Raw genomic sequence first — 288,358 nt, forward strand, 5'->3', positions numbered from 1 at the left:
TGACGAGGCGGCGGCTGCGTACTTGCCGTTAAGGTGGAGAATCGCACCGAGGTTTGAGTGGTATTCTGCGTCCTGGAAGAGAAATGTTTATGTCAGACTATTTTGAACTTTAATGACTAAAAGAAGATAAGTCCATTTATTTAATATTTTTGGACCAGACTACCACGTTGATCGAACGCCGCTTTCATTGAGCGAAAGTGATATGTAAAAATATCTTTATTTTCACGTAATATCAGACATATAATACAATTAGGCTGGGTTGCACCATGTGACTTTAACTTTGACAAACGTCCAAAGTCTGTCAAGGAGACTCTATACAAAAAACACCGGTTATCGTTATAATAAAAAAAAAGTTACAGTCAAAGTTAGGTGGTGCAAATCAGCCTTAAAGTTGCTATCACCTGCCAGTTAATAATAGATTTAAAAGAAAAACACCACAAGTTGGCAAAAGTTTTTAAAATTCCACAATATTACTGGATATTATTATTTTATCACAACAAAGAACTCAAACACACAGAATTCTAAAAGATTTTTCATGCACTTTCATTCTAGCCCAGTTCATTTTTCAAACTGCCTATTTTCCATTTTTCGTTTTCAGCTTTTTAATGCAACTTACAGAGCAGGTTCAAGATAACCAAAATGAATTCTTATTGTTACCCTATTTTCTTTGCACAGATTTCATGCATTTTCAGTTTTTGCAAGCGGGAAGCTAAAATAAAAATTTAAGCTAACTTTTTCACCTATTATGTTCAACCCGTTTTTATTAGAGAGCTTCATTTTCACTGTAAAAGCGTTTTCATTGTCTGCTGATTTTCGGATTACAAATTAAGAATAATATGAATTACGAAGTAAGCCAGATTATTTTATAATTGTGTTACTTTATGAAAATAACGAATCAATGAACATTAACAAAAGTAAAAAAAGAAAATGAAAAACGATGAGATCGGAGAGTGATATTTATTTACAAAAATTTAACAACATTTGCAAGGGCCTTTTGTGTTTTAACTTTAAGTTGGTTTAGTTTAGTTTGGCGGTACAATAAGAAGTAACCTACGTACTGTATTCTATGAAAATGAAACGTTCATATTAATGTAGTTCCGGTGAGTACAAAGTTGTCATAAACTTTGCCAGGCAGCGTGTATGTAGGTACTTCTGTGTAAATGCACTTCCAGACTCGTATAACGCAAACCAACGAATAAACACATACAGATCAAAATCATAGAAAAGTAGGCATGGTTATATTAATATTTTGTGTCCGTTGTCGAGCCCTTAAACACCATCATAATATAGGTTAGTCACAATGAATACTACACTACACTCTAAAAAAACTCAAAACAAAAGAAAAGGCAAGACCAATTTGACCATCTCACATTCCTCGCACCTCACTACACGTAAACGTGTAAAACAAAGTGCGAATAAGACAAAAACGATGACCGTATAATTTGTTATTCTAGTACACTGTAGGCATTAATTGTTCAGAGCCGGGAATTCTCTAATCTATGCTTTGCCGCGTTAGGATAAGGCTACACTCCTAATTGTTGGTAATCCAATTGTGTGAAAGCTTTTTTTCTTTGAGGGTGGATTCTACCAAACAAAAGTCAATATTAATCAAAGAATAAATCGTCAGTTTTTCAGGAGTTATTCTCGGAAAAAAGTTTGGTCGAATCGGGCCTTAGAGATTTTCCTAAGGCTAGGTTGCACCATCTTTAACAAAGGTCAAAAGTCTGTCAAACTCCATACAAAACTGATCGGTTATCGTTATAGTTACGGTTAAAGTAAGGTAGTGTAGTTATTTTATATCAATTATCTTGTAAGATATTTCATTGTTCTCATGGCAGAGAAGAGATCAATGGATAGTAAAGATCGAAGAGATGAGAGGCCTTTGTTATTTTGAGACATGCCATTTAGCATAACATTTTTAAATGATTGCAAAGCCAACTACTAGTATTTTTCCAGTTAAGGATATTAAAAAAACTTTCCCGTATTTTTGGCTTATTTAAAATGTAATGTGGCCTTCGCCTTACGGTTGTCCATTTATTACGCTAACCTTACAGTGTTTAGTTCACCTCTAGGAATTCAACCTTCGCGATAAATTACACGTGCGTGGATCTTGCAGGAACCACAGCACAATTGGATTACTCGTAGTTTTACATTTGAATTTCGAACTAAGCATTTTTAAATTCGAATCAAGTATTCTAAATTCAAATAAAGTATTCTTTATTCGAAATTAAAAAATATTTGGTTCTAAAAATGTTTGGTGTAAGTTAGGCCCGGTTTCCATCAAGGCGGAATGGAGCTGTGCAGAACGAAGAGGAAAAGTGTAAATTATGAAAGGACATTGTCAGAAACCGCCTAAAAACCGCCCAAAAACATTAACCCATCATAATTATTTTCTATTTTTTTTAATACATTAAGCACCCTTTCATTCTAATGGACACTTAAGCATTGAAAAATTAAATAAATAAGTCTTTTAACGTTTATTCTATAATACTATTACAACTTCCGGACGTTTTGGTGCGTGGCATGGTCTAAAACCTATCAAGTTCCATAATTTTTGCCGATAAAATCTGTACGAGGCATTACCGTACTTTATTGCTGGGAGTCCATGTATAGTGATGTTCCTGCGGCCATCATAGACAATAAAATATCGATTTTGAAAATAAAATAAATCGATTAAACTGCTTTGAAGACTAGATTTGCGTTAAAAGCTAAAAAGATATTCACACTATTACAAGAAGCTATCTAAAGTGTCCAACTGGTCGAAGGTCGTAAATAAAATAAAAATAATTAGGACCATAAACTGATATTCATGGTATCATAACTGTAAAAGTGTCAGAATCCGATGTTGAATCCAATGCCAGTTGAAGTGTGAGAAACATATATCAACCTAGTATAGTTGCCAGTCTCTCATAATCTATGCCAATGAGGGTTTTCGCGATTGAAAAATCCGCCAGATGGCAATACGTAGACGTGAGGTCCAAATGCTGCATGATTGGTTATTTTTGACATGACATTGACAGATATCCACCAATCATGCAGCATTTGTACCTCGCGTCTACGTATTGCCATCTCGCGGATTTTTCAATCGCGAAAACCCTCATTCATAGCACATGTATAATAATTGGCTCTGTGCACGATTACAGCGCCAACTAGCGTCCACAACTTTGAGGGCTCTGTCACATTGACATTTAGGTCGTATATTTGTGAAAAAATATCGAAATGAAAAAATAACAAATATTTTCGACTAATAAATTGTTGTGATACCACGATTTGGGTGGAAAAAAGGTTTTGAAATCATTTTGGTCATTCAAATCAAATGAGGTAAGTCCAAAAAATGTGTTTAATTTTGATTGTGTCAGGGTTTGTTTACTTCATTTATAGTTGTAGTTTTACAGTAAAACAAAAAGAAAAAGCTACTTTAACGGTTTCATTATATAACAGTAAATATATTTAAATGTTCCTGTATCGCTAGTAATAAATTAAATATCGTTTTCAGATCGGAATGAGTATTGTTTTGAAGACCGGGTTTGTGAGTGTTACAATATCAAATTCCAACCACAAACCGTATTTAAAGGAAAGTTGTTGGTATTGGCTGGACAAGTCCGAGATGTAGAAGAATTCAGAACAAAACAAGGGCAGAGTTCAATAATTCACGCTCTCATCATAAGGCAAACATCTGTGCACAACAACTACTGTGACTCATTTTTGTACTACCACGTTGTATAGTCTAGTTATTTCCAAATTGTAAACGGCTATTAAACCAGCCCTATCGAAATACAGTCCACTCTTTTATTTAAGTTCCCAGTAGGACCCTTTTCATGCGATTAATTAATGATATAAAAATGTATTATGTAGAATCGCTTTGCCATTGACAGATACATCTGATGGCAGAGCTTACATTATTTCTACTTTTGACCACCATGAGCGCTGCGATAGATTATGTTACCCCCACCTAGTACTTCGCACCCAGCGAATAGACCAAATGAACTTTTATAGATTGTGAAAGAGAAGATAAAGATTTTATTATTTTATTAAAATCTTGCCACGAGGTAGTTTTTCAGTAGAAACCAGGATTGGATAATCGCTACAGGCAAGTATCAGAACATTTTATAAATATTTTTAATCGATTATATCCTTGTGAATCGTTTTAATAAATTGTCATTTTACTTTTTCAATTAAAACTTTTTCAATTCCTAGTCTTGTCAAACTGTCATAATGTCAACAAATTATAAATGTCACGTCAGTTGACTCAATTTCAGTCTTCTGTGCGTTTATTGTATTTTTATTTCAATGAAATAGTGCTAAAGGGTTAGTACTAAAAGTGAAAGCCTTTTTTCAGAAAGAAAACCAATGTGGTGCCCTTATTATTCATACTGTTTGAAAGTTACAAGTCAGTGATACAGAGTTGCCGACATTATAACTCCGTAGTGATACCATACCAAAGAAGAAGTTTTCCTAAACACTTGTGTTATTTTTATATGTGATCAAATAAAAAGGATTAATTCTACTGCTCAAATGGAATAACTTATCCCAAGAGACCGAATATAAAAAAAAACCTCTCCATAGAAATTATCACCATCACGAGGATGTGAATTTTCTTGAGAATTTGATATTGGTCCTGTAAGAAAAGTAGTTGTATTTCAGTAGTAGAATCAACCCTTCTTGTTTCATCAGCAAGAGTAACTATAAAAACGCCCTGTAGGTAGGTATTATTAAGCTGAAGAGTTTGTTTAGTGTCAAAGACTGTCACATAGTGTAACTTAAATTGGCATATTATGATAATGAACATAAAAACTTAAATAAATATTTATGTTAATATTTTTTCTATTTATTTATTTTCCCAAAGCTTCACAGTAACAGCTGAAACAGCAATACTGTTGTAAAACTAAACTTGGAACAAACTGTTACAAATATTTTACAAATTAAAATAAAACCGCATGTTGCTTTACTTTCTCGTATAGGTAATAAATGTAATTAATGGCTAGATTATTAATGTTACTTTGTTACCCTCAATAGTGAGGAGATCTTATAAAATGGTAACCCTGATTTTCATTGTCATTCAAGTGCTCTTTCTTCGCATAGGCTTCTGTGATTTGGCCAAGGGCCACACACATTGCGATAACATTATGCGACATTGATTTGACAGCAGCGGAGTGAAGTCTTGCGACTATGCAAAATGATACCCTGTAATCGTAGCGCATATAGACATAGACGGGGCGGGGCACATAGCTCGTAGAGCTGATGGCCGCTGGGGCAGGAAAGTTCTTGAGTGGCGACCACGAGCCGAAAGACGTAGCGTGGGCAGGCCTCCCACTAGGTGGACCGACGATCTGGTGAAGGTCGCGGGAGGTGCCTGTATGCGAGCGGTGCAAGATCGGTCTTCGTGGAAATCCTTGGGGGAGGCCTTTGTCCAGCAGTGGACGTCTTTTCGGCTGAAACGAACGATACGTATTACCACTATTTATTATTATTATTATTGGTTTTTGGGCCTTTATTAGCGCCAACTCGACCAGGTTTGATCTATTGTGGCAGCCCTTGTCTTTAAAGTTCACTGCTTAGTCCCGTTGAGTCTATAAATTTCCAGATTCTTTGGAGCGTGATATCTGCTATCTCATCCGGGTGCATGATGTGTCGCCCGAGATGGATACTTCTTTTGCTCATAAGCGGGAAGCATGAGCAAAGAACATGCATGGCCGTTTCTTCTTCTGTATGGCAGAATCTGCACAGAGTTTCCTCGGTCATGTTCATGTTCGATTTATGTTTGTTTAGTTTGCAGTGGCCGGTCAGTATTCTAGTCACTGCACAGGCTTTGTATCTTTTGAACTTTAGCAGTTCCTTAGTTACTTTATTGCTATATCCCTGAATGAGTGCTTTTGAGTGTTTTTGTCCCGATGTAGACTTCCACCACTCAATAGCCTCTTGTTTGCAGAGGGCGGTTAGTAGCGTGGTGGCTCGTTGTTTGGTAATGCCACAGAACGGTTCTACGCCGATTTGAGGGTTATCGGCTCCATCTCTGGCGAGTTCATCTGCTACTTCGTTTCCTTCTATATTCGAATGTCCTGGTACCCATGTAAGCGTTACTTTGTTGGTATTTCCCAGTGCATTCAGTGTCTCGGTGCATGTTTGCACCAATTTTGACGTGTATTCGAAGGATGTTAAGGCCAGCAGTGCTGCTTGGCTGTCTGAGTTGATGTAGATGTGTTGATCCTGGAGCTTCCTTTCCAAGTTTATCTCTGCACATTTGTTTATGGCAAAGACCTCGGCTTGGAAGATTGAGGCTTCAGTCCCCATGTTTAGGCTAACTTTGAGCTTAGGCCTCTCTCCGTAGATCCCGCAACCTACATTATTTTCCTTTTTGGATCCGTCCGTGTACCAGACGTGACTACCTTCCTTAAATGACATTTGGCCTTCTAGCCATTTGTCTCTAGGAGGTATGTTTACGGAATATAGTTTAGTGAAGTTACATTCCGTATGCATGTCGTCACTGGGCATGCACAGAAGTTTGTTTTCAAGTACTGATTCCTTGAGTCTTATCAGATTTTGAGAAGCCCATCTGACTTTCGTGCGGGTGCAGATTCTATATGTGCTCTGCTTGGCTTCTTTTTGCACATGCATATGCAGTATACCACTATTTACCAGACATTACTATTTATTGCATACTCGCCGGATTACACGTTGTAGGAGCACGCGCGTTACAGCTTCGGCCTTGCATTATTATAAGATCTTGTTCCGCCCTTTTACGAACTTCCTCCGTGAGGATATCCCCGCCGAATTCTATGATGAACCTATCAAAAGTCATATCCTGCAATGTCAACCCACCACAAGGTGGACCGACGACCTGATAAAGGTAGCGGGAAGGCGCTGGATGCAGGCCGCTACCAACCGTGCGATGTGGAAGTCATTGGGGGAGGCCTATGTTCAGTAGTGGACGTCCTGTGGCTGAAATGATGATGATGATGATGAAATGAATGAAAATGACAAATCTTCGAACGAGTATAATACCGTGCCAAAGTAATCATATAATTTTGGCACCTTAATAACTATTGCCGTTTTTGTTGTAAAGATCATGCAGCGCTACTTGCGGATATTATTGGAAAGAAAACTATGTGGGCTCTAGATCTGAAGCCGCTTTAACGAACACGAAGTGCTCATACAATGCGGCATATTTTCTTCCAGTCTTTAGTCAGGACTTTAGTCGAATTAAAACCCCGGTTGAACGTGATATAGCCGCACTAGAATACGATGCTTTTTTGCATAATCGCAAGACTTCGTTCCGGTGACGACCGAATGTTATCATGATGTATGTGGCCCAGGGGTTACCGTAGCCGCTAAGGTTTGAAACTTCTTGCTTAAAATATTGTAGTCTTTGGCATAGACTACGATGGTAGTCATGGAGATAGGAGTTTGTTATCTCGTGTCAGATGTAAATGGTGAAAAGAAAACTCATGATTCGTGTTATTTTTATGCAATATGTAGGTATTTTATAAAAGTGGAACCCCGAGTGATCTCCAAAACCCATTCTATTATTATATACGATTCGGCTTCGATATCTATAATACAATAGGAGTTTATTTCATGTGTCAGATGACAAGGGTGGAAACAACCTACGATTCATGTTGTTTATTTACGTGCAATATGTGGGCATATTATAAAAGTGGAATGCCGAGTTGTATATTTCTAAAACTTGTTCTATTATTTTATACTATTTGGCTGCGACTCGGCGTGACGACAATACAAAACATTTTTCGCGAATCGGTGTTCATACATTCACACAATACATTAGACGCCATGTTGTCATAAACGACATATTATAAAATCGCTGTGATTTAATATTCCTAATCATTAATTTTATGGCAAGTGTCCATCAGGAATCATTGTTCTTACACACAGAATCGTATTATTTCGCTTTCGGGTAGTAATATGTCAAAATTGTTGGTTCTTAGGCGAACAATGTATGGAGAACGAACATTGTCCTTTGATTAGTTATTTAAAACATTTCTCCACTCGGCTTCGCTCCGCCTCGGTGGAATCCGCGCTTAATGCACAACAATATGTTCTCGCATAGTTTATCGCACTTCAATATCAATGATCTTGTTATTTAGTATTGGAAATTGAAAACTAAGTGGCTTATATTGAACAAGCACGATTATAAAGCCACAATGGGACCAATGTCCACTCGAAATAGCCGGCTACATTGTACTATCAATTTCAGCACTGCAGGTTTAATGATTGAACAATCAGCGTTCGTGGAATTGAAAGTCAATTGCAATTTGACCATTTAATTAATGCAGGTAATAATCGTATAATAGCAAGAGTAAACAGATACTTAAGTAAATGCTACATAATCGTTAATTGCACAGGATTATAGCCTCTATTACTATATAATATATATATACAGGGTGTTACTTTGCATTCTTGCCATATTTACAGAGGTTACTATATTACTGATACTGAACACAAATCCGTAAAAAAATAATGCCCGAATTTTTTTTTTTTTAATCTTGAGTATTTTATTTTATCGACAATCTGTTAAACACACCACTAATTATCGTAACGCATGCACATCACTTGTTGGCGATGGCGATGGAGACTTTTTTACTTTTTATTGTATTTTTAAATATCTATTGCAATCTATTGTCTTTAAAATGTCTTTTTGACACTTGTAAAAAACTGAGAAATCCATCAAACACAAATCACGTTATAAATAATACAAAAATGACTGAAGTGTATTCAAACAACGAATAATTTAATCAAAATGGTGCTTGGAGTGTCTGCAAGACGTCTTAGACGAAATGCTTGATGACGTACCCTTAGCGTTACACCAAATGCTCTACTACCAGCAGGATGGTGCTCCCCCACAATAAGGACGTCAAGTGCGCGAATAATACGTTTGGTGAACAGTGGATTGGACGAGAGGTCCAGTAGCTTGGCCACCACGATCCTCGGACCTGACACCAATGGATTTTTGGAGTGACTTGAAACGACTGGTATGCGCAGAAGAGATAAACAGTGTAAACGCGTTACATGAAAGGATTGTTTTAGTGAAACTGTGATACAAAACATTTATGTGTTGCGAAAACTAAAGCGAAAAACCTACGCTTAGCCGTGCTAGACTGTGCCTTCATCAGAACGGAGGACACTTTGAACACTTGCTTCGCAGTACGTAAACTTTGTAAGTAGGAAATTATAAATAAATAATTAATTGTGAATAAGGTGATTTCATTTCATACTTAATTTATTAATTTGTAAAAATAGGGTACAATGTTGTAAATTAATTGAAACCCTATTAATTATTACGTATTTTTGACGGTCCTAATCCCGTAAAGTAGAAAGGAATATCTGAAATCAACTAAAGAGTATTTTAAAATAGTTATTATGACTGGATAAAAAGGCTGGTACCCAAAGCCATAAAATTAAGAACTAGGCCACGCCCACTAGGTTTATTCCACTTGCACCTGTAGAACGTGCGAGACAAAATTGGTTTATTCCAATTTGTACTGAAAAACCAAATTTACTAAAAACTTAGTGTACTTTCTTTATGGGAGTCTCTTGTTTATCTTAAATAGTAGGTATTGTTACCTACTTTTATCTCTGTGAATATGGCAAGAATGCAAAGTAACACGGTGTAGATGAATAGTCATCTCGGGCTCTAAGTGCACTGCTCTAGCGTACTAGAGTTCGGCAGATCTTATATCAGCGTATCAGCGCGCGACGAAGAGCGCTACATGTTTATTAGTTACACCACAGAATCTATTACCACTCACCTCGGGCTTTAATTGCACTGCTCTGGCGTACCAGCGCTCGGCAAATCTACAGCGGCGCGTTTCGCAGCGCTCGCGCAGCGGACGAAGCGAAGCGCGTTACATGTTCGATAATTGTACCATTGCATTATAGACTCTATTACTACTTACCTCGGGCTTTAATTGCACTGCTCTGGCGTACCAGCGCTCGGCAGATCTACAGCGGCGCGCGTCCCGCAGCGCTCGCGCAGCGGACGAAGCCCGAGCGCTGTCAGTCGGCGCTAATTTCGCTGCTGCTACGAGTTGGTCTGCTGACTCGCGTAGCCTTCGCTGTGATCTTAGGAACATACCTAAAACAATTCACAAAAATTGTAAAACTAAAATAGATTCATTGTTAGGTAAATAGTTCATATTCAACAATTAACAATCCAAATAATCCTGTATCTCTAACGATGCAGAGCAGCATCAGAACTACGTTTCATTTATTTAGTAATTATGTTACCTGTCTTCGTATTATGTCTATGTTCATATAATTTTGGACGAGTATAATTAAAGGGCTTTATCGGTGCGCAATATAAATTGATTTTGAAGTAAAAAATTAAAGTATAGTAATGTGCATAAAATCTACTTGGAATTTTATTAATCACAAAGTACGTAATATTATGTTTTCTATCTATAAGATTTATGTTCCTTTTATCACATTACTATCCCATTCCCCTCTTCAACTGATCAGCTGATTCAATTACGATCTTGCCAAGTAGTACACCGTTCCTATTCCTGTATCTCCCAAATGAAACCGTGCGAAACACTACACTAAGTGACCGGAGGAAACTATTCAGATTCATACTGCACATGTGTCCTGTTTACAAATGCATCGTGTAACAATATATCTGTGTTGGGCTTATGTGCCTTATTGCTGGCCTCCCGATTGGATGTGTCCCATTTATATACAAGCCCAGGAGTCGTGCGGCTTTGTAGCCCACTCTGCCGTTGCTTAGACTTACGAGCTATTGTTCGTGATCCATTGCATTAGGTCTTGGAAGAATAAGACGAAATAACGGTTATGGGGCCAGTTAAAGAAGGAAGAAAGGAAGGAAATCAGGATGTTGGACAATGGTTTTGGTTGGTATTTAGGTACAGACTACAGTTATAATTTAATGTCTTAGGTGGGACACACAAATTCTAAAATGTGCTTATGTAATTGACTCTACAGGCAACATTGTTTTGGAAAATCATCTTGATGGATAATGAGTGTCAATTTTTAGGGTTCCGTACCTCAAAAGGAAAAAACGGAACCCTTATAGGATCACTTTGTTGTCCGTCCGTCCGTCTGTCAAGACCCTTTTTCTCAGGAACGCGTGGAGGTATGAAGCTGAAATTTATATCAATTACTCAGGTCTACTGTCCCTTGAAGCTGTGAAAAAATCAAACTTCTAAGCCAACGCAATCAAAAGATACAGCCGTTTATGCCGCAAATTTTCGACACTTGCAAGGGAATCAAAACCTACAGAGTGCTTCCCGTGAACTCAGAATCTTGAAATTTGGTACGAAGCAACGTCTTATAGCATAGATAAAGGAAAAATTACGAAAACCATAAATTTTTAGTTACATCACATAATATATTTTTTTTAATAATTTTAAACTTACTACCCATTTCCTCATAAACGCGTAGAGGTATTCAATTGAAATTCATACCAAATACTCAAGTCTATAATACCTTTAAGCTGTAACAAAATCAAACTTCTATGTCAACGCAATCAAAAGAAACAGCAATTTAAGCTGCATATTTTGAAACTCGCAAGTACTCGCAAGGGAATCAAAACCTAAAGGGTACTTCCAGTCGACCTAGAATCTTGAAATTTGGCATGAAGCAACTTTTTATAGCACACATAAAGGAAAAATTCCGAAAACCTTAAATTTTTAGTTACATTACAAAATATATATTTTTTAATAAATATAAACTTATTACTTTTTTCCTCATGAACGCGTAGAGCTATCAAGTTGAAATTCATATCAAATACTTAGATCTAATTGCCTTTAACCCGTGAAAAAAAAAAACATAGTTATGACTCGATTGTCGTAATGAACGAACTTTGTAAACCTTGCAGGTTTGTACGGAACCCTCGGTGCGCGAGTCCGACTCGCACTTGGCCGGTTTTTTTCTTTTTATTACAACTTTTGATTGTAGAAGCTCTACAGATGACGGTATATCTAGCTAAACAATGTGGCATCTTAAGTTATTGTAGTAGATGTTATTTTGCAACTAAATGTAGAGTCTGATGTGCTGGGCTGTAAAATTTTATTCACTTTATGTACGTGTTGATAACCCATATACGAGAAAAGCACCTGTTATCCGATTTTATGTCAGCATACTATCACACGCAAAGTACACGTAAAATTGCGATCGATGCATGTTTATTATCTGTAGGATCAGTAGGTTCTCCGTATCATGCTAATAAAAGACTAGGTATGTATTTTTTAAAAGGCTTAAAAGGCTTGTTTCATAAATATTACGGCCTTTTGCTTCACCTCAAAGCTGGTATTTCATCTTAGCAAAATAAACATAACATAAGTACATATTAAGTAAATAAATTAAAAATAACTTGAAAAAATCGAACTGCCTAAGGCGGGAACATAACTAGAAAATAATAAAAAAAAGTTTTAGAGTGCAAAATGCAAAAAGAAAAATAATAATATGTTGCATAAACATTTTGAGCTACTTTTCAAAAAACTTTTCTTACAAATACTGGCCTGAAATAAAAAATAAAAACCGGACGGCCGAGAAATAAAAAATAAAACGAAAAACATTCCAACCGCTTGCTGTTAAAAGGCCGTGCCAAAAAAGTGACTTACCGAACTGATCCCGCACCGAAGGGTCGTTCGGCGCTAACATTAACGCCTTTTTGAACCACATCTCTGCCTCCATGGACCTACTCGTCTGCAACCAATGACACTCTAATTAATTCAAGCGTAATTTTATTCAATTTTTAACACGTTCGTGGGATGTAGGTAATAAAGAGACGCTGATTTACATTAACGAGTGGTTGAAGTGTAACGACATAGTTATAATAGAAGAATAATTTTAAATAACTAAATAATTAATGTTCTTCGGCGGCTTAAAATCAGTAATGTGAGACACAAAGTAAAGGGAAAAGGGAAAGAAAATCTGTCTTTTTGAGCTACGGTAGATTCTGTAATATTTCACATGAGATTAAAGCGACTTTTTCACATTAACCTACTATAGAAAGTTATAAGATATAGGAATAATTGTAAATAACTAATGCGCTTTGGCTTAAGAATCAGTAATGTGATACACAAAGTAAAGGAAAAAGGGAAAGAAAATCTGATGTCTTTTTGAGGTACGTTGATAAATTTTATAATATTCCACAAGAGTTTACGTAATTTTTTCACATTATTCTACACAACACATTACCAAACATTGATTTCTCTTAAGCTTCAACCACACCAACGCGTGCAGCCCCCCTAGACAAAACGCACTTTTTGATCGAATCAAAAATCGAATCCGTCAAAACTCCATACAAAAAAGGGGCTTTTCGACCACTTTTCGACTGATTTGCGATTATAATTTGCACTTTGTCTAGACCCACAGGTCGCCATCGCCGGCGCGATCAAAGGCCAATGACTAGGTCGCGCGACCTGTCATTTTCCTATAATCGCGCCGTGATCGCGTCGGCGATGGCGACTTGCACGCGTTGGTGTGGTTGAAGCATTATAGGTGGTTGAAGCATTATAGGTTTATTATATTTTTGAACAGAATCACCGACTTACGTTTCTCGCGAGTATTTGTGCCAGTGTGAGGTGCGTTTCCACGTGGTCCGGCGCAATTGCTATCGCTGACAATATGCTATGTTCAGCCTGCGGCCACTGCTGCAGCTGAACGTAGATCTCGCCAGCCATTGACAACACGTTCTGCAACAAAAAGTACTATTTTGGCACACTGTTAAACGGGTGAACACCCAATTAGTACCTACTTCAAGTGGGGCCCATTTGGCTTTTGACCAATTGCCTGAGAGAATATGGCAGCAGATTACAGATTGAGATCAAACGTTTTTTTTTCTGTGTGATCAAGATTAGACGGTACTGTTTATAACAAATTAAAAAAATGCACAAAGTAATAAAGTAGGTATCACATTGAAAGTTTTGTTATAACTTATAGAAGTGATGTGCTTTTCCTTTTGTAAATTGACAAAAAAATACGCAAAATAGCAAAATACCGTCAGAATTAATGGTGGTGTTGAGAATGATGAAAGTTAAAACTATATGTCAATTAGTGAGTTTTTAATCAATAAAGACTTTCAATGCCTAGTCACTGATTCCAAGGAAATAATAGCGTTCCCTTAATACACTTTACAAAAGTGCCGCTACTTACATGCCGCGTCCATCCGACGATAGGCGCGTTCGTGTCTGGTAGAATCTGCAGCGCTTCTTTATACGCTGACAGCGCTTTGTGCCAGTGACCCCTCTGAGAATGCAGCGCGGCCAGCTGGACCAAAGCGGACACGCGCGCTGATTCATGTTCTCTTCTGTCGCGAACTCTCACGCCTTCTGCGCGGGAGCCGGCGCGCAGCGCGCTCGCTGCTTCGGCCAGTCGGCCGTCCGCCATTAGTGATGTGCCCAGGTTTACGTAAGCCACTAGACAAAGTAAGCTCGATTTACTATCATTTCCCTTGAGACTTGCATAGGGTAGCGGACATCCTAGTCAATGGACATAGGTACAATTGGGGACTATGATGTAATCAGTCACAAATTGACTGAAAACTTATTGATTTCAATGCTAAAAAGTCTTAATTTATCCAACCGTAAACTAACATTCAGTTGTTTCCGAAAGAAGTCTTGGATTTATTGGTTAGTGGAGTCAACTAGATACCGAATAATATTAAATTAAAATGGCGTTAACTTGAATAATTAAATTAATTAAGTCTATTCATTATGGACAGAGATGAAATGTTAATAATCTCCGTACTGGGAATAATTGGATTAAACGTTACCTACTGGGGCAAAATGTATTTTTCATACAACGTGATACCAAAGTTAACAGAACTATTTAATTAAAATGACAGACTTGATTTTGGTTCGTTAACATTGTTGACATGTTCGAGTCAACGAACTGGATTTTGTTCGAAAAGTACTTATAGACATTTGCGTATTTTTCCACAATAAAGTTTTGTTGTTGGAATAACAAACCACTGTTTTAATCCCACCCCTAATGAATGAGTTTCTGCAGAATTTTCCACCCGGTACATTTTTAACGTACCCAGCTAATGGAAATGATGCTTGTACTGAGACGATTATGAAATAAAACGCGTCAAAAGTTGCCGGTATCATCAATCACGCGAATTTGATGTATTTTTTAAACGTCACACATCGGAGGCTAAAAAGCCCCGCTCACATTAATCACACGCTAAGGCAACTAAGAATTTTATTTACCAATATTTCACCATTTATCAATTTAGCTTGCGAATTAGATTTTTACTTACATACACGCGCCGTGATCTTTTTAATAATATTGAAATTGAAAATGTTTTAATATTGAAGAGTTTTCTTGGAGTGGCAACATGATGGAAGTTGTTTAGCATAATAACTACGGTGGAGATAAAAAATATAACGCAAATGTGCCAGCTTGAGTCTAGGATTTTATTAAAAGAATTTCTAGGGGTATTTTGTAAAATACGCGAGCGGGTTTACTCAGCAAACGAGTTTTGCCCATTAGTAGTATCATGCTTGCGGATCTTTAGCGCCGTAACACATACGGTTTTTGGGTTTATTTCAGAGGTACTAAATGCAACACTTTTCGTTATCAGTGGCTTTAATTTAACGAAGAAGCTGCATATATTCTGGAAACTTTAGTAAGGGGATGTAACTATTTAGCTCCGTTTTAGCTATTCTGTTTATAATTATTTGTTTTGATTTTTTTTTATTTATTAGTTTTGAGATTTCATTGGTTCATTCGATACAACGGCCAGGAAAATTGGACTATTCAGTGAACCAATTCTGTGTCCTTATATACTGAATAATACAATCTGTATTACAGACTCAAATTGTACGAACAAATAGCTTCCAGGAAAATTCTATATTTCAAAGGCTATTGGTACAGATCCTAATTAATCTTATTCGGTTTCTACACACAATACTTATTCCGGGATATTAGATGGGCAAATAAGTTTATGGTGTAATTAATTCTGTGAAATACTCACAGGCCATGGAGGGTCTAAAATAAATCGCTCTCTCGAAACTTTTGATAGCTTCGCCGTATCTCCTTTGGTTCTGAAGTAGGATCCCCCTGAAACAATAAAACAGAAATGTAAGGCATCCAATTTATGTTTGGTTATATTTGGAAAATAGGAACAATTTACCGTCTTTTCAGAATTTGAGCTCGCAAATTGTTGAATTCCTTTGTCATAATAGAAGTACATCAAACGTTTAAGAAGTAAGTTTATAATAAGCGCTTCGTTATTTATTTCAAAGTAGCTACCTATGTGGCCGCAACTTCGAAAGCGTGCAAATTGTTTTTCAAATTATTTTCTTCGTATATAGATACACACCCTGAACTCAATACAGTAGGTTGCCCAATTGTTCTAAAAGGAGATTGAAATGAATAAATGAATTATGAAAATAATTGACTGCATTCTGGACAAAAAGGTATTACTTTTCCAACGAAACAAAATATTAATTGACTAAGCTCATGTTAGAGCTCCAAATGTACATTTAGTAGGTATATTATTTAATTAACCTAACGAGCACTTATGTATTATTTGCCGTTGTGGACGATTCATGATAACTATTACCGACTAGACACATTCATTAATTATATTATTTCATAAATTTGGCTAATGGAAAACTGCGTAGATAGTGATAAAGCCGTGTCTACATTTTCCAGTGTTGTGTTCGTCCTCTTTTTATATTTTTTGTTATTGGTTTTTCTATCACAATAACATAAAATATTAGTCATAAGGTAAGTTGGTAACAAATAAGACCTTTATAAGCATCTATTTTTGGATATTTCACCATTATATCAGATATCTCTACATTTATGAAGGTTCACGCTCTATGAGGCAAGAAATTAGTCTCTCCCATTACTTATACGAAAGTTGAATGAAATATTACAACTGTCTACAGCATTTTTGCGCACGGGTTATGCATAGTTTATTTTTATTGCTTTAATACCTTGAAATAAGAATAACAACAAAAAATTGTTCTGAATTTGCTTTTATGTGTAAAAAATAGAAAAATTCATATTAATGAATGTATGAAACATGAACATAGAGACAATTTAATTTGATGCCAAATATTTTTTTTCTTTCTTTCTTCCATTCTTTCTAATTATTAAAACATACTAAACATCCATTTAAGATTAATTCTCACAAGAGAACATTTAAAATAGAGTCCAAATATTTATTAAAAATGAAAAGTTCTAATCTCCTCTCATGTTCCATAGAAGACTTTCTCATAAAAATCTAACCCTATGATGCTTTCAGTATACTGGCCTTGGTAACGTCGTCTATTAAATCCCAATATATTTTGATGAAAGCGTGCCCCTTGTTCTTGCGAATAAGCCCTTATTATTATCTTTAAATATATCCCAATGAGAATGTGACGTGCATCTTTAGAGACATTCTACTATGAAAGGTTAATTAAAAGGTTGGCAGCGCACTTGTGACTTCACTGATGTTGCGGGTGTACATGGGCGACGGCAATTGCTTACCATCAGGTGATCCGTCTGCTCGTTTGCCTCCTATCACATAAAAAAAAAAAAAAAAAACAAGGTGGAAAATTCAAATCGCTATAACTTCTTAAAAAGCAAATAATTTCGATTTGGAATCGCACTTTTTTATATAAATTTGCTTATATAATCAGAATATAATAAGTAAAATCCATGCGCAAAAAATAATTTTTTTTTTGTTGACCGGTGATTCAATATTCAGTCCCATCAACCAACGTCACCAAAACAAAACTATAAAAGGAAATTGCTGAAAGTTTTGGGGAGGGAAACGAAAATTACCTTTGCACTAAAATGTAATTAGAAATAGAATACTTACAAAACTCATAAAAAAGAGCTTAAAAGATCATTTATTAATTTCTAAAGTAAGGTTATTTATTAGATGACCTTAAAACATTACTACATTTAGAAAAAAGTAAGAAGCAAGTCAAATATGTACTGGGATATTTTGTGTATAGGCGCTATAATTACAATTTTTTTTTGTCTGATGTGTTATCGTATGTGCATTACACAGTACAGAATCAGAGATAAATAATAATAGTAAGACTTTCTTGATTTATAGGTGTTGATTATGATTTTTGGACATTATGTTAGGTACATCATACTGCAAAAAGTTGTCGGCTACTACATTATTGTTAATTTTTCCTACTGGTCAGCCTGTTAACGTTGCAGAATCAGCTTTTCCGACTTGTTGGGTTGGCTCATCACTACTAACAATAATACCAATAAATCGTACTACCTGCGACCTACAATACTTTAATTCGAAATACCTCTATAAAGGTCAACCATCTGTCTATCCTAAAATGAGGTCCATAATGTAGACGTGCCTTAACAAACTGTCCCAAATGAACGATGTTGTACCAATAGTGATCAATCAAGGATATTATGACAACGCAGCTAGTATCGAATGGAGCAGCATCAACAAAAGATCTTGATTCTTGTGTGTATGACGGCCGTGGGCGATGCACAACGGAGTACGGATATCAAATTAATAGCAATGGTTGGTATTTTTGTTTGTATTTTGTAAAAATGTACGATTGTGGTCGGATCAAATTGATATTTACTATAGTGCTATAAAAGCTGTAAACAGCTCGGAAAAGAATTATGTGTAGGTAGGTACTTATCTGAGTCAATCGTGATTATGATGACGAGAATATTAAGTTTAGATGCTTTAAATATTTAAAAAATCAAAAGCTACAGGATTGCTTAAAAAGTAAATTTTTAGACGATTTTAATAAATGTTGTTGCTACCATTACTTCTTCTTCTGTTGCTATCTTCTTACATTATCTTGTAACAAATACAATTTATTCTTATTCACAAGAGTGCCTCAAGGTCTGTTTCTTATTATTGATGCAGTCACTTTTATAAATGAAATATCACGTTGTGTGTTTTATTTATCCACGAGCGCGAACGTTGAGGTAAATGTACGCAATAACGTCCATCAAATTTCTTCAGACAGAGTGAACTTGTATACAGGATATTTTATCAATGTAGCTAAACAGTGAAGCATAGTAAGATTTTGAAATAAAACTTTTTAGATCAATTAAATATAATTAAGACAGCTGGCTGCTTATTACTGAGACGTGATGACGTCACAAATTGTTTTTTAATTCAAATTCCTTTGCGGACAGTACCTGTAGCTGTGGCAGTGCAATATTGCCCGCATGAATAATGTAGATTCAGAACGAGGCGGGCTCTGCCGGGGCAACGTACACTAATGAGAGCTATCCAACTCGACGGGCCATTATGCCGTCCCTATAGCAATAATTTGTTGCTAATTTCCTTCTAATTATTGCAGCGTCCTTTGTGCGAATGGAATTACAATGTTTTGAAAAACATGGCTGCCCTTTATTAGGTATGAATGCGGTTGCTGATTGTTAAGCGTAGTCTACACGATACAATGATTGTTTACGCATGGTATTGCACTTTTAAAAAAGCTGCGGAAAATATACCGCACTTTTTAAAAAAGCTGCGGTTTGTTCTTAGCTGACTGGTTTGCGTATAAAATTTATTGCTTTCGGATGTCAAAGGTAACTTTGATGAAATGTCATTAAACCTCTTAAATTCCGATACAGAAACTAAAGCCTATGTAGTTTAGTGGTTAAACCATTAGCCCAGCAAAGGAAAGGTCGTGTGTGGGTTTGCGTCCTTAAAGAGGCAGTATTTTTAAAAGAAAATGTCGTAAAATTACGACTTGATTCGGCAGTATAAATGACAAAACTAAACTAACCATGTAGGTGGTTTATTTAGTGCACTACAACAAAAAGGTTTTGATACACGTTTGACTTTATGCCGCGGAGGGCTCTTCCAGAAAATTGGGATCAAAGCATGGAGGCGGTGCGACAATAAAGATCAAAGGATAATAATATACGGTTGGTACGAGATACAAATAGTGTGTACCTAACCTACTCCTCCCGTGAATATGTGTCGACGTCGTTAGCATAAAATAATTTAGACAGTAGCATAAAATTTGTAAAAGAAAGTAAATTTTAAAATAAATTGCACAAAATTTCCTTTAAATTGCAATAGTTAAAGTTCTACAAAAATGTACAGTTATCGTTTCCTTGAATTTACAAAAGTGAATTTTCTTCTGGGCCACCCTGTATAAGACCAAATTATTTTATGTAGGTATGACGAATTTTTTTTTATTTCATTTGATAGATGAAAAATTAAATAGTATTTTTTAAATTATTTCATGACAATAAAATCTCAATTCCATAGAAGTACTAAAATTCACTGAATTACTAATTGTAATGATTTATTTTGGCTTTCTTTGAGGAAATAACATAGCAATAAATCGTTTTCAAAATAATATATTCTTATTGGGTAGCCATTGCTTTGCTAGCTATTTTCTTGAGGGGAGGTTTTTCACTAACTCTATCAAAGGATATAGGTAGGTATATTATGTATACTCTTATGATGATGATGAATTTATATCATGATTACTTGCACAGAACGTAGTAAACCTAATAAGTAAGTATACGACATCGAAAGGCAGAAAACATCATTCCAACTTAAGTTTTTGGAGTAAAATCCTTTCAAACTAGTTCAGAATGGAGCTTTCCACTCGAACAGTGGACTGAATTTAAATACTATAATTTGAAAAGTTCGAGAACGGTTTTCGTTTCATGTTTTGTTTGGTGCTCAAGATTGGTAAGTTTTTTTAACTTTTATAGGTAAACTAATATAATGCTTAAGTATGTTAGGAGTAGGTTCAGAATAGTTCAGCAGTCGATGGGAATCGAACTGGTAACCGGCAATCCGATGCCTATACTGTTGGGCTACGCAATCCTTGTCATTTGTAGGAAAAATAGTTCTTCCTTTGAAAAAATAGACATAGCCTGCAGAATTGCCAAACTGAAGTGATGGTGGGCGAGGCACATAACTCGTAGAAGTGATGGCCGCAGGGGCAAAAAAGTTCTTGACGACCACGAGGAAGACGTAGTTCTGGCAGATCCTCTACTAGATGGATCGATGATCTGGTATAGGTCGCGAAAAGAACCTGGATGCGGGCAGCGCAATAACGGTCGATGCGGAAATCCTTGGAATCCTATCCTATCGATGTGGAAAAAATATTAAATTATTATTGAAAGGGGACGTTTCGCACATTCGTGCGAACGAATTTCGTGCGAAACGACCACTAACCCAAATCCTTGGGGGAGGCCTATGTCCAGCAGTGGACGTCATTTGGCTCAAACGGAAACAGTAGGTACATAGAAACATTTTGTATTATACAAAATAATAAAGTATAATCGCTTGTTTGCAGCATTGCTACATGTAATGTCAATTACCATAAAAGTACATGAAAACCAGTCACTGGCATGCCATTTTTTATCAGTTAATTCATCGGTGCCGTCACTGCTGTATGGGAATGATAAACATCACAACTAAATGAATACTGGCACGGCTTAAATCAAGTTAAGTCAAATGAACGTTAAAAGCTATTTCGTGTTTATTTTAATTTCGTTCATGACATACAGGAATAAAGAAACAATACAGGCAATGCGGGATTCGGAATTCGTATTAATATTTAAATATTTTATTCACACACAGCTCTTAGTTAATTTAAATAATTGGATGTACGAAAGCATTGTGAGCTAGTGAAAATGAAGTTTTGTTTAAGAATATGTTTATTATTTTGATTCTAGTGAAGTAGGTCACTTCAGGGGTCAACCTAGTTTATTAAATATCTACGTCGTAATAAATAATTTTATTGCTAGCTCTTGATCTAAATTAGCTCATTGTGGGCCTTACTTATTAAAAAGAGTTAAACGCGAGTTAAACTTCTTTAATTAACTCAGTTAAGAAACAATGTAACAATACAACAAATGGATCAGCACCATAAATGCAGTATCTGTTCAAATCCAGACAACCTTCAAACAGATAATAGATAATTATCAAGATACGGAGAATGTTTTCCCAAAAAACTTTTCACATAAAATGAAGTCTCCTTTTAAATTCAAAATAAATTGCTCTCCATAGCGTCGTATCGATGGACCGAGGAATTTCCTAAAATATTCCTGAGGAGGTATATTCTTTGCTGAACTTAAAATTATTATAATAGCATTATATTGGGTGCCCGCAGACAGATTTTACAAAGCCCTTAGATTAAATTACCACACCAAATAGCTCTTCGAAGCTTTCAATGATGAAAATGGAATGGCTGTCATTATATCCATTTCAGAAAATGTCTGAAACACGACGGGAGTCGATCCTTGATACGGCATTGTAAACTTTATGATGCTCGTTATAATGAAGCAGGTAAGATGGGGTTCACTAACATGCCAAGCGTAACAAAAGGTACGAGTATTCAGCAGTATACCCGTCATCACATCGGATCATAACATTAATTAATGTTAATTATCCTTCCTTTTAATAATAGTTGCCTACCTACAATACGAGCAGTATTAGAGTAGGCGCACACCGTTGATTTTTCGTCGACCGATAGTTTAGTCGGGCAGTTGATCAGTATGGGCATGTATGGGAGTGGGCACACTACGCCGATACGATTTGGCCGATTCTTCAACTTCATACAAATTAAAATCGGGCACAACTATCGGCCAACTAAAAATCAACGGGGTGCCTACTCTTAACCTACAAATAGCAATAGTTGACCCTGGATTCTACTGACCGTACTTTCTGTGACTTTTGACAACATGTCAAAAGTTGACGTCTCATGTCGGCGGGTCAGCGGGCATGCGTGTAGACTTATGCCCATGGGGGTTTTTACGTCTGACTACAGATCTCGTCTTCTTCTATCAAAAAGAAATAAACTTGCACGAATTGCTCCTTTTGAGGGTTCCCCTTTCAGTATGTATTTTGAGTCTTTTATTTTTCGTTATTTTACGTGAGGCAGCTTCCATTAACATAGTTCTGGTAACTACGTACGAGTACTTGATACTTTGTATGTTTATATTGGATTATTGAATCGCTTGATGAAATAACTTATGTAATACGTAATACGATAACGAGATATTTGATACAATCAATAATAATTTAGAGTTTCCAACGCAAAGCCTAAAATAACACGCCGAATACGAAATAAGACGATATTGGATCCTCAGTGAATATCAATATGGCGAGGGTCTAAGACGTGATAACACGTTAACATTGATTAAATTCAGATACAGTTTGTTACTATTGCATAAATTATATCAACGTAATATTATTGTCCAATTTGTCACGTTTGAACTGCTGCGTATACCGACCCACGTAAGGCAGGGGCTCCACTCGTAGCTTAGGAAAATGTTTATGAATACAGATTTTGTGAAAACATAATTTACATTTACTTAATAATTTATGTTTGTGTATTCATATCATCGGGATAATGATGTTCATTTAAAGGTAGAGGCGTTTATTTTTTAATCATCGCTGTATAACAGCTTACGGAAGATAAGGGATCATGAGATTTCAGATTTTTATTACTTTAACATGTATTTAATAAATCTAACAGCAAGTACTCAACAAGTAGTAGGTCTTAGCTACGACGGGTAAGTAAGTCTAATTAAAATATCTTTAATTTTGATTCTATGTTTCATTTTATTCATTACTGACATTAATTTGATTAATAATAAAATAATCTATGCTATGCTAGTAAAGGTCTTTTTCAATGGTAGGCTTAAACATACCATTGAAAAAAACCCATTAGTGAAAGTTATGTGTTGTGTTTAGTGGATGTAAGTCAGGTAATAAACTGAAGTTGTTATTCAAATAAATCTAACGGCTCTAAAGTCAACTCCTTGGTCGTATAGTTTTTAAAAGTGTTAGTATTTGCTGTTTCATTACCGCTTTATTACAGACCGCGGCCTAGTTGAATATTAAATAATTTATGCAGCCAGTGCTCACTGACGGCTCGGATGCTTCCGTCAGGAGCGGAGTCACGCGATACTGACATTCCGCGATTAAGCGAGGTGACAAATAGCAAAGTGCGAAAAGTTCAGAATGTCACATACATTAGAATTTAATATGACACATTGAAAAGATGTCAGATGAATAGATTATTTATAACTAGCGGCCGCCCGCGACTTCGTACGCGTGGATCCTGTTTTACCCCTTTCATCTATCTTACGCGGTTTAGATTTTTTCATACAAATGTTTTTTCCCGCTAACTCCCGTTCCCGTGGGAATTTTCCAATATCCTGTTGTAACTAAGCTTTAAGTTTACTAAGGTACCTGCATGCCAAATTTCAATCGTCTAATTTAAGCGGTTTAGATTTATCAAACAAAAGGATTTTCCCGCTAATTCCCGTTCCCGTGGGAATTCCTAAGTATACTATAACCTGCCCAGGAGTATGAAGAATAATTGTACCAAGTTTCGTTAAAATCCGTCTAGTAGTTTTTGTTTCTATAAGGAACATACAGACAGACAGACAGACAGACAGACAGACAGACAGACAGACAGACAAAAATTTTACTGATTGCATTTTTGGCATCAGTATCGATCACTAATCACCCCCTGATAGTTATTTTGAAAATATATTTCATGTACAGAATTGACCTCTCTACAGATTTATTATAAGTATAGATGGTTAATGAATCATGTTGGTGAGTGCAACAACATGAGAATAATTTGACACATGCGTGATCCTGCATGAGTTTTTGGAAATATCATTGTGTGCGTTGCGTTACCATATCAAAACAGTTGAATATTATTTATTTATTATTTACATTAGATTAAATCTTATATTACTGTCCTGTGATTGGCCTTAATATTGAATTCGATCAATTAAAAGCCTCAAATTCCTGAAATTTACCCAAGTTGAACCTGAAATTTACACAGCTTCGTTCTGTGTCACAAAACATTTTCAGTGCTATTTCTTTTCAGTGTTAATCGTTATACCATCGCTGTCGGTCAGGCCGCGGCCTAGTTGAATTATAAGTAATTTATGCAGCCAGTGCTCACGGCCGCTCGGATGCCTCCGCAGGAGCGCGAGTCACGCGATACTGACATTCCCCGATTAAACCGAGGTGACAAATTGTGAATTGAGTTAATGTTTACTATCGCTCGATCATAGTTTTGCACGGTAGAGTTTAAAGTGTCGTTATTTTGAACTATCGAGTTCTTGTCGGTATTTTCGCACTGTTAATCCAAATAATGGTCTCTGAGACCTTTTTATGTAAGGAAAAGCTGTCCCAAATTCGTTTTCGATTTGTCTAAGTCAATTATTTGAACTGTAAGTTACCTCTTTTTTCTTATCCTGACAATCTTACTCGTGGATAGATAACAAAGGAATAGATAACAAACATTTCAAGAAGACATAAATGACTGACACAAAAGAAATATATTTTGCTAGGCGACTTGACAAAGACCTAGTTTACCTTCACGCAAAACGATCAAAGAACCTGAAAGGCTGACACATCGAATAACAAACGTTTAGCTGTTTAGTATCCGAAAAAGCTTGACAAAAGCGTAAATCCCGAACGCACAAACGTTCCGAATGTTATTTCCCTATGGTAATTTCCTTTCAATTAATCTCGAAACGGTTTAAATCAGCATCCAACAATTTAATCAGCGGATATTGCATTTGCGTGCAGGACGAGTGAATCGCTCCACAAACAAGCATGCAAATACCTAGCAACGGTTGTCGCGATTCCACCCGGCGGGAATGCTAAATATGTGTGTGTGAGCAAATACGAGTTTAATCTACGCCTTATCGTGCCACGACGTGTCGACACTAGCGCCTCGCGTTGCCTCGTTTTCGACGGCTCGCCTCGTTTCAGACGGCTCGCCTCGTCTGCCTCGACTTAAATTACTGTTTAGTCTCTACTCGCTGCAGCCTGTCAAATCAGACTCTGCAATGCGCTTGATTTGTTCAATTGAACGCTGTTACAAATGTTTACAGTTTTCATTAGATTGCGATAGTGTTTACATATGCGGGCTTTTCTTTTGGTGATGTAAATAAAGCTTAGAATATAGGAAAGCGGTGTAGAGTCGGTTTTTAACTGTAGAGAACGATAAAGTAGCAATAATTCTTTTTAAGTCTTTTTAAAACTTAATTTAAAATTAGACCTATTTTTCATAGGACCTAGTATTGCAAAATTCGCATGCATTGTTTGTTTAATGAAAAATATTGTAAGCTTTAATCTAAAAATCTATTTCACGCCAATCAAAATACTGTACATATGTACCTACTCAATGTGTATAAAGTAATTTACATAACTTTAATTCGTTCATAGCAACAATTTTCAATATACAAGCTTTTTATGTAGAAGCCGATTATTGTTAAATATGTTAGTACATTTTTAGATATTCCAATAACTCTATTATGTTACCAAAATTACTTATTCAATGGTGTTATTTATATAACACCTTACCACCACCTGATTAACAAAATCAACAATAAAAAATACGATCATTGAAAATCTTACGGTTAGGTACTCAAATACAAACAGAAAACGTATAAAGAAAAGTAATTCGTTTAACGGGCGAATGTGTGTGTAAACTTGAAAATAAGTATCACAGTAGATAAATATAGAGTAGAATCACTTGTAGACAAAATACTCCACGGCTGAAATCAGGCAATTTTATTGGATATTTGAACTTAAATATTTTTTATGTGATTTTGCCTAAAAATGTATTTAGTTTTATACGGGCTGTGTTTTAAAAGTTTGAAATATTATAATGTTTGTAATGGTTTTTTAACATTGAATAGTTCTCACGCATGTGTCAGTTAACAAGAGTGATGTAATTCTAGTGTGCAGTTGTATAATATGCAATAAGTATTGCGAAAATAAACGAATGGCCCAAAAAATCATGTAGCTTACTAAATCATCGACGTCAGTTCATATTGCAGGAACGTCACCCTTTTCTTTGTACCAGAGGCGAATGAAGAATATTGCCCACATCCCTGCCTTTGCCAGTCGCCTTTAATGACATCCGAGGGAAGAATAATCAAGGTTTAATTATAATTAACTCTAATATCGGAAACTTTCATACATATGACTAAAGGCTCATGTGTGAGAGACACATTATGAGCTCTCTGTGTCTTATGCATAGCGATAATACTGGATCTACCTCCATTATGCAAGCAGTGTATTATTACCACGAATCCCCTGGGACACGCCGTGCGTGCTCAAGTGATTTCTCGTGACTAAATTAGAATAATCTAATTTTCTCAGAAATAGCAGCTTACCCTCATTACGTTTGCTGTTCAGTAATAATCTTACATAATAGGATAATTTTTCACGTCTATTGTCCATTTTCTTTGTCCGCCGTCTTAGGTGCGAGGCGGAGATTAAGACCAACATACATAACGAAGGATGTGATGTAAAACCTAGTAAGTATGGAATTTTAAAATCGAGAAAGTTGAGTTAGAAATATAAATTACCTCTTTTTAAGTATTTCTAGTAATATTGGTTATTACCTAAGAAACAACGAGAAAAAAAGAAAGGTTCTAAGAACGATTAAGTTCATTTTAAATTCGATATAATTTAAGTAGGTAAAATTTTTCGATCAGTCAAACGGATATGTTTCATTTCGTGTAAATCAGTAAAAATAAAACTGAAAACTTGCAAAGAATTCACATACATTTTTACCTTTTAAAATAAGTAAAGCGTTAAAGAATTTAACTTTATTAAAACCCAATCTACATACAAAATATGTATGGGAATCCAATTCCCGAATCGACGTATAAAAGCTGATATAACGTAAGGTCGGATCGGATGTCGAATGATAGAGTTCAGTATTCGGACGAAAATTTGCAGTCATAAAAACTGGCTCTCACAGCTTGCTCTCAATAGTCTACTCCATGTTCCGGTTTGATTGGTTATGCCGCGCGGATAAATAGCAAAGGACAATGTTCGTTCTCCATACATTGTTCGCCTAAGAACCAACAATTTTGACATATTACTACCCGAAAGCGAAATAATACGATTCTGTGTGTAAGAACAATGATTCCTGATGGACACTTGCCATAAAATTAATGATTAAGAATATTAAATCAAAGCGATTTTATAATATGTCGTTTATGACAACATGGCGTCTAATGTATTGTGTGAATGTATGAACACCGATTCGCGAAAAATGTTTTGTATTGTCGTCACGCCGAGTCGCAGCCAAATAGTATAAAATAATAGAACAAGTTTTAGAAATACAACTCGGCATTCCACTTTTATAATATGCCCACATATTGCACGTAAATAAACAACATGAATCGTAGGTTGTTTCCACCCTTGTCATCTGACACATGAAATAAACTCCTATTGTATTATAGATATCGAAGCCGAATCGTATATAATAATAGAATGGGTTTTGGAGATCACTCGGGGTTCCACTTTTATAAAATACCTACATATTGCATAAAAATAATACGAATCATGAGTTTTCTTTTCACCATTTACATCTGACACGAGATAACAAACTCCTATCTCCATGACTACCGTCGTAGTCTATGCCAAAGACTACAATATTTTAAGCAAGAAGTTTCAAACCTTAGCGGCTACGGTAACCCCTGGGCCACATACATCATGATAACATTCGGTCGACACCGGAACGAAGTCTTGCGATTATGCAAAAAAGCATCGTATTCTAGTGCGGCTATATCACGTTCAACCGGGGTTTTAATTCGACTAAAGTCCTGACTAAAGACTGGAAGAAAATACGCCGCATTGTACGAGTATGAGCACTTCGTGTTCTTAAAGCGGCTTCAGATCTAGAGCCCACATAGTTTTCTTTCCAATAATATCCGCAAGTAGCGCTGCATGATCTTTACAACAAAAACGGCAATAGTTATTAAGGTGCCAAAATTATATGATTACTTTGGCACGGTATTATACACGTTCGAAGATTTGTCATTTTCATTCATTTCATCATCATCATCATCATCATTTCAGCCACAGGACGTCCACTACTGAACATAGGCCTCCCCCAATGACTTGCACATCGCACGGTTGGTAGCGGCCTGCATCCAGCGCCTTCCCGCTACCTTTATCAGGTCGTCGGTCCACCTTGTGGTGGGTTGACATTGCAGAATATGACTTTTGATAGGTTCATCATAGAATTCGGCGGGAAGGATTTCACGGAGGAAGTTCGTAAAAGGGCGGAACAAGATCTTATAATAATGCAAGGCCGAAGCTGTAACGCGCGTGCTCCTACGTGTAATCCGGCGAGTATGCAATAAATAGTAATGTCTGGTAAATAGTGGTAATACGTATCATTCGTTCGTTCGTTTCAGCCGAAAAGACGTCCACTGCTGGACAAAGGCCTTCCCCAAGGATTTTCACGAAGACCGATCCTGCACCGCTCGCATACAGGCACCTCCCGCGACCTTCACCAGATCGTCGGTCCACCTAGTGGGAGGCCTGCCCACGCTACGTCTTTCGGCTCGTGGTCGCCACTCAAGAACTTTCCTGCCCCAGCGGCCATCAGCTCTACGAGCTATGTGCCCCGCCCCGTCTATGTCTATATGCGCTACGATTACAGGGTATCATTTTGCATAGTCGCAAGACTTCACTCCGCTGCTGTCAAATCAATGTCGCATAATGTTATCGCAATGTGTGTGGCCCTTGGCCAAATCACAGAAGCCTATGCGAAGAAAGAGCACTTGAATGACAATGAAAATCAGGGTTACCATTTTATAAGATCTCCTCACTATTGAGGGTAACAAAGTAACATTAATAAGTCGGCCGTTTAGTGTAGTGGTTCGAAACGGACTACTACTATTCCGGAGGTAGCGGGTTCGATTCCCGCACAGTACAAACATTTGTGTGCATGAACATACTTGTTTGTATTGGACTGGGTGTTTTCTATGTATAATAAGTATGTATTTACAAAAAAAAAAGTATTTAAGTATGTTTATATCCGTTGTCTAGTACCCATAGTACAAGCTTTGCTTAGTTTGGGACTAGAAGCGCAGTGTAAAATGTCTAAGGATATTTATTTATTTATTTATTTATTTTATTTATAATCTAGCCATTAATTACATTTATTACCTATACGAGAAAGTAAAGCAACATGCGGTTTTATTTTAATTTGTAAAATATTTGTAACAGTTTGTTCCAAATGTAGTTTTACAACAGTATTGCTGTTTCAGCTGTCACTGTGAAGCTTTGGGAAAATAAATAAATAGAAAAAATATTAACATAAATATTTATTTAAGTTTTTATGTTCATTATCATAATATGCCAATTTAAGTTACACTGTGTGACAGTCTTTGACACTAAACAAACTCTTCAGCTTAATAATACCTACCTACAGGGCGTTTTTATAGTTACTCTTGCTGATGAAACAAGAAGGGTTGATTCTACTACTGAAATACAACTACTTTTCTTACAGGACCAATATCAAATTCTCAAAAAAATTCACATCCTCGTGATGGTGATAATTTCTATGGAGAGGTTTTTTTTTTATATTCGGTCTCTTGGGATAAATTATTCCATTTGAGCAGTAGAATTAATCCTTTTTATTTGATCACTGTATAAAAATAACACAAGTGTTTAGGAAAACTTCTTCTTTGGTATGGTATCACTACGGAGTTATAATGTCGGCAACTCTGTATCACTGACTTGTAACTTTCAAACAGTATGAATAATAAGAGCACCACATTGGTTTTCTTTCTGAAAAAAGGCTTTCACTTTTAGTACTAACCCTTTAGCACTATTTCATTGAAATAAAAATACAATAAACGCACAGAAGACTGAAATTGAGTCAACTGACGTGACATTTATAATTTGTTGACATTATGACAGTTTGACAAGACTAGGGATTGAAAAAGTTTTAATTGAAAAAGTAAAATGACAATTTATTAAAACGATTCACAAGGATATAATCGATTAAAAATATTTATAAAATGTTCTGATACTTGCCTGGAGCGATTATCCAATCGTGGTTTCTACTGAAAAACTACCTCGTGGCAAGATTTTAATAAAATAATAAAATCTTTATCTTCTCTTTCACAATCTATAAAAGTTCATTTGGTCTATTATTATACATGTGCTATGAATGAGGGTTTTCGCGATTGAAAAATCCGCGAGATGGCAATACGTAGACGCGAGGTCCAAATGCTGCATGATTGGTGGATATCTGTCAATGTCATGTCAAAAATAACCAATCATGCAGCATTTGGACCTCTCGTCTACGTATTGCCATCTGGCGGATTTTTCAATCGCGAAAACCCTCATTGGCATAGATTATGAGAGACTGGCAACTATACTAGGTTGATATATGTTTCTCACACTTCAACTGGCATTGGATTCAACATCGGATTCTGACACTTTTACAGTTATGATACCATGAATATCAGTTTATGGTCCTAATTATTTTTATTTTATTTACGACCTTCGACCAGTTGGACACTTTAGATAGCTTCTTGTAATAGTGTCAATATCTTTTTAGCTTTTAACGCAAATCTAGTCTTCAAAGCAGTTTAATCGATTTATTTTATTTTCAAAATCGATATTTTATTGTCTATGATGGCCGCAGGAACATCACTATACATGGACTCCCAGCAATAAAGTACGGTAATGCCTCGTACAGATTTTATCGGCAAAAATTATGGAACTTGATAGGTTTTAGACCATGCCACGCACCAAAACGTCCGGAAGTTGTAATAGTATTATAGAATAAACGTTGAAAGACTTATTAATTTAATTTTTCAATGCTTAAGTGTCCATTAGAATGAAAGGGTGCTTAATGTATTAAAAAAAATAGAAAATAATTATGATGGGTTAATGTTTTTGGGCGGTTTTTTAGGCGGTTTCTGACAATGTCCTTTGTTCGGATTTTGGTATAGCAGTTTTTACGTTCGTGCAAGTTCTTCGAGTCCGAGATAAATCTCGTTTAGTCGTGTTGGTGTAAGAGATGGAAACGAAATTGAGCATCGAAGTTAGGCACACAGTTTTGCTAAGTTACTAGCTTTTGCACGCGTCATTTTTCAAAGCTCGTGCCTACTACGAGCTTTTGCCCGCGTGAAATTCAGTTTGTCGCTGATCGTTATAAATTATAGCCTATAGGTGTGTTAGTCTGATTTATCTAAATATATATAACGCACAGCCCTAACCACTCGACGGATCGGGCTGAAATTTGGCATGCAGGTAGATGGACGTAGGCATCCGCTAAGAAAGGATTTAACGAAACTCCACCCCTAAGGGGGTAAAACGGGATCCACGCGTACGAAGTCGCGGGCGGCCGCTAGTAAGACAATAATAATGTCAAGTTTCATCAAATCCGCTCAGTGGTCAGTGCCGTGAAAAATTAAGAAACATCCGTACATTCTTTCACATTTGTAATATTAGTAGGACTATAACTATTTGTTAATTTTAATTTAAGTTCATCATAAAATATTAACAAAAATAAATAAACGAGTGTCTTACCAAAAAGTTCAAACTATAAATGCACATTGTTCTACAACCTAGAGTTAATTTACAAACACTTAATCTCACCACGGGGCAAAGGCCACGCCCCAACCGCTTAGTAAATTAGACCACGCCAAAATTATAAGAGCTATGTTTTCACAAAGCATCGACGAGAGCCTTATTAGTCTGTGGACACACTAGTTCATATTAAGCCGATAATTCAGCGGCATTATCACCGGCATCACAGACACGCGCGCCGTGAATGGCGGCCCAAATAATAATTTTGCGTAGGGTTGCCATGTCAATTTGACAACCAGGAGAAGTGAAAACCCCGGATTTTGAAGCCCCTGCTATAAAGCTTTAGTTGCTATCGAAGACATTTTCGAATACCTAACGACTACCTGTCAACTCATGTTACCGATTTTAGTTCTTGAAAGGAACCGCTGGGGGTGCTGTACAATCTGTCATACATTTCTTGCATACTCCCCAGCGAAGCAAGTTGGTTTAACGCAAGCTCATAGTAGAGGCACAGGACCCGGACATGTCAATAGGTTTTTTAAATTCTTGGTATAATTTACGACGACAGCCGAATGGTTAAGGAGTGTCGGCCTGGCCGACTCGAGATCCGAACACTCGTAACAAAAACATATTTAGTTTTCAGTACGAGAGGTTAACGCAAATACACTATTATTTATTAACTAGCTTTCCGCCCGCGGCTTCGCCCGCGTGGAATTTTGTCTGTCACAGAAAAACTTTATCGCGCGCGTCCCTGTTTCAAAAACCGGGATAAAAACTATCCTATGTTCTTTCCCGGGACTCAAACTATCTCTATGCCAAATTTCATCAAAATCGGTTGCGAGGTTTAAGCGGGAAAGCGTAACAGACAGACAGACAGACAGAGTTACTTTCGCATTTATAATATTATTAGTTGGGATATTGTTTAAAAATGACAATCATGCTTAGCTGAATCTAGCAAGTCGTCGGTTGATCGCAGCGCAATTTTAAACCTAGACTACAAATATTCCGGCCCAGACGCTCCCCGGTCGCCCTCTATTAGGATAAATCCGGGGAAACCTGTACCGATGGCAACCCTACTTTTGCGTGCCATTCCACCAAACGAGCGGAGCCTGCGCCCCGTAGATTGTCTTTTGAGAACATCTCTCACAGATGCCGTTTTGTGGTTTAATTATAAAAGTTTGGGTAATAAGCTTGAAGGTGGGTTTAATCAATGTTTTTGTTTGTACGGATCTTTGTTTATTTCCTGAGAATAGACTGACTTAATACCTTAAGAGTTGGGTAGATTTTAATTAACCTTCTAGAAACCGAGAAGCTCTCTCTGCAGAATCGGTACTTATCTGAAATGGATTAAAAGCTATTTAGGTATACTCACATATAAGTAAGTTAATGAAGATAGATACTCGACATCAAGTGAAACTCCACATTAGTATTGCAAAATCGCACCTATTAAAGTACCTACAAAATGATGCCACAGTATTCTTTCGTCCGATAATGCGTGTCATTTCCATCAGTTATAATGTAAGACATGGTGTTAAAGCTAAACGAGATTTATTTTTATGGTTTTCTATTTACTTGAACATCTCATCTTAAAAAAATTGCATGAGATAGCATAATATGAAGATTGAACCTTTGCATCAAAGCTTAGATAGATCCCTTAGATATTAATCAAAGCGTCATCAAGGTACAGATCTTTTTGTGAATGGGAGCGCGTGACGTCACGAATTGGTCGTATCTGAACTCATTCAATCTAAATTCGATATTGAAATTACAATGCCAATATTGTTGTGAACATAAACATAAGATGGCTATTAAAGATTATATCGGGCACGTGCGTAATACACGTCCTTAATAGAATAAGGAGATGCGAACAGTGTAGGGCCATTCAGTGGTAGTGTTGTGGAATCAACGGTGACATGACATATCGATAAGAAAGCGGCGCGCTCTCTTTTCAAAGGAATAACGCTGAAGTTTTCAACAAAGAAAGGATAAGCAACCTATTTTCCTATTGAATTATGAGCACAACACATTATAAGTGAGGAGTATTTTTTCTGCAGGGGATGAGACATCTCCAGTCAAATAAGACACTTTTTGAAATCTCCAAAGGCTAACATTAATTTGGATTAACCATGTTTGGTGTCACTTGTAGGCTGTTTTGCAAAGTTAACTAACCAAATGAATGTGATTGATTTTAAATCACATAACAATTTCAAAGCAAATAGGTTACATCGACGAAAATGAACCAATTTTTTACAGCATTGCTTTTTCACACAATAACAATACTGAAAGATTTTTCCAGCTGATGTTTTTCATCGCCCCTTCGAATTGTATCGTAGTTTAATCCTTCAAGCTCCACGAATCTAGACACAATAGATAATCAATTGTTATGACATTAATTAATGCCGTCTAGGACTCAATCGGTTAATGTTTAAAACATGTCACATCACTAGCACCGGAGACACGCACCCGCCTATCAGCACGTACCTACTAGGGCGAACGGAACGGGAATACGTTTTTGATGGGAAGCGAGCTGAGCTTGTATAAGTTAATAAAACCCTAATGTTTATGTGCGTAGGTAATACAATCGGATAACACGAGTAATCACGTGGACTATAGAAGTTGGCAAATATATTTGTATAATTGTGTTTTTGTTTGACCGTGCCGTATAGTGGGTGAATACTAACGGGGGAGTAAAACCTTCTATGTAATAAATGGCGTTTAGACAAAATTGTATTTTAATACGAATCAATAGAATACAAACTCCTATTTTACTCTAATCTGTAAGTACTTATTCTTATTATCTCATATCTAGGTATAACCTACTTTGATAACTTTTAATTCCTTAGGGTAATGCATAAATCAAAAGTCATCACCCCAAGGTTCATCGCCGTCCCCTGCAAAAGTGTGTCAACTTATTAGATGTAAAAGGGATAAAGCGAAAATTTATAACAGAAATGACTGAACATTTTGTCGGGTCCCTTATCAGTTTTCATTGTCCTTTCCTCGTACATTTTTCAATGCAATGGCCTACCTAATAACTCAGAAACTCAATTATAGCGCGGATTTGTTTTGCCCAACAAAGTGTGAAACTTACTTCCCAAACCGACCGGAACCGGGCGAATTGGACAAATAAAGTTGCAATTCAGTTCATGTTATTGCGATGCGCTATATATAACTTATCATTTAGATTGTAGGTTAAAATAACCGTTTGAAAAAGTATTTTTATGTTTTTAAGGTGCAATTTGTGAGTTTATCCGCTCAACTTCAAAATATACAATTCTGCCCTCTATAGTTAAAACGGCGCTTTTAATTTTTTTTCCGGAAATGGGTTAAACGTGAAGGATAGCGAAGAATAAAACTTTTTTACCTCGGTTTTGCCTTGACATGCGCCCTTCTAACTGTCGGGACTTCCCTTCTATGATCTGAGATCGGGACAGAATTGTACGAGTTATCTTAAATTCTTCTGCGTTGTTGTTAATATCATTATAAAAGTGTAAGTATTAATTTATCGAAAAAATGGAAGAAAAGAGAAAGAAGCTTGTGTAAGCTCTATCATTAATTTATTTGCCATGTCATTCTTTTTGTTTCTTCAATAGAGTTACTCTCAGTTTTGTAATTCATTGTTACAGAAATACTAGATGTTACAAGTTGTTGTATCGTTGGCATTTCGTTGTATCAAAAAAGCTTGTTTTCCTTTCCTTAATTCTGAATATATTAGAAAGAAACCTACGCTGGATTTTAGTTAGTCAATTTGTCGAAAGCTTATATTGTTAGCTGAAACAAAAGTTACATTACACGTGCGTGATTGCTGTTTCTTTTAATTAATTATAATTCTGAACTTCGCTACGAACAGTAGTTAATTGTGAGATTGCGTGAACAGAGAAATGCAATTGCATAGACCGACAAAAAGTGTTTGTTTATAGAATCGAGAATAGGTCGTTGCTAGTATTTTACAATAACTACGCTTAGTACTTAAGTAGGTAACAAATACTCTGATACAGGTTTTATGGCGTGAATAATATTGTTATGATCTTTAATGGACGTATAATTATGGTACTAGCTGCCCGCAACTTCGCCCGCGTGGCATAGTTACTCTAACATAAAAATATTTTTCAAATCAGTTCTGAGATTAGCATGTTCAAGCAACGCACAATCTCTTCAGCCTTTATAATATTAAATTGCATAAGTGCTCTTATTCATATTGATAAGTAATTGCGTCAGAATAATTGCCATTTTCAACAAAGTAAAGGAATGTTCCCAATTTTACATAATACATTACACGAGCCTCATCTTTACCCATGATATTTGATAACATTGTTTCACCCGAGCTTAATATACAAAGCAATAAAGGTTACAATAATACCTATCTCAGTTCTTAGAAGTTAATAAGTCTATATCAATCAGACCACGAATTACTAAGACCTGCTTAAGTCCTCGGGCTAGGTATTGAATTATTGACATCAATGGCACATTGAATTGAACTATGCTGAATTCTCGAGCTACCGACTGATATTGAATTCGGCGTGTTCTTAACATTGCAATAATACGTACTATGCCATCGCTAGTGATGTAATGTAACGTTATTGTATCGATTAATCAAAGAGTACTTGTCGATTAAACATTAAAAGAATATTATTTCGAGATCGACCAAGTTGAAATCGTCAATAGGATAGACTCTTTACGTTCATTGGTATCATCATTGTATTATTGAAACTTTATTCATTGAACTAAAAAGATAAAAACAAGCCTCAGTGTTCACAAATGCAGTCGGAGGCATCAATGACTAATTCTTTTGTTGGTGATATGTATTTGATGCCTCCGACTGCATTTGTGAACACTAAGGCTTGTTTTTGTCTTTTTAGTTAAATAACATACTTTTTTGTAATCTACTTAAAAGCCCTTTATTCTGATAACTCCTTCTGGCGCAGTCGGGTAAAAAGTAAAGGGATTCCATGCTTTGAAACGTCAAGTCGTCAGTTTGATTGAAAGTCGTAACACGCAGTCTAAAACAACAGTAAAAGACGATTTGAGAAATCGTGTTGCGTTGATTCATGGAAGCTTAATACTTGGATTTTGAAACATCAAATTTGACGACTGCATTAATCGATAGATCTCTCGACTACACTCGATTAGAAACTCTACAGCTCGATTGATATAATCAATTATTGACATTCACCTATAGGATTAGATCCAGCTAGTAACCGACGGAATGTACCAAAATTGGCAAGCAAATCTCAACTAATATTATAAAGCTGAAGAGTTTGTTTGTTTGTTTGTTTACTTGAACGCGCTAATCTCAGGAACTACTGGACCGATTTGAAAAATTCTTTCAGTGTTAGATAGCCTATTTATGGAGGAAGTTATAGGCTAGATACCATCACGCTACGAGTAATAGGTGCAGAGTGAAAATGAAAAATGTTGCGAAAACGGGTTTTCACGCGTACGAAGTCGCGGGCACAGCTAGTACTATCTATATCCATAGACAAAGAGAGTGAAATGAGCCAGTCCATAAATACGTACTGAAGACGTAGATACTCTCTGCTAGATCTGGCAAATTAATAATCACAAGAGAGACTAGGGCCCTTGGGGTGTATCGTATTAATAAGTAATGTAGAGCGATCAATTCTCTAATAATAATACTAAGCAAGCAATTTGTGTGTAACTTAATTAAACTAAATTAAGGTAATAATTTATGCATTGACTTGATTCATAATTTGGGGATATTTTGTTAGATAGGAGACAAGTAGGATAATTAAAAATGAAATAACCCTAAAATATTGTAAAAGTATGGAACTTGTATGCCAGCTTTATTTATTTAATTTTTTTTGGTTGAAATTCACCCAGATCGTAACTCTACTTAGACTTTTTTCGCTGTAGAGACGACTAAAGAGATGGCATGAGGACTTTTGTTATTCTCCAAAGTACCTTTTCCCAGCAGTAGGTTGATAAGTAGATTCTTTGAAAATAATTAAAGTAATTTCAGGCCATTGCCCTGGCAATCTACACACGATTACAATTTTTCTCAGTAAGATATTTTTGTCCTTGGTAAGATGAAAGCAATTTAATGTAGACAAATTAAACATAAAGAACTACTTTTCCCATAAACTTAAGATTAGTTAGAGTTTTTAAGAAAGTTACAATAATGTATATATTATTTAAATAATCTCAAATCTAACACAATTTTATTTTCAACTCATCTTCTTTGTTATATCTTATTAAGTTGAGTGACTTTTATTTTTTATATAGAGCCGCATTTTGATTAAGGACTAAATCTTTTAAGCACTAAAAGCCAAATTAAAAGTAAACAACAGACTTTCGCTTTCGAAAATAACAGTACGTGCGCCAGCTATAAAGTAGTTAAGAAAAATAAAACGGACAGAAACAAATGAATGTGAAAACAGTCGAGAAAGAATACGTAAGTGAGATCGAGTTGGATCCCATTCGAGAAAGTTATCACGTCGATTGGAGAGCATCTGGTACTTCCAGTAACACAATTTTGATCGTGAGACTTGACGTTAATTTGTGAAACTGCACGGAAACCCGACGCTTAGGTGGCAGGACGAGAGGCGAGCCCGATTAATTCAAGAAGTGGAATCCACGAATTAATGGGACGGACCGCGTTGTGCCTATTGATCGGACGAGAGTGGGTTCAAAACGTGTATTGTGTCAAAGGCGCCCAATATTTTAGAACGCGTTGTCATAAAACAAGGGGATCGGGTAAAATTTAATCCATTGTCTAAATACCGACGTTAACTTTCGGTTTTTTAAATGTAGACGAAAATGGTCGCTTTTGTTTATTTTTGTATATTTTAATGAAAAAAATAAATGAAGTCGATTGACATAGAGAAACGCGGGACTCAATGCGATATTTTTATATGAGTTACATTAGTACTCAAAGCTTGACATTTCGGCTCTGTTGGTACAGCATCGAAAGTGAAGTCGATTGGATAAAATTTTCCCTTGCTCTTTCAGTATCTATCATAATTTTACCGTAAGATTAGACGTTAATTTGTGAGACGGAAGATATGACAGGACGAGAGGCGAACCCGATTAATTCAAGGAGTATCCACGAGTTAATGGGACGGACAGCTCGTGTTGTTCCTATTGATCGACCGAGTTCAAAACAGCCCAAATGTTTGAAGCGCAAATTTTGCGTTTACTAGGGCGTTTGTAGTGTCATGCGGATTACTCATCACACGAGGGGTTGGCCCGTATCATCCGCAATCCTATTTCTCTTACTGTTTAATGCGATGCGTGATATAAGTATGCGGGACGCGCTCCCGTGAAAGCACGACATTTCACGCTTGCAGGCTATTCCCGCATGTAGATGTACCATCCCACTTATCTGCGTGACACTAAAACCCCTTTAGTTTTGTTTCTATCTTTTGTTCTTATAATTAAGCGTTGCTTATTTTCGTTATTGATTACCACTTGGCAGATGGAAAAGAGATTAGTTAAAGTTGGATACTATACTCAACTAGGATAGTAAAATATTCTGTAGGAGTTGTCAGCAACCGTCGACTAATTTTCATCGTTTCTTTTGTTAAAAGGTCTAGATCTAAACATGACGTATTAAGCCCAAGGCATCCTATATTTTAAAATATGTGCATTTGTATACAAGGGTTCGGAGCGGAGTAGGTATTAATCCGTAGAAAGACCGGTCGAAACTTTTGGTTTTAAAAGTAAGCAATGATTTTGCTAAGCTGTTAATTGCAAGTCGTTTATTCATTCATTTTCCACTGTCGCAGAAACAAACACGTGATCAAAATGCTTACAATAATTTTAATTTATGGATTCCTTATTGAAAAATGATTAGTACCTACCTAAGTACACCGAACCAACTTTCATCCCCTACTACAAGCGTTGTTTAGAGACAAGAGTGTTACAACACAAGAGCATTTATAAATAATATTAGCAGTTCTGCGATCGTCTATATTTGGCTTCGTTGACTATCGTATTTCTATCATAATTTTTTACATATATTTATAATATTTTCCTTGTCGAATGTCCCTTTCAAGGATTGGACCTTTTGCCTTTTCAGTCCCTCGGGGAGGCACGCGGAATATTATTTCCCCTTTACTAAAGGCTCGCATGGACCTCTGAATGTATTATATTAAACTTTTCTTGTTATTGAGATTAGAATAATATTATAGGGCTTGCATCCAATCTTTGTCCCTTAATAGTTTCTATTGTGTCGTGAAAGATTTTGTTTATCCTCGTCGTATCCCTTGTGTAACAATATTGTGGGTTTTGCCAAAGAAAAGGTTTAGTATTGTTATTGTCCGTGTAATAATGGCGAAATATAGTTTAATTTCATTTGTGGTGCACGGATATTATTTTATATTGTTATTGTTTTTGCTTATTTGTGGATTCAGTGGTCAGCCGTTTCAGCTTGTAACTGAATATATTTTTAATGGTAGGTAATCATTGCTTTCTTGGTATAGTAAAATTATTCTCAATTTATCCATTTAAAGATTCGATATCGTATTTCTTGTTCGTAATTATTTATAAATGCAAAGTTCAATGATAAATGAAAAATTCTAGTTAGATGAATTTAGACATGATGCAAGATTTTAAACTTTCGCGTTCCATTTAAATTAAAATAGAGAAACACCAGTCTGCTTGTGACCACGGCTGCAGCATAGCAGCCGAAACGTCAAGCCGTGAGTACATAATATGTACTCGTAACTCATATAAAAATGTCGCGTTGAGACTCGTGTTCCTCTATTTTAGATGATGCAAGATCTTAGCCATCAATACTCGTAATATAATAATGATTTTTAATGATTTAAATGATTTAATTGAATAATAGACTAAGTGTCGTAGAGCTTGTGTATTGGAAACACTGTCACGACACCTATTGATGTCCAGCCGCTCAAAGGACTAACGCCGGTCAGGTTTCTCACACAGCCTTTGGTATACCGACACTAGCGCCTCCTACACATTGTTTACGATGATCTATGGTATACTCAAAACTACTGTGGTTTGGTTATTAAATTAGGTATTATCTAACTTTACGGACCACGACACATTTAGTGGTAAATGGTGCTAATTTGCAACAAAAATACCTAAAATAGTTTGATGTGTTATCAACTATACTAAATAGATACGTCTGATTAAGACATTTTAGTTCAAAAGGTCTCTATTTGTTATAAAAATTTCGTTTCGCAGAATAATTAATACACTTTCCCAACAAAAAAGATTACAGAAATAAACCAAACAATTACAAATAAATTTTCGTCTTCGTAAAAGCTATTTATAGATGCTCTTATTATTAGCAAAGATGTTTTAATGGCTCAGAGGTTTAGAAGAATAAGACATTAATTGAATGTCGCTTCGCGAAAATAGCTTTTGTATTTCGGTTCGTAACCTCTTACGTGGGTGAAAAATGTAGATACGTGAGTATATGCAGTGATGGATTATTTTAAGGTAGGCAGTACGTAAAAGCTTAAAGTTCAGATAATTATTTTCATCAATAGTTCAGTAACCATTCCATTATGCTTTAGAGAACATGTATCCTTAATTGATTTGAAGCTTGATATGCCCAAGATATAACGCTCAAAATACATGAAGGTGGTAGTTAGTTTGTTTATCGACTGTACATAGCTTTAATTACTATGATTGATCAGCCTACATCAAATTTTCAATTGACAGTAAATTAAGTTCAGTGTAGCCATTTTCCAAATATAACGCAAGCACTGACTTCAAATGTGCAAGTATTTAAGATCGGTTTTATGTATGTGAAAATTTAAAATGACATCATTTAATATTTTCATCATTTAAAATATTCACGGTCGATTTGCTTTACAAAATAATTAAGATAAAAAGTGTTAATACCAAGATTAATACTCACAGATTATAATGAACGTCGGCCATGTTGGGTCTGTATTTGAGCGCCCTCTCGAAAGCCATTTCCGCTTCCGCGGTCCGGCCCTGCGCCGTGAGCACGCTGCCGAGGTTACCGTACGCTGCGAACAAATAATAACATCATTAACTCGGGAAATAATGATAACCCCGTCCTCAATAGCATCGGTTTATCGTTAAACAAACTTTTATGGGCTTTCATTGAATCTTTCAGGGTTCCTTCCACAGAGATATAACGAGATGCCAACTAATGTGCCGAGTTCAAAACTCAGTGTCGCATTAGAAATTCACACACACAAAGTAATCAAAATATGTGCTCATTATCCACTGCGGTATCAGTGCTCAACGATCGAATAATCTTTAGTTTTACGCAAGCAAGATGTCGCTGCTGTCATCATTGCTGTCATGAGCAGTGTGTTCTGTTTTTGGGCATATAGCTGCGACACCGGCCCCGCCCCCTTGTCACTTCCTTTAGTTTCTGTGATCTGTGATTCCTTCCCTATAGAGTGCCAATGGAACGGTATTGTGCTGCTTTGTCTATCAGAATGATTTATCTCACCTATCTCTATCATACTCACAGTTTTGTCGCTATAACAAAACATTATAACATTAAAAATAAGGGGTATAGTGAGCTTCGATTCAATAATACGGCTTGATCTTAGTTTAGTTTCTCTGTTACGCTTAATAATGAATTAGCGTAACAGAGAAAACAGAATAACATTGTTGAATTATTGGAAATATTGAAGAACATTCTTATATTTACTTATATTTCTCCATTATTTCTCACTAAATATATTTTTCAACCGACTTCAAAAAAAGGAGGAGGTTCTCAATTCGACCCGTATGTTTTTTTTTTTTTTTTTTTTTTTTCTATGTTTGTTACGCGATAACTCCGCCAATTATGAACCGATTTGAACAAATCTTTTTTCAGCGTATAGGTAATACCTCAAGGGTGGTCCCATTTAAATTTAATAATAAAAAAAACAACCCCCAAGGGTGGAAAATTGGGAATGAACTTTTTTATACGCAATATCTCCGCCGATTATGAACCAATTTGAACGATTATTTTTTTGTTGAATAGGTATTATCAAAAGGGTGGTTTCATGCGAATTTGAAGAAAATATTTCACCCCCAAGGGTGGAAAATTGGGGATGAACTTTTTTATAATATACATTAAGAATATGGTCTCAATGCTACTGTTTACCTTCAGTGGTAACATCAAGGTAATAACTAGTTAACTAAAAAGCAAGAAATAAGTAAAATTTTATATAAAAAAATAAAACCGACTCCAAAAAACCTACACTAAAAAGTAGAAAAATAATTACTAATTACCTACTTATTTATTAGGACGAATTATTAATATTTATGTAGGTATACCATGATTGATACTTTTGGAGTCGGTGCAGGCAAACTTTACATGTTTCATAATCTTGGCACCGACTCCAGAAGTATCAATCATGGTATACCTACATAAATATTAATAATTCGTCCTAATAAATAAGTAGGTAATTAGTAATTATTTTTCTACTTTTTAGTGTAGGTTTTTTGGAGTCGGTTTTATTTTTTTATAAGCCCTCGAGTTGAGCCAAACTGTTGCTCGTTAAAGATAGGACTGCTAGACAGCAGACGTGGCTTCGCTAGATGCTGCAGTTTACCTTGTGATTGTAATGGGTCAGTGTGATTTAGGTATGCATAAAATTTATGAAGCCGCAGCCTCGAATTCAATCGTGAAATACTCGTACAGTGACTAAAATTCTTTTGATAGATTGACTTTAAGGCTTACTTTAACTGTAACAACGTCAAAAACCTGCCAAACTCCGTATAAAAAACACCGGTTATCGTTATAGTTACCGTTACAATTAGGTGGTTCAACTCAGCGTAGCAGTAGTCATTTTATAAACATAAACAGTCAATGAAAGTAAAACGAAAAAGATACTAAGTAGTGGTAGAGATAGAAGATTATATCCATTCATAATATTTGTTCAGATCTTTAGGATATTTAAAGTGGCTGGATTACATATCATATTGCCTAAAGAAGACAAGTTAGCAGGTTGTATCCATTAGTTATGTTTCAAAATTGATGTATCGGTTAAAAATAAGTTACTTGGTGTCGTTAATGGACACACGACAATAGTCAATATATAAAAGTGTGATAAACGTTCGAATAAAACTGTCAGCCTTGAAAGGTCCATTTATTTCCATTTCATTAACAGCATAAACGGGTTGTATGTAAATGTTGTATATACGTAGATAATTGTATTTTTACTTGTCATGCTCGATGTGGGGTGAATAAAAGCTTTTGTTATTGCACGGCACCCTGTCGCAAAGTGTTAAGGTGCGCACACATTAATACTTTTCCCGTAACAGAATTCTTCTCTTAAATGTCGTGTAGTGTAGAGTGCACTGTACAGATTGACTGGCGTTCGTGTGAACATTTGCTCTCAGAATTTAAAAACACGATGATAAACGTTATGTGTAAGATACATTTTTACGATGAATCTTTCTGTGGTAATACTCAAGCAGTAAAAATGCAAGTAAAAAAAAGCAAGTGAGCCCCTATATTTTTTTTTTGGCTTTCAAAGTGTATCCCAAATTGCACGCTACAATAACTAGTATTCTTAGATAAAATATAGGTATAAGTGATTATCGAACTCTTGTTTCTTTATCTTTTACGAGTCCTATGCTTGTAAGTAAATCGTGCGTAAACTGAGCTTCAAGCCGGACCAACAACAAAGACTTGTAATAATTATCTTCTAAATTGTGTTAAATTGTCACACGCCAACGCCATAGTTTGTGCAAACCCTAACAATTACGAATGAACGCGGACTCGCATTGTTATCGTCTGATGAAAATTAACTCTCTCGCGATATTTGTCACGTTTGTAACACGCACGAATTAAATAATTGCTGACGAATATACGTGTCACATTGCCGCGGAATTGGGTTCAGAATTACTTTTTGGCGATTAAAGCATTACAGTTTGAATTTAATTTCGGTTATGGCTGTTGTTTTTCTGTGTGATGGAAACGCCCATGTTTTGTGAATGCAAGTATGTCGCTGCGTCATCCATTTTTTCACACTTTATTCATTTATTTAACAACGGTACAAAAGATAAAATAGGGGAAAGTCAGGTATAATGGACCGGCTGCTAAATTGGATCACCTTAATGTTTCGTAGAATTTCTTTAAATTGCTGCAACGACGACTTCCAGCGACACACAATGAATAACATTGATTTATTACCAGTCATAAATTATTGTTTTCGTGTATCACTGTGTTACAATGTAAAGCCATTTAAAGAATACGAAACGAAATATGAATGACGTTGTACAATTTAGCAGCCGGTCCTATCCCCTAATGCCATTTTTATTGGCTCAGTACACCTTTGTACCTAAATATAACAAGGGAGTTTTCTTTATGTATTTACTTAAAAAAAAACTATGTACGTACTTTTGACCTTCTTTTTAGACCTAAGATAACAAAGGCTTACAAATACTTTACAGAACACGCGTAGCTGTATAAAACGAGGCACAGATGCCACAATAGCGCGACCTGTGTAAAGCCTGTTTTAAACTCACAAACACTACATACCGAATGCCAATGAGCGAATGCGATAAACGTGGACGGCCGCCGGTGTTATTTTGCGCGATAATTAACTCTACCTTTTTTACATTCAAAACGCGCGGGCGGATTAAAAAATACAACGCATAATGTTTATTTTTCTCTCTTTCACTCTTATAGAGTTTTATAGAGAAAACGGATTTTCCAGGAGTTAGTAGCCTTAAGACACTCTCTAACTCTCAACAACTAAAACACGTAGAGCGTAGGCGTTGTTTACGTTTGATTCCGATTATAATTTACTTTGAGCGAATTTCAATTTGGGCTAGTATTCTGAAATAACGCTCAAAACTCGGTTCAAACTCATAGATTCTAGTCCATGATTGGCTGATTTCAATATTATAATACCTACGTATCACAGGCCCAAATCTTTTTACTGTATAATTTTATAATACAGAACTTTGGTTTATTTTACAGCGTGCTTCGTAATTATTATTTCAGCATGGATGTCCACTGGTGGACAAAAGTTTCCAAAAACGTCATGAAGCATAATTTCCCGTGTGTTATCAGGTCAATCTTCTTGAGAATAACCTTCAAATACTGTTCCAAGTTCATTCATTTGCATATTTAGATATACGCGCCGTATTTGGTTTTAAACGTCCGCACACGCCTTGGGAAATATGAATCATGTTGCGCTGTAAGTGTGTGTAGGTACATAAAAAAGCTTTCACAGCAATATACCAATCACTGGAACGACTAAGTAACGTCGCCTCCGTTAATTTTAGCGTTATATTTTTCTTAATGCCTCGATCGTAAACAGGATAAGATTTTTATTTCTCTTTTGATGTAGCTCATTTATGGTAGCGCTATTACAGTTTTAACACCTTTTCGTAGTGGCTTATTATTGGATAATATTCTAGGTTGTAAATCAAGCTGCTTGATACCTTAAGTTTGCTTCAAAGAACTTTTAGCCAAACGAGGCCTGTTCATCTCCACGAGTTTACATCGAAAACAAAACACGCATGATGGCACCCTACAGGATTACTATTCGACAAGGCCTCACATACGAGCGAACATTGACTCACGCACGCGTATTCTTGTGTACGATGAAAAAATAAAGAAAATGGTGTACTAAATACTGTGCAGTATTTAACTGCCTAAATAATAATAAAAACACAGAATGTACTTTTTTAAGTTGCCTCAAGACACTGAGAGGTAAATAAGTAGTTAATATTAGAGATGAAACGGATAGTTGTTTGGCCGGATACCGGATACCGGATATCCGGCCAGCTGCTAGGCCGGATAGCCGGATATCCGGTGGCCGGATAGTTGGCCCATTGTCTCGTTGCATGTTGTGACGAGTTTAGCGCCGCACAGGTGCTTCGAACGCGATCAGTGAGTCTATTAATAGACTAGACTAGTCACACTTTTCGAAAATCGAATCCGTCCGAATAGAATGTCAGATTTTGCCACTTGTCTAGGGGGCAGATCAATTCGGGTGATTTCGGTGATTGAATAGCGAAAATTAAATTAGTCTACTTGCTGCGTAATCTGACTGAACTGCATGCATCATGTCACTAGACCATCAGTGAAAAATAGATCGCCTTTTTTATTTGGCAATATTTCGACATTAACAGATGTTTAGGTAGGTACTATTTATGTATTCGTCATTAGTGATAGATTGCCCGGTGCTTTGTCCTGCTGGAAGCTCTTCTGGAAGGACTGGTTTTTTGTTCTAAACGTCCTGCCAGAAGATTGTCGCAAGTCCTGCCCGCAGTACGCAATTTGTACGTTTTTGCTTGCTGGTCCTTCCAGCAGTACGGTGACCTTCAAATTTGAACTCATACTCACCAGAAGTAGTAAACACTTGGTTAGTGTTTATTAAATAAAAAGTCATGTCGTAGAATCATTTCGTTTAATCAGTCTTTTACTTTTCTTAATATATTATAAACTTGTTTATCTTCTTTTAACTTAACTAATAGGAACTATAAAAAGGAACTTTAAATTAATTACTTTGGTACGTCACTTTGTATTAGAAATTACACCTATCACTTACAAATACACTACAAATTAAAAACAAAATCAAGAAATAACTTATAAATGTTTGATTAGGCTGGAATACTACACATTCATTATAATATTATCGCCAAAATGTTGCCGACTCCAGGCCCGGCGCGTCAAAATGTGTCGCGCGAGCGCGAACGCGCTGCCCCCGTGTATACTCGTGCGCCATCGGGCTCTGGCTAACGGTTAGTCGCGTTTTTTGATCTTGGGCACTATTGGGTGAAAGAGAAAGAAACACTCTATTTTTTCGTGTAAATTTGAACTTTGTACAATGTATACTTACGAAACTGTGATCTTTTAATTTTGCGTCCTACCGGAAGTACTTTAAGTCCTGCTGGCAGGACTCCGGGCAATCTATCATTAGTGTGATTAGCCCAGAAAAAAAAAATTGTTTTTGAAAGGCCTTAATATGGCTTTTTTGTAACTTTTTGGACTTTAAATAAAAGCCGTCATTATTATAAGCCATTTTATTGATATTTACCTTAAAGATTAATGTATTTCATTTTATTAATAGGAAAATGTCGTAGTTTTTTAATATCCGGTATCCGGCCGGATAGTGAGTTACTATCCGGTATCCGGCCGGATAGTAAATTTAGGCCGGATATCCGGCCTACCGGATAGTTACCGGATATCCGTTTCATCTCTAGTTAATATTATTCATGATAATTCATGCTAAATCACGTATTTCCTCCGCCATTTTCTGCAGTTTGGCACCTCACGTCACATCATTTTACCGAAGTCAGCCCTATAGCTTCGGCGCAGTACCGATCACTGACGTTTTTCAACAAAATGGTGCTTGACTCTTGAGACAAGCTAAATTACACCATATTGTTTATGACATTGAGCATACATTTTTTTAAATACCTTCGCGAAGTAAAACTTCTGTACGTAGTACTTATTATTATTCTTTGGCCAAACTTAGTGTGGCTCTGATTCAAAATGTCATTATAACTCTATAGAACTCCAACAAATTGACAGAAATAGATAACGTTAATGAATTATTATCAGTATAAATCCAGATTTTAGATAAATATTTGATTCCCCTTATTTTACTTGAACAATTTAACCTAGTTGTAAGCTATTTAAACTAAATTGACCAACAACAATAATGATTTGTGAAACTGATTCCTCGAAATTTGTTCTCAAATTAAAACCAAAAACTAAGTCCTTATTTATGAAAACAATGTTATGTTCGTGTTACCTAGATTCTAACAATAAATAAAAGAAACCATATTAAATAAATGAAATAACTTTTGATTAACCTTACGTGGCTAGACATTTACGTAAAGTTGTTTGTAGGGTCTTCAAAATTGTATATAAATTCGTATACCTTACAATATTTTTTTGAATAAAATATTTTCAGGTCAAGAATGGAAATAATAAAATGTCTGTCAGTTTAGGAAAGAAGGATATAAATTGATAGATCCTAATTATATCCTTCAGTTAAAATACCTCAAAACAAATTTAATTTCACAGATACCTACTTACCGTGTAATTAAAAAGAACCAGTCCCTTTTATTAAAAAATAACGAATAGAGATAAAAGGTAGTAGGTAATTTTGATTTAATTACACATGACAGAAACTTGAAGTGGTCACAACCAAATTGATAGGAAAACGTTGCTTTGGACATCTTGATAACAACGTTACTACTGTTAGAGGCATAATATACACTTTTTTTTATGTGTTCCTTGGAGACGAGAAGGAGCAAAATTCCAAGAATTTCTTTATGGGTGACTTCATTGCTTTTATTTGCTAATACCCTTTGTTAGCATAAGACCTCTTGCGCCTGTGGGATTTGATCCCTTGCCCTATTTTCCATTAATGGATAAAATGTCCGTACTGTCATTTTATGTTTCATCACTTAACCTATGTTTTGTTAGCTTTGTGAATTTCAATGTATCCTTTGAGCAGTCCGTAACTAAGTACGTAAAGATAAGTTACATATACGTAAGAGTAGGTTGGCACATGTATCTACCTACCTACTCCTACCTCCTTGCAACTATTTGAGCATTGAATTGTTTCGTTACATATTTTGGCTCGCTATCTGAAAAGGAAATTATGGCAGCTCTTGCTGCTTTAAGTGATGGTGCAGTCTCAGAAGATGATGAAAATTTAGATAATGATAACATCGATTATTACCCAACGTGACCTGCAATTCCTGGAATACCTGAACTTGATTGCGCAGATGAAGTACCCGCCACAGGTTCCGCCATGGAAACACCATCTATTATGTGCTCCTTTTCATAGACTATGGGAGGGTCTTCGCTATGTTCCAAGGATAGATTATGATCTATGGACTCCTCATCCAGATTATGCAATAACCGTACGTTTGGGTAATAATCGATGTTGTCATCATCTAAATTTTCATCATCTTCTGAGACTGCACCATCATTTAAAGCAGCAAGAGCTGCCTCAATTTCCTTTTCAGATAACGAGCCAAACATGCTGAAAAGAAAAGCCAAATAAGCAAACCATAGAACAATTTAATGGCATAAAAACGCATGGTGTAGACTTTTGGCTACAAACTGTAAATTTTCAAAAATATACTTTTCTTTCGTACTAAGATTTTTTTTATTATTTTCCCCCCTATCTGTGACTAAAAATCTAATTGCAATATTGTTTTCATAACTAAATAAAAAATCATGCATTTAAGGGTTAAACTTGCTTATATTTGGACCGTAATTGTAAAATTTCACTTAGGTAGGTATTGTTATGTTGAATTAAGAAGATTAGTTAAAAACTATAAATGATAGCTGTATTATGTACCTACTACGTAGGTATGGGTGGACCGACGACCTCATTAAGGTAGCACGAAGGCGCTGGATGCAGGTCGGCCGCTACCAAGCGGGCGATGTAGAAATCATTGGGAGAGGCTTATGTGCATTGTTCACAGTGGACGTCCTGTAGTTGAAATCATGATGATTAGTTAAAGGTTAGTGAATATTATTCACTGTTTTATAAAATGACTGCCTAAAATTCTACCGAAACCACGATGGCTGACTTTTCGCGTCTGTCCTAACCACTTTTACCTGTCCAATTTTCCAATTGAATTACACAATAAGCTTAGCGCTTATTCACCGCAATTAACAATAGCAAATGAAGTACGCACTCGTAATTTGTTGATTGCGTTTCACTCAGCCTTGACCCATATCAGAAAACCATTTCAATTTCCGCTAGCAAAATCACATCGGCTGCATTAATGAGATCCATAAATTAATTGGGGTGCAATCAGCCGTTTTCTCTAGTATTTGCTGTGTCCATACATTGGCGAATACCCGCAAATATTTTATCGGTATATTAACGCTTATGACGAGCCGACGAGGGTCCCTCGAATCGAATTTAATCGACTAAGCTCGTTCTCAATACCGAAATCCACTCTTAACGGACTGTTAGGGATGCTATATATTTTAGTTTAAGTGATCCTTAGGGGAAAGGCCTGATGTGTTAACTAATAGAGTGTAACGTAAGGTTTTCGTGCTACCCAGGGTTCATAAGATTACTTCGATATAGGAAGACGAACATTTGAAAAGTAGTAGACTCTAAATTAGGTAACTTGAACGAGAGATTGACAGATTTGTTTCATCATCATCATTTCAGCCATAGGACGTCGTTTATAAAAGTATAAATTATTTAAACTTATAACCATTTAATACTAAGCAAGCAGGGCCTAAACGACTGCAACTAAATAATGATTGGAACTTAAACAGATGGTGTCCTATTTTAGCATAAGCCATCAGGTGGCCTTTAGAAATATCGATTTAACCTAAAGTTTAGTTTAGTTTTATTCCAAAAATACTCACCAAATTCCTCAACTAAATTTGAAATTGTTTTATTTCTGAACGAAAACGATCTATCAAATACTAGGCATTACTTATTTATAGGCTTGTTGTGTTATAAAAACGGATTATTTCTGAAAAGAGGACATTTATTGACACAAATATTTTCATTTAATGAAGTGATTCTAATACGATAAACAAACACATAAACCTCTGAAACCTTTCCAATGTTGGTGTAGGCATTTATCTTTTTCGTATTCCTAGACATTTTTATATTTTAAGAAGCTTTTTAATAACAAAAACAGAGATATTAAATCATTGTAATATTGTAGTAGTTATGTAGGCTTTGTTGGTCTATTTGAGTTAGATATCTATGGTGATTTATGCTGTCTGACTCTGCTGGGTTGATTTTTTACAACCCACACAATAGTTAAGTGGTTAGGGAGATGGGCTATCGTTTTGGAAGTCCTGAGTTTGATTCTCAAAAACATTTTATCCAACCGTCACATTTGGTTGTGTAAACCAAATGTGATGGTTTTTACTAAAGTATGGTTAATTGTAAAAAATCTAAAACGTTAAAATAACGGTATCATTTAAGCCAATGAGCTGCTGTCATACTGACATTGACGTAATGTCAATGTCACAATAGAAATCGTCAGAATTAAGGAATGCGCGGGGACGACTCCCCGTGCTTTTGTGCAAAGTAATAAATTGTATTTAAAATGAGGTAATATAATATGAAAGTTAAGTATCCAGTGTTTTATTTATGAGAATAGATCTACCGGCCTCTCCGCTTATGAGCAAAAGAAGTATCCATCTCGGGCGACACATCATGCACCCGGATGAGATAGCAGATATCACGCTCCAAAGAATCTGGAAATTTATAGACTCAACGGGACTAAGCAGTGAACTCTAAAGACAAGGGCTGCCACAATAGATCAAACCTGGTCGAGCTGGCGCAAATGAACGCCCAAAAACCAATAATAATAATACTAATACCGGCCTCTAATAGTATGAACCTGCAATAAAAAGTATTGGTTTCATTTGAGTAGTGGTTCTACCACTACCTTTAATTGAATGCACAATCTCGCCTACCAATGTCAGCGGTTAAATTATAGCGCTGGTAATGTAATCAATGCAGTGGGGAGCATGTATGGAGAATCCGTGATTTATACTGATTGCATTCCTAACAATACCACGTGCACACATACTGCAGACTTTACCTTAATCTCAAGATATCTCTATTGATAGAGCGATAATTATTATAATCCAATGTGCTTTAGTACTAAATAAGTCATGTGATAAACTTACGGCTACAATATAGATAATTAAACAGAAGCGTTCTTAATGTAAGTAAATAATACTTATGTAGTTATAGTACCTACTTAGGTAAATCTGACTATTATTACGAAACAGATAGGAGAGCAGATAATGCTACAACCAGCTGCAGCAGTGCCTTTTATTTGTCAAAAGAACAATATTTACATGAATGTACAGTAAGTCTAGACGCAGACCACCGACTTTTAGTTGGCCGATGGTTGGATTGGGCTCTTAATCAGTAAGTGCACACATCACACAGATTGATATCTGTCCATTCTTCATATTATAAATTAAAATCGGGCCCAACTATCGGCCAACCAAAAGTTGGTGGTCTGCGCCTAGGCTAAAATATTTGATTTGCACCCTAATGACTCTTGCAATCATTCCATAAGACAAGTGTCTATTAGTCAAGTAACTTGACAACTAATAAAAAATTCTGTTGGTTTTATAGCCCTGTCCTTACTTGCCTACTCGAATTGGCCCTGAAAGTAATAAAAGTCGCGACTCACGCAAATTGATTGTGTGCCATTTTGAAACTTTTCTTTCTGCGGATAGCCTCTAAAAGTTCCTCTGTTCGATGACACAAATTGTAATTATTGCTAATAGCCACCCTAACTTAATGGTATAAAGATACCTTTCACTTCCAAATGGTAGTCATAAACCATAATTATGTGTAATTTGAAAATTTTACACGAATTATCGTAATTTTCCTTTATTATAGGCAACTTAATTTGTTTCAACGAAACTTGCTTCAAAATGTAGAGCTTCTATTCTTCAAACTTAGGAATTTTCCCAAACTTTAATTATAATGTAAAGTTCGATCTTTTGTATTTCATTTTTATTTAATCAAGCGATTATTATTAAACCTGTTCAAACATTACGAGACTCGTAAAGTAATTATAATAGGTTTATTTTTAATAGAAAGTCTTCATTATAAAAATGTAAGTCGCTTAAATTTGACGCAAAAGTAATGAATGAATATCGCAAGGTTGTCTCGAGGGTAATAGGGGCGAAAATCGTTCGATACCAAAGCTCATTGCCGAATTTAATTGTAGGAAAATACAGGGTGGGATTTTGTAATGCCACTGAATGGAAATTACTCTTAATATTGTAGATAGAAAATTTTACTCAAAGAATACATTCTTTTATTTTTGAAAAGAAAGAGAACTGCATTCAAAGGGTTCCAAAAATTCCCTTGTTTCACCCGGGAATCAAACCTGAAAAATTACATACTGTATTTTTATTGCATCGATCGTTAAGGATTAATTATAACGATGAAATCTCTTAAACTAAATCAAATGAAAGGAAAATCATGTTTTATGGAAGATTTCGTGAGTATGAATGAATGCAGTTTTATTTCCTTTTATAAATAAAGGAATGTTTTCTTCGAGTAGGTAACATTTTCTATCTGCAGTATTAAGAGTACTTTCCCTCACGTGGAATTACAAAATGTCTTCCTGTATACACCTTTATTTGCGGAACGAATTATTATTATCTCGGAATTTGTGATCGAGCAGATTCGATCGCTGACGTTTGGTGTGTTTCTCTCGGTAACTTAGTTTGTGGCTCCTAAGAAGCTGGGGTAAGTTGGCAACTGAGATAATAGTGTTAATCTCTGGGACTCGGAGCAGTTGGATATCTGGGAGATGGCTGATACAGGCTTCAGCTTAACTGATTACATCAGCGAAGGTCCGCGTAAAGAGTTTTGTTGCAAACAACTAAGTCCGGTTAATACGAAGTAATGGTACTGCCCAGAGGAAGGAATTGCACGTAACGTACTCTTTTATTAATAGAGAAGTTTACTCGCGTTAATAGAGGTAATGCTATTTTGTTAATGTCAAACGCATGTACCCGCAGTTTTGAGACTGAAGTCGGGTATTACGTGCTGTAGACATTTGCTTTAATACCCACTGAAAACTTTCGTTGCTATTATTACGTGAGCACTAGCACATGCGTAAAATATAAAACATTCTGATTGGTTTTTATGGATTGACGTCCAATTCTTTCTTTCTTTCTTTCTTTCAATTCCATATTAAGCTCTCTCAGTTGGTGTGAAGAGCACAAAATTAAATAATAACGTGCATTATTTTAGAATAATATCACAGCTCACGCCCGTTTTCACAAACATTACTATGAGGTCTCACAGTACACGCGGACGCACAGGGTGACATACGAACCAATCACAGAGCTCTATTTAACGCTGAGCGTTCGATTTGCTGCTTCACTTAAGGAGACATCGTTTGTGAAAACGGGCGTATTGATATTTCAATAGAGCGATTTTTCAATAAATATCGTCGATCGTTTTGTGTTCTGTCTACTGTATTTAAGCAAAAAGTGTGTGGAAATGGTTTTAGGATTCGTACAGGCTCTAATATGTGTTTACACGCGATCTTCTTAGTTGTTACTTCAATGAAAGGAACGGCTTATAGAAGTAAATCGCATTACGTAATCTATCACGTAGTGCGTGCTTAAATAACATTATTAAGTACGTATTGACGCGCATACAGCAAAAAGTATAATAAAAAGTGCCGAAACATCTCTAATGCGACAAAAACCATACCTAATGTACCATCCTAGACTGCATCCCACTTAACACCAGGTGCGATTGTGGTCAAATACCTGCCTTGTTATGCATAAAAAGAAACGCTCTGCATTAAGAGCGTTGTCACATTTTTCATGCAGAAATCGAGAATTTGGCAGATTTCGAAATGATTTTAGTCATATAATTTATTGTTATAGCTTCTTTTGACTTATATCATCGTAATTATCATACGTTTTTACGGAATGTCTATTGACAAAATCTCGTTCAAATTGGATTTTTGCCTACGAAAACAGCGAATTTCGAAAGCCCGATTTCCAGGTAACTCGCGAAGGCACAACTTTGAACTAATATTACAACAAATTTATTTCTAAGTAAGAAGATAGAATATATTCATTAGAATAAGCATACCCTGAAGAAGAAAGTGTATTGAGAAAATTTTGATATTTAATTCATTAAAATGCATTTTTATCATGTCTAAGATAGTCAAAATTCGAGAAAATTACTGCAAGAAAACAGGTCACATCTCATAATCTAAAAGTCATTTGGCAACATAAACTACTTTATACTTAAGAAGAAACATAGTACTATTATTGTGTGAAAAAGAAAAAATATCTATCTTCAATCTTCAAATGAAAAATTAATTTGAAAATACTTTAAAATCGGGTGCATCAAATGGCATAAATCAGTCGTGCTTTGGCACTCGTAGACGCCGGGTCTATGTCAGTTGACTGCCCACTGACGTATATGCGTCACGCGTGATTTTTTCGTAAATTGTAGTATGATTGAGTACTTTTGATCCGCAAGTATTTTTAATTTATTTGTTTAGGTAAATCGGACTTGTAATTTCTTTCTTTTCAAACTTTTTATTATTTTACTTACAGAATATGGGTAGAATAGATAAAAGATATTATTATGGTATCTGTTTGGTCAGGAAAAAATAAATGACTAATAAAAATTTTAACAGGGTGTCAAAACATTATTCTATGCTATTGTGTTTCTACCAACATAAAATATACTCTTCCTTACTAATAAAAGTTGAATAGCGTCTGTATGGTCACACAACGCTTCATCATGTTTTTCCGAAAGTTCAATTACTGACGACTGAATGAAAGAAATTGGTGCGTAACTATTCATCTGATATTAAACGTTTAGTAATAAAGGGGTAGGTCAGGTAAATGGCAAATCCACCAGCGGTCGCTCGATGACACTTAGACAAATAGTTTTATAAAACGTCAACTAAGTTGGTTAGGTATTTGTATTGTAGATACTTATACAAATGAACGTATAAAATAAGTTTAATTTTAAAAGTATAGGTACAAGGTGGAAACGATAAGTGATTTCACTTGATTTTTAATTATACAAGATATCGAGAAACTGTTTACTGTTCCTGTAAGTGCTTCATGAGCTCTTTAAAACAATAACAATAAATAGGTCAAAGAATAAAGTGGATTTATGCGAAAATTCAATGTTTCCGAATTTCATACTAAATGTATGCCGCCAGCCATACCTACCATATTAGAAGTGTTAATTTTTTTAATTTAAATTTTTAATTGAGTACTAATAATAATCAAACAACAAACTCGTAAATTGCATTCTTATTTAAATTATTTACGGAAAACATGATTTTAGGTTTAACTTGCTACAATATCATCAAGAGATACTAATTAATAAATACTAAATAAACAGATAAAGGGGACGGCATTAAGGCACTCAGAATTCTCAGAAACCATTGATTTCGTGTTTGTTTGTAACTGTATTAAATGTATGAAAGCTGGAAATATAGGTTTTTTGAATAGATTCAGTTTGTTCTTAAACATATTATTATTATTGATGCCGTTTGCCAGGTCTCATGAAGCACTTTTTCAGTAAGTAACCATTTGTTCGACATCTTGTATACCTACTATAAGAAATATTCGAGTGAGATCACTTATCGATTATTTTCGTCATCCTTATTTGTATTAAATTTAATTAAAATACACTAAGGCTGAGATGCACCACCTAACTTTGACCCTAACTGACAATAACCGGTGTTTTATTTTAGACAGATTTTTGACATCCAAAATTTTGATGTCAATGTTAAAGTAAGACGGTGCAACACGGCCTAACAAATGTATCGTAGACAGTACTTTTTATTTTCTTCATAAATCTTTCTTTTCTTTGTAAAGCTATCTACAAGCTTTTATTTTCTTTGACATCTGGAGTTGTAAAATCTTGCAACTTAAAATTTACTTACTTCCGTTTTCCCATTGAGCTGAAATTTTGCATGTCTACACAGGCATGCAAAATTTCGTTTCATTTTGCACTAAATAATTTAATTTACACGTGTTTTCATGCGATGGCCAAGTCAAAATATTTATGTAAAGCGTTAATGATTTCCTGGACTGGACTTGGTATTACATGGATCTCACAACTTTTTACCGTAGAACAACTGAATAGTGAGACTTGGTTTTTTGACAAGTATTGTTTTTGATGGGTTTGTATTACAGAACGCATGTGCAACTAATGGGATAACTGTTTAAAAACACGATTAGATAAATTTTGCTCTATGGATAAAAATCTTAAAGTTACCTCTGATTTTTTACCATTATACGACCGTATGGTTTATAATAATAAATTCTATAAAATCACAATGATATCAGTATTTACCTCTTTGATTTCCTGACTTGTTTAGATTTACAAAAACTAAATATTTATTATTAACTTATAGATAATAATTTGAATGGCGCTTACGATGTTTAGTTACGAGCTCTTTGATGGACACAGATATTATAGATAACGTTTAAAAAATGGCACGCTCGTTTTCATACATTTCATTCTATTTATTTAACCTATCCATATTTATGTGCGGAAACGTTACACAATCAGAATAAATTTTAATTTATCCATCCCGCATCATAAAAACTAAAAAGTCAAAAGTAAAATTTAAATAGTAAATATTTTTCATAAACAAGCTTTTGATGCTGTAAAAAGAATAAAATAAAACATAAATTTTTTCAAACCCATCAACTTGTTACTTTACTCAATTTAAAGATTAAAAACTTGTCGCGGGATTTACTAGTGTAAAAAATACATTATTTACGTAACTTGATTTTGCTAAAAGTGTGATCTGAGAAAAAATCAAATAGGTAAATTATACATTATTTCTTTATTATTATGTATGATGTACTGTCTTAGGTACGATACAACTACGGATTAAGATCGTTTAGTCGACGCAGCGTTGAAATTGTACAGATAAATGCAGTTTGCGCACTCACTACGCGACGTCAAGCAATAAAAACCTAAAATTCGAACGCCAACTTTTTGCTACAACGCTCTTAATAAAACCCCAACGCATAACATTCGGTCCAAATCCAAAAGTTGGCCAAAACCAGAACTTATAAGCATTCTATAACATCCAGCTATGAGATCCGCTCCGGTCTGTGCATGAACGCGCACTTAGACTGAGAGTAATAGACGATCATTTGATATCGGGACCTTTTTCGGCTTCGGCCTCGTATTGGCCCATGTTTGCTATTAACATGATCGAATCAGGGCCAGAACAAGGACGAAAAAATGTTGTGATTTTATTAGATCCGCATTTACTTGCAAAGTTAATATTGTTTACGAAAGGAATCTAATACAAATAAATAATATCGGAGCCACTTTAATGTCAAAATAAAAGCTTACACGGGTACTCCTATGAAGATAGGTATTATATGAAAGCATAATTATACGGTAACATAAGTATAACAAGAAACAACTTTTCAAGATTTGTCAGTTTGTTTTTTTCGATACAACTGTTGATCCATTTTGACAGTAAAGTATATAGGAATTCTTACAGGCAGATAGCTGATGTTTTAAGGAACAATTAACGCTAAGCTAATTAAATTAATAAAGAAAAAGTATAACGCTATGCCCTATTAAAAGTTTAAAGCTAGGGTGCTAATATTTATCCTCCGCCTTCAAATACCTACGTTACAGCTACGTAGTTCTTTCTCCAAACCGAAAAAAACACCTCACCGAGAACGGTGTACTTTTAAAACGTGAAAACCGTTGCAGCGTTCTCTCGATTCACTTTCACAATGACCTGGAGGCTAACTGGATCCAATCTGTCGGGCCGGCTCCCCCAAACAAGCCAATCAGATGGTGGACAGCTATTACGCGATTTCGTTGGCGACCGGCCTTAATCGGTTAAGCCACGGACTTATCGAATACACCTTTAGTAGATAGCTGATCTACTAAACCAGATACTTGGGGGATTAACACTCTATGGGACAGTGATGGAATGATTTATTCATGCACAAATTGAATAGGTACCTACATCATTTTAGCGAATAGAATATCGATAAATAATAACTAACTAATAAGAATAGAAATCATAATGTAAACATTCTCTATTTTAAGTATGTTTAATTGTTTATGTCCGTTGGTTGGTATTGACTTATGTACCAGCTTTGCTTAGTATAAGACTACACTCGTATAAAAATGGTCATGGATATTTAAACATAAGTTGGGATCTTAAGCAGTTGCAATGGGGGTGAATTAACAACAAAAGAGTATAGTGGGATGTGCTGTCGTCTGAACATAGCAATTATGTAACTAGGTATTTCCTTCATAGTTTCTCAGTCGTAATTTTAGCAAGAATGTGTTATGAAGTGTACAAAAAGTAGGTCGTTAACTATGTGCTTAGAACGTGTTTATTTTCTATCAATTTTCTTTGTGTACAATGTAGGTACATGTAATACACATTATAGACTGTTACATGGGGACAGTAGGTATAGTTAGAGACTATCGTCCGTATTCACAAACATTACTATAAGGTCTCACAGTGCTCGTGAACGCACAGGGTGACACGCGAACCAATCACAGAGCTCTATCAACGCTGTGCGTTCGATTTGCTGCTTCACTTAAGCAAGCATCGTTTGTGAATACGGGCGTGTCTACGTATGAACCGAATCTGTTTAATATTCCAAACAGAGAGCGAGATATAAAATGGAACATACAATTCTGAGATCGCATCAATCGTCTCTATCAAAGAAATCGCGCTCCTTTAGTTCAGCGGAGTTCATTCAGCTTTATGGAGGGACCCTAAATCGGAAATTAGACTGTGATAGTTTCCGTCCAGTAGCGCCACGCGGATTCTCTATCAAGGCTCTTAGTATGGACACTGGCACTTCTAGGTAAACAGTGGCATCTGTTTAGTTGTGATAGAGGCTATTTTGCAACAAAATGGCAGTCGAATGTGCTATCAGCGTGATTTTCACTGGCTCCTAGTATGGCCACAGTCACTTTTGAGTAAACAGTGGTATACAGGGTGGAATTTTGTAATGCCACCTGGAGGGAAAGTACTCTTAATGTAGTTGAAATTTTTCCCCAAAGAAATCATTCCTTTATTTTTGAAAAGAAATAGAACTGCATTCAAAGATTTCCAAAAATTTGCTTGATACACCCGGGAATCGAACCAACTAAAATTTGTTATGAATTACACTCTGTATTTTTATTGCATCGATCGTTAGGGTTAAGTATAAGGATGAAATCTCTCTAACAAACTTGATAAATCAAACTAGCGGCCGCCCGCGACTTCGTACGCGTGGATCCCGTTTTACCCCCTTCATCTATCTTATACGGTTTAGATTTTTTCATACAAATGTTTTTTTCCGCTAACTCCCGTTCCCCTGGGAATTTTTCAATATCCTGTTGTAACTGAGCTTTAAGTTTACTAAGGTACCTGCATGCCAAATTTCAAGCATCTAACTTAAGCGGCTTAGATTTTTCATACAAAAGGATTTTCCCGCTAATTCCCGTTCCCGTGGGAATTTCGGGAAATTCTTTCTTAGTGCACCTCTACGGTACCTATGCTACGTCCCTTCCAAATTTCAAGTGCCTACGTTTAGCCGTTTAGGCTGTGCGTTGATCTGTCACTAAGTCAGTCAGTTTCTCCTTTTATACAGGGTGTTAGGTAAATAGGTATATGAGCCGACACTAGCCCATGTTAACATGGTCATATAAATGGTATGGTGAAGTCAGAAAATTGATGTCTTCATTTTAATTATTTTAATTTCCATACAAATCGGATTTTATAAAATTTATTTTGTACATATGAAAATTAAAAAAAAAAAATTGATATCAAATTTCTGACTTCACCATACCATTTATATGACCATGTTAACATGGGCTAGTGTCGGCTCATATACCCATTTACCTAACACCCTGTATATTTAGTAAATCAAATGAAAGGAAAACCATAAAATCTTAAATTATTATAATTAAGTACAGAAAATTGTATGGTATAGTAGTGAATTTTCGAAAAAAAAATCGAAAATCTTTGAATGCAGTTCTCTTTTAAAAAATAAAGGAATGTTTTCTTTCAGTAAAATTTTCTATCTACAGTATAAAGAGTACTTTCCCTCCAGGTGGCTTTACAAAATTCCACCCTGTATTATGTGAATTAAAAAAATAAAATAAATGTAGTTGTAATAGTATGTTGTATGTATGTAATGTATGTTGTTTATTTTGCAACAAAAATGCAATGTGATGTGCTATCAACGTGATTTTCAGCGCCTAGTATGGACAGAGGCACTTCTAGGTAAACAGTGGAATCTATCTAGTTGTAATAAAGGCTATTTTGCAACAAAAACGCAGTCTGATGTGCTGAATGGACATTTAGGACAAAAGTGTTCTAAGATTTTAACGCCATCTAACTTTGAGTAAACTTTTAAAGATTTTGAAGTCTTCGCTTAAAGTAATATTCAGCTTGCTTTGATTTGAGTTTAGAACTTTGATAGCGCGAAAATGTTTATATTAGTCAATTGCAGCTGCATTGGCATACTTCCAAAAATATTTAACTTAAGAAAACAATATTTTTTCTCTTTTTGAGCAGGAATCGAACTAGCAACCATTTGCTTTATAACGTGATCAGATTCTATGCGTAGCGTGTAGGAGGTATTTCAAAATTTGTATGCTTACTAAAACTAATGATTCGATGGAAAATTTAGAGAATGGAAACTACAAATATGATAATTGTGATAATTGTATAAATTAAAACATCAATTAAACAAAACCAACTAGAGTGGTGTACAAAACGGTTTGAGCAACATTAAAAAAATATACGACAATTTCCAACATCTAAGGGCCAATGAAAAAATAATACCTACTTCATAACTGAATATCTCAGTCTAGTTGTACAAGAAGATACGTTGGTAACTACCAAAAAGGAGGTAGCAGAATTTTAATTTTAGGCGAGACAACCTTGCATATTCCCGCTCTGATAAAATAATACTTATCATGTTATTTCTACCAGAAAGTTCGAATTTATGTTAAACATTTTGCCGCTACTCGCAAATTATAAATATCTCCTCAACTGACCTCATTTCGGTAACAAATTGTAGTATCAAAGACTGAGTTCTAAAAGTCATAGGTCAGATACCATTCAACGCATGACTTTTATGAGTTGGCAATTAAACTGGTTAAAATTACCACTCGTTGACGTTATTTAATGCTTGTTTTGTCTTTGATGTGAAAAACAAAACAAATAAATACATTCCTTCAGCACCTAAATAAACCTCTAAACAATTATGTAGGTCGGTACGGTAATCATTGTCTTAAACTAGGTATAACTCGTACATAGTTATAGTTGTTGCAATTCACGAAGACGAGTGAGCTTTACATGACATGTGTGGTGGCTCGCTACTGATCGTTTTTCAAAGTTTTGATAGACATTACACTATCGTTATGTACATGTACACGTACACACTTATGTAAAGCTCACTCGCCTTCGTGAGTTGCAAGAACTATACACACTGCGACAGCCTGTACTGATGTAATATCAGCAATTTTGCAAGAAAATGTATTTATTAGATTTTATTTTTGTCCCTCGCGATTTCCGAACCCGCTTCCTCATCTAGCGCCCAGTACTGAAACCACTAACTTATGCTGCCATCAATGTTAATTAATCTCCAAGAACTAAAAGGCACTACTTACGACACTACTTGAAAACTGAAGAACGTTTTCATTCCCCCACTGTGCAACTCAAGAACGCGGGCTTAAATACCGCCGAGCCTTATCAGGGTAATCACAGACTAAACACATTCGGTTCAGTTAAGTCAATTAATTGAATAATTAAATACACTCGTAGTACTGGTTGTTTATAGGCCACGGGTTATCCTTGGCCTCCGCCCTTTGAATAAATGAAATACTTCGCTCTGCGTTCGCCACGACAGGCTTTTGTTACTCTTGTTGCCTATTTTTTAATTTTTAATGGAACCACCAACCCCGTTGTGATGCTATCTCGTTATTTATAACGATACTTTCGTCAAATATCGTGTTTGCCTCGAGCTTGCAGAGCGCATTGTGTATTTTTTGTTTGTGTCTCTGGTGAAATTTATTGTGCACTTAATAAAATGGTTTTAAAAGTTTCAACTAGCCATGTAAACAAATTAGTATTTAATTTGACCAAGGTTTTGAGGGCTCATTTAAAACTTCTATGAATAATTCTGACGGAGCTAAATAGCGGGCTGCTGAAGGAATAGTAATGTAAAGGACTTATAAATAGTCTGAATTCTCTGCTAATTAGCTTCATAATTAATTTCAGATGACCTTCAACTTAGTTGAATGACCTAGCCTCGTGGTTAGGGTTATTGATAGCAGATAGTTTAGTCAAAATTGCTAAGACTGAATTAGCTAAGCATAATTTTCTTTTGAACTGACTACCTTTTCAAGCCACAGCTTTTGCTATGGAAAAACAGTGCTGATCTTTATACACTGCCTCACTTTTTCCTGCGGCTAAACATAAACTTATAATAATTGTCATTTGTTTTAATAATAATCTTCATGTATAAACAAGACACACAGAAGTATTTATCTCTGTTTTGTTTATCAAACTAGTTATAGCAGTTACTTGACCTCAGTGGAAGGATGTATTTTATACAAACACATAAAGTGTACATTGTGAAGTGCGAACATTTCACAAATAGACCGAGAGAGACAATAATATGGCGCAGCAAGAGCGGCTGCCAAGATATGTACAATAGTAATAGCAGCCAGTTCAACGTAACACTTGATTTGTGATTTATGTTCATAGAGGAAATTGGCCACCATTTTCATATATTTCGTGCCGCGTTTGAGTGGTGAGGAATGTAGAAAATTTGTGAGAGATAGCCAACATCTTTTACAAATATTATTTTGCTGTTAGAATGTATATTACAAATGAGGATACTACCTAAAAATACTCTGACATTGGAGACTCTATGGAGATGATAAGAACAAGTAATCCCCTTATCGAGTCTTGGTAAAAAGATGGCAACTTTTTTTTTTTTTTTTTTTTTTTTTTTTTATGAGTTCTGCCACTTGGCAATCTGTGTAAACACAATAAGCCATTCAGATGAGGTATCTTGATCTTGTCTTGACAGCAGAAGGAATTCCTATGAATCCCTTTCATCTGGTATCCCCAAATCTCACTGCAAGTGTGGGGACACTATGCCGTTTCAATCTGGAGTGTGTGATACTTCCTGTGCCCACCAGTTTCGATGCCAGTTCATTGACGTGAGTTGATATTCTCGTCTGATAGCTTTCGCTGTATTTAGCGATCTCTTGTTTAACGGTGTCGAGCTTCAGGTCCTCGTGTATACAGGGTGTCCCGTAATGTAACGTCAAGCCGGAACTGGGTGTTGAGGCAAGTTGTGCTGGTTATCAGAAAAATATAAAAAAAAATCTATGTGGCATATTTTAAAAATAATAGGCATTTAAAAAAAATCAAAAAATTCTACTCCAGGTGACGGTCCTTTTGCTCGTGTTGCCACAAATCTTCACTTTTTCCAAATTTTTTTTTTGTTATGTAACCCTGAATAATGCTTCTCTAAATTGTTATCAAAATTACAAAACCAGCTGCTCCAGCTTGGATGAAAAAAATACATTTTTCTCAAAAAAAATTTCAAAATAAAAATTTTGCCTAGTTTAAACTGACTGTACTGAAAAAAAATTGTACTACGCGAGTGTGGCAAGTGATGTCATAATTTGGCGCATTTAGTAAGGATTCCAAAATGGTATAACACTTTGTAAAATCTTGCTGTAATTGTCGACAATTTTTGTTTATTGGAAATAATCCCGTTTTTAACTTTATCTACCTTGGTTAAAAATATTATTCTAATGTGCCCAAAATTTAAGTTTCTGGCTAAAGTGAGGTGGAGAAGCCATTTTAAAAGGTATGAGCGGGACGGAGAGGGCCATCTTACCAAGCAGGGATGTTATGGATATCCGTAACCGTAACCGAAACTATCGGATATCCGAAATAAAAAAATATCTATAACCGTAACCGAAACTGATTCAAAAGTTACGGATAGTTTCGGATAAAGGCCAAACTGCAAAACTCTATGAAATTTGCAGTATACACGCCGCAGCTGCAATGCCGCGCTGCCGATTTCATAGTTTTGCAGTTTGCGGTTGCAGTTTGCGGTCTGCGGCCCGTCTTGGAATTGTACCTTAAATCTTAATATTTGTTACCAACTTGTCTGGCATTCGCTGGCGCCATCTAATATGCCAGCCTGTTTTACCTTTATCATACATAGGTGTCGTCTTAGTTGGTACATAAAGTAGCTATGTGGGTCACGCTCACGCAGCATCTTGCTATTTGTATTATACCTACATTTTTGAAATTCTAATAATTCCGTAACCGAAATTATCCGAGACTTTCGGATAATCTGAAATGATTTCATATCCGTGACCGTAACCGAAACCGGTATAATATTATTCTAATATCCGTAACCGTATCCATAACCGAAACTTCATATCCTTATTATCCCTGTTACCAAGTACAAGTGCAGGCAGAGCAGGTAGTAAAGGCGCGCGCGCACGGGTGACTTTTGTCACAGTATGTCAACTACAAATTACTGTCATGGTGACAAAAGTTTCTGTGACTGAATGTACGGTAGTCAGTCACAGAAACTTGAATTTTGGGCACATTAGAATAATATTTTTTAACCAAGGTAAATAAAGTTAAAAACGGGACTATTTCCAAAAATCCAAAAATTGTCGACAATTACAGCAATAAATTTACCAAGTGTTATACCACTTTGGAATCCTTATTAAATGCGCCAAATTATGACGTCACTTGCCACACTCGCGTAGTACATTTTTTTTTCAGTACAGTCAGTTTAAACTAGGCAAAATTTTTATTTTGAAATTTTTTTTGAGAAGAATGTATTTTTTTCATCCAAGCTGGAGCAGCTGGTTTTGTAATTTTGATAACAATTTAGAGAAGCATTATTCAGGGTTACATAACAAAAAAAAAAATTTGGAAAAAGTGAAGATTTGTGGCAACACGAGCAAAAGGACCGTCACCTGGAGTAGAATTTTTTGATTTTTTTTAAATGCCTATTATTTTTAAAATATGCCACATAGATTTTTTTTTATATTTTTCTGATAACCAGCACAACTTGCCTCAACACCCAGTTCCGGCTTGACGTTACATTACGGGACACCCTGTATATTTGTTGCTCACGTAGTAGGGTATGTCTAGCATGGCTCTCAATGTCTTGCTTTGAAATCTTTCGAGAATCTCTATGTTGCTATTGCTAGCAGAACCCCACAGCTGGATTCCGTAAGTCCAGATTGGCTTAAGGATGGTCTTGTAGATAGCTATTTTGCTTTCATGTGAGAGGTTCGATTTGCGGCCTATCAACCAGTACATTGATCTGACTTTCATATCCAGCTGTTTACGCTTGGTCCAGATATGCTTTCTCCAGGTGAGTCTTCTATCAAGATGCATACCCAAATATCTGGCATCTTCGGCCTGAGGAATTTCCTCGTTATAGAGTCTTATTGGGAGACAAGTCTGCCTTCTCAGGGTGAAGGTCACATGGACAGATTTTCCTTGATTGACCTTAATACGCCATTTATCCAGCCATTCCTCCACCTTATGGATGTGGGTTTGTATGTTGGCTGACGCCGTGCCGGGATCCTCGTGAACTGACAGAAGGGCTGTGTCATCTGCATAGGTGGCAGTTATGGTATCAGCATATGTAGGAAGGTCCGCGGTAAAAAGCAAGTACAGAACTGGTCCCAATATACTCCCTTGTGGTACTCCTGAGAGTATTTCATTTAGATGAGTAACTTCGCTATTGAATTTTACCTCAAAGCATCTACCGTATAGATATGACCGAAGAATCGGAAAGAATGAGTGAGGCAGCAGTTTTTTAAGTTTGAAGAGAAGTCCTTCGTGCCACACTCTGTCGAATGCCTGGCTGATGTCCAGGAAGACAGCAGAGCAGTATTGTTTGCATTCTAGCGCTCGACTTATAGTATCCGTAATACGGTGTACCTGCTCGATGGTTCCATGTTGCTCTCGGAATCCAAACTGGTGAGGAGGAATAACTTCCGGGAGATGAGGGCGCATCCTGTTTAGCAATATTTTTTCGAGGAGTTTACCCAACACAGGGAGCAGGCTTATGGGTCTGTAGGAGCTTGCTTCGTGGAGAGGTTTGCCTGGTTTGGGTATCATTATAACCTAATTTTCCACTGAGCGGGGTAGATTGCTAGTCTTAGACAGGCATTGAAGATGGCCGCGACGTGGATAATGCCCTTTCTGGGCAGCTGCTTAAGTAGTTGTGCGTCGATTGAGTCGTAGCCTGGCGTTTTACCCTTCTGTAGTCTCAGAATCTCCCGCCATAGTTCGTTAGGGCTTACACTTTTTAGTGGTAAGCTCATCTGCAGTGGTGCGTCTAGGTATTCAGAGACTTCTTTGTCGTGTCCAAGGTTTTTGCTTGGTAGGGGGATGAAGATAGTTTTTAGGTGCTCAGCGTACACTTGGGCCTTGTCAAGTTCTGTTTTTGCCCACTTGCCATCCGGCGCTTTTATGGGTGGTATGTGTTCTTTCGGTCGTTTAAGCCTTTTTGTTATCTTCCATAGCGAATAGTTAGTATCTTTGTTAGGAGTGAGTTCAGCCAGTTGCTTTTGTAGTCGCTCGTTTGCTGCCTGGGAGATCATGTGTTTGAGTTCCTCAGAGGCCTTGTTGAAAGCTTTTTTGTCACAGGGGTATTTTGTAGAATGCCATATTTTTCTTAGCAGTCTTCTTTCATTAACCTTATCTTTTATGAGTTTGGAGTAGCGGGCATTTTGTGTTGCTTTCGGACTTAGAAAGGGTGTAGACTCTTTGACAGCTAAGTGAATAAGCTTATTGAGAGTTTCGATAGCTGTTTCAACGCTATCTGTGTTGTTCAATGGCAAGTTCAATTTTATGGATTCTGATATTTTGGTTCTGTATTTGTCCCAGTCTGTTTTGTGGTTATACAGCCTTTGTATGTACTCAGTAGGAATGAACATGCAGTGAATATTTATAATTACTGGCGTGTGGTCGGACGACAGGTCAGTACATTCTTCCATGTTCATTTGTTGGAGCGGGATATTTTTGGTGATGAAAAAATCCAAGAGGTCTGGTACCTTTTGTGGGTCCGCAGGCCAGTATGTAGGAACACCATGCGAAGCACAATGAAGGTTAAGGTCATTCGTAGCTACATATAGTTGTCGACCTCGTGTCGTGGTTAGCCTGGAGCCCCAGAAAACGTGTTTAGCATTCCAGTCTCCACCGCAAATAAATCTGTTTCCCAGTGTGTTAAAGTAAGTCTTGAATTCATCACTTGTGATGGTATGCCTAGGGGGACAGTAAATAGCAGACACTGTTATTTCCGTCTTGTTATCTTGGATCCTGATCGTAGTTGCCTGTATCTTCTCAGTTTTATGTTCCCCAAAATCATAATGTTTGATGTTTTCCCTTATTATTATCGCTGTTCCTCCGTGTGAATTACCAGACGGGTGGTTTGTAGTGTACACCATGTAGTTTTTAAGTTGGAAGTGGGTTTTTGGTGTAAACCTTGTTTCGGAGATCAAAGCCACGTCAACTCTTTCGAGTTTCAAGAAAAGTTCAAGCTCCTGTCGACGTTCTGTCAGTCCGTTGGCATTCCAGGTGATTATTCGAAGATTTAGGGGAGCTTTATAAGGCTTGTGATTAATTGGATCATACGATCCATCATGTTGTCTAACATAACGTTTATTATGTTTTGGAATTTGTTGAACATGGCGTCTAGTACTTCCCCGAAATTATTTGGGTCCTTGATGTCTGTTGTCGATCCTGTTATGTTCTTTTGTTTTGTCGCTTGTGCGTATGTAATATTTGGTTTCGAATGGTTGTAGTTCTTGGTTTGCGGATTTGCATGTGCGGTTTGTGTTGGATTCTTGTGATAATGATCTTTTGCTGTGTTATCTGTGTTTTCATTGGTTTCTTTACCTTTTCCTGTCTTGTTTTTCGTGAGTAGTTCTTTGTACTGCTTGTATTTTGTGCAACCCTTGTAGCTAGCTGGGTGCTTTTCTTGGCAGTTGGCACAAGTTGCCTCGGTGGGGGGTGAAGTGGTTCGCGTCCGTAGGAAGATTACCTGAAGAAAACCCTACACGTGCCCCCCGGGTGGTGCTAAACGAACCTCAACGCCGAGTCTCGGGCGGCGGTCAACTAACCCGACAATACTGGCCTAACCAGCCAGTTAACAGTGGGTATTAGGAAATGATTACTCACGCCCGCAACCGCAATTCAGCGATTGGAAGTCTAGGCTTAATTGCCCGGGCTGAGAGGAAGAACACCTCTATAAAATAATCACCCCAATTCCACGGTGGGACACGTGCCAACGGAATGCATGACTGGTGGGAGATCAGTATCGAGCGCCAACCTCGGCGGACATGGCAAACGTCGTTGGAGATCGCCTTCTTGGAGGAATGGGCGTCACCCTTCAAGTGACCTTTTATATCGACCCTACTCGTGGGAACAAGATGAATAATGATAAAGAAAACCAAAACAAACCAAAGATGACACAACAATTACTCCAGAAAAGCATGTTTGTTCGTGCAAGGAGTCACTCACTTGGAAATCTACCGACTGAAACAACAAAAATAACAAGTTCAAACGATGAGGTGAATGAGAGATCAAACACGTCTGAGAGGAACGATGAACAAGGTAAAAAACAAAATCAACCCTGGCAAAATGATCAGGTCCCTATGAAAAGGAAAGCGGAATCCAGCCCTGAATGGGCAAAGAAAAATAGCAAACTAAACAAGACAACATATGCAGTAACCACGGAAAACAGATTTCAAATCTTGGAGTCAGAAAGTACTGACGAACCCAGTCAACAACCTAAGGAGCCTAAACCGCCAAAGCCAGAACCTATATTTGTTACTGGAGTCATAGACATAACGAAATTAAAAGAACTCCTCTCCACAATTGAAAACACCGACAAATATACTATGACAACTCTGAGGTCAGGACACATAGTTAAAATAATGCCTGGTGACATAGACACGTACAAAAACATACGAGCTAACTTTATGGAGAATAATGTTAGCCATTATACATACAAACTCAAAAGCGAGAGAGCCTATAGAGTGGTGTTACGGGGCTTACACTCTTCAGAAGACACAGAATGCATAAAAAAAGAGCTTCTGGAACTCGGACATGAAGTCCGGCACATCACAAATGTAAGACATAAAAGCTCAAAACAGCCTCTACCCCTATTCTATGTAGATCTTGAGCCGAAACATAACAACAAAGACATCTTCAAAATCAACAAAGTGAACTACGTAAAAGTTTCATTCGAAGCGCCATACAAAAAGCTGGACATTTTGCAGTGTAAAAGATGTCAAAGATTTGGACATGCAAAAAATTAATGCAACAGACCATTTAGATGTGTTAAATGTGGGGAAGAACACCCAACAGCAAGCTGTTTAAAAAAAGATGGCAACTAAACTAACAGTTTTTAAAATTATTTGGTCAAAAGAAAATCTGTAATCGATCCTAGATAAACTCTATTAATAATTATTCTGCGATGCCGCACACAGTTTATAATGTCCATACTTAATAATATAAGGAAGCAATTTGATTCTCGTGGGAAAATAAGTAATCGAGCAGCTGGCCACTGAAAACATTTTAAAGAAGAATCCGGATATCGTAAAAATACAAGAACTTCGATTGGCACTTTTAAAAAGCGACTGGGCTCTCTTATTTTTTCCTTACAAACCCATCGCCGAAAAGTTGGATAGTTTTACATCAGGGACCCTTCGATAAAGTGTCATAATTTACGTGAAATATTATTTTTGTAGTAAGGGGAACATATTCCGCTATCATATTATTTGTGGGTTTCGAATAGGTCGTAGCTTTTGTGGCGGTAAATTATGCACCGGAACCTGTTGATAACGAAGTAGGCTTTTCATGTGTGCCCGCCATTTGTCAACTCGCGGCAATTATTTATTTTTTAAACGTCATCGGCCATGTTGTTTTATAGTGTAACCCTACATAAATAATAGCACAAAAATAAATGATCGCAATATGTATTAAAATTTGTATTTTTCAAGTTTTTATAGGTTACCTTCTAACCAAAGATATTGAGTGTCGCAGAGCCGAGAAAATAAAGCTAAATGTTGGTTACGCAACCCCAGAACAAATGAACAGGAAACGTCAGTCTGAGACACCTTCCCGATTGGCACAAGATAGGGACGAAATTCACGGAATTGATGACGTGCTTTCTTCGATAAACAAAAAATCACTGGAAGATATAAAAAGAAGCTTGATAAAATTGTCAACTTACGTATAGAATTTAAAAAGCGTTGAAACGGGAATAGAAAAGTTAAAAACAGAAACGACATTATCACAGAAATAAAAATAAATCGAACAATACCCACAAACAAATAGTTTACAAAACAACTAATATAATATTCGGAATCGAGTCCGCCGCTCGCCGTATGAAGTGAGCCAAAATGAGAACCATCGGGAGAAACTTTTCTCTTTGCGAGAAAGTTTGTGATGTGAACAGAACCCGGGGTCTCCCTCGGGACGTCGCGCATGCATGTTTAATGACGTCCTAGAAAGGTCAAGAGTCTGACTGTAGAGGTAGTGAATACATTATACGATCCCAAGCGGGTACGTTCTCGGCGGTAGGCGTGCCGTGACAGCCTCTTTTCAAACTTCGAGGAACTAACACGCCGCGGACAGGTAGTTTGTAGCTGTCTCTCAAACAAATTAATTGTGTCTTAGTTTTGAGCTGTAACGAGGGAGCAACTCAAACAAACTTTTGAGGAAGGTACGAGGGAACGCGGCGCCTCCAAGTGTTATGTCGTGAATTAGCAAAATTTTAACGCCGAGACTGTCAGTCAGCGAGAGTATTGGCAAATGTTTTCGGACTTAAAGTATTTTCCAATTTCAAGTTTGAACAAGATAAAAAGTACACAGTTTTCAGGTCTAAACGGAATTATGTAAGCTAGAAAATTAATGATCTTTAAGTCTTACCTTTGGGTGGATTTATATGTAGCGCACTCCTGAACAGGCTTTCTTCGTCATGCCAGTCAAGGTTCCGCCGCATCGTGTAGCAGCACATCGATGACAAGACGATGAGTAGGGTCAGCATAAACAGCCGACTTCGAGGCTCGCTGCGGTGCCAACTCCGGGTCAGCGCACCAGCTCCCAGACCGAGTAATAAACAGAACCCCACGCTGGGTATGTACAACACACGCTCCGCAACCACAAACCCGACGTAAAATAAGACATTAGTAGCAGGCACGAACGGTAACACCATAAATGCCACAGACATAAGCAACGCAACTTGCGGGCTGCGGTAAACGGTCCTCGGAGGATTAGGCGCTTTTGACTTCGTGCTTGCCATCGGGCAGACGCAGGTTGAACTGTGCATCATTGTATTGTTGTTGTTTACGGCTCGGCAAGCGCTCGTGTGCTCCTCCGTCAGAGTGTGCTTACAGCCCGTGCACGGACACAATATCTTCTTAGATGACATATTCTCTTTGTGCGGGGCATGGTAGCTCTTCCTTTCAACGCAATCTGGCCCTCTGTTGTACTGCTTTGTGTTGTAATTCCATTTATGCCTGACTTTGCAGTTCTGTTTCTTATAGTACTTTTGGTCTTTTAGGGGTTTCTCTTGGCTTTTTTTGAATTCGTTAATCATAGCTCGCCAGGTGACTTTGGAAACGACAGCGTAGAAAAGGACAGTGGATATGTTTCGTGGGTCGGATATGCTTGTGATTCGAGGGATGGATTCCATGGACCAGTCAAAGCTGAGTTGGAATGGGTAGAGGAGTAGGAAGAAATTGAAGACTGGGAGGTAGGAGAAGGTATATAGTCGTGTGAGGTAGGAAGGGTCACGAGAGGCGGGGTTGTCTGCGGCGGCGAACGGTGTTGGCGTGCCAGCGACGCGCAACCGCCAGTAGAGGAGGGCGAAGCCTCCTGTTCCAAGAGCACATATGCTTCGCCATCGACTCTGAAACAAATAAAATATCCAAGTTATTGACAGTACCAATAAAGGCAAAACAACTCGTATGGTAAAGTTTTTTGGGAAGGGTCCCTTGAGGCATTACAAACAGAGAATTTACTGGTCGATTCCTGGACATACGAGTACCTTTGTTTGTATTAGGAAATTATGCTCTCACAATTTTGTTTAACGTGTAGAACTCTAATGGACGTATATAGCAATTTTATTATACATACCTACATAATGTTCATAATTGTTCAAATACAAATTACTCTGAGTTGCACCATCTTACTAAAACTTTGACAAACGTCAAAAATCTGTCAAACTCCATACAAAAAGAAAAAGGTTATTGTTATGGTTAAAATCAGGTGGTGTAACTCAACCCTAAAGAGTTTTTATTCGGTCTTTTGTCTGTCTTACAAACAACTTGCAGAACAGATTTGTCATATTATTGTATCTAATTGTAACCCGGTTTGTAAATCACATGAAATACAGCAACGATTACTGTGTGAAGATAAATTTCTTGGAATATGAAAGGCGCTCCACGCACCAACTCTCTTTATTAGTTCAAGGATAAAAGATTCCCGTTCCCAGTTTGAACTAGCGCTAATTTTAATCCACTGGAGGCAGCTCGATAAAATTGATTTATAAGGGAGCAAGTCGCGGCAAGACGTCCCTTTAGATTATTAAATTACCACTGGCACCGTAGCAACCCTCTTTCTACATGATTAATATGGTAATGCTATCGGGTAGGTATTTTAATCTACTCAAAGTGGTGTTATTATGAAAGTTTTTAGGGGTATTTACAGAGGTAGGCGTGTGGTAGTCGAGAGTAAGCTTCGGATTGTTAGTAAAACATACGTTAAACAGCCGGACCATTTTGATTGAAAAGTCAACTAAAAACCTCATATTCCCTTGTATTTCGTTAACACATGGGACAATCAGTAATTAAGACTACGCAAACAATACTAGTGCTACATAGAACCAATATTTCCGGACTCAGATCAGATTTAGTCCGTATGACCCTGATGTACCTATTACGAGGAAGGTAATTGAAGAATTTTATTTCAATTTTGTCTTTATGGTAGGTATTATTTTTAAGCTTAATTTGCAAAGGGCTGGCTGTTCAAGTCTGGCTGTGTTCATTGTGAGTTTCAGCTTGTTAGTGGTGGGTAGCGCGAGGAAAAGATTTATGTCGGTGGCGGCGTTCCCACCGACCTGCCCAGGGGGTTTACTTCGCAAAACTGATTCGATATATCGACTCTATACATCTATTTCCTTGACGTTTGCATCACAGTAAGAGCGCTTGATAGTTCAACTGTTACAGGTAAAGGACAAGGATAGAAAGAAGAAATATGCTACAAGTCCGCAACAACGACGACTAGCAAGTGCACAAAACTGCCTAAGAATTAGAAAATCAACGCCATTAAATGCGCTTCTATCAAAAAAGCTCCCTAATGACGCGTTTGTTGACAGTTTGGCTTAATAAATAAATAGAAAATATAGGTAAAGGGTGAGAATTGAACTTCAAAATAATGAAGTTTTTTAGGCCATGATCGATCAATGTTAGACGCTGTGAATCACTAATTTCCTGATTTACGCATATTTTCCCAATGGAACTACTATGTCCAAAATCTAAACTGGGACATCATGCGGAATTGAAGGTAGTGACGCGTGGCTGTCCACAGGGTTCGGTGTTAAGTCCTTATCTTTGGGATTTGGATTTTGACGACTTCCTTTCATTAACACTGCCGGATGTTCATTAACAGGATATGCGGATGACGGACAAGAGATAATAATAGAAGACACAAGATCAGAACTTGAAATTTTAGAATTGTCTTTCATTTCCAAATGGCCTAAGTGTAACCACTTATAATTTGCGCCTCATAAAATTCATCAGCCTCATTAAGGCGATTTTAAGGTCTTGCCTTGAGTATAATTTAACGGTAGATATAAATATTCCAAAGAAATGTTACGTTTGTGAAACCCTTTTCAAGAATTCGGAGAATAACCTTTAGGATAATTTCAAGCCTTAACGCGTATTTATTTAATACATCAGCACTTCCCATGTTAATTAAGAACATTAGAATACGAATAATAATAATAAGTTCCTTGAAAAATTAACAAAAATAGATTACCTACGTAGTTAATTAGGTAAATGATAAGAGAAATATTTTGTGCTGACAGTAAGTAGCTCACAAAAATAGCACATTTTTTAATTCATTCTTGACTTGCTATGATTTCATCCACCCATATTACATTTCACCCATCTTACATTGTATTCTTGATAAACAAATGGTTTACTTCAAAGAATATGAAGGAATGTTGTTCTGATGGATGTTTCTGAAACATTAGTCCCAACGGCCATCGATCCACCCAAAAGTTTGGCATGCTTTTACTGTATTCATTTGGCTACACGAAGTGAGTTCCAGCTTGCAACTCGTGGGAGGTGTGAGGAAAAGATTTATGTTGGTATCCGACCTGCCCTAGGGAGGCGCTGCTAACGACATACTAGCCCACGCTAGCTCAGGTTACATGGATTTGCCTGAATTAGCATGGATTTCTGTAGAACTTTGCTCGTGGCTTCGCTAGCGTGAAATTTAGTTTGTCACAGATCGTTATAAATTATAGCCTTTTTGCTTAGATTCCTATATGTTATTCTGGAGTATAAACAATAATACTGTAGAGTTTTATCGAATTCCGTCCGTTCTTTCGCGTTTATAATTAACATGAATATTATGTAGAATGATCTGTGGTAGGTACTATGTGACATAATATTGGTTAGATTACAAAATATTAGCATTTCCGCGCAATAAAAAGGCAGATTGCATTCTGATAGGAGCGTTTCCCAGAATTTGATCTATTAATTTAGCTTTTCAAAAATACATAACAGCAAAATGCTGCAATATTTTCCACATCACAGTATGGAATAATCCGCCGCTACCAATCAAACAACATGGAAAGCATTGGGGGAGGCCTATGTTCAGCAGTGGACGTCCTATGGCTAAAATGATGATGATGATGATGATGAGTATGGAATAATATCGTATCATTAAGAATAATACGTAACTTAAAATACAATAAATTACAGAGATTCAATAAAAAACAGTTAACCTTATATTATTAAGCTACTACTAGCTGGCGCTATGTGAAATTGTCCAAAGATTTATTATTATTATTAAGTATGACTATTTTATTACAATGTTGATAGACACGATGCTGTATAGTCCAATAATTAAGTAAAACAGACTCTGTATTGACTGAATGTACATAAGTTTCGATTTGCAACTATGGTAATGTGAGCAAAACATCCATCGAAGCAACCAACGGAGCCGACTACTCCAGAAAGTTTTACGGTAGCACACAAACCAATACGAATACCTGAGGGAAACTGTGAACGGTGTATCGATGAGGTTACCTATCTCATAGTTACTTTATGTTAAGGCACGTCTACAAAACAGATTCGTATTAATCTAATTATGCTATATCGAACCAGCCTTATATTCTACCAAGCAAATTATAAGACTAAATGCTTATTAGAAAAAAAAATTGAACTGGTGACATACTTATGTGACGTAAGTATGTACAGACGATAGCACGTCTAGCTAAACATTAAGGCATCTGATTCTGCAGAATTAGGGATGGTTTTGCAACAAAAATAGGTGGTGGTGGTGCTGATGTGCTGTTGACTGTACATTATAGGCACAGATCACAGAAACTAAAGGGAGATGTGACAAATGGGCTGGGCCGGTGTCGCAGCAATATGCCCAAAACAGAACACATTGCTCGTAACAGCAATGATGACAGCAGCAACGTCATAATGTAGGTAAACAGTTTACATTGCTTGTGTAGTACTAAAGATTATTCGAACGTTGAGTACTGATACCGCAGTGGATAATGAGCACATATTTTGATGACTTTGTGTGTGTGAATTTCTAATGCGACACTGAGTTTCAAACTCAGCGCATTAGTTGGTATCTCTCTATATCGTAAATAACTTATTGCTCGTAATATAGCCAGATATTATCTTTGATCCAGCTGGACAATGATCTGGCCACTGACCTTGGTCCCTTTGACCTTAATCCGTCGAATATCTTCATCGCCACGTGGCCCACCCAACCTTCTAGGTCACTAATTTGTTAAGAGGTGTTCCTGGTAATTGGACCTTCGCTCATCGTAGCTTGGATCGTCTTTGACGTTAGTATTTAGGTTGGTAGGTGCAAGTTATTTATACATGTGATAGCACATGTTTTCGAGAAAATGTCAGAATCAGTTTTCAAGGTTCATGACATATAGATGGGCACGGGGTAAAAGTCATTCAGAATACTTATTCATGTTCAAGGAATAATTACTTACAATTTCAAAATTTTTGTGATTTGGTAGTGATAGGGTTAGGTTAAGCTGTTGTTTTGATATAGCCATAGGTATAGGGATAGACGCCTACGTCCATAAAATATAAGCCCACAAGTACTTAAAATGCTTTAAGTGTGATCAAGAGCCAGCTTTAAACAATACTAGCGACCCGCCCGGCTTCGCACGGATGCAATGATACATTAAGAACCTTCTTCTTGAATCACTCTAATCTATTACTGAAAACTGCATAAAAACAGACAGTGGAAGCTACTTACTTCTTAATAAAACCCATTTCAGTCTAAACTGAAAGCAACTAAACATTGGTTCAAATGCAAACAGCCAGTCAATCGCCTCACCCGGCGAACCCGGAGCTAAGGTTAACGCTAGATTAATCAGGGGCGGCAGGTGCATGAATAAAATAAAGATTTCGCACTCCACTATTACTCAATAGTAATTTGATTTTGCTTTGGAGGAAATTGATTGCGGATCTCGGAAGGATTGCAATTGCAATTTTAACTCTACTACCTATAGATATGGTATATAGGGTGGAAACGATAAGTATCTCACTCGATTATTTCTAAACTATACAAGATATCGAAAAACTGGTTACTGATCCTGAAAGTGCTTCAAAAGCTCTTTCAAACGGTACCAATAATAGGTTACAGAATAAACTGGAATTATCCCAAAATTCAATATTTCCAGCTTCCATACTAAATGTATGGCGATGACACGATATTAGAAGTGTAATCTATTTTTTGTTAAATAATCAACTTAAAAAGTCGGTTAAATGAACTTGTAACTTGCATCTTATTTAAAATTATTTGTAAAATACATTACTTTTAGGTTTTACTTGCTATAAAATTATCAAGAGATGAGTGCAATTGTGGAAAACTTTGGGGGAGGCCTTTGTCCAGCAGTGGACGTCATTTGGCTGAAACGAACGAACGAACGAGTGCAATGACTGTGATAGTACAAAATGTATGGAAGACGGAAACATTGAATTTTAGGATAGATCCAGTTTATTCTGCAACTTGATATTGATACCGTTGGATAGAGCACTTTTAGGAACAGTAACCAGTTTTACGACATCTTGTGTAGTTTTTAAAATTATGTAACTTTACCAAATGTATGGAAGCTGGAAACATTGAATTTTCGGATAGTTACAGATTATTCTGAAACCTATTATTAGTATCGTTTGAAAGAGCTCGTGAAGCACTTTCAGGATCAGTAACCAGTTTTTCGATATCTTGTATAGTTTAGAAATAATCGGGTGAGATCACTTATCGTTTCCACCCTGTATACTCGTAGTGTTGTATGCCAAGTCGGTTAGAATTTTTTGGAAGATCAATTTGCAGATGCGAGTTTTCCGAGTAAAGTGGCGGATTTTTATGACATAGGTCTTCCATAAATGGATGGATTATCTGGGGGCACGGCAGTGCCCCCACCAAGTCGAGCAAAAAAGCGGCACGGCCGTACCATCCTTTTCTCGAAGCAATTCAGGCCATTTTCGACCGCCTGTAACTTCGTTGTGGATAAAACTAGAAGGCTGAATTTTCATTAGCTATGCAGGCATTGTAAAGACACGGTATATTTAAAATTTCATTCAATTTGAACCAGTAGTTTAAGAATTATAACGGGTCAAAGTTACTTAATTTTGTCACTCACTGACTGACTCACCGATCATCAAAATTCTAAGGCACTTCTAGCAGACCTAGAAGCTTCAAATTTGGAATATAAGTAGTGTTTGGTGTATGAATCAAGGAAAAACTAAAATATTTGGGGGCACGGTAGTGCAACCGCCAAGTCGATTAAAATTTTGCAATTTCGGTCCAGTTTTCTAGATACATAACTGCTGTCTACAAAATACAAAAAGAAATAAGATCCCATCAAAAACAATACTTGTCAAAAAAACCAAGTCTCGCAACTCAGTTGTTCTACGGTAAAAAGTTGTGAGATCCATGTAATACCAAGTCCAGGCCAGGAAATCTTTAACGTTTTACATAAATATATTGACTTGGCCATCGCATGAAAACACGTGTAAATTAAATTATTTAGTGCGATGGCCAAGTCAATAATTTATGTAAAACGTTAAAGATTTCCTGGCCTGGACTTGGTATTACATGGATCTCACAACTTTTTACCGTAGAACAACTGAGTTGCGAGACTTGGTTTTTTTGACAAGTATTGTTTTTGATGGGATTGCTAGTTTTCATGGACATTAAATATTCAACCACCGATCGTCGTCAAACTTTATCATACTTGTCAGTTAGTATATCTTTTTCAATAAAATAAAATAAAAATGTCACTTGTTAGTGAGAAAAAGAATAAAAATATTACCATTTTGGCGGTTTTTTTACGGAGCTCAAAGGGTTTCATAAATAAATCTTAATGCAAAGATTCAGTATCTGTTCGTCGCAAGCAAAAATCAGCTTTCAAATCGAGTTAGATCCGATCATAGCCGGACGAACCCGGCCGGTTCACACACAAAATGAATTTTCCGTCGAGCTCGGAAATACCTGGTAAACTTAGATGGAAGCCAGGTTAATCAATCAGAATGAGAGCACGTAACTGAATAAAAGAAACGTTTTCGCGCCTCGTCGCTATTACTGCGATATTGATTTGATGTTTCAGTTCGTACTGATACTGATCTGATAGCTCCGTATCGCACGGGTAGTGTTGACGTGGATAGATTCTTGTTACTTTTTGCAATGTAGGTAGACCTACTTTGTCACGCAATAGTGAGTAGCTGTAAATTTCTTGCAACTCACGAAGGCCAGTGAGCTTTACTTGTGTGTGTACGTGTAAATGCACATAACGATAAGTAATGTCTTTCAAAACTTTTGAAAAACGAACAGTAGCGAGCCACCACACAAGTCATGTAAAACTCACTCGCCTTCGTGAATTGCAACAACTTAGGTATCAGAATTGAATCTGTTACTTGTGCAATAATTGAGCTTTGGACTTAAGTGTTTTAGTTCTTTTAATTAGTAATAAATGAGATTTTATTGATAAAAATGTTTGAATATTTTCAAAATGTAATTTAGATTTTCAAAGCTACAAGACTGCGATGAGATGAATATTTATTCACTCCTCATCAAAGGTGAGCACTATAATCTAGATTGGACTGAAGATATGATTATATTAGAGCTAATAAAGTTAATAGTATAGGTACCCTGCTTTTGTTCCTTAGTAAAAAGAAATATGATACCAGTGCACAGAGGATGTGGAATTTTTTGGTAGAATTTTTATATTTTTATAAAATATTTCTGTGCCAATAATTACAAGACTCATGTAGCTTGCGTCAAGGAAAATAGCTAAATTATGCTGCAAGCTTATAATAACCTAGTTTCGTGAGCACTGCAGTCAAAGCAAATAATTTAATATAACAACGAAACTTCAACCTTAAACGTCAGAGGGGAGCCTGGAGAGGAGGGATCTGGCAAATTTAAGACACTACAGAAAACAAGAGTAAGCTCTTATCTTATTTAGTTCATACATCTACATTATAGTTTATGCATGGTATCAAAAGAACCTAGATAAATAGAATTTCGATAACAATTATTTCGATAAAAAAATATTTTGTGCACTTTAAAAGTTGACCTTCATGCCGTTATTTGTTTTATAGTAGTGAGAATCATGCTAAACTTAAGGGTGTAACATTTAGATACCAAAATAGACAGGTTAGTCTTTAATGCTCACGACACAAAATCACAGAATAATAATAAGTACTACTACAGAAGTTTTACTTCGCGAAGGTATTTATAAAAATGTATGCTCAATGTCATTAACAATATGGTGTAATTTAACCTGTCTCAAGAGTCAAGCACCATTTTGTTGACAAACGTCAGTGATCAGCACTGCGCCGAAGCTATAGGGCTGACTTCGGTAAAATGATGTGACGTGAGGTGCCAAACTGCGGAAAATGGCGGAGGAAATACATGATTTAGCATGAATTATCATGAATAATAAACTACTTATTTACCTCTCAGTGTCTTGAGGCAACTTAAAAAAGTACATTCTGTGTTTTTATTATTATTTAGGCAGTTAAATACTGCACAGTATTTAGTACACCATTTTCTTTATTTTCTTCCATCATACACAAGAATACGCGTGCGTGAGTCAATGTTCGCTCGTATGTGAGGCCTTGTCGAATAGTATCCTGTAGGTGGGCCATCGTGCGTGTTTTGTTTTCGATGTAAACTCGCGGAGATGAACAGGCCTGACAAAACTGATAATCACAAGAAACTGTTATTTTGTGTTTTTGAGCTTTCTTTATCTTTTTCAGTTATGGTTTCTGGCTGGAAGACATTATTACCCTCCCAGCACATCCCAACTCATTTGGCACTTTATTTGAATTGTAAAGAAAATACGAATTTATTAGTGCAATGATAACCAGCGTGAGAACTTAGTCATGCATGATATTAAGAGATCTAAAAAAATCGTAATAGAATATACAGGGTGTCCCAAAATTTGCACGTCACACTGACACCAGAAGTAAATGAGCTTAAGACGCATCTAACAAGTATATTAAGTCCATTTTTAAAAATAACTAATATGAGTCATATTTCAAAACTCATCAAACTTGAATAAATAAAATAAAACTTATGAATTTTTTCTATGCACATATTAAGCTTGTTCGATGTGTCTTAGACTCAGCTACCTCCAGTGTCAGTGTGACGTGCTAATTTTGGGACACTCTGTATGAAATGAAATTACAAGAAACAACATTTGAAAACTAACATTGAATATAAAAAGGTATTGCAAATAAACACTCGCTTCTGTACTCATGTTCGTCAATATTTGTACATACGCATTCACGTGTGCTCAAACACCGATCGGAAATAATAGGATTTTGTAATAAATATTGTTTCTGGATAGTTGATCTGGAGATAATGTTTTGTACAAATAATAAATTTAGAAAGCATGACTGGGTTGATGTACGAGTAAGTTCATGAAGTTAAACAGTACCTACTGCACCTTATGAAGCAGTATTGCTGGTGAATATTTACAAAAAAATCCTATAGCTACACTGTAAAAAATGGTTTGGTTACCTACCCTACTGCTTACTCATAAAAAGTGACTTGCGAACTGGAAGTTACTAGTTACTAACTACATACCAACTTTGGTTATGAGGAACAAAATGTTGTGTAAAATAAACAAACCATTTTATAGTGAGCTAAATCTTTGGTTAACATTCAGTTCGCAAGTCATTTTTTTGTGTAAGCAGTAATCAAAAATGTTTTTCAGTGTAGTGTGTGTTTTTTATTTTTTTCAGCGGAGGCCTTATATTACAGTTTTTAAAATACGTCTTGATTAGTACTTAATGTGAACTGGAAAACTCAGTTGCTTTTATTTTTATACACACTATCTTACGCTTAACGAAATAAATAAAATAATATATTTGGCTGTTCTACTACATTAATGGCAGAGCTCTAATGTTTTTATCCAAACTTTCGTCAGCATTCCGGTCAAAATAATTTAATGAAACAATCAGGCTTGCCCTGGCCGTCAGGGGGCGTTTATCAGGAAAATTTACTGGCTAGCTGACATTACCGTCCTCGGCAGCGAATACGGACTCATTTGCCAGTCCGTTTGAAAAACCCACAGAATTACCCAGCGGTGAATCTGAAATTCTACTATCTGTTTAAGATCGAACGGACTGGATCCGGCTCGGTTAACGTGGTTGTTATGCTTAATTAATCTATTAGGGTTTGTGGTATTTGTTATGCAGCTTTTTTATAGTAATGGGTTATTCTATAAAAATAATTCAGAGGGGAAATTATTTATTGCTTTTAATTTTGAACACCATTTGCTAGCTAAGAAATAAAAATTACAAAAAAAATGCATTATGCATGAATAAGTAATTTGATTTTACACACTAAACACACTTGAATCGAACCAGAAAAAAGACTAGTGTTCGGTAAAGACTTGAATAAACCCCAGTCTGTTAGATAAGTAGCCGTAAGTACCTCAGCGAGAGTTCTCAACTGAGAGGCAAAATCCTTTTGTCAACATCGCAACTCGTATCCGAGCTTTAAGCTTGTGCCTTCAATGATGAAATATTCCACAAATAACACATTTCCGCCGAGATACTAGGCCTATAAGCTCATAAAGTTGCGAGGTGGGCGACAGGGGGTCCATTAACTTTAATACCCTCATAACTACATGACGAAATCTCTACAACAGGGAAAAGCTTTCTTAATTCCGCCCGCCCGTTAGCGTTCCGCCTAGCAAGTGATATAATATTTTTTCGGCGGTAATGAAAAACTGGCCGATATTTTGCCCGTAATTTACGTTACTTGATTAATTAGAATAAAAAATAAAGATATTACGATGTGATTTTTAATTGAAACTGGGTAGGCACAGATGGCTGAAAATCGAATACGTAAATGAAATTAATATAACTTTAATCTATATATATAAAAGAAAATCGTGTTAGTTACACCACTTATAACTCAAGAACGGCTGAACCGATTTAGCTGAAAATTGTCAGGGAGGTAGTTTAGAGCCAGGAGAAGGACATAGGATACTTTTTATCCCGTTCGAAATAAAAAAAAAGTCTGCTTATTTATTGCCATTAAGGCGGAACAAAGTTCGCCGGGTCAGCTAGTAAAATAATAAAAAACGTTTATTGCTTTTTTACAAAAGGAATTACAAAAGTAAACTCATAATAAAAAGGTAGAAGCAAACTTTGATAACTAAGTACCTAGGTACGAGTAAGTTACATAAAATTGCTTACAAACTGGGTGTCATTATGCCAAATTAACTGTACAAACAGAAATAAATCTCACAGCTAATAAATAGATTTACCATTTTCCACTTAACTTATTTCTTTTTCACCCAAGTTAAGTAATTCTTAAATAACAAAGTGTATCTACCACACAAATTTAGTTATAAATGTTTTTGTGTGAAGGTATATTTATGTTATGATAGTCGTAAACAGACCAACTTAATTGGTGCTTATTTTATATGGCCATATTACTTTATATTCCACAAAATATGGCTTGAAAACGACGCGCGAATACGAATGTCTGGATGTCTAGACTAGGATTGGCAGATGTCATTCTAGGTTTACAGCAGCCATATGCCAGAAAATCGTGGATAGTAAAATATTCGCAATTTTCATTCTACAGTACAACTCCCAGCAGTATTTTTGGGGTCATATAAATAAACTATCTGTACCCGCGATTTAGTACGCGTGAAAATAGCTTGAATCATTTTTCTTTACTGCTCTGTTTCTATTGGCTGTAGGGTGATGATATAGCCTAAGTATCCTCAATAATGGGCTATCCAACAAAAATATTTTTTCAATTAGCGCAATTCCTGAAATTAGCGCATTCAAGCAAACAAAAAAAAGCTCTTCAGCTTTATAATAAAGTAAATTACCTATAGATTTACACAGACAAAACTCTGATAACAGATTAGCAAGTTATACGCTATTGTATTTGCTCCCCCCATACGTTTCTTACTACAAATCATTTATAGCCTTAGCTAAACCGAGCAAATCGTAACGGAAATGTGGAAATGGTACGTGATGTACATACAAAACTACTAATGTATCATATCGGTGTTAATTCCGATTGGTTTCATTACATATCGATCCGTTTCCTTGTGTTGGCATCGATCCAAGTGAGTAACAAAAAGGTTTATTGTACGGAATAGTGCCATTGTAGCGTCGTTACAGGCGCGGTTTTGCAATAGGTAAGTAATAAATGATAAACATTTAGCACTAGCGGTTTCAAGGTTCTGTAGCTTTTAAATTAAGGTTGATTGGTTTTGAGGAAATAAAATCCAATACTTGTTTATTTTAACCGACAATGTAGATCTCTAATAAAAATAGAGAACATATTATTGAAATCATAAGTAGGTAATTAGTGAGATGAAACCCGTAGTAGGAGGATTTTCGGATCACAAAATTGTACAATAAGTAGTCTTTTCAGTCAAATGACGTACATTGCTGGACAAATGCCTCTCCCAAGGATTTCCACAAAGTTTTTTACATGGATAAAAGTGTTGTTTTGTGTGGACTAAATTAATGCTTGCAACGTTACAAAATGATTGTTATCAAAGTTTTTATCATCTTATTGACATTAAATGAAGAAATTATATGTAAAGTTTGCTCATTTCAGCGTCAAATTATGGAACCCTAAAGATGGGCACTGAATCGTCGTTGACACGCAAGCGCGGGACCCAAACGCGATAGCACGCGAGCTGTGAAGGCGCCATTTCTTAGATATAATAAATAACACAATTGGTAACAAATGTGTGCCCTTGGCATCAACATACTACGCTAACAGCTTTAGTCAATTTGTTATTTCTCATCCTTCGATCAATAGTGCTTAGTCCTATTATTGATTTGGTGCTTTCACAAAAATATCTTTGAGAACTGCTAAATATTTAAGATTTTACAAAATAGGAAAGCAACAAGCTCATGAATATCTATTCGCTTTTATATTGAAGAATTGTTATTTTAATTCACATAAACGTAAAAGAAGATAATTCCGTATTCATCATGCGGCCCGTCATTGCATTTCACCGTCAGCGGCGTACGAGGAAACTCTGTATAAATTCAATAATGCTATTTGTGTTCATATTTACAGAGGGCAAAGAAACCATTTCTCACGTAATATATCTAAGTCGCAATGCTGAAGGTAAATAAGCAAGTTTCCCTTAGCGAATGAATTTCATATCGTCATAACCAGGTAGCTTGCGAAATTCAAGTCACGTTCACACACCAGCAAATAATATTATGAGAGAAATCGTGTCTGGTAGAAGCATAACTTTATCGGCTCATGATGTAGGAGTCCGTTGTGTGTTTAGCTCTGTTCTTGAATAGTTTAGGGTATGGCACGTTTGACGAAGATCTAACCCATACGTCACGTCAAGAAGTTTGACGGCTTACAATTTGGCATAAGCGTCCGTGGAACATCTGCCCAATTATCTCCAGGCCCGGGGCGACTGGTGCATATAGGCTTAGGTAGGCCTAGCAATGTGTTTTATGGATGTAACATGAGTGCCTGGAGTTTGTCAGTACAAGTTTCAAAATAAAACATGTCTGTTGTTCAGGCTCAATACCAAAAGGGAACAGTAAAAGGTGTTGTGTTCTAAAAATTATATCCCCCTAAAATCAACGGCTCCATTGGTTGAAACGTTTCAAGATAACCATCTAACTAGCTCCAAACAAACGTCGAAAATAATCAAAGTTATGGCAATTCTAAGAAGTTGGTAATGGACGGGCGAATTCGAAAATACGTTATTCGAAATTGAAATGTCGACTATTCCCCAGTCAAAGCAGTATTAGGAGTAATCAAATCAAAACATTTGAAATGGAAAAATTATATTTTCTTTGTGAACTTTGTTGCTCTCAACGTGAACTTTGTAATCAATAATACAAATCATCTTGAACATAATAGTACCTACTAAAAAGGATTGACTTGTAACAGCCAATAAATAAAAAGAACGAAAGTAGAAATAGTGCAATTCATTCTTGTTAAACTTTCGAAAGCTCCATTATGCAAATTTAAATTTTATCGTTCAAACGACGAAAAGTTATGTGACAGTTAATGCGACACAGTCGCATTCTTTCATCGTCTTATTTACTCAGTAGTATGGTTTGGCGTATTACGTCCGCTCGGTAAATAACGGTAAACCGAGTATTTGCACTGACAGTAAATGTCAACAAACTGTTCGCCTTGTACAGACTGGGAGTACAAACAGAGGTAATCCCCACTGCCTCGCTGTAGCCTCCAAGACGGGCACGATGAGAGATGTTCAACATTTTCAAATCGCACAATTGATTGTAGCTTTATTTTCAATTTGTCATCCGTACGATTGAGCATCCCTGCGAATGTTGTAAATTTATGTAGCAGCAAAGTTACGGTGGACCCGCTGCGCGCAGCCAATTTTCGAATGCCAGTAAATTTATAGGGACAGAATCCTTTGTTGCAAGACAGATTCAATGGTGATGTATCACGAAATAGCTCTGAGTAGGAGCCAGCGAGAACAAATCTGCTGTGAATATTTACAGTGCGAGCATAAATTATTCTTTATTGATTCGGGTTGTAGTTTGCACTCGTGTTAACAACTTTTTGGGAAAAGCTCGATTGAACTGATGCTTTGGATAAAACTTTAATGTTTGATATTATGAATTTACTTATTTTTATTTTCAGGTTTCGTTCCGAAATTGGTTTTCAATAAGAGTCAATTTGGTGGCAAAAGTGGAATAATTAGGTACCAACCAAGTTAATATAGTTTGAGCATGGCAATCACCGCTGTGTATGTAACACTCGTAAAAGAAACAGCGCTGAAAGCGAGCTAAACAGTACATACCTATTTACGTAGTCCTGTAAGAGGCCTTATAACGGTCCAACATCTCATGCTCAGTAAGGCATTACCATAACTTGCTCGGCAAAAAGTAATCGACCGGCAAAACAAGCTATCTCGAAGCACATACACTAAGCCAGAATAGGACGTTTTTATTTTACCTCCGTTCCCCTAATGGTGCCCAGGGTACTGAATTACTCTAGCTGTTTCAATTTACATTTAGGCAGGCCAGGTGGAAGTATGGATGCGTCAATTTCCCTCTTGTACGTTATGAAACGAGATAATACACAATTACGTGAACTCATAACTTTTTACGGTGAAAACAGACCTGTCTGGGTACCCTAAATAGAAAACTATTATCTTTTTAACGCAAAATTTTCAGTACCTTTTGTTGTTATGTAACAGTGATAGCACACAAAATGTGACATAAAGACGCCGGTTGAAATTATTAGAGTGTTACACGGTACCAAATAGTACATAAAATTTTGAAAATATATGTACTTAAAACCATTTTTACTTTTTTTGTTTTAAATACTAATAATGTTTTACATTCAAACTAAAGATGTGTTTTCTCACCGTAATTTCGAAGTAGGTAAGTATATTAATAAACAGCAAAGTCCAAGTTTTGAATGATTAATATGAGTAGGCACTCTATTCATAAAATATGTATAGTTTACTAGCTATTTACTGAAAAAGCAGTACAACTACTATAAAATATTAATATAGAGCTTCAGGTCAAGTTCAGCTTTGATTAATATTATTACTATTTCGGGTAAGTGTTTAGAAACTTATTTAATATTTACTTTGAAATAAGTGACAAACATTTTTTTAAAAACAAAAATGAAACTAAAACTCTGAAAATAGCTTTATGTTGAACTAATGAAATAGTTGGCACATACAGCACAAAGCCAGTGGGTCAGTATTTAAAAGGCCGGGTAGCAGAGAAAATGGCGAAAATGAGGTTTTAATTTTTCATTTTTGAGGTACTAAACAGTAAAATTAAAGGCTAAGATTTTTTTTGGGTATAGTTGAGGATATTTTCTAGGGCTATTAACAGATGGAAACACGATTTGATGAAGTTGACTCGATAGAATAAATTCCCAAATTACCTCTATTCGTTTTCTATCTATGGTTTTATTTTTAAAATAAGCGATTTGAGATTCTGAAGCTTTTACTAAACTAAAGTTCAGAAATAACTTGAGGGCTTTTAACGGATGAAATTTTTATATTGTGTCTTATTTAGTTACTATGTTAAAAAATGTGGAAAAAATCGCCCATGACGGCTTGGACAATCTCAATCAGTCGCGCGGTGGCGCTTACGGAGGACGGACGCGTGTCATTTTTTTGGCCGTGACAGTTCGCGATTTGTCAATATTTTTGACAATGATGACTTTGATGAGTCACAGTATAATAATATCAGTGTTACTGGAGAAAGCTATGATAATAAAGAAATTATGAATTTTGTCTACCTATTGAAATTTAAATCGTTGGCATCTTTTTAAACTAAGACTCTACTCATGATACATAGTACATTACTCAAATATGAGACAAAACCAATGAGTTAAAATTACATTTTAATAGTACCTACATACAATCGTCTTACACTCTTTAGAAGAGCACACTGACACAAATAAATAATAAAAAATTAGGTCAGTTGGTCAAATATAGGGGCAGCTGCACGTCACTGAAAGACGATTCTGTTTACTCAGCATCTGGGCTGGAGAACATGAATCCTTGCTTACAGATGCAGATGTAAATAGAGTTATAACTGGACAAATTTTACATGAAATGTTTAACAGAAATCAGTTAACCCTACAGTGGTCGCGCGGATTACACCCGTAATCCACTCGTGCAAATTGTCGAATATTTTGAAATCGGTCAACGCGATCGTTTTGATACTTCGTGTACTTTAAGTTGCATAGTCGAAGATCACACTTAATGACGTGTGAGCGCCAGGTCGCTTGTGGATGTGTCGCAAGAGCCCCGTAAATGCTGATGGTCTACCCGTGTAATCCGCGCGACCAATTACGTAAGTATTTTTTAAGTTACCTTTTTTACTTAATGTGTTTGTTTTTGCATTATTAGTGTAAATCAATGCTTTATAATAAATAATTACGGCATGGGTATGTATTTACATTTGTGTTTTCAATAAAATCATTGTATTTGAGATAAAAATCATGAACAATAGACAAAAACCATAAATTGCAGAATGGCTAGAAGTAATTGACAATGAAAGCGTTTCTTCTGGCGACTCTTCGGTTTCTGATGAAGAAGTGCACATTCTTCCACAAGAGAACAAGTTTCTCAGACCAGTGATTAGCCATCTAACTCAGAACCATCACAGCGGAGTTTTTTAGGTCGCTACTTTGACTGCGGAAGAAAGCGAAATCAAAGTACTGGTAATACTTGTAATTCGTGCAACAAATTTATTTGTCCTAATCATTCCATGATGGCCTGTATCTCCTGTTCAAAATATGATTAATAAATAAGTGCAATTAGTACTTAATGATTCATAAACTGCCAAAGTTGCCATTTTCTTGATGAAAAATGATGATTTTTATGTTTTGCTTAATTTATAAACACTGAGAAGAACTGCTCGTTTCTTTGATTGATTATTTCATTAACTAATACATAATAATAAATATAAAAAATAAAGAAACAGGTTTTTATAAAGAGATGTCTTCTTTTTTTACTCCATAAAATGGCTTACGCATGTAATCCGCGCGACCACTAACGTAATATTTTAGTGCGCGACCACCGTAGGGTTAAAAGGCACATACATGGAATACCAATAAGGTTGCGGAGGGAAAGCTACCTATTAGGCCTCAGCCTCGAACTTAGCGGGCAGCGGGGCGGCGGCGGCGGCGGCGCGGGAGCGGCAGGATCTTATGCGTAAAATCAAATAGACCGGTTCTCGAAAACAGCGGCGCGGCAGCGGGGCGGCAGCGGGCAACGAGCGGGCAGCGGCGACGGAGCGGGCAACGAGCGGGCAGCGCACTCCTTCTTTTGCCCACAATAAATCGAGCGTTAGGAATAAATTTGAATCGAAATAAGATTGTTGCCGTTGTTCAGACATTTCGTTTGCGAATAAAAACAAATATCGCGACAACACAACCCCGAACACAACACTTCGCCGCTAAAGCGCCGCGCGAGCTGCCCGCTTGTTTCGAGAACGGGTCTGCGTTGCCCGCCCCGCTCCAGCGCCGCCGCCGCTCCCGCCCCGCTGCCCGCTAAGTTCGAGGCTGAGGCCTTATAAACTAGCGGCCGCCCGCGACTTCGTTCGCGTGGACCTCGTTTTATCCCCGTTAGATATTGATGTTTTACCTCGTTTTACCCATGTTGATAGATGGCGTTTCACGGCTTCCCCCGAATGAATATTTACGAACGTCATACCGTAGTTTGTCCAGTGCTGTAGATTTTAACCAATGACGATAGATGGCGCTTTTTAGACACGTCTTATTTATTTATTGAAATTTATTTGCCACATATCGTCATAATGTTAATCTGGGTTATAAACAATAATACTGTAAAGTTTCAACAAAATCCGTTCAGTAGTTTTTGCGTGAAAGAGTAACAAACATCCTGACATCCAAACTTTCGCCTTTATAATATTAGTAGGATATTTCACAATCCAAACTAATATTTACTATTTAGCATTTACTTACAGTAAATATTAGTATGAATTGTGAAATATTTAAAATAAAAAAAGAATAAAACAAAATAGGGTTTCAAATTGCCTATCTATATCTAATATTATAAAGAGGTAAAGTTTGTGTGTTTGTATGTTTGTTAAATTGTAAGGGGTAATCTCGGGATCTACTGAACCGATTTTAAAAAATCTTTTACCAATAGAAAGCCACATTATATCTGAGTGTAATAGGTTATATAAAAACCGAAAAATTCCACGCAGGCGAACAGACATATAATAAAACTATTTAACTGTCCTGCAATGAAAAGCTTGATCGGGTACAACACCTCAAGTTATTTCAGAACTTGATTTCATTAAAAGACTCCGAATATCAAAAATATCAAATCGCTTAGGTATCTAAAGTCAAACGATTCTTAAATGTCAAGTGGCATAAAGTTGGGACTAATGAATAAGCCATTAAGATAGTAGCGCCCTCCTGTCAATGACATACCTGGAACGATAGAGTATTGGACAACTAATAAAAATGCTTTGTCCTAAATGACTGACGGATATCGTAGAGACCTGAAAGTTGGAAGGTGTGTTCTTTGTATGACGTAGGCATCTCATAAGAAAAGATTTTCCGAAATGGGGTTATGAAATGAAGGGGGTGAAAAAAGGGGGCAAAGTTTGTATGGGACAAAGTGATTCCTTGGTTCAATCTACTTGAAATTTAGCTTAACAATTCCTTAAAATAATTGTGTGACGTGTGGAACGGGTAGAAAGTAATTTTGGCAGTCATTTTCTTCGAAGTTGATATCAATACTACTTAGTGCCTTTGATTTAATTACTTTTTATTTTTACGTGTTTGAAAACTCCATGTCAGATTGTGTTCAATGTCAAGTGAAATCTCAAATTGAAATGTCTCAATCTCAATGAGGAGTCTCTGTATTTATTCCTAGAATTCCCCTAACACCGTCAAATTACCCTTTCGAATTCAAGACAGTGCAGTTTCCCATCAGTCTGCTTCGTAAGGACTATAAAAAAAGCTCAAAGTCAAACTCTAGGGACCTCTGCTTAAACTCCCATGAGTGCACAGAGGTACGCAGGTAACCGCGTGTGATGCTCATAGTAATTTTCGATACAGAACCCCGTACATACGTCATACATATTATAGAAAGAAAACACCCAGACCAATACAAACAAACATGTTTCTACAATTTTAGCATAACATTTTTATTTATTAATAAACAAAGAGACTGAACAAAATTGATGCGTGTGATTAATGTTATTAACCACATGCAAAGCTTCGTGAATTGCAACAACTATAATTTATTAATCAAGCTCTAAATAATCGCTACTAAGAGCAACTTATCATAAAATGTTTTTCCAATCGCTCAAGCTCCCAAGGGCCTACCGATAGGTCGGGTGACGTAATCTTGAAATTCTTTAAGCCGGCGAAGAACTTCCAGAAGGTCGGGCGACGCCACGGCCACTTTGAACCGTGTTTACTTCTGCAGTTATATTTTATATTTATTCGATTCTAGAATATATTCCCAAAAAGTCTGAAAGGTGTTTTAATTTGTATCACTTGGATATGATTTGTATTAGAAAGTGTTGTGAGTGTGACGCTTGAAGGGAAGGAAGTCAACCTAACCAAACCAACTGCGTATTTCTATACTGTGTAGCTGGAAATTGTGGCGGGAGCTCTTTGGCGCGCTGTCTTCGGCGAAGAATTGACAGCGCGAAATACCTACTTTAGCAGAAATACCTATAGGCCAGTAGAATTAAACACAAAAATTGATTAAATCGGAAATAATTCCTACAAAAGATTTTTTTGCTTTAATGGCTTCATTGGTTGCCCATTAAGACTCTCCTAAGTTTTCGACTTCGACGGAGTTGTGCTTAAGTGGTGGGGGCCCCCGAAAGGGGCGTTTTTTCGGTTTTCCGGTTATACCGCATAAAGGACTTACCCTATCGAAAAGTGGTCTTCATGACGGTTGAAGGGCACTTAATCCTGCATTGAATAAGACCAAATTCAAATGTTTTGGATAAACCGTTCCCGCGCTAAAGTTCGGAAAAGTAGAAAATATACGTATAATTAATGACCCTCTCCACGTCCAATGGCTTGTTACCCACAGGCTTCCAAGTCTTGAAAAGGGCCACCTCAACCAGTGTAACCCTATCAAGGCTTACGAGCTTGATGCGCCTATCCTTGTGCGTCCCAGCCGTTCCTTAACTGCGGTTGGTGCACCTCTTCCTTGCACTCTCCTGAACGACCCTGTGTTACCTACTGTGGCTGTCCCTCTTCCTTGCAGCCTCCTGCACGACTACGTTGCCTAGCCGTATGCCTGGTCCAAGGTTCGACGCCACAAAATCAACTTCGCACGCGTGAAAATAGTTTAAATACTATTTTCCGTGCTTGCAACATTTTTCTTTACTGCTTCGGCTCTATTAGTCGTAGAGTGATTGTATATATCCTATAGCCTTCCTCAATTTATGAGCTATTCAACACAAAAATTATTATTTCAATCAAACTAGTAATTCTTGAGATTAGCGCGTTCAAACAAACAATCAAAAAACTCTTCAGCGTTTTAATATGAACTTGTTGTTGTTGATTTTTGGCGTCAAACCTTAGACCAGGCATACGGCTAGGCAACGTAGTCGTGCAGGAGGATACAAGGAAGAGGGGCAGCCACAGTAGGTAACACAGAGTCGTTTAGGTGAGTGCCAGGAAGAGGTGCAGCAACCGCAGTTAAGGAACGGCTGGGACGAACAAGGATCGGCGAATCCAGCTCGCATGCCTTGATAGGGTTACACTGGTTGAGGCGCTCCTTTTCAAGACTTGGAAGCCTGCGGGTAACGAGCCATTGAACGTGGAGAGGGTCATTAATTATACACATATTTTCTACTTTGCAGAACATTTGCACGAGAACAGTTTGTTCAGAACATATGAATTTGGTCTTATTTAATGCAGAATTAAATGCCCTTCAACCATCAGGAAGACCACTTTTCGATAGGGTAAGTCCTTTACGCGGTATAACTGGAAAACCGAAAAAGCGCCCCTTTCGGGGGCCCCCACCACTTAAGCACGACTCCGTCGAAGTCGAAAACTTAGGAGAGTCTTAATGGGCAACCAATGAAGCCATTAAAGCAATAAAATCTTTTGTAGGAATTATTTCCGATTTAAAAGCTAATTCTACTGGACTACTAGCCTTAATTGAAAAACAATAACAATAATGAACATACCTCCAACGCAAAGAATCTGGGTTAACCTTTTTCAGCAGTTCACTTTCCACCCATTTATAAGGCAGGAATGTGCAGGTTATACGAAATACACTTAACTCACTCTAACCACTTGATGTTTCGTGTGTAGACCTCATAAAATTATCACGGAGTTACAGGGAAACTTGAAAACAAGCTGTTAGTAAATTGATCCTAAACAGTAGGCGAGTTTTATAATAGCACACAGGGTTAGATTAAATTTTAATTTCGAACACTTTTTTCCGGGTCGCACTGTAAGGAAATTAGGGCAGATTGATAAAAGTTCACCGTATTCGGGATCGATGGCGATTCTGTGGACTCGTTGACACTTCAAAACGAATGGTCTGATTGTTTTTATTTGGCCGGGGAAATATGACTTTGGCTTTTTATTGGCTCTTCATACAGAAACAATTGTGCATCAAACACGGAATCGGCGATTCCGTGTTCCGTGAATCGCATCTCGTGCGTTTTAAATTGGACGAATTTATGAATAGATTAAGCGTTGCGAATGTTTCGAATAAATAATAAATACAGTATGCTGTGTATTTTTTTAAACGTGAACTACCAGTGTCAGATGAATGGTTCATAAATTATCCAACAAAAATGTGCATATTGCTATGCACTTTTTTATGATCCTTGTTCAGGAAAGCCAAAGCCAACAACTTTTTCCAGCTCACCTTTTTTTTAAACCATAGATTTTCGCTCTATTATAGTTACCTAGTTTTTAATTTATTCTGCCTACGTTTCAAGTGTTTAATTTATACATAGTGTACACCCTTGCACTTCCATAGAGCGTTCTCCCATAGCTATGATAGAACTATTGATTAGTTGTCACCTAACCCATCGCAGTAGGTTACGCTTGCCGCTGCCTTTGACACCACCCTAGATTGTTCAAAGTGCCCACATAATTCCTAGCCGAAAATCTGTGTTGCAATATTATGCCACACATAGCCCCAAGTTAACGCTGAGATAGGGGGAAGGCGGGTGGGTGGCTGCAGGATTAAATTATTATATGAAGAATTTTAATATCCTAGCTGTAATCTTAATCACGTAGCTATTATGGTAGCTTAATTAATTTTGTTTGCTCATGCTGCGTGCAACTGTGAACATGATTATGTGGTTGATAAAAAGAATAGCTTAGAATATAGTGGAGAATATTAGTAGCATAAATGTTAGTGTGTCCAGGGTGCTTAGCCACAATTTGAATATATGATTTCGTAATTCTTGTGGTTCAATAGCAATTTTTGTTACTGGATTGGATTGATATCTGGTTTTTATTTATTTTGATTCCCTTTCGTTTACAAGAATGCAAGTTCGTTCGCGTTTCGCTGCAGTGTTAGTTAGAATACCTACCTACTCTATAAGTGCAGGATTGAATGCATTTTCTATCAGTAACAAGCCAACTCGTTTTGAACTAATTAGCACGAGTTAAGCTTGTGACTGACGGGAAAATTCGCGTGAATGATCAGAATGTTTATTATCACTGGCAATCCTTGATTACTTTCGTTTGAACGTTTTCAAGTCTTTCTAAAATGTACCCTATTACAATTAAATGGCATCTTGCCACGGTGCTTTTAACAATCTTTCTGATATTTTTTTGTATTGTTGGGTATCAGTGTCTGAACTTATCTTTTAGTGATAACTGATAAGACTAACATTTCGTGGAACTAGCTTATCCCATAAAAGCTTTTCATTTATCTCCGAATTCCCCAAAAGTATAATATTCTAGGGATAATATGTTTACGGACAAACTACTTTCCTCTCATCCTAGAATTCACGTACCTTTGCTTTTGTAAACGAGTGTAGGTACCTACTTAAAGTACGAGAAAATATGGAAATTTTTGATCCTATTTTAAAACAGAATTACAATTTTCAGATTAAATAAGTAAGCAAATTGGCACGACAAGCTTATTCTTGCTGTCATAAGTGGATAATAAAAGGATATATTCGGATTTCAGCAGGTTTAAATTTCTATCTGGAAAGCGTATGCATCTAAGCTTTGAATAAAGTATAAGACACGTCTATAAATATTCGCCAAGAATTTGTTTGCTTAGGTGAATTTTGGTATTTTAGGGTAAGTTGTCATACCGATGCGAGGACTTAAGTTTTAAAATGAGAATATCTAGTGGATTTCTATTTAATGTGGCAGTCAAGTAACTAAGTCTCAATTCGATTTATCTAAATTCATAAAGAAACACATTACATGACAAACATTGCGCACAAAAATACTTAGATCAATTTTATCCGAACTTACCGAGAGATAATACACTCGACATTAAATAAATCGCACCTCCCGCGACAAGCACTTTCAAACGTATGCATTCCCACTTCCCACCAATATTGGCACCATTTAAAAGCCTGGTTCTAAACTTCATTTCATTAAAGGAAAGGTTTTTACCCCAAAAATGTGTCTTTAGAAGGATCCAGAGTCACTTCTTCAAAAAATAGATATTCAAATTCAAATTCATTATTGCTCCAATGTTGGTATATAAAAGTTCTTACATATAGACAAACATAGAGCCAAAACATGGACCCTGCTAGGGTATTGCAACATGAGATTAAATCTAATAAGTATTATAGTTACGCTTGAGCCAATTTTTATGGCTATAAAACTGTTAAGTTGGGATTAATCGCTATCCATCTGTTAAAGAGGACACGTGTGATCATTATTTGGTTTTATAACCATAAAATTTGGTCTAATTGATGCCAGAGGTGAGCCCAAAGTGAGGTCTTTTTTCAAGTCACATTAATGGTATATGTTAATCATTTATTAAGAAATCAAATGTGTTTTTTTAAGGATTTTTATAGGGCTTTCAAATAACACCAATATTGTTGGGACCATGATTGTGTCAGAAGAAAATCTTTAAAGTTCGCGTCGCGGAAAGTGCGGTTTATTTAATGTTGAGTGCCGTTTCGCTTCAGAAAGTTATTTGACATTGTTCTCAAGTTCATTAACTTGAGAACATCATACATTTATCCTCCCTTCTGCAACAGATTGGGGTATGCAACATTGTTTTTGAAGAACCTCATATCGTTTATGAGGAAAATTCGGGGCATCTCGGCTGATATTGCAGGTGTGCAGGCACTTCCGAATACGCCGCGCCGTAATGTTCGCTCTTTACGACTCTAGTAACAGATGACGTTCAGGTGTTAAAAATACACCTACCTGATGTATGGATGGGAATACGTCAAGTTAAACGATGTACATCCTTATTTTGTTGAGAGAGGTGCGATTTTACAACAAAAATTGATTAGTCGACTGTAGGTACAGTATTATTTTGCAACAAGATGACGATTTTATTTAATAGATTTTGAACTTTACACAGGTAAATTATAACATCGTTTATAAAAACGATTGAGAAAACTTGTCATAATGTATTGTAGTTTCTTAAGTTAAGCAAAAACTTCGCTTTACAACGAAACGTTGATATCTAAGATTTCCAAAACTTTAAGAAACTTTTCTAGAATTTCTTTATCGAAATACAATATCTGAGTAATCAAGTAAAAACGATTCGTATTTCAATCACGGAACAAATACAAGGAAAACATTGTTTCTCTTTAAAACCATTCGTAACGAGGAACTTCATTATTTGTGGATAAAAAATATAAAGAAAACGCCTATCATAAATGGTAATAATAGCATTGTTAACGACACAGTGGCTCTAGATAATGTAAAATTCGTTTCCAATGTTTACAATTTCGGAGAAAGTAATAAATCCTTACCTGTTTTCTACGAATTTGGGGTACGGGACGTATGTTAGTCGAGAGAATATCTACAGATGTAACTCTGTAACAATCACAAAGTGAGTTTTCAATTTGTGTGTCCCATCTGGTAATCGATCCCTGGACGGCCAAATTCGAGGAAGCCTAGAGTTATAAAATTATTTACTTGAGAATGTCAGAAATATAAAGCGTTGACTTTGAAGCATGATTTTCAGTTTCAAAGGGCTGTAGATAGTATCTTTGACTTTTTCACGTGATTTGGGGTAACAGACCCTACAGACGGATTCCAGAGCTATACGGTTCCTTTTTTCCTTATGGGTAATGGAAGAAAGACAAAATTGCTACAAGATTCACAATCTCAACCAATAGATAACTGCGTCGTTTTCAAATACTTGAATATGTTGCCAACGTGTTGGCAAACGGGTCCATATTCGGTTGCATAAAAAATATTGTCATAATTTAAGAGTGCATAAAGTTTTTTGCCATACTCATCATTTCGCATAACGTTCATACAGTATAAATCATAAGGCATAATTTTTTTTGCCATAACCACTTTTATTATAATAATATTTTAGTATATATTTTTTCTGTATTCTTGTTTTTTTAATAACGATTTCTAGGCATAACATTTATTGGCATCTAAACCAATGCCATAAATATTACCATTCATAATTATGATGAAAAATGTTATGCGTCTGAGAGGGCACCCTTGGCAAACAGAGGGAATCATTTAGTAACCTCACACTGAATGCTTGTCAATTTCCTTTCTGTTTAGCATCGTTCTGTTTCAGTGCCCGTACTCACTGGACATTGGTTCTAATGGGATTGTTGATTTATTCTTCTATTATTCAGATCATTTAATATGTAGCAATAAAATAATGAAGGGATAATCGTTGTAAAGTCAACTTTTAAACTTTTAATTGTATGGTACCTATAACTGCGTCGGGCATCGTTAAAGTAATACTGGGACGTGTAAAAGCACTTATTAATAATCTATTTGCATTTGCAACAAATGATTATTTTAGAATCCTATTTTAGTATTCCATTCAGTTATTTATTGTTTGAAAATAGTTACAGTGTTTTAAATTCAGATAATTATATTACATCGTTAAACACAGCATTTTATTTACTAATTATATAGAAAATAGCTTCCAACTACATACAATATTTAATTTGCTAGCAAAATAACATTATTTAATTAGTCCGAATGTAAAGTAAATATTTTTATTTGTCAGACGATTTATTGTTAAGCCGAACTTAACGCCAACACGCAAATATTTCACCAGTCTCATATCTCACCATGCACACTATGACAAACTTAATCCCCAAAAACTGCGCGAGAAAAATATATTTTGCGTGGCACCCCACAGTTCCCTTGTTCGCGAGATCTGGGTCAGCTCTAATATTTTAATCTTGTAACGTCGTGACTGACATTTCAGAGCCGAATTAAGGTGAATATTTTAAAATAATAAGGCTTAGTTTTCACTTCTCATACCTCCCTCCTCGGAAGATTATCCAGGGCACACTTACTTCGAAATGAAAGACAAACATACTCGGATTGCACGTTATTTCAGCGTACGTACGAAACTCAATATCGACTCCGTTCAATCGTTGGTAGGAAAGCAGCCAACACGTTTATGTGGTGCTATGTGCGGTATTAGAAGCGAATAAACATACTACATTGACTTATCCACTTCTATGAAACACCATTAAACGGTAATATCGAGATAGGACTAAATAGTTACAGAAGGAAAAGGAGGAAAATTTACAGATAATTTTCCTGATTCCTGATTTTGGTAAAAGGAATTTCTTGCCGAAATAGTTTGTGACTCGTTACCGGATTTCCACGAGTCGCGTGACGATATATTATGACGAAATAATGTACCTTGTATCTTCTAGTATAGATAAACACTATAAGTTTAGCGTTTAACTGAGTCAGTTCTCTGTGGTAAGGGAGCAGCACGGGAGGGGTGACAATGACATAAATTACAAATCCGAAGATGCTCTGTACGTCAGCATAAACCGAATCTTCCCAAGATATCGTTGCCCAAGTTCAGTGGAAGTTATGGAGACTGGTTGTCGTTCAAGGATTTATACGTCACTATGGTACACGGAAATGAAGATTTAAGTCCCGTGCAGAAGTTCTATTACTTGAAGTCGTGTTTGGTCGGCGAAGCTGCCTCTTTGGTTACGACTTTGGAATGTACGAACGAAAACTACGTGAAGGCATGGTCTGCGATTACATCAAGATATGACAATAAGGTTCTTATAGCTAATTATCATTTGCAACACATTTTGTCTTTACATAAAGTCAATTGTAAATCTTATACACTAAGACAATTAACAAATGAATTTATGCAGTATTATAACTCACTATTATCACTGAATATTTCAAACTTGCAAGATATTATTCTCATACATATTTTGTCAACAAAAATTGATTACAGTTCTTTGCGTGATTTTGAATTGCAAAGAGATTCCAGTGATTTCCCTAGTTTGCAACAATTTCTTAACTTTATACAGCAGCGCTGCCAAGCATTAGATATGCTATGCCGTGATGAAGCAGTGAGCACTACAAAGGTCGTGCCTCCGGCAAAGAGCACTAGTCATGTGACTGTTGGCAGCGGCAGAAGTGCAAATGGTAAGTTATTTTCTTGTTTGTACTGCAACAAAAATCACTCAACTTACAAGTGTTTTAAATTCATTAAATTGAGTCCCAATGACAGACAGACATTTGTTAACAAAACTAATTTGTGTGTTGTTTGTTTATCAGATAAACATTGTACTAGCAATTGCACATCCAATATTGTCTGTAAAAAGTGTTTACAAAAGCATCATCACTTATTACATCTTGATTCGCAGACATGTAATGAGACTTCTGCCCGTAGCTCTACTTCAAATGATTCTCACATCAATTCCCCGAGTAATGTTGTAATGACATCTTCAATAGTTACACAAAATAGTACCTCTGTATGTCAAGTGTCCCTTCTGCCCACTGCATTAGTGAATGTGTGTGACAGTGATGGTAAGCGATATGACTGCACTGTGCTTTTGGACATAGGTAGCCAAAAGAATTATATTAGTTCTGCGTTTGCTAATAAATTGGACTGTGTTAATTTTGAAGATGCTAGTCAAACTGTGGCCGGGGTGGGAGATCATACTTGTAAAATAAAGCATAAAGTTGCACTATCAGTTTATTCTAACTGTTCTGATTTTAAATATTGTTCAGAATTTGGTGTGTTAGATTTTATTACTGATCCTTTACCAATGGTCAATGTGTCTAAAGAGGCACTGCCATCTCTCATGCATTTGCATTTAGCTGACCCTAATTTCAATGTGTCTAAGGACATTGATATGATTCTTGGTGTTTCATGTTTTGCAAAATGTCTTCGAGAAGACAAGATCGATCTTGGTCCAAATATGCCCACATTAATAAATACTGAATTTGGTTGGGTATTTTGTGGTGAATTGTCTGTGGTAGGTCAACATGTTTCGGGTTTAAAAAGCCAATGTCATTTGTCTGTCCTACATAACGACATTAAAAAATTTTGGCAATTAGAAGAAATGCCTAATGATAATATGTTGTCATTTCAGGAGAAAAGGTGCGAACAGAGCTACCTTGATTCTGTGTCCAGGGATGAAGAAGGAAGGTATCATGTCGATTTGCCAATAAACAAAGAACTTCTACCAAAACTAGGTAATTCTTACAATGTTGCTTTTCGTTGTCTTATGTCATTGGAGAAAAAATTCCAAAATAATTCTGACTTTTTTAAGGCCTATAAAGCTTTTATTGAGGAATTTCTTAAACTTGGCCAAGCTCACTTTGTTCATATAAATCCACACAAAAGTGATGAAATTGAATATTACATGCCTCATCATGCTGTCTTGAAGGAAAGTTCCTCTACTACCAAGCTTAGAATTGTATTCAATGGTTCTCAACCCACTTCTACGGGCTTGAGCTTAAATGATGTACTTCTTGTGGGTCCTGTTGTTCAACCTGACATGTTTACCATACTTCTAAGATTTCGTACCTATGTTTATGTTTTTGTGTCTGATATAACTAAAATGTACAGGCAAATTCGAGTGAAACCTCAGTATCAAGCACTTCAGCGCATCCTGTGGAGAGATGATCCATCGCATGATATACAGTGTCTTCAGCTGGATACTGTTACATATGGAACAGCATCAGCCAGTTACCTTGCTACACGGACATTGGTGAAATTGGTTGAGGATGAAGGTGATAATTTTCCATCTGCTTCTAAGGCATTACTTCAAAGTACCTTCGTTGATGACATTTTGCATGGCGAGAATGATCTTTCTTCTGCATTAAATACCATAAATGAGTTGCAAGAGTTGTTAGCTAAAGGAAGGTTTGAATTGCACAAATGGTACTCTAATAGCTCAATGTTAATGTCGCAATTTCCTCCTGAAAAACTTGAAAAATGTCATTTTTCCTTTGACAATAAAGAAGGTTCTTGTATTAAAACGCTGGGTTTGAAGTGGGAGCCAAACTCAGATAAATTTCAGGTCGAGGTACCTAAATATACTTCCACTAGTCATACTAAAAGAAATATTTTGTCTGATATTGCTAAGGTCTATGATCCCTTGGGTTTTATTGCTCCAGTTACAGTCTATGCTAAGTTGATAATGCAAGATATCTGGAAGGCAAACGTTGACTGGGATTCTGAGGTGCCTGACGCTATTTTATCTAAATGGAAATTTTTTTGTGCCAATCTTGAATGCTTGAATGTCATTTCAGTGCCTCGTCTCATGGTTAATACTGACGCAGAGAGGGTTGAGCTTCATGGCTTCGCAGATAGCTCCACGAAGGCGTATGGCTGCGTCGTGTACATCCGCTGCAGTTGTCCTGAAAAAACTACAGTCCACTTAGTATGTGCGAAGACAAGAGTTGCTCCTCTCAAACCTGTCACTCTGTCTAAGTTAGAACTTTGCGCTGCACTGTTGCTTGCTAAGCTTATGAGCACTGTTTCCAAAACTTTAAATATTAGTTCTGAGAACTCATTCTATTGGACTGACTCCATGATTACCCTGTGTTGGATACAGAGTGATCCCGCTAGACGAGATGTTTTTGTATCGAATAGAGTTGGCCAAATACAAAATTTGTCTCCTAAAGACAATTGGTTTCATGTAAAGTCTTCAGAGAACCCTGCTGACATGGCTTCACGTGGTTTGGAACCACAGGATCTTTCCAATTGCAAATTATGGTTTAATGGACCTAACTGGCTTTTTCAAAGTGACTCACCTTGGCTTCATTAATAATAATATTACAAATATCAACCTGAACCTGTTCTCGAAAATAATCAATATAGACTCTACTTCGACCGCGCTATTCTCACTGACCGTACTACACACTATAATAGACCAGACATCACTCTACAAGATAAAAATAACCACACAGCAACCATAATAGATATCGCTATACCCAACACTCATAACTTGCAAAATACCATATCAGAAAAATTGTCTAAGTACACGGATCTAAAAGATGAAATTAGGCGGATGTGGCGTCTCAATGAAGTTAACATCGTTCCGATTGTTTTGTCAACAACAGGCGTTATACCGAAACAACTACACCAGTCAATAAATTCACTCAACTTATCACCACTTACTTATATATCACTCCAAAAGGCAGTTGTCCTGAACACCTGTAGAATAGTCAGAAAATTTTTGCAAGTTTACGAAACCCCTAACCAATTAAGACAGCTACCACCAGCACAAACGCAGCAACATAATAATTTAAATTAGGTACGAATATTGAATCGGGATTGCACTTGGCTTAGGCCCGTGTTCTCCTCTGATACCAGCCATGAGCTGAGACACAAAAGTGTAAACCGAAAATAATAATAATAATAATAATTCTTTATTTCTCACCATAGAACACAAATATTAACAATTATAATTGTAGGTATATACAAAATGCAACTATAGCTATGGTGGGTTGACACCTGAACTAGGATGAATCCTGTATCTCAGGTTATCAACCCTCCACCCCATAAAATGGTCTTATGTTAAGCCAATTACAATATCTGATAAAAATTTAAAGAATTTACAATAATTGAATTTAAGAGGTAGATAACAAAAACGTCCGCAACCGGGCGTCCAGGTAAGTGGTGTATTCGAAAGTTAGTGTGTGGTACAAGTTATGGGTTGCTGACTATTTAACAATAAGTTGCTTAAGTAACAAATCAATGCACTTACTAACTAATAAACCTATGGTATATTGTGTTGTGTGGTTTTGTTGCGTTGGAATGTGTAGTGTGTGGTATGGTTTGTAAATGTAAAATAAATTATTGTTATAAAGGTGTTTGTGACTAACAAGCGTTTGATGTGTGGATGTATTATGTCGGTTATGTGTCGTGAATTTATGTGGTGTAGTGTGTTTAGTGACAGTGTGTGATGTTGTGTGCATGAAAGAAAAGGATTTAATTTCATTCACCTCAAGTGTTTTCTCAGGATGACTCAGTGGGTGTTGACACTTGTAATGACATGCCAAGTGTAGCACTACCTACCTTTGAGGAGACTAAAAACGATTTTCTTGAATTATTTGAGAGATATTCGTCTTGGAGTCGATTGGTTAGAGTCATGGCTTATGTACGTCGATTTATTAACAATATGAAAAATGCTAAATCTAAAATCACTGAATTTCTCACAAGTAAGGAGCTTAATCAAGCATCAAGTTGTATCATCAAATGCGTGCAGCATGCTCATTTTCAAAAAAATGCTAATGGTAATGTTTCCTCGGAACTTGGTTCAGGTTCTAAGTCTTTGAAGTTTTTAAACATATTTTCAGATGGCGAAGGAATGTTGCGCGTGGGTGGTCGCTTACGTTATGCTGATATCCCTGTTGATCAAAAATTTCCATTGCTACTGCCAGCACGTTGTCATGTTACTGACTTGTTGATTAGGTATGAGCATGAGAGGTTGTTGCATGCTAGAACGCAGACGACTTTGTCCAGTTTACGACGATTTGTGTGGCCGCTAAACGCTCGAAATTCTGTGCGTCATTTCATACACAAGTGTGTACGTTGTTACAGGTTTAAGGCAGAAACTGCTTCACAAATAATGGCTGACCTACCCAAATGTCGTATTACACCTTCTCGACCCTTTCTGTTCACAGGCATAGATTTTGCTGGACCGCTGTTTGTCAAAGTTGCTCGTATAAGGAAACCTATTATAACTAAAGGTTATATTTGCCTTTTTGTGTGCTTGAGTACTAAAGCTATTCATATCGAACTAGTGTCGAATCTCACTACTAAGGAATTTCTAAATGCATTGCGTAGATTCATTTCTAGACGAGGTAAATGTGCTAAAATATTCAGTGATAATGGTACTACTTTTCATGGGGCAAAAAATGAGCTTCATGAGTTATTTAACATGTTTAAGAACGATTTTGAACAAGTTTCAAATTATGTAATTTCTGAAGGTATTGAATGGCGGTTTATAATTCCTCATTCAGCTCATTGGGGCGGGTTATGGGAAAGCTCTGTAAAACTTGTAAAGCATCATTTAAAGAGAGTGTTAGGACACACTGTACTTTGTTATGAACATTTGTATACTCTCTTAACTCAAATTGAAGCTATTGTAAACAGTCGACCAATAACTCCATTGAGAGACTTGGATGGTGATGAGCAGTGTCTCACGCCAGCTCATTTTTTAATTGGGAGCAGTCTGACTTCGTTTCCAGAGGGTGATTTTGCAGAATTTCCTGATAATAGATTGGATGTATATCAACAAATATGTAAGCTACGGCAAACCTTCTGGAAGCGTTGGAAGACTGACTATTTAAATACATTACAAATGAGGTATAAATCGTACAAAGAAAACCCAGATTTAATGTTAAATACTATTGTTTTATTAAAGGATGATAATCAGCCACCAATGTCTTGGCCATTGGGTCGTGTAGTTGAATTATATAAAGGTAAAGATAATCATATTCGAGCTGTTGTTGTAAAAACTAAAACTGGTTTGTATTCTCGACCTATTACAAAAATTGTCCCATTGCCTATTGAGCAAAATAATTAACTTAAGAACTGATAAATGTAATTTTATAATTACTGCCTAAACTGTAAAAGTTAAAAGGTTAATTATGTATTTGTTTAACTTTCATTATTAAAAACATAGTTTGATTTGTTTCTACACTATGAGTGTATACTATCTTGTGTATTAAACTAAATATTGTATATGTTACAGGAAATGTATGAAATACGTCATTGTATACAATTCCTAGGAATTGTGTATAAGTCCTAAAATCACCCGGAAATGTGTGATGGTAATTATATTAGACACATTTCCTAGGAAAATTACACATTTCCTAAACATCAATCGGAAATGTAATTAAGATATTTTTTTTTACACAAAATTATTTTTATTACGCCACTTTTTGTTCCCCGAAACTTAAATGGCGCTACCGCGCCGCGGCAGCTGTGTATGTGTAAGGTCGCAAGTCTAACCTAACCTAACCGAGACTTTGTTATCCAGCTACAGGAGTATTAAAACCTTCATGCCAATAATAGTTTAATAAAAGAGATGTTAAAATTAGGGATTTCCAATACTTCAGCGTAATATGCGTGATGCCGAAAGAAAGGTATGCCAACAAATTTTAGGCAAATATTTTTTTCGACCAAAGTATAATAGTGCGAAAACAACAGCTGTCAGGCTAAACAATAATAATTGTGAGCTAAAAGTCTATCGGCCAATGTGGTTTGGCTAAATGAACTTTTAGGCGTACCGAGGGGCATTCGATCACGCGACCGCGCTTGTGCCGCTTAGTTTTATACATTTCCTAATACAATATTGGAATTCTATAAAATTCCTAGGAAAAGTATACATTTCCTAGGATATGTGCGTATTAATAAATCTCTGAAGCAATATTTTATACATTTCCTAAATAGCTTCGGAATTGTATACATTTCCTAGGAATAGTATACAATTCCTAGAATTCATACATTTCCTGTAACATATACATAATTACATGTTATATTTAAAGGATTTACAATAAGGAAAACTTGTTTACTACTAGTATGTAACTGGTAGGCTATTCGCTGGGTGCGAAGTACTAGGTGGGGGGGACATAATCTATCGCAGCGCTCATGGTGGTCAAAAGTAGAAATAATGTTAGCTCTGTCATCAGATGTATCTGTCAATGGCAAAGCGATTCTACATAATACATTTTAATATCATTAATTAATCGCATGAAAAGGGTCCTACTGGGAACTTAAATAAAAGAGTGGACTGTATTTCGATAGGGCTGTTTTAATAGCCGTTTACAATTTGGAAATAACTAAACTATACAACGTGGTAGTACAAAAATGAGTCACAGTAGTTGTTGTGCACAGATGTTTGCCTTATGATGAGAGCGTGAATTATTGAACTCTGCCCTTGTTTTGTTCTTAATTCTTCTACATCTCGGACTTGTCCAGCCAATACCAACAACTTTCCTTTAAATACGGTTTGTGGTTGGAATTTGATATTGTAACTCTCACAAACCCGGTCTTCAAAACGATACTCATTTCGATCTGAAAACGATATTTAATTAATTACTAGCGACACAGAAACATTTAAATATATTTACTGTTATATAATGAAACCGTTAAAGTAGCTTTTTCTTTTTGTTTTACTGTAAAACTACAACTATAAATGAAGTAAACAAACCCTGACACAATCAAAATTAAACACACTTTTTGGACTTACCTCATTTGATTTGAATGACCAAAATGATTTCAAAACCTTTTTTCCACCCAAATCGTGGTATCACAACAATTTATTAGTTGAAAATATTTGTTATTTTTTCATTTCGATATTTTTTCACAAATATACGACCTAAATGTCAATGTGACAGAGCCCACAAAGTTGTGGACGCTAGTTGGCGCTGTAATCGTGCACGGAGCCAATTATAGCTCGTAGGACACCTTATGGTTGTGTACTTATGTATGATGCCAAGAGCTTGTACTTATGCATGACGCCAAGAGCGCTTAGGTTTGTTGAACTTACTTACCTTAATTGATCTCTTTCTTGTTAAGTATTTTCTGTATGTGTATTTCATTGCTAAAGTATTATATTGCAAAATGTAAGTTGTAATGTTAATAACTTTAACTTCTTTGTTTGAAGATTGAAATGTAATTTCAATGGGGCGGGTGTATGGTAAAAATGTAATAACGATATCTGGCAACCCAGAAGCGTTGTATGCTCTATGGCCCCTCTCTATGGTCTCTTTTTCCTACCATTCAAGTGTGTGCGCATGGTTGTAAATTATCTTCTCAATAAATAGAATATCACTGAAGTTAAGTGTCTTTTGTACCTGCCGCATCACTCTGTTCAATGTCAATGTCAACGCGGGTTCGAATCTCACTGCCGCGAGCCGCTCGACTATTGTGGTGAGCCCACTCGTAACACAAGCATATTTATATTTAGCTTACCACGAGGGACTAACGGGACTATTAGTAATTTTTGCAATACAAATTTAAAAAAAAAATGTCACCCCTACCGTGCTGCTTTCTTACCTCAGGCACTGAAACGCTATAGTAGCTTATGATATTAAGTATTTGTTTTAGGTATTTGTTCTATTTGTACTGTGTGTGTTTCAATCGAGCGCGACCACATTTTGCGACGTCAAACCCATTTTCATCCATAATTCTGGCCAATATTACGCGTTCATTTGGCTATGTTTGCTTTGTACAATGGATGGATGATTTAGGGGCCTATCACGTTACTGTAAGCTCCATTTTTAATTAGCAATATGGATGTCAACAACAAGTCAAAATTTCGGAGAATTGCAAAAATAGACAGCTTAAGTGAGATACAGGACAGGCCAAGAGCTTCCTCGTTGTGGATAAAAAAAAGTGCCTAAATATAAAACGCTTGAAGCAACATGTAACGTAAATAAACATTTCTGTATAATTCTAGACTATTTACCCTTGGGTAGTGATTTTAAAGGCTGTAAGAGTAAATATAACAAACCCTCATTAACCAGGTTTTCAGTTAATAGCTACATTAAAATAATAAAAATGCGAAAGTTTGTAAGAATGTATCTCACGCAAAAACTTTCAACGGATTTTGATAAAACTTTTAGTGTCCGACCGAATATGGATTTTCAGCCGAAAACGGAAACGAAAACGAAGCTTCGGCTGCAGTCTCATTTTCGGCCGAAAACGAAAACGAAAACGAAAATTACCTTCAACTAACAAATTTCAATCTGAAATGATGTAAAAACTTTGAAAACCGTTAATGTTTTGACCAAAAACATAATGACGTTTGACAGTTGATTTTGATAGATTGATTTTAGAAAACCGGCATTAAAACACAAAAAAATAATCATGAATTCTTAGTAGAATATTATTTCCGATGTATATTGAAATATTGGGAAGTGAAGAAGAAATAAAGGGTGTCCAGTGGGGATTTTTTAACTTCAAAAATGAATACAAATAAATTAATGATTTTTTATTATTTATTACTAATGCAAACTGGAATTTAACAATGTGGATTAAATTTTTTATAGGCAATGTCTTTTAAATGATACCCGTTTTACTATAGGCACTCTCACAGCCGGACCCTTACATTCGCAACTATGCGAGAGCAAATCGCGCTAATAATTTTCCTGCAACTTCACGGCGGATATTTTCTTACAGAACCTGAATTATTTAAGAATTGTTTGCTGTAAACTTTTGACTTGAGATATCCCCCCCACAAGAAAAAGTCGCATAGTGTGAGATCTGGTGACCGAGGCGGCTAGGGTATGTCCCTGTACTTGCTGATCATTTATTTGAAAAAAAAAAAATAGTCCTCAGTGTCTCCATCGAGGTACTCTCCATGTGTGGTGAGACATCTTCTTGCTGAAATAGAGTTACGTAGTTAACCGGGATGCAGTTGCAGTTGTGGTGTCAGACATTCATCGATCATTCGACAATACTTTTCAAATACTTATTGCTCAACTGCGAACGCTCTGTAGGCTCCCAACCAGTGACTCATGGCGTATTTCAAATCCGCATTAAGACTCTATTTTGAAACAATTAAACTTAATGAAAACTCTTTGGGTTTATTGTATTCAATTTGGAACTTGGAAAATTGTCGCTGGACACCCTTTACAACGTAACCTCACTTCACAACTTCAAAAGAGTGTGACAATACCGCGTCCGTTCAAGTCTGATTGGAACCATGAGTGCACCAGATTCACTCCCGAAGATATCGGAACGATAAACGTCACCATCTTATTCACGTATTTTTGATATTCGGTTTGGCCGAAGCTTCGGCTGGTTTTTGGCCGAAAACGAAAATATGGCCGAATGTCCATTTTTTGGCCGAAAATGGCCGAAAACGAAAACGAAAACGAATATTCGGTCGGTCACTAAAAACTTTACAGTATTATTGTTTATGCATCAGAATAACAATATACATAAGCTATTTATAACGATCTGTGACAAGCTTAATTTCACGTGGGCGAAGCCGTGCGCAAAAGCTAGTAGCTACATAAACATACTTAATTCTAATTGACGGACCCCTCGAAATTGTAAAGTGCCCATCAATAAGCTCAAAACAATTTATATTGGGTTTGAGAATACCTTAATTTTAATAGGATTCTTCCTAATGAAGGATCCAATGCTAATAGCTCGAGTGGAAATAATAAATCGCCGATAATAGGACATGAAAATAACGAGGGAAGTATAAAAATACGTATTAAATTTTGAGATGGAACCTTTGATGGAGATGGCGTTGGCGTCTAATTACGTCTATCTTTTTTAAAAAAGATAAAAAGATAAAAGATCATTTATTCACCGAGACAAGGTAATACAACAAGGTAGATGTTACAATAGTTATTATACAGTTCAGCTTATCTCACCAGCAAGCTAGTGTGTGATTATTACATTTTTTTTTATTGACCCATGCATAGTTAAAATAAAAAAAAATCAGAACTTTCCAACTACAAACAAAGAACAGATAAATTATTTGAATTACAATAATGATTCCAGTATTTTTAAGTATACCTTTGTGATAAGCCTGATCATGATTTTGACATGGAGTTATACAGAGTGGCCAGGGAGTTATCGTTCAAAGCAAAAATTTAGATTCCTTACATCAAGGTGATATCTAAATCACCCCAATGTACGTTCTACGATTTTGTTCAGTTTAGGAGATAGAGTTAATTTTGTGATTATACGAAATACGGTGATACGAAAATAGTAAATACTAATAAAGTAGATAGATTAATCGAAAGATTCCTCACAGTACAGAAGCGTTTTATTGAAACCTAAATTGCGATTACAGTTACAATTAATGTTATGTAAGCCGTCTCATGGTTTGCTTCACCATAGTTGAAATTTCACGTAACTTAGAGCAAAGCCATTCTAACAATGAGAGCAGATACACTCCTGAGGCACATAACAACAAAACCTTCTAGTTTCCTTACATTACTCAGTTCTATAAATTCTGAGGCAAGTCATCCCAGAAGTTCTACTATCTCGGTATAAGTACGAGTGTACGTTATTGTGAATTACAAAACACTATTCCACGTTTTCGCTGTTCCGTATTTGAGCAATTCCGTCTAAAATACGAGGTCATTGTTGGTAGTACGGAGACTGGGGGCGGGGGCGACACTAGACCAGTGGGAAGAGGGCGCAAACCAAACCCATTTCCTACGTAAGCGAGAAAGAAACAGCTTGCGTCGAGTTCTGTCGAGGTAATTGCGTTTCATCTATTCTTTTCTGTCAAAGCAAAAAAAGAAATATTGATGAAATCGCTCCCCCATAACATCAAAATTCCACTTCTTTGTAATCCTCGCCTTAATCATCTATCCCCGATGTTTAATTTACAAACATTTAATCATTTTGTCCAAATCTCAGATCGTCTTTTATCCCTAAATGCTTTGATCTTGCTTACATTTCTCATTGTTTATTTTGTAAGCTATTGTTTCATGTTAGAAAGTCGTTTTCCTATTTTCCTCACATTTAAAACAAATTTCGAAGTGAACAAGTATTATTTGAAGGGCCCGCATGGGTTTGCGTGTTTCATCTTTGATTTCCCCGTAACTTTTCAACGTTTTCAACAGCCTAGAAATGAGTAGTAATTATGATTTACGTAATTTTTGTTTGTTGGAATTGCTTTTGCTTTTGTACAGCTTAATACCAATGGCATTGTAAATCAAACCCTATTTATGAAGGTAACAAGCATTGTCCATTGGACAGTGTATTCTGAAACGATATCTCGTGTTCGGGCCGGATAATACAATTGTTCAGCCGATATCTACTAGTGTTGTTAGTAGCAACTCGAGTATGAGTGAGTACGATTCTGCCTTTAAGCAACGTACAGAAGGTACCTCTGTGACAATCGTGTAGACTAAATGTACGACGTGCCATGATTTCACCTGTACTTGCACACTGTGCTGCCGTATTCACTTACAGTCGCAAGTTTTGATTCGATAAAAATACATCGATTTTTTTATAAGAACGTAAGAAAGTGGTCACGTAATTTCAACTAGAATGCATTAGAACCCAAATCCAAGTGTATTTAAGTACCCTCAGGTTACTAGACACTTTTCTACTGTCACATAAGCGTAAGTAAAAGAGCTCAATTAAGCGCACGGCGTACATCAGCTGCGTCTCTCCGTTAAATCCTTTCAGGGCTTCGTAAAATTTGTAGTTAATTGATAAAAAGCATTAAATAGCCCGCTCACGGCTTCCAGATTATTTTAAAGAGCTCCGCATATAGCTCTGGATTAATTAAAGCTGACACTAAAGTATTAAGGGAACCCAGGTATAGTTCATTCGAATTTAAAATAAAATTTTGTTAAAATATAACGTCATGTTGTATAGCTTTTATTTAACGACTTTATTGATCAATTGCACGGAGCACGTGATTTTTATGAGCATCGAATAACGTAGTTTCGGAAATTGCTGTCTCTATGTGTTTTATTATTATACTCGACACATAAAACTCAATAAATGCACTGCAAAAATCGCTCATAATCGCGTGGAATATGGAGATCAGGTTCAACTTTTCACCACACCTGTAGGCCTAGGAGCGCGCCGTGATAAGCGTTTATCACGCCATTTTTATCATTTTACGCGATAAGCCCATACATTTGTCGTCTTAAATCATCGATAAAATTTTATCACGGCGCGCATGCTGGCCCAGCTGATGTTATGTGAGATGCAATCAGGGTTGTATTCGCTACCTATAACCTACATGCTTACCCAGTAGGCATTTATTCACTCCCGTTAGTACATCCATTCTTACACATTCTCTGAAAAATAGTGATAATACTAAGCAATATAAACGTGATATTCGTACTAGTTGCATCACTTGGTAGCTCTGTGCATTCAATTTCATCGGATCTTAGCCAGGTTTATTAAACCAATTAGGCCTAAGGCTTCCGTTGGCCTGCCAAGTTTCAATGACTGAACGTGTGGTTATTAATGCCAAGATCCAGTAATTGGATGATTGTTTTTGATATTAATGTTAATGAATATTTGGTATTCTGTTTTACTAATTTAAATGTTTTCGTTCATTTGTGATATTAAATTTTTTTCATTAATTTCTCTAAGTACTCGTATAATGAAGATGCATGATTTTGGGAAGAAATAACAAGTGTTTGTGTTAGTTATATTATTACACTATTATAATTTTAAACTTATAGAAAACTTCAATAGAACCACTAAAACTTATTTCATGACTTGTAGTTAAGACCAAAAGTATTAGTATATTAATGTCATTATTTTTTTTCAGTTCAACAAACAAAACTTTGTTCGTTATTCTTATAAATCGTCACTTAAATCGTAATTTTAGCAAAGGTTCAAATGTTGAACGTAACTGTCATATTTTAACCCGTCGATATGTAGTTAATTGGTCGTTATTAACAAGCTCAAAGCTATAATCGATTTGACCAATCGACTGGTTTTGGTTTAGAGCGCGCTTGACACAATAATCCGATTCCAAATAGTAAATACGTTACGATAAGGCTATTGGCTATTAGAATTTCAACAATCGAGTCTAACATCCTTTATTAGGTAGCTATAAGCGAGTCTGAACAAAACTTTTGGTTCGCTATAGCCGATAATTTAACATTAAAATGTTAAAGAATATTTGAAATCGGTCTAATAGTTTTTATTTTATTCTTTACAATTTTTTGTAAAAAAAAGCTAATTTTTTATAGTAAACCTAAAGCTAATGTCAATTTCAATGAAAAAACGTTTCAATTAAAAATTCCAACTCTTAAATTGTTTAAGTTATTGTCAATGTTAAAAGTACTTTAAAAACACAAAAAAAGCTTAGCAATAATGTCCACAAAGTGGCATTTTATTCGTGTTTTCGAATCTTATAAATATTTTTAATCCAACAGCGAAGTTGAAAACAGAAGATTTTAAAATAACACCAGATTGGTTCACTCCGTGTCGTTCCAAATGAGTCCCTAAAACGGTGGCATTATAGATACAGTCGAAAGCATGACTGAGTAGACATCTTCGTAGAAAAATCGCACTTGTCTCATCTACATAAGACAGTGTGTAACCTGATGCGCCTTCGTCCGTGTTTTGTAAGTTCACGCTCCGTAGGCTTTCTTACTGTCGCCGTTTCAAACCGTCTATAGGATTATTTTTCGCGTCGCTGGAAGATGTGACTTCAGTGTAAAGGTTTCGCTTTATCTCATTTTTGCCTCGAGAACTAGCTTTATCAACGGAGCGTATCTTTACACAGGTGTCGAACGAAATGTCCGACTTTCTTCGATTTGGAACTTAGGGTAGTATTCACAAGTTTGTTCGCCGCTGTTTCTATCGATTTTAGATTAAGGAACTTGGAACGCCAGTAAAACATTCTATAATAAATTTCCGTACTTTCACCTGGTACTGGGTTTTTCGGAGTATTTATTGGCGCTGCCAAGTTATGACGTCGGATAAGTTCGGGCCGTCCTTTTATCTTCTTAGCCACTTATTTATGTTAAAGACGATAAACTAAAGGAACTAAAATATATCCCAACATCTTGAAACAACTCAGAATATAATAAATCATGTTTCTGCACAACTGTATACCATGTTATATGCAAATAAACAATGATTCTATTATATTCTTGTAATTGCATTTAAAATTATTGTAATAAATTAGAAAGGGTCCTGCTCCTGTAGTGAAGACCAGAATGATTTCATGAAACTGTCTAACTTAACTATTCACTAAATATGTCTCAAGTCATACTTATTCCTACTACGCACTTTTGCTAACATATGCCTCAGATTGAGTAGGTTTTTTGCGCGAAATAAAAACGTGAAAAAAGATTTGATGGGGAAAAGATGATAGCAATCAATCTTCCTATAACAAATGACAAATCAAAAGATGGGCTAGTAAAGTAGGCGTTTCAACCTAAAATAAGGTTTTTTCTTGGTTTACTAGCAGCATTTCCTTATTTTTACATATTAAGCTTAGGTACTTCTGGGGATTTCAGTCATGAAATATGTCATTAAAATGTATTACAAAATGTTTAAAATTTTAGGTTATTGAATCAAAGTTGTAGCTCTTTTTGTGGTCTAATAATCTCTATCTACATTGAATTTTTACAAAATACCTTAAACTAGCGGTATGAAAACAAAACAATCAAAGAAAAAGACAGAGATGCTACAGAGTAACTTTCGTATTTATAATATTAGTATAGATAAAACAGGAACCCAACAACAAACAGAGCATCTGCATAACAGTTAAAGTTTTGTGAATGCATTAAAAATCAAGCAAGTAAAGCGCGTGGAAAAGACTTTTAGCGGGTCTTTGTTTGAAGCGGAACAGAATCTGCCTCGCTGCCAATGTTCGGTCGAAAGCACATCAGGCTGTACATTTTTGTTGCAAAATAGCTCTTAACACAACTGAATAAGACACAGCAGTGTATAGCTTGGTATGCTAAGCTGTACGGTCGCATGCAGCGGCACAAAGCTTATTAATACGGGTGTTTCTTCGCGACTTGTCTCTGAATGCAGCTTGTTTCTTTTACGGCGCGTTTTGTTCCGCACGCGTGATGTAACACGACTGTCTGGTATTAAAGATGTTCTGCCGCCGACTTGGTTGATTGGCTTTGCATATTTTATAGTTGGGGAGGGTATAGCACGGTATAGTGAGGAGATTTTTGAGGACAATCGCTGTAGGAATCAGTCATGATGATGATTTACTAAGATCAGTAGGGATGTGGTTAGGCATTGGTGTAAGCAAATGCAAAGTTATCGTAGTACTATACTTTATTTATTTGTATCCATAAAATAAACCGTCAACTAGTTTGTTGTAATAGGAAACTATTACAATCTCTTATTAGTTTCAGGCAAAGTCAGAGGACTGATTTCATTTTTACCGCGGAATGAAGCCCCACTTTCTAGCAATTAACTAAAGAGATGAAGAGTCTATTAAAATGTTTTGTCCTTATTTCATAAGCTAAGTAGACTGTCGGCGTTTGATTAGAGATGCGAGCGTGTTTGGAAATCGCTTGGCTGGTTCACAAAGCGAGTTGAGCGTAACGCCATAATTATGTTTGTTTGTAATTAGCAAAGTGGAGCCTGAATATAACACGGCGTTGGTATAGCCAATATTTTAATGTAAGAGTAAAGTCTTAGCCGAAATCCTTTGATAATGTTAGCACGCTTGCTAACGACGCGACTCAACGAATTAAGAGAAAATAGGTTTTACACCATTCTTCGCGCGAGATGTTTGCAATTAGCTTTTTATTTTTTATTCAATAACATGACAAGATTAATACATATAATGAGAAAAGGGATTACTAATGTTTGGCCAAAAAACGTTTCCCAAATTATCACATCGCAAACAACGTTTCGCAAATTTTCATTTGGCAAATTCTCATTTGGCAAAAACAACTTATTGCAAACTTTTAATTCGCAAATGTCGTTTTTGGCATATTATTGCTTAGCAAATTATTGTTTGGCAAAGTATGTTTTGCAAAATGTTTCATTTGGCAAAAATATTTTACGATAAACTATTTACAAAACAATTTGAATGGTGCATAGAATGAAATACAAATTAGTTTGTGGTTATTATTTTGTTTAGTGGGTAGTAAATATAAAATTTGTTCTAAATTAATTTTCATATTTTCATTCTTTTTATGGAAATTTCCAAATCATTCATTAACAATAGAGGTGATTCTAGCGCTCGGCGGCCGCTGCCGCGGCACGCTCGCTCCGTTCGCTCGCCTTCGCGCGTAAAGGGTCACTGTTCTAACCTAACCTACTATTTTCTGCAATACCTACTTTTTGCAACCATACTATTTTCTGCTATCTCTTTGTTTTACATAAAATTCTTGTGAAAACCACGATCATGTGCCTTATGCTTTGATTTCTGAGTAACGGCGGGTAAGTATGTGAAGTGTCAATTTGACCAAACAAATTATTTGGGATATAACATTTGTCAAAATAAAACATTTGCTATACAGGGTGTTAGGTAAATGGGTATTATGAGCCGACACTAGCCCATGTTAACATGGTCATATAAATGATATGGTGAAGTCAGAAATTTGATATCATCATTTTAATTTTTTTAATTTTCATACAAAATAAATTTTATAAAATCCGATTTGTATGAAAATTAAAATAATTAAAGTGAAGATATCAATTTTCTGACTTCACCGTACCATTTATATGACCATGTTAACATGGGCTAGTGTCGGCTCATATACCCATTTACCTAACACCCTGTATATACATTTGCCAAGTAAAATTTTGCCAAATGATAATTTGACCAAATGAATTAGTTGCGAAAAGTGCAGTTGCTAAAAGTTCATTTGGGAAATTTTAATGAAACTTTGGCGATAAGTTGTTTGCGAAGTGAAATTTGACGAAAAGTAATTTGGCCAAACGTAAGGATATCTGAGAAAAGAGTACTTTGTAGCTCTTAATTTAATGTTTACCTAAATTTAATGTACCTACAAAACAATAAATAGAGCCTTTTAGAAGAAATACTTTCGTACTTTATCACAAAGAATGCTTTATCACATACATGAACATTAATCGACCCATTTATCTCGTCGCAAAAATAATAAATATATAAAACGACAATGATGAATTTATTCGGCATGTAAATATACAATTATGGAAAATGCTTCGATAAACGATTACAATCGCTGCAATAAATTACTGCTAAGTAGATAAATATCCTCTATCAATAAACCGCAGTCGCGCTATAATCTGGAATCTGAATAATTTATTGTAGCAAGGCTTTTTCTGCCACATGTGATCCTGAATCGTGGCACATAAAGATGAAAATATGACACGAAAGTCGATAAATTTGGTCAATAGCCATTAAACGGCGTTGTCGGGGTGCGAAAATATGGAAGTGAGGGGACTCCACGGTTCTGATTTAGGACTCGCCGCGTCATACCATAGAATTGGGATGGAAGGGGCTTGACAATTTTCCGCGTTCAGCTTGAAATAGTCATTGGAAGCGATGTAAATGTCTGTGTCATCATTTTAGTTAAGTACCTAGTTGCAGTCAGAGATATTATGACGAGCGCGAAAAAGCACGATCTTTCGCTTTTTTATTCGGCTGCCTTTCATTAGTCTATCTTCTTGATTTTTCCATTCTATTGACCTAGAGGGCCGCATAAAATTACTATTTTTGCTTTTTTCTATTTTCTAGGCTCGTAAAACAAAATCATCACAATACACTAATTAAAACACTGCAACAGTAAATAAAACCTGATAAATCAACGACTCAGCTTATTGGCACACATTGAATTCAAATCCTCGTCAAACTTTTGGAGTACACTCAATATTTTGCACCAAACGAGCATCGAGAATTAATTCGTTCGAATGCAGCCACTTCTAGCGTTCGGGTGCAGTGTTTTATGTCCAAGGGACACACGCGGGCACAGAGCCCAGCTGGCTTCCATCCGAGCGAACACAACTATACGTAGTCCAACTTAACGAAATAGAAAATACCATTATTCTTCTCTCAAGACAAGGAGGCGTTCAAGCAGTGTTATTTACAACCATTCTTGTTTATCTCTTTTCAATGATATTGAGGGATAAATTATGGTTTTGGCTAGCAACCTCGCAAGTGAGTCACGGAGTTTAAAAATGTTGCAACCAGTTGTAAATATTGCACATTGCAAATGTACTTCATAATAGCTACTTACACAAGCTTCTGCACACGAATTTTCCTGCGTACATTTGGATTTTGGTTTGATTCGGACTCTTTAAAATTTAATGTTAAGTTAAAACATCTTACCAGAAAACATTTCTTATTGGTTCATTGGTTATATCGATTCAATAATATAATTTTTCTAATCTATTCTAATCATACAAATTGCCTAGATCCAAACTAAGTCGAGCTCATGCAATGGAGACTAGATATTATGGGATAAACGATTAACATAACATAAACGTCAATGACTCGCATGGTCAATTGGGACTTCCAAGCCTATTTGAATAAAAGAAAAAAGAAAACGTTGTTTAACTATCAGTGCATTAGTAAGATTGCTACGTATTTGGAAAGTAATCGATGATACCTTGCCATTAAGTCGATATACAAGCAAATGTGTCGTCGTAACGAATATTTAATCATTGGAAGAGTGGTGGACATTACAGTCACGCGATTTGTCTATTAAAATAGGAACCATGTGGATCATGTCCAGGAGGGGTGACCAAGGAGAGTTGTGACAGAGGAGAGTTGTGACATTGTCGATTTTTTGGAACTTATTAATTACTAGCGAGCTCGTAACAGTGCGCGTATTTTAGTTCAAGTCTCGAGCTAACAAATGCGCGCTGTTGCGAGTTCGCTAATATGAAGTTAATAGGTTTCCAAAAATCGACAATGTCACAACTCTCCTCTGTTACACCTCGGTCTCCCCTACTAAAGATGAGAAAAAATAATAGAAAGACAATTCTAAAGTTTAAGATGTCGCAATTTTAGCGATCGATAAATGTGAACTAATTTTGATAAATAGATAGTGGGCGTCTTTCTCTTTCTCACATCTTTCTAGTAAGACGATAAGTTGTAACTAGTATTGAACCCAGTTTAACTACTAATCGAAGACATTTCAAGTCTTATTCTGAATATCATTTAATTAGTATTTTTCGGAGTCGAGGGTTGAAATAGGCATAGATAGGTACCAAATAGGTACTTATAATTCTCTTTTCTTAAATAAAAAAAATCGTCTATTTTTGTATTACTGGGGCGTATTTCACTGCACATTTTTGGCAAAGATTACTTCTCCGATAGGTATAAAATTCTTTATAATATTCTATGAACGCTTTGTCCAAACTTTTTGCTCAATTACAAAAGGCGGAATACGGCTATCTACGGCTTTAGAAGTTCCTAACAATTATTATTATTTCAGGGACTTCGGAAGCTAAGTATATAATCATCAAGTATTAATAAAATCTCTTTTCTTAAAATTTTTAACAAAATGCGTGTTTCAGGATGAAGCAAGTCCAATACTTGTCAAAATATTGGTCGTTAAGTGACTTTTAATCATACGTCGTTCGTAGGTAGGTAAATTTAGAGTCATCAATCAATAAATAATCTTTTATTGTTGTCAGTTTTACTTTTCCTTGATTATTACGTATATCGATTTATGTAACTTCAAGTTCCTGAATACCAATTGTCATTAGATACCAATAACTTTTTATCTAAAAATTAAATTGGCCGTATTTTTAAAGGGTTTAAGCTTTAACCCAAGGTAAATACGGAAGCATTATCTCCATAGTTTCAACCCTCAAAGTTGCTCAAATAATATTGTCTTAAACAGCGTTGCCTACAAGGAGTGACTAAACGAGGGGCCTCACTTCCATGACACTATCAATCCAATCCAATTCAATTTAAGGGCTATCAATCTAAGAGTCGATATAATACATTAGTTACCACCTCTAATGAAATCGAATTGGTCCTAATAACCTGAACCAATTTATCAGTCACACGAAATGAATAAGAATTTGTAAGTGAGATATTTCACGGCCAGATGGTCGTTTTACAGGGCCGCAGCAATCTTGGGGCATTCAAATTGATGGTAAGGGTACGTTTCACCATTAGAGAGGACTTATTAATTCCCTTTTCGACAGGCGGACCGAGGAGCCCATAAATTCACCTCAACCAAAGGGATGACCAATTTCTGAACATTTACGAGCCACAAATTACGCGACCGCTGAAATATACTGGCCCTGGGACTGCAAAGAACGAAGGGTAACGGGGAGAAAAAGCCCAAATGTTAATTTAATGTTGAGAGCTACAGAAAATTGCTTCAGTCCTCAGGATGGGAGAAATATCGGCCTATCCGCTGAAAGGGCCAGATACTAATTTTATGCGGGGTAAATGAGCCGAGAACACGACGATGTTCAATCGATATTCATTTGGCTAAGCGAACGTTAATTTTTACTGTAAAACGATTTCGCATAACTACTCGCTTAAAAGCTTTTCGGGATTAGACGCTCGAAGTCCACTCATAATTATGGCATTCGTCGAATTCTTTCTTTTACGTTTTACGACATCGGCGTTTATGGAAAGTGCGGTAATTGTTCGAAAATCGGCGGTTTAGTGAGGTCATCGTAAAGTATCTAAATGGAATTCACTTTTCTGAACACCGCAATCGCATTTGACATGGTCTAACGAACGGCGCCAGCGAATTCTCTCTCTCATTATGTCTGGAAGTTTCGGTCCGAATCTCTTGCAGCGAAATTGTAATGGAAATCTTTTGAGACTCCTCGTTTGAATAACACGGGTTGCGGAGAATAAAAACTGTTTCAAAGAACAAGTTACAATTACGTACTCGACGATACGGGGAAATTCCACTTTTATCGGTCGTATTTCGAGTTCGAGACGAGCGTGGAGCATTAGTATTCGTGTTGCGAAATATTTGCCATATCCTTAATATTAGGCCGTGTGAGTTATGATATTATGAAAAAGAGAAAACAAAACATTCGGCAAGTTTGCGCATTTAATGGCAGTTTTATTTGTTCGCGTCGATATATCCGAGCCAGTTTGGTAACGTTGTGCTAGCTAACTGTTTTATCACTTTATTGCATGAGATCGCATAAACTCGCGAGGCAGCGGTAATAAACTTCCACCGAAGGAAAAATACTTGGCTCGTTGTGTAATTCCAAACATAGCGATATTTTTGAATGAAAATATGAGCTACCCTTGAACCGTAGTTAGTAGTTCTTTCAAGCTTTTGTTTGATATTCTCACGATATTTGTTTTGTCGTATGAATATTTCATATTTTATCGGTGGGGAAAATACCTATTTTATACAACTACCTTTACCTTTACTTCGTAAATTGGATGAACAAAATATTATTCCTAAATTGAAGGTTATGATAGTATGTATTAAATGTAAGCTTACTTTATTATTACTACCGATAGTCATTGTTTTGCTTATAGAAACTACAGAGAAACAAGGAAGCAAACACTTTTAACATATTAATTACAAAGTAGCCTTTAGGCCTCACAGATACTGTTCAAAGAATCTTCGTTAACGGACATCCAAGACAGTAATTAATAAATTACCATAGTAAAAGAAGGTATATTTCGTATATTCGCAAACTGGCTCCTAGTGAAAAATCGAGGTCATAGTAACCATTTTTCTAAGGCTTAATACACTGCTTCGAGTGACAATAACAATACCTCATTTTTTATTATGTGTGATAATAATATGATTGGGGTCACAACCGACTTTATAAACTGCCATAGGTGTCTCAAATAGCTTCGTCACAGGCCGTTACAAAACTCCGTTGTCCAAAATTATAGATACTTTTTAAAAAAGCTATAAAGACAACCTATACAAAGTGTTCTTTTTTTAAATTTGTGTCCTAACTGGAAATTAAATTCACGACCACACGATCGAGAAAGACCTAAAACGATGATACTTTAGTAGGCAAACACATTAGCGGGTGTGGCGACCGCGTCACTACATTTCTCTCTCGATTATTCTCGATAATCGTTCTGTTCCAATCGCACTAATTCGATTCTCGCGGCGGACATCCTCACCGATTAATTGGACGGTACATTTTAGCCATGAATTTCGCGAATTTGCGGTTTCATTGTTTCCCTTTATCCTTGTTCTGTACGGAACTATTTCTAAAGCTGAGCTATAGGAAGCAAAGGCCGGGTCTGGTAAGTCTTTGAAAACATTACTATTGAGCAAATTCCTAGGAGTTCAGGGTTTAAGTTCCCTTCGACATAACCGACATTTTTGGTTGAAATCTGGGGGCACGGCAGTGCCCCCACCAAGTCGAGCAAAAAAGCGGCACGGCCGTACCATCCTTTTCTCGAAGCAATTCAGGCCATTTTCGACCGCCTGTAACTTCGTTTTGGATAAAACTAGAAGGCTGAATTTTCATTAGCTATGCAGGCATTGTAAAGACACGGTATATTTAAAATTTCATTCAATTTGAACCAGTAGTTTAAGAATTATAACGGGTCAAAGTTACTTAATTTTGTCACTCACTGACTGACTCACTGACTCACCGATCATCAAAATTCTAAGGCACTTCTAGCAGACCTAGAAGCTTCAAATTTGGAATATAAGTAGTGTTTGGTGTATGAATCAAGGAAAAACTAAAATATTTGGGGGCACGGTAGTGCAACCGCCAAGTCGAGTAAAATTTTTCAATTTCGGTCCAGTTTTCTAGATACATAACTGCTGTCTACAAAATACAAAAAGAAATGAGATTTGGGGGCACGGTAGTGCAACCGCCAAGTCGAGTAAAATTTTTTAATTTCGGTCCAGTTTTCTAGATACATAACTGCTGTCTACAAAATACAAAAAGAAATGAGATCCCATCAAAAACAATACTTGTCAAAAAAACCAAGTCTCGCAACTCAGTTGTTCTACGGTAAAAAGTTGTGAGATCCATGTAATACCAAGTCCAGGCCAGGAAATCTTTAACGTTTTACATAAATATATTGACTTGGCCATCGCATGAAAACACGTGTAAATTAAATTATTTAGTGCGATGGCCAAGTCAATAATTTATGTAAAACGTTAAAGATTTCCTGGCCTGGACTTCGTATTACATGGATCTCACAACTTTTTACCGTAGAACAACTGAGTTGCGAGACTTGGTTTTTTTGACAAGTATTGTTTTTGATGGGATGTAATTTATCTACCGATACAGAATTTTATAGAGCTATAATTTGATCTTCAGACAAAAAACCTCCTTACATATTTCATTTATGAATTAAAATTGTACGAATATTGCGTATAAATACATGCTGACGATACGCAGCATCAATTAAAATAATTGCTTGTATCGGTAATAATTCTCATCTGTGAAAGTTGGACGAGGGATTGCGAACGCTCAGTATTTACGCTTTGTTGTGATAGCTTTATTATAGTACACAATGTACTCGCATGCGCTCGTTTTCAGCTAGGAAATTGTGTACGTTGTAAATTGAAGGATACAAAGTAAGTTTAATAAAATGTTGCAATAGTGAAGTTGATTTCTTTTTAATGTAGAGGGCGAGGAGTTTAGTAGCAATTTCTAAGCAGTATCCACTTTATTTTTGTTGCGTAGGTTTCAAATACGATATGCAATGTAGTGAAGTGGATCGAGACTGCATTTTTGTAAGAAATTAGCAAGTAAGTACATAAGATGCCACATTATTTACCTTTAAGTGCTGTCTGTACTAGCTTTCCCAGGGGTATCTACCCACGTAGTTTTTACTTCAGATTGATTAATAGTCTAACTTTCTAACGGTGAATGGGCTTATAATAGGTATACAGATTATAGCTTACTGGAGACGAATACCCACTAAAGAAACACTTTTTATTTCCTCTTTTCTCCAAGGCTTTCGACCTCTATTTATTATTTAAGTACTCAGTGTATTATGGCTGGGCTCACAGAACATTGAAGCCTCGTTCCATGTTCTGTGGCTGGGCTGAAGTAACTGTATGTACCTATATCTTATGATTATTCCTTTTAAATTGTCGACGTCAATATTTGAAGTAATCCCAATGTGTTTTCCTTCTAACTTCTGAATGTCACTTTGCATTACAGCATACAAAAACGTTGCTTGAAGTCTTGTACAGTACGAGCGAGCTCGATCTCGCGAGATTGCCTTTTTCATGCATTTAGTTCAGTTGGCGAAAAAGTGACGTCATTGATTGTCTTCATACAATATCTAGATAGACGCGTTTTGAGATTTCAAAAAACTGTCCTACTATTATTAAGAACTAGCTGTGCCCGCGACTTTACGCGCGTGAAAACAGATTCAATATATTTCCCGTTTTCGCAACATTTTTCAATGATCACTGCTCCTAAGACCAGTAACTAGTTTATAAGATTAGCGTGTTCAACCAAACATAAAAACGCATCGCTTTATACTCGTGATATTAGCATAACTAGGCATGCATAGATAATATGATTTTGATGTCTGATTCGTAGCGTCATAGTAGCGTTTCCATACAATTTGACAAGCGCCACCGGTGACACTTCCCGACGCCTCGCGCAATCTCGCAGCTGTCAATTCGCATTATAGCGTCACTGCGGGTTGCGTTCTTGTTTATTTTTATTTGTAGGTTGCTGGTATTTTGAAGTGAATAAATAATAATCGTAGGCAAGTAATAATAAACTCTACTTTTTATGTAAATGTACCTATTTCTAGATTTGAAATGTACACAGTCACGACCTACTAATTGCATACTTTTTCTGAACACGGTACTTAGGTATGCCATGCCAACCCAACGCCCAAAATAAGGTAAATAAATATTATGTCAAATACACTAAAAAGAAGACTGACATTTAAGTTACCCCTAAATAAAATGTAATGCAAAATTTTACAACCTTATTTTATAACCAGTAAATCTAGGTTTTCGTACATTGCATTAAACACTCGTAAGCATCGGAATACTCATTACTTAACTAAAATATCGTTAGCAGTAAAATTTTAAATACTACGTTAGACTTTTTATTTTGATGATGCTATAAAACTACACACTTTACTGCCAGTTTCAGCTGTTTTAATAACTTTAAACTGAAATTGCTTAATCTACGTTCAGCGTTTTATAATTCGCAGTAAATATCTCTGTTTCGTGCGATACAAAATAAGTATAACGTACATTCGGTGGTAAAGTCAAAAAGGTCGCCGATTTCTTTCTTATTTGTTTGACCGATTTACCGTCGAGTGGTAATAGTCGGAATAGGAACCTTAATGCAAGGGAATAAGGTTGCCAAAACGGAACCTCACTTTTGCAATGTCGATCTAGCAGGATTGAATTCAGGAATAGAGGGGCTAAACGGCGTTTTGATGTAAACTTAGTTTAATAAATCAGCATAGAGTTTTGCGAAATTGTAGGCTTTGTCTTTATCGGTTTTTAAGATACAATGACGACAGTCTCTACTTACTTAACTATTTAAATGCCTATAAAACAAAAGTTACGAAAAAAGTGAATAAAAAAGAAGACGTGCGTCATGCATTTTACCGTAAATAGTAAAAGAAGAACAATAAACACTATTAGCAAAGATATAAAGTGTTAAAGTGTAGTTTATGTCTATCATGCAGCCAACGCGACAGTTTTACTGTACGACACACGTTCACGACTGTCAAATCTTATCGAGTATCGACCTCCTATTTTCACAATAAAATTAACGTGTAGTATCCAATCCCATCAGCGTTGGGACACTCTGTAGAGCTGTTAGTCTATGGCATTCCAAATTGTAATTTAACTCTCTATCATGCAGTTAACGCGACTATTCTACAACTAGTACTACGACACACGTTCACAACTGTCAAATCGTATCGAACTACTATTTGAAAATAGCAACGTGTAGTATCTAAGTCTGTCAGCGATGGGACACTCTGTAGAGTTGTTAGTCTATGGCGTTCCATTGCCATCACCCCCAGGCCGGGCCACAATATCTCAGGCTACCCGCATTCCGAAATTGGATTTAATTAGCTGGAGTCGCGTAGAGTGGACTTGCTCTGTTACCGCGTTTATGCGATAAATGAGTCGTGAGTTTGTCATGACCGGCTCGTTTGTAAGAATTTAAGTTCAAAAAATTTTGTGAGCTAGCCTGGTGAAGGGTTAAGGATTTTTTAATTGAATTTTGAGACGTATAATTTTAGTTAGATAGGTACTTTCGTTCGTTCGTTCGTTTCAGCCAAATGACATCCACAGCTGCACAAAGGCCTTCCCAAAGACAAAACAGGTACTTTATGTTAGTAACGATAACCAAAACTAACTTTGAACAGATAATGCTAGTATTTAAGTAATCTTTAACTGCGAAATAAAATAGCGTTGAGATCTTTGAGACAGTGTAATAATGTTTTAATCTTTTGTTATGTAGGTACTATAGATGCATAAGGCTTAAGAAAGAAGGTAACTCTTGTATCTAAAATATATCTGATATTACCATATTCCCCTGTTTGCACAACTAATAGACCCCAGCGCACGTTCTCCGCTAAAGCAATTCAAAACACATTATGAATTTAAATCCGAGTCGGTTTGCTTGCACAGCGTAAAAAATGGAATAAATATTTTCACGTATGGATGACCACTGCAGGGTTAACAGTTTAGTTGCTGACCTAGTTATACTATAATTAAACTAGCTTCAAGTTTCTCGATTTACACTGGAACTTGTTTTAATACGTTGTTTTATGATATACACGACAGATGGCGCTGCTGCCGTCATGTTTACATTTGCATTGGCTCCGTAACAATTGGTGTTTTTAAATATAAAACGTAAACAATTCTCGACCACAACAACTAAAAAGTGTATTTAGTGCAGTAAAACAGAGGTACAACTATTAAAAAACAATTTATGACTGGATAAAGTGGAATAAAATACCAAAACAATAATCAGTGATAAGTTTTAAAACAATAAACTAATAGTGACAATAAATAACAAAAAGTGATAAACAAACGGTGAAAAACAAAGAACTGTAATAAAAAGAGTGAAATTCGACAAAAAATTGAATAATTTAATAACAGTGGGTGCCTAAATATTTTTGTGTGACTATTCAAAACATACTCAACGGACTCTGTACGTACAAATATTGCGAGACAAAACTGGTTCAACTTTTCGTAACCACATTGTATCTGCTTGACGGCTGTGGCATACCAAGACCGGACCGAAATCTGATGCTCGTGGTTCGAATCTCAGATACATCCAAAAATTCGTTCGTTGTCTTTTTGTGTTTTTTATTATTTCGCTTAACACTTATTCAAGATTCGAACACTAATTCATTTTCTAAGAAAAAAAAATACGAAAGATGTCTTCATCTAAAGATAGACCAGCCACCAAAACAAATTGTGACAAGTGCAAACAAAGAATACCAAGACGAGAATTCCTTACTTGCTCACAATGCAAGCTGAAATTAGATCTTGATTGTGCAAACGTTCCTTTTGGGAGATTTAATATCATGGACGCAGAAAGAAAGAACAAATGGAAATGTGACAAATGCATCACTAAAAGAAAACCAATGTCTAAACCGTCCACCAGTTCACACACTATATCGCAACAATCGGAAAATAACAGCAGTGACATTCGCATCGTGACTGAAAATTGCGAAAACATAACAACACGTCGACGAAATAACGTTCGTGCGTCCTCGGTGGGACAGGAGGACAATTCTTTTGAAGATACCGTAGATAATAACTCTTTGGCCTTATTGGATAACACATGCTTGAGTCTCCCAGATCTAAACACAGCTGAACACAAGGAACTAAGCGATGAAATCAGCTTCCTAAAGACACAGCTAGCAAGTGCTCACTTAGAAATTGATAGATTAAACTTGCAGGTTACAGATCTACAAAGAAAAATAGACGACCAGCAAAGAGAGAAACAAGTATTGAAACAATTGCTGAAAGAATCTACATCGTGTAAGTCAACCCCCATAAAACAATTTAGTAATACTCCACTATCAAGAAAAAAGAAGAAGAAAAACAAGAAAAGTATTCAATCAAGTCCAACAAAACCTTGTTCGACGCAACCTGAAACAAAGAACCTAGATAGCCCTGGGAAAAGAACTGAACAATCTAGTAATAATAACAAGAGAAAACTGTGCATTTTAAGTAATAGACATTACTCAGGCACATTTAGCTCCATCGAAAAGACATTTTCAAGTGACTTCAAGATTTGTAGATACCTATTACCTAACATTAGAATTAAGCTACTCTTGACTAACCTGAATGACAAATTATTAAATTTTACTATGAATGACTACTGTATAATTGTACTAGGTGATGCTGATGTAAAACACATTAACGGTATTGAACTGATAAATACAATTAGCAAATTAATTGAAAAAATTGACTATACTAACCTGATATTCTGTACCCCTACATATGTACTCGGGGCACCAATTCATAACTACAAAATTGAATTATTCAATAGTTTACTCTATGTAGAATTACAAAAATACCATAATGTTTATTTTTTTGACTCTAATTTGAACCTAAATTATGAAATGTTCTCAAGTTTATCAGGTAGGGTAAATAACTTAGGATTACAAAACATTTACCAGAATGTAATGAAGCAAATATGCTATGATTTTGAATCATTTCCTTTGATAACCTCACAAGTTGACTGCGACATAGCCATCGAGAGTAACAAATCTGACTACAATACAAACTCTGGTGCTGGAAAAATACCACAAAAACACAATAAAAAAATTATAACCGACTATTTTCCAACAATTAAACCTAAACAATCATTTTTTCGTGTCTCAAAGTAATAACTCTACCAAACCATTTACGATTTTTCACCAGAACATTGCTAGTATTGTCTCAAAACGGGAAATATTGGAATTAACTTTGGAGGAACTTCGAGAGTCGGGTACCGACCCGGATCTTATTTGTCTTTCCGAAACTTTTGTACAAACTGGTCATGACAGGTATGTGAAAGTTACTGATTATAATTTAATAAGCGCATTCTGTAGAGACAAACAGAGAGGAGGAACCTGCATTCTAGCCAAGCTAGACTGCCTTTGCACTGAAGCAACCTTCCTTAAGAAGTATGCTACCCAAAAGAATTTCGAAATTTGTGGTATTGACGTCCCCCTGCATAAACTGTTAGTCATTTGTCTTTATAGAACACCCTCATCAGACCCGAACATATTCTTAAGCAAGTTAAACAGTGTTCTTCATGAAATATATAGACGTTACAATAATAAAAACACTAAACTAGTAATTGCAGGTGATTTCAATATAAACATACTAAAACCAGGAAAAATTATTGACTATCTTACAGATATTTGCAATAATTATAATCTTAAAATCCACATCAATACTCCCACACGTAAAGATTCCTGCATTGATCAGATCTTAAGTAATATACGAGATGCCTCATCGTCAGTGTTATCCCTCTACTTATCCGACCATGACACAGCACAACTATTATCTTTTCCCGTCGAACAAAAAAAAAACATATACCAAAAACACAATTTATCTACAGAAGAAACTACTGTCTTGATAATATTAGTAAGTTCAAAGAATGGCTTAATGTTTACTCGTGGTTTGAGACTTATCAGGAGGATAACCTAAACAGAGCATTTGAAAATTTTCATGATTCTATATGTCTGTTTTATGACTTATGTTTCCCAAAAATTAAAATTAAAATTGATAACACAAGCATAAAAAAACAGAAATGGATAACCAAGGGACTAAAAATATCTTGCAAAACAAAAAGGCAATTACGGTACCGTTATTATAAAAGTAAAACAGTATCGGATAAAAATAAATACTTAACCTACTCAAATATACTTAAAAAGAGCATTCGTCTATCACAAAAAAAATCAAACACAAAATTTATAAAACAAAGCAAAAATAAATGCAGAGCAACCTGGGCAGTTGTACAGAGGGAAGTCATGGCCACAAGGAAAGATGACAACATAACGAGATTAACACTAGATAACGAAACATTGACAAATCCCAATGCCATAGCCACAGCTTTTAATAATTATTTTATCGACTTGACTAATGACTCGACATCAAATTCTACAACTTATGACATTAACATTGCGCCAATTACAAACTCAATATTCCTATGCCCTGTGACAGACGAAGAAGTAAGAAAAGAAATTATGACACTTAATAATACCAATTCTGAGGGATACGATGGTATAAACACGAAAATACTAAAATCCTGTGTTTATGAAATTGCTGATGTCCTGACGTACCTAATAAACTTGTCATTTTCCACGGGTACATTTCCAGATAAACTAAAAAGATCAATCGTGAAACCTTTGTACAAAAAAGGGGATCCAGAAGATATTCAAAATTATCGTCCTATCACACTCATACCAATCCTCTCGAAGATATTCGAGAAATGTATGTTAAAAAGGCTTAGAGATTTCTGTTCCAAACATAAAATTATCAGAGAAGAACAATACGGATTTCAAAAAGAGAAGTCTACCACACTAGCTATGTTTAATTTAGTGGACACTGTCTTAACTAGTCTTAACAAAAATCTTTTGACGACTGGTCTCTTCTTTGACTTATCAAAGGCCTTTGATTTTGTACAGCACAAACTTTTATTGGAAAAATTAGAAAGAATAGGAATTAGAGGACTTGCATTACAATGGATAGAATCTTACCTTAATTGCCGGCAACAATGCGTTAGTATTAAAAATATGGTAGGGAATGAGATAAGGTCTGTGTCATCTGATTTAAGAGAAAACTGGTATGGTGTCCCCCAAGGTAGCGTACTAGGACCGATCCTGTTCCTCATTTACATTAACGACATAACTCAAGCAACAAATCATAAATGCACTTTATTTGCTGATGACATATCCATAATTGTGACTTCCAATGATAAGACTAACATACTCAATCATGAAACTGACATTAACAATACAATTGACAAAATAATTAAATGGCTTCATCAAAATAATCTAAGAATTAATCTTGACAAATGTAACTATATTCAATTTAATAAATCTAAACATGAAAAATACAATTTCACAATGAACATTGCTAAAATAAATAAAATAACACATTTGAGATTTTTAGGGCTAATTATAGACGAAGATCTTAATTGGAAACTTCATCTAGACAATATCTGCAACAGAATTAATAAATTCGTTCATGCTCTTAGACAAATAAAAAATGTAACGAACCGGAAAACCGCCATAATGTCTTATCATGCTTATGTAGAATCCATTCTGCGCTATGGAATTATTATATGGGGCAATAGTACCGACACAAAAAGAGCATTTATTGCTCAGAAAAAATGCATCAGGGCTATATGTGGAATTCGTCCTGATGAGTCATGTAGGCCACTTTTCAAAGAACTCCAACTTCTGCCACTTCCATCACTCTACATATACGAAGTTGCCGTTTTTGTCCACAAAAATACAGAACTTTTTAAAAAATCTGGTAATCTCCGATTAAGATGTCCTCAAAGACTAATACATAAAGACATACCGAGATCCACTAAATACGGAAATAGCTGTCTTTGCATGGGGATCCGTATTTATAACAAAATCCCTAAAGAAATAAAAGATCTTAATATAAATATGTTTAAAAATCGACTACACAGGTGGCTTATGAACCATAGTTTTTATGAAATAAAGGATTTCTTGACATTCAAATATGTATAAATGTAATTTTTGACATAGCTGACATAATTAATTTATTGGACATTTTATTATTGTAAAACTGTACTGTACTGTTGAAAATTGATATAATTATAATGACATTGTTTCTTTTTTATGTATTAATATTCAAACTTGCATGCTTCTTGATGTAGCAAAACATGTGGACTTATTTTATAGCTGTAACAACTGTATACCATGTTTTATGCAAATAAACAATTATTCTATTCTATTCTATGGCGGGATGAGCTATCTTAAGTACGAGTGTATACCTCAGGCACAGACTGAGTTAATTGCTAGACGTATATTTGTCTGCTTTTTTATGTACCGAAATAAATACCTTTTGACATAAAGCTCTCTTGAGATATTTGTAAACTCTGTGATCATATAAAAACCTTTTATGATAATGACTCTATACTTTGATATATATGAAAATGATTGTTATTGTATGTAAGCATACATTAAAGCCGGCGTAGTTACATAACTACTTCATAGTCGGAACTGTAATAACAATAAATTGTTCCAACTATCCCAATAATTATCAAGACCCGGACTTAGCAGAGCTCGTACGGGCGACAGCATATAAAGTTACATACTATGGCTTCTTATGTACGTAATAAGTGCTATTTTACATCGGAAATATTTAGTATGGTGTGCTAACTTAAATCCATGTGAATTCTCCTGCTTTGCTACCATTTGGCTCAAGCAGGATTCGATCTCGCAAATGCAGGCAAGTTTTGTACGGTTCACGAATCACTAAGCCATGTCTCTATCGCCCGTATTCACAAACAATGCTTGCTTAAGTGAAGCAGAAAATCGAACGCACAGCGCTGAATAGAGCTCTATGATTGGTTCTTGTGTCACCCTGTGCGTCCACGCGCACTGTGAGACCTTATAGTAATGTTTGCGAATACGGGTGTAAGCCATGTCTCTATTTGTTCTATAGTCATGATGACGTAGTCATGATTGTCACCCAAATTAGAACATTATTTTGTCCATAAATTACGAATTCACCAAAAAGGAAACTCTATTAATTTTATCTTCAAAGTTTTGAAAGAAACATGGAGCACTTGTTAGCCTTGAAACCAAAACTTTTATGAGAATCTACACTAATATTATAAAGAGGAAAACTTTGTTTGTTTGTTTAGTTGTAATGGATAGGCTCAAAAACTACTGGACCGATTTTAAAAATTCTTTCACCATTCGAAAGCTACATAACTCACGAGTAACATAGGCTAAATTTTATTTTGGAAAACAATAGGGTCCCGTAAAATATTTGGGATTTTCATAAGACGTGGAAAAGCGCCATCTATCGTCATTGCTTAAAATGTTCTTGCGCCTGACAAAAATTTTTGAGGTACGTAAATATTCATGAAGGCAAAGCTGTCAAACGCCATCTATCGACATCATTAGTAAATTAGTAACTAAATATTACATGTACTATGAATAGCGCTGTTCGTAAATAATATTGAAAATTTAATAAATAAAGATATTTTATGTAATTGAACCATTCACTGTATGTACCTATTTGAATCATTCACTGTGTTTAAACGAGCAAGTCAAAGTGTTAATTAGTGACTTTACAAACTTCCTTGCAAATTCTTACTATGTGCCGCCATCTACCGAGATGAATATTAGGGTACGGTTCAGCGGCGGACAAATGGGATGGGCGCGTGGGCGATTGTAGTTAAATAGGATAAGAATTACTTCGTTTTTATTTTCTGTACGTAATTTGTTAATTTTTTGGTAGGGTCTTTATTTTAATTACTTAGGTTGGTAGGTACTTACTTATTTGATTTTAATGATAATTACTATAGGTACGTATAATTTTAGTAGAAAGAAAGGTAATTGAATGACTAAGTGACTCACTCACTCATCACGAAGTCTCAGAAACTACAAGTCTCACTGGCTGATCAAAGCCAGGTGATCAAAGTGGAATACACCTCCTTTTAGAACGTAGGTAGTCACTAAGACGAAATTTTGCAAAATTTAACCCTTATGGGAGTTAAAAAGGGGGTTGGAAGTCTGTATTGCAGTCCTCGGTTTTTAAAGTAAGAGACTTGAAAGTTAAAATGTATGCTCACTATGATCTCTAGATATTGTGGAGGTGTACATAATATACTGTTCGGTACACTGTGGTACTGTGTACACATCGGTTTGCCGACGATATTGTGGTCATGGCAGAATCGTTGGAAGATCTTGGAACAATGCTCGAAGACCTTAATCGATTTTCCCAACAGGTAGGCCTGAGGATGAACATGGACAAAACGAAGCTTATGTCGAATGTCCATGTTGCGCCCTACCCAGTTTCAGTTGGGAGCTCAATTCTCGAGATTGTCGACAAGTAGGTATGTCTACCTCGGACAAACGATCCAGCTAGGTAGGTCCAATTTCGAGAAGGAGGTCAATCGTCGAATCCAACTCGGCTGGGCAGCGTTCGGGAAACTACGCAACATCTTTTCGTCCAAAATACCTCAATGCCTGAAGACTAGAGTGTATAACCAATGTGTGTTACCAGTGATAACTTATGGCTCGGAAACGTGGCCTCTCACTATAGGCCGTATACAGAAGCTCAGTTGCACAGCGTGCTATGGAGAGGGCTATGCTTGGTGTTTCTTTGCGAGATCGAATCAGAAATGAGGAGATCCGTAAACGAACCAAAGTCGCTGACATAGCCCAACGGATTAGCAAGCTGAAGTGGCAATGGGCAGGGCACATAGTACGCAGAACTGATGGCCGATAGGACAGAATGGTTCTGGAATGGAGGTCGCGTACCGGAAAACGTAGCGTGGGACTTCCACCTACAAGGTGGACCGACGACATCGTAAAGGTAGCAGGGAAGCGCTGGACGCAGGCCGCTTCCAATCGATCAACATGGAAAGCATTGGGGGAGGCCTATGTTCAGCAGTGGACGTCCTATGGCTGAAATGGTGGTGGTGGTACATATACTGAAAATGTATCATTAGAAATCAACCACGGGGGCTAAGGAGATAAACGGAGGGTTGGAAGTTTATATTATGAAAGTCCTATGTGTTTAAAGTAAGAGAGTTGAAATTTAAAATGTATGCGCTATAGATGCTAAGAGCGGATTTTACGAAACTCCACCCCTAATGGAGTAAAACGAGGTCCACGCGTACGAAGTCGCGGGCACCCGCTAGTAATCGATAAAGAAACAGCTGTCTGTTGTTTTGAAAATTTTGTTTTTGTCCTTAGAGTTTATAAAGTAACTCTATTCTAACAATCCCTATGTACTCAATTTGGAAGCGCACGTTTCACACTTATAGCAGCAAATATACGCATATAATATTCGCAATGCACAAGTTTATTTGAAACATAAATTCAAATACCGATAATAAAGTTGTATACCGTAGGCGGTATACCTGCTCTATGCCGTATTTCTTACACCCATTTCTCTGCGCACTGGCTGGATAATTAAAAACAGACATGGAAATAGACTTTTCATTTTAAAAGCGATTACGAACGGATCTATTTCAAGACGCTTTTAAAGGTCTAGTGCTCAGTCAGTGCCTTAGGTCGTTTCAGCTCATAATGACAATTTCTCAAAATGACAACCGGGACGCAGCGGCACGGCAAGGGTAAATACAATACAATACAAAATTGTTTATTCAGAATCAGGTTTGAAAAAACAGGGTTTCGATTGGGGTTTTCTTTTAACGGTCATTCTCACGATCAGGCGTTCTCAGCCTAATTACCATATCATTTTTGAAATTTGGCTTAATTTACTTAAATGCATTTAAATATAAAACACATGAAAAGTACGAATTTAACAATCGTAAAGGCGTCAAATTATTCAAAGCGGTTTTCGCGTAAATGAGATCCAAAAATTTTATGGTCACGGTAATTAGATAAGACTAACGGTAATTAGAAAAGATAGCAAAACAACAACATCTTGCATTGATAAATTTGTATACAAATATATAGCGTCATAAAAAAAGCTGTAGGTACACTTAATAAACCCTTTGCAAAAAGTAAAACACTAATTTCTATTATTTATTGTATCAAGATATTTTCAGTATACTGCAAGAATCGAAGCTATAACAGGAACACTTAGTTTCAGCAAGAAGGGGCTACGTGTCACATTTCAAATGAGAGCATTTAGCGGAATCAGAATCTTAATCATAATTTATTTAATTTAAATGTGGTACAAACGACTTAACGTACAGATATAATTAATGGATCAGGAGGTCTCACGAATTAGACTTTTCGGATATGCATATATCGAAAAAGTAATTAATGATAATTATAAGTGATTTTTCCTGTTTTTAATCTATCTGCGATCAGCCATCAGCCATTATCAGATTAAATTGAATTTGTAATAATGACAGTTTCCAGCTCTGCATATCCCATGATTTGTCACCTCGATTCTTTTACAACAAGTTTTCAGATTGATGCAATTCGCTTTCTCCTGAGCCTGAATTCAGAATTCTCAGAATTTAGAAGGGATGCAGCAAATAGATTTCATGATGATCTAGTCTTTGTTTGTAAGCTTTACAGAAATTTTCTACACCCTCTTTGACGTTTGGTAGCAGCACTTCAGTGGACTTTGTAAACCAAGGTGCACAGCTCAAGATTTTTAATACTTTATTTTGAAAACGTTAAAGTTTTTCTACATTTGCGAGGCTAATTCGATGCCATATGTCTACATGGGTCTTAGGATGCATTTGTATATAGTTTGTTCTCCAAGCTTCTTCTGCCCAGTATCCATTGCATATCACGAAGTTTTTTCTATGCATAACAAATCAGTTAGGATGCAGTCTAGGATGGTACAAAGTGCCTATACACTCTTGTCTTGAAAAGTCCCATTGTCTGTTGATTTGTTCCCTTTTGTTCTTAATGTGATCACGCCAGAGAAGCCCCGATTTCACTCCAGCTAACTTCTTTTTGTGGGGTTACCTTAGGGGTTAAAATATACTCTAAAATCCAACAACCATGCAGCAACTGAAGCTGAACATTCGTCATGAAATCGAATCTATTTCGAGGTTACTCTAACGAAAGCTTTTCAAAATTTTGATGTCAGATTGGAAGAAAAGTCCGTAAAGTTGTTATGGGAAAGTCTAGGTATATTTCATATTTTATCATCATACTTATTCAATCGTGAGTGCAATTTGTAGGTAATAATTTCATACAACGGTGATTATAAATATATGGTAATTAGTACATGGAAATTATAAAACGATAGTTTTTCTTCAAAATTTCCAAAATCTGCAGCGTATGCAAATACTGTCTTACTACAACGTATGAAGGCCAAAGTACTGATTCTATTTAAATTAACAACGTGGATCTACCTTCAAAAATCGAATATAAAAATAAGGACATGGTAAATAGAAAAATTGAAAACCAAAGATATGGTAATTATACTCTTACGCAATTCATCGACGGTACGCCAACGCAATAGACGTCTACTTGCTAACAGGTCTTAGAACTAACTAAGGGCTCGCGCCGCGCGCGTAAATGATGTGTCAAATATTATTATTTAGGCTTGTGTGCCCAAAAACAGAAAACGTCACGGGAATTAGGACTTTCGCTCGGACAAGCAGTTTTTTAATTCTAGTTATTTACAGAATGGTTCTATTGAATAGATATTTTGCTATGCATAAGACAATATTTTGTACTCTTTAAAATGTTGAATGGAGTGAACCACATCTATACGACATAAAAATTACAGCCAACTTTTAACATTAAGTCGGTGTGCGGACGCGTCATGGTAATTAGAGAACAGAGATTCATGAAATTAATTAAGTCACAAATACTTAAAATAGAGGCCTATGATTTAATGCACAACTGGATAGGATTGTTAAGTAACATATAAAAATACTCGCATGTCTCTAATTTGTCATTTTTAACGATTTAACAGCCCGGACACGCAAAAACTAGCTCATCTGAGAATGGCCGTTAAGTATAAGTAGATACTTGTGTTAGAAAACCCCGCTCTCCATTTACAGTAATTTACATTATGAATTATACAGCTAGGAAATACCATGCATATCTATTGACTTATTTTACGAGTAGGAACTGAAAAGTGTGTGTGTGTGTGTGTGTGTGTGTGTGTGTGTGTGTGTGTGTGTGTGTGTGTGTGTGTGTGTGTGTGTGTGTGTGTGTCAAGGGTAACATTGACATAAAAAGACGTGACAGAACATATAAATCTGAACGAGATCTCAAGTCTTGCTACGTTTGACGTTACAAAAACACCCTCCCGTGCCGCTTCCATACCTCAGACACTGGCTGAGTTAAACGCTATACCTATAGTAGTAGACATCATTTCGCCCGCCTTCAAACTCCAATGCCGCCTTATTCAGAAGTATGTTTGCGATAGATCTAAACTCAATCTGCCCTGCTAACCCGCCTTGAAGATAGGGTGAAGAAAGTGCTAGAATTTTATTTTAAGAAATCTTGTTTCATCTTATTTTCTTGAATACCAAAGGTTATGAAAATTCATCAAAAGCGACTTACTCTTTTGACACTTTGGTGTTGAAAAATTGTATGTGTGCTTTTGCCCGTGTAAATAAACTTATCGTGAAAGTTTATTTGGCTCCTACACAAGAAATTCTGGATGGGTTTGGATAAAAAAAAATACATATGAGTTATTATTGAGTATGCATACCTACATGGGATTATTTCTTATAACATTTATTCCGAATATTTGCCCCAGTAGTAGTCGTTGCCTTAGGCTAATTTGCACCACCTAACTTTAACCGTAACAATAACCACAACTGTTGTTTTTTGTATGGAGTTTGACATACTTTTGACGATTGTTTAAGTTAAAGTAAGATGGTGCTACCCAGCCTTAGTCTAACTGTATTCATAAGTACCTTACCTTAGCCTTGACAAGTTCATGCAAACCAAATCGCCACTATCAAGATTGATTACATTCTATAACCTAAAATGGTTTAACGACAGAACTCATTAAGTCGATTTCTATTTTCGTCATCTATTCCCAATTTCACAAGGATTCCGTCTTGACCCAGATTCCATATAGTTCCAAAAGTGTCAGCTCGTAAGTCATACTGAGCACACAACGAAAATTCCTCTTGAAGATGACATCGAAAATAGCACGTATTTTAATACTGAAAAGTTAAAATTTCCCTTACTCGTTAACCAAGCGACCATAGGTATTTCACAGTTTGAAATACGGTCATGAGAAATTTTAAACCATGCAAGGCTATTTTTGTGAATGTTAAAACTTTTGAAATGTGAAATGAAAACACCAAACAAAAATATAGAAAGCGTTTTGTGCAAGTAAACGTTCACTGGTTTTGTGTGCTTTTCGAGACTCAAAGTGATTTTCTCAATTATATGAACTGTATTTAAGTACCTCTTACTGAGTTTGCTTAGCTTTTGATCTTCGGTTAAAATTCATATATGAAAATGTTGATTTGAATTATGTAGGTACGTGATTACAAAGTCCCTAAAACACGTGTATCGGAAATTGTGTATTCATTACTATGTCTACAATTTCGATCTAATTAAAACAGTATTACGTCAATCCATATTAATCCCCTTGATGCTCGCGCCCATTAAAAATAATAATTAGCTCTTCCCACCGATCCGATTAAGCCAATCGCTAATTACATGTAGCACAACTTTCTTACGTCCGATCAAACTTCCAACCACGAGTTTGAAACAATCAAGACGTTCTAAGGATCGGGATTGGATTAGTAGTGACTTTAGTTCAAGACGACAGATTGCAGCGTATTTTTCCCCGAATGTTGGACGTTTGTAATTCTATCCTCTCGGCCGATTATACGGATCTGGTCAAACTTTTGGGCCAATCACTCGATAGTTTGCGATCTTCTTTTGATGAGGTTAGCGTAACTAGGAAAGACAAGGAAGAATTAGCGCATTATTAGTGATTAGGCTTAAGCAACTGAGGTAGGTACTTATTAGTTTGCGTGAGGGATTTGAAATATGAAGAAACTAGAAGACTTAACTTTCGCCGATCGTATATACATTTCTATACTTATTTTCTCAAGTAATACTACCTCAGCAGAAGCAACTTAATATTAATACAACGATACAAACAGTAAGCCGTTTTATGGCATTACCGTATTTGTAAAATAAAACGGGAAAGCGCAAAAGCCTTGCACTTGTTATTTTTTACGATCTCCGAAGGTTCGGAATACATTCACCGGCAGCGTCTAAAAATATTCATGAATAAGAATATGATTTACAAACACGTGTTACGAGTATGACCTCGAATATTGAGCTTGCGCATGATTGACTTGACAGAGGCGTGCGCCAGAGGTGCTCAATCTTTTACGACTAATCGTAAACATAATAAATTATATAGTTCTCTAAAGAACGCTTTGAATTTTATTTAGATAAAGAAAGATTTTAAAATAAATATGAATTTAATTTACCGCTCTAATTTTAATAAATTTATGCGCATCATCAAGATCAGCGAGCGCGCGAGCTTTCTTTCCTTTATGAATGAGACTTATGCCCGTTTTCACAAACATTACTATGAGGTCTCACAGGGCGCGTGGACGCACAGGGTGGCACACGAACCAATCACATAGCTCAATTAAAGCCTGTGCGTTAGATTTGCTGATTCACTTAAACAAGCATCGTTTGTGAATACGATAGATTGAGAAACGTCAGGACAGTACAGTAAAAACTTAAAACATAATTTTTGTTTAGTTAAAACTTCTAGAACAAAGTTATCTAGTCCTGCGGGGTTGCTGGTGTTTTACAAATAACCCTGTAGGTAAGTATAGCCAGAGGTTGGGTCTGCTAGTTTGGGAACCACACACCCAAATTTGAGAGTTGCGTGTCGGGCCGGGCTTTGACCACCACGTTTCCGGACGAAAAGTACAAATTACTGTTTAGGTCGTCAACACATTTTTATTTATACGTAACCCGCGACCAACGGCTTCGTAAGTATGAGTGCGATTTGCTAATGTCGTTTATGGTATAAAAGCATCGTTTGATCGATAAGTCGAGTTTATTGTATTTTTTTTAGAATAAGTCTCGCTAGCCCCACGTGGTAAGCTACATTATGCTTGTGTTACGAGTGGGTTCACCACAATAGTCCAGCGGCGGCGGGGTTTGAAATACCGAATTATATTAAAGTGTACAAACTACAAACACAATGTGAACCTACGAGCGAAAAGAGTACCAAATATACGATGTGTTACATACAACAACGAATACAATTAAGATGTCACGAAGTCTCTGACCAACTAAGTAAGTGGCCTATAATAGCTAACTTTACTAAGAATCTATTTTTATTGTAACTACGAGTACCTGCATATAAAGCTATAAATCATTCTTCCCCGCTCTCGAAGATGGACGAAACCCTTTTAATATTGAAATCTCACAACTTTATGATGCTTGACTTTACACAATAAAATACTGGACCCTTCCCTAAAAGCAAATAAGTGCACGGTAAAAAAGATTTTCTTACCTTAGAATAGGGTTCTTCTTGTCGGGTGCCCTTGATGAAGTCATAGAATATGCAGAGAGGTAGAACCATTATGGCTGGCTCTTTGCACAGAGTGCCCGCAGCCGCAAACAGCAAAGTCCCGGATAATGTGAGCCACTTTATGAGTTCACCAGTTTCTTCACTTACACTATCACTTTGACACTTGACTTTCACAGTACCCGCCTTCACCTCGCAGGCGTCGAGGACTTTCATGGGGCCCGCCCTGCTGGCTTTGAGAAGCCTTCGAAAGTTCATCATAATGTGCTGTACAAGTCCATGGCAACTGAGCCTGAACGTCTGATCGCTCGGCGCGATTTTCCTTTGTAACATAACATTTTTGGTCACGTGTCGACATAACCGTTTTTGTTGTTCCTCTCTGAGTCTTATATGCTCGTTGTAAAGCAGAAAACAAAGTAAAACCAAATTGCAGGCGGCGAGATCTGCCCGGCCAACGATTCCCGAGACGGCTTCTGTGTGTATCGGGTGCGCTGCAAATGTGAACCCGGTGACTACGGTGCCAACTCTCATGCAGTAGTGTGGTAGAATGCGCCGCGCCACGGTAACGACTAGCGCTGTAGCGGTGCAGTGGAGTATAACGTTTAGGAAATGGTAGCTCCACGGCTTGAATCCGCTAAAGGCATAGTTGAGCCGGTAGGTGGCGACACACAGAGGCCGGTACGACCCGTGAGAGCCGGGGTCCGAGAGCGGCGTCCCCCAGAAATCGTTTTCGAATAACGCCTCAATCGGCGTGTGCCCGATGACGTCCGGATTCGAGAGGATCGCCCGCCTGTGAAATAAAACACCAATTTTAAATCGGAACTATTTCATGCTCATAACTTTTCTGATTCGCAAATAGTTCTAGTGAGTTTTTAAGTTGATCGCTTTTTTATGCGACGTGGATGCGTTGAACGTTTTATTTTATTGGACACGTTCAACTGAATTACTCATAGGAAATAAATAGATATTATTCATAATTGGTTTCACCAAACTAATGGTAATAAATATTTCCGGCTACAGAATCAAATGGCAAATCATCCATTAATTAGGGATGATCAATCAATTGACACGTGAGAAGTTAATGTTTAAGCAATTATAATACAAACGGAATAGGTAATTAATAATCTACTACTATGGGAATATAAACTAATTTGGGAATCGGTGCAGAACATAATATTTACACTGATCTAACTATGAAAGGAACATAGCATTGTCCAAGAAAGTGTAATTTTACAGTCTATCTGATGTTATTAAAAATGTGAGAATGTAAAATTAATTATACCGTTTACAAAACTAAAAGATATTACGTGTATCTGATATGTAGGCACCCATATGATATTCCAGAGCTAAAATACTTCCCTCACAGAAAAGCGGTAAACGAACTTTGTATATTGTGTTTTTCATTTATACGTTTTCATTGAATCTAGTTCACCGTTTCTAGGCAAATAATCAAACTGAAACCCACAACTTTTGATTACACTTCCCTGAACTTTAATTTTCATAACTTCTCCCTGAGTTCTTTGCCAAGATGAAAACCAATATTACCTTCGCGTCTTCAGATAACCTTGCTGTCTTACTACGTTTCCGGTTCCCATTAGCTTCTCTCTCGGGAAATTAGCAACGGACTTCAACTGTCAAATCACGTTAAATATGATTTTGTTATTGTTTCTTGGTATATTCTTACTTTATTACTCATTAATGTAGCTAGGTACACCTTAGAACGTATTTCAAAGTTGAAGAGATCTTTTTACCGAGTTCTTTGTGATTCACTTTCAAAATTCAAGTTATTTTTAGTCCTAATTATTCCGCGAGCTATTCTCGTCAACCTAATTTTAATTTTAGTTAAAGACGCGTACCAACGACGGTTTAAATTAAGAAAAGTCACTCAAGTATAAAACTGAAGAAAAATCAATTAATTTCTTATTATTTTCTAGTAATAAGTAGGTCACATTGAGTAAAACTTAATAAGTACTTAAATAACTAGGCTACTTATTATCTTAAGTATACCTACTTAATTTAACGTATTTTGATAAGACGTAATATAGCTATTTTGAGCTGAAACAATTAATTATGTTGTAACTTTATTATCTATTTATAAAATATCAATGATAACTAAAATGTAAGCTTTGTAGTTGAATCAAAATGATTTCAAAAGCTTGTTCAATAATGATTGCATTCAGAGTCCGAGATATCAGGTGGCTTTGGCATGTATATTTCACGGGTTGTCGCAGTTTCGGGGAATCCCCCCAGAGGCAGCTTGTTTGCCGGATAAAGGCAAAATGAGCATTGCAGCGGCTATCAGTACATTAAGTTGCGGGCGAATTTGGTAATTATAGTGAGAGGGATAGTCGTTATGATTATTGAACTTTGAGGTAATATTTAGTAGATCAATGGTGAATAGAAATGCGTGTTGATAAATCATTCTAGGATTAAATTTTTTAGCTCGGGAGTCAAGGCAAAAAAACATTGTAGAGGTTTTGTTTAGACGAATTTTGTAATATCAATCATAGTTTTTAACCAAACAATCGTATATTGTATAAGAAATCCCAGATGTGTGTAATTTTATGTGCTAGAAAAGAGCAAGGGATACCTAACTATTATAAATACAAAGCTACCTAAATACTTTAAGTACATAGTACCTACTTCGTGATAGGTTAAAAAAATATCGGGGCTGTGGGACCTCCTGTTGCTTTTCTATCTAAGTATTTTCAATCGAGTTCTTGTGTAAATATAAGCTTTCTCCTGGCTCAATAGTATTACACTTAGTTCCTCATCCTAAAGGGTTCCGATTGGGCTGTTTAATTTAAATAAAATATCAAGTTTATCCGGAGCGTTCAGAATCCGTAGGGTCACGTCACTAGTTCGCGTCCACCTACATATTCGCGTTCAAACTACGGAGCGCTCTTTAAAACAGTGGATAATACTTTGTAGTATCGTTATAATATAGTAATACGTTCAAGTAATCATGGAATAATTTTAGTGTTGTTAGTGTATCAGCGTGGTTACTTTCTACTGTTTTTAAAACCAAAATTAAGTGGCAGTCGGTGGAGCACACAACTTGTAGAAGTGGTAGCCGTTGGGGCACAAAAGTTCTCTAGTAACGATCGCAAACCGTAAATCGTAGTGTAGACAGCCCTTCTGTACGGTGAACCGACGATTCAGTGAAGGCTGCGAAGGCTGGGGAAGGCCTTTGTCCAGCAATTTCATTCGCAGACGTTCTTTGGTTGAAATGACGAAAGATTAATCCATCATTTGGACGCTATTAGGACGGTGGACGCAAATAGGTGACGCGACCCTATTTACTGGAGCGTTTGCGCAGGGTCGTAACCCGAACGTTTCTGCTCCATACTGTATAAATAATGGACATGTTTAAACACGGGCCGCCTTTGGAATTGATTTCGGCGTATTTGACGCTTCTTGCCAATACGTGCGACGTCGCCTAAATACGGTCCAGTAATCACCCGGACGTTCGGTGACCTTTGTTTAACTTGCCAACGGCCGGAGTGCTTTTGGAGTTAATCAGTGCCTACTGTTTACTGCTGTAGATTCAAATGGGATTTTCATTATCATGATTATGCTGATAAGTGTGAATTTTATTAATTTAATGTTTCTGAGGTGAGCAAATTATGAATGATAATTACCCTGCAATTGATTGTGGTTACCACATTATAAACTAGATTGAGTTAAAATGTGGTTTAAATCTAATTAACATTATTTTATTAGTGAGTTAATCACATGATACTAATCTGAGTAAACCTAATCAAATAGGTCAAATATGTTTGATTATTAAATGGTTTCACTTTCTTTATTTTATTCCTTTTATGAATACTGTGTAATATTACGTTATGAACCGTATAAATGTTTTTCTTTATGTCTCTATTTCATTTGTTTTGTAATAGGTACTATAATTATCTTCGTGACTTGGTATTATTGGCTTTGCCAAATCAATTAATTGGAGCATTCAATCCAAAACCTTCCCGGTCATCACTCTCGAATAAACATGATCCCTTTATCTATAGATCCCACAATGCCCACATATATTTCACCCTTTTATTTTAGATTCCCACTGAAAATCCGGTAAAATAGGCGATTGAATAATATATTTTTATGGGACCAAAACCGGGCTTACTATGCGAAGAAGGAAAAATCATCTCTAACATCCAGCTATTGTATTGCAAATTGTGAGTAAGGCGCCTTTTCCTTCACTTATTTAACATAAAAAGTTTCGCCGAGTATTTTGTTCGTAAATGACTTTCGTTTTCGACTACCGCTTTGGATCTCGCGAAAAGACACTTGTTAAATGGCAAAATTTTGTTGCGATGTCGAAAATATTTATATTTAACGACTTCGTGTTGATTTTACAAAAGATGGCAACTAAAAAGTTAAACATCTGGAAAGTTTTCATTATAAAAACAACCTTCCTCGTTAAAAATTACGTTATATATTCACGCCCGTATTCACAAACATTACTATGAGGTTTCACAGTGCGCGTGGACGCACAGGGTGACACACGAACCAATCATAGAGCTCTATTTAACGCTGTGCGTTTGATTTACTGCTTCACTTAAGCAAGCATACTCTGTGGATACGGGTGTTAATATAGTCAAGTTTCTAAGTGGCGATCATTGATTAAATCTGAACTAAATGTCTCGCGGACCTTTTTCATATTACATGCGGATCCATTTATCGCATGAAGCCTACATTTTCATCTAAAAAGGTTATACTCTATTTCATACCTTCATCATATTTTTAGGTTAAAATCTTACGGTTAGCGTCGGAAGAAGGTTGACTATAAAAATGTCTAGCTTGACAGTAAAAATAACTTTGTGAGCCACGCTAATGCTACGCATTTCGCTGGGTTTAGCACGAGGTATTATTTTTTATTTGACCTTCTTAACTAGAAAGTATTTAGGCACTTATTTTAACCACTTTTCGTTTATTACTGAAGTAAATTATACGATGAATTGTATAAATTACTGACGAGCCTTCTAAAGTAAAACCTTTTTAATTGTATAATAACCTATTTAGATTAACAGCTTTGATATTTATAAAAGGCAACTACTATTTACTTTCTAAAACACATCAAGCATCGCTCAATCTACATTCATGTTACCCCTATATCGACATACAAAAATCGGGGCAACATCAACATGACCGATATGGGAGCGGCTTCAAATCGGTATTAGCCGATACAAGTTTTCATATCGATAAAAACGACTCGCATCCCTAGCCGAATTGAAGATTGAGATAAAGTTTCGGGATAGTGAAAGTTTTTGTGGGGAGTTTCGGCCAGCTGTGGCGTCGAGTCGTCACGTAAGCCCTCAATTACGAAATACTAAAGTGGTTTTCGGCGAGCTCTGATCCAGAACAAAGTTCATCGATTCCATCACGATTATCGGCTGCCCGTCCGATTTAGAGAGAGCATTTGCACATCTAAAAAGTTGGGTAGAGCAGTATATTTAGTGTCTGTTTCGCTTGAACTAGTTAAATTAAATACAACACGAGTATAAAAAGTCTAGCAGTTTTTATTACTAGTCTAGTAAAATATTTTCTTCCAATTAGGATGTCAATCTGTATCTAGGTCGATTTTAGGTATGTCAGATAAAATCAGTTAAACAGAACGAATAATTTACTGACAATACAATAAAAAAAAATCTGATTTCTATGAAAATTAAAATAATTAAATGATGATATCGCACCCTTCCTGGAATAAGTACGCAAGTGAAAAATGCCAACTTTTCAGGAGCGTAAAAAAACTGTCTTAAAAATGTATTACCATTATTAAAAATATGTGTTATACATCAAAAGATAGCTAAAAATGTCTGTGAAGGGCCTACGTATTTATATTTAAAATACACTTAATAGGTTTTGAGAAAAACTTAAAAAAGAGCGTTGCGTACTTATTCCGCGAAACAAATTTTAACGCTTGTTGTTGTAATTATGAATATTGCATTGTTCACATGTTAAGGAATGCTTGCTGTTTGGTATTACTGCTGATAACTATTTATTGGCGTTCAGATTTAGTCGTGCATTCAACGTGTAAGTGTGGTTTACGTAGTTTTTCCTCGAACTATTCGTAATTAAATAAATTCGTAAAAAGGATAACGTACTTTTACCTTGTGAAATATTACATTACTTATGGTAGTATTTAAAATTATAGCTTTATTCAAAATAAAAATGTTACAATATTTTTGCGTAACAATATTATAATTTTCGGAAATTGCATTTTTAGGGAGAGGCAAGCTATCAAAAGCACTAATGCCCGTTTTCATCATCAATCCCTAATTTGTAAGTGACCCCTATGGTAATACATAACAGGAATTTTGTTTTTAAAGGGGTCACTTAAAAATTTGGGATTAATGGTGAAAACGGGCATAAAACTCATATTACTCATTTATTTTTGCAAGTAGGCTTTTATAAAGCACTCTGATAGTTTTACACTCCCCAGTATAAACCCTACCACTGCTTCAGGACATTTTTTTACGGTAGCGGTAGATAGATTTATGTTGTAAAATTACCATTTAAAACAGAAAATCCACAATCACCATTTGCAGACACCAAACCGAGGAATGAACTGCCGTTTGCAGTATTTGCGGACCAATACGATCTACAATCTTTCAAGAGGAGACTCTAATACCTTAAAGACAATCAACGCACCTGTAACTCGCCGAGGAGCGGGTGTCTATGGGCGGCGGGTAATCACTTACCATCAGGTGATTCGTCTGCTCGTTTGCCTCCTTTCCCTTAAAAAAACCCAAAAACATAACCACACAGAGGTCCGTTCAGTTAGAAAGAAAGTTGCAGAAATCACCAGACCTGAAAAAGATTAACAAACACACAGATTTTTTTTATAAAACAAGGTACCTACCTGAAAAAGAAAAAGAAACAAGAATGACAGTATACTTACCTCATCATGCGGTCGTCTGGAATAATACGGAGACAACTCGCGCACGATTGTATTTAATGCTTCGTGTTAAGGTTCGATTTATATTTCACTGAATAACGAACTGCCTGTGAACCAACCCACAAGCAGTTCTCAGCTGCAAGAAGACCCGAGAAATATTATAATGAGATGAAACGTGTTTGCTCATAGATGACATTATGTAGATGATCTTCAGATTTATGTGACAAAAAATGATTCGGATTACCAGTGCATTATTTGGATACCGAATTACCGAAGAGTACCGATTTCTATAAAATAATAAAACAACATTTTTATATCAACGACCTTTTATCAGGAGCCGACTGGTCAATTGAAGCTATAATGCTATAATTTAATGAGAACTTACAGAGCAGATAATAATACATCTGATATGACCATCCACCAGGTTACACTTCAATACTATAATGCGAACAGGTCGCTGCCTGCTGCTCTCTCCTGAACACTATAATCCAGACCTTATAGGCACTTACAGGTAGATATCTACCATCTTATACTGCATCTCACTTAACATTACAATCAACTGCGGTCAAATATGTACCTTTTGCTACCTAGTTCTGCGTTGAGTTTATGAAGTCAATAAAAGATCAGCTAGTGCTAAAGTAGTTTCATGAACCTTGATGGAACAGTCCAAGCATTGGGTATTGAATGGAATTTGAGGACAGATTTAAATACAATGTGAATATACCACAAATTGCAAAACCAATCATGAAACGTAACATTTTATCTGATACATCTGATCAAACTTTTTGATCCCCTTGGCTGGAGCTTAGCTCCAAGTACAGTCATGGCTAAGATTCTAATGTAAATAGAATAGAAAGTATTTATTTGTTTCAAAACAAAAACTTTGGCTGATAAAAAAATAATAAGGATAGAAAAATAAGTAACTCATTAAAAAAAGATTGGATTAAGATACGGCAGGATTTGATTCATATTGACAAAATACAGATATAGATTGGTATAGGTAGAGAGAAAAAGTACGTCAGCATCATCATTTCAGCTACAGGACGTCCAATGCTGAACATAGGCCTCCCCCAATGACTTCCACATCGCACGGTTGGAAGCACATAGTACGCAGAACTGACGGCCGATGGGCCAGCAAGGTTATGAAGCGGAGGCCAGGTACCGTAAAACGCAGCGTTGGGACATCCACCGACAAGGTGGTCCGACGACCTGATCTGGCCTTCCAGCTGGAAGGCCAGATGCAGGCAGAGTAAAATACAATAATTATAATAAATTTAGCGATGCCTCTGTGAGTGCATTATACTGCAGCCGTTCACATAAGATCAACTAGATCAAGGCTGCTCAACCCCAGGCCCGCGGGCCACAGTGTGGCCCCCAAAAGAATTTTAAATGCGGGCCGCGCATGTACAGTTTGAAAAAAAAAAAGCACCAAATAAAAAATCCCGCCGAGCACAGTACAAACTTTAAGATCTCTCTGAAGTTAGCTGTCAAAAATGTAGGTGACCCGTCGTTAACGACTGAATCCACCGTTTGGCCCGACTCTTCAAAAGGTTGAGCAGCCTTGAACTAGATGAAGGGTTTGAAACGAAATTAATTGCTAAAAAACTCAAGTGCTCTCTGAAACCTGTTTTTCTTTTACTACGTCTTGAGCTATGTGCTGCTTTGAGTAAACTGGATGAAGCAAATGACAAGGAATAATGTGAAGAATACCAACCTCACAGATGTTCGCACACTATGAACAGATTTTTCTATTGTGATCGCCTAGCTGTCTGGAGAGACGAATAGGTGGAAATCTATTGTTGCAAACCGCGTCGTGGAGATTGTCGAAAAAGTTTATATTAATACTGACATCATGTTAATTCACAAGAAAGCTGACTCAGCTCCACATTTTGGATTATCAAGGCGAAACCATTGGCGAGAAAATAAGTACACAGATATTTCAATTGTGCTGAATTGAATGCTACTGCTAAAGTGAGTAATGGGAGATTTACCAGAACAGCAAGTTACTCAATCTAGACAATTCATGTACAAGGGAGACGATTTTGAAGGACCCTTTCAAATTTTGATATCCAAGGGAACAAAACTATAGAAGCCTATAATATAGTGATATTTATTGTCTGCATGACTACAAAAGTTACCCACATTGAACTCATTGGTGACATCACTTCCGAATCCTATAAGGTTCACTTCACATTCGATCAGCCGGCGTGCAGCGATGGCGATCGATGCATTTTGTCTGATCGCCATCACTGTACGCTGGCTGATCGCGTGTGATTGCGTTGGTTTGGCTGAACCTTTAAAGAAAGAAAGAACAATTTTTATTTGGTCCAAAACTTATAGGTGCTTTTATACGCTTTGTTGAAGAGTGACCGGACATGTGAAGCAACCAGGATAGACACTTTGTCTGAGCCAGGAGTTTCATAAGGCCTGGAATAATAATGCAATTTACTGGATAAATAGGGTCAACACTAGGATATAGAAGGCACTTAATGGCACTACATTCCAGTGGCAAGTCCAATCTGTGGAGGTCTGCGGAAAGCTGGCGTCCGGTCGATCAAGTACCACCTGAAAAGAATACTGACTGCTCATCATAAAATTGTACATACGAAAAGATGGCAATAGTTTTGTATCAGGTTGTTGCATTTTTAAACGTCTGACCATTATGTCCTTTTGATGACAATATTCCTTAAAATACATACAAACTTGTGTCATTTTATAATTAGGGACGCACTGATTGTTGCTTACTGCTTTGAAAGACGTAAAGATACATACCTTGTCACGCTGGCAATACACGCAGAAGCTGATAAATGAACTCATGCGGCTCTGGAAAGATGAATATTGTTCACGATTACTACGATAACGGTTCACTGAAGAGAGAGACAGAATTTAAAATGGATCTTGTACTCATAAAGACCGATCATTTTACCACCATCATTGCTACGATTTTTTGATAAACACACAGGATCTGATAGTCTTACAAGGGTATTTAGTGCAAGAAATAGTGGTTCGGATACTTAAATAACTGAAACTAAGTTAATGTGTGCTTTGTTAATGACTATATTACATCTAAATAAATGTATCAATATCGGTATAAAACACAACATCGCCAAAAGTTTCGTAAAATAATTAGGCAACTAGACTTGCACAAAGATAATGTACGTAGAAAATAACGTATCAATTGTTATATTTTATTATTCGAATAAAAGTTTCGTGGAAGAATTAAGCATCTAGACTTGCACAAAATTACCAGCATAATGTGCACAAAAGTTTCGTGGAAAAACTAAGCAACTAAACTTGCACCACGATACCCACCAAATAATATCCTAAAATAAGTATGCAACAATAGATACGCGAAAATATTTTTTAAAGTCTTCGTGGAAGATGTACGTAACTATTAATATGCTATTATTCATACGGAACTTTATTAAACAATTAACTGCAAATGTACACACACCGGCAGATTTAGAGGAACGGAAAAAAAAGCATCAATATCATCATTATTTTAGGAAAAAAATGCCTAATTATGACATTATTTTTTAATTTAATTCTAAATATGAAAAAAATAATTGCCAACAGTATATTTTTTTAATTATTTTGTTTAAATTACCCCATCAACAGTTTCGTTGAGTGTTTTGAATTGAATGAAGCTTTTGCTAATTTGGATTTCTTTTACGTGAAAGATGTTTTTTTCTGAGAATTTTGTTGTGTAAGCATTCAGTTACTTATAAGGGTTTATTATGCCCAGCTTAGCACCGTCAGAAATCATTAAGGCAGATGAAATGAGAAGTAATGGCCATGCATACAAATCGGCTGCCGTAAGACGTCGTTGATCAGTATCGACCACCCATGGCAGTAACCAACGGTACAGATTGATCATTTCTGTCGTTAGGAGGAGGGTTCAAGTCAGAAAAAGGCGTACTTCGCGACGGGATGACCGTTTTTTACAACTTCGAGTTTTCAGAAAGTCGCGGTTACCTGCTGTTCAAGCCAGAAATAACCTTAAAGACACTCGAGGAGTAAGAGTGACTGAGCCCACAGTTCACAGGAGATTTACTGAAGTTGGTATAGGGTCGTGCATACCCGAGAAAGCTCCAACTTGTGACACAGCACCGAAAAAACATATTGAACTTTTCACGTGAATATCGTGATTGGGTCTTGAACGACTGGAGGCATGATCTCTTCACTTATGAGTGCAGAGTTCTCTTAAACCAGATCGATGGAAGATAGCGAATATGGAGACACAAAGAGAACGTAACATTTAGTCTTAATTTTGAAAATATCGTGGTTTATGGAGGTAGCTTAATTCTGGTGTGGGGAAGGATTTGTTTGGGAGCTCGCACGGAGTTAGTGGTGGGTGATGGAGGAAATACGACTTCTGAATGGTACACTAGGAACATTTTAGAAGAACATGATGTGCCATTTACTCCATTTATTGTGGACTCCTTTAGTTTAATTCACGATAATGTTCGTTTTCACAGTGCTCGCTCAGTACAGGCACATCTAAACCATTTGGATATGTACCCATGATGCAGTGGCTGGCAAGATCCCTAGACAAGAATCCTATAGAACATGTCTTGGACTTTCTTAAAAGATGTGTTAAATTCAGAATACCACCGATGGTGTTGAGAAACGCGTTACTAGAGGAATGGCAGACATTGCCCCAAAATACCCTTCATAACATTAACTGCAGCATGCTCAGATGAATGGAAACCATCATCAGAGCAAGAGGGGGAAATACCCATCATTAATTAATTCATTTGGTTAGTGATAAGCTACCCTAATTTTTAATCTGGCCACAATTTCTAATTTTTGTTCAAAACTGAAAAATTGAAATTTCGTTTCGATGATTTTTTATTAAATAAAAACGACTAAATATTTAAAAAATCTATGTTATTTTATTTTATTTTAATTATCTCTTTATTTTGTATAATAAATATTTCATAGATCAGTAGTAATTTTCCTTATTTTCATACTTTTTTTTGCGTTCCGCTAAATCTGCCGGTGTGTGTATTTACTTCGTTTTTGCTATGGAAATTTAGATATTTTAATGTTGCAATATTTTACATATTTGTACATAATTTCTTCATTTTTAAGAGAAAAATTATGAAAAAAATTGACAATATGTATTACCTCCTTCTTGATTTTTTAGTGCAATAAAAAAAATATCGCACAAGTGGACTTGCATACTTATTCCAGGGGGGGTGCGATATTATTATCAATTTTCTGACTTCACCATACCATTTAGGTATATGCACATGTTAACATGGACTAGTGTCAGCTTATAACCTCATTTATGTAACATCCTGTATATCATAAATGTTTGGATTTTTCAGATTCAAGAACTAAACAAGAAAATGGCACAGTGGGCGAAACCTTTTACGATTGTCAGAAGATTCATAAGTTAAAGTCAATATGTTTGATATCGTTCGACTTTCGCAAATTAAATAGAACAATTCGAGAGCATTCCCATCGCTTTTGTTTTTCGTAACTCGTGATTACTTTGCATCGGGACTTCTCCGAGACTTATTTCAAAAACCTTTTATAAAGGCTCAAAATAGATGAATCGTGAAGCCTCGACGTTATCTCGAGACCGTTGTTTTGAAATAAAATAAGAAACGAATTCGTTTGACCTCTCTTAGTAATTCCTTTCGCTGTGCTCGAGATGCCGTCATATTGAAAATAGGAAAATCTGCTTTAAAGTTTTCTTAAAAGGACGAACTGATGGAAATGTCTAGTGAGTAGAAATATCAAGCAAGTATTCTTCCTATGACATAGGCAACTCTCATCTTATAATACCCCATATACCGTCTATATTAGATGTTATTTACGTCTGAGTATACCTACACATTTTGTTTGTCATAAATGTCAGACATTCTTGGATGACTCTTCCCTAGTAGTCGATAAATGATGGCTATACTTCTATACAACATGTTCGTAGGTATATTTAGTTAGCGCTATGTAAATCAAACTTAATAAGAACGATCCTGTTCAATATACGAGTATTACACTACTAAGTCAATCTCAAATATCCACACGGATATTCCCAAGACGAATAGCGTTCAGAATTCAATAAGGAAGGTGTAACCCCATCCCCTACCACCATAACAACTAGAACCTATGTAAGTTAGGCAATTAATAACAGCAAAGCACTTTTGTTTTACAGCCTGCGCCCCTGGGAACCTTATTTATTAATTACTGTAGAAATCCCTACGCGGCTTTTCTCAGAACAGGTTCTTGTAAGTACACAAACCATTTCAAATTAAATTCTTTAGTATTTTCGTAATAGTTCTTGTATTTTAAACAAATGACAATCTAAAAGAAAAATAAGCCTGAAATGAACGATTGAGGACCGTCTATTATTCTGAGAAATACTGAAAATACTAAAGTAAGTTCAAATGATTTCAACTTAATTTAAGTAAAATAATATAACCCTTATTCAAATGCGAGCTGGTATACATTTTTTTTTGCAAAGTTGAAGTGGATTTAGGGTAATTGTGGGTCACTTATTTCATATTTTTGATCAAAATTTATAAAAAAATAGGGGAAGGGGTAGTTTTTTGGGTGGTAAATAATTTACCATTATCCATTCATGACTACAAATTATTAAATGTTGGTGGTAAAATAGTTACCATTGTCCGTTTTGGTTTATTTTTGGTTCTTGACTAGTGACTTCCTCTAGGTTCTACCTATATTTTATTAAATATTTTGGGAATGAAATAAATTTATTATTTTTATAAAACAATATATTTATTAATATTAGTTATTATGCTTACAATTATTATGCTTACCTTGAGTCTGACACTAACAATTCACTAATTACGTAAAGTCAAAACGTTACGTAAATAGTTATCAAAATAACTTAAAATTTCTTCAAATATTTATTTAGTTTTATTGGTTCACATACAAAAAACAACAGTTTTTTTATATATCAATAAACTTTTGTCAAGACGGGATCGGACAATGGTAAACTATTTACCACTTCTTTAAAATGTCTAAATTATATGAATAAATCAATTGCAGACGCTGCCTATAAGTGAGATTATACAATAAATCTTATAGTTTAGGAATTTGAATCGAAAAAACACTTATCAGAATTTTCGTTGAACAAAGTTTCAAAAATACCAAAAATGCGCGCTAAAAACATGAAATTTTTCACACCAAAACCGTTTGGTTGACTTTGACATTACCTGACTTTGACAAATGACGTTGAAAAGTAGTAATATGGCATAGATAAGTTAAAAAATATATTTAAAAATATAAATAAGTGACCACGATATCTTTAAGTATTACCATATCGAAAATTAGGATCCTTTTTTAAAAGTAAACCAAGTGGTAATATATCTACCTTTGTTTGAATAAGGGATAAAGGGACAGCAAAATAATATCTCAACGTAGATATAATATTTGCGAAATATTTAGATATTTTTGGAAGTTAGATAACTTACTCTTTGATCATATTTATGTACGGGACTAATCCTCAGAATACAGAACAAACCAGAAGGAGTGTTCGATAACATTTCTACGCGGCAACTTGTGTCCAAACCAAAATACTTCCCCTCCCGCGCCCCTCTACCCCCTTTAGTGTTACTAGCGCCGTGTGACACCCCCATTTTTGGGGTAAAATTATGTAATTTTTTAAAGAGATGTTAAACAAGTAAAAAATAAGTAAGTGAAATAAGTACACACGGCCAGTGTTAACTATCCATTTCCGTTTTTGCTCTCGCTCTTATCAAATGGTGATTCTTTGCGATAGAACGAGACGACATGACTGGCCATAGGCATAGATAGTACCTACCTACCTATGAATTTAATTTTTACTCCGAAGTAACTAAGTGTAAGATGATTATTTATTTCTATTAAATAGTGTAATATATGTACTATATTTTATGTAGGTATAATATGTTATTTAAAAGTCAATTACAAAAGTCGAATATAAATTTTAGAATGCCAAGTAAAACAAAAAAGAAACTTAAGGTTCTTTATTATGTAAACATATCGACAACAAAACATTTGTTTACGGCGCAGTAGTGCTTTTAGTTTAACTTTTCTTGGAGTGAAAAACAGAATCCAAATCAAAAACATCACCAATACTTAAATTTGATTGCGAGGCAACTCTGGCTGTGTATCCTGAAAAAAAATCAGAGTAAGTATGTAAGCAATAATTAATTACTTAAAATTATTATTAAATATACAAATATTGCTGCTGCTGATCTGTTGATACCAATGCCTTACTTTTGAATAAATGGGAAAGTATGAAATTCACGATAGTAATTTATTATCTCCTCATTATTAGGGAGTAATATTATAAATTAATTCAATATATTGAAATCAAATCAAAATCAAAAATATTTATTCAGTTTAGACCACAAGTGGCACTTATAATTTAATTAATCAGGTTGTCATGTCATGGATGAAATTACACTAAAAACTAATTAAAACAAAAAGGATGGGGAAAATATTCCATTATTCTGTGGTAACGCTAACAAAATTAACGCGTGAATTTTTTATAAGTAGACAAATGTAATTCAATATAAAAAAGTAGGGTAAAATATTCCGTTGACCTGTGGCAACACTTACAAAATACAACCGTGATTTTTTTTGAAAATTATTATTTAATTAAAATGAATTGGAAATGTGCTACTTACGGATAAAACATGATCCCATGCACTTTCTTCGTAATTCCAGTAGCATTCTTACATGTTGGAACGGCACAAGACGGCATAATTTAATTATAAAGTGTCAATCTGACGGATATGTAAACAATGCGCGCGCCGGCCATTGACTGATTGCTTTTTTGCTTTTCCAAAGTAGTGCGATTTGGAGTACTTTATATGAATACACATTTACGCCCGTTGACGGTTTCTGGTTTGTTCCGTATTCTGAGGACTAATCCCACCTTTCTTTTCCACGACTGCAACTCCTGTATAGCCAGGATCTACAACATGGTCTTCAATGGTACCAAACCAGAGAAGGTTAATAAAATTAGTCCCGGAGGATAGCTAACCGTCTTGGAACCCACAACGAGTTTAATCAGAAAAATATAGGAAAAGAAGAATAAGGCTGAGCTGCACCACCTGGCTTTGACCGTAACTATGACGATAACCGGTGTTTTTTATATGGAGTTTCACAGATTTTTGACGTTTGTCAAAGTTAAAGTAAGATGGTGCAACCCAGCATAAGAATTTAACACAAATGGCGTACAGACTTACCTGTCATCATAGACGAATCCTGCGTCCAACGAGTTGTAATAGAGAAGAAAGGCCAGCAGAGAGCTGGCCGCCGTCACCCAGTGACCCACCATTCTGACGAGTCTACATCAGTGCCGGAATTCCATTCCACCTGAGGAAAACAATTCATTATTAAATATGATAATCCATTCGAATAATAAAAAGCTAAAAATTGTTTGTTTACTTGTAGGTACGCTCTAATGTCAGGAACTACGGGTCCGATTTGAAAAAATATATTAGTGTAGGATAGTCCATTTATCGAAGAAAGCTTTAGGATATTATTACATCACCCTACAGCCAATAGAGGCGAAGCAGTAAAGAAAAATGTTTCAAAAATGGAAATATTATTCAAACTACATATTTTCACGCGTACGAAGTCGCGGGCACAGCTAATCTAAAATACATACTTCATCAACAATGAAACTTCACACTTCGCAAATTCTACTAAATCTATAATTCCATTGTTTGCATTGTAAAGTGATATTAATTATTCAACTTGAAATGATTATGATAAATACAAACTACATGTTTGATTTAAGCAATTTGTTTTCAGCATGTTTCAGTCTATAATTGTTGATTAACTTAATCAACGACGTGGATTTATTACAGAAGATACACCGTTTAATATTATGCATTCGCGTAATCGCGCAAACGTGATCGCCCCAAACAAACTTGGCGGCGCACTGTAGCAGACGAGGTGAAGAAAATCGGCAAGACTTGGAGCGAGATCAAACGCGAAGCTTAAGACCGAACGCGATGGAGGACTGTTGTGGACATAGGACATAAAGTCAAGTAAGTCATTCGCGTAATTTTGGAAGTCATCGTCCTGTAGCTGAAATGATGATAATAATAAATAATAAATATCCTTGGACATTTTACACTGCGCTTCTAGTCCCAAACTAAGCAAAGCTTGTACTATGGGTACTAGACAACGGATATAAACATTAGAGATGAAACGGATAGTTGTTTGGCCGGATACCGGATACCGGATATCCGGCCAGCTGCTAGGCCGGATAGCCGGATATCCGGCGGCCGGATAGTTGGCCAATTGTCTCGTTGCATGTAGTGACGAGTTAAGGTGCTTCGAACGCGATAGTAGGTCTATTAGTAGACTAGACTAGTCAACTATCGAAAATCGAATCAGTCCGAATAGAATGTCAGATTTTGCCACTTGTCTAGGGGGCAAATCAATTCGGTTGCCATCGTGAGTGTGTGATTGAAATCATTCACGATCCATAAATTTTTGGTCCAAAATCAAATGTGCCGGCCAACAAAAAAAAGTGCTGTATTCTGACATTTAACCCGTCCGCCTTAGCATTTGTTACTATGGCACCAAAGCTGTAGCACTACTGTGCGTCGTAGTATTTGAGATCCTAAAGCCATCCACGTTTTATATATTTTTGGTCCAAAATCAAAAGTGCCAGCCAACAAAAAAAAAGTGCTGTATTTTGACAAAACACGTCTGTATTAGCATTTGTCACTTTGGCACCAAAGCCATGCCAAGCCATATAAAAATGCCATGTTTTGGCAAGATTCACTCAAGACTTCATTTGTTTTAGTAAATGTTAAAAAGACAGACTTTTAGAACTCGAATACTACGATGCACAGTCGTGCTACAGCTTTGGTGCCATAGTAACAAATGCTAAGGCGGACGTGTTCTATCAGAATACAGCACTTTTATTTTTTGGCCGGCACTTTTGATTTTGTATCAACATGGATGATGTCCTTAAATTAGTTTACTTGCTGCGTCATCTGACTGAACTGCATCATGACATCCATAATGATATCAGACCATCAGTGAAAAAAAGATCGCCTATTTTATCTGGCAATATTTCGACTTAACAGATATTTACTATTTATGTATTCGTCATTAGAGTGAATAGTCCAGAAAAAGAAATTAGTGTTTTAAATTCCTTAATATGGCTTTTTGTAACTTTTTGGACTTTAAATAAAAGCCGTCATTATTATAAGCCATTTTATTGATGTTACCTCAAAGATTAATGTATCTCATTTTATTAATAGGAAATTGTCGTAGTTTTTTAATATCCGGTATCCGGCCGGATAGTGAGTTACTATCCGGTATCCGGCCGGATAGTGAGTTACTATCCGGTATCCGGCCGGATAGTAAATTTAGGCCGGATATCCGGCCTACCGGATAGTTACCGGATATCCGTTTCATCTCTAATAAACATACTTAAATACTTTTTTTTTTTTTTGTAAATACATACTTATTATACATAGAAAACACCCAGTCCAATATAAACAAATATGTTCATGCACACAAATGTTTGTACTGTGCGGGAATCGAACCCGCTACCTCCGGAATAGTAGTCCGTTTCGAACCACTACACCAAACGGCCGACAACCACCACTACACCAAACGGCTGATGTTGATGATGACCTACTGTTTTAGACAAGTAAAATTAAGGGATTTGAAAACAAAAGATTTATACTCCCGTACCTGGCATTGGGGGAAAACCCCGAGCTAGTCACTGCACTTCTTTTGTTTTACATACCCAGTTTAAATTTTTTTTAAATTACTAAATATAAAAATACCTCTATTCGTGAGTGGGCTTATATCACTTTTCCCTATACAGGGTGGAAACGATAAGTGATCTCACTCAATTATTTCTAAACTATACAAGATATCGAAAAACTGGTTATGTATCCTGAAAGTGCTTCACGAGCTCTTTCAAACGGTATCAGTAATAGGTTACAGAATTAACTGGATCTATCCGAAAATTCCATGTTTTCAGGCTCCATACTAAATGTATGCCAGCCACACAATATTGGAAGTGTTAATTTTTTTTATTTAATAATAAACACTTAAATTGAACTCCAAATTGCATTCTTATTTAAAATTATTCATGAAAAACATTGGTTTTAGGCTTTACTTGCTATAATATTATCAAGACGTGAGTGCCATGACTGCTGGAAAGCTGGAAACATTGAATTTTCGGATAGATCCAGTTTATTTTGTAACCTATTATTGGTACCGTTGGATAGAGCGCGTAAAGCACTTTCAGGATCAGTAACCAGTTTTTGGATATCTTTTATAATTTAGAAATAATCGAGTGAGATCACTTATCGTTTCCACCCTGTATAATAGTCCTATAATAATATTTATGGCTCATTTTTATATTAATATTTGAACCCACCACCCATATCCACAGCCGAATCAATCAAACTAATAACAACGGTAGTGGTGCTAATTTGATAAGTAGCTACCGAGTGATTAATCGGTCTCCCAGCCAAGTGAGAATGCGGTTGGAGCCATTCAACCATTTTGCATTTTATTGCCTGTATAGTATAAACGATTTTGCATTGAAATCTTTGCAGTGCGGCGCCGCAACGCATCGTGTGCTTTGGCTCTTACACTATTGGGTGAATCCTACTAATTTTTGAGAGGATGGATAGATCTAAATGCTCGTGACTCTATCAGGCCTAAACTACTAAACCGATTTAGATGTGGTGTAGACATAGTTTGAAAGCAAGCGAAAAATATAGGATAGTTTTTATCGCGGTATTTGGAAGGGGGATACGAGCGCGATTAAAGACTGTGTAAAGAAATTTACGCGGGCAAAGCTGCGGGAAAAAACTGGTGTAGGTATAAACAAAGAAAATTTACCCCAGACGTAAACTGAGCACGACTTTACAAACAATTTGAAAATCGATACCTATGTAAGATTGAAAATGACGTTTGAAGGAACTTTTGCGGCTTACTTTGGAAGTTTTTTTTTACTATAAACTTTACATCATCTTTCGAGCAAGTTACGCGAGCTCTGTAAATAATTCAATCTTTAGCGTAAAATAACTTCTTTTTCTTCATCTTTATAATGTTCAGTTTGTTACTATTTTTACTTTTACACCTATTACTCAGAAGTAAATGTAATCTACACTAAGGCTGAGTTGCACCACCTAACTTTGACCGTAACTATAACGATAACCGGTGTTTTTTGTATGGAATTTGACAGATTTTTGACGTTTCTCAAAGTTAAAGTAAGATGGTGCAACGCAGCCTAAGTGTGTATAAATTTTTGAATAATTTACATATGAGAGATCAAATTAGTAGTTAACTATCCACATAACTGCTACAATAATTATAATAATATAAATTTAAAATTTAAAATTATAATATTTAAAAACTTACTTAACATACTTAAGTACAAAATACTCAGAACAAACGGTTATGAACATGTTTGCATAAAAGGGGAATCTTTTGTAAAAAGTTACATGTTGTCACCGTCGAAGGAATCGCGGCAAAAATTAAAGCGTACGGCCAGAATAGATGTTCCGGGACCGTGATCGATACCGTACTTGATCGGGTTGCAGTTGCAACATAAATCTACTAAATGTGAAAACTTTTGTTACGCTACGGCCGGAGACACGAGACAGACGCGACGTGAAAAATGTTCCCAATGACTCGACGCTGTTTTTAACTATTTCCAACCGTTTCACCGAAACCATTCCCAAATTAAAATCGCTTAAAGTAATGAAACCGGGCAACCTTAGTACCGTTAATGTGACGACATGTCGTGAAAAATTCGCTAAATGTAAAAGTTTTTGCTACCTCTAACACTCTATTTCAGTCTATTTAAAAGTAGACTGAAATAGAGTGATAACTTGAAATTCGCATTTGGTGGGCTAAATCAAATTTCAACCTTTGAGCGCTGGAAATAACAGAATTCGAAATGAATTCTCAAATTGTTTTTCTTGTAGATAAGTAGCACTTCTATTGAATAATAATGTCGGCAATGTATACCATACAAATCGTAAAATCTGTACGTAAAGGACGGAAATGGAGTAGATAGAGCTGTTACTGACAATTACAAATAGTATGGGATAGGCTTAGTTTAATTGACACAAAAGCCCATCTAATCCATATACTTATTCAAATGTACAACCACCAGCACATCGGACTATAAAATCTAAGTTGCAAAATCATCCCTATTATTATTGAATAAGATACCATGTAGGTTTTAAGCTACAGGGCGATGATCGAATTCGAAAATTCGAAACACAATGCGTTAATGTATTCGATGCAAAAAAAGAAAAAACAATTGCGCAACGACACAGTTATTTATGCGCATTTCAAGGTCCGTTCAATTATTGCGATTGCTTTTCGCGACCCATATATTTTCAGTGCTCACGTACATAATATTCGTCCGCTTGCCGCTGTCGAGCGACGTATCGTTCAATCAGTTTATGCAAAACAAAAGAACGAACGCCGTGTCCTGTTAAATACGTAGGGGGACGCTGGCAGTCGGTTCCGTCGCGGAAACGGTGACAATCCAATTTGTTTCGTACGTCCACCACGATAGAGTTCCATTACGCTTGAGTGAAACCCGAGGAAGGGTTAGGTAAAAACAATCTGTTTTAGTTATCATCAATAAACGTGAAGTCCAATACGGATGCTGGTATTATTTTTATTGGTGCTTTCAATTTTACGGCGGACAAGGTAGAGCAGAACATAAAATATAGATTTTATATACATTTTATTTCCCAAATAAATTAATACTTGGTCTATTTATTAAAAGAAGACGTATAAAAATAGTATATTAATTAGGTTGTGGTATGTTTTTCAAAAAATATAATTTTGAGCAAACTTTGTTAATTTATCATCAAAAGTCTCTTACCAGATCAAAATACGTTTCCATGCAAAACAAAACGAGATTCAGCGAAAAAGGATAGCCAACTTTTTGTTTAGCGAAGTCAATCCGGAGTAATAACTCCGATTCATTTGTTATGGCGGAATGAACCAATCGCGCAGGCGGATAAAGCAAAGTTTGTGGACCGAAAATAGACAAAGGATCAGATACAGGTAAATAATCCACGTAAGCTAGCGGGGGAAGCATTCGCACTATTGTTTCCTCTGTAGCTTCGATTCGACCCGTACCTACTCGTACGTAGCGTCGAATAGTTTTGAAGCATTATATCAATGTGTGCACTTGTATTATTGTTTTATGTCAATGTGCACAGAAAAATAATATCGTGTTTAAACAGAGTGAACTCTTTAAACAGCGAGTACTAGTGGCTTAGAAGGAAATTATTGACTTCTAGACTTAATATCAAAAAAGGCTAAGAGCGTAGGTATATTGGTTTTTATTAAAGCACACAAGCAGAATAAAGTTCTATCATAATATAAATGTCTCCAATATCTAATAACTCATGAAAGCAACTTGCCTGTCCTATTTTTCTTTCGATTTAACCATTTTTCTAAGATATGTCTTCAAGATCTCCTGAATCCAGGTCAAGGTGCTGCCTACAAATATATCAAAATCAACATAAACATAATATACTAAATCAAAATGAGCAAAAAATATCACCAAGTATCGGTAGGTATTTATTGTTCAGTGAATTTTATTTTAGAATTCTCACGTCAAAATTATTGCGTATCACATTATCCCGTGTTTACACAAGATTAACGCTCAATTCCGAAGCTGAATGTCGTTTCAAAAGCTATAAAGTTTGTGAGAACGCTAAATCGGAAATCAATTTAAAACATTAGGGATAATCTTCACAGTAAAATACATTATCACATCTAAATCAGCATGAATAGAAAAGGAGTCAGGATAGTTTATATTACCGTTTTGTTTTAAAACTTACACGTCGAAGTCACGCTCGTATCATCTCGTCTTTCACACAAATGTCACGCCTAATTACGAAGTTATACGAACGTGAGGGTTAATATTCCAAGAAACACAGATTACGAATCGCTATCGATAACGGAAAACGAATCAACGCTCTCCTATTACCCGACTCGCTTGAAAAAGATCTTTCATTCCTCAACTTTGTTTTAGAACTCGCACGAAGTCATAGCACGAGCATGATCTCGTCTTTCACACAAGATTAACGCTCAATTCCGAAGGTAAATGCCGTTTCTAAAGCTATAAATTTCTTGGCGGCTCGTTTCACCCGTGAGAACGCACAAATTTATCGGAAATTAGTGAAACTTCCACGCAATGAATAGACATGTCTCTAGCGGGTGTGCCGCGGGATTCGTAATGAAACTGAGCCCGATGTATCTGGATGAGAAGATGGTTTTGTATCTTGTATACCCACATAATATTAATATAGTTTAAGCCTAGGCGCAGACCATCGATTTTGCGTCGGCCGATAGTTTAGTCGGGCAGTTGATCAGTATGGGCATGTATGGAAGTGCGCACATTACCTACACCGATTTGATTTGGCCGATACTTCATACAATTTGAAATCGGCCACAACTATCGGCCAACTAAAAATCGATGGTCTAAAACATACGTTACAATAATAGATTATTATAGGTATTATTCATTTTATTTGGACTTAAAACTTTCACGTTTTATTAGATTTACTATACCTATAAATATTTTTATTATATCTATTGTTTATTTTTATCTTTTCAGCCTACTAAAGTCCAGTGCTTGACGTGAATCTCCCCTACCATCATCATCATCATCATTTCAACCACAGGACGTCTACTGCTGAACAAAGGTCTCCCCCAATCACTTCCATATTGACCGGTTGGTAGCGGCTTGCGTCCTGCGCCCTGTGAATCTCCCCTAAAGAGCACAATAAGCTCTGCCAGCTTTTTTACTTGTGGTTGTCCATTGAGCAAGGGTGCACCCTGCATTACGTTTGCTTGGATGAGGTAGAGACCTCAATGTGAGTAAATTATTACATAATATATTATATAATAATACATTTACTCCCTCGCTTTTTAGGGTTCCGTAGCCAAATGGCAAAAAACGGAACCCTTATAGATTCGTCATGTCTGTCTGTCTGTCCGTCTGTCCGTCCGTATGTCACAGCCATTTTTTTCCGAAACTATAAGAGCTATACTGTTGAAACTTGGTAGATAGATGTATTCTGTGAACCGCATTAAGATTCTGATGCAAAAATAAATAAAAAATATTGGGGGCTCCCCATACCTACTTAGAACTGAAACTCAAAAAATTTTTTTTCATCAAACACATACGTGTGGGATAAAAATGATATCGAGGTTTCTAAAATTTTTTTTTCTAAACAGAATAGTTTGCGTGACAGACGCTTCCAAAGTGGAAAAAAGTTGGTCCCCCTCTAACTTCTAACATAAGAAAATAAAAAATCTAAAAAAAACATAAATGATGTACATTACTATAAAAACTACCAACGAAAATTGTTTTGAACGAGATCTAGTAAGTAACGCAGTCGCTAGCGATTACACCTATTGTAAAATCATGGTAAGCACACATGATATGGCCGACCTATTGCCACTTCTAAGCGCAACTGTCAAAATTTAACAGTTATTAAATTATAACTACGATATGAACATGGAACAGACATGCTAAGGTAAGGTTTTCCTTCAAACCTCCATCCTCCTTTGATACCTAGGTACGTAATATCTGACAGACACGTGTAATATTATTGTCATAATAATCAAGACAACTTTTTAACCATTCGGTAACGCTTCACGTAGAGATTAATATTTAACAATTAATTGTGAATACGCAGAATTACTACGAAATCGAAACCAGTAGCTTGTGGCATACCTAAAGCTGTTGTTATTGAACAGGGGGCGTAGTGTGAGTTTATATCAAACGCATTCGATAACGACTGCGTAAAAAGTGACATCAATGACGTCACTGACAGCGCCTCTAGCGGTAACTTTCAAGAAATAAAATCTTTATTTACATTATTTAAAGCAGTCGACATCGAATGCGTTTGACGTAAACTCACACTACGCCCCCAGAGTTTGAAGTGTCATTTTATTTAAACGACAGTTCACACTTGTGGAACTTTGCATTAAATATAAAAATATACTTAAAATATTTAAAAATATCAAAACGCTACTGTGTATTAACACTGTCTACGAATGTTCTTTTTGTATTGACATTGTCGCTACTATGAAACTACTTAGTCAAGCGCAACTTGGTAACTCATGATTAACGTTCTCTAATAAGTAAGTAGGAAGAAATATTACTGAAATAGGTACACGTACCTTATACTCGTATTAATGGAACTCGTGGAATTACGTTATAATTTAGTTATTTGTAGACAGATCTTACTGACAAATATTTTAGCATTAAAGGAATTTGCTAGGGGCATACTTTCAGCCAAAGATAACAGTACGAAGGAATTTACAGCGTAATTTTTTCGACTCTTGTGTATAAACTACTTGCTCAAAAAGTAAATAACAATTTGACACGTTGCGTTGACACCACCGCTCGTGGACGTATAGATGACCCACGCTGAACTGTCCTACCAAACTTAATGACAGGGGGGCGCTACCATCGTTCAACTATATGGTTTCCAACATGGCAAAAATCGGAACCAGCGATCCGGTATTGACGGTGGCGCCCCACTGTCAATGTCATGGATAGGACAGTTCAGTATATGAACTGTCAAAACGAGACTTCCATAGATTTTGTAGGGCAATACAAGCCGATAACGTCACAATTTTGTCAAATCAATCGACTAACTTTTTATTGGGTCCAAATTCGGTTGCATAAAAAATATTGTCATAATTTAAGAGTGCATAAATTTTTTTTGGCATACTCATAATTTCGCATAACGTTCATACAGAATAAATCATAAGGCATATTTTTTTTGCCATAACCACTTTTATTATAATAATATTTTAGTATATATTTTTTCTGTATTCTCGTTTTTTTAATAACGATTTCTAGGCATAACATTTATTGGCATCTAAACCAATGCCATAAATATTAAGATTCATAATATACAAAATACCATAATGTTAACAAATATAAATAGACAAGCAAGCATGCAAACAAGCATGCAAGCAAGCAGCAAGCATGCAATCAAACAGCAAGCACGCAGGCATGCAAGCAAGCTGCAAGGTAGCATGTAAGCATGCATGCAAGCAAGGATGCAAACAAGCAAGCCTGCAAGCAAGCAGCAAGCAAGCAGCAAGCAAGCATGCAAGCAAGCAGCAAGCAAGCATGCAAGCAAGCAGCAAGCATGCAATCAAGCAGCAAGCATGCAAGCAAGCAGCAAGCAAGCATGCAAGCAAGCAGCAAGGAAGCATGGATTCAAGCAAGGATGCAAGCAAGCAAGCATGCAAGCAAGCAAGCATACAAGCAAGCATTAGGATTGCCTTATCTCCGGCGCTGCGGGAAGTGCGGTCCTTCCGCTCTGGCGTAACATATACCCGGCATGCCATGCTCGCTTCCGCAGCTTCGGCTTGCTGGTCGCCTTCGGCGACCAGCCTCAGCCGCTCCAGCTCGCACGGCTGCCGGATATATGTTACAGCGAGCGAGGACCGCACTCCCTCCGCGCCTCCGGCTTTTAAATTACACTCTAGTATAGGGCAGACTAGTACCACGTGAAAGAGACCACGGCCAGTCGGGATCTACATAATTCCAGACCAGGCAAGCTTATTGTTGTAAAAGAAATGTGGACTGTATAATATGTGCGTTATAAATAGATAAGAGGGATTTGAGATCAAACAGAATGTATTTTCACGAGCTTAAGTTTTCTAAGAGACAGGTCAAAAATTAAGAACAACAATGACAATGACACAGAGAATTTAGTTTTTACAAATCTACAGGCCGAAAGAGTATAAAGATGGAAGGAGGATCGTTCGCAACATCACAAATACATAATAATTTACTCTTCAATGTTGGTTGCTCTTATAGACAATATTTATGACTTTAAATGTTATAAATAATTACATTATGTTTATCGTATTTTATTAAAAACAAACTTTAGGAATATAAAAATTATGTTATTTACATTTATGATTATTTAAATTATGGTATTGAAAATTAGATAAAGTTATTATTATGCCTAAGAAACCATTATGCATTTAGAAAACTATGCATATCAAAGTTTATGCGAAAAAACTTTATGGAAATACTGTTATGCCAAACTAAATTATGATGAAAAATGTTATGCGTCTGAGAGGGCACCCCTTTTTATTAAAATACAAAGCAACAAAAAAAAATCTGCGATCGTTCTTCTACGAATCTGACTCGACAGGTGTGCATCGTTCAGTTTGGTGTACAGGATATCTTTATTGAACTTTTATCGCCTACCTTGCTAGATTGTTTTTTAGTCTAGCTTTGAACTGTCATTGGCTAAAATGACGATAACGAGGACACGGACGTTCCATGATGAAGTAAACCGACAATACTTTTTGATAAAAACGTTCTTAAATGTAACCAACCACATGCATGGTAGTACTAAAGCAAATCGATATCTCGAGTTAAGTTCTTACGAAATTCGACATCCATCGCAGATATGGAGCGCGAATAATATTGTAATGGACGTCTTTCAATAGCACTAGAGTACCTATTCGGTCGCGATGCCGCACAGAGCGATAAGGTAACTGGAGCACCTGCGAATATCTGAAATGTATTCAGTGTTACATAATGTTTATGTTAACTACATGAGTATGTAGGATTTTACGCGGTTAACATTCAAGGAGTCTTATCGTCATTTTTTCTTATCGAAATTTTGTGACCTCGTATTTTGGTTGACGTTTTCGACAGATTAGGTATTAAGGTGTCAACTGTCAATGACGTAGTTTCAACCCAGGTTTTTTTTTGGTTGATTGAATTAAATTAAAAAGTTTTTTTTAAATTATTAGTTAAAGTTAGTCTACTCATTTTCATAAGTCATCGGATTCAAAATCTTTTTGTGTATTCGCGTTTTACTAGATACAGCTCCAGTAAGCATATTATAGACAAAAATGGCTTATCAAGGTTATGATGATTTAGGTAGACATTTGTGCTCTTTTGTATGTGTGTGAAAATCGAACAATCTGAATATTTCAATGTGCCGTTACGTGAAACCTTATCGTGGAGTACTGCATCCGAGTACTTTAGTCCCATCGAAAGAGGACCGATGCAATATTATGTGCGCTCGAAACGCAGCGCCAAATTTTAGAGGTAGGTAACCGAATTTAAACTCGATCACTCGATACACCAGAGCCAATGACCTGAATGTCTCCAACTTCCTCATTGACCCTAGAGCAATTCCAAGTATACCATCAATAAAAGCCTAATTAGAGTCATCAAACCTCTCAGTCATTCAATTAGAGCCATTAGAACTTCATAACTATGAGTTGTTTTCTATGTGTAAGCTGAGGACACGTGTCTCCAGCTGACACATCTGTATCTTCGTAAATATTTATGCTACGATAATGTATTATACCTCAAAAATTACAGTCGAATCCAAATAGTAGGCTTTCCACTTTTCAAGACTTTAGCTCAAATACTGTTAAAACCACGATCAAAAAACTATGTGCGAGCTGGAGTACCGTGTCTCCAGCTTACACATCTGTATCTTCGTAAATATTTAAGCTACATCAATGTTTTATATCTCATAAATTAAAGTCGAATAAAAAAACCCGACTTCAATTCTTTCAAAGCTTTATTTCGAACCGTTTTCGAACTACGAACCGATACGTATGTGTAAGCTGGTGACACGTAACACACGGTGGATTATTAAAACCGTATAAGTTAGAGTTGCGTTTTAAAGATCAAATAATTCGTTATAATTAAAGTACACACGAGACATAATTTCAAATCTCTAGGTCTCTTAGTTTCAGAATTAAAAGCCAAAAACTATTTTCCCGCCAAATAATTCAAATAATATGGGTCGACTGCGACGTTGCCGTTCCGTGCGTCCACTAGAGCAGTCGAATTTGAACCTAAAAACTAGTACTGTTTGAATCATTTTTATTTGTAGTTTAAATCATTTAATTTCGATTATAAGAATTTTAGACTAGGAGCCGGCTGATTTCTGTATTGAGTACTTAATAACCTATATTTTATTAATAAGAAAAAGCTAGGTAAAACAAAATTATATTTTAATATACAAGTATAATAACGAACTTGTTTCCAAAGACTCAAATATTTGTGGCGTTTCTAAACGCAACCACTTTAATTTTTATTTAAATACCGTGAAGTCCCACGATTCTGCCACGTCAAGTGGCAAAAATGGGCAACAACTATACAGGGTGGAAACGTTAAGTGATCTCACTCGATTATTTCTTAACTATACAAGATATTAAAAAACTGGTTACTGATCCTGAAAGTGCTTAATGAGCTCTTTCAAACGGTACCAATAATAAGTTACAGAATAAACTGGATCTATCTGAAAATTCAATGTTTCCAGCTTCATAGAGCTCATGAAGCACTTTCAGGATCAATAACTAGTTTATTGATATCTTGTATAGTTTAGAAATAATCGAGTGAGATCACTTATCGTTTCCACCCTGTATTTTGCTCTATGGTTACAAACAGATTTTGCATGACATTGACAGATATATGTCAAAATCCACCAATCACGCAGCATTTGGACCTCGCATCTACGTATTGCCATCTGGCGGATTTTCCAATCGCGAAAGCCCTCATTGAATTCTTCTTCTTTTGTTGAAAAAAAAAAATTAACAACATTAACATCACAAATCACAATCACTACTAAGACATCACAAAATAGACGAAACACAGCATTTGCACAGAATTGGCCGTAAGGATCTATATCCATAGCCGTAAAACTTGTATTAAAAAAAAAGATGACAGTTGACTGCAATATTGAGAAACAGTCAGTGTTGCCAGAAGGTTACTTTTGTAACCTTTTAGCTGATTTTTGAACTGCTTTGGTTTACTTTTAGGTTACACTAATGAAAAGGTTACTTTTAGGTGATTTAGTTAGTAAAATATGATTTATCTGTGGTAATTAAATAGATTAATTAGATTTACGAATCTCTGATGGATGAGTGATACCCGACCCGAGGTTTCCGCCAACTGGGACCGCAATCAACTAGGACCGCGGTCCCAATCGCCAGATCAGTAAAAATTAAATACTTTTCTGGGACCATTCATAAAGGACAATGACCAAAAATGTATGGAGTGTGGTCCAAATGTCAACCACCACCTATGGTGACCTATGTAGTAAAATAGTCTACTAAATACAGATTCATTATAACCAAACCGCAATCAAAAATATGCTGTCAGTAAAAAGTTATGACTGAATGAAAAGTCATGTTTTTACCTTTTCATCTGAAAATTAATGTTCTTGATATCATTCTATCCATCGCACATTTCGGATTAATCTATGCATATTATGTCATGTCGCTTAGTGTGCCGTGTTAGATTCTCGCTAAAAGAAAAAAAAAACTCAGAAGAAAGACAACAATATTGGAATTATGGTCGGGTGGTCGCTGCTCCGCCCCTATTGGTTGTAGGGTGATGTTAAATAACCTAAAACCATCCTTGATAAATGGGCTATCCATAACAAAAAGAATTTTTCAAATCGGACCAGTAGTTCCTGAGATTAGCGCGTAAACTACTACAATTTTTCATACAGTCATAACTTTTTACTGACAGTTTATTTATTTTTCGTCCCATACTGAAAGTTAATCTCTATTTAATGGACCATAAGCCAATATAGGTCTCATTAGTGGTGGACATTTGGACCACTTTTGGTCATTGTCCTTTTAGTACGATACCGATTTTGGCTTGAATAATATATTTTTTTAAGTTATCTATGAGTGAACCTAGTCGCTGGAAGAAAAATATTTAATTTTTATCGATCCAGCGACTGGGACCACTGTCCCAGTTAATTGCGGTCCCAGTAGCCGGAATCTACGGCCCGATCGCGAACGTCTTCGCTTTCGCTTCGCGAAGCCCACACTCGGCCTCGTCGGCACGCGCACCGACGATCGCCAAACTGCTAGAGTACCTTCTGTACTCGCCACTCTGCCCGGTGAAGCTGGAAAAGCTCCTCCAGCTACCAGCGCGCGTCCCTTCAAAAAAAAAAAAAAAAAAGCCGGAAACCTCCCCGACCCGACCGTGGATCACCAGTATTCTACTACACAATAAAGTATAGGGTAAGGTGGGGCACAATGTTACACGGGGTACAATGTTACAATGCATATTTCTCCGTCCCTTTCTATTAGTTGTATGATGTTCAGCGGCTCAGTTCAGCAGCTCTTATGAGCTTGACAAACGTGTATACCAACATCATACAACTAATAGAAAGGGACGGAGAAATATGCATTGTAACATTGTACCCCGTGTAACATTGTGCCCCACCTTACCCTACCTAGGTTATTAAAAGTTGATCGATCTGTGATAAATAATTTACCTGATTAATTAGTTTTATGAAGTAGGAATTTTATTTCATTAGTGATACCCGACAAGAACGTAGATCATCGGATTTCTAGTAAAGTGTATCTACCTTAATTATTAAAAATTTTAATTGATCTGTGATAATAATCAAGCTGAATAAAAATGTTTTTGATTGTTATTTTAGCATTTCATTCTAGCTATTATATTTCCAAGAATAACCTGGTTTTGCCATGTCTGAATACAGTTTTTTTTTTCGGTTTCGGTAAAACCGGTTTTGTGACCCCCTAAATCCCACCCTTACGTTCATATAAAAAGAATGTGCGTAATCTATACGTACATAAGGCACCTAAAATAATAGAGAGGAAAGAATTGATTGTATTGAACAATGAACCGTCTCAGCTATAAAAGACCCACTAAACTGAACTGTCCCACCAAACACATTGATAGGGGGCGCCACCATTGTTCACCTGTACAAGGTTTCCCAAAAAGTACTGTCAAGCCGAAGCCCAGAGGTAGAGTATCACTAGGGCTACCCGAATACTCGATTTTTTCAAGTTATTTATAATTTTCAGATGATTATGATAATGATGAAAATCTTTATCATATTTCAAAAACTGGGATAAAATCTATCCTACGTCCTTTCCCGGGACTCAACCATCTCTATGCCAAATTTCATCAAAATCGGTTCAGTGGTTTAGGCGTGAAAGCAAGACAAAGTTACTTTCACATTTATAATATTAGTATAGATGCAATGTTTTTGCCTCGATTAAATAAAACATTGTGATCAAAATAAAAACTTATTATCAAAATATTTTATAGGTTATTAGGTACTCAATACAGAAATCAGCCGGCTCCTAGTCTAAAATTCTTATAATCGAAATTAAATGATTTAAACTACAAATAAAAATGATTCAAACAGTACTAGTTTTTAGGTTCAAATTCGACTGCTCTAGTGGACGCACGGAACGGCAACGTCGCAGTCGACCCATATTAGTTGAATTATTTGGCGGGAAAATAGTTTTTGGCTTTTAATTCTGAAACTAAGAGACCTAGAGATTTGAAATTATGTCTCGTGTGTACTTTAATTATAACGAATTATTTGATCTTTAAAACGCAACTCTAACTTATACGGTTTTAATAATCCACCGTGTGTTACGTGTCACCAGCTTACACATACGTATCGGTTCGTAGTTCGAAAACGGTTCGAAATAAAGCTTTGAAAGAATTGAAGTCGGGTTTTTTTATTCGACTTTAATTTATGAGATATAAAACATTGATGTAGCTTAAATATTTACGAAGATACAGATGTGTAAGCTGGAGACACGGTACTCCAGCTCGCACATAGTTTTTTGATCGTGGTTTTAACAGTATTTGAGCTAAAGTCTTGAAAAGTGGAAAGCCTACTATTTGGATTCGACTGTAATTTTTGAGGTATAATACATTATCGTAGCATAAATATTTACGAAGATACAGATGTGTCAGCTGGAGACACGTGTCCTCAGCTTACACATAGAAAACAACTCATAGTTATGAAGTTCTAATGGCTCTAATTGAATGACTGAGAGGTTTGATGACTCTAATTAGGCTTTTATTGATGGTATACTTGGAATTGCTCTAGGGCCAATGAGGAAGTTGGAGACATTCAGGTGAGCCAATGTGCTGTGGCCAAAAAAGGTTCGGCGAAGCTTTGTGGTTTTTGGGAATGATAAAACGTTTCGGCTATGTTACTATCGTGCAAATCTAAATTTGCTTTTGTTCACATCGTTGGACGAAGTGTAGAACAACACGGATATTGGATTTTAAAATGTATTGGGACAGCGTAAACTTATTTTTTTGCGGTCAATCATCCAACAGACTTGTTTTTCTAGTACCGGTTTAGCTTTTTTCGTCGTCCGGTGCTTAAGAAATCATGGAATCATAAGTATTTCTATTCAATTCTTTCAATCAACCTTGTGAACTTAACAAATTGGGAATAACCCAACCCAAAAACTTCGAATCGAGACTGTATGTATGTGTGTATGTATGTTTGTATTAAGTACATACCTAAACGCGACGTTTAAACCAGCCAAAATTATCGGAGAAAGAATTATGAACAAAGTAGCTTTTGCCCGCGGCTTCACCCGCGTGAAATTTAGTGTCACAGATCGGCATAAATTATAGCCTATAATATGTTAATCTTGGTTACAAACAATAATACTGTAAAGTTTCAACAAAATCTGTTCAGTACTTTTTGCGTGAAAGAGTAACAAACATCCAGACATCCAAACTTTCACATTTATAGAATATTACTAGGATGACGATCGTGCGTTCTAAACCCGAAATCTGTTCTTTTACGTCTGTACAACAATTTAATAGAGCAAATCTGGCCTCGTTGATATATCGGGGCATGTGCCTTCGCCTTCCCGGGAGATGAGCGAGTGCCTTTAAATGCCTATTTTATGCCAATTTATTCGCGACTCGATCTGCGTTAAATTTATTTTAGCCATACCCCGCAGCTGTGCTCGAGAATCGCCCACGTGGTTGTGTGTATTCTAATTTGTGATGCGATCGTTTTATAATTGAGAATAATATTGTGCCAACAATAATCTTCATTATCGTTGGACTGAACTCATTATGTTAATGTAGATCGACAAATAGACATTATAGTCGTATTCATACTCGAGTTGTGATTGTGATTGAAATTATTTTGTGAATGAAAAATAATGAAATGTATTCGGAAGGTTACAAAGATTCTTGGAATCAAAGAAAGAGTAATCAACAACATTTTGGTTTCCTGTTTCATGAAAAGGTTTACGGTTTTAAAATTGTTTGAATTCTCTGTAAGGTTTTTGACAACTTGCTTTTTACACTTTGCATATTTTCCACGAATAAATTCATTTCCCAGGGTTTTTTCTGAAACAATCAACTCCATAAAAGTGAATTCTTTTCTCAATTATCCAGCCCAAATTAAATTTAGAAAATGAAAGAATGAGTAACTCACCGAATTTCCACTTCGTAAAAACGGTAACAACTCTATTAAATAAAATCTATACTTATTATACTTATAATATTATAAAGCTGAAGAGTTTGTTTGTTTGTTTGTTTGTTTGTTTGTTTGATTGTTTGTTTGGTTGAACGCGCTAATCTCAGGAACTACTGGACCGATTTGAAAAATTCTTTTTGTGTTGGATAGCCCGTTAGTTCCTGAAGGCTTTAGGCTATATATCGCACACCTAGATCTAAACTGAGACAACTCAAAAAAGGGCATTTTTCAGGAGGCGAAAAAAACGTATTACTACATTTTTTGTTAGGGAAGTTATGAAACTCAGTTTTATTTTGGATTATTGATAGGCTGTGAAATGACCCTGTGTATAAACTGGGTCAAAAAATCTATCCTTTTTACCTTTAATCGCAGTTTTTTCAGTTGTTACATTTTAGGGGAATGACTTTGTATAAATAATAAAGTACATTTAGACTTGAATCAGCTTTGTCTGGACATTTTGAGATTTGAGTTCTCCTTTTCCACTCTTAAAATTTTTATATCGTGCCATTTAACTTGATTCGATTTTCGTCTAAAACCAAATTACTTGCCCACATTTTTTGCAAGATTTTAGTGTCATAAAACTTTTCAAATGTCATCTCTTTCACGTACTTTGGTCCTCTGTATTTCAAAATTTCAAGATGTGGCTGAGTCCTCTTCCTGCACTATTAAAGTGGTTTTCATTGAATGTTTCGATATCCTTAATCATCAATTTAGGAATTGTTTGAGAAAACAGTTCTTTTTTAACACGATTTGGATCAGCATAAGAGATTAAATGAAGATTTCATGACATGGTGAACATGATAGGTGTTTGAGTTTCTTCAGCCACTTTTTCTTAGCATCAGCTGATTGATATGTTTATTTATTATTTATTTACTTATTATAGACCTTTTTTCTACGTTATTTTTTATTTCTACATTATAAAGAAGGTTTTATCTTTTGTGCAGACAACAGCATATCAGACTATACACTTGTATTACAACTACATTAGTTACGACAGTGTTTAACTTGAAGTGCCGTCGTCTGTACATTGTAATTTTAACTATCTTTACACTGTTCTCTCAAAATATTTAAAAGAAAACGACCTAGGCTATTTTTTTCGGAAAATAAAAAAAATATCCACTGTAATTTTTACTTATCCAACAATAGTAAGTTAACTCAAAACACTCTTCTCAAACACAACAGTTGAACAGTTTGAATAAAACTAACTTTATTTAGAAACATGGATTATCATACTGTACCTGATTTTAGGTGAAACATGCAAAACTACGCGTCCTGTATAGAATAACATTGAATTGAAATTTGTTCCAACAAAACTACGCCAACTAGAAATTCACAAGTTGATTCATCAAAACCAACTCAACTCAAAATAGTAACAAAATATAAGTTACTTTATCAAACAAAACTGGAACAAGTCAAAATGATCTGGTTGACTATTGCAAAACAATTCATCAATACTGTTACTACTCAAATTAACTCATTATATATTTTCTGCTTAACTGTAACAAATCTAAATATCCGCGTTTTCGTTTATTTTAATACGTGCACTCTCTGATACTAGCGAAGGTCAACTGACAAAACGCTTGTTTAGGTGGAAGGGGTTGACAAGCGTTGATTCAACAAAAGTAAGTTATCGCCATCTAGCGGCAAATGGATCAAGGCTTTATTAAACCTGTTATGTTGGAAAGATGCGTATGATAACCGAGTATTTGAATACAAGCATAAGTCAAAATTGGCAATTTTTGAGTTGTCTCAGTTTAGATCTAGGTGTGCGATATCATCACGCTAAGACCAATAGGAGCGGAGCACCAATGAATAATGTTTCAAATCAGTGATTTTTTTCCTTTTGAGAGCTGACGCTGCGTAAACGGTTAAAGTTTCGCAAAAATCATGTATCACAGGATTGTTCCCCTTTAAAAGTTCTAAAAAAAAGTCCGCGATAGTATATGTCTATCTTTTAAGGTTGGCTCATAGTAACCCTTTTTATGCAAAAAGAAATCTGTTTTATATTAATGCATTATTTGCGGAGGTTTTTTCATAAACATGATATTAATCCTTATCCAAATAAATAAGTTATTCATCACAAGTATTTAATTTTAAACATACTTGGCCTTTACACCATTCAATTTCAATAAATATCTTAGGAGATATCGCAGTTTTAAAATATCATCGCAGCAAAATAATGATCAAGTACTGCGCGCGCCACTGATGGATCAATGCACAGCCTAAACCGCTGATCATAGAGACCTGAAACTTGGACGGTGTGTTCTTTGTAAGACGTAAGCATCTGATAAGAAAGGATTTTCCAAAATTCTACCCCTAAGGAGGTAAAAAGGGGAGGGCAAAGTTTGTATGGGATAACCAGATTCCTTCGTTCAATCTACTTCAAATTTCGCATAAGCATTCTATAACAGAATTAATGGAAGACGTGTTTCGTATTTTAGTGAAATGCATCCCCTAACTATGTTAAAAAGGGGTAGAAAGTTATTTTAGTGGTGATTTGCTTCAAAGTTGATATTAATTACTCATTAGTGCATTTTTTTTACAATCATGTCATGTTAAAGACTATCATACTCTAGGGGCCTCCACTTAACCTCGGAGTGGGTGCCCGCTGCGTGCGCTCGCCTAACAATGCATAGTAATGCATGACGGTCAATTCATGCCGCGGGCACCTGCTTGCGCTGTATACATAAACTCATTTTCGCGCGAGAGTTTTTGCGGAGGCCCTTGAGGTAGTGGGAGTAGTCTTGAGGAAAAGCTCCTTCTCCCATGGCCAGTGGCATGCTAGAAACTTGGTGATTCTAGCACCCGTAGGAAAATAAAAAAAAAAGTTTACCAATAATACTGCGGTAGGTGTAGTTTTCGATTTCGTTGTAAAAAAATAATACCACCGATCAAAGGCCGAGCTGCATATTCATAAAATTTAGATAATAACGTTAAAAATCGTATGAGAACGTTTTCGACTTCTCCGCGGACGAAGTCGCGGGCAAAAGCTATTTGTAAAATAATTATCCCACCAAAAACATTCTGTAAAAAACTAGCCAAGTCTCGATGGAGCTGCTTGTTTATCTCTAAAAAGTAATGAAATCTAGACAAAGTCGTGCCAAGTCTATGGTTCTTTACTGCGATTTCTTTATTATTATAGTTAATGTTGTGTGACTTGGCCGTTTAAGGGTACAAAACCAGGTGTTCCATGACACCATTGCACCAATCTGTTGCCAGAACCGCTACCCATTGACGATGGAATATTGCCACTTGGAAAACGTTGATTTAATAACCAGTCAATTGTAGGCTTAATAAAGCTGCGTATTGCAATAATACTTACGCATACGCATGATTATTGATTATCCTTATAAAGATTGTTCAACGGCCAAGTCACACAACATTAACTATAATAATAAAGAAATCGCAGTAAAGAACCATAGACTTGGCACGACTTTGTCTAGATTTCATTACTTTTTAGAGATAAACAAGCAGCTCCATCGAGACTTGGCTAGTTTTTTACAGAATGTTTTTGGTGGGATTTCACTTCTTTTTGTAGAATGTGGCATATTATTATTTAACGTCGTCGTCCTTTAATATTATCGACATTTTTTTTTACGATATAAAATATAGCGACCTTTAAAATGGACAACGAATCAGATTATTATTGTTTTATTAATAACTTAACCTTAGCGAACCTCACGATATAATTAACGAAATCAACCAAATTCAAATTACACAACATTCAACTTAATCGACGGGGGGGTCTAGAAAGGAAAAAAAATCTGGACACCGCGGTGCAGAAAATCGACGCTCAAAGTGCTAGCGCCATCTAGCGGTGAGCGGTACAGGTGAACACCACGGTGCCGGTGTGGCGCTAGTAGTATTGATTATGAATGTGGTGTTACTCCAGATCTTCGATTTTCCTAGTTTTTATAGTTTTCCCTTTATGTGGCCATTAAACCCTAACTCTGTACCAAATTTCAGCTCTCTGAGTTTATGGGAAGTACTAGTTCTATTTTGATGATCATCAGTGAGTGAGTGTCATAAATGCGAAACTTTGCTTTCGCTTAACTTCGGAACTAAATGACCTACAGACTTGAAATTTTGGATTTTAAGTATGTGATTATAGCTAACTAGATGACGAAAATTTCTGCGTTCTGGTCTTATCCAGAGGTTCTCAAATAGGGGCCTGAAAATGCGGCGAAATGGTTCCAGTAAAGGATGGTACGGCAGTGTTTGCTTCGCGCTCGACTTGGCGGGGGCACTGCCGTGCCCCCAGATCTAGACTAAATTATTAAAAGTGCCTACCCAAAGTCATTATTCCACGCGGACGAAGTCGCGGGCACAGCTATACTTTATAAGTTACGCACGTGGGGACCGTTGAATAAAATGTTCAATATCATCCAGCAAAGAGGTTATGAGATAGGGATGGCGACAACCGGTGGAACGCGATAATAAGCCCGGAACATATTGCAACGAAGTAATAACACTCCCGCAAGCTGCTTTATTAGGTTTGCTTTTACCTATAAAAATGGAGGAATGGGCTATTCAACTGTGCTTGTGGACATTTGCTATCGTGTTTAATCTGATAAAGTCGATTCGATTGTTTTGTGCACTTAAAGACGCTGTAGCGAAGATATCAAACGATATCGACGCGATAGCGAATGTTACATTAGATAGAGGTCTAGAACTGGGGGCAAACCAATGTCTCTCAAGACATAAAAGCTCTTTTGACGATTTAAACGTACTTAGGTACTAATTTCATTAGTCAACGTAAAAAAACTTCTCGGATTTTTATATTGATGACGGAAAATCATCTAATGGTATTTATTGAACAGGCAAAAAGTGTTCTTTTTTTGCAGTATTTCGGGACTCAAAATGGTATGGCAATATGGCGTCACAATGGCACATGTGCGTTATACTTCAAAGTTGAACGGCAGTCATTGACAGATTGAAATATTACACTTTTAGAAAATGGCTTTAGCCAATCTGCCCCGTTTTCAATATCACGGCATCATACCAAAATAAACATTTTTATTTAAAATGCTTATTTTAAAATCTTTCATCTGAAGTAGGGCCGAGGATAACAGAGTCTATTAAATTATTCTGATCCAAAAATAAGTCAGCCAATAATTTCAACTTACGTAATACGACTAGTCCAGTCAATGAATGCCTTAACGACGGTGTAGATAGAAATCCGTGGAACACAATTTCTGACCTCGGGACTTTATTCAGCCTAGTTAGATGGTGAACATAGCAAAAGTCCCCGCCCTTAGCCCTTGAGCCGGCGGGGAGAGGGGGGTTTAAAGGTACCACTTTTCGGTTTTTCGCTTAATCCTCGGAAACTATGTGTCCTAGTGACATGACTACTATGAACCAAAAAAAGCTTATTCAATTTGCTACAGGTGAGACCGTCAAGTTTTTCTATATCTTGTATAGTTTTAGCGGCATCTGCTCTAGAAGGTCTGTAAAATTGGAAAATTTATTGTTGTCTTACATGTTCCTTTCAGGAGAAAATCGACTAAATCAACATTGAGCAAACACTATAGACATGCGGGAGCATGTTAAGCCTAGTTCCATGGAGGGGACTGCACCGTGCGTATATTTAGACGAACCAATTAGAGCCACTTTTGACTCCTCATCATTCAAAAACTGCTGTGCATTAACACTTCAAATTTGGCTCATGTATTGAGACTTGCAAGATATACATCAGCTTCAAATTTCATAAATATACCTCAAACGGTTATTTAAGTATTGACGTTCAAAAATCGATATTTAGGGCACTAAAATCTATCTATGACATGTGAAATGGTAAATTTACTGGTTTTTTATTTGTTCCTTTGTATTTACATAACTACCTTTCTGGATGCCAAATTTGAACCTTCGAGGTCATCTGGAAGTGGTTAGAATTTGGTCTATAGGTCAGACATGTAGATTTTTGGACGTCAATATCTAAAGAACCGTTTGAGGCATATTTATGAAATTTGAAATATCTTGCAAGTCTCAACACATGAGCCAAATTTGAAGTGTTAATGCACAGTAGTTTTTGAGTGATGAGGAGTCAAAAGTGGCTCAAAGTAATTCGTCTAAATATACACACGGTGTAGTCCCCTCGCTGGAACTAGGCTTAACATGCTCCCGCATGTCTAGAATGATTGCTCAATGTTGATTTAGTCGATTTTCTCCTGATGGGAACATGTAAGACAAAAATAAAATTTCCAATATTACAGACCTTCTAGAGCAGATGCCGCGAAAACTATACAATTTATAGAAAAACTTGTCGATCTCACCTGTAGCAAATTGAATATGCTTTTTTTGGTTCAAAGTAGTCATGTCACTAGGACGCATAGTTTCCGAGGATTAAGCGAAAAACCGAAAAGTGGCACCTTTAAACCCCCCTCTCCCCGCCGGCTCAAGGGCTAAGGGCGGGGACTTTTGCTATGTTCACCTCCTAACTAGTCTAAATAAAGTCCTGAAGTCAGAAATTGTGTTCTACAGTTTTCCATCTATAATGCTTAATTGACTGGACTAGACAACATTACTTCAACATGTATTTTAATGAAATCGTAATGATTATAAAAGCGTTACAGGTGATGGCAAAAATGTGAGATAACCTCTTTGTTGAGATGAATGATGATTTTGTGATGACAAGGGATGACGAGGGTGATGAGAATGAATGTTATTGAAGGAAGTGGCTGGCCAATGATAATAAGGCTTTAGGAGAGGTGATGAAAATGAGATGAATATTACTACATTTAAAGGGAGGGGAGATGATGATTTTAATATTTTTAAGGGATTTGTTGAAGGCTTAAAAAAAAGAAAGGTGATAACTCGATGATGACTTACCGAAATTATTGGAAGAGGAAAATTTGCCGCGCTGACTATACGTCGACGTGTGAACAGAGAATAAATTACAAAAGCTACTTAAAAAGTACCTTTTAAATACTTACAATCTATCTAAATCAAGTTTTGCCATCTTGATTTAAAAATAAAAATTCAATATTATGCAGAAATGTAACTTTAAAATATTGGTTTTAGGTTTATACCTTTCCAGTATTTTTTAAAGATAAAAGCAGCCTTGTATTAATAAACCACTCACATAAAATAGATTTAACATATACAAACCTAATCAACAATCACAACATCGTGATTACAGTTCAAAACAAATAGAGCAATATTATTCAAGATTTGAGCCAGAACAACGCACGTTAAACTCGTACTGCCAAGATTTCTTTCTTATTTATTATTATTAGATCCAATGTCATAAAACTGGCCGTATCCTACAATAACTTTCCGCAATGTCTGTCGAAGAAACACGAAATTGTTCGACGATCTGAAATTGATTGTTCCTATGGAACCACGATCGGAGCCGGTCGTTAGTGTTCCGTTCATATACGACTAGCTGTGCCCGCGACTTCGTGTGAAAATAGTTTGAAAAATATTTCCCGTTTTTGCAAAATTTTTCTTTGCTGCTCCGCCCCTATTGGCTACAGTTAATTTAAAGGCTTAAGATTTTAGGCTATATAATGTTTAATATGATGTTATATAGCCTAAAGCTCTCCTCAATAAATGGGCTACACACACAAATATTTTTTCAAATTGGACCTGTAGGTTCCCAAGATTAGCGAGTTCGAACAAAAAAATAATTCAGCTTTATAAAATTAGTATAGATTCTTGTAATAAAGTAAACACAAAAGTAAATATCTACAAAATACTTTTCACTACATACAATAATAAATGTGGATTATAAATAATATTAATTTATTAATATAAAATACATAAAAGTGTTATGTTCATATACAGTTCTTAAAATATTACCTCGTAAAGTAAATACGAAACCATTTTCACTGTAATCTGTGGATTTTACTTACGTAATATTTTGATAATGAGTAAAAGCTTCAATTTCAAACTTTAATTAAAATGTATTGAAGGAAATAAAAATGAAACATCAAATTATTAACAATATGAAATTAAATAAAATTAATCAAAACACAATTTCAAAAGGGGTTTAGACTTATTATTAGCCTTTGTTCTGCATATACATACATACTTACATGTATGTGAAAGTGTAATAGGATTACAGACTCCGAAAATAATTATAAACTTTTTTAAACCCTTGTATGCTAAAAAATACATTTTACTAGCAAATTATAACTAGTTTTTCAAATAAACATAGAAGTTAATTATACCTATACGATAATAACAGGTGATGACACATAAACCACGTGAGACTAAGTAAATACTGTAGTCACACAGTTTATAAAAATTAATTCATCTATGAAATAAAATTAGGACTTTAACGCCCATATTATTTAAATATATTTTGACAGTTTTAAAATCTTAAAACTAAAGATTTCCAGAATCTTTAGATAAAACCACAAATGGACCGAGAAATTTCAGATACGCGATATTACATCAGTGTTCTGCTACGAATATCTACGAAATTGCTACGAACGACTACGAAACTGTTTACATTAGCTACGAATAATGAAGTTTTGATTTCCACTGGCTTAAAATTACGTGAATATGATATTAAATAATGTAAAGATCTAATTTTATTATGTGATATCGTATTCCAATAATATTCTTAGTTAAATGGTATTTTATACAATTTCAAGCTATATCATACTTTTTTGCAAAAGATTGTAAACGCAAAGATTTATAAGGATTTTAAGCAAAATTAAGTAGGTAAATGAATATGTAGTGAAGGATGAACAAAATAAATTTCTGATTTACAAGCAAATAAAGTCATGGGGCATTAACTAGAAAGTAAACACTGTAAATACATCCGTCATGTGACAGGTTTTTATTTATTTTCATATTTATGCAAAAATTTGAAAACTTAAGCTGAGAAGAAAGTGAGGACTTGGGATATTCCCAGCAGAAACATAAAAAGTAAACCAATTTTCTTTGGCCCATTTGTAAACATGACGCGATGTAGCGTTTTGTTTAAACAATTTTAAAAATATGTAACTGAAACAAAATGATATTTGGAGAAAATACTACTCCGGATGTCAATTATCAAAGTGACTTTTCTTAGAAAATTCTTATTTCATTAGGCTAATTTCCTGTCTCGACCGAGTAAACAAAGGGCAAAATTGAGTTACGATGGAAACAGTGTTCTTAGAGAAGCCTTATTAATTTTGACTCTATTTGTTATTTACTTTTCTTTCTGAGATGAGTTCCGCTTGTTTGATGTATGAAAACAACGTGAAAAATAAAGGAATTCAACTAACAATAGTTTACCTTTTGGGATACAATCCTTTACTTGTTCACTTCATTGTTTAATTCTGCACTTATCGAGTGTTCGTGTTGTAATTAAAGCCGGGTGGTTTAGGCCGTAATTAAAGAGTTGTGAACAATCAGCGAAAGTTTACAAACTTTTATTTGTACAGTTTTATAGTGTGATAGTCACTTGGCCCGAACATGTGTTCGCGGACGCGATGTGCCCGCCTCGGCCGGCTGTTCGGAGGGTGACCACAAAGGCAGCGTGCGTGAGCCGGCGGTGCCGCGGAGCCATACCCGAGCGCTCCCCAAGCCGGCCGCTTGCTGACTGACGTCGGTCTACACGACACATCTGCATTTAAGAAGCCGCTATCGTTATGCGACTAATCGATTGGTCCGAGCGAGCGAAACTGTCTCCCATCCCGTTCCCCTCGGCTTCTCACTCGTCGCTCGCGCAAGCGCGCTCCTCACTCATTCTGTTTTAAAAGTGGCGGAAAGTAAATAAACTCATACGAACTGTTTGTTAAGAGAACAGAGGATGCAGTGGAACTAAAATTACATTTTAACGTTTGTATAGTTGTACCGATTCGGATGTAGGTCCGTGAGAGCGCGGACGGGTTCGGTGCGCGATGATCTTAAGTAGTTTGATGAAGAAGTGGTTTTTCGTTGTGGTGGCCGCTGGTTCACTTGTTGCGCTGCGACCCTGCGATTTTGTTCCGCTATGGAATACCACGCACGCTATGCACGCCACGTTAACCCTGTTTCTAAGTGGTAATTAATATAAGGTTTGCTTTCGTGAAATATGCAGTCATCATCGTGTTGATGGTCGCGACAGCTGATTTATTTGGTTACGCTACCGTGTTATTAAAGGCGTTATAAACAAGGTTCGCTTTACGTAGTTTGTACGTTTGTAGAGCTTTAACGGCTGTGATTTTGAGTCATTTATATTATTTTAATGGCATTTGTTATGTCGTACTTAAGGCGTGACTTAGAACAAAATTTGTTTTCACATTAAAGGAAGGTTTAAAGAGAATTGACGTTAACTTTTCTTGAAGCTAGGTAAAGCAAGAAATGTATTCAAATTTAATTCAGCTGCGAGACCGTAAGTAAGTTAATCTCTTTCGCCTGCGACTAGATTAATAGGACTGCAATAAAATGCATTATGTTAAATAGAGCTATCATTGATTAAGCGTTGGGTGCGCGTCTGTTATGCTGATTGTTGATATCTTTTTTTTAACTGTAACGTGAAAGTTAATTATGAAAAGGTTTTTTTATTTAGCTGAATCATTCCTGAACATTATGCCTCTTCCATTAATCTCCAAGAGCAATCTTTGGAGCCTGCATCCAATAGCTCCTGCAACCTTCGTCACGTCGCCCGTAAATTACTTTAGCTTTCTTATAAGGCTCATAGACCATGGTTCTGCTCTGTTAATTCTTACTACTAGGTTACAACGTATAGCAGTCCTACTTTCGTTTCGGGTAATGTAACTTGGGATATAAGACATTACGTAGTGCATTTTGCTAGTAAGTATATGTATGTGTGTGTATATGTTACGGTTAATGTGATAAATTGAAAATTATTAATAATAACCGGTTATTATGAATAATTACCGACAGTCGCGTTAAAAGTGATAAATTAATCACATTTAACAGTAATTATTTAATAATTCAAACTTAGTACTAACAAATTTCATAAAAGAGAACAACATCTTGTGTACGTGCTCGTGTACAGCCAAACTTTTGAACGTTTTGATATCATAATATTAATAAAATATAATTTGACATAATGTGTTTGGAATGTTTCTTGCATAATATAATTTTTCCATGATGCCCATAACATAATGTTTTGATTTAAAGTGAAAAATAGGTTAAGGTGCGGCGGGGGTGGCCCTTGGGCCACCCCTAAGCCGCCTATTTAGTTTTATACACACATAAATGACCTCATATTAATCACATTTACCAAATCATGCGGTAATTATTCATAATAACCGGCGATTATTCATAATTTTCACATTTATCACTTTGACCGTAACATATATAATAATAACTTATGGATAATTAATTTTAATGAGGATCATTTCGATTTTTAGCTGTGAATGCAGATTTATAGGTCTAAGAAATCCTTAATATACAGTCCAAAAATTTTTGTTCTACGACAAAAATTGACGAAGTTATGGCCAAATTACTAAAAAAGTTCACTGACCGCCCGGCGCGGGACCGATGACGTCACTATATCCGATCCGAACGCTGCCGGCGTACTGCGTGGATAGAAAATATTTTTTTCTAGCCAAACTATCAGTTTTAGAGAAAAACTTGTTATGACATTTATTCATCAGAATAAAGTAAGCTATCGATAGGTAATTTTTTAAAATAGAACTTGTGAAAAATATCGCAAAAAATCCATACGCTCATACGATTCAATGGAACGCGGAGACGCGATTAGGGTCTCCGCGGTGGTATATTTGGCGATTTATTGAAATAAAGTGTTCATAAGTGTTGTTAGTTAGAGTCATATCTTCGTCCAAGTAAAATATAAAAATGTATAAATATTAATTTATTTACTTCTAGCAATAAGTATAGCTGAGGAGATACACTTTGCCTAGGCTACAAGACATTGCTATGAAGATCATTTCGATGTACACGCAATACCTACCTGTTATTTAGTTTTTCTGAGTTAAACCTACGTACCTACCTATCTATTCGCCGTTCCCATGGGCGGGCCAGCTGCTCCCTCCTGGAAATCTATTTAATCTTAGCCTAGAAGCTGGGTATGACTCCCCCGCCCCTCTCCTCCCCCTCGGCCAGAAGCTGGGTATGACTACCCCCCCCCCCCCCTAGGCCAGAAACTGGGTGTGACTTGCCTCTCCCCCCCTCTTACCAAGGCCAGAAGCTGGGTAAGGCTTGCCCCTCCCCCCAGGCTATAAGCTGGGTATGACTTATCCCCCCCCCCTCTAGGCCAGAAACTGGGTATTAGCACTGATATTATGTATTATTATGTTCAATACAAACAATCATAGTTACACTCGCCCCAACCGCGTCTCCGCATTCCATCGAATTCTATAAAAATGTGGTTTTTGGACATAGCGATACTTATTTTTCACAATTTTTATTTTTTAAAATTACTGGTCGTAAGGTTACTTTATTTTGATGAATAAATGTTATTAAAAGTTATTTTCTAAAACTGATAGTTTAGCTGGAAAAAAATATTTTCCATCCCAATAGTACGCCGGCTGCGCTCGATTCGGATATAGTGACGTCACGCGGCCCTGCGTACGTTGACTTTTAGCGGCAAAAACGGCCTATGTTTATTACTTAATATCTTCGTAAGTAATGGTCCGATTTGGATAATTCAAAAAGATATATCTTTCTTATGTCTTAAAGATTAACGTAGATACCAGTTTTATTGAATTTTCTACAACAGTACTGATCCTCATTGGGAAAAAAAGTATTGTTTTGTCGGTTGTTCTGTAAGATCATCCTGAATGTTATTAATCCTATATTTTTGAAATTCAATGTCTCTATAGAAAGTTTGCAGTTAGGGCTTCTAATTTGGAGTTTATTACTTTTGTTGGAAGGCTTATTACAGCAGCCTTTTCGTAGGTTCTGTAGTCAACTGAGGCTTGTCCAATAGAATTCAATAACACGTATCAATATGAGTGTAATTTGACTCAATATGGAATGTGTATTGAAGTTGTATGTGGATGGAATTTTTCGCTGTATAATTAATTAATTTATTTATTTATTATTAGGCATTTACACAACAAGTAACAATCACAAATAATATATAAAGAAAGTAACTTATGCTTAGATCTAGATCATCACTCAAATAACGTGTACACACAGCATGGTTAAAATATTGCGTAAACAGTATTATATTGTCTTAATTAACAGTAATAAACAGTAACAAATAGGTAACAATACTAGCTATGTCAAAGTAATGCCCGAAGAGGAAGCGCAGTAGAGGATCTTTTTGACGTTGCGATGGAATCGGACGTGCTTAGGCTCGAAAATATCGAGATTTAGTGATATCGATGTTTTGCTATCGTTCTGTAGCAGTTCATTGTAAAGCCATATAATAATGTGACTATTCAAAGTAGATCGATGACCTTAATAAAACTTTTGGAACGATGAGTCAGCCCATAATTTGCCATAATAATATTTATACGCAATTATTGTTATTCTCACACCACAGTTGACTTAAAAATTGAGGCGGGAATAGTTATGCGCAACTTTAGGGCTCTGTAAATTATTTATTTGTAGAGATAGTTTCATGATTCTTTCACAATTATTATTAGTTTTACTTATATTTATTTCAAGTTTATTTAAAAGAAAAAAAATGGAAACTTCTCCATTAGTTCCATTCTTGCTTGATAAAATCTTTTTCAATTTTCTTTACATGGTCATAACATTTTGACCATTCCTCTGCACCAATTTGTGAGATATACCTGCAAACCCCGATAAAGCAGCTATTAGTAAGAATAATATAAAAAAACATGACACTCCTTCTGACGCAGTTGGGTAATAAACTAAATGTATCAAAACATTTCAGTCCAACTTACTGTCAACTCGACGACGCGCTTTGGTATCAAAGATTGACTTTGAATTATGCCTTATTTTACAATTCACATTGAAAACAATATGACTTGCTTGAGCTTTTTCGAGTTTTTCACAAAAATAACAAATAGTCAAGAAGAGATTACAAAATTTTTGCAGCGGGTGACAGATTTCATAATTTTCATTGACAGGTGACACTTAAACCATAGACAATTGCCATATGAAAAACACACTTTTCCTATATTTTTGTTTGCCATGAGATTCTGGTAGACCTATAACCAATAGGAGAATATTTCCATCGCAAAACAATGGAATAAATATTCCTTTTAGCAAGAGCTATTAAAAAAAAAAAAATATTATGACAAACCTGTTTGGTAAGACAAGTAAATTACTATTTTCTTTTGGAATCTCTTTTGGAATTTGCGAAATAGAATACGTAAAAGTTGCCTCGCTGTCTGGATTCAGTAATACAGAAGAATTTAATTAATAGAAACAGAACTATAGTTTCATGTATTAAATTGGGACACACGGTCCCGTAAACTGGAAAGCATTTAAGACGAGTAATTTTTAATAAATCATAGTTGTGTTTCATCATCATCATCTCAGCCATAGGCCGTCCACACAAAAAAAAACTGCTGAACATAGGCCACCCTCAATGCTTTCCATGTTGCCCGGTTGGTAGCGGCCTGCATCTAACGTCTTCCTGCTACTTTAACGATGTCGTTGGTTCACGACTGTCCATAGGTATTTATTTTCCACTAAAATATTTCTTTCTATCATCTTTTTAACGCATACCTACTATTTTACATCGAAGCTTAAAAACGACCGAGCCAAGGTATTCATGTAAAACACGTAGCGGTCAACTCAAGAGGAAAGGCAAAAAGTGAACTTCGCGAACGTCCATCATCTGACATGGGGTACCCAGTACCCACGCCCTTATGGCTATGGGAATAAGGACCAGCTGTTCCGCTGCCAAACATACCCATCTGAGTGGCCAACCCTTATTGCAATAAAAATGAGGTTAAGCAAAAGATTTTTCAAGCCAATTTCCAATTCTGAGCATTTATCAGGAGAGAAAATTAAGTAACTACACACGTGGAAATATGACTAATAATATTCTATTTACCGTTTATTCGTTGAAATTGGTTTCTTACTTACTTCTTATGATTTCAGGAACTTTACTATATGTAATAATACGAAAAACAAGAGATAAGAGATTTGGCCTGGCAACAGGATAAAAGGTTACTTTCACACTAGACTATGTGTGTAGGATATGTACATATTATTTAGTTTTTAATAAACAAAAGTAAATCAAGTAGGTAGGTATTATATTTTGGCAAGTAAAGTCAAGGTGAAAATTTCGATGGCTGTCCACACCATGGTCCTGTGTGTCACAAAAGAATTGAGCACGTCGGGAAGCTCTTAACATTTAGCCGTTAACTTCATCTTTCCTGTCGATTGCACACTCCGCAGAAAATCATAATCCACAGCTAAACCTTTACACAAATACAATTGGACTGATTTTGACCTTATTGTTTGTTTTTAACCTTCCTTTATTATTCACCGCCACTGAGAGAAATTACCAATCTTTACAAGGGACTCGATTTCATCAGTCAATGATTTTACGGGCGAAAATTCTTTACACAAAAACTTGACTTATGATCACATGTAATTTCGTTTTTAATCTTCATTATGTTCTATCGATAAAGTTATCTATAATGAAGATTAAATACATCCTCTGGTTTGAGCCGTTCCCTACCACCATCAATCTAATGTACTACTACCACTTACTTGATAAATACTGAGCTCCGAAGTAAAACAGATTGTTTTTTGTGGGAAATTTCTTCCCGCGTTTATTCAGCTCGGTGAGGTTAATGTACTTAACGTGGATAAGAACTAAAAGGTTAAGGTATAAGTGCCCCGGGAGGTTTGTATCGGCCTTAAGTGGTTGGTTGGCAAATCTCTGAAGCTACTAAATGATGTGTTTGGGTGATTGGGCAGCGGTTTGCAGCTCTTTTATTTGCTTCTTCTGTAAGCTCGAATATTTGCTTCTTATGTAAAGCGTAAACATGATTATCTTAAAAGGTTGTAAGATTTCAAATTTTGAATTGATTCAAAAGGCTTTACCGTTCATCATGCCAACCAGTTTAATAACTAATTCAATTATTGTCACAAAATTATTATGTTACAATTAAAACTCATAATCGATCAAAACCACTTTTGACTGCAAATAAGTCATTCAAAATTCAGATTTAGTTATTAGCGTTTGCAAACGTACTAAAATGCACTAATTAATATGATTACGTTAATTACGCAATGGCGTCGACATTGAAATAGCGATGCAATGTTAACATCACTCATGTTTCATCCGCCTGATTATCAATTGAGCTGCAACCATTCAGCTGCGAACATTCACGTTCACGCGAATATTTGCGGTTTTGAGATCGTTTATTTAGAACTGAAGGTGCTTTTAATTTCGATAAAACGCGAATGTTAATACATGTCCTAATCATGGACGCATTAAATAGTTAAAGTTAAAATACATTAATTTGGTAAAGTCGCCAGTGCACGTTAGCATACAATATTAAATTTTATTTTTTGTATTCAAACCATAAAATTTAATACAGTTTGGCTGGGAAAATATTTGTTTTGTATACGATTCGTTGAAGTCCGATTCCGTTCTTAAAAACCCCGTAATCCAGGCGAGAAAATCTGAGTAACCGTCGTCCCGTAAGTACTTAGTTATACAGATTATCAAATTAAGTTTCACCACACACCTATTTCTTAAACATCCTGTACGTTTCACACAGCGGCCGTTGCCCGCACGTGAGCTCTGTGTGTCCCTAGAGGTCGGCAATCGGTTAACTTTTTCTTAACATTTAGCCATACTATACTTTCATACAGGCTGTGTCTTATTACGTCATTTATTGCACGCCTTTTTCTTAAACACCCTGTATGTTAAAATAGAGAACACGGGTCTTAACGCGTCATTTTTTTATGAGTTACATTTGTAGGTAGACCTACTCACAGCTTGACGTTTTGGTTGAGTTGCTACAGCCGTGGTCACAAGTAGACTGGCAGCTCGAGGCATCGTCCGTTTGGGCGGGCTTGAAGATTTATGCCTGTATGATTCAGACAGCGACCGTTGCCCGTTTCATACAGGCTGCCCATTTCTTAAAGACCCTGTATGTTACACACAGCGGCCGTAGCTCGCACGTGTGCACTGTATGTCCCCTAGAGGTCAGTAATCGTTATTTAGCCAGACTACATAGAGGGTGCATCTAATTAGGTCATCAATCAAAAAATAAAAAATAATTTGTTCAATTTAAACCAGTATTTTGGCACTTATGAACGACGTCAAAAATAAAAAAGAGGTAGCACTTTACATGTCTCCATATATTTTGGGCCCTACCAGAGCGCTTCGAGATGGGAAGTGCTGAGAAGAAGCGCCGAAACAAACTCATTTATAGCACGCTCATTTCTCAAACACCCTGTATTTTACACAGCGGCCGTTGCCCGCACGTATGCGCCGTGTGTCCCCAGGGGTCGGCAGTCGGGTAGCTCTTAACATTTAGCTGGGAGCCGCGGCAAACGACGCGGAAATTCCCACTTACTCCCTGATTGCTACACTAGGGTGGTTAATGTCGTTGTTGATTTGGAATGCCGAATGCGTTTAGTCGGATACGTTTGCGAGAAAAAGTTTGGTCATATCTATACTTATAATAAATCTGTAGAGAGGTCAATTCTGTACATGAAATACACTCGCGAGCAAAACTATGGAATCACTTACATGAAGTTGTTTCCACGCGAACTTGTGTACTAACGAATTTGTTAGTAACAAAAAAAGTAGCACCATTTTAAAGATTAAACTTATCTTTAAATTGATACCAAATTCATTTAAATCACACCAGTATTTAAAAAGATATCGCGGCTGATGTGAAGAAGTAACTAAAAAGACATGTATGAACTGTTTGATACGTCGCGAGTTGCGGCCTATTTACCCCCTATAAAAGCACGCGTTTTTAGATTTTTGCTTTCACACGTTGATTCATACACATCTCCGCTTCTTTTGACACTTTACCTGGGATTCTACACCTTCAGAAGCAGCACAAATCGTTGCACTATTGCAAGAAAGGCTCAGCCAGCGGGCTGTCGCACGTCAGCGCCACATAAGCCAGTCCTGGGTTTCGTAAGTTTCAAGACGCTTTCGGGAGACTAGTGGCTTTATCTCGAGACCAAGTTCTGAACAGCGCCGGTGCACATCGCAGAGGGAAGACCGTTTTTTCATGTCAACCTCTCTATGAAATCGTCATTTGACTGGAATCGATGTCCATCAAGAGCTCAGAAATGTTCGTAAGATAGCTGTTAGCAAGTGGACAGTTTGTCTAAGATATAAGCAATAGAATTTGACTCCAAAAAGGCCTGCCACAGGCTCGAAACTGACGGCAGGTCACCGATAAGCACCCTTTCAATTTGCTCGTACACATCTCGATGGGAAGGCGAGTAATGGAGGCGAGTTCTGTTCTCCGATGAATGCAAACTGTGTTTGCAGGGCAGCAGTTGAAGAGGTCGGGTTTATAGGCGGCCTGAGGAGCGATTTGTGCAGTGCTGGTTCGCTGAAACAGTGGCTTATGGGGGTGGCTTGCTCGACTTAACATCGAGCTGTGTACGAGCAAATTGAAAGCGTACTTATCGGTGACCTGCCGTCAGTTTCGAGCCTGTGGCAGGCCTTTTTGGAGTTAAATTCTATTGCTTATGTCTTAGACAAACTGTCTACTCGCTAACAGCTATCCTACGAACATTTCTGAGCTCTTACTGGACGTCGATTCCAGTCAAATGACGATTTCATAGAGAGGTTGACATGAAAAAACGGTCTTCCCTCTGCGATGTGCGCCGGCGCTGTTCAGAACTTGGTCTCGGGATAAAGCCACCAGTCTCCCGAAAGCGTCTTAAAACTTTCGAAACCCAGGACTGGCTTATGTGGCATTGACGTGCGACAGCCCGCTGGCTGAGCCCTTCTTGCAATAGTGCAACGATTTGTGCTGCTTCTGAAGGTGTAGAATCCCAGGTAAAGTGTCAAAAGAAGCGGAGATGTGTATGAATCAACGTGTGAAAGCAAAAATCTAAAAACGCGTGCTTTTATAGGGGGTAAATAGGCCGCAACTCGCGACGTATCAAACAGTTCATACATGTCTTTTTCGTTACTTCTTCACATCAGCCGCGATATCTTTTTAAATACTGGTGTGATTTAAATGAATTTGGTATCAATTTAATGATAAAAGTTTAATCTTTAAAATGGTGCCACTTTTTTTGTTCCTCACAAATTCGTTAGTACTCAAGATCGCGTGGAAACAACTTCATGTAAGTGATTCCATACTTTTGCTCGCGAGTGTATATTTTCAAAATAACTATCAGGGGGTGATTAGTGATCGATACTGATGCCAAAAATGCAATCAGTAAAATTTTTGTCTGTTTGTCTGTCTGTATGTTCCTTATAGAAACAAAAACTACTGGACGGATTTTAACGAAACTTGGTACAATTATTCTTCATACTCCTGGGCAGGTTATAGTAGGTATATTTAGGAATTACCACGGGAACGGGAATTAGCGGGAAAATTCTTTTGTATGAAAAATCTAAACCGCTTAAGTTAGACGCTTGAAATTTGGCATGCAGGTACCTTAGTAAACTTAAAGCTTAGTTACAACAGGATATTGCAAAATTCCCACGGAAACGGGAGTTAGCGGGAAAAAACATTTGTGTGAAAAAATCTAAACCGCGTAAGATAGATGAAGGGGGTAAAACGGGATCCTCGCGTACAAAGTCACGGGCGGCCGCTAGTCTTTCTTAAATTGCTTTGCTCCTTTGCTTCAAAACCCGAAAAATATGCCTACCTAAGAGATATAAATAACATATTTGATGTAAAATTAAAACATTGTAGTACTGTTCATTTATTATTTTACTGCAACACACGTCTTTTTCTTTAAAAGATAATAATACTCTAAATGTTGTCTATATTATAAAGGGTGTTCCAATATTTTAAAGGTCTTGAGAGTAGAGGCACAAAGTTATTGTTATGTATTTTACCGCTATCGATTCAGCTTTCCGGGACCAAAATCCGTCGTCCATTCGGCTTCTAAATTACGTAAATGAACAGCAAACTAATTTATCACCGTAATCACGTTTGCACTGACAACACATTCTGAATAATATCCATTTGGGGACCAGACCAACAGATGGCGCTTCTTAAAAGCTTGTGACAAAATACGTATTTTTTGGAAGTGCCTTACCTACCTTGCTACTATTTTAAAAATACGTTAAAAATATGGGAAAATAATAAATAAGAAAATTAATGCCTACTAACGGACTCAAAAACGTGGTAGTGTAGGCAGGCCTACTCAGTGGATCGACGTCGCAGGAAGCACCTGGATGCGTGCAGCACAGATTTGGCTGTGGAAATCCATTTGTCCAGCAGTCGATGGCATTTGGCTGAAAAGAAACAATGCCTATTGTGAAATAATTTTTGTTATATAAATTCACAGCATACATACATGTACGTTAGAAAATCTAAAAGTACCCAAACCTTTGTAATTTCAAAGCACTAAAGGTTATAAAGGGTATTTCCAAGGGAATGCACGTACGAGCAAACATTACTGCGAGAAAAACGCTGTTTCTTTTGTTATTCTGGTTAGTTTTCTAAACTTTCTGCAAACCCTTAAATATGTTAAGTGCACAGTGATTTCTCCAATAAAAATTACAACGGGTGTTTAAGAGTTTCAAGTAGATTTGCTTTTTTTTAAAGCATTCAGTATGATATTTTTAAAAATGATTTTAAATTTAATTATGTTACGACTTAATACATATTTTTTTATCAAATCATGTTTCCATTAAACCTCAAAAACTTGATAGAATATCATAAACTGTTTTTGCACCCATCTTTTTCTAGCCTATTTACAGTCTTTACATATAAATAAATGATTTGTAAAATGTATAGTATGTATCATTTCGTACAAACCATTTCAGTCACACAACAATTCGTTTGAACTGCTACAGTTACAAAATAAAAGCTGTTATTCAGAAAGTATCACAGTTTCAATTGCCACCCACTGATTTATTACCAAAAACATCGTTTACGCAAAACAAAAACGAACCAACAACCTGGCTCACGTCTCGCCTAATCTCGCCTAACCAAACAATAACAACCGACTGTTTACAATACATTGCCAACTAAACGGTACTTAATCTGACAGTTCCTTGTCAAGTAGATGCTTAGAATTGATTAATAGACGATTTGGGACGGGCTGATTAACAGAGGCGACGATCCATTCAAAGGCGGCAACATCTTAATCATGATCAAACAAAGCGTATCACCGTATGATTGATTTCAGTTAAGATGTAATTGGAGGGGGATCAGTGAGCTTAGTGCTATGATAAAGTAGCGCGCGAAAGAAAAGCGCTTATGGATACGGGCCTTTCACTATATTTCATAGTTCATTAAGAAGGTCCCCATAATAAATTGATACTTACTGTCCATGGTGTTTATCTTTTTTTTAAAGGTTACACCTTTGTTTTGTCACCTGTCATCTGTTTTGCACTAGAGGGGAAGTCAAGCCGTAACTTCAAAATTCTCTTTTCTTTTGATAAATTTTGTTGCGGATCCAATTTTGCCCCGGGACAAACTTGACCTTCACTGATTGGGTTTTTATTGGCCATCTAGCTGTAGATCTTGGCAACACAGGACTTGCAGCGGTGGGAACGAGAGGTGGGAATAGTCCCATAGTCTATTAGGAACTTTTATTGTAGAATAGGCCTTCTTCTACAGTGTGTTTGGGATAGGGCTAGCAATAATTTAAGGCGATGTTATTATGTCAATTTTATCGACAAAAATGCCCCCAAAAACGTGCCCGTCAAATTTTTGACAATAACTAAAATTAATATATTTTTTAAAGTTTTTTGGTCATTATTTTTCATTTTTGTGTTTTTTTTTTAATGGCACATATCATTGGCTTACGAATGCAATTTTTTATTTATCTGTAAGACGGGCACATAAGAAAAACAAACAATTTTTATGTAAAGCCCGGTCCGTGAGCACGTAGAATTTTGTCCAATGACCCCTAGCTACCCATCCTTATCGCTCGCGCGTAATTATATTGCTGTCGCGACTGTGCGACTGGCACCCGCAGTGAGTGTGCGAGCGCGATAGCAACATAATTACGCGCGAGCGATAAGGATGGGAAGCTTGGGGTCATTGGACAAAATTCTACGTGCTCACGGACCAGACTTTAGAGTCACATAAATAATTAAGCCCCCCCCCCCATTCCAATAGGAGGGGGGTGGGCCCATGTATGGGGGCATTTTTGTCGATAAAATTGACATCACAACATCACCTTAAATTATCGGTAGCCCTATCCCAAACACACTGTATAAGTTTAGGTATTGTTTGTTAACATATTATTATTGTTAGCCGTATGATTCGAGCTGATGGCTAACTTCTGACAAGCGTGTGTATGAGGAGGAAAATCGGCGTGTTCAATTTATTCCTATTCATCATATTACAGGATTTAGCGAGAATTTTGTGTATTTACCTATATGATTCACATAAATACTTTATTATATCCATTATAAGCCAAAGGTAATGCCTGAAATATGTTTTTATAAAAGATAGTTGATCAAGAATTGAAAACACAAAATGAAAGTCTGGCTTAAGCCAGCGGATTTAGCTGAGTGGAAATAATGAGCTTTCCCAGGGGAACATCGAAACACGGGGAAAGTGGAAAAATCCGTAATGGATAATACGGACAATCATCTTTTAATTGGTGAGGTAAATATTTTACGCACTTGTAACTAAACAACGGCAACGTGTAGTTTCGTCAATGTGTGGCGAGTGATTACCGTTATTTGAACGGGAGGTTTTCTAGGAAGGTTTTATTTGTGTAATTATTGTAGGTACCTACCATTTTCAGTGTACAGTCGACAGCATATTGGATTCCACCAATTATATTTCATGTAAAATGTTACCAAGTCGAGATCTTAATGGCTCGAATTGTGAAAAAGTTATCAGATCTCGTTAGTCATAGAGTTACGAGTAGAGCCAAAGTTTCTATTTCTATAACTCTATATGCCCTAACTGGAGAAACTCCGCACCTTGGTCCAAATATGTGGCACGGCCGTTAGTTGCCGATCTATCTTCATAATCGATGTCTTATGTCAAGGATAGACTACAAAAAACGCCTCATAAAATTCTCTTAGGCTTACTTTTATTCAAAACTACTGTATCACACAGTGAAAACAGAATGAAAACACTTACATGGCTCATAAAAACTTTAATAAAATATCATTGTCTCCAGTTTCATCGAAGGGATATAATTTTTTATTTAACCGTTCCTCCCGGGATTACATTCAATCTCCGGAACAATTCCATTCAGAAGCCGACATTGGCATGAGACAGAAAAATGTAATCACAACAACGTAATCAAAACAATGCGGCAACTAGAGAAAATTAAACCAATTTCGCTACGCAAACAAAATGGAAGAGTGAAAACAAAAAACACATATGTAATGAAGTCGGGGGAGACAAAATTGAGTAAGCTAAAGTCAATTTCTGGGGTCACATGGCTTTTAAGCCGAATCAGTCTTCACAGGAGACAATAGACTTTAAGGAAAAAATAGACGCCCTTTTATCGAGGGGATAACGTATTCCGATTCTCAGTTGTTCTGTTTTTCGAGCGATTTTGTTGATCTCCCCTTGCCGTTTTGTGGAGTTGAGAGAAATCCCCACTTGTGACGTTTATATAAAGCAAAAAGTTCCAATTAGTGGATAAATTTCGTTACATTAGTCTGTGACGTGAAATAATGCGAAGATTTCTTTATAAAATATTTTGATTTAAGAAACAAGATCATCAAAAACTAAATATTTTGTGGAATGAACTCGGCACGTTTGTGTCTAATGAATTAGATATATGAACTATTCATTTAATGTTTTCGCCATCAATATTTCTCTGGCAGACTGAGAACGTGGAACAGTGTCTGTTTCGCTACATTTAGCTAGCTGTCATAGCCCAGAAAAATAATTTTACTTTGTACCGTCGACAGCACAGCAGATTGTACGATATAAGTACCTACATGGATGTTGCAAAATAAAACTTTTTACAACTATGTGCAGCAGACAAAGGCAGGTCAAGCTAAACACTGTAAGATCTTATTTAGTTGTAATAAAGACGAATTTCTAATAAAGTCTTTAGTCTGACGTGCTGTTGTTTGTACATAAGATGCCATAATATTGTTCATTTGATGACCCGTCCTCTATACTAAAATATATCAGACTGCGTTTCTAAGACTGCTAGGTACTGGCTACCATGAGTGACTATTGTAATAGTCGCAAAATTATCATCCTGTCTTCTCAATCTTAGATCAACATTTTAGATCCTCGGTTATCAAAAAGAATAATCAAGATCTTTTATAATCCAAACAATAGGTATATTATAAAATCCACTGAATTGGCTGTTTTTCTTGAACTGTGGTTACATTTAGCCAGCGAGCTCGCTCGGTACATTTCATTAGTGCCCTCCCCCTCTAATATTGTTCTTCTGTTTATTGTGTCTACGTATAGTTTAATTAATTTGTCTTATTGACTTTTATTATGTTCGGAAAAAAGGAGGAATTTTCGCCCGACAATATGAATCCCTGCCTCTTTGTTAGTACAGCTTTTCAATTTGTTAGTGAGGCAATCGTACCTATATGTTTACCTTTTTTTTGTTAAAACTCTTTAATTACATCAACCGCAAGTGCATTCACAAAAATGAAGTAATAATAATGAACTTTTTGCTTCGTTTTTTGGCAGCTAAAAATGAATTTGCATAACTACCAAATAAAAATGAAACGGTAAAAGCGACGAATATTACGTATAGCATTAAAAGATAATTAATGTACTTAATTAATTAGCTCATAATATTGCGTACAAAGACACTACAGAATTTCTATTTATAAGTATTTCTAGCATTTCTAGCTAAAGCTTTTTACTGTCTCGGAATTTTGTCTAGTCACATAAATATAACTTGAAATATTAAGTACCTACACTTAATTAGTAGCTACAAAACTCTAATTATTATCTTACGATGCGAGGTATTCGATTATACAGGGTGTAAGCAACCAGTTACCATAAATGAAAACAGTTTATAATATCCTGTATTCATGTAAGTAATTGTCTTTTTTCGGAAATGAATGGCCAAATCTTTATTTAATTTACATCTATACTTATAATAAATCTGTAGAGAGGTCAATTCTGTACATGAAATATATTTTCAAAATAACTATCAGGGGGTGATTAGTGATCGATACTGATGCCAAAAATGCAATCAGTAAAATTTTTGTCTGTCTGTCTGTCTGTCTGTCTGTCTGTCTGTCTGTCTGTCTGTCTGTCCGTCTGTATGTTCCTTATAGAAACAAAAACTACTCGACGGATTTTAACGAAACTTGGTACAATTATTCTTCATACTCCTGGGCAGGTTATAGTATACTTAGGAATTCCCACGGGAACAGGAATTAGCGGGAAAATCCTTTTGTATGAAAAATCTAAACCGCTTAAGTTAGACGCTTGAAATTTGGCATGTAGGTACCATAGTAAACTTAAAGCTTAGTTACAACAAGGAATTCCCGAAATTCCCACGGGAACGGGAATTATCGGGAAAATCCTTTTGTATGAAAAATATAAACCGCTCAAGTTAGACGCTTGAAATTTGGCATGCAGGTACCTTAGTAAACTTAAAACTTAGTTACAAAAGGATATTGCAAAATTCTCACGGTAACGGGAGTTAGCGTGAAAAAACATTTGTATGAAAAAATCTAAACCGCGTAAGATAGATGAAGGGGATAAAACGGGATCCACGCGTACGAAGTCGCGGGCGGCCGCTAGTTAAAAATAAAGCTTGAATTGTACCCACCTACGTGCGTGCTAGCGATAAAGACTAGACTGTAATTCTAACTATCGTAGTATGTGATGAACTGTAAAAAAGTCTGTAGATATTTTGTATCTAACCTTCCAATAGATATCTGATTTGCATATTGCCAGACACGAAACATAGTGCGAACTACGCGTGGGTTTACGGAGCTCGTACAATTTGCCGGATGACTCTACGCCCGCAGCATCGATACAGTTGGACCAATTGAATGGACATTGACGCTTTGACTGCGCCTACGAGTACGACTAAATCAGAGGACAGTTGTACATTCGCGTTGGAGAAAAGTCGTTATCACATGAAACTGATTGTACATTTTTAGTGCATATTCGTACTTATTACAATGACATTAAGATGCAACTGTTTATAAAACTTGATTTTAGACTACTGACTGATTTTAGAATTCAGTGGACTTGACGCTTTATTTGCAACTACGAGTAAATAAGAGTTTCAGTTGTAGATTCAGCGTTGGCGATAATATGTCGTTATCACATGAGAGTATAGGTACTACATTTTAGATGCATAATCGCACTTACAATCATATAACATGCTACTTTAGATTGCTGTGCCATCGTCTATTTTTCCGAGGGGTTAAGTAAGCTGTTTAGTATTTTATTGCACACTCGTTGCGTGGATCCCGTTTTACCCCCTTAGGGGTGAAGTTTCGTAAAATCTTTTCTTAGCGGATGCCTACGTCATAACATCTACCTGCATGCCAATTTTTTTTCAGCCTGATTCCTCCAGTGGTTTGGGCTATGCGTTGATAGATCACTATGTCAGTCAGTCACCTTAGAGTTATATAAATTTAGTCTAGCTGAACTAATCTTGTACGCGTGAAAATTATTCAACCACACGTCCAAGCAACCACACCCCTCATTAAAATAGCTAATAAAAAATATGTCAATCTTCAGAATACAGAATCTTATATTGTACCTCCTAAGCATACGAAACATTCATTTGAGAATATAATAATATCGTTATTTTTCCCCTAACAACGCTCCAGGTAAACATATGCGTAACATAAAACAATTTCCTATCTGTTAGGAGTACATCTCGCGACTAATAACGCACGTTTGCTCTGTACATCCACGATTATGTAAATAATATAGCACATTTATTTATTTATAAACACGACCGACGTGACTTTACGATATTTTTATAGCAAGTTATTGGCCTGAGATACCGCGTTACGTAATTCCACCCCAGTGAAGGGACGTATTTTGCCAAAGAGGAATTGCGCACACTTGGTGCTGTACTAAAAGTTTTCATTGTAACATCACAACTTATGCAATATAGCGTTCTCCTCGTTTAATACTTTCCACGACGCTCGATTACATTTAACGACGCGATCCGGATGAATTTTCTTATTTACTGTAAGTCGGCAGAAAATCGGATCTGGCAATTTTTAGACAGAGCGATTTCACACAAGAAGTGCTTGATAGGCAAAGTTTAGCGTGTTATTCAGTCCTCGTGTTATAAACAAAGAAAACTGAGACAGGCGGGGTTGGGATGACGCGAAATGAAATTTCATATTCCCGGAAAACACACGAACAGCAGGTTCATATTTAAATTGAAATAAGATGATGACAACACAGTTAGATTTTCATTAAGATATACAAATTTGTTGACAATTTTGTCTTTTATTTACTGTGCGGAGGTTTACGGCACATACAGTGTGGAAACGACAAGTGATCTCATTCGATTATTTCTAAACTATACAAGATATCGAAACTGATTACTGATCCTGAAAGTGTTTCACGAGCTCTTTTAAACGGTACCAATAATACGTTACAGAATAAACTGGAACTATCTGAAAATTCAATGTTTCCAGCTTCCATATATTTGGTACACCCACATAATATTAAAAACTACATAAGATATCGTAAAACTGATTACTGATTCCAAAAGTGCTTGACAAGGTCTCTCGTTTAATGTTAATCAGAGTTTTGAACATTGCCCAGATGTATTGAAAAAAGATGTTTTGAAAAGATCAAGTAACATAGCAAGCTCGTTCGTCATCAGTAGTTTACACAGATCTATTTTCATTAATATTAAGAAAGTAAATTGATAATAACATTTAACTAGTATGTATAATATTAAGACGCCGCAGCGCGTGCCTGTACCAGACCTACATCAAAGTAATTTATTTAAATCCATTCAAAGTGAAAGTTACCTTTACCCTTTATTTAATTTGTATTTGACGAAACCTAGTTTTGAAATATTTTTGTCACTCAGCTACCGTTTAAAAATTACGCAACTATTCCGATCCGAATAAAAAGCGGTGCTATACGTGAACTATTAGCCTAGGTGCAAGCCGCCGACTTTTAGTTAGCCGATAGTTGAGCCCGATTTTAATTTGTTTAAAGAATCGGCCGATATCAAATCGGTGTAATATGCGCACTTTCATACATGATTAACAGCCTGACCCAACTATCGGCCGACAAAAAGTCGGAGGTCTGTGCTTATGCTTACACAACGAGTGCATTACCGCAGCAAAATTTTTATAAATGTTGTGCTTTAGAGAGTCGAGAGTATAGCAGATAATCAGTCCATCGTGAGCAGAAATTTGTCCACTAATAGCAAAATTCGTTCAAATTATAGTTTTAAAGTTATTAGGAAAAAACAGATTTTGCTGGGGTAATGTTTGAAACATTACCCCAGCAAAATTTTTTTTTGAAAGTCGTTCTATCCCGGAACCAAATACATGGATAGATAGCTTTTGTTGCGTAGTAATTTGTCCACGAATAGCAAAATTTGTTCGCGTTACGGTTCTCAAGTTATTCAGAATTTTGCTGGGGTAATGTTTTGTGATGTCCCAGATCTCGTAAATGGCTCAACGCAGAAGTTTAAAAAAAATACCAATGATAGACCTTGATATGTCCAAATTAGTTCAAGCATTAGTCATTGATTTGAATAATAAACACCAGTGTAATTAAATGATTTCGAAAATCAGAGAAAACGGATTTGTGAGTAAACCAGTACTCTTACAATCGAATAAAAAGGTGTAGCATGTACCCTTGGTACACCTTTATAACCACAGTAAATATAAATGATGTGGCTTTGCGCAAAAGAGAGATTTCAAGAAATTTCAATTTATTTTAACAGTCTTACTTTCGTGGCCGAATACGCAATTCCCTTATAACAAGGGAACATGGCATACAATGGACAAATTAAAATGTTCCTTGAATAAGCTATCCTGTTAATTTCAGCTTTATATTACGGCTTATAAGAAAGTTATCGGACTGCAAAAAAATATCAGGAATTCTTCTATAAGCCGACCAAATTATAAAGGTCACAAAAAAGCGACCGTTCCATACATAAGGCTTGCCATCTTAAATCAACGGTATGATATCGAGCTTTCGTCAGTACAGTTGCGAACAAAGGTGTTGTGTTGAGTTGAGAGGTCAGATTATTGAAATAATAAAACGAACATTTTATTTTTTAAATACATTTTAAAAATAATTTACATTACAGATAACAATGAGAGGATGACATTGCAAGGTGGTGCCAGTCCAGTCTTAAATCCGTTGATATATTATGCTACATCTGCCCTCTTTTTGACTAAAAGATTCTTCTATCTCGCAGCTTAGACTTTTACTACAGACTTTAGACAGTATTTTTGGAAAATTCTTACGCATGGTGGAGGAAGGGACGCTCTAGACACTGAAGTCTACAAGGAGTCACATGAACTCCAGTTTTAAATCCGTTGACATCTGCTGCATCTGCCATCTTTTTGGCTAGAAGATTCTTCCATCTTACAGCGTAGACCTTTAGCTACAGACCTTAGACAGTTAGTACGAGAGCCCACGACCAAAATTTTTGTCTCATAGCAATACGGCCAAAACCGCATCAAATCGATAGATACGATTATCCTGAACTCGAAAATACCAATATCAGACATTTTCCGCGTAGCGTTTGATCTGACCGAATTTTCAAAATTGTCAAAGAATCTTGCCGAACTGCATCATAGCAATATGTCTGATTTGCAGACTGTAGTTGAATGATAGTTCTGAGATACCGGAAACATTATTTTCAGACGTTAGTGGTGTAGCGCAAACCCGTAAAATCACTTAAAAAAATTAAAAATGAGACAAAAAAAATGTCTCATAGCAATACGTCTGAAAATCTTTTTTATTAGTAAATTTTGGTTATTTGATGCGAACAAAACCATTTTCAGACGGAAATGTGAACGCATTAAATTTTGAGACCGTTTTGAAAATGTTAACAAATTTTACCGATCGGTATCATAGCAATATGTCTGAAAATTGTTGGACATGATAAAATAAGTTGTCCACATGTGCAAAAAATTTATATCAGACAAATTAAGTGTAGCACCTTCTCTATCATACAACTTTTTGATACACTTAAAGTGTCTGAAAACAGGTTTTTGGTAATCATGGCAGCAATACGAAAAGTTAAAAAAAATAATTATCCGTATTGCTATGATACAGGTCGGCTAAATTTGTTGACATTTTCAAAAATGCGCACAGGCTATATGCTACGCGCAAAATGTCTGAAAACAAACTTTTTCGTAATACAATTATAAAATCTATGTACATTTTCACTATCAGACGTATTGCTATAATACCGACTGTCTTTTTTTTTTGACACAGCAGAAATGGCCTCCCACTCAGTTGCTACACTTTCGACCGTTACTACACACCTAGTCGGGTTCAGAATCATACAATCTAACGATTTTATAGGGTTTTTGCCGTATTGCTATGACACATGGTTTTGGTCGTGGGCTCTCGTACTAAGTATTTTTGTGAAAATTCTTACGCATGGTGGAGGAAGGGACGCTCTAGACACTCAAGTCTACAATGAGTCACGTGAACTCCAGTTTTAAATCCGTTGACATCTGCTGCATCTGCCATCTTTTTGGCTAGAAGATTCTTCCATCTTGCAGCTTAGACCTTTAGCTACAGACCTTAGACAGTATTTTTGTGAAAATTCTTACGCATGGTGGAGGAAGGGACGCTCTAGACACTCAAGTCTACAATGAGTCACATGAACTCCAGTTTTAAATCCGTTGACATCTGCTGCATCTGCCATCTTTTTGGTTAGAAGATTCTTCCATCTTGCAGCGTAGACCTTTAGCTACAGACTTTAGACATTATTTTGAAAAAAAAAACGCATGGTGGAAGGACGATGGAGACTGATTAGAAAGTTAATATTTAAAAATCTTTTGCACGAATTACAATATTCCACATAACTGTACAAAACATTGACAGCTAAGCTACTAATTTGCGAAGTATACCTGTATGTATGGAGTGATCGCTTTTCTGTAACCTTTATAATTTGGTTGGCTTATAGAAGAATTCCTGATATTTTTTGCAGTTCAATAACTTTCTTTTAAGTCGTAATATAAAGCTGAAATTAACAGGATAGCTTATTCAAAGAACATTTTAATTTGTCCATTGTATTCCATGTTCCCTTGTTATAAGGGAATTGCGTATTCGGCCACGAAAGTAAGACTGTTAAAATAAATTGAAATTTCTTGAAATCTCTCTTTTGAGCAAAGCCACATCATTTATATTTACTGTGGTTATAAAGGTGTACCAAGGGTATATGCTACACCTTTTTATTCGATTGTAAGAGTACTGGTTTACTCACAAATCCGTTTTATCTGATTTTCGAAATCATTTAATTACACTGGTGTTTATCATTCAAATCAATGACTAATGCTTGAACTAATTTGGACATATCAAGGTCTATCATTGGTATTTTTTTCAAACTTCTGCGTTGAGCCATTTACGAGATCTGGGACATCACAAAACATTACCCCAGCAAAATTCTGAATAACTTGAGAACCGTAACACGAACAAATTTTGCTATTCGTGGACAAATTACTACGCAACAAAAGCTATCTATCCATGTATTTGGTTCCGGGATAGAACGACTTTAAAAAAAAAATTTTGCTGGGGTAATGTTTCAAACATTACCCCAGCAAAATCTGTTTTTTCCTAATAACTTTAAAACTATAATTTGAACGAATTTTGCTATTAGTGGACAAATTTCTGCTCACGATGGACTGATTATCTGCTATACTCTCGACTCTCTAAAGCACAACATTTATAAAAATTTTGCTGCGGTAATGCACTCTTACACAACTATCATATTATTATTTTCGTTATGTAATACGAAAGTAATCATGTCGGGTTGTTACATGCTTATATCACTGAATAGATGAATGAAGGCGTAGGTATAATTATTATGTTTCTAAATTCTCATAGGTATCTTAAGTTCTTTGTGGAAATGTACCAAAGTTATTTGAAAGTTTGTATGGAAAACCATATTAATTTTGATCTATGTAGCTTTATACAATTTTTGTGACTCACAAATTATAGGCAGACAAAGCCGTGGGCAAAAAGTAAGTAGATAATTATAAAATCTCAATACAAATATCCAAACATAGAAGGCTCTCTTGTATGGGAATATGTTATTCGTAGTTGGGTATTAGTCCAGTAGAATTAGATTTTAAATCGGAAATAATTCCTACAAAAGATTTTATTGCTTTAATGGCTTCATTGGTTGCCCATTAAGACTCTCCTAGGTTTTCGACTTCGACGGAGTTGTGCTTAAGTGGTGGGGGCCCCCGAAAGGGGCGCTTTTTCGGTTTTCCGGTTATACTGCGTAAAGGACTTACCCTATCGAAAAGTGGTCTTCCTGACGGTTGAAGGGCATTTAATCCTTCATTAAATAAGGCCAAATTCATATGTTTTGACAAACCGTTCTCGTGCAAATGTTCGGCAAAGTATAAAATATGTGTATAATTAATGACCCTCTCCACGTCCAGTAGCTCGTCACCTGTAAACTCCCAAGCCTTGTAAAGGGTCGCCATAACCAGCGTATCCCTGTCAAGGCTCACGAGTTGGATTCGCTTATCCTTGTTCGTCCCAGCCGTTACTTAACTGCGGTTGCTGCACCTTTCCCTGGCACTCTCCTGAACGACTCTGTGTTACCTAATGTGGCTGCCCCTATTCCTTGTACCCTCCTGTACGATTGCATTGCTTAGCCATATGCCTGGTCCAAGGTTAGACGCCACAAAATCAACTTCGTACGCGTGAAAATAGTTTAAATAGTATTTTCCGTGCTTGCAACATTTTTCTTTACTGCTTCTCCTCTATTAGTCGTAGAGTGATTGTATATATCCTATAGCCTTCCACAATTTGTGAGCTATTCAACACAAAAATAATTATTTCAATCAAACCAGTAATTCTTGAGATTAGCGCGTTTAAACAAACTAACAAAAAACTCTTCAGCGTTATAATATGAACTTGTTGTTGTTGATTTTTGGCGTCGAACCTTAGACCAAGCATCGTCGTCGTCGTCGTCGTTTCAGCCGAAAGACGTCCACTGCTGGACAAAGGCCTCCCCCAAGGATTTCCACAAAGACCGGTCCTGCGCCGCTTGCATCCAGGTACTTCCCGCGACCTTCACCAGATCGTCGGTTCACCTAGTGGGAGGCCTGCCCACGCTACGTCTTCCAGCTCGTGGTCGCCACTCAAGAACTTTTCTGCCCCAGCGGCCATCAGCTCTTCGAGCTATGTGCCCCGCCCACTGCCACTTGATTTTAGCGATTCTGCGGGCTATGTCAGTCACTCTGGTTCTCCTACGGATCTCCTCATTTCTGATTCGATCACGCAGACCAAGCATACGGCTAGGCAATGTAGTCGTGCAGGAGGATACAAGGAAGAGGGGCAGCCACAGTAGGTAACACAGAGTCGTTCAGGTAAGTGCCAGAAAGAGGTGCAGCAACCGCAGTTAAGGGACGGCTGGGACGAACAAGGATAGGCGCATCCAGCTCGTAAGCCTTGATAGGGTTTCACTGGTTGAGGCGCTCCTTTTCAAGACTTGGAAGCCTGCGGGTAACGAGCCATTGGACGTGGAGAGGGTCATTAATTATACACATATTTTCTACTTTGCCGAACATTTGCACGAGAACGGTTTGTTCAAAACATATGAATTTGGTCTTATTTAATGCAGGATTAAATGTCATTCAACTGTCAGGAAGACCACTTTTCGATAGGGTAAGTCCGGAACCGGTAACGCGGTATAACCGGAAAACCGAAAAAGCGCCCCTTTCGGAGGCCCCCACCACTTAAGCACAGCTCCGTCGAAGTCGAAAACCTAGGAGAGTCTTTATGGGCAACTAATGAAGGCATTAAAGCACTAAAATCTTTAGTAGGAATTATTTCCGATTTAATTCATTTTTGTGTTTAATTCTACTGGCCTATATACTGTAAGTATGTCGCCAAAAAACAACTACGTAGTAATTTCACAATGAAAATAATTTGGCAAACCAATCAAATTGTCGATGATCCTTTGGGGGGCTCGATATGAAGAATAGATTGAATTAATTTATCGTGCGTGATACGCGGATAGGTAGTATTGAAATATTACTTGCATTTGCCTGACGTTACGTGAATAAATAGATTTTAGTAATATTGTCTCCAGCTTATCACAAGATGAGGTCAAGCGCATTAAACTTGCTTTATAGCCAAGCTAAGTTAGCTTGCAGCATCAACTGTCAGTGTGTAGGATGTGCTAGTAACTGAAAGATCACGACTCTGGGTTCATCTGACATGTTTCTCCATTTGCCTTTAGCGGGATTCAAATTTTGTAAGCCTATTGATCTTTTCAACCAAGACTTCCACAACTGAACAAAATCGCCAAGAATTTCCACAACAATGTCCTGCGCTCCCCGCATGCAGTTGTATTTTGCAGAGCACACGTATTAAAATTGCGGTCCTGCTGTCCCTTACCCGTTATGGTAACATCCTCGAAGATCGATCGGTCCATACTAGCCCGTCATTAAACGCAACAATGCGCTCCAGGGCATTGTATCAGGCTTTTGTCCATTTTAGTGGGGTTATTGATGACGCGTATATTGACGCCCGCGTATCGACCCAGGTAATTTCAATAACCCATCGACAAAAAGCCCGCCGCTGTCACGGGCGTAATTTAATTTCAGCCTAAACGGTTTCAGGGAGTGGTCATTATAGACCCGAAGGTGAACGATTTTGGAACGCGATAGCCAATGTCCATTTGGATAGTAAGCGATGGCTATTATCTAATTAGCGACTTCGTATATTTTATCATATTGTATAATCCATGTCATCAATACCCACTCTGATTAACATTAAGAAAGACAAACGAAATTTATTTAATTTCGATGAGATGAAATAAGTAACGTAATTAAAACAGAAAAAGTAGAGTAAGAATACCTATGTAAAATGGTTTGTCTTCCTACATCATTGGCAAGGACACGTACCAAAGGCTTAAATACCTTTCATACAATTTTTTTTTCGTTTAAATACAGCTAATTTAAATTCAGCTAACTGAATTTCAGAAAACAAGGTTTTTTTTAAATAAGTATTTTTTTTAATATAATTTTCGCTTCTATCTCTCGAAGTTTTCTTATCTTGTACTTAAAATATTAAAGAAACTACTTGCAACTTGGAATAGTGACCCTAATTCTGTAAATAGGCCGAACCACTCAAAGCAAATGGCATGTTAATTATTATTAATGATAGGTAGCTTATATTGGAAAAGAAGTTTGGAAATGAAACCCGGTATGGGTTACAAAATGCTTTTTCCGAATAACATTAGCGATATAGATTGTAGGTTTCTTAAAATAATATTTTGGACCACTGGTCACAGGTTATTTTCAGATACAAACTACTAAATGGATAGTTTTTTTATCCACAACGAGGAAGCTCTTGGCCTGTATCTCTGCTGATGATTTGAAATAATTTGGGATAAAGATGTTGTTTGGTGACTCAAAAAAAAAAAAACGCATATTTACAGATAATTTTTAATTTAGGAAGTACTTTTGGTGTGCCTACCTACCTAGTTTGCAAAAATATTAAAGGCAAAAGTTAATTCAACTTTACTAAGTGCGAAGCAATCGTGCCTTCGAATTCTGTAAGAGGCAAATGTTTGCATGTTTATTTTTAAAGCAGAAGCATTAACTATACATCTTATATGTTTGTTATTTACCAAGAAAACAACTTAGACGTACCCATCGTACAAGTTAAAATAACTTTTCAATGTCATTGTTCATAAGCATAAGTTCTGATCTCGTTCAAAACTTTAGACTCCAAAGTTCAGAACATTAATAACAACATTCCTCATACCTCTGTATTTCAAGTTTGAATCTTGAATGAATATTCCGCGTCGTATTAAAATTGTTGTATGATAGTATGAATCTTCGTGGTGAATTATTTGACGTGGTTTTGATTGTATTACGCGAAGCAATTTGGTTTAATTTATTAAGCGCTAATGCGAAAAGCTGATGAATATGACAACGTTAACGATGCTTAGATTATAAGTTGAGTGCAAAAGCAAACCCACTAAGCAACAAAACATGTTTGCTAATTATAATAAGAGATGGCGCTGAGCTCCGTTAGTTCGCGCTTACATTTTTTCTATACATATTAATAAATTAATGTATGCCCACCAGTAACGAGTTTTCGTTTGTTTCATCAACTCAATAAATAAGCTGTTGCCTATAGCATAGCTTTCATTTTACCATGCCACCTCGCTGTCGTTGCAGGTTGTACACAGATTGAAAATATAATTATTTGTAAGTCACACACTTCCTACATTTTTATAAAAATGGCAGTTAATTTTACACTTTTTTACCAATTTCATACCATTTTATTCATGATAATAATCGGTAAGTAAATGCTGGCATTAGAGGTTCTTATTTACGTCATGTCGTAAGACTTTTGTGGCGCTTGCGTATGAAATTTGTGTACATATTTATGAGTTCATAACTCCTGTAATTAAGTAGCTATTTACATTAATTGATACCTATTTGAAAGTGAATTCAAGGTTTCATACATTTTGTAGAAATTGGAAAAAAATGTTTGATAACTTAAAATAACACTATTATAAATATTCAGTAAATACCACATAAATTGGTATTATTGGTCTACTTAGGGCATACTTAATTACCTATCATTACATTTTCCAGTAATTTTACTTTTCAGCTAAGTAAAAAAAAGTAGATATTTTATGTACAAATAATCGCATCATTAAGGTGTCCGAAAAGCGTTCTATGCGTGAAATCTTCTAAAGTATATGTTTAACCCTCCCGTAGTGAGAGGGTGGAATTCCCTCACCCTGAGCACTCCTAGCCGTTATCACTCCTATCACTCACTCCTACACTGACTAGGGGTACTACTAACTAGTGAATCAAACACCGTCTTGAGGTCAACTGAATTCAACTTTATTCTTTCCTCGGTTATATATAAAGGGCGGGCAAAAAATCTGGACACCGCGCGCTAATATTTTGCCTTAATCTAATAGGTGCCATCTATTGGCCAAATTACGTGAACTACCTGTCATGTAGCGCGCGGTGACATCTATCGGTTAATCCACAAAACCTTAACCCGACGTCAACATAATCGCCCACCAAGGACAAATATGCAATTTGTCCTTCCTTATCTAACAAAACAAACAATGTAACTACCCGATAACTGCTAACTTAAAATCAAACTATTCAACTACCTTAGAATATTTATCTTATACCTATTTACACATCAGTCTCTATTGGAAGCAGACACAACTTAGATATTGGGCGCTTAATTGTCCCATTTTTTGTTTTAAGCGTTATTACCCTAACTAAATTGTCCTGTCCCGGATGGACAGCACGAACTCTACCATATAGCTAGCGGCAGGGAGGTAATCCGTCCTCCTTCACCAACACGACATCGCCCACCTGTGGCTGAGGCTGCTGTGATGACCACCTGTACCGATTATAAACCTTTGTTAAGTACTCACGAGACCATACCTTCCAAAATTCTTGCAGCATTCTCTGAGTATACTGCCACCGCCTTAAAGAACTCACATTATGAGACTCGTGACTCTTATCAGGAGCCGTGACAATAGTCTCTCCCACAAGGAAATGACCAGGAGTCAAAACAAAATTCCTATCTTGGTATGTTAATTGACTCCAACAATTTCAGCTCCTCCCGGTAAGTAAACCACTCATCCAATATATTTTTCGATACAGCTTCATCCCATTCAATTCCTGCTAACCATAGCTTCTGAATTAGTAATTTTGACTTCATGATGCTGGGTCCTACCAGCCCAATGGATCATAAAATCGTGAAATATCACTTTCCTTTTTATTCATTTTCCTTTTAGTTACAGGTTGTTCCAGCGTCGGGAGTTTGACAGCGTAACGGAATGAATCTTCACTGCGGTCCCAGGTAAGTCCAACTATCTTCTTTGTTTCATCTGACTTAATCTTCAATCCCTCTTGAACATCTTTCATCCGTGTTTCTCTTTTCATCTCTTCTATTAACTCATCGCAGTTACTCGTCCATTTCATTAACTCGAATCCTCTTTTTTCTAGCAATTCATTCATTTCCTTAAATATCTGGAATCCTTCTTCTTTAGTTTGACATCCCGTCAATAGGTCATCCATGTAAAAATCTCTTAAGACTCTCTCCGCTGCCATAGGATAACTCCCACCCTCATCAATAGCCACTTATTGCAATGTCTTGACAGCCAAGTATGGCGCAGATGCAGTTCCAAACGTCACTCTTAGCATTCTATAGTGATTTATCTCAGTTTCAGGGTCATCTCTCCAGAGTACCCGTTGATAATCCACATCTGATTCCGAGATCTTCACTTGCCGATACATTTTGGCTATGTCAGACGTGAGACAAACGGGGTACGTACGCCATCGCATCACTAAGTGCCGTAGCTCTGACTGTAAGGTAGGTCCCACTAGCAGGTTATCATTTAGAGACATATTATTCTTACCTTTACAGGAGGCATCGTACACTACCCGTACCTTCGTCGTTTCCCTGTCTTCTCGTATGACTGCGTGATGGGGTAAGTATATCGCCGATGGATTGTCAACTTGATCATCAGGCACAAGTTCCATGTGATTCAGATCTATGTATTCTTGCATCACTTCAGAGTACTTCTCTCTCAAGGCTTCATTCTTCATGAATTTCCGTTCCAACGAAAGAAATCTCCTTTCAGATATCTCCCTGGAGTTGTCTACACAAGGAGGATCATTCTTCAAGGGAAGTCGAACTACATATCTCCCTTCCCCGTCTCTTGAAGTTGTCTTTGTGAATATCTCCTCACATCTTTTTTCTTCCTCTGTAAACATTTTTTCTCTTTTTATTTCAGGTTCCGCTTCCAGTTCCCAGAACTTCTTAAGGCGATCATTTTCATCGATCAGTGAATGCATTACTACCATACTCTTTGGCTGCTGCTGTGAATCCATAACCGTGCCCGAAATGATCCAGCCTAAAGCTGTAGATTGTGCAATCACTCCACCCTGGATACCCTTCCTTAATCCTTCTTGCAGAATCTGCCCATACACATCTGCACCTAACAAAATATCCACTTTGTTGGGCGTGTGGTACTCAGGGTCAGCCAAGGTAATTCCCGTTAAATCCAAACCTTCCAGGTCACTAACCTTTTTCGCTGGAAGACAAGCTGTGATCTTTCTTAACACGTACGCCTTGACCTTGAACTTGATTTCCGGATTGACCCGTGACTGCAAGTTGATGTTAACCGTCGAGTTGATGATGACCTTTTTATCTCCTCCCAAACCTGATACAACGTTTTTCTCCTTTGACTTCTTTAAACCCAAACATTGTATCGTCGCTTCGGTCACAAATGACGCCTGCGATCCTTGATCGAGCAAAGCGCGTACCGTTCTCCGTGTTCCATTATTAGCTTCAATATTTACCACAGCTGTAGCTAATAGTACCTGTTTTCCCATTTTGTCCGCCGAAAAACACGAAGTAATAATTCCTTCTGCACCTCCTGCTTCTTCAGTAAGCGTACAACTGACTACTGCCGAAGACCCTTGCTCCTTATCCTCACTGGCTTCTGAAATAAATTTCCCATTAGAATGAAGCAGTGAGTGGTGCTTCCTTTTGCAGATCTGACACCTTGTTTTGATACGACAATACTTAGCTGGGTGACTTCTACCTAAGCAATTGAAACAAATATTATTGTCCTGCACGAAATCTCTACGTCTGTTAACTGTTTCTTTCGCAAAACCCGGGCAAAATGCAAGTGTGTGTGCTTCCTTACATAAAACACAACTATGGTTATTTACATGGAGGGCTTTCAACTTATTTGAATTTTGAGTCACGTTGTTCCTAGGTGTGTTGGATCCAGAAACCAAAAATTCGATTGCGCGGTATCTATTTGTCAAAAACTCCTGAAACATTGAATATGTTGGTAGCTGATCCGCTGAGCTATGACTATTCACGTAAAACTCCCAACTACGTTTGGTTTCTGTGTCCAATTTCTGACTCAAAATATGTACAACAATCACGTCCCAGCTCCCCACGTTGACACCAATGTTCAGTAAAGTGGACATACAATCATTCGTGGTGTCAATCAGTTCTTTCAGTATGGGTGCGGACTCATTAACCATGGGTTTCTGATTGAAAAATCTAATCAACGTTTGTTGGCATATGTACTTCTTATTATTGTATCGCTCCTCCAGTAATTCCCAACATCTGTCATAGTTACATTCTGCGATCGAAATGTGCTTCACAAGTTGTTCCGCTTCGCCTTTGAGATAACTTTTTAAGTAATGGAACTTTTGAACCTTTGTTAAGTCATCATTATGATGCACCAATGAAGTAAACAAATCAAAAAATGTTGGCCATTCCGAATATTTGCCAGTAAAAAATGGTACTACAATTTTGGGCAAATTAAGATGACTCGGTTTCGAAACAACTTGAGAAGCACCATCTTGGGACCAACAGGGATTCAAATGCGAAGTAAATTTCAGTAAACTGGTTTTTAACTCACATTTATACCATGTATACATTTCTTCCATTTTATCATATAAATCATATTTCACATAAGAGGAATCAGTTAATTCATCAGACCCTGCACCACGCATTAATTCCCGGTGGCCTGATGAGAATTCAGCCCATAACTGTTCCACCAACTCTATTATATTTTCTATGTATTCCTTTGAAATTTGATTTGCTGATAATTTATTGAAATTTACTTTATTTTTCTCAAGACGTTTATAAATGTCATACTGAAAGCGCATTACGTTTTCTATTTCAATTTTGAATTCCCTGCGTTTCGCCATTTTACGAAATTTAAAAAACAATAAGCAATAAAGGCTAAGGCTTGGGCGCAGGATAGCAACAGATATAATAAAAGAATGTGCACACACACCTTTCTCACTCCTCAACATCGAACTGTGGCTTTCAGGGGATCCTTTAGATTCGCAGCCACGCGGTGCTGGAATGACCTACCACCGCCAATGCGCGCCCTGAAAATTAAGAGTACATTAAGAAACAAGCTTAAAACTCATTTATTAGAGTCACAGAAGTCAAATGGTCAAAATGTACTCACGTCTAGGTTATGCGCGACACGTGTATGAACATTGTAACTCCAGCACCGACGGAGGCCCTGAATGCTTATGGCGAGGGGAGAACGTTTGGTGCCCCTGTCCCATGAAGTTCTATGCTCCAAACTTTTTGCCACGTCACTTTCCATCTGCGTGGCAGCGCATGCTCATGCACATGATTTTTTTATTTATTGTAATACTAAAAATCACCCACTCAAACGGCAGTAAAAATAAAATGTTGACACCATTTGACACTTGACGGATGATTGACATGACTGATTGATTTTTTTATTTGATTTCTTTTTTTTTTCTTTTTTTTTAAATTTTTAATGTTATTTCAGTGGACTGTGACTTATAGCAACGGCCATGTTGTTGCTTTTCGTTTAAATAAAATTTATTGCTGTTGCCGCGATCTCCGAGTTAAAATGAAGTTATACCTACTTGTTGTTTTTTATTAATTTTTGTAAATAACACTATGGGTTTTAGTATGTATTCGAATTGATGGTGGCGCCCTCTTGCAAATGTCATAAATAACAACTTCTTCTTTTTTGTTGATGGCGGTGAACCTGTGCATTTTCGCCAAATTTTACTAAAACCCGTACGTGATGGTGGCGCCCTCCTGTCAGCGTCATGACGGATAATGTTGGGCATAATCCATTTACTTTTTTTTTTTTCTTTCTTTTAATATTGTATTTTTTTATTTTGTTTTTTCTCTTTTGTTTGTTTTTTCTCTTTTGTTTGTTTTTTCTCTTTTGTTTGTTTTTGTGTATTGTCTCATGTTTGCCCAGCTCTCTCCAAAAATGGTCACCGCAGAATAACAGCGTCGTGTTCTGGGTTTTATTTACCACTCCAGAGCATGACACATGCTGAGCGGTGGCCAGATTTGGTTCTAACTTGTATCTGTTATCTGTTTTTTTGTTATCTGATTTTGTGTGCTATATTTTAAGTTGGAACCAAATAAATGTTTTTCTTTCTTTCTTTCTTTCTTTCAATAAACAAAATAAATCTAAATTTAAAAATAAAGTCTTTAAAAAAGTAAATCGCTTGTCAAACTAAATTCGAAACGCACTGACACTTGACACTTGACACACACTGACAATTAAAATTTTACTTACAGTGACAACTTCACACGAATTATGCCGAATCGCTACGTAGAGATGACGAACCTCCTTCTCCCTCTGGCAGGAGGGCTGCTCTGAGGGCGTTCCTCCGTCCTCTGGTCACCAAACCAGACGCGCCGACTTGTTGCGCTGTCTGAGGTCCTCCCGACCTCTGATGTGACCGTCTTCCTCCTCCAGCTGCAGCCTCTGTGGTAGGGCTGCAGAACTCCCCTCTGTCCTCCCACGTTACTGGATCCTGACGCGCGCCGAGCAGCAAGCCAAGCGCCGTCTGAGGTCCTCTTATGGGCCTCTGAGTTGAACGTGGGGTACTCCCGTTGCAGCCTCTGAGGGCTGCCCGAGGACCCTCCTCCGTCCTCCGCTGGCACCGATCCTGACGTACGCTGGCTACGCTCAGCGCCGTCTGAAGTCCTCCTGCGGACCTCTGGGGTGCCCCACAGCAGCAGTCCACTGCTCGTGGAGGAGGAGTCCACTCCTTCGGACGCTAGTACTTCCTCACTAGCATCCGGCTCGAAGGACCATGTTTAACCCTCCCGTAGTGAGAGGGTGGAATTCCCTCACCCTGAGCACTCCTAGCCGTTATCACTCCTATCACTCACTCCTACACTGACTAGGGGTACTACTAACTAGTGAATCAAACACCGTCTTGAGGTCAACTGAATTCAACTTTATTCTTTCCTCGGTTATATATAAAGGGCGGGCAAAAAATCTGGACACCGCGCGCTAATATTTTGCCTTAATCTAATAGGTGCCATCTATTGGCCAAATTACGTGAACTACCTGTCATGTAGCGCGCGGTGACATCTATCGGTTAATCCACAAAACCTTAACCCGACGTCAACAGTATACATGAACATTAACTATTTATGCTCACCGCTCCCGACCTTTTTAGCACTTTTGTAAAAATCCGTGCTTACGCCGCCTACAGCTTCAATTAGGTACCGTGGGTGTTCGTAATCCTTAAGGCTCTTTCCTACGAGGACAAACCATTTTTGCAAGTACGGTTTTTTGCAGGATACCGTTTGGTAGGTATATACGTGTAAATATTATCATTCACACAAACATCCCGCTTATAGTCACAATTAGCTATTCGGTTTTGTTATTAATCTGGACAAGTAAAAACAGGATACAAACTGGTTGTATACAAATATTTTTCCCACAGTTTCCTGCAGATTTTTTTTTGCAAACTCCCGTTTAAAAAACCGTACCTGCAAAAAACGGGATATTGCCGTGTGAACTGCAAGTGCTTTCTGCGGGACCCATTGATGCAGGAGCAAAAAAAAACTGGACTGCCATGGGAAAGGGCCCTTACCTATAGAATGTATGAGCAGTGGTGTAAATCTGGCATGCGGGCCTCCTGCCAAATTCATTCGCATTGCAGGAAGATGAGCTATAAACGCGATACATACGTTTTACGGTATCACTTTTTAGTAAAAAGAGTTCTATTGGTTTCAGGCTTACTTTAGTGTATCTGCCGTCTTTTACTCTGTTTTGGTTTGACTGAAATCTTTACTTCGTACTACTTACGCCCGTATCAACAAACGATGCTTGCTTAAGTGAAGCAGTAACAACACAGCGTTGAATAGAGCTCTGTGATTGGTTCGTGTGTCACCCTGTGCGTCCACGCGCACTGTGAGACCTCATAGTAATGTTTGTGAATACAGGCGTTAATAACAGGACATGTACAAATTAAGTATGTGAAGCAAAAAGTACCTATTACATATTCTGAAACTACAATATGAGTAAATTTTATGTAAAAAATGTTTTCAAACAATTTTAAAAAGTTTCTAACACCAATGTATCACTGTTTGATAACTCGTTCTATTAATTTAATCAAATTCTTTCTACTCGTATATATCTGCACCAATTTATCATGATTTTTAACTTCAATAAACTAACTTTATTGAACTTTATTCGCATCTGACCTTTTGTTGAATCCATTTAAAATTGGTTTACCTACAACTTTTAACGCTATTAATTACAGCAAAATTGGTGAAACCACATCTGTCATTGAGTGGCTCTTGGTACATGCATCGAAGCGTCAAGCGGGAATTGTATTAATAGGAGGTTAATATAAAAGTAAAAGTACGCAGTGTTTTCAATAAAACAAATAAGCATGAGGCCACGCGACACGACACTATGCGTCGCGACAAAATACAGCCCAAAGCTTATCAATGTACCACTAATTCTCAACAGATTATGACCAATACGATTACGTAAATTAAAAACCCCAATAATTTCGAGATTGGCCGGCAGGTGCCATCTTTTTTAAATCATCTGTCTCATATCAGATACGCCTATAAAACGTTAGCGAAGTGTCCGTACGAATCTGCGAATCCTGTGATTCCCTCCAGCGATTAATCATAACGTTCACAATTCAACGTACTAAAACTCCAAGTTGCAGCCAGTGACATCCAGAGCATGAAATGTTAATTTATTTCAAAGATAAATCGTTGCCGCTAAAGTGTTAACAATCCAAGTGAAAAAGTTTCGGCGGCTTGAGTGATGTTCATTAAGTTCATTAGTACTTTTAATTTTCAGTAACGATTTAAGTTAAAAGCTTTCTGTAAATATCCGTAACGCAAACGTCCGTCTCGCAACGATTTAAAAGTGAATTTAAATTTTAAATGCGACTGAACAATTTCGAAGATCAAAGGCCAATCCAATAATCAAATCGGCCAAGTTGTTAGTAACTTCGAAATTTTGCTACATAAATGCCTTTCATATTTACGTAATTATTTACTAAACCAAATTATCTTTTTATTTTCGGAAACAACACATACCTAAATATTACTTACCTATCCCTAAAATAAACAATGCTAGCAAAATGGCGATTGCACTACAATGAACACTACTGATACTTAAATAGATAAAAATATACTTGTGAAACTTTGGAACTTCAAATTATTATGCATTTTACCTTGATGTGCCGATGTCCAACCGTCTTGTCATTACACTAAGATTTGCACCAGTAGATTTTTTTAGAGATTTGCACCAGTAGATTTTTTAGAGAAGATTCTTTAGAGTTGTTTACGAGAACCATCATAGATTTGTTGACTCAGTTCTGTGATAAAATTGGCAATGTAAAGATATTAACATAATCTAGGTGTCCGAATCATTAAGTCTCTAACAACCTGCCCTTTAACAAAAGTGGAGCGCAATTTAATTAATGAAGGATTGTAAATAGCAACGCTCCATTCAAAACAAAATGATAAATCACACCAAGCATTCACTGGTAGTCAGAATAGTTAACAGCTGAGCGTAGAATGCAAAACTTTGACACGGGACGGGGCTTTCAAACTGTACAATGAACTTTATAACTAGCTGCTTAAATGCATATAATGTTGGATAATTTATTACATAGTAATATTAATGTACATTTACGTTCGGGGAACTGTCGGTTACGAGCTAAATAACGCAGCCTTTGCCATGTCGACATACAATGCACTCGCCGTCATATATTGTATGCGAGGCTTGTCAAATATTAATTGGTAACTCTAACATAGTAAGTAATTTAGCGAATTGTGCTTGACACATGACTCTTGTTTACTAAATTCGTAGAATAATCTCCGGTTTTTCATTTTAAACATTCTACCTATAGAAGAACTAATTTTTAGTATTAACTAGTGAACTGAGGCTTCGAACTCCTCAAATGTTCTTCTGATTCCCCCGGGACAAACTTAACCTTCACTGGTTGGATTTCTATTGGTGGTGAACCTGGCTATACAGGAGTTGCAGCGGTGGGAACGAGAGGTGGGAATAGCCCCGTAGTGAAGTGAAAACGGTTTTTACCTCCAACGCGAAAATACGTAAAAATACCAAACCTTAGCAGGCTATCTGTGTTCTTGTTTGATCTTGTTTGATATCCTCGTAATTGCTCGTCAGAATTAGAGCATCGAAAGATTAACTTCAACTCTTATTAGCTTAATCCGAATGCCCAGGACTGGCCGGAGCCCGATCCGTATTGATTGAGATACACTTTGACATTGCAATTAGGTAGCTATCGCTTGTCAACAACACTGTATCGCGAGGTATGAAGCCTAGCTACCTATCTATAGCACGTCCATTATGCTTTACTCCTTTGACAGTTGGCAGGTAAACGATAATTAGGTTATTAGATTATCTACATCTTGCAGTCCTGAAATCGATACATTGAAAGCAGATAGCAAAACAGTTAATCAAATGATACACACATAATAACTGCTCACAAGTCATGATTACCTATATTGTATTTTATCGAAAATTTTGAAGTCGTAAAAAGAAAGTAAATTGAATTTATATGGAGTGAGTCATCAATAGACCTAAGATAAAAATACTTTGTTTAAAAAATGTTTAGGAAAAATAGGTTTAGTTTCATCTATTTTCATATTTTATGTGCACTTTATCAAGACTCATACTGTAAATCATCTGAGAAATGTTATCTTTGGACTATATTTAACTCACAGTATTGGCAGTTTTAACGCACTAGGTGCTCGTATACCAAGATGAGAACCCTAAGAAGGTGACGTCTAACCTAAATATAATTCAGATACCAAGCTGTTTGCCTACCTGATGCCTTCATAACCTCATTCCCGCCTTATGAATTCGAGGGAGCAATCATTCCGTCCAGTCCGTTATAACGTTAGTCTTCTGGCAATAAGTGTATTGCCGTTTGACTATCGACTTTAACTTGTTGATGTAAGGAATAATTTGGATGTTTATCTGCGCAGGCCAGTGATTAGATGACACACGCTCGGCTTATTAACCACAGTTGATTGCTGTGGTAAATTGGATGGGGAGTCGAGCACACAGTAGAACTACTAATCACGATACCTGTCAGTTATTATATACAAATCCCGCTAATGTTGGATATTTCAATATAATATGTGATAACTATTCAGGAATTTGTATATTAAAATACCACTGAAACTAATATGAATACCTACTAACGTTGGACCGCAACTGTGTGCTACTCTATACAGGGTTTTAGGTAAATGGGTATATGAGCCGACACTAGCACATGTTAACATGGTCATATAAATGGTATGGTGAAGTCAGAAAATTGATATCTTCATTTTAATTATTATTTTTTTTCATACAAATTGGATTTTATAAAATGTATTTTGTATGAAAATTAAAAATATTAAAATGATGATATCAAATTTCTGACTTCACCATACCATTTATATGACCATGTTAACATGGGCTAGTGTCGGCTCATATACCCATTTACCTAACACCCTGTATAATGTTTTAGAAAATTGTAAAGTTTCATCAAAAACTATTCCAAAGTTTTTGCATGACGAAGTAACAAACATTCAAAAATCAAAATCATTTATTCAATTTAGACCACAAGTGGCACTTATGAATTCCTTCTACACCTTGTTTTTGACTATTTTTGTAATAAAACTAAAAGTAAAGTCATTCATGCTCAAAACAAGAATATCCCATTTATTCAGAAATTTTACAGCGTTTTCTTTAACTCTTGCTCTATAATTTGATTGCAGCCGAGGTAGGATTTAGTTTCAAAGCTTTTTTCTGGATACCTGAGTCCTGGAGTGTCGCTGTTGATAGGTTTAGACAATTGATACCGAAGGACCTTGTCGTACTTATATCCCATTTCAAAGGTTCTAAATAGGTTCTGATTGAATTTTGTGAAGCTGGTGTTGCTTTGCTTCTAGTTAAGGTACATTTTTGTATTGAAATCTATCTACATAAATAAAGAACATTGAATGGCATGTTTGTTTAAAATTATTATGTTGTATGTAGTAGGCTTAAAAGCTTACGGGTACTTAAAAAAACTATTTGCAACATTTGTTTGTCTATCTGAAACAAGTAGAGTACCTAATATTAATTTGATCATGAAAAAGGGCCAGCTCTGAAGAAATTTTAGAATTATGAGAATTTAAGAACTTAAATAATGTTTATTCTATTATATTCTTTTGAAAGACTTCAAGATAAACTCATGTTAAATGCTTAACAAAAGAAACATCTCGAACATTAGGTCTCAATACGAAAATTTCGTGTTAATATTAAAGTTGAATTCCATTTATTGTGAAGCTGAAACATATTCCGACATATGTAATAACTTCGGGACTTATCCGATTTGAGCAAATTTTAAATAAGAAAAGAGCTGAAACATAAAATATGTCGTAAAACATGATTTATGTGTATCGCGAAGACATTATTTCGTACTTTACGGGGCGTAAAATAACCTGCTATGCCGAGGCTGACTCATTTTAGGTCTCCTTTTATTTTGTTAATGTATCAATAAAGTTGTTATAAATGGGAAAGGATTTTGATAACATTACTTATCTTTGTCATCCTTCCAATTTCAATAATCGATTATAGCTTAGTTACTTCATAAATTTTTCAATATTTTTTATAATGCCGTCTGGAGATTATGTGAGCTTCTATAGCTGTTTAACTTCTAGTTCAATCTGACTAAAGCAAACTACTTAATGATCGTTTTTTCCTACGCATGATCCTAAGCTGCAATGTCCTAACCAAATTACAACTGCATTAGGTACTAAGTTATTTAACAATCTATTTTATTATCCTACTTCCTACTAATATCCTACTAATATTATAAATGCGAAAGTTTGGATGTCTGGATGTTTGTTACTCTTTCACGCAAAAACTGCTGAACGGATTAATTTGATGAAGCTTTACAGTATTAATGTTTATAACCCAGAATAACACATAGGCTATAATTTATGACGATCTGTGACAAACTAAATTTCACGTGGTCGAAGCCACGGGCAAAAGCTAGTTTGATCACATAGATCAAACTAGCAATAAAACCTAGGACCTCGATGTGGAGAGATACTTTATGTCCTAAATAAGACCTTATTACATACCTACGTCATGTTCTTATTTTTACGTAAACTTTCAAAATGTGAATTACCTAATCATAATTTTCAATAAAGTCATTATAAGAATACAAATCAAGTAGGACCTTAAACAATTCACTACACTCTGTCAATAGAAACGACAAACAATGCATGTGGTCTCATGACAAATTGAACTCCGAAACGTAACCGGCCATCCTTTGCGTGACAAGTCAGGGGTTAACTAGCCCATTCCGGACGTCATCGCTAACAAAGGGTTAACTGAGTCAATTAGCTATCGAAAACATTGCTGGGTGACATTTAGAGGCAGGGCGGGTCTCTATTTGTCATTAATTTCGGGAATGAGGTGACAGAAACACAGGCGCGGAGCCACACAACATCTGTATCACTATTAGCTGTTAGACATTGGGGATTTGGTAACTGACTAAAAGCTTTTGGGTATGTAAGCAATATAATTTAATGGGCTTGTCTACATCGTTTAAGCAAACAATCGACGATGCGATGCTCAGCTATTAATAACTCATTCATTTGATCCTTTCACAAGTGAGATACCTACTTATCGTAATCTCATGTGGGAGTTCGTTTGGCTTTGGGCAGGCCTTTAGGAAATCCGCGTGATATAAAAAATCAATAAATCAAAACTTTTATCATCGTTTCTGCTTCTTACAAAGACGTTTTGGTCCCAAAACTCGAAACTTTGTACGGATGAAGGTTACTTTTAGTTTATGTTTTGCGAAATTTGACCTCTGCCGGGTGAAAAGGGCTGGCAAAGTTTGAAGATTCACTTACCTAATGTAGTATGTTTGGATCCCGCGGGCGCGCGGTGGCATCTTTGAATCGGACTAACTCACGCTGCAGAGTTCGAGCTCAATTTACAAACTACCTCTTTTTATTTATTTAACATTTCATCACGCAAAGATGCAAATTTCAAAATTAATATAAGGGGTTATTATTGTGAAGTACAGTGGACAACACATGAGACGATAATTTTTTATTGCAAAATTCCACTTATGAGATTACAAACTAAGTAGGGGAGAGGGGGGCATAGTGGAAGGGGTGGGCAAAGCGAAAAATTTGATTTTACCAACACTCTTTCACCCAACGGCACTCGTGCTTCACGTAAGCCAAGCACAGGGCCGACCAAGGTCATTGACCAAAATCAGCCCGGCTAGCGCCACCGAGCAGGCTACATGACTGCACGATGTAGATCGAGTGAGTTTCTTACAAAATTCAAGGATTTTGGAGGCTGGATATTATTGTGAAAAGTGAGTAGTGATGGTATTTTTATTATTTAAATCTAATATCTGTTTATCATAGATTCCTTTGACATTTTGTAGATTAATCAAATTGTAATACTTTCTTAGTTATCAATTGAAAACTGTAATTATTATCAAAAAGGCAAAGTGGAAAAAAATACAAGGGGGCAAAGTGGAATGATTCCCACATAGAAATATTTAATTTGTTTTTTCAGATGGTTCATAATTATTACAAAAGTAAAACGAACGAAGGCTCATGGACAGAAGATCAAATGAGAAGAGCGATGGAGGAAGCGAATCTTACTACGATTAGTTCGGCATCAAAAAATATGGTATCCTAATTGGAACTCTTCATTGTCATTTAAAATCTGGTGATGCAACCAAGAACTTTGATAGGTTTCGTCCAGTATTTTTCAAAAAAACTGGAGCAAAAAATATTATGATCTTGCAGTAGTAAGGGACAAGGTTTTTTATGGCCTAAAACAGTTCCTAATTACCAAATAAGTTGTTTATGTTATTTCATTTAATTGACCTCATTAGCAAAATGCTCAAATAGAGTAGATAAACGTTTAATAAGTGCCTTTTTCACTTTGCCCAAAGTGCAATTCCACTTTACCCTTGTGATAAGGGCAAAGCGGAAAATTATAGACTATAAAAAAAAGTTATTTTATGCCAAAATAGTCAATAATTCGTAAATTTTTTTTAGTGTTATCTACAATACAATACTTGTAGTATCATTTCGATTAAAACTAGTCTTCGTAACTTATCTGTTTCTTTTTATTTTTTCGATTGAAGTTAAGTACTCCACTATGCCCCCCCTTCCCCTACATAAAAATAAATATCGCAGTATTTAGCTAGATGTTTTGTCGTCGACTGTAGACATACTTACTTAGTTGTCGGCCTGGTATATTATCAGATAATTAGACATTACGTATACGTAATTAATATTACGTAATTACCTACATGCCAGGCATAATAACCACGAATTACAATATAATAACTACGTAGAACATACGATTTACGCTTTTCAATTTCAGAATTTGTTTTTTCTAGGAATTCTTATGAAATATGAAATATGTAATATTAACGTACCTATTTACATTTAATTAACGTTAAATAATAATAAAACATCCCCACGCAAGCCTTATAAAGGACCTGGCCACTTTTGACCCGTGAGCTCCAAAGCGTACAAATAATAATAAAATATTAATCATCAACTGTAACTGACGTTAATACTACAAAAATTGGATTTTCCATTGATGCTTCGACAGCTTAACTATTTAGTTTGTTCATTGGAACCGTGAAAATAACGATATAATTGCATAGCTGTGCTCAACCAAACTAACTCGTCAATTATAAAGCATCGAGAGCAAATAAATGTATTATGACCTTTCATGCAATAAGCCCACGGGACAAAATAGCTTATTAGTAAATAAACCAAAGCTAATCAAAATGTAGGATGATAAAATGGAACAGAACGCGAATTAGCAAAATCAACAAGGCTCGGTTTTCACCGAAGCGGAGAGGATTTTTTTTTTATTTTTTAAAAGATTATTAGGAGTAATTTGTTATTTCACAAATTACTAATAGTCCCATTAGCCCCTCGTACTAAGTTAAATAAGCTTGTGTTACGAGTAAGCTCACCACAATAGTCGAGCGGCGGCGGGATTCGAACCCGAGTTCCCCGGATCACGAGTCGTCCAGTCCAATGAAACGAGAGATGTGCTGCAAAGCTGGCAGGTTATTCCCACCAAAGCGGAGAGAATATGCATCATCAGAGAGGATCTCCGCACTGGGCGCGCCGCCTCCGTTAGCCACTCACACCTAAAACGAATTCATTTCCACCGAAGCTGGGCGGAGCGGAGAACAGCTAGGGACTGGAATTCGTTGTCTGCTGCTGTCTTTCCCGAGGGCTGAGTGTGAGTTTAAATCAAACGTCCTCACTAGTCAGCCCGTAAAAAAATGTCATTAAATGTATGGCGGATTGTACAGCGCCCCTAGCGGAAACGTTCAAGAACTAAAATTTTCATATATTTTTTTAACGCGCTCACATGAGGACGTTTGGTGTAAACTCACACTCAGCCCACCGAACACTATAATCCGGGCGTTTTCAAGGCGAGAGTGAATAAGCACTTACAGGGCAGATATGTACCACCCTAGACAGCATCTCATATTTTAACATCAGGTGCGATTGCGGTCAAACACCTGCCTTGTTTTGTATCAAAAAAAGATGTAGAAATAACGAAATCTGATTGGTTATTCAAAATAGGTACATCTCTCGTGTTTTCTCCTCTCCCCTTTAAAAACATTCTTTCTTTGTTTCTTTTAAATCAGTCGTCGGTTCATCACGCAGAATTTCACACCGCAATCGCAATAGCAGGAAATAAAAGTCATTGGTTTCCGCCATGAAAACTGTTCTCGAGATGAGTTTTGGCACAAATTTTGCATAATAACCCCCGGTATTTGCTGCGAGACGCCGAAATAAGTGCAACTGTAGTCCGCGCCAATAGAAACGGGAAATTTTTAAAACAAAACTGAATACAAAGTTGTACTGTTATTTTCTCAAAATTCTAATTTATTTATACTTCTAATAAAATGAGGTACGTGTTTATTAGAGAATAAATTTTATAATAATATATTAACTTAAAATGACTTAAAAACTAAAATTTTAAAATTACTAATGATAAAAACTATTTACTAAATAAAAAATACTTCACCCCCAGCGCCGCAGTCAGGGATGGTGCCCAAAAGGCTGGCAGCATTGCCACGTTGAATGGCCAGGCTAATTCTCTGGCCGAAATAGCTGCCAGCCTTTTGATCACCGGTCACCTCGGTGAGCCTCTTTGCCAGTTCCTTATAAAAGGAACGAGCGCTTGGACCCCATGGTCCCATAGTCTCAACCCCAAACGGCACAAATATATAACTCTCATTGAGAGCTGCATATTTGCGCCGCTTGGAGCACTCAGCCGAGGCCGCCGCCGCGCCTGCAGCAAGGGAGGTACCTCCTGTATGAGACGGAGCAAGCGTATCCGCGCATGTTGCGTCCCACACAAGAGGACGTCCCTGCTTCCAGGGAATGAGCGTCATGCCGTCAGGTCTCTTGCCGTCGTCACGGAATATGCCGTTAGGCTCTAAAACTGCTGGCACATTGACGGCGACAAGAGCTCTGCGGATGACGTCATTGATGCAGGCGTGTCGGGAGACTCGACCAGCGCTCATTTGGCATGAGAGGTCATGGTGTCCTAACTCACCGACGCGAGTACCGCAACGACAGCGATGGGGATGGTTTGTCTTGACGCCAAGTCTAAGGGAAATGGCAAGGGACAGTGTACTCCTGTCAAGCAGAGTCCCGATATTGGCCGAAGGAAGAGCATGTAGCCAATAACCGGACTCTGCCTGAAAGACCGCTAGTAGGGGAGCACGCTCTGCAGCATTTTCGGAGGAAGCCAATAAATCACTCTGAAAACGCAAACAGAGCGGCTCGTCCCACTGCCTCTGAGACGATAGAGAGGTAGGTGGATCGGCTCCCGGGCATGCCCTAGTCCAAGCGTTTCTGGCCTCTGCGAGGTGAGCCAACTCCACTACCCCTAAAGAAGGGGACAGAAATTTATTAAAGAGTTCGGCTGTACCATACGCAGAAGACAGAAAAGCTGGAAGGGCAATATGCGATATCTGACGTGTGCCTAGTCCTCCGAAACGCACAGGGAGAGAGGCCTGTTTCCAGGTGTTATCGGTAAATGCACAATTTAGAATTTTGGAGAGTGTCTCCCTGAGCGAACTATCAATGGTTGACAGTAGTCCTGGAAAAAATATATAAATTTTGGGGCGTATGCGCAAAAACGGATTAAATACAAAGCCATGTGAGGGTTTATCTTTAGCATATTTTCGGAGGACTGCTGAAATTTGGAAATTTGTTCATTAATAAAAATCGGAATAGCCTCGTCAAAAATAGGGGAACCTAGAAGACGGAGTGACGTATTATTGAGAATTTTGATATTGGGAGCTAAAGCCGAAAATTTTGTAATAATGTCTTGTAACTGAACATGTGAAAATTTTGATTCTGGGATAAATAGCTCGCATTTTGAATAATTGAGATCAAGTCCGATACTTTTATTTATTAAATATCATATTTTTACATTTAATCGTTGCAATTATTATTTTCTGTTCAGTTTATTAACTAAGTAGATACAAAAGAAGGTTGTTCAGGTGTGTGCATCTACTTATCCGAGAAAAACCTTTTTTTAATTGCGAGGAGACAGAGACACTTCCTTTCTGTTTAAGACTCAAGTAGATTTTTATGATATTTTGTTTACGAATTTGCCGGAGTCTGTTAGCTCTGACTTTACGATGACTTGCACTATTTGTTTTGGGCTTTTGACGTTTCATTGCTGTGAATGCAGCTCGCGTCGGAAACTACTAATTTGCGCGTTGCGGCTCATGATGACGTAGCGGCGCAGACGGTCTATTTACATTGTTTAATGGTGTGGTAGGTACTTAACTAGAACAAAGAACGTTTTATTGTATGTTCTATAAGCATCCAAAGATTAGGAATATTATAAGGTTTAAAAAAAAAACACTGTCATGTCACGTCACGTGTAAAAGCACTTTTTAAAAGCATAATTGCCGAAAATCTTATTGTTGACTTTTTAATATTAATATTTTTATGCTGTGTAGACGATAGCATGTCAAGCTAATTACAGTGGCATCTTATCACGTCGTCATACAGGCTATTTTGCAACAAAAAAATTTTATGCAGTGTGCAATAATTCAAATCAAATCATTTTTATTTGCGAACATGGGCTTACCAGTAGATGTTATAGGTTTTTAGTATCTCCATCTTCCAGCTCTTAAAGAACCTTAGTAAATTAAATAAAAATCCAGCTTTATACCCATAGGTAGGTAGTGCCTCAGTGTGCGAAGAGCAAACAAACATTAATATTGCCTAGCTTCAGAGGTTTTCGTTTATTTTTTATTTGATCCCGAGGGCGAAACCTCCTATATGTTATTCAAATATTCTGTTTGAAAGATTATTTCGAACACGTTTGTGAGTGGACCAGTACTTGTAAAGTGCAAAACATGTCGATTTCTATTTACAAGAAAAAAACATCCGTAAAATCCATAAAAGGATTAAATTGGAAATGGAGCGAAATATGCAAGTAATCCGTTTTGCATTGTAGGTACTCGTAAAGGTAATTTTAAATGCGATCATGTACGAATGAAAGAAGTAAATAAATATTAATCGCACCTTACGAGTAATGTTATATCAAAGTTTAAGTTACATTAAGCATTTTGAGATCTATATTCGTATTTTCAACTGTTTTAAAGGTCATGGTTACACTAACATTGACAGTCCTTCATCCCTTGACTATAATAAAATGTAACAAACCTTTATTTATATTCTTTTTCTGTGTTACAAACTTGAAGACTTCGAGCAACCATGTTAGAATAAGTCTCATAAGAGCATCCTTCAAGAACGAAGAATCAAATTCATCTAAATCTTAATCCAAGCTAGCCCAACGCAATTTATTAAAACTTCTTTATTTAATCTTGCAAGTTATAATTTTTGCGGAGAACTTCAACGAGAGTTGAAGATAAAAGAAACAAAACAGCGGAAAGCTTTTTCAGGTTGTTATCAAAGGCCATTATCTCTTGACCTGAAAAGTGGAATTATATTTTGTTTCTTCTTATAAGGAGTAAATAAGTTAGCGAGAGCGGAGACGTAATTTAAAAGTTACATCCAAGTGGTCGGCCTTCCAAAGCTTGCTTAACGAGTCCGAATATGATTTAGCGAAAAGGAAAATAAGAAATCTAAGGTAAGGAAGAAATAATGGGGAAACGAATCAATACGTTATGTTCTTACTATGTACACTATTTATTTATTATATTTGGTACGTGGATACAGTTAAAGCGCAAGTTTTTAAAATGTATAAGTAACCACTTTAAAGTGTAGTCTATAGCCTTCACTACTTATCTTCTTAACATGATGTGACTTAAAGCTTAAATAAGTAAATAAAGATAAAACCCTTTATATTCACCAAAAACACAATAAGAAAACAAAATAGAATAAACTTGGCCCTGAAATAATATAATTTTGTTTCCCAGACTGAAAGGCTTATTTCTCAAAAGCATTCTTAGTATCTAGGTTTGTTTTGTATAGTAGGTACTTATATAAAGCCCTAGGTATGTTTTTTCTACTTATAAAAACGTAGCTCTTAAAATAAAACGTAGTAACACGTGAGTGCCTAGGGACATCTGCCGTCTGTTTTATTAATGTTTTCGTTAAAAATATTAAAACGTTCATTTCTTTGTACACGACTGGACAAAAGGTAATAAAGCGGAGTGTCCCGAAGCAAATGGAACAGAAGCTAAGTTTTTAATTTAGCAAAAGCTCTAATTAATAAGAACGATGGCGAGGGACACTTATTAGCATTATTTACATGACAACGAAATTAAAAATGAGCACTCGTTTCCGTTCTATCCATTTGCTTAATGGACTTATACGGCACAAGGGAGTCGCGTACTAACTTTCATCATACTAAAAGCAACGCACGGAAAATGCCCCCGGATTAATAAACTTCATATTTTCTCGTCCCTGAGTGCCATTTCTGTTTGCCTTAATATCTGCTGGACAAAATTCACTTGTACACTTTGAATGTCTGCTTCGAATTGATTGGGCATGTCTGTGTAGTGCTGTTCAAGAAAGTAGAGACGTCTCTATCATAGGGGTATACATATAATAGTTTCATCCACGAAGACGCGCCCCACCATTTGATTCTTCCGCTAATGTTTGAGTATTATCGGTATACGCTAAATTATCCATGGGTGCACACGCACACTACAATAATGACGCTCGGATTGCTTCGATCAAAAATTGGTGGGGCGCGTTTTCGTGGATGAAACGATCTACACAAAATTGTGTTTTAATAATTTTAGGAAAAGTGAGCACTTAATATGTAGTAGGTATTATGTAACTTGTAGGTACTTATTTTAGGTTTCCTCTTTTGCAAAGAAAAAATTGAAATTTATTTATGGTTTTTAGTAAAGCAGTAAGCTTTTTTTAGTCCATCTTCAAGTTAAGTTTCATTGCTTAAGTATAAAAACATTTATAATCGAGTTCTAAATATACTTGTACTATAATTTAACTAACAGTTCTGTGATCTAATAAATAGGTTGGACTTTCGAGTTCGACCCGGAGGTTCTAAGTTTGATTTCCAAGTGGAGCACACAAAGTGGTTAAAAACTTTCTTGTGATGCCTTCTAGTACTAATAGTACTGCCGCTCGATGGTTTGCAGTCGATAGTTTAGTGGTGGCAAAACTAATTACGACAGATTAAATATACCTACTTTAATTTAACTTTAACAAACGTCAAAAATCTGTCACACTCACTAGTTATTGTTATTATTACGGTTAAAATAAGGTGGTGCAACTCAGCCTAAGAATCACAAATCTACTGTTACATGATATTAAATTAATAAAATTAATACTTCTTTCTTTAGGTATCTATGAAAATCACGATATCTATTAATAGGTAATATATGTATTTAGTCGATTTATATTTTCAATGTAAAGTAGCTATTCCCATTCTCGGATTTTTGTTTGAATGATTTCAAGCAAGCAAGTAGAACTTCAATAAGTATGTACCTACACTGCACAGTATAATGTCAAACCTACATTGTTCGTGAGCTTGTTTGTAAATCAGTTTACCTATAGCACACGCATTAGAATGAAATTAGTATTGTTCGCAAGATTGCCGAAGTTGATCGGCGCAGAGTATACGTCTCAAACTTAGCATGCCGTTCGTCTACATTCGACCTAATAACAAACTGCTCACACAGTCTAAGGCTGGGTTGCACCATCTTGCTTTAACTTTAACAAACGTCAAAAATCTGTCAAACTCCATACGATAAACACTGCTTATCGTTACTTATAGCTACGGTCAACGTTAGGTGGTGCAATCCAGCCTAAGGGTCACCAACTTACTTTCACCGTAACTTTATCAATAACCGGTGCTTAATTTTGTATGGAGATTGACAGATTTTTGACGTTTGTCAAAGTTAAAGTAAGATGGTGCAACCCAGCCTAAAGATATCCATAATTAAATTCTAGTTAGGAAGTAAGTACGCCTCGGGCGCAGAGTAGCTTTTCAGAAATGAAATTTAACAATTCACACCAAGTTCTAACTAGTACGAAACCCCAAGTTAGAATAATAGAACAAGAATAATAGAATGGTATATGTGACGTCAGCCTTGTCGTCTTTATTACATGGGTTGATGCAATATTAGCGTATACCAAAAGACTTATCAGATCATAAGACGTATTATGATATATTCGGTACTTTAAGTAGTTATATTAAGGTTTGTTTTGAAATGCAAATATGTACATACCTACTCGTATAGTCAGATGTCCTGTCAGAAGTAGAGATAAGTTATTATATTAAGGCTGAGTTGCACCAACTTACTTTAAACCGCAGCAAGTGTTTTTTTAATGATAATTTTTGTTAATGAAAGTAAGATTAAGATGCAACTCAGTCTGAAATTATTTTTAAGAGACAAAGTTAAGCTAAATGTTTCGAACTGCCTTACTCTCTGTTACACTTTTGACAGGTAGGCAAATAAGCCACAATTTATTAAATTAAGAAAAGTACATGATTTGAAAATCAGTCATTTTACAAAGAACCTATGTATAGGTATTTTACACGATACACAATACTTTAAAAACGTCACTTTTCCAGACACAAAGATATGATTAATTACCTCCCTGACTTTCTGAACTACATTTAAGTGGCGCGTCAGAATATGAAATTCAGATTCGGAGTGATGCATCTACAGTAAGTCGTTACAAACTCGTTTAGTTACTGCATTTACATTTGCTGTACGTACAGACCGAGTCATTGCACCTGAGGGTGATTTGAATACCACCTTTTCGGGTATATTTATCAAAATGTTGTATCTACACTGATGTGTTTACTCTGTATGATGTGCAAGACCTATTAGATTATGCACTAGGTGCTCTTGATATTGCTTAAAATTATGTAATAACAAAAAATAATAATAAGCATCGTACAGATGAATACTGTACCAGGTTGTTATGACATTTTGCTTCTTACGAATTACTCGTACCTTTAAATAGCTTTTCAAAAGAACCTAAAAGCTTTCTTTAGTCAAGCACATTTTGAATCATTATCTTCTTATGATAATCTTTGCAGTATAGACGTTTTATAAATTACATGAAAGGTTCCTAAAGAGATAAGGGAATATCTACGAACGCCGAATTCTGGACAGTTGGCCGAGTCATCTTTTTCTCACGGGTATTAATGCCGGTTTGAAACAGAGTCGAGTGATTTTGCATAATTTTCCCAATGATTTATCCATTGGTGGCCTAATGGAATAACGAAGTAGAACCAAACCGATCACACCAGTCCCGTCCAATGAATTTTACATTTTCGCGTCGATTGAAATAAGGCTATTTTTTGGGCATCATTCAATTTGATCTCTTATATTCCCATAATTCTTGTTTAATCTACGTATATTCATATTAATTTATTTAAGTAGGTATTTGTGTAGTTTTTATAATAAGGTGGCACATGCATGCCCAGTAAGTGACTTATATATAAATTAACTTTTTTCGACATTACAGAATGTTACTTTGATTTTTGTTTTTCATTTCATGGCCTGTTAACAATCTAGGTACTTACCTAGACATCACTATTATTTATCAACAGACTTAAAAGTGAATTAAAGTTTATGCCCAAAGTCAACGGCATGTCTATAATTAATTAATACATTTTTGCAAGAATTGTAAGTTAGAATAAATTCTGCAATTTCCACCAAAAATGTGCTAGAACGAGCGACTGTGTTTTATTTAATTTTCTCGGTACTTTGACCGCTAAACTTACTGTGATTTATATGCGTTTAATTCCTCTTTACAAATCGCGTCTTGTCCCATTTTTGCCACAAATTGATGAAGACATTATATTTAAGACGAGTATTATATAAACGGCTCAAAGTAGAAAGATAAATGTGGAGATTTTTTAATTTAGTTTCAGAATACAAACCTAATTTTGTATACGAAATTCAACAACATTTTGTACACTTAAAAGTACTGTGTACTTCATTTCGATTCTTAAAAGACTCTTGTCATTTTTTACTTCTTTCCCGGGGCAGAGAAGCTGTATTTTTAAAGTTGTCTTCGAGAAAGTTGTTGGAACTGAGCAAGGTAATTTTTCTGCAAACACCCAGAAGCAAGAATAAATAATTTAAGAACCGAAAGTGGTTGAGGCAGTTTTCGAAGGACCATCAAGGAGAAAAACGGAACACGGACATTTAAAACAAACATTTGAGTAATAAACATTTGAGTTTGGTTTTGTGACATTCGTCCCAGAATGGTCACGTCCAATAATAAATTCGTGCGAGAGGAAATTATACATAGCGACATCATTACGTGTCTCATGGTGGGATAAAATGTTTACTCATCAAAATAAATTTAGGGTTCCTCAAAACACGGTAAAAAGTTACGTTTCACTAGCACGTACTCATATTTAACTCTTGAGTTAATATATAATATATAAATAATATTATGTTAAAATGTATAGGTAATTCGGCGAAGTTAAAAATTAATAAATAGTCCTATCACACCAATTAGGTAACACCAAGCCCCGAATCAATCTGACAATCTAGAAACTTTTATGAACATAAATAAAAAAAAAGCAATTAACTTCAGTGTTTGCACGCACAAAATATTTCACTATCCGATGTGTTTTATTAGACTATCATCGCATAAATGAAAACGGATATTGGATCAACATCCACGCCACAAATACCTTTTAGAACAATACCACGCTGTTACATTATTGGCAAACAACGCGACCGTTTATTAAAAATATTTAAGCCAAATATTCAAACGTGATTTTCTTTGAGTTCACGTCAAAAATCTGCTGAAAGTATTCATGTTCTCCGAAAGACGGATCAAGTAGTGGTTCTACGTACAGAAGGCCTTAATGCAAAATTGGATTTCGCGGCCCATTAATTTTCAATTTGGGTGATTGCAATTTTGGAGGTTTGCTTCTTCCAAAGTCGTCTGGATTGGGGACAGAAAATAACAAAAAGGCTTTGGAGGGGATTGGAGTGAATATATTACAAGCCAAATCTCCGCCTCTTAACTTATTTTGTAGCAGACACGAGAAATTAAACTTGTTGTTCAAGCTCTATAATACTTCATGCATTAAGTGGCTTTGTGTTTTTATTGCTTTTTAGGGTTCCGTCTCTTAATAAATTAGGAAGAGTTACCATTAAATTTAATCTTTTATCTGTATTTCTACTACTTTCGAGTTCACCGCCGCCGTCGTCAGACGACGGCACGTCAAGTTGAACATTGTTACGTCTTAAGAAGTTGTAAGAAGGTCGATTTTGCCACAAAAATGTACAGTGCGGTGTAAAGGATCGATAAATTATGTGTCATGATAAAAAAATTTTGTAAATACAATCACCAGTAATATTTAACTACTTCATTGATATTTTGATTTGAGTGATGACTTGAACATTCTCAGCAAAATTGAACCATAACTGTTAGCCAATTTACTGCTTAGCAAATACACTGTGGCTATAATATTAAGTGAACGTAACAGTACACCCTAATTAATGCGCGCTGTAACGCGAGTCCTCTTGACCATTAACGGTTATAGCATTTCAGGTAATGGATCTGGGGAATTGAACATTATTGCATTAATGGGAGCCCTTATATTTGACACCTAGCTTAGTTTTGTTTTATTGGCGGTGATAGAAGAAAATCTAATCGTGCTTGTGTTATTAAGTAGATGGTGACTAGTATTGATGGATACTCGTATTTCACCAACGACGTCTATTGTGCCATAGAGTTCTATTGAAACAAAAGTGATCTAAGTAGTGAATTTTATTTCTTCAGATTTACTTTCAAATGACAAAGTAACTCATAAATCATGAGTTATTTCTAATTCAGATATTATGTTATGAAATTTAGAATCGGCCGTTGTGGAAATCCATGGGAGAGACCTTTGTCCAGCAGTGGGCGGCATTAGGCTGGAATGAACTACGCATTAAGCCAAACACATTATTGGCCTCGACTAAATAGAATTGTCGCATCATATTAACACTAACGTTACTAATAAATAATTATAGTATAATTATCACAATAAAAGCACATTTTCCGTAATTCCTAGAAATTGCTGTAGTCTAGTCTGTTATCATGAAAAGCCAGCCACACCGCAACTCAAATAAGTATATGCGTTTCAGTTAGTCATAAGTTTACATCGATGTAGCAACCATAAGCGCACACATAAGAGCAACTTTAATGTTATGTATTTCATTTTCTCGTATTAGGTATACTGTCGATGTAGCTATGTTCCGAGCCATTTGTTCGAGGGACGTTTAAACGGCGAAAAAACGTGACAAGAAAACAGAACCGTCACATTAAGCTTTCTTTATTGTGCCCCTCCGGTTTGTTCTGTGTGCAGATTAAAACATGATATTTATGAGATGGGACATTATGTCTGGTGGAGATGGACAGAGGTTTAATTCCACCATTGTGTAGACTTTGATTAAACCGGATTTAATACATGCATCAATCTAGAACGGTTTTAATAATCATTTGGGTGCCCCTGATAAATTTTTTTGGTCCTTTATCTGAATTTTTGGTAAATTAATTCTAATGTGAGTTAAATACTTAGTACCATTATTATTAGTAAGTCGTCAAATCTGTACCATTTCTAAAATGACTTTTTAAAGCAAAGTAAGCTCCTACACATAAAATATTTAAGTACTTACTTAGTGTTTTTGAAAAAGTCTCGTTTCTTCAGAACTTTAGTCAAATGGTGCAGAAAATTTACTTCTAAGAATTTTTCTAGACGCTGGGTAAGTACTGTCAAAAAAGTTACGTTTGATTTTAAATCCGACCAATAAATTACTCATGCTTTGATTTAAAAACTTTGATTCAATCTAATAACTATTCTTAGGTCACCCAAAGGGCGATGGAGCGTGCTATGCTCGGAATTTCCCTGCGTGATCGAATCAGAAATGAGGAGATCCGTAGGAGAACCAAAGTGACTGGCAATGAGGAGATCCGAGGAGAACTAAAGTGACTGGCATAGCCCGCAGAATCGCTAAAATCAAGTGGCAGTGCTGCAGTGGGCGGGGCACATAGCTCGTAGAGCTGATGGCCGCTGGGGCAGAAAAGTTCTTGAGTGGCGACCACGAGCCGGAAGACGTAGCGTGGGCAGGGCTCCCACTAGGTGGACCGACGATCTGGTGAAGGTGGGACGCGGGAGGTGCCTGGATGCGAGCGGCGCAGGACCGGTCTTTGTGGAAATTCTTTGGGGTGGCCTTTGTCCAGCAGTGGACGTCTTTCGGCTGAAACGAATAACTAAGTACCTATTACGGACATATTATTATTTTATAAGTATATTTTATACAGCTAGGCATGGCGATTTTGAAAATTACCTCAAGTAAATTTCATTTTTTTAGCGTTATGAGTCGCATCTCGAACTAAATTTTAAATAGAAAAACGATTTGCCTAGGGTAAATTACGCTTTCTAGATTATAAGAAATCTTTAATTATTTTTCTTCCGTGCACATAATTTGCAGATGTTGCGCTGCGGCGAACACCAAACAAGCGCAATAGCCGGTTATTGGTTCCGGTCGAAGTTACGAGCCCAACAACGCGTCCTTCGAGTTCGAAGACTGAACTTCGAATGCGGACTCGCTCACGAATAAGTTGGGATATGAAAACGAATTGCAGAATGGAAGAAAGAAATAGATCTTTGTTTTTATTTTTTGTAAAAAAAAACACTTTAGGTACCTACTTTATGTTTATTTAGACTTCCATATCTGCCAGTGCGAGTACAAAAATTTAACACAACTAACTTCCTGTTTACTTACCTTTTTATTGTGTTTATCCTACTCGTAGAATATCTTGAAGTTTTACAGGCCTTTCTTTTCTCAGCATTATTTAATTTAAATGGACTTTATTACTTTTTTTGCTGAAAATTTGACGTTGAACATAATTGAAATGACTCCATATTTTGTGGGATTTCCAGCGCCATTTTGGAATTTCCACTACAATACACGTTACAAATTCCCTACCCTATCTGTGCATATGTTGAGGGTTTCCAAAGCTGTCAAATACATGCAAATGCAAGCTTTGATACACATTCCAGTAAAATATTCAGAGGCATCCTGATGCACCGATACTAACATGTTAGATGCACGCATCCAAGCATTCGTAATGTGCACATACATGTTAATATGACGTAAACATACCTATGCATTAATACATTATAAACAGAGCATCGGCTTGGAAACGCGTTTGAGGTATCCTGCAGTCTAAAATAATAAGCATTAACTAAATTTTTATATTTAACTTACAACATGTTGACTACAATAAAAGACGTAACTCTCTGACTTAATGTCAAATATATTCGAGTATTACCTACGAAAGTAACATAAAAAAATACATGGGTAAAAATAAATTTGATGAAAAACCCATGTCAAGGTCAGATAATGTAGAATTGACACTAAGTCAGACACGCCTTATGTTCTTAGGGTTGCTGGAATTATCTAAACACTTTTTTCATTTTCATTTTATTTTTCATTTCATTTTCGTAAACTATGTATATCATAGCTTTATACTTACACAGTACACACTTTATACTGTTTATTGCCTAGAATACATATTCTCGGGTAATATTAAGAAATCTCATTTTTCACGCAATACTTATAGGTACTATTAGTGTTATTTATAACATCAAAGTCCTCCTGATGAACATAGGTGTTACGAAGTACGTCGGGGCAGCAAGTGGCAACTAAAAAAATGTTGTTATCATTTACACGTGCACATTTTCTTTACGTGGTTTAGTAGTTATTTAATCTGTACATTTTATTTAAGGTACTTGATACAAATAAGGCCTACCTAACTTTAAATGCTTATAATTCAATAAATATTAACGCCAATTAACAAAAACAAGGTTAATTATCTACTTCCATCCTTTAATTTTAGCAATATTATAAAAAATAACACAATTTTTAACTAAATCTATTCAAAATAAGCAAATTACGAAACCACTGATTTTGGCTTTATTAAATCACCTACACGGAATAAGGCCTACATGATTCAAATGCCTCTAGACCTTAAAATTGAGGTTGTATTAAACAAAATGCGGTCTTATAACATTAAATACGTCGATTTGTTTGCGTTATCAAAATTTTACATACCAAGTAAACAGAAATATAGTGTACATCTCTAGATAAACTTAAATTCCACTTATTAAGAATTATACATAAATTATAGATAAAATTAAATATTCATAGTAACAAAGTAACGATTCCTTACATATATTATCAAAAAAAATATCAAAAACAAACAATATTGTTTTTTTGTATAGGGCTTATTAAAACACCGTGTTCGAATAAGGCCTACACATAAAACCTTTTAAATAAATCAGTTTAGGAACATCATTTAGTTTTGAATTTTTGTAAACAAAATGAGATATCAATTTTTGTTAGAACCAGGGCATAAAAAGGCTTCTGAATCATCTTTGCGAACTCCTACACAATACTTGTGATACCACCTAAAGCAGTCATTTATGGTCGCGTATCTGCTACTTTGTCTTCGAAACAGGCATGATAATACCAGTTTTTATTCTTCTTTCCTTAAGAATTATACATACGGCTTCTTTTTTCTTATTTTTTATTGTTTTTGTATTTTGTTTCTTTTTTTACAGGTTTTGTAATTTTTTTTGACACTGTTTTCTTTTTCTTTTCTGTGCTATTAGTAACATTCTTATTAAATAAATATTTTGTTACTCTTTGACTCATTTAGTTTAATGAATTTGTCCGTAAACAGGTGTTAACATAAGTATCTAATATGGCCTTCCATGCTGAAATAAGGCCTAGGCCTTACTAGAAATCTCGCTCTTGTTGTCTTTAAAAATTTACAAATAATGCATCTATAGCCAGTAGTACAAATTAAGGTAATTATTAGCTAGTAAGATATATTTAGAAACGATTACTAAGAAAAGCTTAATCTAAAACAGCGTCATTTTACCGAAAACTTAAGTAAAAATCGCCGGATTTTTATAAAGGAGCACGAAATCACCCACCACCTTAGAAGAACGCGTGCCAATTGGTGCTGGGATCGTGGATCGGGATGCTCTAGCACTCTACTGGGTTATAGGGCATATGAGTACGTGTCCTTGAAGTATTGTCCCGGTTGGATTTATTTATCTGTGTTTTCTGATGTATAGGCCTTATTAGAACGTAGGCCTTATTTGTATCAAGTACCTTACGTGACGAAATAGTCATTTATTCTGAACATTTTGTCTACGTATCCTCATCATCTCTAATTTTTTTATAATGCAGTCAAAAGGCGAATTAATACTACGAGTAATAATAGTAGAAGTTAATACTAAATTGCCTAATATTAGGCAAAGACTTCAACTAGGAGGGTAATGCGTATTAGTATAGCCACAGAATAATAATAAGAACTACGTACAGAAGTTTTACTTCGCGAAGGTATTTAAAAAAATGTATGCTCAATGTCATTAACAATATGGTGTAATTTAGCCTGTCTCAAGAGTCAAGCACCATTTTGTTGACAAACGTCAGTGATCGGCACTGCGCCGAAGCTATAGGGCTGACTTCGGTAAAATGATGTGACGTGAGGTGCCAAACTGCGGAAAATGGCGGAGGAAATACATGATTTAGCATGAATTATCATGAATAATATTAACTACTTATTTACCTCTCAGTGTCTTAAGGCAACTTAAAAAAGTACATTCTGTGTTTTTATTATTATTTAGGCAGTTAAATACTGCACAGTATTTAGTACACCATTTTCTTTATTTTCTTCCATCATACACAAGAATTATTACGCGTGCGTGAGTCAATGTTCGCTCGTATGTGAGGCCTTGTCGAATAGTATCCTGTAGGTGGGCCATCGTGCGTGTTTTGTTTTCGATGTAAACTAGCGGAGATGAAAAGGCCTGGTATAGCCCAGACAGATTATTTTCCAGCAATTTAGGTCGGCAACCTCAACCCCGGTTCATTGATCAAAACCGCAAGCCACTCAATCAGGCAGCATATCTCTGATTAACCATGTTAACACTTGACCCGAATTGAATTTCCAGTCTTGCTTCCGTACTTCTAGAAGATTGCTTATTAGGTTTGTCTGTTTGAGAGCTCGTTTTCAATAAAGAACTTTTGAACTGTTATTTAAGGCACCTTATTTTAGAGTCGAAACATACTCGTACACTGGCCTGTTAAACTAAGTACCTATCACACTTTTAGAATTGCAATAACTATAGTGACTGACTTTCTTGCGCTGCTTCTTCCGAAGCAGTGGTAGGGTTAATACTGGAACTTTTTAAAATCCTACTTGTAAAAATATTAAAAAACATACTTTCGAAGTTAAAAGGACTTAAAAATAGTTTAAGTTCGTTTCTTATATTACTTTGAAAGAAAGCTGGTAAAATTTCTAACTACAATTTTGAAAAAAAAAAAATGTTTAGTACTAGTTTAGCAGGCCAGTGTTTTATAAATAAAATACAATATGTTACCGTGGATATATGTATAAAGAAGATATATTATATTCTTCATGAACCCAATTGAGCCTAAACCAAAGGTCAATGACACCTTAGAAAGCCTGGCAACAATATTTGAAAAGCCAAACGAAAGAAAAACAATACTTTTCCAGATCAAAAGCAATATTAATTAGTTACTAATTACTTTTGTTCTTGAAGACTTTCAAATATTATTTTTCAAATAGTTTCTGAAAGGTGTTCTGAGAAATCAAGTTCGTTAACCATCTACGAGCATTTAGTCAATAAACTGTAAACGAAACACCAGTCATATAAAGTTCAAAAGAAAAAAAAACCAGTAGGTATTATCAGTTTAAAAGAAAATTTATCAGTTACATGAACTAATAACTTTACGTTTCATCATCATCATTTCAGCCATAGTACGTCAACTGCTGAACATAGGCCTCCCCAATGCTTTCCATGTTGATCGATTAGTAGCGGCTTGCGCCTCCACCTTGTAGGTAGACGTCCCGAAACTTTACGTTTAAAACGATGTAAAAAATTGGCGCCTCAAGGGAGTAAAAAATAATGGCCACTATTATCGATTAAATTCAATACAACCCATAACGAAAAAGAAAACTACCAGTACAGAAATTAATAACTTATCGGGTTTGAAACGATGGTAAAAGAAGCCACCTCAAACTGAAATTGGGGTAAAAAACAAATGCCGCTACCGTAAAACAAATGCTAAGCGGCATAATTACCTATCATCGATTGAGTAAGTGTGAAAAGAAAACTTATTAGTATAGAAGTTAATAACGTGTCGGTGCTATTAAGCAGCCAATTGTGCCGGTGTGTTACCGTGGGCTTCATTTTAAATTCAAATACGGCCAGCCTGCCCTGGTGTGCAGCTCCATCAAAAATTAATGTTACTAGTGAGAGAAGTAAGGTCGTTTGCTGCTAGAGATTTTACACCATTACGCTGTGATGTAGACAGTGTTAGTAACGTTTAGAATGAGATACTAAGAAGTACAGGGCGTTGTGTAATTTAAAAGAAAGACGTTATATTAATGTGAAGGAATGACTATTGAAGAAAAATTTAATTAAATAATTTTATGAGATTACTAGCAGAAAAATCTTGACAGAAACTTATTATTAGGAATTCTTACAATTTCGGCTTTGCTTAGGATTAGCTAAGAAAGAAAAAATAATCTTTGCCGGACGAGCCTAATTTGTGTAGGTACCTAATTAAAATATAATTAAAAGAGTTTTTAAGGGATACTTAGGTACCTAACAACTTTGATTTAATTTTCAGTTATAAACCTAAAAGGGTTCTATAAACTTTGGTTGTTAATCCGTGCCTATTGTGAACATTTTACCATTAATTTTATTATTATTATTTATGTTAAACTTATTTGCACATAGGGGGCATTTCACGCGAAGCGGACAGCGAAAATCAAGTCAGGTTTTGGATTTTGTTCATATTTGGATTAAATGTAAAGAAGAATAATGTTTTTAGTGTATTATTAAATAAGATGTGGATAGTCCGCGAAGTAATACGCCATCTTAATGCCAACAATCATTGTCTGTTAGACGGTACGAAGTTCGCCGAGTCAAAATTATAATTGTTTAAGAGTATGCATGCAAAAATATTAACGTTTCAGTTATTTTCGAACAAATAATTTTCATACAGTAGCCAAATGTCGATAGCCAGTATGACGCTCATTGCGGCGCGCTCACACTGTACTGCGTCTAAATCAAAAACCAATACAGACTCCATTCTACAACTTTACACACGTTATTTATAGACTACTAGGTATATTTTAAAATTAAAATTAATTTTTTTAAAAATCCCGATGTTTTGTAAAATTCGATTTTAAAACTTTACTTCCGGTTTTCTATGTGAACAAAAAAGAAATTTCAAATTTGTAGTAAATAGTAAGAAACACAGTTATTTATTCTCAAAAGTCCAATGGTTAGTTTATTTTTAATCAAATGTAATAATAGCAGTAAAAGCTTCTGAAAAATCTGTTCCTAAAATTTTATCATTTTTTTGAACGCTGATAAAAAATAAACTAAGCTTCATAAAAAAATTATAATGATGCACATCCATTCAGGTCATATAGCAGTACATTTAATCCAAATATGAACAAAATCCAAAACCTGACTTGATTTTCGCTGTCCGCTTCGCGTGAAATGCCCCATAGAACAGTGTACATAGAATTTTGTGTTATAAAAGGAACGACTGTGTCCTAACGCTACGCAACGCTAAGTAAATAAATGATAATAAATGATGCTATAGATGAAAAGCTGAAACCACTTTTGGAGGAGAATATAAAATTAAAAGAAGAAGTTCAAAACCTACAATCGCGAGTACAAGTCTTGGAAAGGGAAACTAGGAAAAACAACATTATATTACACGGCGTTCCTGAAAATGAAGCAAACGATAGTGACCTCAGGAATAAAGTAATAGAGATGTTAAATAAAATCTCCCAAAAAGTCGAAGGAATGCAAGACTGGGACAAGTGGGAAATCAGCAATGTGAGAAGACTTGGGAAGAAAAATACCGAGAAAAAGAGACCAATACTCATAACTCTTACACTGACATGGCGAAAGTACGAAGTCCTGAAAAACAATAAAAACTTTCCATCTGACATATATGCTACTGAAGACTACCCAAGGGATGTCCTTATAAAAAGGAGAGAACTAAAAGAGAAAAAAGAGCAAGAAGAAAGGCAAGGGAAGATAGCGTTTATAAGATACGACAAACTTATAGTCAAGCATAGGGATGTGGATGAAGCTAAAAGGAAAAGATCACCATCTAAGTCACCAAAAGAAAATCAGAAAGACACTAAAAATATAACAGCTGCCCCTCCAAAAAAACTTAACAAGAGATTCGATACATTTCGAGCTAGACCGAACTCCGCTTCAAACGAAACCAGGAACTAATACAACCAATGCAACTCATCACACCGGAAACGAAAATTTAACTACAGTAAACGACAACAACATCTTATACAACAAAAACTCTCTCCCAATACGGCTGGTCACCGTGGGGGAAGTAGACCACCACCCTCCATCAAAATGATGGAGGAGGCTTTTACCCAAGTGGGGCCACAATCAAGAGAAATACTTAATTAATTTTAAATAAAACTGTAATCACTGTGGATTTATAAAGCTATAATAAATAAATAAATAAATGATGAAATTAATTAAAATTTGTGTATTGTGTAATCTTTGTATTGTTTTAAAATAATTATGAAATATTTACTTTTGGTAAAAAAATAAATTAAATTTGGTCACAGGGTTACTAAACATTTTACGACGATAATAATATACAGAAATACACGTTAGACAAAGTCGCGAGTAGGGCTAGTTTGTATACCTTTTAGCAAAATTTACATTAGATACAAACAAGAGTTTCAAATACAAATTGGCTTCTTTTCCACACGCGATTAGGTTTCAATTTCGTTCCGAAGGCTCAAAACATTTCGTTTTCGGACTGTCACTTTATATTTGTACCTTGTAATAGGTAAGGTACGTGACTTGAATGCCCATTACGTTATTATCAGTTCGCCGCTTCGTACAACGGAAGCAAAGACAAGGAATGTCTGGCGGAGCTGCAATAAAAGTAAACAACCAGGCTAAATGTGTTTACTTCGGTGATAAGTAGATAATTAAAAGGCTGAAGCTATGTACTGGCAGGTGTAGCCATTGGCAGGGTGGAATTTTACATTTTACAAAGTAAAATAAGAGATGATTATCTTGAAATTGTAAGGTATTCTTTCACAAATCATGCTCTATCTCGTAGTGGAGGGTGGATTGATAATATTCTTACTTAGTTGATAACATTATTACTATTACCCTTAACTTTGGTACAAAAGTTAACGACTACGTGACTATTGGCTTCTTAGAGCCAAAGCACACGATGCGTTGCGGCGCCGCACCGCAAAAATATCGCCGTATAGCGCGACGCGGCGCCGCCCCGCTAAGCTCATGTGCCCGCTACAGATATTTCTATGTAAGTACGTCAGCATCGACGCTGCGAGCGACATTTTCCATATATTTTTCATGACACGACGCAGCGCAACGGACTAATGGGGCCTCACCCTAAGACAACGTAGCGACACCGCTCAGGCGTTGTAACCGTTGCTGTAACGCATCGTGTGCTATTGCTCTTAGAGTTGGAGCCGAAAACCTATTAAGCCAATAAAATGACCGACGAAATTCCCTCGCTAGCCGCTAGAGGCCGTTAAGCTTAGTTTCAGAATTTCAGACGAAATAAGTTATAGGCTGTTTAAATCGTGTTTAGGCAAGTTTCTAGTTGCTCTACCTAAGTACTTAGGCTAAGCTGTAAAATTACTAGTAATATTAGTTCAGTCTTTACTGTTCAATATTGGTCAGTACGGTATCGGCGTTTAATTTGATGTTTGTTAAGATTGATAGAAGATAAACAGTTAAGCTGAGTTGCACCACCTAACTTTTACCGTAATTTTTACGATAACCGGTATTTTGTATGGAATTAGACAGATTTTTGACGTTTGTCAAAGTATTAAGTAACTACTAAGTCTCATTATCACATAGTACTATGTTACAGATTCAGGTCTCAATTTTATGTAGGTAAAATTACTTACTTTTTAATATTATGAACCAGCCCTTTACGTAAGCAATAAGTAGTATCGGTGCACTTGGATTCAGGTTCCTCATTCCAACCACGCATTACGAGTGCAATCTTCCAGCGACTTATCCCACACCACTAAAGCGTGTATGCAGCGTTCCAAAAACTGGTATCAAATACGCATTCCGTGCAAAATAAACGTCCAATATAGACTATAAATCGGGGGAGAGGCGGGTACAAAATAAAATTAAAACTGCGCTTTTGTGGATGCAGTGAATCATGGGGGTATATCGGCTTCCGGTCCCCTGAGGATTTGGCAACCGATACATGATTGTGCACTTAGGGCGCGGTTGGCCGTGCCGGCTGACCCTACGTTGGTAATAAAAACGGATCCAACTCGTTCTTTAAGGATATAGATGGAGTTACGTGAGGTTTAGGCGTTGTATACTAGTTGTAATATAGTAGGTCATTTATGGCAGTTTAATAGTTCACTCTCTAAAAAAAATCCAAATTAAGTTTTTTAGTTTGAGAAATGTTGAAAATTATTTTTCGATATCTATAGGATGTTTTCGTGACTGACCGATAAAACAACGATTTCGCATTAAGAAAAAAAAATCTTATCTGCAATTATCTTTTGACATTCTACTTAGCTGACCCAGCGAACTTTGTACCACCCTTTCTGAAAATATTCTATAGCGGAATACAATCAAAGAGACAGTCAAAATCTCTTTACAATGAAAAAATACCTCTTTACAATGTAGGTTAAATGATTAAAACATATAATTGATAAAAGTACCTAAGTAGGTACTACCAAGTATAATCAATTGTTAGATTTTCAATAATGCTGAAATAAAAAAGTGCCGCCACTCGCGCGAGAAGTCATGTCTTTTACTTTATTGCACTCGCGCCCATTTATCTTCGCTCGTGCAAGCTTACTTATCCATCAATTACTTTGAAGTTTACTTTTTAAAACGCTAGTGGATTTAAACACATTTTCTCTTGGGTATAGGTATCTATTTATATTATACACTATTACAACGGTGGAGTTATTGCTTCTAGGTCAAATTACGTTTTATAATTACGTGAAATTAATATTTTTATCTTCGTAAAAAACATCGAAAGATAGGTTAGAGTTTTTAGTATGCCTATATTTTTATTTTGAGTAATATTTAAATTAAGGTAAGCACACCTTCCAAAAAAATTAAAATGGACGGTATATTTCAAAATAAGAAATGCCCATTAATAATCTAATTGACGACGATGTTCAACCCACTGGTGTTCTGAGAACTTGAAACAATTTATTTGCGAACTATAAATTCAATTCAATTTTAATAAAATTGAAAAGTACAAAATGCAAATGACAGCCATCCAAGAATAACTAAGCTCCATTTCACAAAAGACTAATAATATTTCAGGGTAAGTCTTAGCAATTTTGTCGCACGAGCCGCTACGAAAACCCTCTTTATTTAGAAATTTTCACGTCATTAAATTTGAATATGCATGACTAATTTAATTAATCCCGAGCACTACGCTCAAAGGGCCAGCATCAAAAAACAATTTCCATTCTACGTTGAAAATTATTTAGAAGTTGCATAGCGTCTCGTAAAAAAAATATGGAAACTTTTAACAGAAAACCGCAGTAAAATTCGAATTCCCCGTTCAAAGTTGGGACAGAGTTTCAAGCAACGGAGGCGCCCATTAAACGTTGAGAAAACTGCTATAGACTTTTATGGCACTCTCACAACGTCATTGTCGGCGTTCGGAATCGTATATTTAGCAACTTTGTCGAGTTATTGCCTCGTGTCAAATGAGGCTATAGATTTAGTAAGGAGGTACGTAAGTGACAGCTGAGTTAGAGAAGTCTATTACCTAGGTCCTAGAATATTTAATTTGGATTGCCAACGACTTTTCGTTTATATTCCCATTAATACATTTTTAAACACTTAAAAACAAATTGGTCCCGCTTTTCCATCACATTTCAGTCTGTCACAAAAAAAATCACACCTTTCACGTTTAATAATTATATACTATGTATATGAAAAATAATTTCATAGATCGTTTCATCCACGAAGACGTGCCCCATCACGTTTTGGGCGAGGAAAGCGCAGGGTGCGGGGAGTTAGGTAGAGAAATGACGGTTCCACAAGCAGATCATGCAATAGATTAATGTAACATAATATTAAACTTCATTGATATGTAACTCTACTAATACTAAGAAATTGTGAAGTAGTTATTTTCATGGAAAATTTTACTAAAATTAGCTTGAAAAAATATCTGAAAATAGTCACTTATTTTTTTACAGAAGGAGCTAAAATATGTGGGAGTGGCGACATTTTCATTTTAGCTTCGTTTTGTAGCGTCTGCCGCCTGCGTATACTTAAAGATAATCTTCTGCCTCCTACTTCCATGGAAAATTTATAATTAGTAGCATTTAGCCGTTAGCAATACGTCTACGTCTAGGCTTTACGTAGCTTATTTGTCGAAAATACAAATTAGTCGCCTTTGGCGTCATGTCAAAATTAAATATAAAATATGTAGCTGCTCATTTGTTTTGATGTTAAGTGACTGATTTAGGCTTTTGTACACTGGTGATACTGGTATACCTTGTTAACTTCCATACGTTGTTTTACAATAAAATATAGTAGCTTAGATATTTTCTAATGGTCTTTACAATTTCCAGTTTATAGTACAAAATTAGAAATTAGTAGATGTATGTACATTGTACATACATGTACATGTAACTTGAATGGTTTATTCTACGAACTTGAACATAAATCTACACGTACCTAATCTACACACATAAAGTAGCACCGAAAAATGTTATGAAGAATAAATAACACCAAACATTGGATATGCGTGTACAAGATTTGTTTAATGCATGTGAAACATCGCAAACGGGGTTATCGCGATATATATTGTTTATCAGTTGGCATATTCCGATGCTTTTTTGTAATTCTAACACGACACGTTGCCGCGCCCGTTGCTTTGTGTGGCCACCCTTGAATATGTATGAGGCGATCGTGGCCTGTGCCTGTATGAAAATGTGATGCCCCGATAAATTGTCAAAAGGGTTGATAGGTATAAAACAGCCCCCGAAATATGACCAGAAAATGGAATAGCTGGAATAGCTGCAGGCTGTACTCTCTGCTGGAATAGTTTGCTTATGCTCTATTAGCCTATGGAACTCCGTTTGTGAAATTTTGTTTTAAATTTTGGATGCATGCACAAAGACTATGCTTTGTCTAGAAAACGTGTATTTGAAATTACGGCCAAAGCGAGGTCCAGCAAATTGTCATTCAATTTTTAGCAAACGGTTTTGTTCTTTTTGAATTTCGAGTACCTAATAATGTTACGGTCAGTGATTGTCAGTAGTTTAATTGGTATCTTTGTCATCATAATAGACAGATAAAAATGTACAGATGTTTATTCATCTAGAGCTATTTATATTTCAGGCGTTATTGTGCAACAAAAATGTGTACAGTTTGATTGTATTTGTGACACATGTCCCACATTACTTTTACTGCCGTATCTCAAAAAAATATGACTTTGTTCTATTAAATGTCAAATCTTGTTAAGTTATTAAATACCATTAAATAGCACATAAACCATGACACGCTTTATTTCTGTAAAGATTCATTATTTATCGACCATAATAAATACCTTCTTTCATGTTTCTTATTTCTCGCCGCTATTATCTACAGCGTGTTTTCTCTATATTTATATCAAAGGGGCGTCAGGTGTGCAAAGGCAATCCTCTTTCCTTTAGAAACTTTGCGACCCCAAGACCCCTTTTAAGTAACATGACTTTTAACTTTGTGACCCATCTTTGCTTTAAAGTGCTCAGCTTATCTAATTCCAGATAATGTTCTCAGTTCGTTTAGGGTAAACATTTTCGTGTATGGACTCGTTAAGTGAATAAACACGCGTAGCTACGTCGTCTTTTTACCGTGATTTGTTTTTATTTTGATGTTTACTTAACGAAATACTTTCGGATCTCATTTCAGTTACCACGACGATCGCGCAAAAATTCGTAAGCTGTAGAAAATGGATTTTTACGTGAGCTGTATGTGTTCTTTCTTATTCCACACTAGTTTACTTTGTGTACTTACCTACAATATCGATTGAAGCCTAAAATATATCAGTAATAGATGAGAAAATTATTTGAGTCGTTGAAATTTTCAATTGGACCAAAGATTTCATTTTAAAATGCCACATCTCCAAATTATTATCAACAAAAGCAACCACAGTCTGCTACGAAAGGTTTCTTCTTTTTAATCAAAACTTCAAAACATTGGGCGGTGTTTGAGCGATCAGTAATAATAAACCAGTCGTAATCAATTTACTTTTCAATTTTCTTATTGGAATATCGTTCCTTTAAACGCTCAAAAGGAGCAATTTGTATTAGTGTGTTCTGATCACTGGGAATTTCTCAGTTTTTCTCGTTGGTCGGTTGCCTAGTAATGAACGATAATAGGATTCTCGCGGCGAATCAGTCCGAGGCACAATACGGAGAAATCAGCCAGTTCATTTGTAAGATATCCAAGAAATTTATGGTTTTGGCTACACGCCGATTTTGTTAACCACGATCGTGCTGAAATCAGGGAAACTTGGCAAGACGACAAGCTTTATGAACTGTACCATCACACGCTACCAGTTCATGACCAATACGTATCTAATGTCCATCGCAGCTCCAGTCATTTTGCCGTTTCAGTATTTATTTAGCGACATCCGAAGTACTATCGACCGACTTTAATCGCTACGCATCGTGTAGTTCGTAGACCAGCTTTAACTGGTAGTAACGCACTGAATCTTACTCTTCAGGCAATGTATCGCGAATATGACATTTCAAATACTGGCCAATTCTACAAACAGCGGACTGCAAGTGCCTGAAATAAAAAAAATGGGTTATAATTTTCAAAAGTACGCATGTTATTTTATTTGATTACTAGTGTATGTCTAGAAATTACAAACAAAATAAGTGATTTGAACTGGCCTACTATTTTTGGCACTCAATGGGTGTTTGTAAGGTGTTTCAGCTTTAACATAATTATGAAGAACAAAAGAGTCCCTACAGGGGGAAATTTCATTCCGCTTGAGGTCCACTCTCATTATGCCCATTGAGTTGAAGTCGATTATTTTATAAGAAGAAAGTGCTTCATTGTCTAAAGGATTATTATTTGTCGATTCGGGATAATGCTGCTACCGTTTTTTGTTCGTACCCCAAATTAGATTGAGTTTGTAGCTTACAGAGGCAAGGTTTTATCCAAATATTGCTAATCTTAGTTTGTTCTAAGAAGCATAAATTACTAAGGATAGACTCAGCTTTGGTTAATTAGATCAAACACGAAATTTGTCTCAGCAAGTATGACTGTAACCCCAATATTTATAGTAATAACTACTCGTAAATGTATTCAACATTGTAAACCAATTTATCTAGTACGTAATATGGTACACATTAAAAACAGCTTGGCAATTTTGTTAATCAAAAAAAGATCCCAAAAAAATCTTCTATCATCATGTCCTCATCAAAATTACTTTATGAAACACAACAAAAAAGCTATATCGCAACATATTACGCGGGGTGTAGACCTAATTCGCGTATGTATGAGCTGCTAAAAACGGTGCGTAAAATCTGTACACAATTTCCATCAGTGTCCTCTTTTCCCGGGGAAATAATATTTTGTTTTTAAGGTTAAAGAGATCCAACAGGCGGAGCCATTAAATCACAATTAGAAGTAATGCGGGTAGATGCGTGCTGGGGCGGGCTTAGCGCCCTCGCCGACCGAAAGGCTTTGCCGGACTTACGCCCGTGTCTTTTAATACTTATATTTTGCGGGCCGATCGCAATAGAACCTCATTAAAGACCGTTTGTATGAAAAGAAATCGCGTAGTTTTGTGGAGGCTTAGCTTCGCTTCAGGGGATTCGATCGCGGTAATATAAAGAATATTGATGGGCGGAATTTGTTACAGATTGTTTGATGGTGGAGGTGACCCTTGAAATAATGATTGTGCTGAAATGAAAGATAGGAGCGTTGTTAACTGATGTACTGTTATTCGTATTCATTATTTCTTACTTGACCACGATATTTAGATTTTCATACTTTTATTATACAAAATAAAATGTATTATAATGTAACAATAGTTCTATTTGAAGTGCTGACGATGCGTGAAATAATAAAACTAACTATTAAGTTTTAAATTGATTTCAATTCCCTAGTTTGTTCCCGCTCGAATAAATATGCAACTACCGTGTGATTGAAATACTGGTTTTTTAAAATACAATGGATATTTCGACTAAAATAATTGATGAATAATTGATACTGACATCTGAAAGGAAAAAAAGGTTTGCTACTCCCAATTGACCTGCTGAATAATAAAAGACGCTCGGGCAAATAGTGCAAAATAGTACTCGAGTTCAAATAAACCTTTCGATACAATTTATTTGGTATTTTAGTGGCAACACTTACGAATCCCCACAATCTCTCTTGCCACAGATAATGAATAATTGAAATGTTTAAAACTAAACGTGCACCGTCTATGGAATATCAGTGAATAGTAGCTGCCTTGGGAGCTCCCAACAATACAGTTCCATTATCTGTGGTCGGGTCCTGTAAGTAGTGTTGCCAGGTCAGGTGTAATAAATATCTGCGTTGCGGATTGGGGCACCAAATTGCGGAACAAAATAAAAATATTTTAGCGATGGGACTCTTTTCTTTTAGGTTTGGTTTAATACCTACAATAAAAGATAATATAGCAGAAAATATTTGGAAGTTGATGAAGCGAAATGGCAATATTACCTGACTAGTGCCAGGAATAAATCATGTAATATGACTACCTAAACATTTACTTGAGTCTATTTTGAAACAAAGGAAAGCTTTGCCTTCTTCCTAGAAAGCCCTGATTAAGATAATATAACAAGAAATAAACAAAAAATACTAACATAGTACGAATAGTAACAACTCAGTACACAGCTCAATACTCAATACTCAGTACTCAATACTACTACTACAGCTACGAGTATAGCTTTAGTTTAATATGTGATTTAGGACTGCTTTACCTGCATAATATGCGACTATAAGTTCTTATAAAGATCTCTATGGGAGTGTACCTAAGTAGATGCTGTTTAAAAGCATCAGTACCTACCAAAAATTAAGACGCCGAGTTCCCAATGCTAATGGGAGGCAAACAATGCGCGCTCGCGAAACTAACTTAGCATCAAGTTAGAAGTCGCGGCACCTCCTTGTGAATCGCAGTCTCTACGGCTCATTACGTATATGCGTATACGACTTTATTATCTGGCTTCTTTACGAGCTAGTGTTGCCAGATATTGAGCAACAAATAATCGATGGGGAGAATAGATAACGCTGGCGAACGTAATGATCGATTAACTTTTGGAAGAACATTATGTACGAATAAGTATTACAATTATGTTCGATTCATGTTTGATCATGTTCAATTAATTTTAAGTATGATTGTCAATGCCTATTACAGTCAAAACTCATAATAATCGGTCAAACAAAACTGCAAACATCAGACAAAAGTGGTTTTGACCGATGCCCTTAATAGAACCACTTTTGTCATTATTTTTCAATCCTACACAAAACGTCAAATTAAAAACAAAATTAGGATACCTACAAATTCCAAAATTTGACGATTCCGTTAAATTATAAGTTGCCATTTCATCACAAAAAGGCCATAAAAAAAGATGTCATTATAAAAGAAATTAACACGCTTCAACCCAAAATATTTCTGGTGTGGGAATTGCGAATTACCTTCGCACGTTCTGCCTAATTGTGATTTAATGACAGCTGCCCAGAGTACTTTTGCAAGCTTTTTGTATAATAAAAACCCCTTTTCAGAGGCACGAAAACGGTATTACAATTCGAGGGGTATTTTCATTCGTAATTTCGATACTAATGGAGAATGAGCCTTTTGTAATGTATTTTTAAAGTGGAACACGCTAATTGCCAATGATATAAATATTAATCCTTCAAGGCCCGCGAATCTAGACACAATAGATAATCAATTGTTATGACATTAATTAATGCCGTCTGGGACTCAAGCGGTTAATAGGCAAGTACCTTTTATTCTATAAAGAAATACTGAAACTAGATCTTTTTGACCCTGGTTAAAAAAATCAGACTCATTATGTATATTTCATTCAATCTTTCTTTTCTTTCAATTCTTTCACAATAAGAAAGACATTAGAAACAGCTGATCAGCAAAAGCACCAGGCACTTTACTAAGCAAGAATAGGACGACAGTTCCTTCAGGTGCTACTTAAGTGTGTCCATGTTGCAATAATCGTAACAATAGTCTGAAATGTTTCTATTAGTCCCACGTTACGATGTACCTAGAGCGAGCTCCAGGTATTCATGGCATAGAAACGTAAGGCAGTGCGCAAATGGTAACATTTTTCACACTTAAACTAAACAGTCAGTGTTTTTTCTTCATAAATCGTTCCATCACATTGTGCAGATGTAGGTAGATAGACACTTTTAATGTTGCGAAACATCAATCAAAATATCTTTGCCAAATATACTCAACATCAAATAAACCGCACCTTCCGCGACGCGAACTTTAACGATTTTCTTCTGACACAATCATGGTGCCCCAACAATATTGGTGTTATTTGAAAGCCCAATAAATATCCTTAAAGAAAAACACATTTAATTTCTTAATAAATGATTAACATATACCATAAATGTGACTTGAAAAAATACCTCACTTTGGGCCCACCTATGGGATCAATTAGACCAATTTTTATGGTTATAAAACCAAATAATGATCTCACGTGTCCTCTTTAACAGATGGATAGCGATTAATCCCAACTTAACAGTTTTATAGCCATAAAAGTCGGCTCTAGCGTAACTACCTATTTTTTGAAGAAGTGACTCTGGATCCTTCTAAAGACACATTTTTGGGGTAAAAACCTTTCCTTTAATGAAATGAAAGTTAGAACTATGCTTTCAAATGGTGCCAATATTGGTGGGAAGTGGGGAAGCATACGTTTGAAAATGCTTGTCGCGGGAGGTGCGATTTATTTGATGTCGAGTGTAGAAACAAAAAGTAATCAATTGAAGATACAAGGAAAATTTGCCATTACAGGACTTTACGGCGTTACGGACACCTCAACATTTTTTTTCTGTGATTATGTAGAGTCACTGAAAAAGTGACAAACATTAACGGTGGTCAATTGCTGCAAACAAACACAACAAAATTATTGTTTCCTGAGAGTAACGTGCCGGAGACAAAAATGGCTATCTTCAATTGCTGCCTACTACGGACATGGCAACTACGGTTTCCTGAGATGCTGTGCCGCGTCGCTGACAAAAGTGTCTACGCTTACGCACCGCCTTAATATATCTCAGTATTTGCTCTATGTTTGGTATAGTAACGTATAGTTCCCAAGGAACGCGCTCTTTGCTAGTTCCGCTCCTGAAATGCCATAATATCAGCATATCTGTAGAGAGGCACAAAGGAATTTTATGCTTGCATCTTTGTGAAATATTTCAGACGAAAACTCGATTTGGGCGTAAAATAGAACTTCCTTCGAGTGAGAGTACCTATTTGGATTTTAAATGGACGAGGGAGCCGTTAGTTTGTTTAAATTATGACGCCTTTATCATGAATAGAATTTTATTCTGTGAAATCTTTTGAGCTCAATAGATTTTATGTTTGAAATTGGCTTGGACATTTTATTTTTCAAACAGAGTACCTACAACTTCGATTTTGTGAATATTAACTGTAATAAGTTTTAACAAGTCTTTCAAAAGACTGAATTACTTAGTATTTCACAAAGTAGACGAGTTTACATGAATCGAACTAATGCACACTTAACGAAATACACATTGTCGGTGAGTGAAAATCTTAGAATCTACGAAATGTAAGTATGAGTCTTTTAGTCAGTTAGGGATCTGGCTGGGAAGAAGTAGCGAACTAGCGACAGAATTTCAATGCACGACTTAATGAGAAAAGTAAATTTTTTAATCACATTAGCAGACTACTTATTTTCAATTTTCAGCCAACATGCAGAGCCGTGATAAAAAGCTTGTGTAAAATAAATGCCGGTAGCTGTTTGTCATTCGAAATCCGCCTTCATTTATTGGTTAATTAATAAGCTTAGCGTTGAATGCTCTGCGATAACTGTACTACCTACATGCTACACACAAGTGCGTATTTCGTACAGAGAAGAATCCAATTACGATAACGTTATGTTCCGCATGAAAGTGTCACGTTTATGGTAAAATATTAATGTATTTCAATTTGGGGAGGATGCTACAGACCTCTATAAATATCAGTAGCTTTCGGCCTGCTGGGGACGCGTAAATACTTCCACTAAAATTGAATGTTATTATCCGAGAACTACCAAGGGACACTGACGTCTGACGGCACCCACAAAAATGTATTAGTGAAATATAGGTATGTGCCAATTGAGATGAACCGAAAAGGAGGCCGCATATTCGTAATCGCAATGGTAATAGCACTTCTGTTTTTGGAAGAACTTTGTAAAAGATTGCGAGATAAATGTTAGACAAATTAAAATTGGTAACCTACTCTAATGAATAGTTTTGAATTTATGGAAATAAAATTCGGATCGGTTTTCCATCAGATGTTTTTAATCAGAATAATGTTTTATAATACGTTATTCCTGATGTAGGTAATAAATTCTTTTTCAATGTTAAAATAAAAAGAAAAAAAAAAGATTTACTATCAATCTGAGTAGAGCCTAAAAAATTTAATTTCATAGGAGATGTTTTTCCACCTGACTGGAAGAAAAATAGTAATAAATAAAAGTCATTATAAGATCAGCAGAAACTCACAAATATCAACCAAATGGCAAGCCATAAAAGTTGAGTTCAGTTTAAACTTGTCGAAACTTCAAAAACTAAATCAAGCACTAAAATAATTTCATAGAAGAATAGCCATAAACATTTCCTGGTTATTCCATGTTAACTGACACGCAATCCAAAACCTACTTAGTTAAGGGGCTATAACTTTAAACGGGATTATTCATGTGCGGACACAACGCCGCAGACTAGTGGAGTTGTTACAGTCAAAACTTATAATCGGTCAAAACCACTTTTGACTGCAAAAATCAGTCAACATTAAAAAAATCCAGTTAAAAGTGGTTTTGACCGACGCCCTCATAGCCTAATAGCTAGTAAACGCCAGACCTACGTTATTTTATAAAAGCTGACAAACTTTCAGCTTTCAGGTCTGGCGTTCACTAGCTCTTAGGCTGGGTTGCACTATCTTATTTTAACTTTGACAAACGTCAAAAATCTGTCAAACTCCATACAAAAAGCATCGGTTATCGTCATAGTTACGGTCAAAGTTAGGTGGTGCAACTCAACCTTAGTCTATCATCTTTTACCTGACAAATACGTAAATTTGTTAAAAATATTACTTATGTGAGAAAAATAATAAAAAAGGCAACAAAATAGTAATGTTTACTATAGTACTTTAAGTACTAAGTCAATAAAAAAGTAACATTACTTTAGTACTTAAGGCCTACCTTAAGACACCTAAGTCATGGTAAAAATCAAACACTTCAAAACTGTTTTAAAACACGTTTTTGATGATTTCCTAGTAATTTTGACTAATCATAACTTTGTATGAATTTTGACTGATTGGTAAAATTTTAAATTTGTTTTTTGCAGTCAAAAGTGGTTTTGACCGATTATGAGTTTTGACTGCAACATTATGAATTGACTGATTGGTATAATTTAAAATCAAGCGGTTTTTGCAGTCAAAAGTGGTTTTGTCCTAGGGCATCGGTTAAAACCGCTTTTGACTGATTTTTGTAGTCAAAAGTGGTTTTGACCGATCATGAGTTTTGACTGTAACAGAGTCAACACACAAACAGCATTTGGCAACAACTTTTAACGCAATATACTAAAATTGGTTTTCCGAAGTGTCTGCGAAACGGACCGGCGAAACACTAGATGCTCTTTAAGTTCAGACAGATTTATAGGTTCAAGCAAACAGCACTAGGGCGAGCGATGCCATGCTATCAACCGAACAACTTGTTTGGAGATGCCGACTTTGGTCATTTAAATGTAGGATTTGATAAACTGCTAGCCGAAATTGCTTTGTGGACGTTCGCTTGTTGTGGATCGCTTTGCCAAAAGTGCACTAACTACAAATTATTATAAAAAGTTTTTTTAAATAGTTTAGCGTAAGTATATTTTTCTCTTGTAGAAGGTATAGTTTGTGAAATAGTGAATTATTTAAGTTAAACTATTTTATAAAACACTGTGTTATAACGAACCATACCTACACCATAAAAATATCCTAAAAACCTATTTAATTAATTACGAGAAATACCGGGTCTTGAAAGTAAAATAATCACTAATTTTAGGGGAAATGAGACCCTCAATTTTATCTTCAATTATTTCTATAGCATTGTAGTTTTAGATCAAAACACTATATGCATAAAGGCAAAAGCATGAATAAAATTCCAGGGCGTATCCACATTAATCTACCGCCGGCTCCTCGCGAAGCATATCGAGGAACAACACTCTGTGTCGTTTAAATTGAATTGAAAAATGATTTATGCTAACAATCTCTGGCTATATTCCCGTTTCCTTACACACTCGATCGCCCTAAACGAAAATAATAAATAAATCGTGTTCCCGGGAAATTGATCGAGGTGTTTTTACGAGGGAACTTGCCAGGAAGTTTTAAATTTTTTTTCGGGTGCGTCAGCTTCTAATTAATTGCTTTTGAACTTTATGGGAATTGTTTAATTTTCTTTGACGGCGGCTAGGAGGTCGGTGTCTTAACAGCGAATGGGATGGAACAGTGGGTCCGTTTTATGACTTTTCTTTGAGCACGGATCCGAATGCTCTTATTCTCTTGAAACTTACAGTTAAGAGCTCAAGTGGATATCATGTTTAATTGTTTACTTATTAGTCTAATGTTGAGAATAAAGATGAATAAAAGTCGAGGAATCTACTAACTGTTACGTTATGGGTAGGTACATAGGTTCCATTTCAATTATTGTGTGCAGTTACAAACAGAATCAAGAAAAGTAATTTTCTCTCTTATGACTATTATTATTTCAGATTTATTTCAAAAACAAAAGGAATCCTGACTGTGGTAAAACTTCCTTAAGATAATATTTCTGTAACTTCAAGCAAAGCTAGTGTGATAATGTCATCGTGTTGGTTGTTAAAGCAGGAATTCCTGCTCAGAAGTTTTCCTTCTTCACCAATTAAAATAATAATTGTTTTGGTACACGAGTCTACTCGACCTTTCTGTTTTGTATCCTAAATGAGACCGTTTCAATTGCGGCGAGGACAAGTGTAGGGGGACATTTCGCGAAAAAATACGAGACAAAGAATAAGATTAATAACAGCAGTGAATTAGTCACGGGAAATTGCAGTTCCTTGTTTAGTAAATTCCCTGTGAGACGGTAAGCTGGCAATAAAAATTGCGTAGTAAGTGCCTCGGTCGACTTATGAAGACGGAGAGTGGGAATTACAAATGTCCGTGGATGTTAGACCGCAGACAGCTATATCGTATGCCGACGTCATAACGTTCGCTCCGAGCGAAGTAGTAGAACTTTTTGCTGGAAACAGTTGGTGTAAAATTTTAAGACGTGGGAATTTTATACGCCTTAGGAACAATTGATTTTTTTCTCTGATATAAACCAATAGTCAAATATCACTAGTACGATATAAGAGTATGAACCTCGTCTACTGATGGACTCATGCGTGCGTGTATTAGGTATTTAGTTTAGCTGAAATGGGTTCCATATTTAGGTAGGTATAACGATTTTAGATGCTTGAAATTAGTAACTGTGTTTTTTTTTCTAAAAGACCAAAAATATTGCTGTTCGTCCGACTGATCATTATTCTTTTACTTTTTTCTTTCTCGTTCACCGACTTAGTTTAATATGGTACGCAAAATTACACACTTGAAATCGATATCAAGATAAAATTGTATCCATATATCAGTCGGCTCTGTCTCCCAGGTCATTAGCCCTTTCTTATGCGTTTTCATATCTTACGGTCCGTTTTTTACAAAGGAAAATTTAATAATACCCGTGGCCCGGCTATGGGACTCTCCCTATTTAACGGGAATAAACCCACTAAAACCTCTTGGGTTCCCAGCTGGCATTGATGGCTTAGATTGAGGCACAGACGAGTAAAATCCATAGCTAAGAAGTCAATCTGATAATTCTTTATTGTATGCGTAAAGATCAATATTAAATGGACCGGTAATATTAAAACCGGGAATTAATTAAAAATTATTAAAACCGGGAATTAATTAAAATTACATTTGAAGTATGTACTTTATGAGAGTAAGTACATCGTGTCTTTCGTTAACTCCGTTATAGTAAAGTTAAAGTAGTTAATATAGTGTTTAGACAGTTTAACATTTTTAAAAGAGCAATAAATTTATTGATCATACGTAACATCAGAAAAGTATTATGCGACATGAAAATTATGAAGAACGGGAGCAAAGAGGTGAAAACTCTTTAGTCCTTTTTCTGGCTCACACTTAACCGTTTTTCGTTTCATCGTGATATATTATTAAAGATACAAAACCCTATTAAAACAAAGACTAGAGAAACCCACGGATATGAAATAAAAACGTGCAGACTTGTCACTCTTAACGAGGTTTGTTTAATTATTTTTTAAGTAAGCAAATCCCTCTTGACTGACACCTTTATTAAAACACATTATTCATGTTTTTGCTAACAGGTACGCAGGATGAGCTCGGTAATCCCTGAGGCACAGACTACTATATTAACGCGACAACCCTGGCGCTGTGACAATAACGTAGTTAATTAACTAAACAATTGAATGTGAAATATTTAAACAAATTGTGTTCCACGTTTTCGTTATTCTTTTGTCACGCGTCATTCTATTTTTAAATTTTGTCTTCGTATCTTTGAATTTTATCAGTCACTTGTTTTTCGAATACACGTTAATTTGACGTGTAATCTTAAGTATTTATTTTTAATTACTACGAGTATCAATCACTGTCACATAGTTCTATCATCAGTTAAGTACAGTGAACAGCTTAAGTATCTGTCGTATGTACATTTAATACTGTAGATTTAATGATAAGGACACTATGTTTAATATTATCTTTCCACAACCTCATCTCGTTAACACAGAATCGCAATTATAAAATTTGCATCAGCAAAATCGTGGTTAGAAATTCAAAGTTGTTGTCTCAGGACACATTTTCAGCGTCTTTCCTCAAGAAAATCCTTATTTTCATAGTATTTTTTTCCACACTACCAACGGTCGGTGACACAGCTCGTTGGCGCATGCATAATTAATAGTCCCGGTCAAAATAAGCAATTTGAACACAGACGCACTGGTTTGTGGCGCCGTTAACTTTTAATGCGACACATTCGCTGCGCTACGACCCTTCGCGCTTAACCCTTTAATTAAAACAATCCGAAACACTCCAGCAGTAACGTGGTTTGTAAAAATGTTAAGTTCGAGGTGAATTGAAAACACTGGAGGAAATTTTAAGATAAAACGCGTTTATAATGGCAGCCATTCTTGAGTTTAATCGTGTGACGTCTGCAAGTAAGTTTCTGATAACTAAGTTATGCTGGGAAGCAAATAGGACCATGTTTTTTTTTGTTTAAAACGCGATTCGATGTTTGATTCATTCTTTTTTTAAATTCGACATAATAACATCACTTTTTGATTCATTTTCACTTGACTCGTGTCGCGCGATAATGATTCAATGAAAGCCATCATTTGTCTGCGTTGTCCGATTGTCGGCAAGTTGACGTTTTGATGACTAATGCAGCAGTGTTCCACCTATTTGATTACCATTGTGGACAGGCACGGAGTTAGGGGTAGGCTCCTATCGAACCTATTTTGGCCCACTGGGCTATGAAAAAAGAAAGAAAACATTACTGGCCAGAAAACAAAAAAAAAACTGGAAACCCAAAAAAATAACAAAATGCGGCAAGCGTATTACCATGGTGTTTCCCATTCCCCAAACCTACCCTGTCCAGGCCTAACGTATGTCATTCCTTCCAGTGACCTTCCACATGTTTACCCTTTTTTCTAGGTCATCCCCTGACTAAAGAAGCATCTGTTTTTGTGTATTCCTGATGCAATGTTTTGGACTTATTAAATAAAAACTACATTTTTAAAATCTTGGCTCTCTAAACTGTTTATTTCTACGAAAAATAGAGAAACAATAAGGAGTTTTGTTGCTGCCTCAAAGTTTTCCACAGGAAAGGAGTAACATTTGGCCCAACATCGGCGGGCCAGTTCCCTTTGTGAATCGTAAGATCTCAAGTTAAAATATGAATCAATAAACATGTTTATTCCTTGGAAATTATTCCAAGTACGCCCCTTGTTTTCTTCTGTCTGTAAAAGTAACCAGGTGTCGTCCGTTCATTACTCATTCTATTGTATACCTGGGCTTTGTTTGTCACTGTATTCAAATTTGATAGATATTAATCCGACTGTGCGGCAATTTGTACGCCGCGGGTGGCTCGGTGATTCTTACTTTATATTTGTTAAAATGAAGTAGGCCACCCGTCATGCACAGAAATACTGGCCATTTGTAACGCTACCTCCTTGCTGTTCTAAAATCAAATTGATTCTAGACTTTAAAAGAAAAAAAAAGTTCTCATCGAAAAAAGTTTTCTTCGCTCTCTTTCTGTGTTATGGCCCGATTCTAAGTACGAAAAATGTTTCGCCATTTTTAATAAATTAGTCCGTGACACAAAAAACAGTAAAGGATTGCGACAGCTGAATTACAAATTCATTGAAAAAGTTTCCTCTGTTTCGGGGAAAACCCTTTCCTTTGCGTAACAAAATTAAACATACTTATAATGTAGGTCCTTAAATTATTTTATGATCAATATTGGGAAAAAATCTTCTTGTAGAGTTATAATTATTTTTGAGAACTAGGTAAATATTCATTTGAATTACACGGTTTTGAGATGATGTTTAAATAATTATGTTTTTTTGCTAGCTTATAGCATTGAATATCGGTAATAGTGCAGTTTGTTGTTCGTAATGTATTGTTTAATTAGGTAATATATTTGGGAATCTATTAAGTGCTCTTTAGTCAATAAGTACTTGATTTTCACACATGCAAAATATGATTGGGTACAACGTAAAATTATGATGTGTCTACTTTGTGTAATAAATGGGAAGTAATCTGCTATTATGAAACCCACTAATGACCCAATAAAAACCATGCTCTGCTAGGGTTGCCGATTAAAGGTCAGGGCGAGACGTGTGAATTGCACCATGGCTGCCTACGCGAAACTGTTAATGATTATTTTGTTAAAAAAAACCGGCCAAGTGCGTGTCGGACTCACGCACAAAGGGTTGGGTGCCCTCTTAGACGCATAACATTTTTCATCATAATTTAGTTTGGTATAACAGTATTTGCATAAAGTTTTTTCGCATAAACTTTGATATGCATAGTTTTCTAAATGCATAATGGTTTCTTAGGCATAATAATAACTTTCTCTAATTTTCAATACCATAATTTAAATAATCATAAATGTAAAGAACATAATTTTTATATACATAAAGTTTGTTTTTAATAAAATACTATAAACATAATTTTATTATTTATAACATTTAAAGTCATAAATATTGTCTATAAGAGCAACCAACATTGAAGAGTAAATAATTATGTATTTGTGATGTTGCGAACGATCCTCCTTCCACCTTTATACTCTTTCGGCCTATAGATTTGCAAAAACTAAATTCTCTGTATCATTGTCATTTTTGTTCTTAATTTTTGACCTGTTTCTTAGAAAACTTAAGGTCGTGAAACTACATTCTGTTTGATCTTGAATCCCTCTTATCTATTATAACGCACATATTATACAGTCCACATTTCTTTTACAACATTAAGCTTGCCTGGTCTGAAATTATGTTGATCCCGACTGGCCGTGGTCTCTTCCACGTGGTACTAGTCTGCCCTATACTAGAGTGTAATTTAAAAGCCGGAGGCGCGGAGGGAGTGCGGTCCTCGCTCGCTGTAACATATATCCGGCAGCCGTGCGAGCTGGAGCGGCTGAGGCTGGTCGCCGAAGGCGACCAGCAAGCCGAAGCTGCGGAAGCGAGCATGGCATGCCGGGTATATGTTACGCCAGAGCGGAAGGACCGCACTTCCCGCAGCGCCGGAGATAAGGCAATCCTAATGCTTGCTTGCATGCTTGCTTGCTTGCATGCTTGCTTGCTTGCATGCTTGCATGCATGCTTCCTTGCTGCTTGCTTGCATGCTTGCTTGCTGCTTGCTTGCATGCTTGCGTGGTTGCTGCTTGCTGCTTGCTTGCATGCTTGCTTGGTGCTTGCTTGCTGCTTGCTTGCTGCTTGCTTGCAGGCTTGCTTGTTTGCATCCTTGCTTGCATGCATGCTTACATGCTTCCTTGCAGCTTGCTTGCATGCTTGCTGTTTGATTGCATGCTTGCTGCTTGCTTGCATGCTTGTTTGCATGCTTGCTTGTCTATTTATATTTGTTAACTTATAACATTTTTATATTTAATATTTGTTAAAATTATGGTATTTTGTATATTATGAATGATAATATTTATGGCATTGGTTTAGATGCCAATAAATGTTATGCCTAGAAATCGTTATTAAAAAAACGAGTATACAGAAAAAATATATACTAAAATATTATTATAATAAAAGTGGTTATGGCAAAAAAAATATGCCTTATGAATTATTCTGTATGAACGTTATGCGAAATGATGAGTATGCCAAAAAACTTTATGCATTCTTAAATTATGACAATATTTTTTATGCAACCGAATATGGACCCCAAAGGGTTCCGTACCATTGATTTATGAAATTAATTTTTTTTTTTAATTTAAGGTATTTGTATGAAAGATTACGCGGTAATAAGCGGTTTACGATTTACGAGGTATTAAAAAAAAACTACTTATTAGATCTCGTTCAAAACAATTTTCGTTGGTAGTTTTTATAGTAATGTACATCATATGTTTTTTTTAGATTTTTCATTTTCTTATTTTAGAAGTTAGAGGGGAGGGGGCCAACTTTTTTCCACTTTGGAAGCGTCTGTCACGCAAACTATTCGGTTTAGAAAAAAAGTATTTTAGAAACCTCGATATCATTTTGAAGACCTATCCATAGATACCCCACACGTATGTGTTTGACGAAAAAAAATTGTTTGAGCTTCAGTTCTAAGTATGGGGAGCCCCCAATATGTTTTTTTTTTATTTTTGCATCAAAATCTTAATGCGGTTCACAGAATACATCTACTTACCAAGTTTCAACAGTATAGCTCTTATAGTTTCGGAAAAAAATGGCTGTGCCATACGGACGGACAGACGGACGGACGGACGGACGGACAGACAGACAGACATGACGAATCTATAAGGGTTCCGTTTTTTTCCTATTACGGAACCCTAAAAAGGAATATCGTGCCCATAATAACTGCTAGACATACAGGCACAGTCTTTTATTTTCCCTTAGAAGCGGACATCTCTGTTTTATTAATTCAATCGTTAGATATTACTATTATGTATAAAATTGATGAAGGAACTAGTAGTTGTATTTGCTTAGTTTCGAAGAAATATTCGATATTGTGATTTTATAAAAAAAACAGTTTTAGAAGCATATTTTCTAAAAAAATTACATTAAGGCAGAATTTTGTAAATAAATTTACCTATCACTATAACGTCTATCTTTATGCAGAAATAAATGGTTATTGCTGCAGTAATTTAGGAATTATTTAATAATTTATGATTTTCAGAAAACATTTTTTTCTCCGTTACACTAGAAAATTGGCAGCTATATTTACTTTATATTGATGCATGATATAATTATCGATAAGGGTGAATATCCCAAACACGTTTTTTACGCGGCGGAGCTGAGAATCGATGGGAGAAATGTAACTAGAGCGATGATTTTTTTTCTGTATATAGTTTAAGCAGCGTTTTACACGATAGCAAAGTCTTCAGGACATTAGGTAGTTATTTTATGTGCTAAAAAAATTTTCAAAGACCCAAAATCTAATAGCGGTGGCGTGTCCTGACTCTATTTCTACTCATAAATTGTGTTATTCCTTCTTTCTCGGGGATTCTAGTAATTTAAGAATAATATAGTCATAAAATACATTAAATAAGACTTCCAAATGATATGAAAGAAATGTCATATTTCATTATTTAAGTGTTTTAAATAGCCTTTCAAAAATGTCCCACGAGAAAAAGCAATTACAGTGGCTCAATTTCGACACTCTCTTACTTCTCCAAAGAAGCTTTGAGAGACGTAGAGTTCTTCTTCCCTGAATCACTCAGCTGTGTCCTCCTGATCGGGCTATAAAGACTTGCGACTTGTGGTATTGTTTTTCCAGTAGACACGAAAATATTTGTATCAGCGGCACAGGAATACAAAATTTTTCAATTCCGCTGACAAGTGTATGAGTGAAAACTACTTACTTAGATGCCAAACGATTGTTTTACATGATTAAAGTTTGGTATTTTGTTGTATCTGCATACAGAAATTATTGATCAGAATTATAGTTTTCTTTATAATTTGAATTTTGTAACAAATTTTTAATTTCGGTGGCGCAATTTCGGTGGCTCCGGTGGCGAATCTATTGCCAGAATTGGTCTTATTGGCTCTGGAGCATTGTACCTAGGTCTACTAAGGTCTCAGCCATACTCGCTCTAGCTCAGAAGCTTGAAAACCTCTGAGTGGAGGCAGTGAAGACTTTAAGAGATTATGGTGTCTCCCTCTCTGAACCCTCGCAGCAACCAGATAAGTTTCGAGTTCTGATCTTGGAGGAGGGCTGATATTATGATGAAGTTTTCATACAAATACTTCAGAAGTTGCAGTCAATTTGCACAGTCAATTTGGCGCCATTAAAGAGACTGTAGCACAGCCCAGGTCTTGACCGAATCGAAAAAGGTTTTCTTATAGTACAAAAAGGCCAATAATAATGACTGATTATAGTCCTCAGTCTTCTGCATAATTTGACGCAGCATTAAATATGTACGTAGTATTACGAACGTCTTTTCGAAAATGAGGTTGTCTGGGAGACTGGATGTTGGATAACGAGATACGAGACAGTCATATTTCAGGAAAAAGCGGTAAAGCTCGAAGCAGGAGGCCGCACCTGACTCTGGACCATCGCCAACGTTCATGAACATGGAGGTATTTAAGGGGACTTTAGTACTAGCATTCCATCTGATTTCATAAGCTCAGTTGTGATTTCATCATCTCCTGGTACATACCTTGTTGTTTTTAATAGGGCATTCTAATCTCGCTCAAGCTAAAGTCTAGGATATCTTCGCTAAAGTGTCGGGATAATCTCGATCTTCAGCCAAATTACTAGTAGTGCTTCTTAATCTCTTCTAGCAGCTTAGGCATTTACCAAAATGGTTCTGCTATCCTCGTTATTCATGTTGGTATATTAAATTTGGTAATCGCAAATACATACTTTTGATTTATTACACAAAATCGCCTCTATAATACACTTTGTATCAGCGTGAGGACTTGCATTGCTATTTAAACATCCATACTAAGTAGAATCTTAAAAACAGATGAGAATAGTCCTAAAACAGCTAAAATTTCCCTAGCCTCGTAGGTTGCAATCTATTCTGCCACTCGAGCTGAAAATTCGTGGGGTTTTTGAGCTGGATTGGCACTGGTCGTGGCTTAGACTTCATCAGTCGACATGTTTTGAGCTTCTTTTATTCGGCATTCTTCTATTTCGGTGATCGCTTCTTCTTCTACCTCGGTCCCTCACTGTAGAGGATCGCAACCATAGAGTGTTCCTCTATAGACAGCGGTCATAAGCTGTGTGGTGATCGTTGATCGCAAACACAAGTGATTAAATTGCCTGTTCGTCTAAAAAATGACGCCTATATTTTGTTTTTTTGCAGTACTATTAAGGTGCAGCTCAGTACAATTTTACAGTTCTAGCATCTTTTGCTAGGCCTTCTCTCTTCATGAAGCTGGCTGGATTTAGTCCTCCGTTTCTTAATTGCACTACTTTCATTTAGTAATGTAATGTGTTCGTTCAGTAGCTGGTATAGATCTAGAAATATCATCATACTTAATCTCCAGTTCGCATGGTCTTTAGCGAATAATTAGTTGCGTAATTCTGAGTGTAGGATAGGTATGATACCATCATGAAAACTTGGCTAGCCTGGACCAACATTTTCACTTATGAAAGTTAAACCTGACACCAACCTGGGGCAGTTGGTCGCCCTCCCGGGACTAGAGTTGGTTTCTGGGATTGAGGGTCATGTATGATGTCTTTGTGATGAGTCTAGAACAACGGGGCTGCTGGCGGCTAAAGACAGAAAGTTTTGGATTTGTTTTCTATGGAGGGATTTTGCCGTTATCACCATGCTTAGCAGGCTGGTTGGTAGTGTAATACCTGGAAAGATGCTGCAGCCCTTCCTCCAGTATTTTGATTCCTAAGTCGCCTTTTACGACTCACATGGGAAGATCTGATGCTTTTTAGGGTCACAACACAGGCCTAAATATTTTTGCCAATTATAAACATCATTACTGGATAATAATACTTAATTGATTACAAATAAATAAGTAATTTGAGACAATAGTCCATAACATTCCTAATTCCGCGCTGTATAAATAAATTTCGGTGGATTGGTTCTTAATCCCGGTGGCTCAAATACAATTTCGGTGGCTCTTGATAATTTCAAATTAACATATCTCGAGAAGTATTAATAATATTTTTAACTCTACCATATCATTGAATAACACAAGTCATTTACTATTATTTCTGCCACAAAAAAGTTTTAGAAAGTGGAAATAAAAATTCGCCACCGGAATTAGGCAAAAAACGAGTTTGTTGATATTCACCCATAATACCTGAAAATATTACTTGCCTATCCCGTGGAAGTTCGAAGATATTTTAATTTCTATGAGTTTAGAAAATTTATATGTAAATAGGGTTGTCATCTGAATATTTTTTAGTTTTTTAAATGCCGTCCGTAACAATACGGTTTTAATGCCTTTGTTAGATAACTATTGAAATTCATTGCTTTTACCATTATTAATTTGTCTGGTCGAGTTTGATAATTATAGAGTTGGCCCTCTGGCGGCTTATTGGAAATCCTATCGTTTTCGAAACATCGATATATATGTTGCAGTCAAAACTCATAATCGATCAAAACCACTTTTGACTGCAAATTTCAGTTAATAGTGGTTTTGACCGATGGCCTTAGTCAATATTACTTTTGACAAATTTTTCTAGTCGTATCATCGAACTTCCACGGGATAGGCAAGTAATATTTTCAGGTATTATAGATAATTATATCATGCATCAATATAAAGTAAATATAGCTGCCAATTTTCTAGTGTAACGGAGAAAAAAATATTTTCTGAAAATCATAAATTATTAAATAATTCCTAAATTACTGCAGCAATAACCATTTATTTCTGCATAAAGGTAGACGTTATAGTGATAGGTAAATTTATTTACAAAATTCTGCCTAAATGTAATTTTTTTAGAAAATATGCTTCTAAAACTGTTTTTTTTTTTTATAAAATCACAATATCGAATATTTCTTCGAAACTAAGCAAATACAACTACTAGTTCCTTCATCAATTTTATACATAATAGTAATATCTAACGATTGAATTAATAAAACAGGGATGTCCGCTTCTAAGGGAAAATAAAAGACTGTGACAGGGTGTCCCAAAAACAATGGATAACCCTGTAACCATCGATAGGCCTCGCGGTACGGACGGCCAATGGGGCAACAGGGTTCAAGTGGAGGCTACGTACCGGAGAGCGCATCGCAGGACGTCCACCTACAAAGTGGACCGACGACCTCATAAAGATAAGCAGGAAGGTGCTGTATACAGGCCGCTACCAAGCGGTCATTATGAAAAGCATTAGGGTACAGGCCTATGTTCAGCAGTGGACGTCCTACGGCTGAAATGATGATGATGATGATGATAAAATGTTGCTTTATTTAAATTCCTACGCTAAAAATTATCCATTTGTATTTAATGCCACTATGCAGTCCTAGTTTAACTATTACGAGAAAAACTCATTTTTGCAGTTTTCATACTAGTTGCTATTCAAGTAGCCATAAGATAAAAATAATACAGGATACATAGGCTTGTGATACCTTTTTAGAATCTCAATTAACCAAGGAAGTTTTTAAGGTAATGGGCACGATGGTCTTCCTACATTTTTTTTACACGATGGCTGATCAAAAGTGCAAGATAATGAATTAATTTTTCCTTCTCTTCTGCAATTTCTTAAATTTTCATACTTTCAAACTAGTTTGTTGAACTTTGATCTTTTCTTTTGATAGCCTAACTATCCCTTGTGATAAGGAAAAAAACTAGATTGAAAAGTATCCTCATTTGTAGAAATGGCATGAGAAAAAGTAATCGCAGGTGGCAATTTTCTAAAAATGCACAAAAACTTAAAAATCTTGAAATCGGTGATATTTTTACTGGGGTCAAAAATGGACGTTAGGGATATCATGGCGAGGCCTATCGATGGTTACAGGGTTATCCATTGTTTTTGGGACACCCTGTATAGTAGAAAGGTATGGTACGCCTACCACCGTTAAATTGTTAAAGGCCGGTGACATCTTTTTAATTCCTTCTCAAACATGAGCTCTATCATCATCATCATTTCAGGACGTCGATTGCTGAACATAGGCCTCCCTCCCTCCCCCAATTCCACATCGCCCGGTTGGTAGCGGCCTGTATCCAGCGCCTTCCTGCTACCTTTATGAGGTCATCGGTTCACCCTGAGGGTGGTTAACTCTATACCGTGTGTAAATTATTTTTAATACAAACATACTATGAGTACAATTAATGTCAAGTTAAGTAAAAATAATATAAAAATTCCCGCAATTATTACATTAAATATGACCAAAGAAATTTTAAACGCGTAAAATGAAATTCTAATTACTTACAAAATAAATTGTAGGGGAAAAAACAGCCACATAAATGATAATTACAAGCCCAATTAGTACGGACGCTATTAGAGACTATTCATTTCGAATAAGAATGAACGCGGGACTTAATACATAATTAAACAGGTGCTAATTTGAGCGATCGCTAAAGACCAATCATTAGAAAGTTCTTAAGGAAAGTACCGAATTTCCCGAGTGGGGGAACTTGGTGATATTTTGACAGGAATTTTGTTGGATATTTTATTTTGTATAGGACGTAATCGGCCAGAATAAACTCTGATATTTGTATAAGTATTTTGGCATGTGACAGCGTGTGCAGCTTGTTGATAAATGTTTCGGTTGATATGTGAAAATCTTGGATATTATTGGGTTTTTTGCTTCATAGTCTATCGTAATTTAATGTTGCTATTTAATGCTCTATTATTTTTAGGTATTTGATAGAAATCGCCATTTACAATAAGATCTCAAAATTTTACATATATTTCATTGCTAATTGTCTAAAATGGAAATATTTATTATGCCTAATAGTTAGTACTCATATTATTGCTCCACCCACCCCTAAAAAACACTTATTACAGTACTAGAAACCTCTCATTTTTTATTTTGTTGTAGGTTGTAAGTAAGCAAGTGAAAAATCGTGTTCTGTAAGTATTATGCCTGTAACAAAGAGTAAAACCAAATCTGTGTGAACAATACGATTACTACAAGTACATAAAGCACAACAAGCTTAACATGGCAGGTTTTGTGTAGTGGAAATAAGTGCTATTTTTCAACAAAAATATAGTTCAATGTGCCGGACTGTACACGTGTACCGCTCCTTAGTAACGGGCTTTGTTTCAGTTTGCAATGCCTTTTTTGTCTCCTTTAATTTCCTTTATGAGCTCACAATTACCTTCATAATGGTATCGTACCTTTAATTAAGACTCGTTTGAGCCCGTGAATGGTGGCTACGTAATGGGTAGAAACGTTAGATGTTGTACCCTAAGCCTTTGTGTATACATTATAGCACCCACAAGCGCCTTTCACGGGTCATTCGCGTAGTTTCTATGGCGTTATTAATAAGCACCCTGTAGGGTGTAATAAGCGCTGTGTTGCCATGCTCCCTATTCAGTATTCGTTATTTATGAAAGACCACGGTGCCGACCATTGAAACGCAAATCTACCTTGATAGTTATGTCTATGTGTACAGGCTAGTTATGAAAATTAATGCTTTCATGTTGAGTGCACTTTGGCGGCGAATTATTTTGGTTCTGGGAATATTTAGGCGACTTTACGTGAATACCTATTATACTCTACTCTATAAGTGTATCGTTTCAGCCAAATGACGTCCACTGCTGGACAATGAACGGTCCTACGCTGCCCGCATCCAGGCTCTTCCCGCGACCTTTACCAGATAAGTGTAACTTCAATAATTTAATCGGCCATAGAATGTTTTAAGGTTAATTAATTTCCATACCTAAATATTTTTATCTCAAGCTATCAAAAAATACAATCAACTAAGTAGGTATTCATGTAGCGTTTCTAGCACAGAACATGCCTTATTTTAAAGTAAGATGAAGTAATAGGTTATAAAGACTTTATTTTGATATCCACATAACCCTGCGCTGGTGATAACTCGAAGACAGGTTATACTATACTCACGAATTTGCCGTAACTTAATTTAATTCTATTACTAAATCGTAAACTTTACCATCCTTCATAGTGGGTATAAAATGCACACTTTATACCTGTTCTTTCGGGTAGACCACAGCACAATTATTCGTGGAAACGGCTCTACAACGCGTCCATAAACATAATGAAATTAAAACATAAATTATAATTACATCGCGCACATACAACACCTCTCCCGAAAGCATAAAGGTGTAGGTAATTTCACAAACGAAGAGGGCATTTCACGGTTGGTTATTAGTGCTAATGTTGCCACCTAACTTTTGTGACTCGTGAAAAATAACTGATCCATTATAACTGTAATAAAGGCCAAAATTCTACAAGCGCAAGTTGTTTTTAAACTACGAGTAATCAACATTGACCTCTGTCGAAGGGCGCAGTGAAGTAGTGTAATTTTGTAACTTAATCACATAGTCTGTCATGAGAACTGCCATTAGCATTATATACGTAGGACAAAGGTTTTGAGCCCTTACTTGAGTATCTGGTAGGAGTTTGAATTAATAAGTACCTACTTATACCTAGCTACCGTATTGAATTTGAATAGGTACAACTAAACTTGCGATACTTTAGGCAGGGCCTACCAGGAAAACTGTGTTTTGTATTTATGAATAGTTTACAATAAATAAAAAAACTATTATAAATTCCCGTCACTGAAATTACCTATTTCTATTCTTTTATTAATCTAATTTGATTTTCGATTATCCAAACATTTGGCCTGGAAAAGGGAGTTTATTTAACCTACTCATGGCTAAGGCTAAGCAATCAAATCAAGTAAAGCTGTGAACTTTTTAAGACATGAACCGAGTGGCCCGGTCGAGACGAACGCTTTGAAAGCGGCGAAGAAGCGGCAAAGATGAATGGCTTTCAATATGAAATTGAATTCTGCGGTTCATTGCTTTTCAATTTGTTCGTCGAACGCTGGGCGTTTACCCGATACCTACCCCTTAGGTGCGGGGTAAGTTCGGCACAATACGGATGGTGGAATGTTAACATACCTTTCTAGGTGAACTTTGGAAATCAAAAATGGTTTTTAAGTAAGTACTAAACATTATCGAAACAAAAATTAAATTCTAGTATATTTTTTTATTCTACAAGTACTTTATGACTCATGGTTCAGAGTTCAAGATCTCTCGACATAAAGACTTCGTTTGATTTTAGGTAGGAAATACATTTTATGAAATGCTTTGTTTAGCTAGAGTAGGTACTTGTCTGAAAATCCTTGATGATTTTGTTTGGAATGCCTAAACGGGAAATCGGATTTTCTCAATTCCATAATTAATTTTGTTGAGGAAATATAACGCTAGAAAGTTAGGATGACAGATTTTAGATTGTTCAATTACTTTATAATTTGTATCCAATTCAATATTTTATAAGATCCAATAGTTGAATGGTAACAAGTGGCTTCCTGCTTAATAAGTAGACTTTGATTTTCTTTATAAAACCAATTGCTACAAAAAATTTACAAATTAGGCAAATCCTCAAACTGGTTTCTTAGATATTTCGGGCATTTTTGTTGTTCGAATTTATGAATAGGTACGCTTCGAAAATATATTATGCTTTGTGTACGCTAAAAGTTAAGAGCGCTTTTTAAATTCACGAAAAAGTCACCTTTCAGTAGAACACACAAAGGAGTTTTTTTCAAAAAGACAGATTGGTCTTTTTGAGAATAAAACTCTTTTATGACGATGTTTCGTGCTATACAAGCATTAATGTAATAAAAATATATTTGAAAATATCTGAATGAACAAAAGATGGCAATTTTATTACAAAGGCAAATTAAAAGCTTTTTTCAAACTTATTGTGCCTCTTAATCCTTGTGAAAGATCGTCTGTTACGCTGGAAATATTGAAAAACTGAAAACACAAATGTAAATTGTATGTTGTGATTGTACAAAATAATCGTATGATAGGTACTTACAATAAATGTACAAAATAGCTTTAATATTAACTCAAGGCATAATCTGAAATACTCTCACTTTGACTTATCATGAAAAAAAAAATTCATTTGAACCTAATTTACTGCGTAAAATTAAATTTGAAGCAGAACATCTTCCCTATTACATCCGCCGCGGAAACATTGTCTCGTAATAGTCGAATCGTGTCGTCCCACTGCCCAGACGCCAGATGTCGCTAACAACTTTACCCGGAGTGGTCTGTCGCAAACGCTGGGTCTTCGCATGAATAAACCCTGTGATGTCCAATAACAAATGCTATGGGACACAGACACAGTGGTGCATGTTTAGGGAAAAATCTGCTTTCTTTTGTTTTGAGTCTTAATTCATAATTAAAATAATTAAGAATTTACAACAATATTAATACGAGTGCGGTTCAGGTAATGATTTTTTTTTTCTCTTTATTTGTGACAACTATCTTACATTGAGGGCTTATGTACTAAATCCCATACCCTTTCCATTAATATGATACCTCTACGTTGAATGTATCCTCTATCTAACTATTAGGTCCTCGTATATGAATAACCAATGAAGGAACCAAGTTAAGACGCCATACTGATTTGTCAAAAAAATTAGGTTGATGTGATACAATACGCACAAAATCGATTCAGTCAATTGAAAATTGTTTGATTTAAGGGTTAAAATAAATTGTTTTAAAGGAATTATGTTGGGTTGGGAGGTGTCAACTTCCTATTTCATACAAAGGCCATTGATGTTGAAAAACGGTTACACGTGGCACTTCTTCATTAAATTAATAGCCTCTCATTCTACGAGTCTGTAATTCTTTTCTAAAAGTCGTTATACTATAGGTACTTATTTTCCGGCTTTTTTTACGATATTATCGCAACTTGATAAACAAAACATTTATTGAGGACTTTTCAGAATTATTAAAACCATACTTGACCCGAAGCTTCCCGAAAATACGTAATTGATTTCTCGAAAATAAGTACCTGCCATACGAGTGTTTAAAAGTTAATTCTCAATGTTGATCTATAATTTTTTTTTTTAATTTTGTACATTTTGGCATTAATCCCCTGGTGGCATGCATCTAGGAGGCCTCTTATTATTTTATTTGTATTTTCAACCGACTTCAAAAAAGGAGGAGGTTCTCAATTCGACCCGTATGTTTTTTTTTTTTTTTTTTTTTTTTCTATGTTTGTTACGCGATAACTCCGGCAATTATCTTTTTTCGGCGTATAGGTAATACCTCAAGGGTGGTCCCATTTAAATTTAATAATAAAAAAAACAACCCCCAAGGGTGGAAAATTGGGGATGAACTTTTTTATACGCAATATCTCCGCCGATTATAAACCAATTTGAACGATTATTTTTTTGTTGAATAGGTATTATCAAAAGGGTGGTTTCATGCGAATTTGAAGAAAATATTTCACCCCCAAGGGTGGAAAATTGGGGATGAACTTTTTTATACGCAATATCTCCGCCGATTATGAACCAATTTTTTTTGGTCTCAGTGTACTGCCTACCTTCAGTGGTAACATCAAGGTAATAATTAGTTAACTAAAAAGCAAGAAATAAGTAAAATTTTATAAAAAAAAAATAAAACCGACTCCAAAAAACCTACACTAAAACGTAGAAAAATAATTACTAATTACCTACTTATTTATTAGGACGAATTATTAATATTTATGTAGGTATACCATGATTGATACTTTTGGAGTCGGTGCAGGCAAACTTTACATGTTTCATAATCTTGGCACCGACTCCAGAAGTATCAATCATGGTATACCTACATAAATATTAATAATTCGTCCTAATAAATAAGTAGGTAATTAGTAATTATTTTTCTACGTTTTAGTGTAGGTTTTTTGGAGTCGGTTTTATTTTTTTTTTATAAAATTTTTTGTTGCTTTCTTTTTGTTGTTTAAATTCAAAGTTGTAATTAGGTACTATATTATGTTATTGTGTTGTGTAAAGTTCACGGGTTGCTTACATTATAATATTATGCATGCTGTGGTTATCGTTTATGTTCCCACACAAACGATAACCACAGTTAGCTAGAGACCTTTGGCTTAATTTTTTAATTGTGTTTAATACTGTATCTCATGTTGATAGCCCAATAAAATAAATAAATGAATTAATTAATTACTTACGATACTACTTGAGTCATGGCATGCTCTGCTGACATTTAGAGATGCCTTGACAATTTCTTAATTTATCTGTCGCAAAAATGATAATAGGTTGAGTAAGATAGTGCTCGAATGGAGACCACATATCGTGCGAAACGTAGTATACAACATCTCTCAATAGACTGATGACCTCAAAATACTGATGTGGCATTCCTTTTGAGGCTGTATGGAGCAGTTGACTGCCATTGGCTTACAATGGCTACAAATTGGCTACAATGATTTCTCTATGACTCTTTCGACTTTTTGTGTGCTCGATAATTCTAAGGCAATACTTTAACCGTAACTGTAACAATAACCTGTATTTTTTGTATGGAGTATGACAGAAGTAAGTCCACCATCTTTGGTGCAACCCAGCATAAGTAAACGCTAACTGAGAGATACTAAACAAGTGATGTCAGAAAGCAATCAAACAACCCATTTCCCAAGCAGCAGTTCAGTTCCACCATATTTTACACTGAGCTCTACCATGTCTTTGGCACATCGCCGATCCATCGCCCGCTGCTGCCTGCAGCGTATTTATGCACGCCCTCTCCTACTTTCCCTTGGATGTGTGCTTCGTTATTAGCATTTGGGATACGTTTAGTCTCAGAAATAGGGCAGCGGGTTTAATGACGAAATTTAAGTCTTCATCTGTTTAAGTCAAACAGGTTCTAATGTTGTTGTTAAGAGATTTGATTCGAAGTTTCTAATAAAGATTGCCGTGGTGTATAGGTTAGTGAGTAGGACTCTCGCTCGGCTTAAGTTCCGAGTTCGATACGTAGGCGGAAAAGTTACTTTGGGTATTTTTTCATACTTTAGTTCGGATATTGCAGATTGCAATAAGATTCTGCAGGCTCTAAACAACGTGATTATCCAAAAAAATGTGAATATAGGTACGTCATTTGTAACACAGTCATACTTGTTTGTTTGTAGTATCACTTCTGTAAGCATTCTCCCAAAAAGTTCCAAAAAGACAATATCTCATTCCCTTCACCTAGCCACGTACTCATATTACTCTCGATATAATATCAACACTGTACTAGCACCAAACATTGTGATATTAGTAAGCTATGAATCACCAATGCTTACTTAACAAAATAAACAAACAAAAAAGCTTAAACGAACATTCATTTAACATGAAAGGAAAAAATATTTCCAAATATAAGAATATTACAAGATCTTGGCATTTATAAAATAACCCAATCTCTGCCTGATTAAATTCAAAAGCAAAACGATTTACTGGTGATTTTACAAAGCGAACGTGCCTTTCAAGTATTTATGTCATTGCCAGCCTCGTAGAATTTCCTTTTCGATATAGACAAGCGAAAGTACTCTGGTATTTATGAATACGTTACTGAGAAGACGTTGCTGAATTTGCCGCTCATTTTTCTTTGTATGCTTGTAATCGAATTGTTCATTGGCTATAAAACTGTTTGCAAAGAGAATGTCATGTTTGGTATTTGATAGGTGGTTCTTAAACGAGAATATTGGTCTTGTTGTATATTTAAGTTGGGTAAAATAATGTTTATGTTGCTGCTCCCTGGTTCAACTAGCCAGCTAGTGGAAAGCATTATATGCAGTACTGAAAGGCCACAGTGAACCGATGATCTAGCGAAGGTTGTGGGAAGCACCTGGAAGCAAACATTGCAGAACTGGTCGTTAAGAAATAATTGGACCTTTCCTTTTCCATCAGTGGAAGTTATTTTGGACAAAACGGACAACTGCTTTCTTCTTCTACTTCCTAGTCGGTACACTTTTGCCAGAATGGTCGTGATCACCATTGTAAATGATGATCTTTGTAATAACTAACTTTGCATCTACTTTACAATGACTTTTACATTAACCAACTAAAAACTATTTTAATTGCAAAATATCATTTATTATAACTACATAAGATACATCAGTGTTTATCTTGATGTCATTCTCCATATTAAATTAGCTAGTATGTTTTGATCCAAAACACGTGCTTCATAACATACAATGAAGTATCACATTAATTACGCAATTTCGAAACGTTCGGGTAGGTACTAAGTAATTAAACAATAGTACTAGTGTAAAGTAATTGTATCCATTTCATCGATGTTACGAAAATTACATAGTACACGTAGTACTGCCAAAAGCTTATTTAGTTAACTAGTTTAACTAAATTAACTTCTGTCACGATATGCGGTCGCCAATTATAAAATAGTTACATTATGTAACTACATGAAACATCGTTTGAAATTCATTTAAAAATAACCATAGTCTACATTTTCACATGGATTTGTTATGTAACGTATGTTATTCCGAAGACTCATTTCACATTTTTATTAGATTTTTTTTTTTTGTTTATAAGTCTCCAAAATATCATTTTAGTCACCACGCTCTTTTTAGTTTTTTTTTTTTTCATTACCAACCACTCTCTTTAAACACCGATGAAAAAGGCTTGACAAAATCGACATTATTTCCCAAAGAAAACTAAGTAAGTAATAATTGTTATGCCATAGCAAAAATCGTTACTTCCAGAAATTGTTTGGAAATTCACTCAAAAATGCTTTTAAAAAGTTCTAACTATCCGTCCACGTCGTTTAGAAACTACATACTACAAAATTGCCTAAAAAAACACAGAGGCGAAGCACTAATTGCACTTACGTACCTACTCACTAATTCAAAATGGCGGGCACACAAGTTTAGTGGGTAGCAAACGAAATCAGGGCATAGCAGAGATTTTCTAGGCTCTGCAGAGGTACATTAAAGTTTCAGAAAGCATTGGATAGGGTCGACTTTATCCATATAGAAATTTGTAGCGAGTAATTTCACACTAGCGGTTTTACTGAGTTGTTTAGAGTTGATTGCGTCTTTAGTGTCAGCAGTTTTGACGTAAGCATAAAAAATTAACTTGTTATGTGAAAGTTTTAACTTACCAACAGTAAAAGTTTTAACACTAATTTATGACGTACACTAGTGCAATGCAAGTGCAGTCAAAAGCAGAGTAGACTACTTTGTTTTTCTTTAGATTAAATAATTCATACTGAGATAGCTAATCCTATAAGTTATTGATTTGGTATTTTTGGTATCCATTTTGTCTTTAGACTTTAAATGGAGTCTGTAATACTCATTTGACTATTACAGACTCCATTTAAAGTCTACAGACAAAATGGATCATGATCATAATTGACATAAAAATCTATAAGGCAATCACGTAAAGGACTCTACACACTGCAGCGACTTAGTGTTGACGACTTTAGATTAATCATGTCGACGACTCATGTCTTCGAGTGCGCATAGTGTGTAGACTGTAGAAATAATGCATTACGAGAAATACTTCATCTAACACCATACTACTACTACTAAGGCTGAGTTGCACCACCTAACTTTAACAGCAACTATAACGATAACCAGTTATTAACGTTAAAGTAAGACGGTGCAAACCAGCCTAAAACTTTAATCGTCAAGTTTATATGTCTATTTGCGGCTTACACTTCTTAGTCCTAGGCGAATGTGCTCTGATTTTTGCGTTTTATCCCATGCTTAGACAACATGCATATTTAATTCGATTATCCAACCCATTAGGAGCAGCAAACAGCCGTGTAGCTTGTTTTCATTTGCACGCCAATTTAAATCTAAATATTTACGTCTTTAGATCCGCAATTTGCAAACAATTTTGTAAGTGTTCTTTAGAAATTCTTTAAAAGAAAGTTTTTTGGTCAACTTTTGATGTTGCGGTGATGAAACTTTGAAAGTAAGGACCTAATCATAGGAAAACGATTTTCATTATAAATGGGCAGTAATCGTAACTGTCTTGACTATTTTAGTTCCCAATTGCTAATGCATATTTTGTTATATCAGGAAAACTATTTCAAATCAATAACCGATGGTTTCCATAAATTTTGGCCTGAAAACTATCAGAAAATAAAAATAAAGACTGTCAATACTTATAATGGATGTCATTACATTAATGTACGTTAATAATAAAGATGTAAGTATCTAAGAATATACTTACGTATTAGTGTTCGTAACACTCATTAAAAGGTCTATAAGCGACGAAAGAGCTAAAATTGCGTGAAATTTTGCCCGAAAATATTTTACTTTTCCCCTCATTGCATATTCCAGTAAAAATTTAACACGGACACCGATTAGTTTGCAAGCGCTATTAAGATTTCATCACGTGTTCTATTAAAGTGTTCCGTGCGAAAGAAAGCTGTTCTGGATGTAGTACGGTGAAAAATGGCGCGAAATTCGCAAAGTGCAGTTCTTCGACAGAGTAAATGGGAGGTGGGGAGGATCGTAACTCCCTAAACTCTTCGAGTTAACTCCGTGGGCATTCATCTAAAACTTTGGCAGCGCCTGAACGCCTTGACTTGGGTGTACGTACCGTGACAACTCGCCGTTCTAAAGCCCGAATGTAAAACAAAGGTGATGGCACTTTACGGCAGGCTGTCACTGCAAATGATAAGTTATGCTACACTCCTGGCGGCTTATTCGAAAATTTGTGTTCGAAAATCGACCTAATTTACAAGAAGCTACGTTATAGGAGTTATTAAAACACCTGTACAGCGTAGACTCTTTTTAGAGACAGCGAACGAGAGATTTTTATCCTTTATTAATTTTTGTCCCAATTGATTGACATGATTCAGTAAAAGAACTAGTTCAGCTTCATGCGAAAATAAAATTCAGTTACCTACAGATAGGACATTTAAATATTTTAAAATCGTAATTTTACAAAATACCTAACTAATTTTAGATCTTGCCCAAATGGGTATTATGATTATGTCGTTCCTATACTTTACCTCACCCATTCACTGCACGGAATAATCCTCGTATGCAATCGGGCTTGCGTGCATTCGTCGCAGTGTTCGGTTTGCTAAAGAATGTGTTTGCTTTGAATGAAACCGCGTTCAACGAATGCTTGCAAACCAAAATAATTTAAAATGAAACTTAACTTTAAAAGACATTTATGTGATAATAATAATAATAATCAGGAATACTATACAATAATAGCTGGGCTTAATATTGATATTATATTGATTGTAGATTGTATTTTTTCAATAAATCGTTCAGTTATTTCATAGGTACTAACTGATGCTGTATGAAGAAATAACTTTCTTAAAAAGGTCCAGTATCCACTTCTTGCAAAACTTACAATTCTCAAAACAAGCATTATTGAAATTCACAATATTCATTTGAGAGAACCTATTTTAAGGGAGCTTGCTTAGGCCCATAATAATAATAACTTATAAACACGTAATTCTGGTAATTATTTATAAAACCAATTCTACTGAAAACCCAACTAAAAGCTGAATAACTTCTATTTGGCGTCTTAATTTAGAGCCATAATTCTCTCACGACCATTGAAATTTGGAAACTACGCTTTGAGTTTTCCTAATTCTTCCCACGCATGACTACTTAATATCCTTAAAAGTTACCTATTTTCTGTAGTTGTAATAGAAGTGATTTTGCAACCAAAAATAGTCTATTGTGTAGACCTATTTGCGATTTGTTTTGGGCTGTTGTGACCTTCCCTCTCCTCAAACTTTCCTTTTGAAAAGTTAAATGGCTTTAAAAATAGCAGTAATACAATTACAGCGCTTCCAGTATCGCGTTTAAACTGTGGAATTTGAGTTTATAAGTAGGTACTTGAAAGGTCTTGTTCCCACGGAGACAATCCTGTTTTTCCAGAAATATTTTTTAACGGGATCCCGTTATTAGTAGTACTATAAGGCTGAAATGCACCACCTTATTTTAATCGTAACATTACCAATAATCGGTGTTTTTGAATGGAGTTGACAGACGTCTGCTCGTTTGCCTCCAGTTACATAAAAAAAAAAAAAAAATTTTGACTTTTATCAAAGTTAAAGTAAGATGGTGCAACTCAGCCTTAGGGCCCTCGCCCACGGCGACTTTTTGTAGCGATGCAGTCACGCTGTTGTAGCGCGTTGCCATCACTTCTAGTGTAGGTAGTACCAAAGTGTAGGACGTTGCAAATGCGACTAACGCGCGTTAGTGTAGCTATGCTGTCGCAAAAAGTCGCCGTGGGCGAGGGCCCTAATTATACTTACATCTTTTAATATTAACCTTCACACGAACATCCCGTTTGTAGCGTCCCTCAAGAAACTATCCGTTCGAATTTGTATATTGATTTAAGTCCAACAAAACTGGATTGTCGTGGGGACGAACCCTAAAAAGCAGAGGTCGAACGCGGAGCTAAACATAGCTACGTTTTGAAAATTCCATCCATTATTACAGAGAAGTCGAAAATTCGCTACTGCTGATAGTTAGCGCATTCTCGGACCATAAGCCCCAACATTTTGCATAATTTAAAACTACGCTTTGCGGTACAATCTTCCTGCTTCATATTCAAATATTGTTAAATACTAGCAGTTATGTCTAGGATTGAAGTTTGAATAAAATTTGATGTGATGGCTAGATGTCAATAACTTTTTATGCGTTTAAATAAAGGTTTGCTAATGAGAATCCTCAAGATAAAATGCAGCTCTGATTCAATTTAGGATTTCACACTGAAATGAAAATTCATTTAAGAGACACAAATTGGTCATGGATTGAAAAGTGATTTTAAACTATATTCAACTCTTTCAACGAAAAAATATATTCATGTACCTAATTATCAATGAGATTTCTAAATGGCCAACGGTTTAAAAAACAGGAAACTGTATCAGGGCACGTCCAAATAATCAGTGTTTAGCTCGTCTAGCTCTGTCTCGCACCATTATGCAATTAGTGGTTTTAAAATAACTTAGGTATTTGAAATGAGTGGATTGTTACTGTTAAAATTTATCTATTTATGTTATTCGTATACCTATTTATTATACTTACAAGTAAAACAAACAAGTCCCCATCAAAATCAACTCAACGACCTTACGTCTTTCCCGAACTGGCTAATAATTCGTCCCTCGCATGACTAACTATCCTATCTCAGTCTTTTGGCGACTTGATAACTCAAGTCCTAACGGACTACAAATTTTTTTCTGCTTCCATTGTCTACGATTTTCTCTAACTCACGTATCTGTATGTACCTATTTTTCCTCCCACGAGGTCCGTAAAGTATAAACAGAAACTAAATTTGAAATGACCTAACTGAAAACCCGTGGTTTTGAGAAAGTGGCAAAACTGAGATAAAAGAGTTAGGGCTGATTTTTCAATCGTCGGATAACTTTTAACTGAAGAATAAGTTTGGCACATGACAGTTTCAGTATGGGAAATATGTCAATATGACAAGTTCATTCTTCAGATAAAAGATAACTGACGATTGAAAAATCAGCCCTTAGTCATGTAAGGGACGAATTGTCAGTGAATAGGCAATTACAGGGCAGATAATAATATGTACTATCAGCAACAGTGTTAACTGTCTATTGCCAGTCATGCTATCTCGTTCTATCGCAAAGAATCACCATTAATTAATTAGAGCGAGAGCAAAAACGGAAATGGATAGTTAATAGTGTGGCCGTGTGTACCATCCTAGACTGCATCTCAGTCTTGCTTAAATATCTGCAAAAAATGTCCTATAATATTCCACGACTCGACAAAATTCTAATTGGCCAACGGTTTAAAAAACAGGAAACTGTATCAGGGCACGTCCAAATAATCAGTGTTTAGCTCGTCTAGCTTTGTCTCGCACCATTATGCAATTAGTGGTGCAATCAAGTCCGCCAGCAGTAATCTGGTAAATGTATTCCCGCGATGGTGTTCCCCCGACACAGTTGAAGAGAATCGTAAGACAACTTCGCTGGCAGAAGTGATACGAGAAGAAGGTGACGGCAAAATAGGTAGGAAGAGGTATGAGTCCAGAGCAATAGATTGGTAAAGTCTGATGATCATAATGACTTGTATTGGAGGTCTATGTGCAGTAACTACGCTGGTAATGATGATGATGAAAACTCTGAGCTTAGTAATTGTTCAGTATTCTAGTGGGTTAAAGGCGACTCTCGGCTGGGATGGATCTTTTGTTGATCAAATGTATGTAAAATGAGGGCATAACACAAGCATGCTGCATGCTGAGTGCTGAGTACATAATCATGCATATAAAGCAATTTGAAAGTATCGGCGCAGCAGGAAAGATGTGAATATTTCTCCCTTTCCAGTAGATGTGACTTATTCCACGGTTTTCTTTACTATGTCCGTACTGCCTGTGTCGCGGATGGAGCAA

At 36.2% G+C, this 288,358-nt stretch overlaps 2 protein-coding genes and 3 long non-coding RNA genes across 5 annotated transcripts in view; 2 read left to right on the top strand and 3 right to left on the bottom strand.

Moving 5' to 3' along the window:
• LOC135072822 (protein O-mannosyl-transferase TMTC2-like) overlaps window positions 1–14,364 on the bottom strand; it is a 16,470-nt gene extending 2,106 nt beyond the window's left edge. Inside the window, exons 1-5 of the mRNA XM_063966860.1 lie at window positions 14,131–14,364; window positions 13,530–13,670; window positions 12,594–12,678; window positions 9,912–10,090; window positions 1–72 (exon numbers count right to left, since the gene is read on the bottom strand). The exon at window positions 1–72 is cut by the window's left edge and continues 2,106 nt beyond it. Coding sequence (XP_063822930.1) covers window positions 1–72; window positions 9,912–10,090; window positions 12,594–12,678; window positions 13,530–13,670; window positions 14,131–14,364 — 711 coding nt within the window. The remainder of the gene's footprint in view (window positions 73–9,911; window positions 10,091–12,593; window positions 12,679–13,529; window positions 13,671–14,130) is intronic.
• Window positions 14,365–72,689: 58,325 nt separating this feature from the next.
• On the bottom strand, window positions 72,690–186,575 carry LOC135072823 (protein O-mannosyl-transferase TMTC2-like). Its single transcript, XM_063966861.1, has 4 exons — window positions 186,356–186,575; window positions 159,026–159,155; window positions 142,898–143,702; window positions 72,690–73,682 (listed from the first exon to the last, which is right to left on the bottom strand). The coding sequence occupies exons 2-4, from the start codon at window positions 159,115–159,117 to the stop codon at window positions 72,690–72,692; spliced, it is 1,890 nt and encodes a 629-aa protein (XP_063822931.1). The 5' UTR covers window positions 159,118–159,155; window positions 186,356–186,575.
• On the top strand, window positions 100,991–103,437 carry LOC135072594 (uncharacterized). Its single transcript, XR_010257463.1, has 4 exons — window positions 100,991–101,223; window positions 101,485–101,602; window positions 102,556–102,658; window positions 103,035–103,437. It is a non-coding gene; the product is annotated as an uncharacterized LOC135072594 (long non-coding RNA).
• Window positions 157,781–158,603, bottom strand: LOC135072593 (uncharacterized). Its single transcript, XR_010257462.1, has 2 exons — window positions 158,462–158,603; window positions 157,781–157,943 (listed from the first exon to the last, which is right to left on the bottom strand). It is a non-coding gene; the product is annotated as an uncharacterized LOC135072593 (long non-coding RNA).
• Window positions 186,576–214,999: 28,424 nt separating the features above from the next.
• Window positions 215,000–216,018, top strand: LOC135072952 (uncharacterized). Its single transcript, XR_010257538.1, has 4 exons — window positions 215,000–215,061; window positions 215,426–215,528; window positions 215,629–215,692; window positions 215,846–216,018. It is a non-coding gene; the product is annotated as an uncharacterized LOC135072952 (long non-coding RNA).
• Window positions 216,019–288,358: the final 72,340 nt, after the last annotated feature.

This window comes from Ostrinia nubilalis, chromosome 6 (genome assembly GCF_963855985.1).
Source record: "Ostrinia nubilalis chromosome 6, ilOstNubi1.1, whole genome shotgun sequence".
Taxonomy (NCBI): Eukaryota; Metazoa; Arthropoda; class Insecta; order Lepidoptera; family Crambidae; genus Ostrinia; species Ostrinia nubilalis.

Bases quoted from the DNA above. Each gene is read 5' to 3' on its own strand.
- LOC135072823 (XM_063966861.1), bottom strand. From the start codon at position 159,117: ATGGTGGGTCACTGGGTGACGGCGGCCAGCTCTCTGCTGGCCTTTCTT. The intron at 143,703-159,025 runs GTAAGTCTGTAC...TTTATTTCACAG, and splicing joins GGATTCGTCTATGATGACAG to GCGGGCGATCCTCTCGAATC. The intron at 73,683-142,897 runs GTAAGAAAATCT...TATTTGTTTCAG, and splicing joins AAGAAGAACCCTATTCTAAG to AGTCGATGGCGAAGCATATG.